The sequence below is a fragment of the Ochlerotatus camptorhynchus genome, unplaced genomic scaffold (assembly GCF_037179485.1).
Source record: "Ochlerotatus camptorhynchus isolate MF236.1 unplaced genomic scaffold, CSIRO-AGI_Acam_v1.1 ptg000434l, whole genome shotgun sequence".
Taxonomy (NCBI): domain Eukaryota; kingdom Metazoa; phylum Arthropoda; class Insecta; order Diptera; family Culicidae; genus Ochlerotatus; species Ochlerotatus camptorhynchus.
Window position 1 is genome coordinate 3,038,778 of NW_027040920.1, and position 214,785 is coordinate 3,253,562.

The 214,785-nt window shown below is 40.2% G+C and overlaps 2 protein-coding genes across 11 annotated transcripts; both read left to right on the plus strand.

The window, feature by feature from the left end:
• Positions 1-852: 852 nt before the first annotated feature.
• eIF1 (eukaryotic translation initiation factor eIF1) lies at positions 853-15,229 on the plus strand. The gene is made up of 3 exons (XM_065234699.1): positions 853-1,032; positions 2,389-2,546; positions 14,631-15,229. The coding sequence occupies exons 1-3, from the start codon at positions 1,005-1,007 to the stop codon at positions 14,775-14,777; spliced, it is 333 nt and encodes a 110-aa protein (XP_065090771.1). The 5' UTR covers positions 853-1,004; the 3' UTR covers positions 14,778-15,229.
• A 17,324-nt stretch (positions 15,230-32,553) lies between these two features.
• Larp4B (La-related protein 4B) lies at positions 32,554-176,057 on the plus strand. 10 transcript variants are annotated; one of them, XM_065234558.1, is made up of 10 exons: positions 32,554-33,350; positions 43,717-44,550; positions 54,416-55,103; positions 131,823-132,531; positions 142,148-142,397; positions 142,461-142,601; positions 142,670-142,993; positions 154,777-156,478; positions 156,912-158,141; positions 172,541-176,057. In XM_065234558.1, the coding sequence occupies exons 2-10, from the start codon at positions 44,113-44,115 to the stop codon at positions 172,957-172,959; spliced, it is 5,901 nt and encodes a 1,966-aa protein (XP_065090630.1). In that variant the 5' UTR covers positions 32,554-33,350; positions 43,717-44,112; the 3' UTR covers positions 172,960-176,057. The 10 variants fall into 10 exon arrangements, with proteins under 10 accessions (XP_065090630.1, XP_065090631.1, XP_065090632.1 ...); XM_065234559.1 differs by having other exon boundaries at positions 43,720-44,550; XM_065234560.1 differs by having other exon boundaries at positions 32,554-33,304.
• The last annotated feature ends 38,728 nt before the right edge of the window (positions 176,058-214,785 follow it).

Genomic DNA, 214,785 nt, shown 5'->3' on the forward strand with positions numbered 1-214,785 from the left:
GCTCAAAGTACACGGTAAGAAAAAAGTACCCAACGGAAATTTCACTTTTACCTACTTTTGACTAGTTTGTCTCCTTTTCTCCTTCTAATGTTGTCAAAAACGGAGGAGCAAAACCACCCAACAGGGCTAGTAAAGTGTGGGAACCCAACGTTGAGTATAATCATATTTACCTACTGTTGGGTACAACTAACATACTTTTGGTTAAAAAGCCAGTGGAAAATTCCATACGAATTGCACATAAGTAAATGAATATTATTTTGACCCGCTTTACCTACTTTTGGGTACCTGCACTATAGTGCCGAGATGAGTGAAAAGAACTTAATTTTGGGTACTTTTTTCTAACCGTAGTTTGCATTTAAGCACGGCAAAAAAAAATTACCCATCGCTAAGTTATTTTCAATTTTTTCTACCCAAAATTAAGTTCAATTAACTCAAATTTGGGTATATCGCATATTACTCAATTTTGGCTTCTTGTACGGAACTAGACGGTTGAGTCGAATCTTTCGTTCTATTTTTGACAACAATAGCGAGAGGAAATGAAACGGGCAGAGGTCAAATAACTCAAATTTTAGTTTAAAAAACCCAAGCGGTGGGTAGTTTTTTTCTGTGTAAGCGTGCACTGTACGAAATTAAACGTCGCGACTTTCGCTGATTTTGACAGACCTGCAGTACTAGAACGACGTCATTTTTATCTACCTCCGCACACAAACACCAACACCGCAAGCAACCCACCCAGCCCGAGTCGCAAGTGCAAGCCGACACGAAGTGAGATTCATTCGACGTTAGTCAGGCAAGCCAGCAGGAAGCCCCGTGTAGTGTGTGTGATTCAAGCCAAATAAAGAGAATAAAAGAAAGGAAAAACTACACCAGGAAGAAAAAAAAGCGCAGCCCTCATTTTTCAATCCACGCTAGTGAGTGACAAGAGCGGAATCCCTCGAAAGTTTTCACCAGCAGCGCCGAAGGCAGAGCTTAGTTTTCTTCTCCGTGTCAATTTTGTTTATCGTATGTCCATCCAGAATCTAAATACATTCGGTAAGTACCTTCCGGTAAAGCGGTTTTAGTGGGGTAAGACTTCAAATTGCTACGGCTGCTGCCTAGATTCGCAATATCTCAAAATTCCAAGATGGCCGCGCGCTGTCGTGTAATTAAATGCCATACTCGCGGTGGCGAGCAGAAAGTCATCAGCAGTGGCCAGTTTTGAAACTGGAATCCGGCAGCGATTGGCGTGATGAGTCATCAGTTTGACTGTTTAAAATAAGGACCAACAGAGCAGTGCAATTGAAAGTGACTTCCAGAGAGGTCCAACTTGATGAAAGTGCACCTTGAGGGTGAGGGTCGCGCAGCGATATTGATTGATTTTGGCCACGATGCACGGCGACTCGATATCATGCATTTGGGTCAGCAGCAGAATGATGAAATAATGGTGTGTGGAAAAAAACCCGATGACGCATTCCGTTTCCTGTTTCGATCCGCCGTCGCCGCCGATTTTCTCCATTCTCAAAAATACACGTCCGGGTCGGAATCGGATGCATGTCGAGGGGTTGTCCGATTGCATTTGTGAGGTGGCAAGGATAACGGGATACCAATTTTATGTTGTCAGGCGAAATTTAAAACTAACGTAAAATTTAAGATGTGTTTATGGAAGTTACAGTCTTCAGTAACGCCATTTTCATTGCGAAATTTAATTGCCCCTTGACTTAAACCAGTAGTGAAACTGACCTTGCCCTTTCCGTCCTACGCGTATCACCTACTATCGACTTCAATCACCAATACTCTCCTAACGGTGCTATTACGCAGTTTCACTACCGGTACCGCCTTAACTTCCTGGTGCTGATCATATGAAATTCAATCAGATAGAGAAACATGTTCCAAACTACTTCTTGGGGGTTGAGGTTTTTTCCATTCTTCATTGAACACAAATACATACCAAAAATGACCTGTCCACATGATCGTTGTAGACAAGCAGTAGGTACCTACCTTCTGTCGCCATCAGTAGAGTGCATTCGGTGTCATATTTGCCAACATGCGTAACGCAATTTTGAGTTTCCCACTCCAGTCGCAATACATGTACACAGGCGGTTTTATTTTTGCGATCTTGCTTGTTGAGACGCAAAAGCAGCTTCACACGCTCGTAGTAAACAATCTTTGTCAGAGCCGCTACCGCTACTTTCGACGCGACTGAATGGCAACAGCAACGTTTTTGAATGTATGAACTACTGCGAAGTCATCACGCGATTCTTCTTCGAGCAAGTAAAGGGACTTTGATTTCGATTGATTAATAGCTACACCCACCCACTACATCTACCCTACCGTCTTTGTGCGCCGTTTTCGCACACATGAGAATCATTTACCAACCGTTTCTTTGTTTGCTTCCATATGTTTCCACAGACCCATTTGCGGATGCAATAAAGGGTGCTGATGATGATGTACAAGACGGACTCGTGCACATAAGAATCCAGCAGAGAAATGGTCGCAAAACACTAACCACTGTCCAGGGTCTGTCAGCGGAGTACGACCTGAAGAAGATCGTGCGAGCATGTAAGAAGGTGAGTACATACAATATTATATACTTAGTCCGAATCGTAGATGATAATTCGAAATTTGCTCCATCAGCTTAAGTGGCGACAATGGAAATAGGTTGATTGGCGCCTAAGAACTATGGAGAGGATCGATGTTTGTAAAATCACGTAAACTGGTTCTGTTCAAACAAAGAAGTATCAGATTGTTTTTAAATCGGAATATTGTATAGTTTAAAAGCTATCATTCATGTACTTAACTTGTATTACCAATACTTTGTCGACAAATGTCAATGTGTATGAAGTTACAGGTCTGGTAGCAGGTCACTATTTTCAAGTCAGTCACTATTTCTTAAAATTTAGTCACTAAAGTCACTTTTTTACGACCAATGTTGAGAGGAAAGAATGTTACTTTAAAAACTCTCGTCAAATCACAGCTTCAGTGAGTAACAAATGTGTGTTTGAATGATTCATTAAAAATCGGTGTGATTGGCTTCTGACAAGAAGAGTTGCGAACAGACTGTCGAATCGATGTTGACGGAATCACTAGTTTTTTTTTTTTTTAAATTTCATTTTATTTTCCTTTCCTGTGATCTCGAAATTGTTACAAATTTTCTGAGGTTTCAAAAAAAAAATCTAGACCTAATATTTTGTTTTTACCTTGGTTAGATGTGTGGGGCGCGAACGCGGACCGCGAATAAATAAAACGAATAAAACTTGTTGTTTTTAATCGACAATCTCAAGGAGCTCTTTATTCCCCCTTATTCTGCGAGTCACGTGACTCTCTCTCACCGGTGAGGTGACAATGTCACCTCGTGTGAGGTGACTCTCCATGCAAATCAAATGGAGAGTCACCTCACACGAGGTGACTATTGTCACCTCACCGGTGAGAGAGAGAGTCACGTGACTCGCAGAATAGGGGGGATTGTCTCACGTGTTTTACAACTCTGACACTTCCTCTTTTTCTCTGTTCGCTCACGAGGGGTGCGCTGATTGAAAGCAATACCAAGCACCACAGAGTCCCCCCCAGTCACACCAGGAATCTAACTTTGTGTCCTGATTGTGTGATTTTCGTATTTTTATCGTCCTGTGGATGACCATCCACTCCTTGATCGCAGATGAATGCCGGTTTGATGCGGTCGATTGAGACTCGTTGAACTTTCCCATTTATTCGAAGATCCATGAACTTTTCGTGACGATCAGCTACTTCGTACGGCCCTTCATACGGTTGCACAAGTGGTTTCTTCACAGCATCTATTCGCACGAACACGTGACTGCACTTTTGGAGTTCGTGATTTACAAAATCAGCCGGTTTGACATGATGGTTTGGGTCAGCAGGCTTCCATTTGCGCATAGTGGATTTCAGTTGTTTTGCAAATTCTTACAGTCGTTACAGTCTCAGGTATTCCGAAGCGTGCAATCCACGTATCGACAAATGCGCAAGCCACTGTTTCGGTGGTCATATCGTGTAATGGAATCGCCTCCGGCCACCGAGAATAACGGTCTATGATTGTTAACAGATAACGATATCCATTCGAAGGGGGCAGCGGACCCACTAGGTCCATGTGCACATGACGAAATCGGCTATCCGGTAGGGGAATCTTTTCGATTGGTGCTTTCGTATGTCGATGAACCTTAGAACGTTGGCAGGATAAACAGTTCTGAACAAATTGCTTGATGTCCTTATTCATGTTTTTCCAAACAAATCGATCGGCAACCAATCGACGAGTAGAGCGAATTCCCGGATGTGCTAATCCATGGATGTGTTTCAGCACTGCCTGGCAATGTTGCAAGGGGGTGTACGGCCTTACCTTATTTTGTGAAACGTCGCAATACAAGGGTACAGATGCCAGGGGGGTCTTCCGAGGTTCCAGTTTCAGTGAACTTGATGTTAATAGAAGATGCTTCAATTCGACGTCCGCCTGTTGGTCTTTGGCAACCGTTTCGTAATCAATTGCCATAGGAACGTTGATTGCTTCGATTCTTGACAGTGCATCCGCAACAACATTCAATTCCCCGCTGATATGCCGGATATCGCTGGTGAATTGGGATATATATTGTAGATATCGTTCTTCGTGCGGCAATCTGGAATTTGGACTTGAAGTTAACGCTGTTGTGTGTGGCTTGTGGTCGGTGAATATAATGAATTTCCTTCCTTCAAGTAGGTGACGAAAGTACTGTACGGACATTTTCATCGCAGTAAGCTCCCTACCAAACGTTGAGTACTTGAGCTGCGCTGGCGAAAATTTTTCGGAGTAAAAGCCCAATGGCTTCCACCGTCCTTCGTCTAACTGCTGGAGAACCGCACCTGCTGCTGTGTTCGACGCGTCGATGAGCAAACTTAGCGGTTTTGTAGCATCGGGAAAATGCAGCAATGTGGCGTCCGCTAACGAAGTTTTACATTCCTGGAACGCTTTTTCAGCGGTTTCTGTCCATGATAGCTTCCTGGAATCGTTTTTTCTGTTGTCTGGGATAAGTCTCCGTAATTCGATCTGGGTGTCAGTGGCATGAGGAATAAACCGTTTATAACTGTTAAGGGCCTGTTCATAAACTACGTAGACAGTTTTTTTGGGATTCTTGACCCCCCCCCCTCCCCCTGCGTAGACAATTATCCATACAAAAATTTTAAAATTTGTATGGGCCGTGGATAATTGTCAATCCCCCCCCCCCCCTAAACTGTCTACGTAGTTTATGGACAGCCCCTAACCAGTTCGAGAAACCTTCAAAGCTCTTTGACAGTCGTCGGAAGTGGAAATTTGACGACGGCATCGACGCGATTTGGAAGTGGACATACTCCATCCTTGCTAACCAGGTAACCAAGAAATTCCACACTTCGTTCCGCAAAATAGCTCTTGGCAACATTTATCACAAGTCCGTAAGATCGGAGTCGTTCGAACACTGCTCGTACGTGCTGATAATGTTCCTCCTCCGTCGACGAAGCTATGCAGATGTCGTCTACAAACACCACAACAAAATCCATATCGGCAAACACCTGATGCATAAATCTTTGGAAGGTTTGGCTGGCGTTGCACAATCCGAACTGCATCCTCGTAAATTCGAAAAGCCCGAACGGGGTTATGACGGCCGTCTTCGGAATATCTGATTCTTCCACGGGAATTTGATGGTACGCCCTTTCGAGATCCAGTGTGGTGAAAATACTTTTGCCCTGAAACGTATTCAACAGGTCGTGGATATGTGGTACGGGATAGCGATCTGGAACAGTTACCTGGTTTAAAGCACGGTAATCACCGACGAATCTCCACTGACCGTTCTTTTTCGGGACGCAATGGAGAGGACTAGCCCAACTGCTGCTAGACGGACGGCATATATCCAGCTCACTCATCACCTGGAACTCCTTCTTAGCAGCGTCTAGTTTGTCTGGGGCGAGGCGACGACACTTGCTTGCTATGGGAGGCCCTTTCGTTTGAATGTAGTGGGTGACATCGTGCTGGATCGTTGTTTTAATTGTAGTTGGCAACGTCACTTCTCGAAATTCAGTCAATAATTCTCGGAAAGGGTGATCTAGGGCGACCACGGTTATGGTGTGAACAGTTGTGTCTATTATACCCCCAATAGAGGATAATTTAGTAAGTCCGTCAATCAACCGTCGGTGTTTAAGATCCAGAGGATTCCGTAGGACGCCAGAAAATCTGCTCCAATAATCGCAACACCTACATCACCAATCAAGAAGCGCCAATTGAATCTCCGACGTAGACCAAGATCGACCGTGAGAAATCGTTTGTCGTAAACTTTAATTCTGGAACCGTTTGCAGCATGGAGGTCGAAAGGTGCTGTTCCATTCGAACGCTCACGAATTGAAGCTGGGAGAATCGAAACATCCGAACCGGTGTCGATAAGAAACTTTGTGGTACGATCGAATATCAAAATACGGCGACTTTCCGGAGCTCCGTCCACCCCCGCCGATTCGGGTGAACGGGAGTTTAGTTTTTTTGGTTACTAAACTGGCACGGGTCTCGACACTTGAGAGCGCGACCACCGAATTTGCGATGAAACCAGCATATTTCGAAATCGCTTGCATTTCGACTCGAACGTGATGTCGAACGGCTACGGGATGAGCGGTTTGCCTTGATGTGCCTAATTTCGGTAGTGAGAGCCGCGATTCGGCCTCGCAATTCTTCCATATCGTTGTTTCAAGTGGGCATCGACGCAGCTGCGACGTGGGACAACGAAAATTCCAACATTTTGTCGGCCATTTCCGCCAATTTACCGATAGTTCCGTCACTGATGGTGAGAATGGCTTTAACGTTTGGGGGCATTCTCTGAAGAAACAACATTTTCAAGAGCTCATCGGTTACGTTTAATCCTGCTGCCAGCTCTTGCATTTTTGCGAGCATATGTGTTGGCCGCATATCACCCAAATCGCAGGAACTCAGCAAACGTTCCAACCTTCCTTCTGCAGACACTTGAAAACGCGAGATCAAACGATTCTTCACCGCACTGTACTTATTTTCCGCCGGCGGATTCGACACTAAGTCCGTTACGTGGCAAATGACCGATTGGTCGATTTTGACCACAATGTGATAAAATTTCGTATCGTCTCTAAGAACATTCGCGAGGGCAAACTGAGCCTCTGCCTGTGCAAACCACATGACAGGATCGTTCTTCCAAAAGTCCGGAAGTTTTACGGCGACGGCAGCGTTTTCGTTCGAGTTTGCCATTTTCGTTGAAGAAATGTATGGAAACGTTATCCAGTCGGTTCTTCTCCGTCGGGGTCACCAATGTGGGGCGCGAACGCGGACCACGAATAAATAAAACGAATAAAACTTGTTGTTTTTAATCGACAATCTCAAGGAGCTCTTTATTGTCTCACGTGTTTTACAACTCTGACACTTCCTCTTTTTCTCTGTTCGCCCACGAGGGGTGCGCTGATTGAAAGCAATACCAAGCACCACAGATGTTACAAATACCTAGAAAATTTTTCAAGCTCTCGAAATTTGTTCATTGGTCAGAACTTTGAAGAATCTTTGAAACCCGGTAGCTTTAGTACAAGTCCACACATCGAGAAAAAATTGATGTCACACAATCTTGACTTTTTTTTGAGTAGATTAAATTGTATTGTATTTTTTATGGACTTGCGTAATTTTGTACACATGTACATTTCATACAATACACTCGGGTTGTTAGCGACGCGATCGATTTACACGTGCGAAGGAACGCTATCGCTGCTAACAATTTATTTTATTTGTCGGGTGAAGAAGTACTCGACCAACAGCAAGTTGGAAACCTTGCTATTTTCAATTTTATTGAAATTCCCACAGGGCTCAAAGCTAGTTACTCTAACCAGGGTGAGAGCCAATGCTTATTGAGTGGAGAGAGCCTCAATCAATTGAAAATACCTTTCAGATTTTATGCCCAAGAGCCAGTACTCTAACTATTGTGAGAGCCTATTCTACTTTGGGAATCTACAGTTTTTCTTGAACTAGAAACTTACCAAGGAGTTTTATTGTTTATTGAAAAATTCAACTGACAAATACTGTCTAAATGAATAAAACTTAAACTAAATAGTTACGGTCAACGGTACGGAAAAGGCCAAGTAGCCGATGACGAAACACGTCAGCTGATACATTGAAGTCGAACATATAAAAAAAGTTGTTGAATTGCCGGCTGATTGCTCGAATTGGCTCGTGTTGTGTATAATTCCGGCTCCGTGGTTCCAAAAACAGAAAGTCGCGTTGACGAAGAGACCTCTCAGGGGCATACATATTTAGTTGTGACAGCAGTGTTGGGCAGTCAATGTCACCTGTAAGCAGCTTTCCGGCGAACATAGCTTGAGCGACCGTCCGTCTCACCTCTAATGGCTCGATTCCCAGGAGACGACAACGCTCCTCGTACGGTGGCAAGTTCGTTGGGTCACGCCAGTTGAGGAAACGAAGAGCATATCTCACAAACTTGCGTTGAACGGATTCAATTCTAGTGATCCAGCTAGCATGGAAAGGGCACCAAACAACTGAACTTGACTCCAATAAGATCCGCACAAGCGAGCAGTAAAGTGACCTGAGACCAGTGCTGTAAATTCTCAAAATCATTTGAGCATTTTTGATGAAAATGAGAAAAGTAGCTTTTCGCTATCAAAGGGGACCTCCTCCGAATGGGTGATATCAGTTGCTTAGTCATTTGACGAAGGCATGGATCATTCTCATTTGAGAAACGCTATATATCATTCAATTGAGTGTAACCTACACACAAACGGAGCTCTGGTCTACATTCCGGCAAAAAAGCCAAGCCAACCCGACACCAACCTGACTTCTATAAAACCCCAACCCGATGTTGACCCGACATTGACCCGACATAAACTTAAAATTGACCCGACAACAACACGACATTGAGTCGACATCGACCTTAAAATAACCTTACATTGATCCGACATCGGGTCGACTTGCCTGTTCGGGACCATTTTGCTGGATTTCTTCCATACTCCACTGTCGTATATCAAATGATACTGAGTGACTCAATTGACAGTGACAATGAGCTTCGAATGAAAAAGGGGCTCTTCAAATTATGGTCATGTGAGAATTCGTTTACACAGAATTGATTGAATGGTTGTATTGGTTCATCTTCAATCGAATGATATGAAAATTTACAGCACTGCCTGAGACATAGCGGGTCACGAAACTCGTCGGCAATTTTGAAAATAAAGCCCAATTGTCGATTAGCTCTGGAGATGATGTCATTGTAGTGGATTCTGAAAGTGAGTCTGCAGTCCAAGGTAACGCCGAGATCCTTTATGTGCTCTACACGAGCAAGACAGCGTCCGTAGAGAACATAGTCAAACATGATTGGTTCAATTTTTCGGTGATATGAAATAATGTTACATTTTTCTATGCTTAGACTCATCAAATTTCTTGAGCACCAGTCAGCAAAAATACCTAACATATTCTGGAGATCCCAGCAGTCCGAGAGGCTTTTAATAATTTTGTAGATTTTCGTATCGTCTGCATAGAAAACGCGGCATCCAAATGGTATCAGCAAGGCGTCATCGTTTAAAAAGATCGAAAATAGTAGCGGTCCTAGGTTACTGCCTTGCGGGACTCCCGAGTTGTAAACAACGATACAGCCGCATTGAGTATCACTTATGAACTAACTTTATTCTATAATTGTTTTCCCTTATCAGTGTTCGGAAAATCACTCTCAAATCTCATTCATTGAGTCTCCCTGCGAGAATAAACTCGCATGCGAATGTGGCAAGCAAAATTCATACTTGAGATTCTCATGCATATTCACGCACTCACACTCACAACGCCAAAAAAGCATTCCAGCTTTAAACTCATAAAAACCACTCAAACGTCAATTGATAGCATGCTTATGCATGTTCTATTAGTTTTCCAACCCCTGCTGTACAAATAAGAGCAATAACAATTAATAGAGCCGACATATAAAGAAATGAATTCTCGAACCTGAAATGAATTTTGCGACGTTGAATTTTGCCAGGCAAAACTCATAGGCACATTAATATTTCGTAACATTCATAAAGGGTGTCCACGATGAAATTGATTCGCAAAATTCGAGTTTTCATCCGATTGCCATCAAATTTTCAGGGATTGAGAAATAACTATTAAACTTCATTTTACCATTTTACTCGTATTTTATTTACAGTCCATACGCAAATGCCCGCACCTTGGCCTTAACCCCGGCCATAAGATTCTGCACAACCTGTGAATCAACCGTTTTTTGCATGTAAACCCATACTTTCTTCAGTTCCTCGACTGTCTTCACTACCTTAGGTCGTTTAAGAAGGTGCTGCTTCATAATCGCCCAGTACTTCTATTATCGGCAACTCGAAATCAGCCCCATTTTGTATTACGTATGCTTCATTTGAAGAAAAATCTGGCATAACAGGATTGCTCGGTCCTACAAATATAATCAGATTGAAGCTGAAAGACTAAAGAATCATTTGGATACATTCAGGGAAGTGTGTTGATGGTAAAACATAGTGAAATTAACGTTTAAATTTTGATTGCCGAAAACAGTCAATGGGTGCCGAAGCCGACATTTACCCTACATCCCTAACGGAGGCGTTCGGATTTCGGTTGAAGGCCCCAACTACGCGGTTGTGATTTTTGGTGTTGTACGGAATACTTTTTCCTTCACTTCTGGGCTTCCGATCGGTGGTCAACCGTTCCTCGAACCGCTTAATCACTCGCGACACCGTGGAATTCGCGATTCCCAACGTTTTAGCGATGGAACGATGCGAGAGATCCTTGTTCTCGTGATGAATACGCAAGATTTTATCACGCACGAGCTGTTCTTTCGACTCCATTTCCGCGAGTTTTGATCACAGGACTTTAAAACTTGCAGGATGTAAATAATGCACTATGAACTAAATCCACCCAAATTTTCATTAAATTCTACCCAACGGTTAAAAAGTTAGAGCAATTTCATATTGTGGCAATTTCATCGTGGACACCCTTTAGGCGCATTAACAGGCGCGATAACATTTCGAGAATAAAGGATGGGCTCTTCTCCCCACTCATTGGGGCATCTTCCTGTTTGGGGGCTTGTCTTTTTGACCAATTGGCTGATCAAGTTGCTGGAAGGAGATTCTTTATTGTTCCGTAGGTGCGTATTGGCGACTTTGCCTATCGATCTACCAAATCCGTTTTTGGCTCTTCATACAGCGAGCCCACTGCTGTCGGACTTAGTTTACGTGCTACAATGGGTGGTAAATCACTATCATGCATCATCATCATCATGCATGCAAAACTCATAGGCGCATAAACTCATGCATGAGATTTGAGTTTTTGAGTTTTTTCGAACACTGTCCCTTATATAGCGAAATTCTATCCTAAAAAATGATCCTCGAGTAGAAAAATTCCCTAATCTAATATGAAGGTGAAAATGGGACAACATTAAAAAAAACTAGATTCCTTCCTGCATTTATCACCTTCATTCTCTCCTAATTTACGTAACAAACTTCCACCTCGCAACGCTTTCAAATTCAGGTTAAAAAATATAAATGCGGACGTACGCCCTTCTGGCATGCGGTTATCTATCGTGCAGTGCATATCCTAAAACTCTACTCTAAGCTATACCTGAGCGCGGCAGACATAGACCTAAATAAACAACTAGTCTTGTAATATTTCGTTCCACTTTCTTTGCAAAACGTTATCCTTATACCTGTTTTTACTTTACGAGCAGGTCTGTCATCTTATCACTCAGTGCGCGCAATGTACTGATTTTCTGAAATTAAAAAAAGTCTTTCACCCTGTGCAAGTGTAAAACAGCGGAGAAAAGAACACAGACACACACTCACAGAAATAACGAAAGCTCAATGTGTAGCCATCGCTCCGACGCAAAGAGCGCCACTCAGTGTAGGGTTGCACATTGGAAACACAGCAAAAAGACAAAATTCTTATTCGTTATGCCCTTGTTCATCTCTTATGCATGCATTCGTGGTAAGCAAAGCCTGCAAAGAATTCAAAGAAGACATTAGCGCTTGTTGTATTATGTTCGCTCCCTGCGCCGCACGTAGTGCACCGCTCATTGTGTGGATCGCTTTCACACAGTTTAGTTGGAAAAGAGTGTGCGAAGTAAATGGGAGAACCACACACTCTTCGTCGAGTGTTGTGAGACATTTTCCGTCCAGTCAGGTACAAGCGCAGCTAACAGTGAATCCGTATAAATCGCATCTACTTGTGAGCTTTTCTCCATTCGGCGAACGGCGAAAGAAGTAAATGTCACAAGGTTGGTGGCAGTCGACCGTTTTGGAACAAATTCATGTTGATTTTATGAGATAGGGGAAATGACGGCTTCGGCATGACAGACTATTTTCTGCAACCCAAATTGAAACACTATTTTCACTGGATTTTTTACGAAAACACTTCGCTGAATGCATGCAAACGATTCTTTATGCTTTCAGCTTCAATTTGACTATATTTTTACGACTGAGAAAAAGCAATCTAGCAGGGTTTTCTTGAAATGAAACACACGCACTACAAATTGTAGCTGATTTCGAGTTGCCGATAATAGAACAGCAGATTTACATGCACTTCAAATGGAACGGTTGCCGAAGAAAAACTGGTTGCCGACAATACTCGCTCTCACTAGAGAAAATTGGAGCTTTGTAAAAGCGTTTCAAAACAGTTTTTGACAATTCTTTCGACTGAAATTGTTAGAGCAGCTGGCAGCAAAAGATTGTAAACAAACCAATACTGCATATGTGAGCGTTCCATAGAGAAAAAGGCTATAGAAAGAAGGTCGCTGCTTAAGTTGCCGAGAATACGTAAATTCCCCTATATTGCGAGCATTTCTGTGGTAAGAAATCCAGAACAATCAGTTCAAAAAGTTTTGACGACGCACACAAGGCGGCAATACCAACCGGTGGAAACTAACGATTTTAAATTGGCTCACTACTTGACTAGCATATTGGTCCCAAGCAAACGATTAACGTACCCCATTCTAGTCAAAATTCTAGTACTACACAATGTTTGTTTTGATTCGCTATGAAAGTTTGACAGATAAAATGAGGGGTTAGTGGATTTTCCTATGTTTCGAGGGGTGAATCGATTAGCTTGGGACCGAAGAGAGTACCAGAGCTTTGCCAAAAAGTTGAGCACATTTCTTCGGGACCTTCTGGTCTTAGAGTTACCTCTCTATGGCAATACCTCGATAGTTGGAAACAGTACGCTTGCATCCTCTTTTATGAACCGAGAAACTGAATGAGTTTTTCCTGCAGCTAGGAAAAAAAACATCAGATCCCAATGAAGAATCAAATAAGCATTAATATATCAACGGAGATGCAATTTTTAATGATAATGGCTGGAATGCCATCGGGGTCAAAACTGGTGTTTTCAATCGTGTTGCTGCTGCTAGGACAATATCGGTTGTTATCGAATGGTGAGGACCAATGGCAGGTAAAAGAGGTACAACGACAGTGGCATCGACAATATCTTATAGGTTAGCTGGTTCAATTAGGAAAACGCCGGTAAATTGTTCACGAAAAAGGGATGCAATTTCATGAGTAGCTTTTTTTTATTGCGTTTATTTATAAGGCCTCCTCGCCTATTAGGCATTGCTTGGGCCGATGACCATTATTAACAATTAGATCCCTACCCGCTCTTATTTTTCAAATAAAACGTATTATTCCCTATCCCCTCGGTTGGTGGAGCTGCTGGAGCGGTGCTATTGTTCGATGTGGCTACATCCAAACATTTCTGTTTGGGATGTGCTGGTCGGCCACAATGGCGGCACGTTTTTGGTAAAGAGTCTGAATTTATAAAGAGGCGACATATTATCCATTTGACAGGTCTTCTGCTCGATTGGAATGACTTTTCCTATGACTTTGACAGACAATCGATTGTTCCAATTTTGACATATCGTCTCTTTATAAATTCAGGCTCTTTAGTTTTTGGTTGCTTGTCGTACGTTACCAACGTTGTTTCGTTGTCGACCGTGATGTACGATGGAATGGCGCTTTCGAGTCGCATTCGCAAAACTCGAACACCGCTCAGGACTCCTGGGAAGTACTGCTTCCATTTCTCCATGTCGACTGGAAATCACTGTGCCGTACTTTGCCATGTGGTTCATAACAGTGGCTTGTGGCCATGCCAGCGGAAGGTCATGCACTCGAACGGTTACTGCTTCACAATCCACATATACCGGGATTTTGAACTCACTCTTCGCACAGAGAATCGCGTGTTTATAGTTGTGCGCCTTTTCAAAGCGCAAGGCAACTTCATTGTCTATTATCTCAATAAAAACACAATTTCGGACGTTATGATATATTATAATATTGTTCTCGAAGAATTTTTGCACTTTTCCCGCATTGGGACGAACTACACTCATTTTCGCTACAATATTTCACCAAGTTAAGCAGAGCAGAAAGAGCAATGATCATGAGTAGTTGAAACTCCTAAACCACCGTTGGACATGATTGAAGGAAGTTTGGTCGCTTTTCGTTGATCACTAACATAGATTTTAGACTCCGTTGCAAACGATTTTGTTGTGCGTGAAATAGCTGCTTATTCAGTATTTGGTGTTTATTTGGTCACCACAAGATTCATCCGTCCGGCATAGAGTCACTAGAAAATTTAACAACAACCAACCCCGATCATCAACCATTAATACATTCTTCCACCTTTCTCCTTCTTTCCACAGGAATTTGCGTGCAATGGCACTGTGATTGAGCATCCCGAGTACGGCGAGGTCCTCCAACTACAGGGCGATCAGCGCGAAAACATTTGCCAGTGGTTAACCAAGTCGGGCCTAGCGAAACCTGACCAGTTGAAGGTGCACGGTTTCTAAGCTGCTGGAAAACAGACCCAGATCCAAATAGCGAACGAAACCCATCAACTACAACAACTTCAACAACAACAATAACAGCAACAGCAAATCAAGCGAGCAAGGCGAACGGAAATTGTGTGCAGAATACGTATTCATACAGAACGTGTGGTGGTGGGTGCGTTGTGTACGTCATCGTCGATTAAATAGAGAAAACAAAAAATTTAACCACGATTCGTAGGACAATTTTGGAGGTATTCAAATGAACAAACCACAACAGTAATAACAAACACAACAGCAAGAACAACATCAAAATCCCCTTTTTTGCATCAGCGTATACAAAGTCGAAAATCTGAGTGTAATAAATGTAATCCCCCACGCCCAGCTCTTTATTTTGCCTGCCCAACAATACATGTGCAAAAGGACGCGAATAAAGCAGTTACGGTGTGTGGATTGGATATGTTGGTAAAATGAAACTCGCGTTTAAACTTTACTGCTGAGAAATTGATGGTGGATGAAATTCTAATTGCAAACTGACAGCAGGAAGAGGATTGACGGCACGAGGATATCCGGAACGATGATGACGGTAGCAAAGGAAGTTTATAATAAACAATAGTTGTATTACATTGCATATAGTAAAGAAATTTAACTCAATTCCATGCAATAAGCAAATCAACCACAAGAAGCAAGCGTAATCACAGCACTCAAGAGCATTCATCGGTCATTTGATGCGTTGTGTAGTGTTAGATCACTCGCACGTTTTGTCAGTTGATTGAATGTTCGTTTTCTCACATCTTTGCTCGGCTTTTGTTTCTGTCTTCATCTCAAGTCACCCAGATAGTTAAATGCTAGTGAGTAGTAGCAGAAGAGTCACAGAAACGTTAGTAGAAAGACACCAGTAATTTAAAGTTCTTCTCGTAAGAGTGTAAATTAGTGTTTGATAGCAGTTAGCAGTGAGTTACTTGACGTTTTCAATGACAAACTTATTGTAAACCCCCCGAGTTCAATCTGTGAAATCACACTGTTGTAAGAGTCTCAGTTTCGTTTTTCTTTTTGTTCATCCCGTCTTTTTTCTTTGTTATTTAGTTTGAAATCATGCAACTTTCTGTTTGAGTAATCCCCATTCTTATTGCACAATTTTCCCAGTTTCTCAAAATGATCAGCTGATGATGGTTGTGTTTCCAATTAAAAAACTTATACGTTGTTGACTAAGAATTTGCTAACTGTTTTGTACACTTCTTCTTAGATGATATGTAGTTGGTGCACACGCTGTTCAGCTTGAAGCGCAAATACTATGTATTTAAATGCAATTGATGTGTTCAGAGAGGATGCTTGGGATTGAAGGCTCTGTGTTCAGTTCTATTTTTCCTCGGAATTTTCCAATACTTTAACTCTTGCAAGATAGGAAACAAATTGTGCCTCCTCTCACTTCTCACATTTTCCATTTTGTTTTTCCTTATTTACATTCGATATTTACAGTCGTCCGCAGAAACGATGTCACAGTACAATTCACTTGGTTCGTACCTATTTGCTAACTTTCAGTTGTTCCATTGCTACCTTTTTGTTCTTCTTCCCCTGACCTTTATTTGTATCTCAAAGTATAGGCAAAATGTAACTGTTTCACGAGTAACATAATAAAACAATATTTTATTATTCACTTAACCAGCATCATCCTGCTTCCTATACCCATGTTTTGGGTTTCATCCGAAAGCCCTGTGTACGAACACAAACAAAAAGAATACCAGAAATTACACCGAAAAAAGTTTTCATATAGGGGAACTGACGGCTTCGGCATGACAGACTATTTTCGGCAACCCAAATTGAAACACTATTTTCACTGGATTTTCTTACGAAAACACTTCGCTGAATGCATGCAAACGATTCTTTATGCTTTCAGCTTCCATTTGACTATCACCTCTATTCCCGTTTTCGTACGAACCGGATTCGTTCGAAACGAAAGCAATTTCCCATTCCCGTTTTCGTTCGAAGCAATTCTAACTTTCGAACATCGTTCGTTCGAACGATGTTGCTATTCCCATTTTCGTACGAATGCGTTTTTTTGTCCGCTTTCCAAACGTCACTCCAAACTCGCGAATCGCGAGACAGCCAAGGGATAAAAACTTTGAAATTTTTTGTAATCCCTAATAAAAATGTTAATTTGCTTAACGACGTGTTCGGGGTTGATTGATTGATTTATCTTTAATAAGGAGGCTTTCAGCCTGAGGCTGGTTCGCCTCCAACGTGTTCGGGGTATCATCCAAACTATTTTTGGAATAGTTCAATCATTTGGGTTATCGTTCGTGTATGGTATTTTTTTTATAAGGGATGGCCTGAGTGTACAAAAAAATCTACAACCAAATTTTTGGTGTTTGATTGTAATAATTTTACTTAAACTTACGTGAAGTTAAAGATCTCATATGGAAATTGATTGAAAAATCATGCAATAAAAATATAATTTAGATTAAAAAAGGATCGAAATAACTAAAAAATTTTGGACAAAAGCATTTATGTAACAGCTTACATAACAAATATTTATGCATTTAATTATGACTCAAAAACATTGCCATAGCCATATACAGTCAAGATTCCTATAGTGTGGATTCGTTCTTGCCGGATTCCTATAGTACGGTCGATCTGGCATTAACGAATACACGTAGCATATGGGATTAGAGCTAATTGGGACCAAACACTGATTGTACGGCAATTTGAAGAGATAACTTTCTGATGTCTTTTGAGAAGTTGTTAAGCAGAATGTTGGCTACCTTTTGGGACGATTCAGTTTCCGGTAGGACACAAGTCTGATCCTGTGGAAGATCCGGAATATCCGTAAAAGTGGCCGATTCATGAAACTGATCATAGAGCTCCGCGGATTTTTCGAAACCACTCATAAACGTCTTATCAGAATGAATTTGGAGTTGTGACCAGAATATTGGTCCTGGTGACCACGGGATAGTTCACCGGAAGATCCGGAACATCCGTAAATGTGGTCAATTCACGAAACTGATCCTAGAGCTCCGCGGATTTTTCGAAACCACTCATACACGTCTTATCAGAATGAGTTCGGAGTTATGACCGAAAAATTGACCCTGGGGACTACGGATCCATTATGATATCCGGAACATCCGTAAAAGTGGTCAATTCATGAAACTGATCCTAGAGCTCCACGGATTTTTTGAAACCACTCATAGACGTCTTATCACAATAAATTCGGAGTTGTGTTTGGAAAATGTACTCTGGGGACCATGGAATGGTTCACCGGTAGATCCGGAACATCCTGAAAAGTGGTTAATTCATAAAACTGATCTTAGAGTTCCGTGTTTTTTTTCGAAACCGCTCATAGACGTCTTATCACAATTAATTCGGAGTTTTGACTGGAATATGGACTCTGGGGACTACAAGATGGTCCACGGGAAGATCTGGAACATCCGTAAAAGTTGTAAAGTTATTAAACTGATCCTAGAACTCCGTGAACTTTCCGAAAATACTCATACACGTCTTATCAGAATGAATTCAGAGTTGTGACCTAAATATTGATTGTGGGGACCACAGGATGGTTCAAAAGAAGATCCGGAACATCCGTAAAAGTGGTCAATTCATAGAGCTCCATGTTTTTGTTAAACCTTTCATAAACGTCTTACTACAATTAATTCGGAGTTTTGACTAGAATTTGGACTCTGGGGACTACAGGATGGTCCACCGAAAGATCCGGAACATCCGCAAAAGTTTTCAATTCATGAGACTGATTCTAGAGCTCCATGAGTTTGCGAAACTACTCATAAAAATTTTATCAGAATGAATTTGGAGTTGTGACCGGAATATGAACGCTTAGACGGAAAATGGACCTTTGGGACCACGAGATGGTTCACCAGGAAGATCCTGAACATCCATAAAAGCCGTATTTATGAAGACAAAAATATTAGCACCAAAACCATCACTTTTGGGTATATGGTGTCTGGGGAAAGCTTATTCGTATTTTTAGCCGAATTGAAATTAGGGTGGTGCTTAAAATTGGTGAATTAAAAATTCAACCTTTTTTATTACTTGAGATAGACTAATGCAGTTTTTTTAAAGTTGTAGAACAATCAATTTGAACCAACTTTGCTCATGGCATCAAATTTTTATCTCTTATGGTTCATGACTTATGGTTATTTTAAACAAGTAGGTTGGAGTGGCCCCTAGAAAATCTTTCTTTAAATATTTTTATTGGTGATCAACGTATAAACAATATTTAAAGAAAGCCGATTTTCTAGGGGCCACCCTAACCTCTCGTAAAAACATTATTCTAAATACTTTTAGAACTTTTTATGACGCATATTTTTGCAGAAGTCACTAATTTGAATCTCCCTATTTAAAAGTTATGGCTAGTTTTTGATAAAAAAAAAGATTTTTTTTTTAAATTAAATTAAATACTTTAAACAAAAAACGCCCTCACAGTTTTTCCACAAATACTGAAAAAAAAACACGATCTTTTAAATGAAATCGAAAGTTTGAAAATCGGTTTGCTCCATTTAGAGACATTTTCATTTTAATAGAACCATTTTTTTCGAAGAAAATCTCCATTAATTTTCTAATAATAAAAAAGATGGCAGCCTGGTTGCTTCAGCAAAAATATGCGTCATCATAAGTTCTAAATGTAACCAAAACAAGGTTTTTACGAGAAATGAACTTATGAAAAGATATTCGAAGAAATCTGTTTTTATGGGCCATTGTAACCTGCTTGTTTAAAAAATCTTAACTCATGAACCTTAAGAGACAAAAATTTGGTGTCTTGAGCAAAATTGCTTCGAATTGATTGTTCTACAACTTTTAGAAAATTGCATTAGTCTATCTCAAATAATTTTGTTTTTTCAAATCTCCAATTTTGTGGACCACCCTAATTTCACTAACATAAAAAGATCGGCCAAACAATATGAAGAAACTTTCCCGAAGACACTATATACCTAAAACGTTTGGGCGCAAGCATTTTTGTCTTCCTAAATACGGCTTTGAGACCATTGTGCAGTGGATGGTCTTCCGAAAGATCCGAAACATCCGTAAAAAGGCTCAATCCATGGAACTGATCCAAGAACTCCGTTTTTTTCGTAAGCTCTCATAGACGTCTTATAATTATGAACTCGGAGTTATGATCGGAAAACAGACCCTGGAGACCATGAACGCTCCTCTGGAAAATAATAGACAACTCATCAGAATGAACTCGGAGTTGTGACTGGAAAATGGACCCCAGGGTCCATTGGATGGTCCTTCGGAATATCCGGAACATCCATTAAAGTGGATAGGTCAAGAAAACTGATCTAAGCACTCTATGGTTTTTTAGAACTGCTCATAGACACATTTTTTATTTATTATCATGGATGATTTCTAGGTGGTATTTAAGTATTTAATAACTTCTAGACACTTTTAACGGAATTTTTGATGATCTTCCGGATCTTTTAATGGACCATCCCGTGGTCCCCAGTATAAACTATCTGGTCAAAACTCCGATTTTATTGTGATAAGATGTCTATGAGTGCTTTCTAAAAATCGTGGAGCTCAAGGATCAATTTCATGAATTGAGCACTTTTAGGGATATTCCGGATCTTCCGGTGGACCAACCTGTAGTCTTCATATACTTATTTCTGAACACAACTCCGAATACATTCCGACAAGACGTTTATGAGTGGTTCCGAAAAATCCGTAGAGCTCTAGGATCAGTTTAATGAATTGACCACTTTTACGGATGTTCCGGATCTTCCGGTGGACCATCATGTAGTCCCTCCAAATACATTCTGATAAGACGTCTATAAGTGGTTTGAAAAATCCACGGAGCTCTAGCATCAGTTTCATGAATTGACCACTTTTTTGATGTTCCGGATCTTCCGGTGAACCATCTCGTGGTCCGCAGGGTCCATATTCCAGTCACAACTCCGAATTCATTCTGATAAGACGTTTATGAGTGGTTTTGAAAAAACCGCGGAGCTCTAGGATCAGTTTCATGAATTGACCACTTTTACGGATGTTCCGGTTCTTTTAGTGGACCATCCTGTAGTCTCCAGTGTCCATATTTCGGTCACAACTCCGAATTCATTCTGATAAGACGTTTATGAGTGGTTTCTAAAAAACGCGGATTTCTAGGATCAGTTTCATGAATTGACCACTTTTACGGATATTCCGGATCATCCACAGGATCAGACTTGTATCCTACCGGAAACTGAATCGTCCCAAAAGGTGGCCAACTTTCTGCTTAACAACTTCTCAGAAGACATCAGGAAGTTATCTTTTCAAATCAGTGAGATTTTCAAATTTTCAACCAAAAAATTTCAACAATATTATTGTTTTGTTGACATCGTTTGACAGTCCACTTGACCGAATAATGTCAATTTCGTGCGCGGTCTATGCTTCGAATTGTTAAGAAATGTCAAAGTGCATCTGGTACCACTAACACTGTTTATTTTCGAAAAAGCTTTCGTTCGAACGGGTTCGTACGAAAACCAGAATGCCGTTTTCGAACTCGTTCGAATCGAGTCGTTCGTACGAACGAACGATTCGAACGAAAACGGGAATAGAGGTGTATATTTTTACCACTGAGAAAAAGAAATCTAGCAGGGTTTTCTTGAAATGAAACACACGCACTACAAATTGTAGCTGATTTCGAGTTGCCGATAATAGAACAGCAGATTTACATGCAGTTCAAATGGAACGGTTGCCGAAGAAAAACTAGTTGCCGACAATACTCGCTCTCACTAAAGAAGATTGGAGCTTTGTAAAAGCATTTCAAAACAGTTTTTAACAATTCTTTCGACTGAAATTGTTAGAGCAGCTGGCAGCAAAAGATTGTAAACAAACCAATACTGCATATGTGTGCGTTCCATATAGAAAAAGGCTATAGAAAGAAGGTCTCTGCTTAGGTTGCCGAGAATACGTAAATTCCCCTAGGTAGTTTCCATTGGGAACGCACATGATATTTTTCCAATTGCAAAATTAATGATTTTTATCTGAAATTCACATAACATTCATATGATCACATGAATTCTACGTGATACATCACATAAATTTCATTGGACACATAAGGTTCATGTTATTTTGTAGTGCGATTCCCAATTATGAGATCACATGAAAGTTATGTGAAATTCTAATGGATATTTTTCATTGGAAATGTGATTTATTTTTTGAGTGTAGGTTTAACATATTCTGGAAAACATATAGGGGAAATGAATGTAATGTCGGCCTAAATGCCTCTAATTTGGGCTCATACAAAAATTCAGCAATCGAATAAATTTTCAATAGCGACCAAAAATATCCATTAGTACCGTCCCAATGACGCGTTCATCTAGATAAAATTGATAAATAGCAGATTTTTAGCGATGGGCCCAATCTTAGATCCATTATTATACATTAGATTTTTTTTTCAAGGTTCATTCAAATTAAACAATTTTTCGATAAAGTTCGATGACATTTTACTTGAAGCTAGATTGTTTAACTTTTATCATTAATTAGTCTAAACTAAAAATACTCAGAGGGAGAGATAAGCGGAATGAATGTTTTGAGCCAAATGAACTAATCAAAATCTGATCCAATCGAACATTCCCATTAGAATTTTTCCGAGGACTTCTTATTCTTACTAGATTAAATTTGAGAGTATTGCAATCGAACAGAAATTCAATCACCTTTATGTTTCGTGTGCTTCTCAAATTCAACTAGTTTTTTGAATAAAAAACAATATTCTAACTCTATTGACTAATTCTAGATAGAGCTGGAATTAGGGCCTAACAGCTTTTGTAAACAATGACTTCAATCGATGATTTCTAGAAATTCAAGGCTCGCCCACGCAAAACAACCTCCTCATCGTGTAGGGAAAGACTTACCCTATGCGATGGTTATGTTAGTCTGCGTGGGCGTGCCTTGAGTTCCTAGAAATCATCGATAGAAGTCATTGTTTACAAAAGCTGTTACGCCCTAATTCCAGCTCTATCTAGAATTGATCTTAGTTGATTAATTAATGACACAAAGAAATGTGCAAATATTGCGATGTAATCAATTATTATTTTGCACGTAAATCGAATCAAAAGTAACAGTCATGTGAAATGCTAGCTTCGAGCAAGGGTTGCAAGATTATTTAGGTACAAATCCCTGCTGCCGAATTGTATTTTGTTTTCTCCGCCCATCTCTCCCTCTGAGTATTTCTAGTCTAAACTGTCATTTACTTATTTATAATAATTCATCTGACAGTAGTTGTCTTGATGAATAAAACTTAGATAATACACAAAAAAGCAACAGATAATCAGATTACAAAAATAATCACAATCTTCTCAATCGGTTCCGAAATTGGTTCGATGTTTCTCCGAATTCAAATGCATCTTCCACAGCGGAGAATGCCCGAATCATCGCAGACATTGGCTCATGGTATCCATAGTCTGATGAAATCTTGGTTGTAGTAAGGATGCAACATCCTTTTAGGAACACGGAAGTTAAATTGTGAAAGCAGTTGAGGGCAGTCCACATCGCCATTTAAAAGTTTCGCTACAAATAAGGCTTGTTGCATTTTTCTTCTGTGTTCCTGTCCAGGTCCAATAGCATGCATCGGTCTGATCAACTTGATCAATTTCGTTGAATTGTTGTGCATGGAATGAATTTTAGGCATTGTTACCCTTATACATTGATGGTGCTCATCTTGCCAAATTCAATATAAGTATTTTGAATCTTCATAATATAAGTTATTAAGAGCAAATTTGTTTATGGCACCTCCTCACCATGCTTGGCATACATAGTTTTGGTCACGAACTGCTCATTTGCTAATAACTTGAAGCAGTAGATAGAGTAGAGTTTAAGCTTGTTATAGATATGTAAAAAAGTGGATTTTAATTCTAGTAATAAACTTTATTTGTTTTTGCGTTGTAAAAATGAAGTGAGAAATGCTCGCTGCACACCTCGGACTTTAAGTGTAAAAAATCATTGGTGTTGATTCAAATGTTAAGATTTACCTACTTTTTGCATATCTATAGTAAACTATGATCATTATCTATCAATTACTTTAAAGAAAAACAAATTTCAACAACTGAGTGAAAAGTTTTTAACAAATGAGAAGTGTGTACAACTGTGTATGCCAAGCATGCTCCACACAGCATTGAACCAAATTAACATTATGCTATTGTATAGATAACCAATGCTCTTCACACTATTTCAAAACTACCCAAATTTGAGTAGCACAAGTTCAAACAAACCAATAAAATCTGACCCAACTAACATTTTCAGCTTTATAATCCAACTTTTCCAGCGTTGTGCTGTAAAGTAGCTGAAACAAAGCTGCAGATACAGCTATGTGCTTATAACAGCTGTATAGAAGCGTTAAATGGGAGTGCAATAAGAGCTTGTTCCAACCGTCCCAACAGCCATAAGTAGCTGACCAAGTTCGCCAGATTTGCTTGTATAGAGGTTGAGTAAAGGTTTCCTCATATCGTATAACATTTGAATACAGCTTGAGACTGTATAAATGAAATGAGTAAAGCGTTTACATTGCGAAAATTGTTAGTTGTGGAGGACCCCATCATTAGAGGAACCGATTCTGTCGAAGAAGTCGGTCCGAGGCAACGACAATAACAACCCACAAAGCACCCCCAGTCAACTGATGATTTAGAAACACAACTAACCCTTCACAGGTAAGTTCACACGACCATGCTTCCCCATTAGATCTCTATTCAAATGTGTTAGCAGTGCCTTTTTAGCCACTATTGGTAGTCCCTTCTGGCGTTCGAGTAGCGGATTTATTGGACAGAGCAGGCGCAGACAACTGAGCCTCCAAACGGCTGCAACCTGTGGTTCGCAAAAAATATATCGCCGGGCCACTCATTTGCAAGGATAAGGACGGGAGCCTCTTGACGGACGGACGTGAGGTGATTGAAAGGTGGAAGCAGCACTTCGATGCGCACACGTAGGCACGGGAGACCAGCGCAATGGAGGAAACGACTACGTCAGTGCAGCAGAGGACAGAACTGACCCAACTCCCACGCTGAGGGAAGTTAAGGACTCCATTCAGCAGCTCAAAAACAACAAAGCAGCTGGTAAGGATGGTATCGCAGCCGAACTCATCAAGATGGGCCCAGAAAAGTTGGCCACCTGCCTGCACCGGATGATAGTCAGGATCTGGGAAACAGAACAACTACCGGAGGAGTGGAAGGAGGGGGTAATCTGCCCCATTCACAAGAAAGGCGACCATTTGGAATGTGAGAACTTCAGAGCGATCACCATTTTGAATGCCGCCTACAAAGTGCTATCCCAGATCATCTTCCGTCGTCTATCACCTAAAATGACCGAGTTCGTGGGAAGTTATCAAGCCGGCTTCATTGACGGCCGATCGACAACGGACCAGATCTTCACCGTACGGCCACCGTAATCCTCCAGAAATGCCGTGAATACCAGGTCCCAACGCATCATTTGTTCATCGACTTTAAGGCGGCATACGACAGAGCTATGGAAAATCATGGACGAGAACGGCTTTCCTGGGAAGCTGATCAGACTGATCCAAGCAACGATGGACGGTGTGCAAAACTGAGCAAAGATTTCGGGTGAACTATCCAGTTCATTCGAATCTCGCCGGGGACTGCGACAAGGTGACGGACTCTCATGCCTACTCTTCAACATTGCTCTAGAAGGTGTAATGCGACGAGCCAGGCTCAACAGCCGGGGTACGATTTTCACGAAATCCGGTCAATTTGTGTGCTTTGCGGACGACACGGACATTATCGCAAGAACATTTGGAACGGTGGCAGAACTATACACCCGCCTGAAACACGAAGCAGCAAAGGTCGGACTGGTGGTGGGTGCGTCAAAAACAAAGTACATGCTAGTAGGCGGAACCGAACATGACAGGAATCGTCTAGGAAGTAATGTCACGATAGACGGGGATACTTTCGAGGTAGTGGAGGAATTCGTTTACCTTGGATCCTTAATGACGGCTGACAACAATGTGAGTCGTGAAATACGAAGGCGCATCATCAGTGGAAATCGTGCCTACTACGGGCTCCAGAAGAAACTACGGTCAAAAAAGATTCACCCCCGCACCAAATGTACCATGTACAGAACGCTAGTAAGACCGGTGGTCCTCTATGGACACGAGACATGGACTATGTTCGAGGAGGACCTGCAAGCACTCGGAGTTTTCGAGCGACGTGTGCTAAGGACGATCTTCGGCGGTGTGCAGGAGAACGGTGAGTGGCGGCGAAGAATGAACCACGAGCTCGCTGCACTCTACGGCGAACCCAGCATCCAGAAGGTGGCCAAAGCCGGAAGGATGCGGTGGGCATGTTGCAAGAATGCCGGACAACAACCCTGCAAAGTTAGTGTTCGCTACTGATCCGGTTGGCACAAGAAGGCGTGAAGCGCAGAGAGCACGATGTGCGGACCAGATAGAGCGTGATCTAGAGAGCATTGAGCATGACCGAGGATGGAGAGCGGCAGCCGCAAACCGAGTATTGTGGCGTACTATTGTTGATTATGTCTTATCTTAAATGTGATGTTGTACAAATAAATGTATGCATGTACTCATTTGCATTGTCAATACCATACCGGCATATTGTCTAAACCAAAGCCTGGGATGTCTGGGATGGTACCTACGTCAAGCTAAAGAACGACATCGTCAAGATGATACGGCGGCATGGCAAGTAAATCATAGCTGGTGTCATCAACGCAAGACACCAGGTGTGGCGAAACAACCACCGGGATAAGAATTTTAGTCAGTTAAATTTTAGGTAAAGCAGATGTATTTAAAATAAGCTGTAAATATTGTTACAAAGTATAACCAACCGGTGGAAGCTAACGATTTTAAATTGGCTCACTACTTGACTAGCCTATTGATCCCAAGCAAATCGATTAACTTACCCCATTCTAGTCGAAATTCTAGTACTACACTATGTTTGTTGAAAGTTTGACAGATAAAATGAGGGGTTCGTGGATTTTCCTATGTTTCGAGGGGTACATCGATTAGCTGGGACCGAAGATAGTACCAGAGCTGAGCCAAAAAGTTGAGCTCGTTGCTACGAGACCTTCTGGTCTTAGAGTTACCTCTATGCTGCTACTCCGTGATTGATCAGATCCAGCGAAACTTGCAACCATATGGCTTGAGATCAGCAATCAGTGTGCAAAATCCTGTGAATCAATATTTTAAATGTCAATCACGGTGCCGGCCACGTCCTTAAGGAGGATTGTTACTTCGACACCCGTTGATACTTGAGACCGAGTATTCCTCTGCATCTCCAAGGCTGTCACGGGAAGGACGTTTTTGTTAGTGGGAAGGGTGAATCTTGATCTTGAATCTGAACTAATTTATCCCTAATTTGCCAAAAAGACCAACTTCTTAGATGATCAGAATGTCAAGATATACCCTAGATAGGAACTTCACATGTTCACAAGCGCCACGTAGTGAGAAAATTCTAAACAAATTTATCCACTATCCGCAAGGACTTCCTCAACAGATAGACAAACTTTTCCGATGACAGAAACTTCCAAGGTGGTCTGAATCTTGAGGTATAGCTTATACTGGAACTTCACATGAACACTAAAGGGTGTCCACGATGAAATTGCCACACTATGAAATTGCTCTAACTTTTTAACCGTTGGGTAGAATTTAATGAAAATTTGGGTGGATTTAGTTCATAGTGCATTATTTACATCCTGCAAGTTTTAAAGTCCTGTGGTCAAAACTCGCGGAAATGGAGTCGAAAGAACAGCTCGTGCGTGATAAAATCTTGCGCATTCATCACGAGAACAACACTCATAGAAGAACACTCCGGAGCTCCGCCCCATCGAGAAGTACTGGGCGATTATGAAGCAGCACCTTCTTAAACGACCTAAGTAAAATGTTTTACGAGTAAAATGGTAAAATGAAGTTTAATAGTTATTTCTCAATCCCTGAAAATTTGATGGCAATCGGATGAAAACTCGAATTTTGCGAATCAATTTTGTGTGTGGCAATTTCATCGTGGACACCCTTTAGCACCGCGTAGTGAGCAAGTTCTGAACTGCTGTCTACCAATCAATTGGACTTGACCTCCTGAACAACTTCGCAGCTGACGTTCAACCAGCACATTCCGTTTATCGTCGTATACTGCCTGAAATCACTGTATTGCTGTCTACCCATGTAACCAAAAATTTCAACATGATGCTGATATAAGCCTAATTTAAAATTTTAAACCCGTATAATGCAACACAAGTCTAAGGCCGTTCGCAATGCTGTTGTATTTTATAAGGACTGTTTCAATTTGAAACTAGAACAGAAACGCACCTCTCGCAATGCTGAGTTGCAGTTTCATTATTCGAGCACTATTTTGCACCAGATTTGCAACTACTCGACTATTCTGTTTTATTTCTGAGCGAGTTTAAAACACGAATGGAACTATGTTTCAAATTTCTTTGGATGTATTTAAAGATGTTTCGTAGAGCTTCACAAAAAAAAAACTCTATGAACTTCATAGAGAACAGTAAAGTTTATGGAACTTGATGATTACAAACATCTTTTGGAACTGTGCGTTGCACTGATCGTGTTGCAGTTTTATTTTTGACAGTTTCAAATTATAGAATTGTCGAGTCGTTCAAAACTAATTTGAAACTCAGCATTGCGAACGGCCTAAGTCATCCAAATTTCCGTTAGAAGTATGTTAGCTAGAATTTTGATTGCAATAGCAGTATTGGTAGCTCCATTTACTTGCTGAACGTTGTTAGCAGAAGGTATAGATGATTAATTTTAAGCTCTTGAGTCTGAGCTGATTGTACTTACGGGTACGAATGTAGGATTTGTTCCTCACTGACCGTTGTTAACAGCAGATAAATTAGTACCTGGTCGATAACGTGGCGCGGTTACTACCTGTCACTCAGAACGAGGTTGTAGGATCGCTTTGCGAGTCTTAAAACCCCAAAAATTTGATTTATGGTTTTCACCACAATTTGAACATTTATATTTCTTGTGATCTTCCTTCACATGAGAGGAATGCGTGAGAGGTATCACTATAATTCATGCATTTAGCTGGAATGAAAGATTTCTTTGTTCCGTGACCCCATCCCTGGCACTTACGGCACTGGGTGAGGTTTTGGAAATTTCCTACAGTCTTCCAGAAGTGTTTCCACTTCACTCGAACATGGAGCATAAGGGGCGAGCTTAAGGCCTTAGGGTTGGTTAGTTATTGATGAGACTTGAAGTGAACTAAATAAAAATTATTAGAAATTCCGTTGCGCGAATCGCCATTACGGAATTTCATTTTCATTTTGATTACTTGGACTGGCTCAACTCCAAGTAATTTGGTCAATCCATCTTTGATCTGATTCAGGGATTCACCACTGGGCAGAGCTTTCAAGACAACCTTGAACATTTGCTTTGCTTCTCAGTAAGATACTTGAGAAGACGTTTGAATCCGTCCAATACACGTTAACGAAGTTCGAAAGTTCCGTGTGAAGAGCATGTAAGTCGGAAGTTGTTTTCACAATAGGGGGACCTTTTCCTTCTTGGCATTAAGCCGGGGTATTTTTAATGGAATTTTGCCTGGATGATGGATCATTCTTATCCTCCGTGAGCATATCAAATTGATTGCTCAAATAAATTTCATCAGAAGGGGGATCAAGAGATTGCTCTTTTCTTTTACGTTAAGGCGCCATGGTGGCAGAAGACCTCCATCGACCTCCAAGCAGATTACTATAAGATTTCCAAGGATCGATGAGGGATTTTCCAAATCGATATCCAAGCAGGATTACCTCGGGTAGGGTTCAAACAAGGATCAAAGAGGAATAAGAATCGAACAAGGTAGGAAATCTTTTCGATCTTTCCTTTATTTAACGTCGGTCTCTGTTCCGCAATCTAGTGCCAATCACCGACGGACATCGATTGCCATCCATTGACGGCAATCAAATGTGCAGGAAGGCAGCTTCCACACCTGCGTAGGATATCGCACCCATTCAACACACATGGGCCGGGACCAACGGCTTTACTTCCCTTCCGAAGGAAGACGTGACCAGAGATTTTTATGCCTCAGAAAAATCCCACCGACCTCGGCTGGGATTGAACCCAGACCCATCGAGGTGTTAGAAAGCAGTCACGCTTACCACTACACCACCGGCGCCGGCCAAGGTAGGAAATGTGCAGGTAATATTTAGCACTCAGAAGTGCTGTTTAAATTTATTGTAGCTTTAGGTAACAGAAACACTTCATTTAGTAAAAATCAAATAGATCCAAGGACATTTTGAAATATTTGAGTTTTGAAAAATTATTTCTTAATTTTTACTCAAAATAAATAAATGATCAAACCGATTTGTACCTTCCTAAAAAGTTGTCCTTGCTCACTTTCTACTCTCTATATACAACTTTTACACTGCCGTACTCTAACGTAACTATAAACTCTATACTTTCATCTCCTCATATATCGTTTAAAAATTACCACTTTAGTCTGTTATTTGAAATTAGCATCTTCAACTAAATAAAACATTTTTTGTTTATTTTTCCCAGAAAGACATTATTGTTCGCTACAACTTTGTCTCAGACGCCATTTTGGTCAGAAATGCAATTTTCGTGCAACAATTTTTTGGAAATTTTCAAAGACGCCATTTTGAATATTTTACAACATTCAAAATGCCCGCATTTTAGCTAAAATCCGTAGAACTTCGAGATTTGGGCGTAATTGCTTTTGTAAACAAACATGTCAATCGCTGATTTCTTGCGAATAAAAGCTCAATCGCGCGAACAAACTATTCCAAATGACAGAGTAATCATTCCTCTACATGATTGTGTTGTTATCTTTCTAGGCTGAGATTTTATTCGCGAGAAATCGATGATTGAAGTGAACCATTGCCTATAACAAACAATTATGCAAAGTTTCAAATCGGAGACCGTCGATTCAAAAAATGTTTTTTGATATTTTGCCTGGAACTGCTCGAGTATGAAACTGAGTCCCAACGTATGCAGCAAACATGCAGTTGCATTTGCAAAGCGTGAAGTTAATGTAGTTTCCGAGATTTGTACTCTGGAAAATTTGAAGTGATAGTGCAAGTCCGTCCATCATGTTGGCCATATTTGGACTCCATCAAGAAGTGCTCAAATTGGAACAACGCAGATCGATGACGAAAAGTAAACAACTATAAAAATTTCGGCCGAATGACCCATCACCCCTGGCGCAACCCCATTAGATTGCCCCATGCGAGGAACTCCGCGGAGGAACGTGGTTCGCTGATCCACCTTTCTAAAGACACGCCGAGAGGCTCACAAGCTTTCTTTGTTGTTGATGTCCTGCAAAATAGAGTTGATTGCCCAGCTATACTGGAACAAACGAACCTCAATGTGCAGCCGAGGTCTTTGCGGAACAATCTGATGCTCCGTTTCACTGGTCCGTTCCAGAAATCCTCAGAGAAAGAGATGAACGGAGAAAATGTTTAGAGCCAAATGAACTGTCAACATATAAGCCAATCGTGCTTCTCAAATTGAACTAGTTTTTAGAATCAAAAATAATATTAGCTTTGTATAAATAATTTTTAAACTTTTATTCTTAAATGGTGCAATTTTTTTTTAGAGTGTACATATTTTTTTCAAATAGTCCCAACCGTTGACTACAACATTGCCCAAGGCATCAAACCGATCGGAGAAACCATTTTTGAGTAACAGTTTTCTAAAGATGATCTTAATATTTCCTATAAGCTCTTTTCAAAAATAAGGCTTGATTCAAAATTGCGATTTGAAGATGGCACTTTAGGACAAAAGGAACGTTTCTGCAAATTTTCATCCAAATAAAAAAATACAAGAATAAATGGATTGGTGAATTAGTGTGGAGCAATGTTGATAGACCATGGTGTAGTTAGATTGCGTGGGTGTGGTGTCATTCGTGAAAATCGACGTTCAAAGTCATTGTTTATGTTTCAGGTTAGACCCTTCAGACATGTTTCTCCTGACTTGAATTCGTCTTCCAATCTCAAACGACGGCAAAGTTTAACAAACAGCGTAGAAAAGTTTAAACATTTAATGCGCATCTCCCCATTTAGTACGAAATCAGCTGGACAGCATAACGTTGCTCAGTTCCATTTTCCCTCACCCAAGCGCACCATAAGCACTCACCCCACACGACCCCACATCCCACCCGAGAGAGGGCAAAGTTGAATAAAATGCACTAATTTCTCTCGCTGCACTCTTTTCCTCTCCCGATGGTGAGACCACTACAGACCACACACATGTGGCACTCTCATCGCTCACCAATCCACGCGTCCTCCCGCGCGCTCTGCTGCTGCATGCATTCAACCGGTGAGTGGTTCCCATGTTCACCCACAACACGTCCCCCTTAAAAATGCGCACTCGCTCACTGCTGACCCTGCAACCACTTGTCGCCTCTGTTTCCCTTAAATAATATTGCGACTGAGACTCTGGCTGGACTGAGAGCCTGTGGTGTTCCCACCAATCCCACCATCAGACACCAAACCAGCACTTGGTTGGTGAGAGATTTTCGCGAATATATCGGTCACACATCTGCCACTAAATCTGTCATTCGCCGCCGTCGTCGCCGTCAGTGTCCTTTGTTGGCTGGAAAAGTACGGTCTTGTCGTGGAAAATCTCTCGTTCATCAGTTATACCTGTGCGTGTGTGTACTAAGATATTTTCCCTTTTGACTTTCACCTGATCCGGGAACCTGTCAAACGGGACAGGTACCGCTGAAGGACGTCCAGTTCGGGACTATTCGGCGCGGATCCGGTTCCAGATTGTGTGAAAATGGCCACCAAGGGCCATGGATTTGCTTCCGTATGGTAGCGTTTGGGGCTCCTACGCGGCAGTCTGGTTTGACGAGTTTTCCTCAGCGGAAAATGCCTACATGAGATCCATATTTTCATCGTGGAGTGAGAGGTATAGAAAATAGAGGAATATTGAATGGGGTGTGCGGCGGAGGATTCGAGTAGACAAAGGAACAACATAGGCCAGCAACAGCGAGAGAGCGCTCGCGGTGTGGAAAGTGTTGGAGCAAAGGCAGAAGAATGAACAGAAAAATACAATGTGAATGCAAAAAGAGCAACTGGTGTAGTGAGAAAATTGGATTTTCCTCCTCCGTCCGAAGTGGACGACGGGCGGGCGCTATAGGTAGACGACGCGCGCGGTTGGGGATAAATCGTGACGAAGCGACGACGTCGGGAACCAGTCAGCTAAGCACTCAGCAGCAGCGGCACTAGTGCGTCCATATTTTTTGCCTCGAACAGAACGAAAACCACTGTTACGCGTAGATTTACATTGTGTGATACCGACAGATTGTGTGACTTATGGCACGCAACCGGAAATCGTTCGCTGTTCCGGAGTCTCTAACTCGAAACAAATTGTGCAGGAGTGATTGAAGAAGCTCCAAATTGCTGGGAAAAGAGTGTGATAAATCTTGTGATATGTAGAGAAAGAGAAAATCCGGGTATATTCTTGTGTATGCAGCAGGAATGCTGTGTGCTTGCATCATATGGAAGTGTCGGTAGGCGTCTGATAGCCTTGAATTCGAGAAGTGCTTACACAGGAAGTGTAATGATGTTTAGATTTCGAACTGTAACGCAATTCTCCAGCAGCAGACGCAATCAATTTTGAAAGTGTACGATGTTTATTATTAAAAACGAAAATTGAACCGAACTTAGCAAGTGAGTGTAAATATGTGTGTGCAGTCGGACGCAGTGCCGTAGCTAGAGCCTTTCGATGGCGAGCCAGATTGAACCTAAGAGGGATTGAGCGGATTGGACTTGCGAGATTCCATGTAAAACACGGAATATTTTTAGGGACGATCTATTAAGTACGTCACGATCGAAGGGGGAGGGGAGGTTCCGAAATCGGGTGACAAGCAATGAATAAGTTATAGGAAAAACGTGTTGAAAATGGGGAAGGGGTTAATTTTTCCAGAATTTCATGTGACGTACTAAATAGATGCTTCCTTATGAACGTTGACTTTCAATTAAAAGTGCTTGGATATTCGTCAAAACGGTAAAATTTTCTAGTGATGTATATAGTATTGCGCATTGCGCATGTTATAAGTCCGAGTTATAAGTTAAGCACTTTTCTTTAGCTCAGCTAGCCGGCGTTGCTAACTCGCTGACCATCTCTCCATTTTCGCTGCACCTCCGACAAAATTTGCGTCACTGCCCTGCTGATGACGCTCCACGTCCTCTCATCCCGGCACATTTCACTGACGACATTTCTCGCGCTAAGGGCCGGCATCTCCACTCGCACTGCCTCAAATCTTGGGCAGTCGAAAACCACGTGCTCCGGCGTTTCGTCCACGTTTCCACACTCCGGACAGAGGGGTGAGGTTGTGTATCCAAAGCGATGCAGGTACTTCCTGAAGCAGCCATGACCAGACAGGAACTGCGTCAAGTGGAAGTTGACTTTTCCATGCTTCCTGTTCACCCAGGTCGAAAGAATCGGTATTAGCCTGTGTGTCCATCTACCGTTATCCGCTGCGTCCCACTCCTGTTGCCACTTAACCATCGACTCCGTTCTCACAATTTTTCGTACTCCTCTGGTATCTCTTCGCATATAGCATTCGGCGTCCTCCGCCAAGGTGATGCCCATGGGTATCATACCGGCGATAACGCATACTGCTTCCGTCGAAATTGTTCTGTACTCACTCACGACTCGCATGGCCATGAGGCGGAACGTACTGTTCAATTTTCTTTGGTTCTTCTTCGATTTCAGCGCTGCATCCCAGGCTGGACCTCCATAACTCAGTATCGACGACGATACACTAGCCAGAAGACGCCTCTTGCTGCTGCTTGGTCCAGAGTTGTTCGGCATGATTCTAGCATTCTAGATCGCATTGATGGCCTTCGCCGCCTTCTCACATGCGTAGTCGACGTGGCTATTGAAGCTTAGCCGGTCATCGAGTATCTTTCCAAGATACTTCAGCACGCACTTTGATGCTATGGCGTTCTCCCAGACGGTAATTTCTGCTCGCTGAACAGCTTTACAGTTACTGACCAATAGCACTTCCGTTTTGTGGTGGGCTATCTGCAGCTTCGCTCCTTGCATCCAGTTGGAAACCGTGTCGATCGCCTCGGTTGCCAGCATTTCCACCTCTTCCAACGTCCTACTACCGCCAATACGACGTCGTCCGCAAATCCTACGATCTCAACTCCTTTGGGCAGCTTCAGCGTTAGCGCGCCGTTGTACATCGCGTTCCAGAGCGTTGGGCCAAGGATGGAGCCTTGTGGCACACCCGCCGTGATCCGGATTGATTTCTCTCCCATGTCCGTCTCGTAGACTAGAACCCGGTTCTGGAAGTAACTCCTTATAATGCTACACAGGTAATCAGGAACCCTCATTCCATGCAGTGCTTCGGCGATTGCCTCCCAGCTGGCGCTGTTGAATGCGTTCTTCACGTCGATCGTTATCACGGCGCAATATCGATCTCCTCTCCGCTTCTGTTTAGACGCTTTCTCGGCACTCACGACCACTGTCCGAATTGCATCCACCGTTGATCTCCCTTTCCGAAATCCGAACTGCCTCACCGACAATCCATGCTCACTCTCCGTGCATTTCGTTAGCCTGTTTAGGATGATCTTCTCCAATAGCTTTCCGACTATATCCAGCAAGCATATAGGCCTATACGATGCTGGATCCCCATGGCCATTCAATTCTTACCTAAGTCCATTTAGCCATCCCCCCCCCCCCCACACCATCAATGTAAGAATGTCTTTCCTTATATGACACTTACGAAAAGTTTGGAAATTCCAGCTCCCCCCGCCCCCCTAAATGGGCTCGTATATTTTGAATGATTCCTAAAACATAAATCTTGCATTATCAAACAGCATTTAAAGATATTATGTTAAAAAAAATTAGGTGAAAAAAAATGTCCAGATTTTGTTAGTGTCCGGTTTTTGTCAGCTCTAAATTCATCAGGGGCTGACAAAATCGGGACATTACTGTAGCTACTATGCCCTATCACTTAAAGTTTTCTAATGCTCAAACTACGTAGACTGTTTTGAAATTGATTATGGACTTATGACCTTTTAGAGATCCAGTTTCATTGCTGTATATTTTGTGAAAGCTGATATTTGTGATCTTTAAATTTCGAGGTGATAATGAGTTAATTAAAAATAAGGTTTCCACAGCGATTCACCGTAACGAACTTTGAGTTTGCGTAATAAGAAAGATTACGTCATGAAGTAGCCCTCGGCTAAAAATCACTGTAATAAGTAAAAAAAATAATAATTATGTTCCCTGGAGAGTCTGTTATGTTTGACATAAGGACGATTGGAGTGAGATACGCCTAAAATAATCGACATTTGACATAACCACTTCGAATCGAATTTTATTTAAACAAAGAGTAATATACATTGGAAAATTACTGCTCGTTTCTTCCCAGAGTCCAATAATATATTTTATTTTAATTAGCATAATTTTTCCCCTTTGAAACAAATCATTCGTCTTTTTTAGGGCTTGGAAAAACTGCTCGTATTTATAAGAAGAAGAAAAAACCATTGTAAAAGTTTTAGTCAAAGTCTGAGTGGTGCGGAACCCCTCGAAATGGTTGTCGAAAAACCAAGGCTTGTCACCTACACCAAGGCAAATATAGGCAGTTTCTTATGGGAATTTTCGGTGGAGTGAAAGGATAGTACAAAGTCCGCCATGTTTCACGCACAGTCTGACGGATTTTCTCATAGGAGTAAAGAGCTTCAGCCGTCAACGCCAATAAACAGATTCGTTCGAAAGATAAAGTAAAGGCTGACTAAAAGTAAATAGGTACGCACAAAAAGACCTATAATTCGTGATAAAATAAGTTTACAAAGTCCATTAATGGTTGCTTAAAAGTGCTTTTATTAAAACTTCAAAATTACAGCATTTCTCCAGTTCGAACGAAATCTCGAACCTTCCTCTAGATGGAGCCCATCAGCGCCCGCACAGTGGAAACGGACACGGAATCAGCGCATTACTTCCATTTTGCCCGCATTTGCTGCCCCACCGCTTTGAAATTGCCCAGTATTTTTCGATTGGTCGAAATTCTGGGCAATTCAGGCATATACACGCTTTTTGATGCATTCTTCGATGAAAACATGGGATGTCATCCTCGAGGATGTGACGAATGGTTCCGTTTTCAGGCCACAACTGCAAATCGCTTGCCAAATCATGGCCTTTTTCACGAACTTGTCGGCAAACACGAACTTGAATCTTCCCGGAACATCCCCACGTCCAATCGCGATGTAAAACTTTTGACCGGGAAGCTGCTTAAAATCGAGTTTGACGAATTCGTAATCGATCACTCCGGTTTTTCCAGGTGTTTGTGTACAATATTTTTCTTCTTTGTAGTTCCACTTGACGTTATTTCTGAACGCGACCGACTACTTTGATCAAAGAGGCACCCATTATTCTCTATAGAAGTGTAAAACAAACCACTGTCAAAGATTTTCGATTCCCAACACTAGAGGCGTGCTAGCGGCACGCGAGAAGCGTAACAAATTTACTTTTAGTCAGCCACCATCAGGATCAACACTCAACACAATTTTAACCTTAAATTAAATTGTGAAAGTAATAAAACAAGTGCTGCCCAAATTTATTGATACCAATGAAAAAGTACGATAAATTAATTGAAATAATCACTAATGAATGTAAACATCGTCAACAAAGAAAATTTTAACATCAAAATAAACGGGCTTGGCGGAAAGCAGCAAAAGCATATCTGACCGTTTGATATTGATCAGTGTCTTACTTGATAACCATTTTAAAGCTTACCCAGAATTAAAAAAAAAATTTGGCTGAAGCAATTAATTGTAAACAAATAATGAGAAACTCACGAACGGGTTCTCATTTTTGCTCTTGAAAAAATGGCGCCAATTTGTGAGCGTCCCAGAAAGGATGTAAACAAAGGCAAGACAATGAATATGTTTCAAGCAAAATAACTTGAAAATTTAAAGTGATCGACTCCGCAACACTCAGGTCAAAGTAGTTAAACATTACAAATATAAAATAAATACCGTGGACACTTCATGCATATTGACGCAGTTCATTTTTTAATTTGACTTCTAGTAACCCTACCATCATCATTAAAGCCTTATTTCTAGAGTAACATTTGAAATAGGCCTATGTCCAAAACGTAAACAAACCAGAAAATGAATTTTAAATTTTGGCCGCCTCTATTCAATTCATATTTCAGGCATAACATTTGATAACGACACAAAAGCATTTGTAAACAAACTTTCTAAGGCCCTTTACACGAAAACCAAAGTACGCCTACGCAAACCAGCAACATCATCGGATAGGGGAAACTATCACCTTTCCGAAAGTGGTATTGGTTTGCGTGGGCGTACTTTGGTTCGCGTGTAAAGGGCCTTAGAAAGTTTGTTTACAAATGCTTTTGTGCCGTTATCAAATGTTATGCCTGATTTAAGAAAATTGAAGTATTTTAGGCATTTATATTGTTCACAATAACAATAGTAACTGTATCTCAGAATACAATATCCAAAATATGCGAAAAACTTTCAAAAATATATGAAAATCGATAACAATATAATTTCATAAATTAATAAGCCTTTTTTGTGAATCTTTCAATGGATAGGCCCTTTTTGTTAAGCCGTTGTGCTTGTCATCAGAAATGGTAGGCCCTTTGCTAAGTCTTTCCGCAACGTCAAATAAATTCAAAACAAATCATCGGCCCTGCCTCATGCAGTAGGGCCTAGCTTTGGTTTGAAATTTTTCAATCATCCTACGTCACTAGGCTTATCAATGAAATGAAATAAATAAATGGTTGGTCGTTTTAGCGTGCGGGCCTATTAATGAATCGAAAAATTTCGTTGATCCGGCCGTTTCGAAAATCGAGTTATTTTTAATGATTTTTCTCGATTTTGCGGAACTTTCTTACACGATTAGTAGCTATCAAGCGGTGCTAAAGAATGGTATCAAAACCCGATTTGTTTACGTTTTGGACATAGGCCCATTTCAAATGTTACTCGAGATTTGCTGTTTTAATTCTGTGTTCCGTTTCACAATGTTCCATTTCGCTTTACTCCATTCCTTGTGCTAAATGACGTTTGACCCATTTTTTAGTTTGTACGGCGTGCAGATTAGTGGGGTTGATTTTTTTTATTTTTTTATGGTTATGGTCAAATTTAGTTTATATTTAATCCAGTGGCGTATATTTAATCCAGTGCACCAATATTCGAACCCAGATTTAGTGCCATATTCATACTCGAATTGGTTGAAAAATACACTTAATTTTCTAGGTTACTCGATATCTATCCATTTCAAGCAATATTTTGATAATTGTTTATGTTTTGAGAGTTGGTGCACAAGTATATTGAGGTTAAGGAAACGCCACTGATTTAGTCGAAGATTTTGAAAAACCTATCAGATCCACTTCGCCTTACTTTCAGACCTAAGATCAAAAATCCATAAACTAAAATTGATGACTGAAGATTCCAGGAAAGCAGTAGTTTTTCTGTTGTTTGTCATTAGTCATGTTTTAAAGGACTTCAAGCAATTAAGTACAGAAACATGCTTTAAAAAATCAAATAACAATAAAGTTGGGTTGTGTAAAACATGCAGCGATGAAAAGAAGGCGTAACCGTTGATTGTTAATTAACTCTTAATTTAAAACATTAATTGCAATGTAGGGATTATGCCAAACGTATCAGACCCTTATTAATGCTTTCAACAGTAAAAACTCAGATGGCCTGTGGGCCTTTGGTCACATACCTTTGTCCTTGGAGTTACAGGAGATATGGTGCAATTTTTCGATTAGGGATCGACTATCCACAAATGACGTAGGTTTCAGAAGTTGTGACCGGCCATGTATTAGGCATAGCAGAACATGCTATGGATGCAAAACCTCACTCAAAGATACCCCGAGGGAGTAAAGTGCAATTTAAGGATACGTACACCTTAGAAAAAATCACCGACTTCGGTAATTTATTTACCGAATTCTCAACAGCTGAACGGTCGGTAATCGAGAACATTACCGAAAAATCTGTAAACTGGATCAGCAAAATTAGCTGTCAAATTTATCGAACGATCGGTAACGTTTACCGATGTGCATTGCTTGATTTGTAGTCGACTTTACCGGAGAACTGTAATTTTGAGGACGATATTCAAATTGAAAATTACTGAGAGATCTGTAATTTTTTAAAAAGGTAACTGTAATTTGCATTAATATTGTTTCAAGGTGGCGGTCACTGCAACCCATGCAAAAAATTGGCTGCAGTCGTGATCAATGTGTTAGTGCAAATTGCTCCACCAATGAACAAAACCAAGTTTTTGTCGGAAGGATTCGACGCTAAACTGAAAACAGGGAAGCATTGGATGAAGATGTAAATGCTGTTTTAAGATCGTCGCCAACGGGAATGGAACTTGGACTGACAGAAAAAAAACAAGCAACAACGTCGGCCATCTGTAATCGGTATTTATCTAGATAACGAAAATTAATTACTTACTGAAAATATCTACGATTTGCTCATTTTGGTGTTGCATAACAGGCTCCATAATTTCACCTTTTTATTTTTCACAAACACAAACGTTTTCAAAGTCGATTGAAAATCACAATATGGTGGATTTGACGTTTAGCGAACCGTTACCGAACTCAGTAATGGAACGTTTTGTTTACCGAAACTTCAGTAAAATATTTCACCGAAATCAGTGATGAAGCTGATTTACAGACCTGCCGGTAAAAATGTTTACCGTTTTCGTTAAATTAAAATTAATTTACCGAAATTAGGTCATTTCATGCACAGTTTTCAGCAATAAAGTGAGAAAATACCGAATCATCTGAAATTTTTAGTATTACCGATCTAAGACGGTATTTTTGTACCGAAATCAGGGTCTCTGTTTAAGTGTATACACACTTAGAAATTATCGCCGACTTCAGTAATTTTTACCGAAATCTGAACAGCTGAACTGTTCGGTAAAATTTATGCAATTTAATTCAATTGCTTTTCAGCTACTTTAAAACTAAATTCCACTAAAATGACAAGATTTAATCATTTAAGCAAGGTTGCTTATGTTTCATTCTGGCCTAAAATTCATTTGATAAAGTAAAGTTTCATCTTAGAGATCCAGGCACAACGTCTGGCCCGTGGGCCACACGTTGTGTAGGCTTACCTTAGAGGAATTTAGTTGCAACTGATTGTATCATTATTACTTTTTTTAGAAACTTTCCGGCCAAGTGGGAAGAAACTTCCCAGTGAAGTCGGAAGAAACTTCCTGGCGAAGTTGGAATAAATTTCGCGGTGAAGTTGAAAGAATTTTCCTAGTGAAATCCTAAGGAACTTCCGAGCGGACTGGGTAAAATTTTCCGGGATATGTCAATAGAACTTTTCAGAGGCATCCGGAAAAACTTTACATGAAGCGAATGAAAACCGTTGCATTTCCAGATGACTAAGATTCTCAAGGAATAAACTTAACATATAGCTGGTCTTTGAATCCTGAGCAGACAGATGGTTACAGGGGGCAAGACAACTTAGATATGTTTGACCCGATTTTGAGCCACCTTTTTGAAAATCTTTTCTAATGTTCTACGAAACCCATACGTCTTTTCAGTGGTCATATTACATCAAAATATACCTTAAACATCCATCTTGAATATGAATGTGAAAGATTTGGAACTAAGGTTTTGTAAAATTATTGAAAGATAAAAGCCTGATGTGCAGAGGGGCTGAATAAATCGGGTCATTACTGTAGCGTAAAATTTTCTAAATATTAACGAAAATATTTAAGTACTTAAAAAAAACTAATACATGTGAAAGATAGAGTTGTAGTACTTAACAATGTTTGTTTTACGGATACTTTTGTTTTAAGTCTATGAAAATGAAAACATAAACAACATATTTTGTTATATTCAGCAAAAGTGTCCTGACCCCTGTATGGTTGCTGTCATCAATATGTTATTCAAATTGACAAGGCCTACTTAATGGTGGAAAGATAAGTTCGAGATCCTCTCGCTAGTTGATGCTAGCGTGCATACGTATTAGCTTCCTTTATCACGCTACCTTAAATCTAGAGTCTCTGACCTGATGTTCTGATAGTCAGTTTAGTTCAGGGTTCGCTCACTAGGTGTTGCTAGCGTGAATTTCCTAAATAATTTAGCCTAAAAAATCGAAATGTTGACTTGCATAGAACATTACGTATTCCAACTGAAGGCCCTATCCCCTCTCATAACAATGTTCACCCTGTATTCGAGAGGAAAATCATCTGATTTAAATACAATCGTCATCCGGTTGCATCTATTCGAAAAGGCGATTTCAATGTTTCGATTTGAATGGTCTGAAGTTCGAACAGAGGACGGTGGTTTGGTACAGTGTTGGGGTACAGGTGGCGAATTGTATTATGATACTGGAAGCTCAGAGTGAAAATGGCAGATGTAATATTTATATGGCAAATATCTTACAACCTTTGCCAGAAAGTAGCGTTTGACATGACTTTTCGTTTAGATTCGAAGCGAGTGCAATGCATTTTAGTAATATTTCAGTGCATTGCAACGTTTTGCAAAGAACAATTATTCGACAAAGTTGGGATGTTATTTTTGATTCCATAAGCTAGTAGAAATAAATAAATACATGAAAAATTATCGTTCTTTAATGTTTACGCGATTACAATAATGTTCGATTGGCTCAGATTTTGACAGTTCAAGCCGAACATAGAATTAGGTCCAAAGTAATATTGATCGATTCTCTTCGTCGATTTCCTCTTTGGATTCGCATGGCCACGTAAAGACAGTCCTGGCTTTTTTTAGCACACAACTCGATGAAAAAGGTATTAAAGGGTGTATTCGATAAAATTGGCACACAAATTGGCAAAAATTCGAATACGCCATTTTGAAGTTTTTTGTGAGATTCAAAATGGCCGAATTTTAGCTCAAATGTGAATGATTGACGATAACAAACAATTACGCAAAGCTTCATGCAAATTGGACAAGGTCGTGTTTAATTTGTTGTTTACTATTTGGACTGGAAATGCTCTTTAGTTGCATGATGTTCGCCAGTGTTCGGAATATCAATCTCAAATCTCATTCATTGCGCCCTCCTGAGAAACAATCTCAAGTGCGAATCAGCATACGAATCTCACGAAATCACACTCATAACGGTAACAAATCATTCTAGCTGAAAACTCATATAAGAAACACTCAAACTTCAATTGACCACTTCATTCGAGCAGTCAAATTGATGTTTTCTACCACTCGAACTTTGAAATAAAACATTGTTTTGAGATTTTTTGTTCTATAACCTCGAGAAAAGTAGCCAACATTTGTGCGTTTCATTAAAAATGGAAATTAGTTGGTCCAGTTTTGTGAACTCGCAGGTAGAAAGTCACGCCAAAACTGCTTGACAAAGTGGTCAATTGATAGCATGCTCACACGACCCATCTGACCAACTCAAATTTGAGTAGCATTGCACTCAAAATCTTAGAAAGTGGGGTAACTCCTAAAAAAAAGCTCAAGTTTGACGAAAATCGAGGAAAATTTTACTACAGGGTTGGTAAGCAGTAAACTATAGAAATTACATGCGCATACAGTGCTGAAAGAGCAGAATGAAGGCTATTTGTTGGAAGTGCTTACAAGCCCTTAAATAATGAAGAGAAGCCCTATATCGGCATAATATGACCACCACAAGGGTTTGGTAATATTTTGACAGGAAAACCACATTTTTCACATACACACAAGCATAGGAGTTTGATAAAGTAATTATGATGATTTGAATAAGGGACCATATGCATTAAGTTCGTTACGTGAAATTGAGGAACAAGAAGTTTAATTATAACTAACAACCTACTTTCCAACTTCTGATATAAACTGTAGGATCTTGAAACAATACAATTCCCTATTCCAGATGGTGAGCGTGGGCGGAGAAGCCGGACCTATACAAAAGCTCTAGCTACGGTACTGATAGGTTCTCATCGCGCAATTCGTGCATGTGTATGCTCTGTAACAGAAGATGTAATAGCGCGGCCCGCTGAGAGTCCGCTTTAGTAATTGTGTTCACAGTGTGTCGTCGTGATTGCATCTCACGTTTTTCATCCGTCTACTCTTTTTAGTAGAAGCCAGATCGGCCAGCAACGACGAAGAGTGACCCCCGCGTGTAAATCATCTGTTTTGGCTGGAGAGTAGCTCCCACCGATCAGCGAAACACAATGTGACTGTGCAGGTCCCGATGTAAGGCATTTGATGTAAACAAAAACATACGGAAAGTGTAATGAAGTGGAATCGTTCGTGCAATTTCAATTATTCACAAAGAGAAGCGAAGAGTAGTTTAGGTGTACGAAGCTTTTCGTGATTTCACGTTCGTAAGCGAAAAGAAGAAAATCGAACTCTTATATTACAACAGGGAGTGTCGTGAGACCTGTGCGTAGTTGTCGTCAAGTTGAATCGAATCGGGTTGGAAAAATGAGTTTCACTTGTTGAACGGTGTCGCGTTCCGTGTACTCGTGGCCATGCCAATGCGAAAATATCGACCCACATCGTCGACGTCTGCCAGCTGTACTAGTAGTAGCAGCAGTAGCAACAGCACAATCACCAATCTGACCGTTACAAACGTGACACCGACGATAACGACCCTGGCAGGCGCCACTAGTCTAACCCCTGTGGTACCGCAGCACTATCATCAGCTGGCTGTTGCTACTGCCACCAGTACGGCCCAGCGAGTTGTCCACCATCATCACCATCACGCGGCCAATTGCAACTTGAATCTCATCACCACCGCCGCCGCCGGAGCATACCAAACGATCGCTCAGCAACCCCAACCGGCTGCACTGCAACGCACCACCATCCATTCGGCACCACCGATTCTTGATCCACTTCCGCTGTGTCTCGATGCCAACGGAACGTACCTCTGCACCGCCTACAATCCACGATGCTACATCATACAAAAGGTAATTGTCTCTCATCTTATTCATTTTGCCTCAGCTATCTAAATATCTATCTATCTAGCTCTGGCTGGTCGATGGAGTGGTACGTGTGCGTTTTGTTCGTTCTCATTCTACGTTTGATTAATCGAATTTATCACTTTCACGGTCGTTGAATCTAACTCAGTGACTGAGTTAAATTGTATTGCTGTTCTCATGTAAATCTTACTCAGTAATCGTAAAAACTGGGGTTACTCAGAGATTGAGCAACCACAGTTTAGAAAAAAATCCAATGCAATTGAGTAAAAGTTACTCACTCGCTGAGTTAGTCTCAACGGCCATGATTGTATTAGCGAAAGGTTTGCGAATGATGTTCAAAACATGTCACCACAGCAAGGTGAAAAATGCATCGTTTGAAACCTTGCAGCACGAGGATAGATAATCGTTTTATGTCTTCATTTCGGTAAAAATATAAACGGTACCCAAATAATGCACTCAAACTGATCAACAATACATAAACCAAAAAAATAAAAAAAGATAAATAAGGGTATTCCACACTGGCCTCAAATCGACAACAATTATTCTGTCTCATGTCAGGTAGAAGAAGAAGAAGAAGAAGAGAAAAAAAAAACTATAAGGGACAGCCCTATGTGGTTGTACGCAACGGCGACGTAGGACTACGTGGTCTTATATAATAAATCTTATTTGTTAATTGCAGCAGGAGCTTGTGTTTGGTATAGGAATACGAATTTGAGTGGGGTTCTCTCTGTTTATAGTCTTAAGTATGACGCCCTTGACGTAGATGGCCCACAGCGACTCACGAAGAGCTACTGATTCTGATCATTAGCGGTGTGGCTTATCCCTCCTTGTATGGATGCTCATGTTGGCTGCAGCTCGCTGCTTGCAGGCAGCCTTTCGTTGTGTACTGGAGAACACCACCTATGACCACGCAATCGGAGATAATTTTAACTATCATAGCAACAGTTGCACATTCGTGCAATTTTCAATAGTGACATTTTGAAAATGATAAAGTCTTAATTTTAACAGATTCATAGAAAAAAAATCCTATCGATTGGCGTCCCAAGTAACAATACAAGCTGAACATTAAGAACATAAGCTGATTATTGGTTGATTTAAGGTGTACAAAGCTGATTAACATCAGGCTGAATATATAGTCGATTAATAGTGCATGAAGCGAATTGTATCCCCATAATCCAACCTCAATAAGTTAGCTGATCCAAAGATTGAACAAACCTTATTTAAGCTTAACACAACTCCACAAATCAGCAATGCGTTAGACATATTTTGATAGCTTGATTTGTTAAATGTCGTCAGTGTCTGTGTCACTCGTTGCATGTCCGGCATTTTAGTTCTACTAAATTCACTGCCTACCCTTCTTATTACAGGCAGTGGCAGCAGTAGAGTCAAGGAAAACGAGATTTTTAGGAATAGCTCCAGGTAGAAGTGGTCAGCGAGGACGTCGGAAGTATTAACATTTGTACTTCTGTGTTTTGACTGTTCACCACTTTATATTGTACTGAATTTTCAGAACGCATTCCAAAAATATTACTCAAGTATGGCACTAAAATAGCATCCAAATGACCATCAAAATAAATCGCTAGCTTCTGTCCACATTGTGTTAAGTGCACTTGAAAATGAGAGGAATGTTTAACGGTCACCAGTTGCTGCTTACAATTCTGCATTGCTGTATAATACACTTCCGGGTGCTATTATTCAACTTAAATTTGTCGTGCTTCAAGTTAATGATCATATCTTTTACCAAACATATGCCTAAATGGTCCAGTAGGTATGGTTGACGCCTATGAATCAGCGACTGCCGGTTCGAATCCCGAAATGCAAAGGAAATTTTTATACTTATATTAACAATATAAATATGTTAATCCAATTAGTCAGCAACAAGTTGAAACAGTTCCATGTAAATGCATAAGATATGAAGCGGTCTTCCATTATTATTTTTGAAATAAAACTAAAAGGTTGAACAAAGGTTGGAAATGACTGTTATTTATTGCCTTAAAAAGCTTATAATGTATACTACTGTTAAGCTTTTGGCTGATTAAAATCACCAGATTTAGATGTGTATGTACAGCAATTATTCAATCTAAGGCTAAATTGAAATTAATCAACACTTTTTAAGCATCAAATTGTTACCTGGGGTATTACAAATTAAAATCCATCCTCTGTGAATCAAAATCAGACCACTTTCATGCAGCGACCGACTATGGTTTTTGAAATTGTACCCTCAATGTTACCTTCAAGAACATGGTACACACTTAGTTTTTTCTACCGAGCTCAGCTGTGCAAATCTCGGCAAAAAAAGTTTCACTGAGATCTCAGCAAACATTTCATTTGTTTGCTGAGATTCAGCTAAGCATTATCCGAGACTCAGCAATCAAATGTCACTTTTGCTGAGATCTCAGTGCCGAGATTTGCACAACCGGGTTCGGTAGAAAAATCTAAGTGTGTATGTTAGATTCAAACATATCTAGATAGAGCTGGAATTAGGCGTAACAGCTTTTGTAAACAATGATTTCTCTCGTTGATTTTTAGGAATTCAAGGCACGCCCACGCAAACCAACATTACCGCCGGGTAGGGGAAGTCTTATCCTACCTGATTTTGTCATTGTTTACAATAGCTGTTACGCCCTAATTCTAGTTCTATCTTGATATTAGAGAACATCCAATTGATGACCTTGACAAAATACTCTTTTAAAAATGTATGGTGGTCCTGAAAAGGACCGTTTTGTCGTGATGGTTGAGTAATGCTGAGCTATTAGGGTGTTAAACACAGATGAGGATGGTGTATGTTTTTTGGAATGAGGGTGACGCGCTTGGCATAGATGGCCCACAGCGATTCACGAAGAGCTACTGATTCCGATCAATAGCGGTGCGGCTTCTTCCTCCTTCTATGGATGCTCTGGGTGCGCTGCAGCTCGCTGCTTGCAGACAGCCTTTCGTTGCGTACTGGAGAACAATGTTCAATGCCACGCACCGAAAGCACTGCTGTTGCTGCTGCTGATGATGTCGACTACCGGACACCACAACACACGGTGATTGTAACTGAATCCGATCAGCGGTTGAGATATTTCTGATCGAATGGTGATAAAATTATTGAAATTGGTCCAGGGGCAGCTGAATTATTAACGTTAAAAATCTTTCATAATTTTGTTACACTCCCGAGCATAAGTTTTAGGACACCCCCAAAAAAACATGACAAATTTGTTATGTTTATATCTCTGTCATGTTACGTCCAATTTTCGTTCTCTTTAGATCATTTGAAAGGTATTGAATGGAACATTTCTCGTAGGCAAATTGTTCAATATAATTTTCAAATTTTGTAAGCTAAAAGTTCACCCAAAGTTACAATATTTTTCAAAATTTACTCTGAAGAATCGTGACTGATTTTCTCAGAATTGGGTTGGCCAATTTTGAAATAAAAGTAGTAGTAGTACCTATCATACTCAAAAAGCCTTTGGAGATCGAAAATTGAACAAAACATATTTGCATGGTTTTTTTTGGGTGTCCTTAAACTTATCATCGGTAGTGTACATGTTTCATTTTCTGTTTTCACAAAGTGTACCCCCATATAGAAATCACAGACGTAGTCCTACGTCAAAACTACTATAGAAATACAGGGTGTCTACTACCTGGAAAAAACCTGGATAACCAGAACTCCTCTGGGAATTTTAAGTTTCCTGTAAAAACCTCGAATTCTCATTATTACGCAGAGAATTTTCAAATTCTCTTATCAAGGATTTTAATATTCCTCATTATTTTGTTTCACTCATTGAACTTAATAGATCCTGAGTGAATTTATCTTCAGGAACAAAATGAATTTTAAAAATTCAGAGGCTTTAGCGTTTTTCAATTTTTGAAATATGGATATTATTCACAAATTTCAAATATGAACAATTTTTTTCAAATTCTGGGCTTTCATAATACATATTTGGAACATTTTCAAGAAACTGGATCGAAGTCACATTTTTATTGTGTCGGACATTGAGTATTTTCCAAGGTAGTGGTCAAGGTCACAGATTTGAAAAACATCAATATTAAGGGCCTTGTGTAATTTTCAAGGCTCATGAAATTTGATGATAATTTCTAAGCAACTCATTCCAAAGGAATTTTAGGAAGAACTTTGATGAAAGCTTGAAGTGCAATCTGCTTGCAAGATAGTCCTGAGGAGCTCCAGAATCTATGTGAAACCTGAATACCAAGTAAACCCTGCATAGGAAATTTTAACGAAAATTTATAGAAATTTCTGAAGTTAATTCCTAAGTAATTCTGAAGAGGACACCAAGGAAATTCAAAGAAGAATTATAAAAAAAAATCTGAGGATAATTTCAAGAAGTTTCAGGTAGAAAAATAATACGGAGCATAATAATATGCTAAGAGGAGGATTACACTTAAATCTGAAAATAATTCCAGGAGTACTTAATGGAACTCGGAAAAGAATTCCAGGAGAGTTCTGACATAAATGCCAAATATTTTTGAATGAGAAAACTATGGAATGTGTTACTTCACTGCAAGCGAGTTCTTAGGAAACTTTCAAAGTGAGTAGAATTCCAAGTGAAGAAATTCTGAGCATAATTTCAAAGGATTTCTTACTGAGGGGGTAATTTCTAGAAAAAAAAATCCATGAGGATTGAATTCCGACGATAATTCCATGATCACAGTTTAATTTTCCCGGAAAATGTTGGTTAAAATTTTCAGATTTTCCCTTTGATACTTTGAACATCGTAGAAAAGAAGTTCATGTAGTGAAATGATAAGGACATTATCTATCCATACAACAATATAATCAAAACCTTGCTTAAAAACTTCTTATTATTCACTGGTGAACACTTCAGAGTGATGTCTCATGCTGTTTTTGAGATATGACCAAAAAACTAACAGCCCGGAAAATGCTGGTTCATCTTCTCGATTTTTTTTCCGAAATTGACATACTTTGAAAATCCATAACGCATGAACAAAGTTTCGTAGAAATTTTGTTTTGTTTAGTGAAATGATAAAGAAAATATCTCAGCAACCCATACAAAGTATTGAAGCATGAAACAAATTTATTACCCTGGCAATGGTTGTTTTCTGATTGTCCTTGTGATTTTCCTCCATCGTGAACATTTTTGCGGAAAACATTTCCAGAGTGATTTGAGATTTGGGCGTAATTGAATTTGTAAACAAACACGCCAATCGCCGATTCATCGCAACTAAAAGATCAATCTCGAAAACTAATAACACTACCAGGTAGATGAATGATTACTCTATCATTTGGCATAGTTTTATTTGTGAAATTGAGCTTTTATTCACTATTGACGATGATAAGGGTGATTGACGTGTTTGTTTACAAAAGCAATTGCTTGTATGATGTATGATAATTGTCTACCACTCATTGTAGCACGGAAACTAATGTCGTTTTCGTTTTTGCGGTGTAGCACCGGTGTAGTGTAAGCAGGAATAAGCGCGAGTCTTTGACAACTCAACATCATTTGTATGTAAACAAAGGTGGATCCTTTAACTACACCCTAAATTATTTCGGTATACGGCACCGGTGTAGCTACACCGCAAAAACGAAAACGATATTAATAACCTCTGATTGTCACTGTATGAAGGGCCAAAAACGGTTTTGGTGGATCGATAGGTAATTCACCTATACGCCTCCACGGGATGATAGAGAATCTCCTTCCAGCCACATGATCATACAATTGCTCAAAAAACAAGCCGTCCGACAAAAGGATACCTACACGGTAACCGCAAAATACCCATACCCATACTTTGTAGTCAAGTAAGCATTTTCGAGTGAGACTGGGACTACCCATTAAATGAGAAAACATATTACCCATTTATGAGTATTTGTTACTCAAAAATGAATACTTACTACTTATTTTTGCAGTTGTAATTACTCATAAATGGGTAAAATTTTACTCATTTAGTGGGTAGTCCCAGTTTCCCTCGAAAATGCTTACTTTGTAGTCATTATTGGATATTTTGCGGTTACCGTGTAATGAGTTTGGAGAAGAGCCCGCCCTTTTTCCACGAGATGTTAACAATAGGGAGTTGACAATTTCACTCTTCCCATCCAAATCGCTTCAATTGGATGCCCTGGCAGTCCCTCCCCTACCCATCATTTATTGGTTCATATAATAATATAATGTTTTATATGCATATGCTACAAGGCGTAGGTCACTCCGCACACCAATCTCGGGACATCTATTTTGTCATTGTGCCACAAGTGTGCCACAGGTGTGCCGAATGTGCCGGTCATACAGCAAGCTGCGATTGTTTGTAAAATATCCATCCTGGCAACCCGGTATTTCTGACACCTTGAATGTTTTGGTTTGAAATCCCAAGGATAAATCGGATTAAGGATGACCTGGGAAGGGTGGGTGTGCGAAATTTTGGTGTTTTATGTTAATAGTATGATAAAAATCCTATGTTTTAGGGTTTTATAATGCCCTCAAAGGCAGACCAGAAACCTATACTATCGTGCTGTGAAAAGCAACGATCTATCAGCGGCTGGAAAGAGATGGTACCGGTGGGGACATTGTAAGAGATCGACTATAAAGGATGATGAATAGACTTCGGTAGTTTGTTTTGTGTGAGTTGCATCATTATTTGAATTAAGGGTGCTAATGGGGTCTTAATAACTGCCTCTTTCTCTTGAGCCCACTCTAGAACCTGCATTTCGTATTTAGATCTATAAGTGAACTGCTGGTCTGAGTTCTTCTGGTATATTCAATTAGAGGATGGTCCTGAATATACAGTCAAACAGCACGTAATGTTGTGAACAACTTCAATAACAGTTATCCAGCAGTGCTCCGATTTTATTTACAACAATCCAATGCCTACGAGATTGTGCCGAAGGTATGCCAAAGGTGTGCGCATGGATGTGCCCAAGCTGTGCTGAATCTAATTTCGGCACAATGTGCTGAGTCTTACCCCTTGATATGCTATCATTTTGTGACAGTATATACGGTGACTTACCTTTGACCATCTTCCTTCTTGTCTTTTGTTGGCCTTCTTGTAGGTGGTTGGCCTAAGGTCTCCTATCCTCTGATGGGACTGCCATCTTAGGTGTAGCTTCCGGGGAAGAGCATTTCTTATTCAGTCGCTGGATGTCAGTCTGACACTTTTTGAGCCGCACCTCCGTGGTGGACAGACGCTCGGCGGCGAAGCATTTCCTCTACCACCGTGCTTGGGGGTTACCGCGCCACTGTCCGCTTCGCACCTCCTCACTATACTGGTAGTCGTTTGTAATCATATGACTCGTGGAGGCGTGAGGTAGAGACTTGTGAGGACCGGAGCTAGGAATCACTCTCCTTTCAGGTTGTCAACTCCAGGGATGGCAAATGTCTTTTTCAATGAAAGATCTCACGCGATATTTACAGGTATACTTCTGTCACTATCATCGGATGAGAAAACGATAATAGAGATTTTCTTTAAAATCTCATCGAAATTTTTGAAATTTTTGAGAACTACACTCAAAGGATTTTCAAATCTAATAAGATTAAAAGTTACGCTAAATCGCAACTCTCCTTACCGACGCATAGCTTGGTATAAAGAAAGAGAATTCTGGCTTAGTATAAAACTGGTTTATACATTGGATAGTATAAAATTGAGATATTCTTTAAATGTACATTATGCGTTTATTAGCCAGATTCGATTATTTTTCAGTTTCATGTCATGTGGTTTGTTATGATTGAAAAACATAAACAAAAAACTGGAGAGAGTGAACCGTATGGGTATACGTTTTTATTTTTATTCTTTAAAATTAATAACATTATGAAGAAGTTATGGTTGAGGTTGCGGTGGCAGTGATGACTGACATAGATGATGATGACTCGGAAGTATATAAATAATCGAAGGTTTTCATGAGATTTTTCAAAGTCACGGCCAGAAAACGGCACCATCCAATTGGATCCATCAGCGGGAAAAGTCACCTATCCGTATTCCGGTAGTTCAGCTTCTCACACCTTCACCCTCACGCCCTTCAAGATGTGCCTCATGATACTATATATACTATTATACTCCCCGTAAATCGAATCCTCATCATACTGCGACACACGGGAGATGGTCGATCCGGTTCAGGTTGTTGTACGACGAAACCAAACTCTTCCAGTCCAGATACCGCATGGAATCACCTTGTCTTAAATGGTGTACAATTTTTTGATCCCGTTGCCATCCTATTGATTCGCCAAGGCAGTTCCCATCCGTATAAATCAACTCAGAACTGGAAGTAACCCAACAACCGAGAATTGTTTGTGTTGATCTGGCGTTGAAATGACCAGAAGTTTTGCCTATAGGAAGAACCTCAGAAGACTCGATCACAGAACGGAATAGGCCACAGTTCATCCGGTTCAGGATTTTTCGCTTCGTCGATTTTGTGGCGACGGCAGTTCAGTTCCCTCCAGTACGATCGCTGGGGGCGGATGTCGATGGAAGTACAAAAATACCTGATATGATAATCAAACATTTTGAACCAGACTCACCACCGTACCGCAGCATATTCTCACCTTTCTCGATTCCCTCACCGGAATTATTTTTTTTTGTTCTCGATATCCCCATGATCCGTTCCAGTTTCGACTTATCGTTGACCAGTGGCAAAAGCATGGAATCCCACAGCGGCAGTGATTCACCTTAATTAGTCGCACTCCAAAGCAAAGATGAATGACCAATCTTCTGCAAAATACTCGTACCTAATACCTCCGATGATCTTGCGCTGTGGATAGCCAAACATCAGCATCTAAAATTATGGTGCTGCATTTAAATAATGTTTTATAAAGTTATTACTGCAGTTTTTTTCTACTCGAAGCTAAGATAAAAACACTTGTTTGAGGCGGTTTATGTCGATTCATGACAAGAGCTAAACATAGAAACGAATTGTTATGCATAATCATGAACTATGACATGTTATTCATACTCATGCATAAAAACAAACCTGGAATAGATTACTTTTAAATCAAAGCTATGTATAAACAAAGCTAAGTAAAATAAAAATTACATTTAAATCAATTTTCAATTAGTAATATTTTTGAGTACAAGCGTGTATCTTGATTGCATTGATAGTGCTAGATACCACCTAGCCATAGGCTTCCAAGGCAGTTTATTTTGAATCCGCTTCTCTCTTATCCTAGACCCTCTCTAGGACAGTTATGCTTTTATGGACAGTGCAGTAGTTAAGATAAATGAAACCGCTCAAACAAAGTTGAAGGAATACTCAGTAGAATGTAGGTTCATATATACAAATTGATGGATCGATGCGATCTCGCGCTCTAGCAATTGCTAACTTGCTATCTTAATCATCAATTCTGGTGACCAACCCCTTCGGAAAACCGGGCGAACAGCGCATCCAACACATTGTTACACAAATTGTGATAACAAGCGCGTACTTCAAACTTTACGTACGCCGTAAATTTTGTCATATTTTATATTTGTTACAAAAGTTGTTAACCGCTTTTCCCATGCGTAAAAAAAATGTGCACATGGGGTGTATCATTATCGTATAAAGTTGAGCATCACAATTATCTCTTCTCGAATGTCTGTCGGAATAACTTTCCTTCGACGTCAGTTTGTTGTTGTGTACCGTTAGTTGTCAAGATTAGGAATCCTTTTTGGCCAACCGTAGGATTCCAAAGAAAACGTAGGTTGTTTATAGACCAGCTAATGCCTCCTGCGGATTAACTCCGTCAACGACGTCACACGGCTAGACTGTCTCTCTGTACGATTGGCCGGAACCCCGTCATATGTTTTACCGTTTACCACGTCTCTTAAAAGCTGTAGGCGTGCCAGGCAGGATCAATTTGCATTTGCGTCTTTCACAAATCGATAGGACATGATTTTCATTCGGATTTTGCTCTTTCCTTTTGTCTCCATTTCAGTTGACGCCCACGCCGGTGAGCTGTATAACGTACGAGCTGACACCGGTGGCTCCATTCACGACAATTCCGGCTACAAGCGTAGCCAGTACGGTTGGCTCAGCGGCTTGCATCGAAGAGATCATTGATTATCCGAAGTCGCATCCTGCGACGGTTGAATTTGTTCATCACCAGCAGCAGCATCAGCAGCAGCATCAGCATCAGCAGCATCAGCAGCAGCAGCAGCATCATCATCATCATTCGCAACCACCGCAAGTCGTGCAATACGTAGATGCTGGCGTTGCTGCCGGTGTTCACAGTGCCAATGTAATAACACCCACCAGCGGGGGGAGTAGCAGTGGTGGTATTGTAAACCCTAGTAGTGTATCGAATAGCAGTGCAACTAGTGGGCATAACGAATTGCTAAGTGTGATTGAGGCGATTGGTGCAGGAGGAGGCAGTGGTGAAGTGATACCAATCGTTGCCTCGAGTGCTACGAATTTTGCTTTTATCAGCAATAGTATCGCTACCACTAGCAGTGCCGGAGGCTCGGGTCTGTTGGCAACTGGCGGAATAGGTAGTGGGCAGCTAGCAGGCGCCGGAAGTGTTACCAAAGTACAAACCATGCTACAACCAACGGCATTGGCAATTGGTGCTCCGGTAGGGAGCGGTTATGCAACGACCCCGGTCAAACCGGCAGGTCTAGCACCAGGTAAGTCAACTGATGTAGTTTTACGAAATTTTTACCAGGTTTACTTCCATTCATTTAGCAAAAAAATGGGGTTGATATTTTGTATTTGTAAGCAACAAGAAGTGGTTGTAAAGTATGTGTTTGACACATGAAACCTGCCAATATCGCTTTATGAGAGTCGTAGATTAATACGAAATGTGCCTTTATTCCACTGTTTGCTCTGATCTGAGTAAGTTATTTACCCAAACATACATAATCGAACAAGCATTTAACGAACAATTTAAAAGTATCGTTGTTGGTAGTACCACCACCTGTGGCGCGCATAGTTAATTCCCTTGCGTTTGACGTTTACACAGTACCGCCATCTGTTCAGCTTAGTGCCCACCACAGTGTAATCAAAACATGGCGGTAATGTTTTAGCGACGATGTTTTACAGTGCGAAATATTCAATGAGTTATGTCTGTTTATCTGTGTTACTTATTAAAAGCTTTATAAACGTTGACTGCCTTCGCGATTCGATAGCTGAAGTTTGATCTAATAACAAACTGAATACGTGTAATATGCACATAAACTGACGCTCTAATTCGATCGTTTTCAATTGCTTTCATAACATGCTTATTAGATGGATAATCAATGTTCTTCTAGATAAATTATCCGATTGCATTGTATTGCTTGATAATATTGCTGAATAAAGGTGCATATAGTCGGCTTATAAGCCACTACACACTTAGAAATTATCGCCGACTTCGGTAATTTTTACCGAAATCTGAACAGCTGAACTGTTCGGTAAAATTTATGCAATTCAATTCAATTGCTTTTCAGCTTCTTTGAAACTAAATCTCCACTAAAATGACAAGATTTGATCATTTAAGCAAGGTTGAACATGGTTTGAAATTATTTTCAAATTCAAAAGCCTTTAAAATAAAGGTCAAAGTTTTACCGAACGTTCAGCGGTTCTGATTTCGGTAAAATTTACCGAACACGAAAACAAAATCTTAGCAACAATCAATACGAAACTAACGATTTTTAATTGGCTCACCACTTTAGTAGCCTATTGGTCCCAAGCAAACGATTACCGTACCCTATTCTAGTCGAAATTCTAGTACTACGCAATGTTTGTTTTGATTCGCTATGAAAGTTTGACAGATAAAATGAGGGGTTATTGGTTTTTCCTATGTTTCGAGGGGTGAATCAATTAGCTTGGGACCGAAGAGAGTACCAAAGCTGAGCCAAAAAGTTGAGCACGTTATTTCGGGACCTTCTAGTCTTAGAATTACCTCTATGATCTTAGTGTGTATTTATGCGTCCATGTTTTAATAGCATGCTTAATAAACAATAAATGGGTTCATTGCTCGACAACACTGGTTTAGCCTAACAACAAGACGAAATCGGTTGCTTAGTGGTTACCGTTTTCGCTTATGGAGTAGAAGCACCGGTTGGAAACTAACGATTTAAAATTGGTTCAACGATTAACGTACCCCATTTCTAGTCAAAATTCTAGTATTGCACTATGTTTGTTTTGACGCGCTATGAATGTTTGACAGATAAAATGAGAGGTTCGTGGATTTTCCTATGTTTCGAGGGGTGCATCGATAAGCTTGGAACCGAAGATAGTACCAGAGTTGAGCCAAAAAGTTTAGCACGTTTCTTCGGGACCTACTGGTCTTAGAGTTACCTATGGTAGAAGGTCGCGAGTTCAATCCCAGGCGCAACCTTTTTTTTTATTTGTGTCACTACGCCTCGTAATCACGTCTTACGGTCCACAATTATTTCATCGAATAAATATAACGCGGGTAAACGCTCCTATAGGTGCGGTACGTTAAGAACTGTTCATTAATGAAAGTAGATGTGGGATAGCAGGAATGCGGTGTCCTACCCCCCCGCTGCTACCACCGTTTGACAGCTCTCGATTGGACATCCATCAACCAACGTCGTGTCCAACCGACTTCGGGTACGCGCCAACAACGAACGATCGGTACGTGAAACCACATCTTCCTTTCTCGACCTCTTTCTCGTTCCAGCAGTTGTACAGGCAAGTCCATGTTAGCCCCCGCTCTCGAGCAACGGATGGCTGCACAGTTTCCACAGTAGACACCTGTTTCTCAAAGGAAAATATTTATTTTCAACAAATTAATAAGTTTACTTTATTATATAAATGAAAATTAACATACATATGACCGATTTCACGTGAGTTTGAATGTTTACTTCTCATTTCTGAAGAACGCTCGCACTTTTCTCTTGATATGGCCCATTATACCACAGACAGACATACAAATTAGTACCGTTGTATCAACAATCAATACGAAACTAACGATTTTAAATTGGCAAACTACTTGACTACCCTAGTCGAAATTCTAGTACTACGCAATGTTTGTTTTGATTCGCTATGAAAGTTTGACAGATAAAATGAGGGGTTCGTGGATTTTCCTATGTTTCGAGGGGTGAATCGATTAGCTTGGGACCGAAGAGAGTACCAGAGCTGAGCCAAAAAGTTGAGCTCGTTTCTTCGGGACCTTTTGGTCTTAGAGTTACCGCTATAGTTCAGGGCAGTTTGAGGGATTTTGGAATTTTTCGACAAAATCGACTTTTTCTTTCTTGAGCATCTCCCAACGTAGCAGAAGCATAGTGAGTAGATGCCAGATCCGGCCAAAATAATGAACGATCCGTATACTTTTGGTAGATGATTAGAAGCCGTTTTTCGATGCATTCTGTAATTTCTGTTTCTGTAATTTTCATCACTGATTGTGCCCGTTGTAAAATACGAAGAACTCTTCAAGCCACAGGAGCAAATGCACTTTTTGCCAATTCTCGAAACGACAACTTTTCGGAAAACCATTTGTGCAGAATTAATCTGTAAGTCGACCCATCGTTCGAAATTTCTCACTTTTTTTTCAGGTGTGTTTTCAAAATAAATAATATTTTTACACACTGAGCGAAAATTCACATTTTTTTGTTACGTTTTAACTCTAAACCATTGATAAGCCACTTTCTTTAATGAACAGTCCTTAGAAGCGTAAGGTTCCTATTCGTTGATACAAACAACGTAAATATTTACCTTTTTGACAAAACCCAGGTAATCATGACGTTTGATTATTGAAGACAATATGAATGAAGAAAAGAGACCAACTGCTGTCATTATTACCTGAGATTTGTCAAATAATCTAAATATTTACATCGATTGTATCGAAGAATAGTTGTGTATTCCCAAGTAACAATTTCCAGTTGAAGAAACGCTTTCGTTTTGATTTTGTTCAGCTGCATGTTGAATAATAATTGCACAATGTGTTCACCACAACTTTTATAAAACCCTTGTTTACACTCGTTTGGAGAACCTATACAACTGCAACACAAAGGTGTTGTCTAACGTATTCAGTAAAACGTTTGCCCAAAATCAATTTCTTGTTGAAGAAACGCTTCCATTGTGATTTTATTCAACTGCATGCTGAATAATAACTGTACAATTTGTTTATTACAACTTCTGTAAAACTCTTGTTTACACTGGTTTGGAGAACCTGTTCAACTTCAGCATTATATGTCTACGCGGTATAGGAGTAGAAGCAACTTTTATACAACGTTTATAGATACATATTTAAACTCAAGCTTTATTATTTTGGTGAAAGCTCTTATACAACGTTTGTAGACACTTCTTGACAGCTGCTTTGAAATTTAGTAGAGAGTAAACCTGAGAGGCGTTTGTTGCACTCTTTTATGACTCCTAAATAATCATTGTACAGCAAGCGGTGAAAAGCGTTTATAGCACTTTTTAATGACTCCTTAATAACCGTTGTGTAAGTACTCACAATCAGGGTTACTTCCACTCACTTGCTATAAAAAAATGTTTTTCAGAATTATGAAATCATGAGGTGGTAAAATGATAATTATTACTTGTAAGTTACAAAATGAGGACGTGAAGTATGTATTTGAAATATTAAATCAAACAATATTGCTTTCAATGCGTCACAATCAGCAATTTTACGACTCGTGAGTGCTCACTCTGAGTGAACGCTCACAAATCATAAGATCGCTTATTGTGACGCTCTGAAAGCAAAATTGACAGGTTTTATGAGTCAAACACATACTTTAAACCCTCTTCTCGTTACTTACAAGTACAGCATAACTTTATATCATCTAATGATTGCATAATTCCGAAAAATATGTTTTTATAGCAAGTGAGTGGAAGCAACCCTGCTCACAATATTCACAGATTAAAATTAATTTAACAATTGTTGTGGTACGCCAAAATAATTGCTTTTACAGTTTTTATTAATTTAATTTATTTGTGCACATTGAAAAAATATGTAATTATGCCATAATACACATTCTGTGATCATGGAGGAAGTAGTAACTAGCATCGGTTTAATCTTTGATTGATATTCTTTCGATTAATCTCCCTAATAATTAATTGAGAGAATTTATCTAGAAATGTTATCGTTGATTATATGATATATGTCTTAAATTAATGTTTGCATTTATTAATAAACACCTATATATATAATTTACCTCTACTCCACCGAGGGTTTCTCGAAGCAAGATTCGAACTCATGATCCCGGATTGCCAGCCGCTTCTGTTTCCATCCCAACTAACATTTTCAGCTTTGTAAGCCAACTTTTCCAGCGTTGTGCTGTAAAGTAGCTGAAAAGAAGCTGCAGATACAGCTACAAGCAAAAGCTAGCAAAATAGTGTTGGAGAGCGTTTACTCAACTTTCTCACAACCATTATTCAATTTGTCAGTCGCATTGAATAACATCAGCCAATAAACGCTAATGTCACTTCTATACACACGCTACCCAACTTTCAACTTGTAACTGCAAAACAAAGCTAACAAAGTGATTATATTACTCATTTGATGGCTTCTACACAACCAACCACTCTTTCTGAATAACATAAACATCAAAAGTGCTTTTTCAACAACTAAACAACCTATACTCAGCTTATAAACTGTGTTAGAGCTATTTCGGAAGCATTTTCACAGTCAACTAGGTTTATTTTTAGACGTGTGCAGTTTTACAGCTTTTACTTTGCTCTTTTATAACTAGTCGAGAAAAGTGATTCATGTGTACTGTTATAAAGCCTCTACTCAGCGATTTTGTTGTAGAAGGGAATGTTGCTTTATTTACATAAGTTCAAAGTGTTGGCGTAGCACAGTTGGTAGTGTCAAGGTTTGCCTTGCCAATGAGGTCGTCTTGAGTTCGATTCCAGGTTCTCCGGTGCAGGGTAATGAGGGTGATGATTTGTAACTAATTTCGATTAATTTGATTCACAGCAAAATAAACTCAATAAATTCCTTCATAAAAAAGCGTAAACAACCGGCTTCAAGAGAAAGCTGTGTAGTGATTATTGGATAACCGGGAAAAGGTTGAATAAGCGCCTTTCAAGTTCACACACAACTAAACAGCAGGATAACAGCTGTATAGAAGCGTTAATGGATATGCAATAAGAGCTTCTCCCGACCGTTCCAACAGCCATAAGTAGCTGACTAAGTTCGCCAGATTTGCTTGTATAGAGGTTGAGTAAAGGTTTCCTCATATCGTATAACGTTTGAATACAGCTTGAGACTGTATAAATGAAATGAGTAAAGCGTTTACATTGTGAAAATTGTTAGTTGGGATCTGCTCTATTCTTGAATACATATTTTGATCATATGAGAGAAGTATATGAAGCTCATCTTGAGTGACTTCTCTTGCAGTCGAATAATCATTGCCTTATGGTCATATAAACGTGCCTATCACTTGTGCTATTTTTAGCAACAAAATTGTGGTTGGTGGTTGGTCGAACGTAAACAATCATTTAAGAGTGCTCCAAGCAGCTTTTGAAGCTTTTAACCAAATGGCAATACAACTACATTCTTGTTCAACTCTGGAAGCTATTATTCAACGTTTGATCAACTCAGGTGTTGTATAAGAGCTCCCAATGGTTTGTTTTGATGCGTTTATTCCACATCCTATATGGCTCCTGTCAAACAGTTTAACCGAACGTAAACAATCATTTAAGAGTGCTCCAAGCAGCTTTTGAAGCGTTTAACCAAAAAGGCAATACAACTACATTCTTGTTCAACTCTGGAAGCTATTATTCAACGTTTGATCAACTCAGGTGTTGTATAAGAGCTCCCAATGGTTTGTTGTGATGCGTTTATTCCACGTTCTGTATAGCTTTTGTGAATCAGTTTAACTAAGGTGCTATAAAAGTTATCGTAGGTCTTATAAAGCATATAGTTAAACCGAACGTAAATAATCATTTAGGAGTGCTCCAATAGCTTTTAATTCTTTTAATCAAATGGCAATACAACTACATTCTTGTTCAACTCTGGAAGCTATTATTCAACGTTTGATCAACTCAGGTGTTTTATAAGAGCTCTCAATTGTTTGTTGGGTTGAGTCTCCATGCACAACTATAGGAACCTAACGATTATAACGTACCGCAACTATAGGAGCGTTTCCGTTTGTAAATTGGCTTTTAGTAAATCAACAATTGCTGAATTAATCATTCCCAAAAACCGTGCAAGTGCTAAAGTTGTAATCGGGAGTACTGATACCTATTGAGTGGCAGGCATGCATTTATTGTCCATTGAGCTGACCATGTGTTGTATTCTAAGTTAGTTCAGATGTCAAGGTAAGCGGCTGGTAATCAGGAGGTACAAAATTTCGAATCCCTTGCAATAACAAAAGATGTATTGGGGGCGACCCCGGCGTAGTGGTTAACATCCATACCTCTCACGCCAAATTCACGAGTTCAAATCTCACCCCCGGACAAGTCACGAATGACCCAAGAGTGTTAAAATGACTATAAAAAAAAAAGATGTATTAAATTTTCTAATATAAATAATCAGTTCAACAAAAGTAAGGTCAGTATCCACAATAACTCGGACACATCAAAACTTAAGTAAAACACAAATTTCGCATTATATTTCAATTGTATTTGTAGATTCATGGTATATGATTTAAAAATTCACGAAGTCAAAACATAGTTATTCGGTATTTTCATAAAATTTTCGAACTTTGCGCTTAACTCCATCCATTAGGGTTTGTACAGACTCCTCATGTGGTGGCCGTCTTTGTCCAAATTTGTTGGAAGTGTTTGATATCTTTGATTTCTTGTTTCTTTCCAGAAAGCTTCTGCTTCATCAGAGCCTAATATCTCTTGATCAAAATCGGGACTGAACAAAGGGTTTTCTTTGTGGCTTTTGATGAAGGGTAGCAATCGCATCTGCAGGCACTCTTTCTGATAAATCTCCTTGTTGATTTTGCCTGTAGTGACGCAAGATTTACTCTTTTGGCCACACGTGCAAATTACTTGCCAAACAAGGTATTTTTTTTTTTTTGGGAAAATTCGATGCCTCCTGAAATACACAGCTATATCATTTTTGACAATAGCAGAATAGAAAGCCAGCCCTGAAAGCTGTTTGAAATCCTCCAGGACATAACTTTCATCGTCTATAACAAATTCTTCAAATATTCGCAGTACAAACGTAGAGCTCGTGATTTTGCTGTCAATTTCTGTTTGTCGTTGCGATTTGGAACTGTTTTTACTTTATACGCCTTCAGCCCCAAACGCTGTTTTGAATTTTGGACAAAAACAGGTGACTTTCCTACTTTACGAGCCACCGTTCGAACAGTGAGATTAGTGTTTGCCTTCAATATCCTCTTCACCTTTCGGACCATGACAGGATGAGCACGTCCAATATTTTTATCACTTCTCGATTACGTCCGTACAAAATCCGCTCGCGCCCGTGTTTTATATTAGTCACCATCTTGAACACTAAACATGGAATGTGAACACCAATCGTAGTCTTTTTCATCAATAACTCCCAGCTATACCTCAGCGAAATTTTTCACTGCTACGTGCAATATTGCAAAAGTGACAGTGCAGCATGTGACAGCATTCCATTTTTGGCACGTTCCGTTTAAGGCAACAGATGCTTCCATTTTCAGCAACACAAAAAGGTCTGGAAGATTTTTGCGTAATCCCAGAAGTATTCTATGGTACACCTAGGAAACTTTCAGGAACAATTTGTAGGACTTTATGGACAGGTTCAAGGGACTTCAGGTAGGTTGATTTCTTGGAGAATTTACACGATTTCGAAGGTGGGTTAAATACTTTTGGGAACGAGTCTAAAGACTTTGAAACGAGTGGAGTTCACTTCTATTTGGTTCGGTGAACTTTGGGACAAATCGGGCTGGCTGCAAGAGCGGGAAGATTGAACCTCGATAACAGGGGTCACATTATGTTACCAAGACGAAACGAGTTTTTCATACAAGCCTTCATACGAAAAACGCTTCATTTCGACTTCCCCAATGAGGCCCCAGATTCAGTATATTTCAGGCGAGGTTCCAGGAGACTTTGAGTGTAAGTTCAGAAAAACTTCTGCATCTCCAACTAGAATGTTTTAGTTATGTAAGAAAGATTGCTTTAACCTGCTTCAATTCACCAGTGGGGCACAGTGGGCCAGAAATGAAATCTAGCGGGCATAAATTAATAACACTCTGCATTCAGATAAGCTGACATCTTCAGCAAAGTTTCTTGGCTTTGTTAGGATTACAACTTGAACGAAAAAAAATTGCCGTGCAGATGGTGCAGCGTTTTCAAAAAGTTGCTGAAGACATCAAAGTTCAATTTATTGAAATAACTACAATGAAATATCGGCTCCGTAAAGCTATCGTGACTGAGCCTCCGAAATAAATAAATTTTAAAAACAAAATCAAATAACTGAGATTCGGAATTTTGTATAATGTACCTTAAATTCTTATTTTAGTAATATTTTTAGTAAATTTGTTTAAATTAATAGTTTTTTTTCTCATTTTTTTGTCTTATTATTTTTTCTTATAGATTACATTTTTTTAGAGTATCAGAAGAATACAATTTGTTCTAGAGTACTGAAAAACAAATACCGTGCCAGCACCATATTTGACGCGTCCCTAATGATGACGCACTCGTCTAATTTTCATCGCATCTCGATTTTGACAAGATATTTTTTAAAACTTTGTTACACCATCATCCCTAGAGCACAGGAACTAATATTTGCAGAAGTAACATTTCAAAAATTATGATTGAAAATAGTCGAACATTATTGAGTGCGTCGATTTAGGAACCGCTTCGAATATGGTACCACTCAAAAATTAAAAAAAATATATCATGATTTTCAGAAATAATCTTCTTTAAAAACCGAGGGGGGCGACTCTATCTACTTTGCAGGAAAAATTGTGTTTTGCTGTGGTTAGGTACGCGCACGCTGAGCAGATAGATAGAAGATAGATGACGATTCTGAATATTTCCTGTAAAAAGATGATGCGCGAATCAAGTAGATGCGATAAATTAAAGAAGATTTTTCGAAGATTGATTCGCTAGTGTGAGATTTGTTGAGCATCTAGAACAGAGATTTAGATGTGTCGCCCCCCTCGTTAAAAACCGCAACCGCTGTTGTGTCACTTTTTTATCAGTAGATGAACAAAGCTTCACCGGTGCACTCGTAAATGGCCAAAAGGTAAATGCACCTTTTATTCGGGAAATGATCCTTAATCCTTTGAAAAAAAAACTCCGAGTGTGTAGCTACTTAGGTGCACTAGCATATACACGTTTATTATCGATGGGTTTTATTGCATTGTAACAATTAGTTGTATTGTATTTCTACGATTTTTTTTTATTTGGGAAATGCTCTTGTGAAACTTTTTAAAACGCTGACTGATTCGTGATTACGGCGTACATACTTTAGTAAACAAACACGTTAATCCCCAATTTATTGTATCAGGCAGAGGAATGATTGCTCTATCATTGGGAGGAAATGCTATGTTCATGTCCTGTTTAGACTATGGAGTTATAACATGTTATAATAATTATCGGCAATACAAATTTCACCAAGAAAGCCTTTATGACATGTCATACCAATGTTACATGTCTCCAGTCGCTGAACACTTTTAACGTCCATTTCAAAAACCTCTTCAATGCTGAATTGAACGTTTTAAAATAAGCTTCCCACACTGCCGTTTATGCTGTTGATGACGATGGCGATGATGATTATCAATCATCCTAGAAAGTGACAGCATCATATTTGTATCGCCATCTCTGTCGTACAACCACCATCGAATATGACAGTGGTTTTGTTTTCTCTGTTCGACACCCATGACGGCACTCACCCCTCAAGAAGCTCAGCACTGACGACCCATCTGAGGATCCCCTTTATGCTGCAGTCTGCCTGGCGGTCGGTCGCCTTTACATGTGTGTGTAGATAAAAGTCCGTACAGAGAGTGCTCTGTGCGCGGCCATTTTGGTGATTTTCGTCTCGTGTAGTGATTTCGAAGTGGCAGTCAGCCCAACAGCAGCAAGCAGCAGCAAAAATCGAAATTTCCTCTCGTGCAAGTCCGGTGCAGCAGTTTCAAAGGACACTAGCAATTTCCGGTGACCGCGGCGGATCCAGTGCGGGTGTTATCCTATCGAATCCGGTTCGCGACGCGGAGTGCAGTCGATTTTTAGCTCGGTTCAGCAAGCAAGTTCCTCGTTGGTTCGGACGTTCGAGGGAGGACATTTTTCTTCGACCCGTCAAAAGCAAGAGCAGATTTTTCTTGCATTATAATTCGTTTTCTTTCTTCGCTTGCTCGCTCATATACAGTGAGAAAGGACACTCAGTGCTAGGAACTAAGTGAAATTATCAATAAGGTGATTGGAAACCGGTGCCGTGTGCGGCAAATCGCATCCCGGATGTGGCATATCGTTTTGGGGGTTGGCAAAAAAGTTGGCTGAAAACGTGCCTCCCCGCAGTTTTGGAAAGTGGTGTCCGGGAATCCAAATCCCGTACAACTCTCGCGTGACCAGTATGTGTGTACGTCGTTTGGCAGTGGTGTGACAGAGAACAAAAGTGTCCGAGTGAAAAAGGGACGGTGAGGTGCCAGTTTTGACAGTTTCGTTGCAAGTGTTAGTGCGATGTGTGTGCAGGCTGCTCACCAATACGGCTATGAATGAGTGTCGATGGTTGATTGATCGGTACAGGAGTGCACCGGAGAATATCGTACAGTGCTGCCAGTGCGCACCATTTGCAAATTACCATCGGATTTTTTATGTGGATTATATTGTTCAAGGTATCCTATTGGGTTTTTTTTGCCTTTCTCTTGAATCTAATCTAATCGAGTATAATACCACTTGAAAAATAACCTCAGATCTAATGGACAGGATGTCCCTGTGCCATTCACTGAGAAAATTATCTGACTCCCATTGATTCCATTTGGGTCATTTAATTCCGGAGATATGACCAAAAAGTAAGATTCGGTTCCTACGAAAAGTCTAAGAATTTGGTCCATAAACGTGCTCTTTTGTAATGAAAAGTCCAAAATATTGAAACTTTATCCTAAACTTCACACAACTACAAGGATTTAAGGGTCAGAGATCCCAAATTTAATAAGAACATTTCCTAGAAATGCAATTGGAAGCTATTTGAGAGGTTGATCAAATTTCATCCCATATAAATTTTAGATTTCAAAAATGACTTTAAAATAAACAAAACCTCCAATATTATTATTTTGCAGAAAAATGCTTTTGTAAACAACGACTTTTCTATCGCCGATTTTCCGTGAAGAAGAACTCGCTTTTGCAAACAAACAATAACAGCTGGCAGAGGAAATATTCTCCTATCTGATGATGTTGTTAGTATGCAGATGTGAGCTTTTTTGCGTAAGAAATCGGCGTTCAAAGCCACTCTTTTGAAATGCTGATGAACATGCAACCATGCAGAACGATAGTCGTCGTATCTAATGATTTCAATGCCGTTTGTTAACGTATATTCAGATTATCGATGTAGAGTGACTTCACTGTCATATCCGTAACGCAGTTTATTTACACAATGAGATTTTCGTGTACTTTGCATTCAAATATAATATTCCCTTCGCGCCCAGGGATATTGACCATGCAACTACAATTTTCATTTAGATTTACCGTAGAACAAATAAGTCTATACTGAGTATTTAAGGTCCAAGGTAGCAAAAAGGCCTAACACTACAGTTACGTAAAAATAATATATGTTAATCTTACACGAAGAACATCAGTGTATCAGTTTCACATTGCCTTACTTGATATTAAAGAGTTTGTGTTCAATACACTTCATTGTTATTCTGTATTTGGCTCCGTTTTTTCTCGACTTTTGTGAAGTTGCAATTAGATTTCGCTTATGCTCCCGCTCCAGAAATTTGTGGCATCGCGAGTGATAGTTTTTAAGTTCAGTTTATTTATGCGTTGTATGATTTTATGAGCGGTCGCTTCGTGTTTGCGTCAAGGAGCAATTGACTATATTAAACCTGAGGATTGATCCCGTAAGGCGGGTCTATGATCGGAACTACTACTCCAAACGTGACAGAGCTGCTTGCAAAGTATTCACTTGGACTGATTTGGTGAGATTGTTCCTTTTTTTTTACTTTTATCTATTTAAACTTAATTTCTATGAATCCGTAGCATTTGGAATCATTTGATTCGGATGAGACTTAACTTTCATCCTATGGATTTTAGACATCCTATTTTTTTAGGAGACATCCTACTAAATACGTGCCATATACAAAGCAGGAATTGCTTTGATGATGGAAGTGTACACGCAGTACCAATATACATTTTATATCGATACTACGTGTATGCAGGGCGTGTTGTAAGTTCATGCATTGTTTCTTCTCATTGTAGACAGCGAATAACGAATAGCGAGCAAGGGCGCTATAACCTAGGCGAATACAGCATTCCCTCCGTATAGGTAACGTCCGCACACCGCTCTCTGTTGTCCTTCGACTGAGGTCGGCTGGATCGATTGAGGGATGGCAGTGGGTTGGCGGTGCCGTCCACGCTTGTACGGAGGGAGGACTGTACGCTCGAACACAAGGGGTAAATACCTGTGTTCCATCCCAGGAGATCGGACAACCAAGGAGTGTACATTAACTTTCTTAGCTCTGTCACTCCCAACGATTTATATAGCCTATTTTCAAATCCTGCATACGGAGCGGTTGGTACGGTATGTCCCCGCTCTTTGATTATCTGTGGATTAAATGTTAACCACTGTCTATACTTATTAAGTAGACATGGTAAACATTCACTTCCACAAAAATTAACTAAACGCTACACAGTAGGCCTGGCCGCTTTATTGTTTGTTTCACATCCTTGATGTGCAGCAGGCATTAATAATGACAAGAAAATGATAGATGTATTTATATCATTTCCAGGATTCTTTCAAGTACTGGCTGTGTATGTGTAGACTAGACTAGACTAGAATACACTTCATTGTTATTCTGTATTTTTCATCTATCAATTCAATTTTTTTATTGAAGTGGTCATACAAACTATTACAAATTTGTTGTTCAGCAAGTGAATCGGTATTATGAATAAGAATAAATATAAAAGTGTTAACAATGATTTTAATGAAATTTAATTTCTAGATGATAACTACGAATAAATCTCATCAAATTGACTCAGTTAATTTAAAAAAAAATGAGAATTTGTTGGAAAAATGCATAGCACTTTAAGAAGATTCATCCATCTTACTATACCTACTTGCTTTTCGAAAACACCTAAACTTTGAAAAATGCCGGTGGTATCAGAATTTCAGATGCCTAGAAACCAGAGGAATTTAAAGATATTCGTCTAGGGACTAGTTTTAGTGTGTAAAATCTCCAAAGATTCTTGCACGAGAAGCTCCAGAACTCTGTGGTAGAAAGTATTAAGTTTGAAATAATAATTTGTATTTAATACTACACTCTGTTAACAATTGCCACAACTTCAGAAACTGCCGTGACTCCAAGGAGTTGAAACATTGAAAACTACAATAATTCCCTAAATCGTTCAGTGGGTTCCAGTAGTACCCTGATCTTTAATTTTAAAGTTTTGTTACCTTCCAAGGCTTCTTATGCTCTGGAATGTTTAGTTCATGGTGTTCTGGAACTTCATTGAAATTCTAGTTGCACATAAATTTCCGGTTTTATCTTCAATTCTCAGAGATAATCGTGGATTATCTTCATTTCTCAGAGTTACTTAGGTTTTCTAGTGTTCCCGAAATTTAAGTATTGGCATGAATTCCACGACATGCTGGTCTTCCGGAAAGGCCTCCCTTAGCTCAGTCGGCAAAAGCGTATCTACAAAGCAAGACCATGCCAAGAATTTTTCGGGTTGGAACATTTCTCGACCCTGGGCATTGAGCATGATTATACAGGCAGCCCTCAATAAATAACTGTGCAAGTGCAACACTAAGTTGAGAGCACGCAATAAGCGATAAGAAATAAGCTTGAAATTTGAAGAAGAAGAAGGTCTTCCGCAAAATCTTTAAAAAATATCAAGTTATAAAGCTGATCATAGAGCTCCGAGGTTGGTTAGAAAACACTTGTAGTTTTGATATTGGGATATATTTGAGATTTTAATATGAATATATAATACAAAGACGTTCCTGATCAACATTAAAAATGGTCATGGCCTCGTAGTTTTAAATGGTTTGGAGTTGTGGTCTGAATGTAGACTCAGTGGATTTGTTCTGTAGAAAACTTGAAATATCCATTCTACATACATGACAGTTTCAAATTCTTTATTTTTCCTCTACTTCAAGAGTTAAACAAATCGTGGTACTCTAGGATGAGTTTTAAAAACATTTAAAACATCTCATACTTGGAGCTCACGATCTAGGAAGACATTACAATTTTCGTAATGCAGAGACTTTCAGAAACTTCACAGACTCTGAATAACTGCTCAAAGTTTAAGGCGAATGAGCTACCTCTAAGCGTAAGAGTTGCCTTTTACCTACGCCAACCAACAACACTATCGATTAGGGGAATATTACCCCTATGCCGATGACGTTGGTTTGCGTGGGCAAGCTTCGGTTCGTGAAAAAATGGCTTTACAAGTTTTGTTTATGAATATGAATTGTGGGTTCAATTCCCGTTGATTTCTATACTTTTTTTTTTTGCAATTCAAACGTTAGCTAATGTTATTTTTCGGTAAGGTATTTTTGTGTGTGCTGCTGTGCCGATGTGTGAAAGCGAACTCTGCCAAACCGTTGAGCTCTATAACTGATGTTGGCAACTCTTCTTTTCCGATCTGCTGCACTTCAAATCGTCAGTCCAATTCGGTGACATGAGTTGAACAGTAGCTTTGCAAAGTGGACATCCGAAAAAAAAAAATACTGTTGTCATTGTCGCCGTCGTCGGAGGATAAGACACATGGTTTGTTACTCCGGAACTTGGCCAGTGTGGAGGAAAAACAAGTTGAGAATTGGTTCGATTTTTATCTACGCCATCCTCGTGCCAAAGGGGCGAGTGGAAATCGAACAGTACAAGTGAATGGCAATTTTTGCTGTGTCAGACGGATTGTCGAAATAGAAAAAAAAAACGACGAAGTTTCCTCGGAAGACATATTGAATCGCGTGAACAGTGCGTGTTAAACCTCTGATTGAAGGTGGAATGTAGGTTTTTTTTTGGTTCTAATGTGTATTATGATTTTTCTTTGTGCAATTTACAGAAACTTGAGATCTAAAAAAAAAAGCTGATGGAAGATAATTTTCTCGATTGAGCAACCAGTTGTTCGACTGCAGAGTGGTGGTAGAAAAAGTTTAAATATATCATAAAAAGTGAATGATTGAGAGAGAGGAAAGAAGTAGAAGTCCAATTGTAAGTGGAAATTAAGTCAAAAGTGACAGCTTACGAGAGCTGTCAGTGCGAGAAGAACAGAGCACAGTAGATACCGAGTGCTGAACAGGAGAAGAAGAGGAGATAAAAATAACAACAAAAAATACGAGAAGAGCAAAACGAACCGAAAAGAAGAAGTTGGTGAGTGAATGAGCGAAACTGGTCGCTCGTACCAATACAGACGCGGATAAACGTCAACTTTGGGAAAGGTTGGCACTCACACATTCGTATAGCGTGCAAGCCAAGAAGAATAATAAATAAGAAATAACATACACAAGGCTGAACGGTACGTCAATAGTGGCAGTGTGAGCTCTTGGCGTTTATGATCATTTTCAAAGTAGTTTTTTCTTCGTGCGCTGGGGGAAAAAAGGCGAATATTTGGTTATAACAAGTGGCCGAAGGAAGGAGCAGAAGAAGAAAAAATCAAGTGATAATAGAGTAATCAGTCTTTTTCATTTTTGTTGTTTCGTTCAGTGCACCGCTTTTATTGTTCGGTTGTTTGATTTTTATGCTTGAGCGTCGAAGTGCAAGCAAAAAAAAACCGTATATTTTCGCCTCTATACATTGAAGAGAGCTAGTTCGAAGCAAATCAACGAGTGTGATATCGTACACTTCGCTGGTAGAAGTTAAAGAAGCACAGGAAGCGAAAAGTACTGTCATCGCACGAATCGGCTACTTTTATGTGTATGTCGACAAGGGTTGTAGCTAGGAGCAAACGGCAGCAGCAAGTTTTGCACTACTTAACACACATGTAAAAAGGCCCCCGGTGGAGCGAGACACGTCTGGCTAACTGGACCCAGCCCAGAAAGCGCTCGTCTCCTCGTTCTTGGGTAGTCCGGTCCCCCGTCTGAATATCCGGGGAAGGAAGACACGGCTTCCTTTGTACGTGGTGGAGTTTTCGTTTCTCCCACGCGAGAAACGCTCTATCGAAGGATCAGGATCGTCGCCACAGCAGAAACGTTGTTCGGGAAATGGATACTGGTAAGAAATAGTTTTGTTTTTTTTTTCAAACAGGCGTGTAGCATATGTTGTAAAGAAAACCCGAAAATTCAACCTTCAGTCGTCGATTATTCAATCAACGGCAAAGTACGTCCCTATTCGTGCCGAGAGAACAAATCGAAGAGAGGCGGAGAACTGTCAAAAAGTTGAAAATCACTCTGACATAACCTTTTTAATTTCATGAATTCCTTTTCTCGTACGCCGGTGTGCTGCCGATGACGGAAATAAGGTATCCTGAGGGGTTCTCTCAGTTGTAAGAATGATTTCCGATCTGGAAGGGAAGAATCCTCCTACTTTGCTCCCGTAGTGCATGGATCGATTTATAGTGCCCGTCCGTGGTGTGGTAGATGAGAAAGTATTTGCCAGTGAATATTTTTGGCTTTGCAATGTTCTTTCTCTTATGTTTGTGTATTTCCTTTTTTACTCTGACTCAGATAAAAATAGCTTGTTTGTAGTCGTACCACTAGTGCGAAGACCGTGACCGTTCTTTGTTCGAAAACGTTGGAGTTGTTGTTTTAGTTTCGAATGGGAATTTATCTTGGATTCGGGATTGGGATTACCCCCCGCTTCGTCGAATAGTTTGCTTGTTGGAAAAACCAACATGAGATGGAAAACTTAGCTACAAACATCTATCGACAAAATTTAGTGTTGTTAAATAGACAAACATTGATTGTTTTTATACTTCTGTACATACATTGATTGTTTAAAGAATTCGAAAATCAGTATAACTCGAAAGGACTGCTCGTGTTTAAAAGAAGGACGCATTGCTATAGATCCAAAATATCTATTATTTGAACATTTCTGAAATCAGTAGAACTCAAAAGAACTGCTCATGTTCAAAAGAAGGAAGGTTGCCAGGTTGAAAAAATCGAACCTTCTTAATCTTTGGACGAGACTGATTTACTTTGTTCGAGAAATTTACTAAGTTTTGAGAAAAAATCAAAACCGTAGAAAATGGCTTGCTCTTCGGCGAAATGTCCCGCTCCCGAAGACACAGTTGAGTTGTGCCTATACTTACCTTACCAATCAGGCTAAGAGGCCTTGTTGTCCTCTGCTGTTCGAAGAAGTCGTCTCCACTCTACTCTACTGAACTATTCTATTCCGGGGTTTTAATTTTTCGTTATTCAAAATTCTCATGATATGAATTCCAGCATTAACTCGGGATTCTTCTGAAATTAACCAGAAAACACTCCGTGTAATAATTACCGTTGAATTATTTTAGGAATTTCCTAACCCCCTCTAAGAATTTGATTGGAATCCTTCTTAGAATTCCCTTGAACCTATTCAGAGACTTTGATTAATTTGAAATTCTTTTCAAAATTTTCTTTTTACTCTATTCAAAACAGCATAAATCTTTGGAAATTTTGGAGTATTTCTCTCTAATTATCAGCAATTTTTTTGCAATAAATTTTGTTGGAGCTATGTGTCGCATCTTTCGTATTAGGGTTGAAATTATCGCCAGAACACTCGTAAAACTCTGTGTCTCTTTGAATTCTTATCATAATTCTCTTGGAATTCTTCTTCAAATTCATCTGCCATTTTCCTCACGATCCCCATACAAATCTCCTCAGAATCACGTAGGAATTTTCTCTTTCACAACTCCTTTTGAAATCATCTAAAATTACCTAAGAATTCAATTTAGAACTTGCATTCTTCTACACAGAAATCCCTCCAAATTCATCAAACAATTTCTAAGGACTTCATGTCAGAATAATTCTGGAATTCTGCTCAGAACTTCTCCTTCGAAAATTATGTGGGTATCCTCTTCAATATTTTTTGAAATCAACGGTTTGAATACTTTTAAATTTTACTAAAAAATCCAGCGTTTGTCCGCAAGATTCTAAAGATTGCGCGTCTTTGAATTTCTCTGCTGGTACCATTTTCGGCGGTCACCAGTGAGCCCAGATACACGAACTCATCGACCACCTCGATTTCGTCAACGACAATCTGAACTCGGGGTGGAAGGCTAATATTGTCTTCCCTAGAACCTCTTCCTTTCATGTATTTTGTCTTTGATGCGTTGATGGCAAGTCCAATCCGCCAAGTTCAGCCTTCAGTCTGATGTACGTTTCCGCCATCGTCTCAAAGTTCCGTGCCATGATGTCGATGTCATCGGCGAAGCCAAGAAGCTGGATGGACTTCCTGAAGATCGTGCCACTCGTGTCTATCCCAGCTCTTCTGATCGCACCTTCTAATTCGAGATTCAAAGGGACTCGAGAGTGTTCTTGATACTCGAACAACGCACATCACTCGATTCATCATCGCCTTGACCAATCGCGTCAGTTTATCCGGAAATCCGTACTCGTGCATAATCTGTCATAGCTGATCTCGATCGATTGTGTCGTATGCGGATTTGAAATCGATGAACAAATGATGTGTGGGCACGTTGTATTCGCGGTATTTCTGCAGAACCTGCCGAATAGCGGAAATTTGGTCCGTGGTAGCGCGGACACCCATGAATCTCGCCTGGTATTGCCCCACGAACTCTCTTGCAAATGGTGACAGGCGGCGGCATAGAATTTGGAAGAGTACCTTGTAGGCGGCGCTCAGCAGTGTGATCGCGCGGTGGTTGCAGCAATCCAACTTGTCGCCCTTTTTGTAGATTTGGCATACGATACCTTCCATCCACTCTTCCGGTAATCCAAATCTTGGCAATTACCCAATGCAGCACTCTAGCCACCGTATTTTAATAGCTCACTTAGTAGTTGATCTATTCCAGCTGCCTATTGTTCTTCAGCCGACCGACCTCCTCTTCAACTTCTTGAAGATCAGGGGCCGGTAGCCTGTCGTCTTCTGCGCGTGCTCCAAGGTTTGTTGCCATGCTTTGCATCCCACCGCCCTTTTAAAGACATTCCCAGGTATTTTCAGCAAACAGATCGATAAAAGAAGCTTTTATCTAGCATCTAAACGACACACACATCAAGAAACGATTCTGTGATCAAGATATTAACGAAAGAAAAGTCGACGAAGAGAATCTGTCAATGTTACTTAGAACCTAATGTAATCTTCAGCTTGAAATGTTGAGCACCCGAGAAAATCAGCAAAAAAACCGAAATTTAATTTCTTAAATTCAGTGCCTAACCTGTTTCCCGCATATTAGCTGGCAATAATTCCTACATGACTTTCTTAAACGTGCGACCAGTGCACTGCTAAAGGTCCGTTTAGACTATCTGATTTCTTGGTCTGATTTTGACCGCCGCCATAATGAAAAATCTGCTCGATTTTACTTTTGACACACTTTGTCGAACCCTCCTGTTAGCTGGTGTTCACACTGCTTGCACATGTCGGAAGAATTGTCAATTTAGATTTCAAAACAAAATTTGTATCTGGAATCGAAAGTAAATGCTTCCATAATAAATTACAGGAAAATTGCTCTAGCTTTGGTAGGCGTATTTACTTTTATTATTTTAAATAAAATGAGAAGGAAAAGATGAACTTTGTGGAGTAGGAAATAGTTGCTCAGGAGGAGCACCGGCAGGGATCTGGCTCATCTTTTCCTTCAAGACCTGCGATATTAAGACGAAAAAGGATTTCAAAACTTCACCAGGATGTCGATACCAACTTTCGACAAGCTAGTGGGAAAAGTTCTATATAGATCTAAATGATTCCTTTGAGTTCTGAAAATTTCTGTTAAGATCTCAATTCTGCATATTTCTTTGAACACCTTCGGACGTCCCTGAAGTTTTATTTCTGTTCTCTGGTAAAATATCTTTGAAGATCAACTAACTTTCCTAAAGATCTGAAAAGTTCTGAATCCATGCATTAAATATCAACAATTATCTCTGATGTTCACTAAATGTCTAATAATCTATGAACTTCTCGAAAGTTATATAGTTTTCTCTGTAGATTATCATGATTCAATTAATATCTGCAAATATCTCTGAACATCTACGCAATTCCTTTAAGTATAAAAAAATATCTAGAACTTTTTGAGCTTCCCGGAAATTTAAGGAAGTTCTCTGAAGATCTACTAATTTTTCTGAAGTTGTGCAAATATCTATAAAGATCATCGAACTTCCCAGAAGTTCTGTAAATTTCACTTAAAATCCAAGAACCTCAATAAAATTCTGCAGATTGTTTTCAGTAGATCTTCTCTAAAGTTCTGTACATTTCTTTGTGGATTCTTGGACTTCCATAAAGTTCAGCAGATTTATCTGAAATTCTTTGAAATTCACTAAAGCTCTACAAATTATCTGAAAATATTTGAATTTCTTTGAAGTTGCGTAAATACTTTTTCGGCGAACTTTCCAGAAGTTCTGTGAGTTTTGCATTTTTTTTTCTAAAAATGTACGAACTTCCTGAAGTTCTACAGACTTCTCTTAAGGTCTATGGACTTTTCTGAAGTTCATCAGATCTATCTATTTCCAATTTCCATGGAGTTCTGCAAAATCTTCGAATTTCGTACTTCATTGAGATTTGTTTTTGGAAATGAAGTACTTTTCTGAAACACTGAATCAGTGCAGTTCTACAGATTCTGGAGATGAACTAGCCATAGGCTAAAAATCTTCTTAATAAAGAACTAAAAAAAACAAATAAAAAGTTCTACAGATTTTTCTAAATATCTACTCTTCTGAAGATCTGAAAATACCTTTAAAGTTCTGTGAAGTTGTCTGAAGCTCCGTAGTTTTATTCTCAAGATCTGCGCATTACCTTGAGGCTCAATACATTTCTCAGTAGATCTGTAAACTTGTCTGAAGTTTTGTAAATTCCTCTGTAGGTTCTCAGGCTCCCTGAACATCTGAAAATGTCCCTGAAGATCTTCTAAACTACCTAAAGTTCTCAAAATTTATCTGACAATAGTTGAGCTTCCTTGAAGGTTTAAATATTTCTCTCAAGATCTATAAATTTCCCTGAAATCGTATAAATATTTTTTTAAACCGCCGAACTTCCCTGAAGTTCTGCAAATTTCACTAAAGATCCATTCTAAAAATGCATCAGAAAATATGCACTCTTATGCACTAAAAATTTATCTGAAGATCTATGACCATTCTTGTGATTTTTCTGTAGCTTTGTTCTGAAAATCTACGAACTTTTCTGATGTTCAACAATTTTTCAGTAGATCTCCAAACTTCTGTGATACTCTTTACATTTCACTGTAGATTCTTGGACTTTTCTGAAGGTCTGCGAATATGAATATTTACCAAAATTTCATTTATAGTTTTACAAATTGATCTGAAAATATTTAAGCTTGCTTGAATTTTTGAAAATTTCATTGAACATTTTTCTGAAGATCTACGATCTCTTTTGTGAATTTTTCTGAATTCCTGCAAATTTCTGTAAAATTTTCTGAAGTTTTGTAGTTCTGTTCTCAGGATTTACCAACTATCCTGAAGCTCAACAAATTTCTCAATAGATCTTCAAATCTCTCTGAAGCTCTAAAAAATTCTTAAAGCTCGATTCAAAGTAAATCTGGGCGCACGGTTTCATACACCACCGCGTTCCTGGTGGTTGGAACAAAAAAAATTGACAGTCATTTGTTGATGTTTCATTGACGAAGAAATTGGTGAAAAGTTTTTATCGATTAATCGACGCATCCCGAAATTACGGATCATGGAACTTGAGAAAAGAAAATTATTTGTGCACAAACATCTAGAGAACCCTTCGTGGTCTGCCACAAAAATAGCAAAAGTGACGGTGAGTCTTGTAATCAAACGTACAAGGATACTCTGAGTGTGCATAGAGCACAGCGCATCATAAAAGTGGCACTAGGGACAAAGAGCTGAGAAGAAAGGTGTCTCCATACGTGATTTGGCAAAGAAATACGATTCCAACTTTTCCACCGTGCGTAACATCCTTTCAAGAGAAGGATATAAGTCTTTTTGTGCCAGTAAACATCGGAATCGCTCCCTGAAACAAAATTTAGTGGCCAAAAAGCTAGCACGATTACTATACGAACGAGTTTTGACGAAATTTGATGGCTGTATTTTAATGGATGACGAAACATAAAGGGTGATACGGTCAAAATTTGGTCAAGGGAAAACGCGTGTAAATCGGTGAAATCGTTTATTTAAAAAATCAAATTAAATTTCTTTTTCAAGTTCAATTAGTATAAAATTCAGGAAAAATATTCAGTTAGGCTTCCGCTTTTCCAAATCCGAATTGCCGGGCCTTACGCTTGACCCCTGCCATCAGATTTTGTACAGCCACCTTGTCCACCCTCTTCGCCGCAGAAAGCCAGTTTGCCTTGAACTGCTGCTCGCCCTTAGCAGTTTTTTTGGTCTTCTTTAGGTTCCGCTTGACAATAGCCCAGTATTTCTCAATTGGGCGGAGCTCTGGCGTGTTGGGAGAGTTCTTGTCCTTGGGAACCACCTGCACGTTGTTGGCGGCGTACCACTCCATGGCCTTTTTACCGTAATGGCAAGATGCCAAATCCGGCCAAAACAGTACGGAACAACCGTGTTTCTTCAGGAAAGGCAGCAGACGTTTATTCAAACACTCTTTCACGTAAATTTCTTGGTTGACTGTCCCGGAAGCTATGAAAATGCTGCTTTTCAAGCCACAGGTACAGATGGCTTGCCAAACCAGATGTTTCTTTGCGAACTTTGACAGTTTCATGTGCTTGAAAACATCTGCTACCTTTCCCCTTCCTTTTGCCGTATAAAACTCCTGTCCCGGAAGCTGCTTGTAGTCGGCTTCGTCGTCCATTACCACGCAGTCAAACTTCGTCAGCATCGTCGTGTACAGCCTCCGGGATCGCGCTTTGGCCGTCGTATTTTGTTTATCATCGCGATTTGGAGTCACTACCTTCTTGTAAGTCGATAGTCCGGCTCGTTTTTTGGCTCGATGCACGGTTGTAGACGATACACCCAGCTTATTTGCGGCATCTCGGAGAGAGAGGTTAGGGTTTCGCTTGAAACTACCGGCAACTCTCTTTGTCGTCTCAGCGGCTTCCGGTTTTCGATTTCCCCCCGATCCAGACTTCCTGGCTGTCGACAAACGTTCCCCAAACACTTTAATTACATTTGTAACGGTTGATTTGGCAACTTTTAGCGATTTTGCCAACTTTGCGTGCGAGTAGCTCGGATTTTCGCGATGCGCGAGCAAAATTTTGATACGCTGCTCTTCTTGCTTGGACGGCATTTTGACAACTGAAGAGTGAATTCCAAAATCAAAATAGGAGCAACATTCTACACACACACACCTTCAAAATAAGGGGTGTTCAGGTTTTTTAAATGCAAAATTGAAAGAAATACGTCAAGTTGATATTGACCAAATTTTGACCGTATCACCCTTTAAATGGCATATTTGAGAAAAAATACACCAGTTAGTTATTCTAGCAATGAATTTTGTGCGATTTATTTTCTTTTGCAACATATGGAAGTTGTAAGTAAATTTATTCAAAAAAATTGCCTTCCCTTTCGACGACTGTAGTTAGACGCTTCCGGAAACTGCAGTATGCACATTTTAAAATGTTTCGATCCATAGATGTCATCACTGCCTTGATTTTATCTTTTAGCGACTTAAGTGTGGTGTGAGGGGTTCTATTGGTATCCCGTTGGACGACGCCCTATACAAAATAATCCAACGGATTGATATCGGGACTGCTTGGGGGCCAAATTTCTTCCTCCCAAATTTACGAAATATTTTCCGTAAGCCATTTCTGTGCTTTATTAGCAGTATGAGCAGGTGCTCCGTCTTATCACTTTCCCAAGCCTTTTTTAATATTATACACTGTTCTTTCAGACACATTTACCGACCGAATTATTTCTTTCATGCATACTCCGGCGCGCAACAAAGCGACAACGGCTGACAGATTGCTCTCTTGTTTCGACATCTTTACGTTTACTCAACATTGTTTGTTTAAATCTTACACCTAACAGTATAAGCTATCCAGTGCTGCCAAATATATCTAAATCATGATGCACAAGCATGAGAAATTACTATTTGAAATTTACTGCAAAAATTCGTTACGCACCCTGTACATACGTCGGATTGATTTATCTTTATTTAGGAGGCTTTCAGCCTGAGGCTGGTTCGCCTTACATACGTCGGTATACCTTGCTGCTGAATGCCATCAAAACACAAATCAAATTCATGAAATTTAAGAAGAAGAAAATCAATACTTTCATTTAACTTGCGGCTATTTAGCTGAATGAGTCAAATGAAAATTAACCACAAACTTATTACGTTCGACAAATCAAACGTCAAATCTGATCATCATGTCGAAAAAGTGTGAATGCATTCGAACATTGCATCCGATAAAATTATCGAGCAGTCCGCTCGAATCAAACCAACAAATCAGATAGTCTAAACGTACCTTAAGACCTCTGGAATGCACGTACCAAAATAAGTGAAATTGGGGTGTTTCACTGCATGACATGTGAACACATTAAAAAAGGACATACTGACGGCGAGCGCGCTGAAGTGCGTTATCATTCAGTCAATTATATCTATTGATAGCAATCGGAAGAAAGAATCGTCTATTGATGTCATTCGGTTCTTCGCAACGTACAAGTGTCATTATTTGATGGGTGTGGTGCTGTATTCAACCGGCAGCCAGTGTCCGATAAGCGGAGAGAAGAGATCCGTCGCAATAAATAACTGCAAGTGAACAATATGTACCTATCCACAGTAAACAGCTGAGATGCGTCATTTTTGCAACAGTAATCTTTTGTCTTTGAGGGTGAGTCATTCTAAACTTAGGGCGTATTTTCAGCTGATAACCATAGTAGAACAGGAACATTTTTAGTGTATGAAACTTATGTTCATTCAAAACATCCAAATCCGCACCCGGATGACATGGACAATTGAGCTATTTCGGAAAACCACGTGACCGGTCTGCGACAGTGTGAAGTGAAGTACATTAATTTTCAATTAGCGAAAAAACACATACAAACGTGCCGAAAAAACGTATTCTACGCAAATCATCGAATTATATCGAGAAGGAGGTGGAAGGAAATAAGCAAACTATTAGTATTTGCACTTTTCGCTCATTTACGGTAGAATTAGTTAGCGACAAGCAGATTCACATGGGTATGTACCGTATGGTGGTGTCAAATTGATCTGGTGGCTCTGATTTGATATTATTTTCAGTTTCATCACCATCATTATGCTTTCCGATGTTTCGGTCGGTAGATTTTCACCTTCTCTAAGAAGCATTGTATCGATCAATATGTTTCCAATCGATGGTAAACGTACAATGTTTGAGCATTGCGGGTTGTACGCAGTAGCAGGAACCTGAAACGTGAAACAACCGGATGGATGTTCACTTGGTCAGTCAGTTTGACAGGTGGAGGTGAAAATGCGAACGGAAAATACTGCTACTGACCACCAGCACAGCAACGCGACTCCCTCAAAGTCAAACAGCCGCTGTGTTTGGAAGCAAAAGATAGTGATGGCAGTGCGAGTGCTGCCGTGTGTAGACTAAAGTAAAAGCAATAAAAATTTCTCTCCTTCACTGATCGCTTGCTGATTGTCTGTCCGACTGGCTGCCTACCGTGCCTCCCTCTCGGTTCGTTTGGTTTGAATGTTTGAATGAACTGCCTCTGCGTGCCGCCGGCTTGTGTCCGCCTGCATGACTTTTCTCCGACCAACGACCATCATCATCATCATCATCGTCGTCATCGTCCGCATCGCACATCGTAGCTATCACCATCCAGAGGGGAAGAGGGCGCCATGTAATATCTTCAGCCTGTCCTGTCACATGAAGTGAAAAAGAAGCGCTCGACACATGCATGTACACGTGGTGAAGATGAACTGAAGAATCACGTGGTGCTTATTTTTGGTAGCTTGTGGTAGTTATTTTTTAATTGAAATTATTATGTACAATTTTTGGTTCGTGAATAAAAAATTTAAGAGACCATCGAGTTCACGAATTCAATTTATTCAATTTATGTGAATAAAGGTCAACCATATTTCCCATTATTCACTGGGAAAATGTCGCAAGTTGTATAACTTAGAAATGTTTTAAAAAACAATTTAAGACCCCCATGATGGTCAGTGAACTGGGAAAACCGGGAATTTGAAAAGTAGCCGGGAAAACCCTGGAATTCAACAAGAGAACCTGGAAAAATCAATAAACCCTATTGGGGATTTTTTACATCAGTGTTTCAGAATCAACTTGTGTAACAGAGTGAGTTCTTGAACAGATAAACAGATTACAAAAATAATCACAATCTTCTCAATCGGTTTCGAAATTCGTTCGATGTTTCTCCGAATTCAAATGCTTCTTCCACAGCGGAGAATGCCCGAATCATCGCAGACATTGGCTCATGGTATGCATATGCAGTCCGATGGAATCTTGGTTGCAGTAAGGATGATTGCCGCAACATCCTTTGAGGAACACGGAAGTTAAATTGTGAAAGCAGTTGCGCCATTTAAAAGTTTCGCTACAAATAAGGCTTGTTGCATTTTTCTTCTGTGTTCCAATGTGTCCAGGTCCAATAGCATGCATCGGTCTGCATAAGGTGGTAAATTCATTAGATCACGCAACAGCAGGCTGCGCAAAGCCAACCTCAAAAATCTTTTCTGAAAACGTTCTATTCAGAGATCCCACACTAGCTCATTGGAGACCAGACCACAGATGCATTCTCAAGTATGGGTCGAACTTAAGAGCAATATAGTGCCTTCAAGCAGTGAGGGTCTTTGGAATCTCGTGCAAGCTTCGAAATAAATCCCAGTTGACGATTCGCCTTAGAGATGATCTAGGAATAGTGAAGATTGAAGGTCAACTTTGGGTCCATAGAAAACCAAGATCACTCATAAGTTCTACTCTGCGAAGATTGGAACTCTTAGAGCGCGCTCGAGCGGTGGAACGTCATCACTGCACACTTTGGAACGCTGATGATGAGCTTATTGCGACGGCACCAATCCACAAACAAATCTAGCAGAACTTGAAGGCGATGACAATCCTCAATCGAGTGAACTATGACGTATAGCTTAAGATCATCTGCATAAAGGAGCTTGCATTTAACTTCCAACAAAGCTGCTGCATCGTTTAAGAATAATGTAAACAAAAGTGAACCCAGGTTACTTCCCTGAGGTACTCCAGAGGTGCTGGTAAACGTAGAAGAGACACAAGATCCTAGTCGTACTCGAAGAGTTCGACCAGTCAAGTAGGAATGTAACCACGACCTGAGTTGCTCAGACGCTCCTAGTCGGGAAAGCTTGCATAACAAAACCTTCTGGTCGATTTTGTCGAATGTGGCTTTCAGATCAGTATATATGACGTATATACGACTTGTGCCTTCTCCTGCATCGCCGTACGCATGTACTGGTAAAATCCAAAAGGTTAGTAGCTACCGATCTGCCGGGAATAAATCCATGCTGGTCAGTTGAAATGTAGTTCTTCGAGCGATTCAGGACAAATTCGCTCAAGATGATCTCAAACAGTTCGGATGCTGCCGAAAGACTGATGATACATCGATAGTTCTTAATATCCCGTTTATTGTCAGCTTTGAAAACACGAAACATATACGACTGCTTCCACAATGTTAGGAATTTTCCTTGCTCAGGCAGCTGAGCAACGGCAGAACACCACTGCCGGAATTCCATCTGGACCAGGAGAGAGTGAGGTTTTCAGTCTCCTTGCTGCTGAAAGTACCATATCCCGAGTTACTTCGAATGTGCTCAGTTCCACTAAGTCACTAGGCGTATCAGAGGCAGCAGATTCAGCTTCAACGTCACTTTTCATATTTTTATCGAAGACAGATGCAAAGTGTTTAGCAAACAACACTACGCTTCACTAAGAGAAGTGTAGCATGTTAGACGGTATACTCGAATCTTTCCTTTTGCAAAAATTTCGGGGGTTACGCCGAAAATTCCACTGGACTCTGAGGACGTGTGATTTGTTAAGTTTAGTGTAAGCGATACTGACACGCTTGAAGTCACGCTTCGTGTCAGCTGTTCTGTGACGACGTAGTTTTCTCTGGACTGCGTTACGCTCACGCTTCAGCACTCTAAGCTGAGGAGTACTCCAAGCTGGGGAAATGAATTCTTCTATGAATAACCTAGGAATTCCATTCAAAATAAATTCTTCTCCCCAGAAATCCATTGGAATTTATGCATGAATTCCTTAGGACTTTATCTCAGAACTATTTTGGAATTCTGGTTAGAACACCCAAAAAATTTCGAAATTTTCAGTCGTGACTAGTTCATCTCCCTTCTTTTTTTTATAATCTGGATCTGGATGATTTTGAAATGTCACAAATCTTATTGATTAATTTGCCCTCTTCACATTTTCATCTAGAAATATCGAAAAATGTCGTAGTCTTAGACTCTACACAAATGTTCAGAATCTTGTAAATTACCTTAAATTTTTCAAGATTTCTGATAGTATGGACTGTGGATTGTTAAAAAAATCTGGCTCTGAGATCTCCAACAATTTTCACTAGATCTCATTTGCATCAAATTCATTTGCTTATCTTTAAAAAATCTGAATTCAATCTCTCACTATGTATTACAATCCCGTCTCGGCATCAGTGTTCACTCGGCTGTTGACAAAAGCAGGCCACTCTCGATGTGTGCCACGCGAGCGTCTGTTTTATCGGCAGCAACCATTGTGTGGTGCTCCTCATTGTTCTTCATCAGCAGTTCTTTCAGTCGATGCGTCGTCGACTTTAGAAAGCAACCGTTTCGAGATGAGTGTGTGAGTGATGACCACGTTTTGCTTCCATTGCTGCAATGGAAGCGCTCTGACCCCCGATGGCGTAACTGTCATACACTGAAAGCGGCTCCAGTTCTGATGGAGAAGGCTTTTTGGATAGTGGAAGATAAAGTTTTTATTGTATTGTACCTTTTGACTATAGTTTTAAGATGTGTATTGTATAGTGATCAAGAATCCTCGGCTCTGTAAAGTTATTCGTTTGAGCCTTATCAAATAAATTTATTAAATAAAAAAAACCGTCTCGGTATCGTAAAGAATAATGGTTTGTTTGTGAATACATCAAGCGAACCGATAGATTAATGGTAGTATTCTCCCGATCAAACTTCAAAAATATCGCACCGTTGAGCCACCCTCCGTGTTTTCACTGAAGATTCACTAAGGTACGCACTTTCCCGTAACGTAGATAGATCACTTTTTCGTGGTACGTTACGGGATGTAAGATCTACCACCGATTTCTAGTTTTGACTACTTCAAAGCAGGGGAACAGGATTTTTCAGTAATCCAAGGAACACATCTTAGTCCTTGTTTCTTTTTATGCCTTGTTGATAGTGATAAGACTCGGCTTTGTCCACCGAGGATGATCTTGAAACAAGGAAAAAATGAGTTAGTCTTCATCTATGTGATTTCTAATCTTCTATTCGTTGTTCCCTAGTTTGAAGTGGTTAAGACTAGGGTTCTGATGCATGGTCATTATCGGTGTCATTCCTTAATTTTGTTGCTAAGGAATACAATTTTGACTGACAAAGGGACGCGCCTTTGGAGGGTGTTTCAACACTCCGAAGGGTATAAATAGCGGGACCTTTTAATTAGAATCGATTCCTAGCGATGAAGGCAAGAATGACAACTGTATCAAAACCGAATACTTCATCATTTCTCAATAGTGATGGAGTAATACGACATGCACTAAACTAAGGACACGGGATATATTACAATGGATCAAATTACTGGTCGCAGTGGTGTTATGTCCCGAACAGAGAAAAAAAAGGTACGCACTAAGGTGCTTCTGCCCAAAAGCCTTGAAATGTTTTGTAAGGCTAAAGTCTGTTCCATTTATAATCCGGATACTTTATTTATTTCATACCAGCGCCCTAGTGGTCGGATTTGAAATGTTTTGACGGCGATTTGGTTTAAAAGTACGCTTGCTTCAGTGTTAAAAGTTTCGTCTCGATACGTGCAATATTAAAAAAGTTGTACTAGCTGCAAGACGAGAAAAGAAAATTGATCCTGCACACCTATGTCGAAAACCCGATGTGTCAATTAGAAATATCGCGAAAGAGTTGAAAATCGCCGTTTCTACCGTGGGAGATGTTCTCAAGCGGTTCCGTAATCGCAAGAGTGTGCCCCGGAAGGTTCAAAACAAACGTCGTGCCGGAACTTTGGATCGGCAGCTGAACTGGAAGGTGTTGAGGTCGATCAAGAAAAACCCAGGACTCTCGGATCGGGATGTCGCCAAAAAATACGGTGCCAGCCGTAGCAGAATCCAGTGGCCAGAACACGCGCCCGGAAGTTGCAAGACCGGGTTCTGACGAAGTACAGAGGATGCCTTCTCATGGACGACGACACTTACGTTAAGATAGATTTCAGGCAGACTCCAGGACAAAAGTTTTATCTGATCACAGCACGAGGTGGTGGGAAACTCCACTTTGTTATCGCCGATAAATTCGCCCTGAGACTGATGATCTGGCAAAGAATTTGCGGCTGCGGACTCAAAACCAAGCTTTTCATCACAAACAAAGCGGTGTGCAGGGTCAATTTTCTTTTCACGTCTTCCATCTAGCACAGCTTGTTCAATATTGTACGTATCGAGATGAAAGAGCAACCCCTGAAACACGTGTACTTTAAAAACAAATCGCTGTCAAAACATTCCAAATCCGACCACTAGAGGCGCTGCTATAGAATAAATGAAGTGTTCAGTTTCTAAATGGACCAGACTTTAGTTGAACACAGATCATAATTCGCCGACAAAGCATGCCAGAAGCTGTTGACCTACTCGTTGATTATTACTATACAGGGTGTTTGGTTCCGGGTTTTACATATTTTCAGGGTAGATAGGGCTCCTAAAGTTATGAAAAAATCCCCATGAAACATAGGGTCGGAAACGACTGCTAAGTGAGTTATTCTACATTTTATGTTTTTTTGTATTGCCTATAAAATCCACTATCGAGGACGTGACCAAGTCGTGGGTAGGTCCAGTGTTCTTTCATAATAAGGAGACAAAATTGTAGAATATGTCCGGAAAAAGCACAGAGCATATTGTCGGTAAGTCCTCATGGCTTCAATCGTAAATTATGAGGACTTCGAGATTGGCTTAAAGTACCTTTGGAGTTGATATAGAACACTTTTTTTCATGATGCATTTGGTTAGATTTGGCTCAAGACTTCGAGACATGTTCATACTTGACTAGTCAATAGGGTCTTCTAAAATTGTGCCCAGTGGCTGAAAGTCCCTTTAATCCATTAACGCTGAGTGCTCTATTTATATATCAGTTAAATTTTTGATTATTATTGAGAAACTAGAGCTCAAAAGTTACACAATATTGTTCAATGGATAACAATTTAGTTCGGAATTATCTCGCTAGGTGGCACTACCCTCCTCTTGGCTAGTTTTTTAACCTGGACGTTGGTGGGCGGGCCTAATCTTATGCTTCATAGTGGAGCGTTGGAGACGGTTGGTTTAGGTCCGGCATCGTTGGCTCATGCCGTAACAAAATAGCGTCATGAGCATGCGATGAGGATTACTGAGCTTTCCCTCTCTGATGAACCATTGCATAAGAGAACCAAAGTTCTAGCCTGAAGTGATAGTATCACACTTGTTACTCCTTTATTTGAAAGCCGCGTTGTAGTACGCTTACGTATAGGCACTGACGTTAGGTGCGATACTGGCGGGTTTTTTCCGCAAATCACTCTTATTTTATTTATTTTTACGCAGGTAGATTTATTTGGGCTTGCAAGGGAATTATACTATTGAAATATTTCAGAAAGTGCCCAACAGTACTCCTTCTACTTGCGTGACAAGCTTTCGTTGTTGTTTTCATTGAGGCATTACTCAGGGAACAATGTTAAACGCCATTTTTGTACATGGTATTGCAACTAATCTTATATGTGCTTCATTTTGATTTGGGATAAGTGTTTGAACTATGGCTCGGGATCTCCACTGGCCACTAGCTTCTATTGTGACATACCCACATGTATTTTTGTGGTGCGACATAGTGGAAACGTGTGAGCGTAGTTGAAGCATATACCCTATGTAATTTTAAAATCAGCTAGGAAACTAACTTCAAAGTGAAGCATTTTAGTCACTTGAAGGTGTCACCTGGGACGAACTAATATATATTAAATATAGGTCAAAGTCAAAAACAACTTGAAACACGTTAAATTTTAGATTACATTCGCAAGTGCAGGTACTTAATAAAGCATGGTAGGTAGATTAGAGATTTCAATTATTTATTAAATTAGACTAGAAATATCATCAAACGAACGTAAATAAGAAAATTTAGACAGCCTAGTAGCATTAAGTGGATTAACAGAAGAGTTAGGATGCGGAGGGTCCGCTTAGGGATGCAACTAGCCTTTAAAGCAACTGGCAACTAGCCTTTTCATGTATTGTCTGTTTATTTTGATTATTGCTTTAATATATCAATTTGGTATATATGTGAAAGGATAAATCAATGGGAGATGGATTTTCGGTTTCTTTACATTTTGCAACACAAATCTAGTACTATGTGTCATTTCCTCAAAACCCCCCAATAACCGGCCTCTTCAATCCCTTCCTTTTCCCATGGCGTTCACGTGGTCCGCATAGACTATTCAGCCATTACCCGTCCTTTATCCTCGGCTTTGGATTGACTTGCGCTCCCATTGCCCCACCAAACGCTGCAAAATGAAAATGAAAATTATCTCGCTAGGTGGCACTAGTGTCCTTAATCATTTCATGTACATGCAGGGTCGATATCTCGAGATGCTTGCTAGATACAAAGTTGCTGTTATCTGCAATGTTGTTCATGATGTTAAGAACTTTTGGACTGTGGACAGATTCGTTCGGAATTCGCTCACTAGGTGGCACTAATGTTCATATAAATTTCATGCAAATGCTTGGTCTCGAGATCTTTGCTATATACGAAGTTTCCGTTTTCTGCATTGTTGTTCAGGAGGCTAAATTCTTTTGAATTGTTGACAGCTTAGCTTGGAATTCTCTCAATATGTGGCCCTTTAAAAGCTTCGTGTACATACAGGGTCGACATATCGAGATCCCTGCTCGATGCAAAGTTGTTGTTTACTGCAATGTTGTTCAGGAAACAAAAACCTTTTGAATTGTGGACAGTTTAGTTTGGAATTCTTTTGATAGGTGGCACTAGTGTTCTTATAAATTTTATGTAAATGCTGGGTCGATATACCGAGATCTTTGCTATATATAAAGTTGCTGTTTTTTGCATTGTTGTTCAAGTTGCTAAGTCCTTTTGTATTGAGAACCGCTCAGTTAGGAGTTCTCTTACGGAGTTTGGCACTACACGCAAACCAAAAATTTATTACAATGAATGTTAGTTCCACTTCCTATCATCCTCTGTTCATGAACATCGCAACGAATGTTAGAAGTTGACCTTACAGGCGATGTAATGGTTTTTTGTCTTTTTTATTTCGTGTTCTATCTACGCTTTTGACTATACCAGTAAGCTTTTTATGTATAACATTGAAGAACGACGCACACACTTGCCTCGAATCTCTCCAGCAGAAAAAGCATACGAAACCGAGTATGAGAGGAAATGAGCGCTTCGTGTTTGCTTTTAGCGAAGACAACAAATCAAGAAGACTGGCTACTCTTCCATTATCTCATACGAATGTTATGAGGCAGGTACAATCGCGTCATCTGTCACTCAAATGTAAATGCTTCGAACTAATTTGATAGCAAAGGTTACATCCTCAGACGAAGGGTTTGTGTATTTGCTCATTTTTCTATGCGTTGCTTCCACCTTCACTCAAGCGCAACGCTACTGTATCTGTCGCTTGGATTCTGGCAAAGTTGCCAGTCTTCTTGATTTGTTGCCTTCGCTTTTAGGCTATCCATATTCAGAAGCATGGAGAGAGCAGTGGAGAAAGCACAGGTCTGATAATCGCAACGTTCGTGGTTCGAGTCAAGTCGGCAACCTTTTTCCAATTTTTTTCGACATAATTCGTTTCACTTACTAATAAACTCCACATTTTCGGTCTCCAATTTTCTTGCATTGGACCGCAGCTGGGTATATCGCATCCTCGGTTCACGTGGTCTCCACTAACATCCTCTGATGATGAATCCCACATAATTGTAAGCGAATCTTATATCCCCCGGTTGGGTGTAGTATTATTATAAACTTCGGGTACATGCAGGGTCGACATATCGAGATCCCTGCTAGATTCAAAGTTGCTGTGTTGTGGATTGTTGTTCAGGAGGTCTTTGCTTTTTGAATTGTGGACAATTTAGTTTGGAATCCTCTCGCTAGGTGACACTAGTATTCTTATAAATTTTAGGTTGACATCTTGTTCAGGAGACCAAGGCTTTTCTAACTGTGGGGTATTTAGTTCGAAAACCTTTCGCTAGGTGACACTAGTGTTCTAATATCTCGAGAGCTTTACTATATACAAAGTTACTGTTCTCTGCATTGTTGTTCAGGAAACCAAGGTTTTTTGAATTGTAGACAATTTAGTTCGGAATTCTCTTGCTAGGAGGTGCTAGTGTACTTATGAATTTCGTGTAAATGCTGGGTCGATATCTCGAGATCTTTGCTATGTACATTTTGAATTGTGGACAGTTTAGTTCAGAATTCGCTCGCTAGGTGGTACAAGTGTTCTTATAAACTTCGTGTAAATGCTGGATCGAAATCGCGAGATTCCTGTTAGATACAAATATGATGTTTTCTGTATTGTTGTTTTAAATGTGATGATTTGAGATATTTAATATTGATGATTTTAGCCAATTGTACTGAACCTCAAAACTATTAAATACTCAGCAATGTTTCGTTTCATCCGGGTCAAACATTGGGCTAAACTAATTAGCTCGCCCACACAAACTAATACCACGATCCGGTGGGGAAAACACTCTACTTGATTGTGGCTTTAGGTTGAGTGAAAAGGTTACCAGCTTCAACATATTGACGTTTGAAGCGATTGTTTACAAAAGTAGTTAGGACGTTTCGTATATATGCTCAAGATATGATCAAAATTAAAATTTGACCACCCTCCCTATATATGCATAAAAAAGACACAATGCCACTTAGTCTAAGTCTACAAACAAAGCATAGGTTCAGAGCTGAATTTCGCAACAGCTCTTTCCCATCGCATCATTCCACAGTCGTACGAAAACGACGACGACGAGACACGACAATGACAAAGCACTTGCAGTGCACACCAGATGCACTTACACTTGCAACTGCATCAGCTGCTAAATAATACCCCGTACTTCGCTCGTATTGTGTCTATGATTCATGCTGATGCAATTTCTCGCTACAGTTGTACAGTTTCTATCTTCAGCTGATCCAGTATCAGAACTAACCATTTATAAGAGCGACCCTTTCAACCGAATTTGCTGCCAAATTCTCTTCTATTGATTCTCAAAATTTGCTACATTTTGATTGCGTCTCTATTCACGGTGAAAGTGTTCATTGTAGGCAAAGCTCGCGAAAGTTGAGTTGTAAACCGCGATCCCTCCAGGCAGCCAAACACACACGGTGAACCGCCACACACGATGGCACACGAATGTTAAATGCTAGTATAATTGCAGCTATATGACGTGCAATTACAAACGACACGTATTACTGAATGTATTCCTGTATTAAACTGACTGCTGCTTCGATGGTTCAGGGCGTTGTGCATGGGCTGTGTTAATTGCTGCCTAATTCACTTTTTATTCGTTTTGCTATCGCCTGTCTCGGTAGCTAGAGACATCTTCATTGCTTCTGTCATTTTGTCAGACCGTTATGACAGGTACCATGCAAATTGCTGCTGGACAAAGAGGAATAGCTTCGTGACCATCCGACGCGTGAGTTTTTGCCTTAAACTGGTTGATTAAATATGCATTAAGGGAAAATCACTGGTCGAAGATGCATGTAATGTCCTCACTTACGTTGACAGCTCCAATGTTTGTGCCAGAAGGCGTTGCAAGTGTGTGCAGTAACATAAACATGCATCGGCAATTAGAGCAGAAACAGTTAAATTCCGCCACTCTCGCGTCTTTCAAACAGCCACCACCATATGTTTCAGTATGCCAATTTTCATTTTCTCGCTCGCAGCCAGGAGGCGCAGAGGCCGACATAAATGGGCCAAAAAATAGAGCAATGTGATTTCGCCGAGACATCTGGCAAAAGTTTTCGCCTGGTGCGAAAGTAAAACACATTACCAGCCACAGTACAAATCAGTAGTGGTGTTTAAAATGTGCATTGACGTCGGTCGACGATGATGAAGCGACATCCCAAAATCTCGTGTTGGACGTCGTGTGTGAACAACCCGGGTGGGTGCATTTTTGTTTTTATTTTTAAAACGACAATACCCACCGTCGTCGATCGGTTGTCAAGCTACCGGTCATACAGTTTTACAATGTGCGATATTATTACTGATGAAGTGGATGTACGCTAGCTCTGTAGGCCGGTGCCCACGTAATTAGTGGGAACGCACTAGGTGGTGTGTAGATTTGGTACGTCAAACTGGGCGCTTAGTGTTGGTTGAGGGTTATGTGCCGTGAAATTGGCTGCGATCGCGGATAATTAAGTGAATTATTTATTCAATTTGAGCAGGTATTTGTATAATTTATGGCATGTATCGATGGCTTATGCGAAAAGTTTACGAACTGAAGCAGGCGTGTAAAGCGATGCTTCCGAAAACCAATTGTTGCGATCCATGAAGCTGGTGGTTGGTAAATTTTGTTCTGAAAAATTATCCCTTTCTCGTCAATGCTCAGAGATTCAAGATGCGATATAAGCATAACACAATCGATTTATTTTTTAATAAATTATTACCGTTGTAAATTTAGGTTACACATTTATTTATCCCCTTTTATCGAGAATGCGGTAAGGTGGGGCAAGATGGGTCAGTTAGTACATTTATTAATTTATTTCTTAGTCAGTTATGTCAATAATGGCGCCGGCCACGTCCTTGAGGAAAAGAAGGAATGCTAGTTCAACCACCGTTGTTACCTAAAGATCGAGTTGTCATTGGTGGAAATTTCGTTAGTAGGAAGGGTTAGATCAGGATTCACCATGATAAGTGATGTGATCGTTTATTTGTTTCGTGAGGCTAAAAGATTTGTAATACGTATTGGCCTGAGATTTAACGCATGATCTTCTGCTCAGAGAGCAAAAACGGTCGCCACTAGGCCACCGCGCCACAGTGTTTGGAGATGACAACATCACGAACTTATTTTAATTGTGTATAAGAGTCAGAAGAGCTGTTCACATAAGAACCGCGCACAATCCCACAATTTGGTTAGCACAATTCGTAAATGAGTTAATAGGGTCACGTTGATTGGTTGCATGTTTTGCCATTTTATATACAAAAGCATTGGCTTGCTAATGTTTTAAATGTGGCTTGTGGAATTGAATAGCAGTTAGTCCAATTAGACTTTAAAAAGAGAAGTTGATAGTGTGACCCGGTTTGCGACCTTCTCCGCTGTGCTGTCAAAAATAGAGTTAAATAAAGTTAGAAAGTGCAATAACTTAGTAAGGATTGTATATCATGACAAAACATATAAGTATGCAATAAAAGTTTATCCACCCCCCTACTCATTTACATTTTTTTTTGTTTTTCTGGTGAAAATCAGTTTAATTTTATGAGTGTTCCTCCATGATTAATCAATTTATGATTATTTATCACATTGCCATTGGAAATATGGCGTTTATATCTTTTCTTGAGATTTCATGTGATAAATTATGAAAAAGGGTAACAAATTACGCAAAAAAAGTTTATCCACCCCCAAACGGATACTACGATTTAAGTGTGTTTTACAGAGTTTTAGTGTGTATTCTGCAACTTTCTCGAATTCTGTCTCTTGAAGTTTTCGTGCTCAAAATTTCAGTTTCGTGTTCAAAAATGGAAGTTGTTTGTTGCAAAATGCCCAAAAAAGCACAAATTTCGATCAGCATCCGAAATTTGATTATTGAACATCACAAAACTGGCAAAAGCTACCGTAATATTGCCGATATTGTCCAGCTTCACAAAGATACGGTCGCTAGAATTGTGCAGATGTACAAAAAGCGTGGTTCTATCTCACCAACTAAGTGATCGGGGCGTCCTTCAAAGACAACTGGCCGAATTGACAGAGCTATCGTGAAGAAGGCGGAGCTGGGGACTATCAGCTCCGCAAATTGCGAAACAGATTGAAGTTTCGAATTGTCAGTTTTCCATTCAACTGACATCACAATCCGTACGAAATCGTCTTTATAAGAAAGGTCTTAAGGGCAGAGTAGTTCTTAAAAAGCCATGGTTGTCCGCAAAACAAAATCAAAAGTAGATTGAAGTGGGCCCAGGACCACATTTCATGGACCAGTGATGACTGGAATAAGGTGATCTGGTCAGACGAGACGAAAGGAATGCTATTTGGGTCTGATGGTATCAATGGTGATGGTGATACCCATCAGACGCACACTTTACCACTGCAGTGGTTCTTATATAACAGAAACAATCGAATCCCTAATCGAATTTCCTGTCGGCGGCTTCAACGACGAAGATAACGACCGTCACTTAAAATGAAAAATGATAACAGTAGCCTGGAATTGAATTCACGATATTGTTCCATATTTATACTTCGTTCGTGATCCGCCAAATAGAAAATGGTCAACAAGTAGACGTTATTTACACAGACTTATCCGCGGCGTTTGATAAAATGAATCATCAAATCGCAGTTGCTAAATTCGACAAGCTGGGAATGAACAGTAGCTTGCTTTCCTGGCTTCGATCCTACCTAACCGATCGAAGTATGTCCGTCAAAATTGGAGACCACGTTTCGCCCTCCTTTCCGGTTTGGTTGATACAAAATTAACCTTCAAGGATCACGTCGCGTACGTTGTGTCTAAAGCCTCATCGCAACTAGGATTTTTATTTCGCTTTGCAAAAAAGTTCAAGGACGTTTACTGCCTAAAAGCTTTATATTGCTCAATTGTGCGTCTATCGTCTGGTCTCCTTATTACCAGAATGAAACTCAACGCATCGAAGCTGTTCAGCGAAAATTCGTCCGGTTTGCTCTACGTCATCTTAGGTGGAGAGATCCATTCAACCTGCCCAGTTATGAAAGCCGTTGTCTACTTATAAATCTGGAATTACTAGAAGCAAGACGCAACGTGGCAAAAGCGTGCTTTGTTGGGGATCTTCTGCAAGGCAACATTGACAGTCCTACGCTTCTTAGTTTCTTGGACATCAACACACGTCGTCGCAATCTTCGGTCGCACTCGTTTATCACCATCCCTCCGGCAAGAACTAATTATGGCTTTCACGAACCTTTGCGAAGCATGTCCCGTGTATTCAACCGGTGTTATTATGTGTACGATTTCAACGTGTCACGAGAAACAAACAAGCGTAGTTATAAACAAGTTTTATGTTAATTTATGTTATTCGTTAGTTTTGTATTTAGTTGTAGAACAGGTGTCATTGGGGTAAACATTTTACCTGTTGACTGATAAACAATAAACAGATTTGTAGAGTATTTTTTATGATTTTCCCTTTGCTAAGTGCTTTGATATATGATGGTCCCACCTCTTACCCCTACAAAGGTTTGAGCTGGACGATTTATCTTTAAGATAATTAAATATGACATTTTAACCAGTATTATATCTATGAAAGTCACTTCCTCTTTCAATTCGATCACACAAATATCGAGGCAGCAAACCGTTAACTACTTTAAAAATGAACACCATAGTCAAATAAACAATTCTTTGCTTCACCGACAACCATTGTAAGGCATCTAGCATCAAAGTTGAGGAAGTGAATCTATTACATTTCAAAATCAAACGCATTATTTTATTCTGCAAGCGCTGTAATCTCGATATTTGTGTTGCATTGGCCAGAAATTAAATGGAAGGGCAAAAGTCTAGATGATGAGAGATGATTGATTTGTATAGTTGTATTTTACTGGCAATTGTTAAATCGTTTTTCAGGCGACATAGAATTCCATACTGCTTGGCAATTTTCTTGATGACATTGTCAATGTGAGAGTTGAACTTAAGTTTGTCATCAATAATCACGCCAAGATATTTAATCTCCCGAACGCGATCAATAGTCTCATCATCAATTACAACAGAGACGTTCTCATTTAATCGATTCCGTGAAATTACCATAAATTTAGTTTTACTTGTATTCAATTTCAACTGCTTATACTTCAACCATCTACTTAGAGAACAAAAATCTTCATTCAAGTGTAAAACGGCATCATCTAAATCCTTAGCTGCAATGAATAACACAGTATCATCTGCAAAAAGATTAATGTCGCAAAATCGTAAAACACGTCGCAAGTCATTAATATACATAATAAATAACAGGGGCCCTAATACACTTCCCTGGGGCACTCCAAGGTTATTCCCCACGGGACTGGAAACAGAATCCTTAACAACAGTCCGTTGAGTTCTGTCAGACAAATAGCTTTCAAACCATTTATATGCAGTACTCGTAATTCCAAAGCGCTTGATTGATCTCAACAATAAGGGCCTAGAAATTGTTTCAAAAGTGCGTTTAAGATTAAAAAAAAAAACAGGAACAATCGTATCTTTACACTCCAAGTTATTTTTTCCACTTCGCTAATATCAAATTCAACGTGGTTTCACAAGAATGACCTTCCCGATATCCCGATTGTTCTGGTATCAACAAACTATTACTATTTAAATACTCCAACAGCTGGCCTTTAACAACAAGTTCTAAAATTTTCTCTAATGTGTGCAACATGTTGATGGGACGAAACTCTTCGGCTTTAATCGTTCCAGCAACTTTTTGAATAGGAACCACTAAGGATTCCTTCCAAATTTGTGGCACATGTCCAGTTTGTAATGATTCATTAATAAGGTCCAGCAAGATGTGGCCAATGACGTGAAAGCAATCTTGAATTACTCCTAGCATTAACATTTGGCTTTGGCTCAGGTCCAGCACTAACAACAGAGGCTATTGAGACATAATGTTAGTGGATGTTAGTATGGTAGCGTTCCAGTGCTGCAAAATCTCGACAATGCACGGTGATATAGACAATTCCGCTTTGGTCACTCATTTGAGCTAAGAGTCACAGTCAAAGCAAACCATGTCAATTGTCAGTGACAATTCTGTCAGTGACGAACATGTACATATTTTTTTATTAGTTAAATTTGTAACGAAATTAAATGACTTGAGCAACACAATTACATGGAGCCGTTAATGTGAACAAGCATCTACGTCCTGAACTGCTTGGATAACAATAATGTGACACAGAATATACGAAATTACACTTTTTGTTACCAGGTGATTCTTTGTCATTGACGAAAAATTCATGATATTTTGACGAAGGTTTTTTCGAGGATCAAGTCTGTCAGTGACTATGTGACGAACAATTTGGTCAATATCGCGCGAAAGTCTGTCAATGACAATGACAATTCTCAGCACGGGTAGCAACAGTCTGAAAACATTGCTTAAAAATCGAACAGCCTAATACATACACGCAAATCAAATGTAGGTGAGAATTTCATAGCGAGGGACTTGGTCCCTTTTTTCAAGCCAGTCACAAAAAACCAAGTCACTGAAGTAACTTTTTCTTGTAATCAGTCGCTATTTTCAACTTTTTTTAGCGTGAGTTTATTTCAAGATTGATCATTCTTATATGATAGTCCAATCGACGTTTAATCGTCTTTCTCTATCTACAGGGTGTCCCACATCAAATTGCATCACGGAAAAAACGCTGTAGAAAATTATCCATCTTGAAAATTTGGGTACCAGTAGTTTAGAGTGTATTGCTTACACTGTATTTTTTTCTCTGTCAGTTTTTCGAAAGTCGGAAACAATGGCGTCAGCAACGTCACAAATTGATTTTGCGCAAGCACCTGGAAAATCCTCAACGCTCTCATCGGGACATCGGAAAACAACTCGGAATCGTGCAGTCAACGTTACTACGAAACCCTGAGCATCGAACGGAAGGAGAAATGCGGTCAGAATTGATGTTCTATTAGTGATCAGGATCGCAAGCGTGTCGTGAAAGCGTTTAAGCGGAATCCCAATGCTTCGGTCAGGGATGTGACCAAAAAGTTGAATCTGTCCAAGTCTTTCATTCAGAGAGCCAAGGACCGGGAGCGACTGCATACGTACAAAGTGCAGAAGGCTATGGTGGGAAAGTCACGGGCCCGGAAACTGTACACCCAGATGATGACGAAGCCTCATTGTCTCATCATGGATGATGAGACTTACGTCAAGGCGGACTTCCGGCAGCTTCCGGGGCTACTGTTCTTCACCGCCCAGCACAAGTTTGATGTTCCGGAGGAAGTAAGGAAGCAGAAACTTTCAAAGTTTGCCAAGAAATACATAATTTCGATCGAAAAATACTGGGCTATTATGAAGCAGGCACTACGGAAGCATCCCAAGGAGGTCAAATCTGAGGAAGACATGAAGAAAAAGAGGGTTTCCCTACAGAAGAAGCTGCAGCCAGATGTTGTACAGAACCTAATGAGTGGAGTTAAGCGTAAGGTTATGGTATTGAAGTTGAATGAAATACATATGCCAAAAGCTTAATAATGGGTTATATTTTATTGTCTGAAAGTTTGAAAAGGATCGGTCAACTGGGTAATTTTCTACAGCGTTTTTACCGTGATGCACTTTGATGTGGGACACCCTTTATAATAATGACAAAATAAATGTGTACTTTTTACGCAAATCTGTAATAGAATCTTACACTCAAAATAATTGTCACGTCAAAGTTACGTGAAAAATCACGTAGATCTAAACAAAATGTTGTTTGTTGTGAGGCTACCTGACACAAGTAGAACTTAGTTGTTAGCATCTGATTTTTATCTGAAACACATTTTACATCCACCTTGTTAACCGATAACACTTACGTGAAAATCACGTACGTCGGGAACATCATCCTACCGATACTGACAGTTCTTTTTTCACGTACTTTCTACGTGTTTCACACGTATGAAAAATAACCAACATGGCCACCGTACAAAACGCACTGCAAGAGCTGTTAAGTGATTTAGAGATCGCCAGTCATTTGTTGTAGATTTTGGACGGTACATTACTTCTTCCGTGTCAAAAATAGGATAAAGATAAATCTAAACCGCTGTGAAATGGTTGAAATGAATACTTACATTGTCATTATAATAATAAACATTGGACAAATTAGCGGATTTTTAATCCTGATAACGTTTCAATAATTGCGTAATATTCATATAGCATTTGATGCTTGAATTAATTGCTATGTAAATATCAATACAATTATTACAACATTTACTTTACATAACATCACTGCAATTCTTATAAAGAAGACAAAATTCCTCAAAAATGTTGTTACTTTTGATTAGATTTTAACATAAATTGTATCATAATTTCATTGAAAATTTACTGAAAGATTTGGTAGATAATACTAAGAAATAAAGTAATATTTACGTGAAACTCCAGTGGAAAGGGTGGGAATGGATACGTTCTTCACTACATGAAAATCACGTAAGTGTTACGTGAAAAGTGCGATGGAAAAAATCCACATATATTTTCACGTAGCTTTGACGTGAAAATTATGTTGAGTGTACATTTCCCGGTTGGGTGCATTCAACCAAAATATTTTGTATCTCTTCCGTTCGAACAACACGTTGGATTTACTGATCCGTAATTTTAATTAGGTGATCATAATCAAGGGTTGACTGTAATTCAATATTATGCCCGCAATAAGGCGAAGCGAACGAGTCGACATTGTAAAAACGCCACTTTACGTCAAAAACATTCACCTTCCTTAAAATATGTCATCTAATTTTTCTTCTTTTTCTTTTTCTTCCAGGTACGTAATGATTCCTCCAAAATACTTGTTTGTAATGTAAGTTGTATCCCAGAAAATTTTAGAATGTGAATATAAGGGGAAGTGGAGGTAAAATGAACACTTGACGGCCAAATACGCTCTGTTTGTTCAACACATTTTGAGAAAGTAGTTTAAATCTCTGTTCAATATGATGCACATAAATGAAGCGTCACATATCATATAAGTTTACATTACAAATCATGTTAAGAGAAATGTCATGCTATGTTGCAAATCTTGTAGACAAAATCCCATCTTTGTAAACAACATTGTTTACAAGTTGCTCGTTTGCGTGAAATGAAATACAAGTTTACGTGAATGAACTTTTACATCATAATTCAGATATTTTTCTGTGAAGTAACTAAATGTGGGAAAAAATCCACCTATTTTGTCCGCAATGGTTTACTTTACTCTTTTGACTTTGCAATTCCATCCAACAAAACTAGATCAACATGTGAAAAGTACCTATGTGCCAATTGTAAACGTAGATTTCTTGCGAATAATGTCTTATTCAGGTAAACCGACACCAGCATCTCGTAGAGGAAGCTTGCATAAGTTTGCGTGGGTGTGTTGTGATTCGTGAATAATCGACGTTTAAAGTCTTTGTTTACGTTTGGCTCATAGGCCATTTTCACAAGTTGCTTCAGAATAGTGGTTATCTTAATTAGAAGTTGTTTGACACGGTCGTGCTAAGTGCCGATCTCACATGGGTGCGTTTCGTTTGCTTCATAATTTGATTTCCTCGAGGCAATGCTTCCGAAACAAGATCGAACTGGTGCACGTATATCTGTGGGTAGGTGCTATATTTTCACCTAAGTACGATGTACGTATGGTGATAATCAACGCTCGATTAACGGTATTTATAGGCTTTTCGTGTCCGTCTGGTCAGTATGATAAGCTAAAGAATCAGTGAACAGGGAATCTCGTTTTTCAATACTCTGACGACATATATTTTCTTCTGTGGTAAGCAACACAGCCACAGAAGGCCCTCTTAAAATTGAAAAGAAGGAGGATGTAATTTACAATGCATCACCGCACGCGGGAAAATTAACAACGTTTACGTCTACGTTTCCAAATATTGGTCTTGGTCAAACGCATAACTTTTGGAAACTGTTCCGTGCTCGGAGACCACGACCTAGCACTGTGCTGCTGATTCGGTCTGACTGAAGCGGGCTAAAGCGTGTTTGATTCGGAGCACGCCACCTCGTCGTGATCATAAACACCAAGTACCAGCTAAATCCAGTGAACGCCAGGTCCACAGCGAGAAACCGTATCGAAATGACTTACTTTACCCCGTCTGCCTATCTTGGGTTTCCGCGCTTTCTTCCGTTTCCCAAAAAAAAAACACGTGCAACCTGCTAGCGCCTGGTCCCGGTTTCCTTCGGTCGTCGAGTGGAGATTAGATTGCGTATATAACCTTGGACATCTGTGTGTGCCAGCCAGTGCCAGATGTGAAGACGAAGATTATAATGCTCGCTGGAATGCGGTTTACTCAACACCACTACATCACACATATGAACATGAACGGATCAGGTGCGACGAGTAGCGCAAGCAGCTCGGCAGTTTGTGGTCGACTCGATTGATGCTAATTGATATCGGATGACTGACGTGTGACTTGTGAGCTTCCACGGCAGCGCTGCCGTCGTTCGTAGTCGGAAAAGAATTACTATTATGTAATGGCCAACTTTATCAAACGCTAGATTAGCCGTAATCTACTCATACAAAAGTGCACCTCCGCTTATCGCTTTTGTCGCCCATACGGATCAAATGCGTAACGAAGTTGTTTATTTGTATAAATACAGTACATATTACCGGAGACGGAGATGGGCGGTCACGTGAAAGCGCAAGAAATAGTGGAAAATTTTCTAACCATCCGTTATCGGACTTGTCTACCCTTGACATTTAAAACTATGCGGCTACCAGTGTGCCCTACTCTCCCTCTCTCTCGGTTCAAGTTCCATCTACACTTCCTTATCTTACCCTCGAGCATCGGGGTTTACCCCATGCCAACGACAATATATCAAATAATTACTTTGCGCGTCACACTTGTCGATCCGGAGCTGTTGATGTGATGGTACAAGTTCATTTAGATCGGCCATCAGACATTTCCTTATCGTCAGTCAGGGATGTTCGAGTGCAGCCGGCGATGACAACATTCCATTTGTTAACAACATTTGACACTTTTGACCGATTCGACTGCCGACAGATAGCCGCACGATTATTGAAACTATTTATTTTCATTTTTACGAGCGCAAGCGTTCGATCTCTCACGCTAAGTATGTAGCTAGTCGACCCGATCGGAAATTATTAATGCCGAACGGATATGATAGGAGGAGGCGACGGTAAATCAAGTCATTTGGCCCGACTGACTTCCTACCAAACCCAGCATCATCCCATCGTCAATTAGTCCTCCTCCCGGTTTTCATTCAGCCACTAGGTGACCAACCACAACAGCACAAACACAGGCTCCCGGAGGGACGTCCGACGGAAGGTACACAAATGAGTCGTTCACCTTGCAACCGCTCTCAGCTCAGCGCAGTGATGCTCATGATGATGATGATGATGATGCCCCTGCGGAGATGATTTATTGGCACATTGCTGCTGGTGTTCGGTGAATTTTATGTGTGTCAACAGACACAGATGCGCGTTATCTGCTTATTTGACCACTGCTTTTTGTTGGTCGAAGAAATGACTGCCTCAGCTTGGAATATATCCGGCGGTATATTTTTAGGTGGTCGCGTAGGTCAGTGATCCCCTTCGAGTTTGACTTTCAACCAACACTGTTTCCAATTATCGTTATTCGATTTTAATTTTAATGCAAAAAATTCTATGAAATGGAGAAACATCTCTAACCAGGGTGTCGAATACCTGGAAAAACAGGAAATATCAGGGAATTCAATTTTGGACCTTGAAAATAAATTAATTAAAATTGAAATTCAGGGAAATAGGCTTTATTTCAGAAACATATAAATAAGTCAGTAGCGTCCCGTAACCTCACGGTTTACCAGTGCACCAACCTTATAAAACGTGATTTAATGCCATATTCCAGGGCTGTTAGCGAGTTACTTTTGAGTGGCGGTCACTTTTTTTCAAGCCAGTCACTAAAAAGTCTCCTTTTTTCAAGTCACTAAAGTCACTTTTTCTTGTAATAAGTCACTATTTTAAACTTTTTTAAACTTGAATCATTCTCCCGAATTGGACTACAGTTTGTTCTATTTTTGAAGAATTCGAAGTTGACGATCTTGTATAGAGTTTTTTTTTTAATTTAACGGTACTTCTGTATCAACAGGGTATCCACTCATTTGGCTAAATAAAGTTCCCTGAGTATTCCAGGTTTTTCCATAACTTTGACGGATAATTTCCAGGTTTATAATAATAATGCTATTTATGAACTGCGTTAAAAATATGTTTTCAACACAAATGCTGTAAGACATGACAATCAGTTTTAAAGAAACAGTTAGATTTCATACCACACGGGAAAAAAATCCGGTTCCATTTTCATGAATAAAAAATCATGAAATCTAAAAACTTGCCATCCTCTGAAATCATAACAATGATTCATGATTTCGTTATGGAAATTCATGATTTCATAATGCAAGCGGAGTCATGACCACTTCAAGCGTTACCTGGAACACCGTGTTCACCACACTACATAGATATCTATTATACTCCTTTTGCCTTCCATCTTATACAAGTACTGATAATCTTGAGATCAAAGTATGGTTTTTTTTTTTTTTTTATATTATAGTCACTTTAACGCTCTTGGGTCATTCGTGACTTGTCCGGGGGTGAGATTTGAACTCGTGACTTTGGCGTGAGAGGTATGAATGCTAACCACTACGCCGGGGTCGCCCCCCAAAGTATGGGTTTTATGATCGTAAGGTTCTTGGATCGAATCTGTTGCTTTAGATTTTGTTAGATTTTTAACAATATCTCAACAATGTGTGGCTCTTTATCAAATTCAACGGTACTTATGGAAAGGGGAATAAATTTAGAAGTCATCTTTGATAGAAACATTTAATTTATTGTTAAAACCCGTTCAAGAAAGAGAGATAAAGCGTGGGTTGTGCTTAGTAGGACGGAAATTAGACCAAAAACCCTCTTTTCATAACATGGAAATACGATGTATTCATGAAATCATGAGTCATTTTTCTCATTTTGGATTTTTGATTTGTTCCCGTGCATTCTATTGATCTCAGCAAAGCTAGATCTAGAGATCTTTGGGGAGTTCCAGAGATCTTAAGGGGAAGTCCCCGAAACTTTAGCCCAGAATATTGAATTGGTTTAAAAATCTTTAAGCGTGAGTTAAGACAAATTCAGGGTAGCTCCATGATGTACTGAAATAATTGAGAACCCATAAGATGTTCCGAAAGATTCAGTACAGAGACCTTCAGAAAATTTATGAAAACTTCAGAAATATTTCAGGAACTTCACAGAAATCCAGAAAATTTCAGGGAAGTTTAAAGGTGTTTACGAGAATTCCATTTATTTTAAAGCAGAACCGAGATCTTCATTAGAGTTGAGAGCAATGTTGCTGATTGCAGGGTGGCCAGCGAACCGGGAAAAGCATGAGCCTTAAAACAAAATATTGAAGTTGCTGGACTTAAGAAACAAATATTTGTAAAAACTGAAACTGAACTATTATTTCCCCGGGTTTTATTATAAATTCTCATGATATGAATTTCAGAATGAACTTGGAATTCTGCTCTGAATTATTATAGAATTCTTATAAAATTATGAAAAAAAAAACTCACTGCGTAATAATTACAATTCTTTTTAGAATTTCCTTGAAACCCCTTCTAAGAAATTGTTTGGAATCCGTCTTAGAATTCACTTAAACATATTCGGAGACTTTGATTTCATTAAAATCCTTTTCAAAATTTTCTTTTAAACTCTAGCCTAAATCTTTCGAATTTTGAAATTATTTAGAAACCTCTTGGAGTATTTTAAAGAATTTCTTTCTAATTATTACCATTTTTCTGCAATATATTTTGTTGGAGCTCTTTGATGAATCATTAACTCTAGGGTTAAATTATCGCCAGAACACTCTTAGAACTCTGTTTCTAGTTGAATTTTCATCTTAATTCTCTAAGGATTCTTCAAATAATAATAATTTAATTTAGAACTTGCAATCTTCTCCACAGAAATCCCTCCAAATTCTTCTAACAATTTTTAAGGACTTCATGTCAGAATAATTCTGGAATTCTGCTCTGAACTTCTCTTTCGAAAACTATGAGGGATCCTCCTCAATAGTTTTTTTTTAATCAACACTTTGAATACTTTTAAATTTTACTGAAAATTCCAGGGTTTGTCCGCAAGATTCTATCGATTGTTCTGTAATTTGTTTTAACTCTTAAAATACTTCCAAGTCTCAGAACCTTGACAATTAGGACTGCACGACTATTTAATAAATATGATATTTTTTTTCATATCTGTGATCTTGGAAAATTTTTAAAATCTCACATTTTAACTATTTTTTTCTCTAAATTTTGTATCACGAAGATTGTTATTAATCCCAAATTTTGAAGAAAAGTTCTATTTTCAAATCCTACACAAATTTCAAAGCAGCAGAATCTTGGGAATCTATATTTTTAGTAAATAATCTTTTAGTGAATACTATCTCTTATTCTTCACAATTCACCTATTATATAACCTATTCAACCAGATAGCATTTGGCCCAGTGACCTTAATCTCTGTCACTCAATAAATTCTAGGGCTTTGAAATCATAAGATGTATCGATCATAAAAAGTGGTAGAATTCGATTTATCAAAGTATCTCGAAAGATCAATAAATCGTTTTGAATACATTAAGTGACTAGTAGAGTTGAATTTTTCCTATAGCTTTAGAAAACACTTTCTGTAATTTGGCTTTCATTTTTCCCACAAATATCCACTGAAAATTTACAGTTGGCCACGTTTTAAAAAATGTGTACGTTTTCGTTTTTGGTTGAATATCAACAACCGGGAAATTTATAAGATTTGAACCGGAAAAACCGGGAAAAACCGAAAATTTCAAAATGAAAAGTCACTGGCCACCCTGTGATTGATGAGCAAAGCCGCGATTTGCAACCGACAATATCTAATCTCCACGGGAGAGAACTACAAATCAAAACTGCCTCTGTTGTTCACCGCTTCAAAAGAAGAGCGAAAGAGTGTCCTTTACGTTTACCAGGGTGGCCAGCAAACCGGGAAAACCGGGAATACCGGGAAATATCCGGGAATTTGAAAAGTAACCGGGAAAACCGGGAAAAACCCGGGAATTCGGTGAGAGAACCGGGAAAATAAATTAACCATACCATAAGAACAAATTGTTACACCAGCATTTCAGAATAAATCATTAAAACAGAGTTATCCTTTACCAAATGAATGTCTTGCTCTATTTGCTGCATAATTTTCTTCAGTTTCCCGTGTTATTGTTTTAAGAATTTAATCACTCAGCAATATTGAAAATTGATTTTTGTCGTCACAATTTCAGATGTAAAGTGCATGGTCCTTAAAAGAAAATATTGAAGATGCTGGACTTTCGAAACAAATATTTGTAAAAACCGAAACTGATTTATTCTTTTCCGGGGGTTTAATTTTTCGTTGTTCAAAATTCTCATGACATTAATTCCAGAATTAACTTGGAATTCTGCTCTGAATTATCTTGAAATTGTTCTGAAATAAACCAGAAGACACTCCGCGTAATAATTGCCGTTGAATTATTTTTGGAATTTCCTTGCAACCCCTTCTAAGAATTTAAGTGGAATGCTTCTTAGAATTCCCTTAAGCCTTTCCGGAGACTTTGATTCCTTTGAAAATATTTTCAAAAATTTATTTTAACTCTATTCAAAACAGCAGAAATCTTTCGAAATTTTATTTAGAAACCCCTTGGAGTATTTTAAAGAATGTCTTTCTAATTCTCAGAATTTTTTGCAATAAATTTTGTTGGAGTTCTGTGATGAATCTTTCGCATTAGGGTTGATATTATTGCCAGCACAATCTAAGAACTCTGTTTCTTGTTGAATTCTGATCATAATTCTCTTGGAATTCTTCTTAAAATTCATCTCTAATTTTCTTCACGATACCCATACAAATCCCATCAGAATCACGTAGGAATTTTCCGCAATGTTTTGTTTTTGCCAACTCCTTTTTAAATCTTCTAAAATTATCTAACAATTTAATTTAGAATTTGCATTCTTCTCCACAGAAATCCTTCCAAATTCATCTAACCATTACTAGGGTTTTCATGTCAGAATAATTCTGGATATCTGCTCAAAACTTTTCCTTCGTAAACTGTGTGGAAATCTTTCTCAATATTTGTTTGAAATCAACACTTTGAATTCTTTTAAAATTTACTAAAAAATCCAGGGTTTGTCCGCTAGATTCTACAGAAAAAGGAAAAATTTACAAAATCTCACATTTTAATTATTTTTACTGCAAATCTTGCATAACGAAGATTGTTATTAATCACAAATTTGAAAAAAAAAATGTTCTAGTTTCAGACACTACTCAAATTTTAAAGCCCCAGAATCTTGGGAATCTTCTTAAATCACATTTTTTTGTCCTTTCAGTAAATTCATTTCAGAGCGTTTTTAAAAATGCGTTCAATTTGGTTTTTTGTTTAATATTAACAACCGCGAATTTTTAAAGATTTAAACCGGGAAAACCGGGAAAAAACCGGGAATTTCAAAATGAAAATTCACTGGCCACCCTGGTTTACGCCTTTATCCGTTCATTCTATGAAAAGAACAAATCCAAGCCGGTACCTAGGCGGGTAATATAAAGGTGACACAGTAGGAAGAAGTGTTAGTTTGTTTACTAAAGGGTGATACGGTCAAAATTTGGTCAAGGGAAAACGCGTGTAAATCGGTGAAATCGTTTATTTAAAAAATCAAATTAAATTTCTTTTTCAAGTTCAATTAGTATAAAATTCAGGAAAAATATTCAGTTAGGCTTCCGCTTTTCCAAATCCGAATTGCCGGGCCTTACGCTTGACCCCTGCCATCAGATTTTGTACAGCCACCTTGTCCACCTCCTTCGCCGCAGAAAGCCAGTTTGCCTTGAACTGCTGCTCGCCCTTAGCAGTTTTTTTGGTCTTCTTTAGGTTCCGCTTGACAATAGCCCAGTATTTCTCAATTGGGCGGAGCTCTGGCGTGTTGGGAGGGTTCTTGTCCTTGGGAACCACCTGCACGTTGTTGGCGGCGTACCACTCCATGGCCTTTTTACCGTAATGGCAAGATGCCAAATCCGGCCAAAACAGTACGGAACAACCGTGTTTCTTCAGGAAAGGCAGCAGACGTTTATTCAAACACTCTTTCACGTAAATTTCTTGGTTGACAGTCCCGGAAGCTATGAAAATGCTGCTTTTCAAGCCACAGGTACAGATGGCTTGCCAAACCAGATATTTCTTTGCGAACTTTGACAGTTTCATGTGCTTGAAAACATCTGCTACCTTTCCTCTTCCTTTTGCCGTATAAAACTCCTGTCCCGGAAGCTGCTTGTAGTCGGCTTTGACGTAGGTTTCGTCGTCCATTACCACGCAGTCGAACTTCGTCAGCATCGTCGTGTACAGCCTCCGAGATCGCGCTTTGGCCGTCGTATTTTGTTTATCATCGCGATTTGGAGTCACTACCTTCTTGTAACTCGATAGTCCGGCTCGTTTTTTGGTTCGATGCACGGTTGTAGACGATACACCCAGCTTATTTGCGGCATCTCGGAGAGAGGTTAGGGTTTCGCTTGAAACTACCGGCAACTCTCTTTGTCGTCTCAGCGGCTTCCGGTTTTCGATTTCCCCCCGATCCAGACTTCCTGGCTGTCGACAAACGTTCCCCAAACACTTTAATTACATTTGTAACGGTTGATTTGGCAACTTTTAGCGATTGTGCCAACTTTGCGTGCGAGTAGCTCGGATTTTCGCGATGCGCGAGCAAAATTTTGATACACTGCTCTTCTTGCTTGGACGGCATTTTGACAACTGAAGGGTGAATTCCAAAATCAAAATAGGAGCAACATTCTACACACACACACCTTCAAAATGAGGGGTGTTCAGGTTTTTTAAATGCAAAATTGAAAGAAATACGTCAAGTTGATATTGACCAAATTTTGACCGTATCACCTTTAAAATGAACTATGCCCATTTTTTTATGGCAGTTTTGCTATAAGAAATGCTCCTCGTGTTTATTAGCGAAATTCACATCAAAGGTTGATTAATTGCGTAAGAAATCAGTTTGGCACGACATTTGCGACCTTTCGGTCGTATGAAACAGATCAAAAACTGTCCAAATCCGCCCATAGTTTTTTTTGTTTTGAATTTCTGTATGGCAAAATAGTGAACTTTCCGTGAACATTAACGGCAAAGAACTCACCAACACAGGGAGACCATGAGCTCCTGTCCACCTGTCATAAAACCATCTCGAGCCGGTATCGTGGAAACTCGGACACTGAGTGAGTGCCGCTCGAGTATCAGGTGGCTTAAATTACTGAGTGACGGAGTCAGGTTGAGCAAGATTTTACTGGTTACTCTGTACGGATACGGATACACGACAAAGAGAGGGAAAGAGAGTTTTTTATCTCTGCCTGCCGCAGTCGGAGATGGTTTTATCACAGATGGGCAGGAGCTCACGGCCTCCCAGTGTTGGTGAGTGTTTTGCCGTTAATGTTCACGAAAAGTTCACTATTTTGCCTTACAAAAATTCAAAACAAAAAAATTTATTGGCCAGTTTTTGACATGTTTCATACGATCGAAAGGTGTATGCTGGTCACAAATGCCGTGCCAAATGTGATTTCCTACGCCTAATCAACCTTTGATGTGAATTTCACTAATAAACACGAGGAGCATTTCTTATAGCAAAACTTGCCATAACAAAATGGGCACAGTTCATTGTAGTAAACAAATTAACACTTCTTCCTTATGTGTCACCTTTGATGAAGCTCCTAGCCCAGACACAACACGTAGACTCACTCTGACCCAATTTGTCTCAATCAGTACACTCTGACTCAGACCTCGAGTTAGATTCATCGTGAATCAGAACCAGAGCTGACAATGAGAAAACAGGCCTTCTCACTATCACGAGACGAGACTACCTATCACTGGCTTTCTTGTCATTTTCCAATGATCAAGCACTCATGAGAATAATTCTTATACGGTTGTGACATCAACATTTCTAACTGATTTAGATGAATTAAAGCAAGCAACCGTATGTAATCGATTGAGTGAATATATTATTAAGATTTCCTCGGAACTAGCAACATTAATAGCAATAAATGAGCTAGTAATTACGATGGACACAACACTGTCACGTTCTGTCATGACAAAAAATTCGATGAGATTTTGAAGAAAATCTCCATCATCATTTTCTCATCCGATGATAGTGACAGAAGTATCTCTGTAAATATCGCGTGAGATCTTTCATTGAAAATGACACTTGCCAGCCTTGATCAGAACGACTAAGCTCAAGAGATCTGAGAGAGAGAGAGTGAGAGAGTCTGGTTAGATGAACACATTCTCAGCATTTGTCTGTTCTCCCGCTGAGTTGAGTCGGAATATTTTTGTTATTGCCTCTGTCCTATTCGTAGTGAGAGCCTGGTAGGAAAATGAACATTGTGAGTTGTATCTCTCAAATACTGGTACTGAGTGTTCATTGATCCGCATATTTGCAACATTGGTTGAGAGTTTTAGGGAAGCTCCGAGAACAGCAAGACAGATCAGAGAATTAAAGGGCAGTTCTAAAAAGTTCAAGAAAATGCAGAAATCAGAATTTCCGGAAACTTTGATTTGCTCAAAGAAAATTTCTGGAACGCAATAGAATTATATGAACATTTGGAAAATGTGAGAGTATTTCAAGGGTGTTATATCATAAAAATTTCAAAATCTAAAAAAATTCGAAAATTTTGCTAAGCTGATCAGAGAAAATCCACAAAGTTCCATTAATAAAAAAAAACAAAAAAAGCGAGAACATTTAGTAAGCACCGATATTTTTAAGAAATTCCAGAAAACGTGTGACAAATTTAGATATTTTTAGATTGTTTCATTATATTCAGTGATGTTCCGAGTACTTCGAGGACGATCAGCTAACATCAGAAAAATCACATTAACTTAAGGAAATTTGCAGTGGCTTACAAGGAGTTCCTCAGAATTATGGGACATTCCGAGAATTCTATGATTGATCCGAAAACTTTAGAAGCTTCATGGAGTTATAAATATATATATCAAAAAATTTACCGGAACATTTGATCAATTTAGAGAAATTAAGATAAGCATAGAAAACTGATTTCAGGCAAAGTTCCGTGAGCGTTTATATATTTTATAAAACTTAAAATTGTAGAACTTTAAGGCAATCAAATCAATGCCAGTAGAATGGTGGGTTCTTTTTAAAAAAATACTAAGGTATTCAGGGCAGTCTACAGAATTTTAAGGAAATTGAGAAACTATGAGAGACTATTGAAGAAGTTATGAATTAGTGTCGATAATTTGAACTTCAGTCAAATCTTAAGAACGTCAGTGAAAATCATAGAACTATAATAATTATTTTGCTGCGGAAGCTTAACGAAGTTCCTGAAATTTCAGAATAACTTCGAAAAGGGAAGATCCGAGAACTTCAGGAACTTTTATGGACATTTCGGGAGCATCTCAAATATGTTAAGTAAGCTCCAAAAACAAAGAGAATTTCAGGAGAGCTCAGTTCCATTATTTTTTTTTTATTAATTTATTTGTACAGGCTCAATCGAATAAACTTTACAGAGCCAAATTATCATTTGTGTTATACATTATTAATATCTTAAATCTAAAGTTAAAAACTAATGTTAAAGGAATTGAACCGAGTACTCGCGGTCGTCTCGAGGTTAGTGGAGATTAACAGTTTCATGGATGGGGAGAGGGAAAAGGAGGTTTGAAATATGATTTACGATACCAATATTTCATTATTCCTAAAACATAAACTTATTCCTATTCAACTTGATATCAGCAGTGTAATTACACTATTATTACAAGACAAACACTAAAAACACACACACACAACCAAATAACAAACACAATGTTAATCAAACTTACAATCTAAGGTTAATATTCTTCAAGAAATCATAAGCTTCATAAACTCCAGATCGCGTCCAGCCAAAACATCCCGAACTGGAACATTAGGTTGTCTACCTCGAGCCCGAAGGGAATCATATAACTCTGATCTGACTCCACGATGCTCAGCACAAGACCAAATAATGTGATCTGCGTCCTGGTAACCTTGTCCACATTCAGAGAGATTGCTGTCCCCCAGCCCAACACGGAACAAGTGAGCGTTTAACGAACAGTGATTGGACATGAGGTGAGACATCACACGGATGAAGTCTCGACCCACCTCCAACCCTTTGAACCAAGGAATCTTCGACACCTTAGGGATGACCGAATAGCCTTCACTTTATTTATTTTACCAGCTGGCGAGCGACTGTTGACGATAAATCAGTTCCATTAGTTTCAGCGTGAAATTTCAAGAAGTTCCCAGATTTTCAGAGAACTTTAGAGATGTTAAGAAAATTATTGAGGTTTTCACATATATGTAAGTTCAGAAGTTCACGCAAGGTTAAACATTTTTAGAACAGTTCAATTACATTCACGGTAGTACTGTAGTACGGTACGGTAGTGAGAACTGCAAACACTTAAGAGAAGTTTCGAGAACTTCGAAAAAAATATTGATCTATAAGCTCTAAAAAAAAAACTTCAAGAAATAACATCTATATCATCAGAGCAGGGAAATTACATAAATTAAATTAAAAATCGAGAAATTCAGTGAATTTCATGATCGTTAGGAAAATTGTGAAAACTTTAGGAAGTCCGAAAAAGTTTAGGGAAGTTAAAAAAAATGATGAGTAGTATTGCGAGCATCAGCGTTGTTTCTCAAACTACAAAAGAACTTCAAGGAAATTCAATCAACTTCAGGAATATTTTGGGAACTTTAAAGCAGTTCTGAAGATCTCAGAATAGTCCATTCCATATTCAACGGAAATTTATCATGAAAATTCGCTTGGAGTTTACTATCTTAGGCTTACACACTAAGATTATTTTACCGAAATCTGTGAAATTTTACCGAAATCTCAACATCTGAACGGTCGATAAACAGTTCGTTGATTTTCCACAGATATTCGTTGAAAAATTACAGGAAAATTGTGAAAAATCGGGCGCGGATTCCTCCGGTGGGAAATCGTAAAAACAGTACTTTCACCCCCAAAATTATTGGTGTTGTAGTTTACATGTAAGTTAATTCCATCTTAATTGCAATAGCAGCAATATCACAATACAGTACCCGTTCGATTTAGGCAACAAAATCACAAAAAACGTTCATTTTTGGCACAGGTTCGCTTTTGGCACCTTGCCAAAATCGAACGGATTTTGAAGATTATGTGTTTTCGCTCCATTTGACTACATTTTTTTTTTTTAAAAGATCAATTATTAATAACGACTATGTCATAAAGATGACTCACGGTGGTCCGAAATCAATGAAATCATAAATTATATTTCAAAATAAAACCGTTCGATTTTGGCAGAACTAAATGTTCGGGTTTGTTGCCAAAATCGAACGGATACTGTACTAAAACTACACTGAGAAGCTAATTTTACGAGCTAACCAAGTTTACAATGAAGACCTAGAATAATCAATACAGCCACTCTATGCTGTCAAGGCCAGAACTGGTCAATATCATGGCCATCATGTGGAACAACAGGCCTTCTCACCATCACGTGTCGAAACTACCTATGATGAGCTTTCTTGTCATTTCCCAATGATCAGGCACTCATGAGAATAATTCTCATCCTATTTTGACATCGAAATTTGAAACTGATTAAGATGAATTTAGGCAAACAACAGTATGTAATCAGTGAAGTGTATATATTTTAAATATTTACGCGGTACAAGCAACAAAAATATCGATAAATAGGCTACTAATTGCGATGTTCAGAACACTGTCGTTTACTCACCCGATGATAGTGAAAAGTACATGACATTTTTCATTTAGAATGACATTTACCAGTCCTGGTCAAGTCAATGCTTGTCTACGTGTCTTTGAATCATTATTCAAGCATAAAGTGCTACACATTTTTTTCATTGATATGTTTTCCGTCGATCTTGTTTTCCCTACTGCGTACCAATGCTACCGATGCCAGGGAGGCAGCTCCTACACCTGGAACCTACCTATTGGCCCATCAACTCACCTCCCTGGCATCGGTAGCATTGGTGCTCAGCACGGAAAACAAGATCGACGGAAAACAAACCAAGGAAAAAAAATGAACTATCAAAAACATGAATTTCCCAGGGAAAGAGAAACTCCATATACGGCCGATGATATCAACTCAAAATTGAGAGGCTTTCCACTCAAAATCGCAAAATCGACGAAAAGTTATATCGACTGAGTGAAGCCTTTCTCGATTTTCCTCATATTCGAAAAGTTTTTCTTGGAAAATCGAGAAAAATTTAACTCAGTCCATGAGTAACCTACGTTTTTGCGAATTTGAGTAAATGAAACTCAAATTTGAGTTGGTTTAATCGGCCGTGTATCATTTTTTATTTTAAACTGTACTGCCTTAATTATATTTTATGTGGAGCTCTAAATACTCACGATAGCTTAATAAATACTATCGAAGAAAAAGAGACATTCACTCGATTTGCATTGATGCAGCAGTAGTCTCTGATAGAAGACGTGTGCCCCCCCTCATGGACTCTAGTGCGCATGGCGATGATATAACCTTACTTTTTCCGTTCTCTCCCATGGTATTATATGTTTTGCCGGTCTCGTCAACTCTACCGAATAGGAAACATTAATTCATTGGTACTGCTCGAAAGAACCGCTCATCCCGTAAACTAGTTTTATAGTGACCGCTCCCGTGCATCGAAATATCATCTCGATTATTATGTTGAACAAGGAAAAATCTCCGAGACGAATCTCTGAATGGCGATAAATATAAAACGATTGGCTGATGCAACATTGTAGAGAAGCATAATCATGAGTGGTTTCTGGTTCCTAATCGTGTTTGGTTGAAAACTGCACTCTTGAAGAGGAGCGCTCCATCACGATCTATTTGCGAATAAATAAAGCGAACAGGTTGAGTTTTCTGTACTGATCTCGAGTCGACCGCCGTTGTCAGTGGTGTGCTCAGGATATCAGTAAAGCTAGATAATCGCTTGCCATTTGCTAGATAAGTCTAACCGCTACGCTCTTGTGTCACAACGGAAATGCTCTTCAGCTTCAGCTCTATCCGTGCGCTTGATGATCGTGTGAAATGTTGCCTGACATTTCTTGGAATGTGCCGCGACACAAAATCGATCGACTGTAGCTCCTCGCGGTCGCCGAGGGGGGTTTGTGCATTTTTTCCTGGCTTTGGGTGGTTTGCGCTGTTGCTAGCCTAGCTCTGTGTCGTCTCGTGAGCCGTCGTAAAGATGATATACTGCAGCAACCACTTGCAGTCAAGTTGTAGCAGCTTGGACAATTGTTGGACCGGCGTACTCGGCATCGTTTCCACTCAGCGCGCTGGGCTGAGATTGGTAGCTGTGTGTCATTTCCTCCCCTTCGGGAAAAATGCTGCACGCAATGCACGTGAGTGGATGATGTTACGAAACGACGACTGCACGTGATGACTAAATAGACCGAAATTGGCATAATTAACTTTCCCATGCAACTCAAAAAGTTATTTTCACACTTTAACCTTCCTTGAGCCGACAGCAGAAGGAAAGTAATCTAACATCTTAATCACCAAAAAACAATTTTCTTCTAAGAAGGGAGAAGGAATTGGGCCATGTACTCAAACGATTATGAGATGCTCTTCGACGATTAAATACTAAATTGGATCCTACTCAAGTTGGCGATAGGTCCAGTTTCACCATTAAATTGCGGTGGGTACTGGATTTTTGGAGCCTGGTGAAAATATGCTAATTATGGACGATGCGCAGCTACGATGTAGGTTATTGGTTTGGGACGGCTCTTACGTTTTTTTTTTTATTTTAGAACACTTAGTTTTGGTGTTCTTTCTCCGCTTAGACAAGGTGTCCCATTACTGTTCTATCAACATTTTCTAATATATAGTTGCTTCTCTGAAGTGGCACTTGTTTCATATTTTAAATATTAATGGTAAATACTTAAAATTTGTCGAACCTCTTAACGGAATCCCTTTATGAAGAGCTTTGAGTGGGTTGGTTTATTTCCTTTAAATTCCGTTATAATTGCTTACCTTTTGACAGATACGCGTATTTCGTCTACTACTTGCATACTTCATCAATGCCAAGTACCAGTGTTGTTGAGTACTTGGCACTGATGAAGTCTGCAAGTAGTAGACGAAATACGCGTATCTGTCAAAAGATAAGCAATTATAACGGAATTTAAAGGAAATAAACCAACCCACTCAAAGCTCTTCATTAAAGGTAAACTTTTTTTATAGCCTACAATCACCCATGTAAATTTCACAAAACAATATAAATGGCGGTGATTGAAAATTTTTCAAAACACTCAACATAATTAACCATACAAATCTGAAACAAGTGCAGAAAATGTTCCGTTCATTTTCGTCCAATCGTGCATAAAACACTAAATATATCTAAAAATTCAATTTGGTTTGGTACAATACTTTAGTTCAAAAGCTACATTACAAAACCTTTAGGAGCGAATCTATTTTTCCATTCCATTTATGCCTTCATCCGTATGGCGAAGTAAATCCAATGACGAACCTATACGTTTGTACGGCCGGTTCGTAGGCCAAATTTGGAATCAAGAAGCAGTGTTGTATTTTTAACAGAATATAAACAATTTGTGACGCTTCATCAAACCCAACGGTCCCCATATGGAAGGTAAATAAATATAGAAGTCATCTGTAGTAGCAACACTTTATTTTGTATGAAAATTCGTTCGAAAAAGAGAGATAAAGAGCGGGTTGTGCTTAGTAGGCCGAAAATTAGAAATAAACCCTGGTCTGACCTAGATAATTTCGCTATCCTGTTCGATTTATAAATTCAGCGGCGCCGATGGTGTAGTGGTAAGCATAATTAACGCTCACCCCAGCAGGCCTGGGTTCAATCCAGTCGGCGCCGCCGGGAAGTAAAGCCGTTGGTCCCCGGTTCATGAGCTGATGGGTCGATAGGTAGGGTCCAGGTGTGGGAGCTGCCGCCCTGGTGTCGGTAGCATTGGTGCTCAGCACAGAAAACAAGACCGACGGAAAACAAATCAAGGAAAATAAATATAAATCCACGAAATGCTAAATCGAACATTCAACTTACAGGCATGAACAAACAACGTCTCTCTGCTTATCCTAAAGTTAATGACACCTCATACTAATGCTTATTAAATAAATCCAATACTAGACTAATTGTTCTTGAAAGCGTAAAAAGAACTAATTAATCGGAAGTGAAATGTGCACTGACCCATGTGCACTCGAAGAAATGCTCGTCTCGGATACCAATAAGCTATTTGCTGTGAAGTAATTTCTCATGCAGCACGCCATTATGCCACTGTCTAGTGCTCATCGCACAGCACGTCGCCAGTGCAGTCAGCAGTGCTCGGTTCGGTTGTACACGTTAAATGACCTGCAGCATATGTGAGCTATTGCAGCCCCTGATAGGTAAAAAATACGCCTCTTTTTTAACACACACACATACCTGTCTATGGTATCATCATGCTGCGGTGCGGTTCTGTTGGCGCGTAAAAACCGGAAATGACATTCGAACAGTCACACCATGTGCAAGGTGAACAGTAGTAGGGTGGGTCAAGTTTGTATGGTGGATCACAATCACCTGTTCACCACAGCTCTTCCGATGTGCATTGAGGTCCCCAACAACGGTGCCAAATTTGGCGGGAGAATTTTTAATTTTGTATGGGAAACGAAACGAACCTATTAATTTGCTTGCCAAAAATTCAAATAGGGGAAATGGATGTAATTTCGGCCTAAATGCCCCTAATTTGGGCCCATACATAAATTCAGCAATCGACTAAATTTTCAATAGCGACCAAAAACATCCATTAGTACCATCCCAATGACGCGTTCATCTAGATAAAATTAATAAATAACAGGTTTTTAGCTATGGGCCCAATCTTAGAACCATAGGCCAACATTAGAGCCATTTCCCCTATTTGAATTTTTGGCAAGCAAATGAGTAGGTTCGTTTCGTTTCCCATACAAAATTAAAAATTCTCCCGCCAAATTTGGCACCGTTGTTGGGGACCTCAATGCTCATCGGAAGGCATTCGAACTTCATGCAAGTTCTACAAAATTCGGGAAAGTCTTACAAGTTTCAGGAAAATCCTGTGAACTACTGTGATGACCTACGACGGTTAGGAAATCTCTCCGAACCTTCAGAAAAGTTCTACAAATTTCAGAGAAGTCTTACGAACTTCAGGGAAGTCCTTTAATCTTTGGGGAATAACTACGAATTTTACAGAACTTTCTACAGATTTAATGTAACTTCTACGAAATTTAGGCATTGCTTAAAACTTAGGGATACTCTTATGACACTTATGGATTTTTCCGAGCTTCAGAGAAGTCTTCAATACTCTTGGGAAGTCCTCTGAACTTAACATAGTTCTCCAAGCTCAAAAAGTTCCTAGAACTTCCGAAAAGTCGATTGAACTACAGGTAGTCCTACGAAATACATGGGAGCTCTCCGAACTTCAGGGAATTTCCAAGAAATTAAGGAAAGACCCACAATTTTTTGGAAAACCCTTCGATATTTAAAGCCTTATGCACTTCAGGAAAGCTCTTCTAAATTTAGGGTCCTCATATATTCAGTTAAGTCCTTCAAACTTCAGGGAAGTTCTCAGATCTTCGAGGAAGTTCTTCGAACTGAAGTCTTACGAACTTCTGAGAATTTCTACAAACTTCGGGGTACTTCTACGATATTTAAAAAAATCCTATGAATTTCAAAAAACTCCGAACTTCAGGGAAGGCATAAGATCTTAAAAAAAGTCGTTCGAACTTCGGGGAAGTCCCATGAAATTCAGGCAATACAAACTTCAATGAACCCTTCACGAAAGACCTTAACGCTCCAGGGAAGTTCTACGAACTTTAGGGAGTTTCTATGGACTTCAGCAGTCAGTCTTTTTAATAATAAGAGTTATTAAACCAGCGTTGTTTATGAAATCTTTTAATCATATGATTTTGATGTCATAATGTAATCAAAATTCCGTTAAATAAAATCCTTAATCGTTGACAATTTGCGAAAAATTTAAACAAACTGGAAATCCGTAAAATTGTTAGAAGCAAAGGTTTGTTTAAAGAGTCCTCATTCATATCACATTTCGCAATTTCACCTTGAGATAAATTAGCCCGTTGGTTAAAAATCTCAATAATAAAGTTAAAAAAATCGCAGTTTCAACAAGTTGCAAAAAGAATATTTTTTCAGCACGAGTTGTAGTTTATCCAACGAGGCTTGCTGAGTATTTCAGCGGTGTCAAAAGTCGTTTTGCTATTTTAAAACTGTTTTGTTTTTGTATAGCCATTTCGGCGTTTTATAAGAATGAGAATTTCTTGAAAGCAATAAAGAGTAGTTTAAGGGTGTTATATCATGGACATTTCAAGATCTCCAGATTGCGAAAGTTGAGCCAAGTTCAACAGAGAACTTTTGACCAATTTAGATATTTTTAGATAGTTTCATGATATTCAGCGAAGTTCCGAGTACTTCAAGAACGATCAGATAACTTCAAAACAATTCCATTAACTTAAGAAAAATTGCAGCGACTTACAAGGAGTTCCGTGGAATTCTGGGATATTCCTAGAATTCTATGATTGATCCGAAAATTTCAGAAGCATCAGGGAATTATGTATTTATATCAGAAAGTTTGTCGGAACATTGAACAAATTTAGAGAACTTCGGGTAAACATATTAAACTTCAGGGAGGTCCAGATAAGTTCAGGAAAAATAAGTGATTTAAGGCAATGTTATGAGCGTTTATAAAACTTAAGCAAAATTGTGGAAACTTCAAGGTAATTCAATTAACGTCAGTAAAATTTCGGGTTCTTACAAAAAAAAATTGAGAAATTCAAGGCAGGCTAGAGAACTTTACGGAAATTCGGAAATATTTTAGGCAGTTTTAATATCATCAGGAAATACTAGACTATTGAAGAGGTTATGAATTAGGGGAAATGTCGGCTTCGGCAATACCTTAACCTATTATCGTCAGGGGGTAAACAAAGTCCTAGAGCACTCAAATTTGGCCAATAGTTGCTCTGAAACACAATGTTTCCACATGCCAAAATTGAGCTCCCAACGACGTTGTTTACCCCCTGACGATAATAGGTTAAGGTATTGCCGAAGCCAACTTTTCCCCTAGAGAACTTCAGATATTTTATGAAAATTGTTGAAGTCTGTGGTTCACGGAAGCTAAAACATTTTTAGGACAGCTCAATTAAATTCAAGGCAGCACAACAAGCTTCATGAGAACTGCAAAAACTTAAGAGAAGTTTCGAGAACTTCAGGAAAAAAAAAACAGAGAACCTCATAGCAGTTCCGTTAACATTGGAGAAATTACATAGATTTAATAATGTTTCGAGAACTTCAGAGAATTTAGAGAAGATCCATGACCGTTAGGAAAATTGAGGAAACTTTAGGAAGTCCAAAAAAGTTCAGGAAAGTTTAAAAATGTGAGGAGAAGTATTGTGAGCTTCAGGCTAACTTCTCAAACAACAAAAGAATTTCAAGGCAGTTTCATTAGCTTCAGGAAAGTTTTGGGAATTTTCAAGTAGTTCTGAAGACCTTAAAATAGTCCATTCCATATTCAACGCAAAATTTTCATGAAAACTCACTCGAATTTATTCTAGAAATTCACTTTAAACGCTTCGCTGAATTCTCTAAAAAATCTTATCATAACATACTTCTCTCAATTATTTTGAAATATTCCTTAAAATTCCGATGGAACTAACCTTTGAATTCATGTTTCTTTGAACTTTCCTCGGAATTACCTTTAAATTCTTCGCAGTAAGAAATCCTTTGGAAATATAATTTTAGAATTTTCATTGAATTCATTTCAGGTTTTCTTTTTGAATCTCACTCCTTCCCTTGGAATTCTACTCATATTGAATGTCTCCTAAGAATTCATTTGCATTTCTCTCCACAAATTCCATTGAAATTTTTCCGAATTCCTTTGAAGATCTACTGGAGGTATTATCGTATTTAATTGTAATTCTCCTTTTAGCAGCCCCCTTCCATCCTAAGTATTCTCCATAAATGTACAAGGACTTATGCTCCGTATTCAGTTTCTCCCACAAATATCACGAAATTATCCTCAGAATGTCCTCCGAAGTTCACAGGAGCTCTGCTCCTCAAAAATTCCTATAAGTTTTCGTTAAAATTTACTTTGCATTCAGGATTTTCTTGGAATTCTACTCTCGCGTAACCTCACTTTTTACCTGTGCACCAACTTTCAAAAACAGATTTAATGCCATTTTCATACTCGAATCGGTTGAAAAATATACTTAATCTTCTAGTTAACTCGATAACTCTCCATTGCAAGCAATATTTTGATATTTTTTTTTTTGGTTTTGAGAGTTGGTGTACAGGTAGATTGAGATTAAGGCGACGCCACTGTCAAAACTATCTCAGGCTTGACATGAATTCTAAAATTGCTCAGAATTTGCTTGAAAGCAGATTGCACTTGATATTTTTCGCAAAGATTTTTTCCCCCCAGAACTCCCTTGGGATGAGGTCCTTAGAAATTATAATAAAATTACTTGGGCATGTAGAATTATGCAAAGAAGTTGACTTCATATTCTTGAAGTATTAGGGTTAACTACCCCATTTCCGGCCTGTTAAGCACAACCTGCACTTAGTCTTACTTAATCTAGCGCAGTTTAGCACCAAACGGAATGTTATTATTACTGATGGCTTCCAAATTTATTTACCTTTCCGTATGTACCGTAAGATTTAATAAAGAGAAACCAATCGTTGAGATATTGTCAAAAAAAAAGTCTTGCACTGCTTCATGATGCCAAACTAGGCCTAACGAATTGAAACGCTATTGAAACGCCAATGAATTCACTTCGGCCTATTAGATGAAGATAAAAATTGATTCGGTCGGAGAGCTTCTTTTGTTTTTGGGAATAATGGGTGCAAACCTTGATATCACGCGTTCTCATTGACTTCGTTCCGTAACTTATTAACTAAAGTATCGTACCAAACGCACAATTGACTTGTTAACTCTGAAATCATGGATTTATTTGAAGTTTTCTGCTCGATAGGCCCAAAATGGGCGATTAGGCCGAAGTAGTGCTCTACCCTATAATTTTTGAATACTGAATTTCAAAAAAAAAAGTGGAAATATGCATATTCCAGAACCAATGACATCAATTAAATCAATTATTACTGATTTTGCATTCATAATTTTTAGCTGAATACGGGCCTGGCGTAAATGGTTAGCATCCACGTTTCTCACGCTGAAAGACTTGAGTTCAAATCTCACCCCGGATAAGTCACAAATGACCTAAAATGTGTTAAACAAAACAAATAAACAATAATTGTTAGTTCAACGACAGATGAATTTAAATTAAATTGTCATCAAGACGTTAAGAGCAGAACATGAAATTAAGTTGCTTTCATTTAAAAGACTGTTTACTGCATAATAAAAGAACATTATGTTATCAGACATATGTCCTAATCTAATCTAATCTAATCATGAAAGCGTTCATTATGCCCAATGCTTTCTTTATTGATTAGTAGGTAGGGGAAATGACGGCTTCGGCATGCCAGACTATTTTCGGCAACCCAAATTGAAACACTATTTTCACTGGATTTTCTTACGAAAACACTTCGCTGAATGCATGCAAACGATTCTTTATGCTTTCAGCTTCAATTTGACTATATTTTTACCACTGAGAAAAAGCAATCTTGCAGGTTTTTCTTGAAATGAAACACACGCACTACAAATTGTAGCTGATTTCGAGTTGCCGATAATAGAACAGCAGATTTACATGCAGTTCAAATGGAACGGTTGCCGAAGAAAAACTGGTTGCCGACAATACTCGCTCTCACTAGAGAAGTTTGGAGCTTTGTAAAAGCGTTTCAAAACAGTTTTTGACAATTCTTTCGACTGAAATTGTTAGAGCAGCTGGCAGCAAAAGATTGTTAACAAACCAATACTGCATAAGTGTGCGCTCCATAGAGAAAAAGGCTATAGAAAGAAGGTCGCTGCTTAGGTTGCCGAGAATACGTAAATTCCCCTAATTGAAAATATTATATGAAATTAAAAAAAAAACTTATTCCACTCCTCTCACGTGAATACATCTTTCAAAAACGATTAAATGCGATTATCAAATAGAGCATCCTTCCTTCTGGCTTAATGTGTCGTACGTAAATCATAGAAAATATAAATCACAATCGCTAATTGCCGATAAGAATCTCATGCCTAGTAAACCCGTTCAAGCGGATTCCTGTTCAATCATGATCGACAACCCTCCACAGCGATTGCACCAATTGCATGCATCGTCGATCGTCAATCTAAATCCATAATCTAAAATCGTCTAAAACCGAATCGAACACACGACTTCACAGCTGACGGCTCGGCAGTGTAACCTTCCGCGCTACGTTTTCGATGAGCCAATATTGTGCAATCCGAATGGTGGCTTCATTTTCCTCATCTTCATTTGCTCGGTGCTCGCTCGCTCACCAATCACCAACAACAACAAAAACCATCCAGCCAATCTGCGATCGCGCGCAGTGATGCTGATGTGTAACAATGCACAAATCCGCGGCTCTACGCCGCCACCGCTGCAGCGGTGATGTAGCTTTTTGTATAGTCTGTTGTGCTTAATAGCAGGAATGTAAACAGATGAAACGACGAAGTACAAGCGTCCTGATCGCAGTCAGTGCTGGTGAAGATGCACCGTGTGAAATTAATCTAACCGATGATGCAGCGCGCGAGATCAGTTTAGGGGAGTTAATGTCATGTTTTAAATTTTGACATGTCTAAAAGAAACTGTCTCACCGCACATCTGAGTCGATATTATGCAACAACTTTGAAAGTTCAACCCTTCCTGCTTAACCTCCTGTCCCACCAATACAATAGGAGTGAGAAGGGCAAAACATAAAAAAAAAAACTCCTCTAGAGATACCACATTGCAGTATCGAAGCTAAACTTTTTTTTCTCGTCGAGCGAGCCATCCTCCGGGGACATCTGCATACTAAAGGCAAGAAATACGAGTTCGCATAGGCGAAACAAGATGTCAACCAGTTTTTTTGTTGCCACTTGCCGCTTGTTTCTATGCATCGTCGAAAAAAGCCGCAAGTTGTTGCTATCCGAATCTTCCGTGCTCCGAGTGTGTGGTGCTATCCGGTGTGTGCCAGATATATAAATATCAAGGTTTCAATTCTTCATCGTCTTTCTGGTTTCTGCTGCTGCTGCTGTGTAGGGTGGAAGCGATTGGGGATTATATCAGTGGCCCTCTTTTGTCTGTCTTCACTCGGCTGTCTGTCCACTATGCATATTTGAGATCGGTGTAAGATCGTCGTCAACGAATTTCGTTGAACTCTACACTATAAGGTTTTTGGCAACGTTCCTAATCCTAGGACGTGAGCATGCATCTGACACTGACAACCTGTCAATTTGGACGCATACAAGCCGTAAAGCGTGCACGCATCGCAGCCGGGATCCAACTGTTGAGAACATTCTCACACCTCATCTCCCACCTAGACGTAATTAATCCATCAACGGCGACCGCATAACAGTCCAACACATTGTCTGCATTTGTAAGCACAGCACACCTGCACGTTAGCAGCAGCATTCGCATCCATCAGCCCGAGCAGGAAAACCAAATGCTAAAGGTATCGATTTGTCAGTTGCCGTGACGATTGAGTCGTTGCAACGTTTGCCGATCGCTAGAAATCCGTAACCATATGACCTCGATTGCAGCGACAACGACTATGACGATGAAGAGCATCATGTTGCCGGCTAGCAGCGAATACGACGACGACGAAGGCCTAAAACATCGATACATTTCAACATTGAGGAAGTCAACAGTAGCGAAATATTTTCCCACGAATCGAATACCTACCATTGCCACCTGAAGCACCACGTGCTCGACATAATCCTTCTCGTTGTCTTCCTCCCTCCCATGTGCATACCTGCGAACCTCTTTACTTCTTGCACAATTGTGTACCATTTTGCTGTCAGTTGACGACATTCCACGACCGTGCGCGTGACATCGCAAAACGGAGTAAACGACCTTTCGGTGCGTGCCACACCCTCGCTGCCAGCTGATGAGTGATGAGTGCTTGCTGTTGGCTCATTGTCTGTATTTAATTTAGTGTTTGACATTTTAAATGCACGGTGATATTTGTGCTCGTAGTGGATACATACAAGTACTCTGGTCATAAAAAATAGTACATCGTTTCAATGAAAATTCAAAATGCATACAAATTTCTGCTATGTTGTCTGCTTGTTCATTAAGTACTCAGGTTTTATCAGTAAACTTTGTGCCTTGATCGACCATTAAGCCATTAAGAAGTTAGAGCAATTTTAGTAAATCGATTCTTATTTGACTTGCATTTTTTCTGTTATTTCTAATTTTTCTGTTATTTCTAAAAGAACAATGAACCCCGGGTGGCCAACGATCCGATGAGAACTGGGAAATAACCGGGCATTTGAAAAGTAACACACACTCAAATTGTTCTAACTTGTTGAGTATTTGTTGATTTCATCAGGTCGCAAAAGTTTTCAAAATGGCGGCAAAATAACTGCGCGCACTAAAAAGTTTTGCACGAGTACTTTGAGAACAAGGATCTGTCGCATCGTGTCATCGGAAAAAAGCTGGGAATCGCGAACTCCACGTTGTCTGGTATCATAAAACGATTCGAATAACTTCTGAATGTTGATCGGAAGCGAAGATCCGGAAAAAAAGCCGTCAGGTCAACGAGAACGATCACAAACGCGTGGTTGGGGCCTTTAAACGGAAACCGAACGCCTCAGTTCAAGATGTAGCTAAAAAGTTGCATGTGAGCAAGACTTTCGTGCAGAATACCATAACTCGAGCTGGACTACGTACGTTTAAGGTGCAGAAGTCCCCAAACCGTGACGAGAAACGACCAGAAGTTAACGAAACCACACTGCTGCGTAATGCATGACGAGACATATGTGATGGTGGACTTCAACCAGATTCCAGGAAACCTGTATGTGACTGTCAAGGATAAGTGTGATGTTCCCGAGAACCTCCGGACACAGAAGATGTCGAAGTTCGCCAAGAAATTCTTAATTTGGAAAGCGATTTGTACTTGCGGAAAGCGGAATACACCTTTCGTTACCGCAAGCACCATGAATGGACAGGTGTATTTGGAAGAGTGTCTCCAAAAGTGGCTTCTCCCTCTCCTGAAGGCTCACGACGGTCCGACGATCTTCTGGCCGGATTTGGTATCATGCCACTATACACGAAGGACGTGCTAGAGCGGTATAAGGCGAATGATATCGATTTCGTGCCGAAAGATCTGAACCATCCAAACACTCCGGAATTGCGCCAAATATAAAAAAAATACTGGACCATGATGAAGGAGCACCTTCTAAAGTGGTTAAGAATGTAGAAGAAATGAAGAAAGCATGGGTTAATATACAGAAAACTGTCGATTCTGAGATCGTGCAAAACCTTATGGCTGGGGTTAAGGCCAAGGTTCGCGAATTCGGATGTAAAGGCGAAATAAAAAAAATGAATGATGCCAAAACTAACTTTAATCGTTTCTTTTTACTCGCTGAAAATTTGGTGATAATCGAATAAAAACTCGAATTTTGAGAATGAATTTTGTGATTTCAAACGGTAAACCTTTTAAATCCGAGAATTCGGTGGGATAATTATAAGTTTATTAAAATGTAAAATGAACAAATTTACTATAACTGATGATGTTTTTTGGAAGCAAATTATTATTAAAGTTATTACAATTAAACATCAGAAATTTCCATGGTCTCTTATCCACGAAGGTTACAATTTTGTCAAATTATGTGTTGCTTTCTCAAATGGGTTAATATCTAAAGGGTGATACGGTCAAAATTTGGTCAATATCAACTTGACGTATTTCTTTCAATTTTGCATTTAAAAAACCTGAACACCCCTCATTTTAAAGGTGTGTGTGTGTAGAATGTTGCTCCTATTTTGATTTTGGAATTCACTCTTCCTTTGTCAAAATGCCGTCCAAGCAAGAAGAGCAGCGTATCAAAATTTTGCTCGCGCATCGCGAAAATCCGAGCTACTCGCACGCAAAGTTGGCAAAATCGCTAAAAGTTGCCAAATCAACCGTTACAAATGTAATTAAAGTGTTTGGGGAACGTTTGTCGACAGCCAGGAAGTCTGGATCGGGGTGAAATCGAAAACCGGAAGCCGCTGAGACGACAAAGAGAGTTGCCGGTAGTTTCAAGCGAAACCCTAACCTCTCTCTCCGAGATGCCGCAAATAAGCTGGGTGTATCGTCTACAACCGTGCATCGAGCCAAAAAACGAGCCGGACTATCGACTTACAAGAAGGTAGTGACTCCAAATCGCGATGATAAACAAAATACGACGGCCAAAGCGCGATCCCGGAGGCTGTACACGACGATGTTGACGAAGTTTGACTGCGTGGTAATGGACGACGAAACCTACGTCAAAGCCGACTACAAGCAGCTTCCGGGACAGGAGTTTTATACGGCAAAAGGAAGGGGAAAGGTAGCAGATGTTTTCAAGCACATGAAACTGTCAAAGTTCGCAAAGAAATATCTGGTTTGGCAAGCCATCTGTACCTGTGGCTTGAAAAGCAGCATTTTCATAGCTTCCGGGACTGTCAACCAAGAAATTTACGTGAAAGAGTGTTTGAATAAACGTCTGCTGCCTTTCCTGAAGAAACACGGTTGTTCCGTACTGTTTTGGCCGGATTTGGCATCTTGCCATTACGGTAAAAAGGCCATGGAGTGGTACGCCGCCAACAACGTGCAGGTGGTTCCCAAGGACAAGAACCCTCCCAACACGCCAGAGCTCCGCCCAATTGAGAAATACTGGGCTATTGTCAAGCGGAACCTAAAGAAGACCAAAAAAACTGCTAAGGGCGAGCAGCAGTTCAAGGCAAACTGGCTTTCTGCGGCGAAGAAGGTGGACAAGGTGGCTGTACAAAATCTGATGACAGGGGTCAAGCGTAAGGCCCGGCAATTCGGATTTGGAAAAGCGGAAGCCTAACTGAATATTTTTCCTGAATTTTATACTAATTGAACTTGAAAAAGAAATTTAATTTGATTTTTTAAATAAACGATTTCACCGATTTACACGCGTTTTCCCTTGACCAAATTTTGACCGTATCACCCTTTAATATCAAAACATTTTTGTTAATAATTACCTTGGAATTTGCTCAGAATCATCATACACGGATAGAAATCTCCTTATACCTTTTGGCAAATTTCTATTGTTGATTATTCATAAAATGTATAAGTCAACTAATAAGCAGACGCCTTGCAAAAAGTTAATGAAGATCATGTGTCAAATGAAATGTATAAGCGGTCACACATACCTTTTATGCATTCTTATAGGACCTATGTGGTTTGTCTTATGGAACGTATAAGGTTGATGTTTTGGCAAAAATGTATAAGTGAAACACATGAATAAAATAATTGATTTTAGTTTCGTGTAGGATTCTCCTTATACACACAAGAAAAAAAACCCCTGGAATTCCCTTTGAAACTCTTATGAATTTCCTTGGAGTCCTCCATATAATTCCTTTTATATTATCTTTTATATTCAATTCCTTTGAAAATGTTCTCAACATTTTAATCATATTAGTCGTCAGGAATCCTCTTGAGTCTATACCTTTGGAGATTATCTTCAGAACTATTTTCGTCTAAGTTCTCTTGGAATTATCCTTAAAATTCACTTGCTATCCTCCTAACGATCCCCATAAATTCTACTCAGAATCAGCTACGAATTCTCTTTGAAGATTTTTTCACAACTCCCATGGAATTATTTAGCAGTTCCACGCCAAATGACAAACCGATCAAAATCGGCCTTCTCCAATTTGCAAGGAAATTATTTGTAATGGGCAATTATTTACATTTGTTCTAAATTCGACCATTTTGGATCTTGTAATTAAAAAAAAATGCGTAGGGTAAACGCTCCTATAGTTGCGGTACGTTAGAAGCGTTAGGTTCCTATAGTTGTGTATGGAGACTCCGTACACAACTATAGGAACCTAACGCTTCTAACGTACCGCAACTATAGGAGCGTTTCCCCTACTTGTAATTTTTCTATTAATCGGAGTGTTTAATTGAAAAATTTAAATTCTTTTGGCGCCATTTCTTAAGACTTTCAATGATATTTTGGTATCAATGTTTTTAAAATCTATTGATAAATTGCAGAGTAATGATTTTTGAAACATTGCCAATTTGTCGTTACACAGCGTGTTCGGAGTGTTAATTGTTGCATGAAAACGTCACTTCTAATCGAAATGACATCTGAGGCAAAGTTGTAGAGAAAAATAAGGTCTTTCTAGGAAAAATATACTCGGTAATTGTTTTTTTTAATTTTTAGTAAAAATCCATGTGTTAAAAAAAACAATTAATTTATCGTGTATTATGCTGAACAAAGCAGTGTTTTTGGACGCATCTAGTCAAACAGTTGAAGTTTGAAATCTTCCAGATTTATGTAGTTTTCCATTGTTAATAGCAGCATATTTTGAAGAATTATGACCAGAACAGAATTGGTTGGAGGCGAACCGGCACAGCATCGACTCCCATGTTAACATTACTTTATGTCAAAGTTAAAATAGGGGAAAAGTTGGCTTCGGCAATACCTTAACCTATTATCGTCAGGGGGTAAACAACGTTCTTGAGTGCTCAATTTTCGCATGTGGATACACTGTGTTTCAGAGCAACTATTGGCCAAATTTGAGTGCTCTAGGACTTTGTTTACCCCCTGACGATAATAGGTTAAGGTATTGCCGAAGCCAACATTTCCCCTAACTGATGTTGAGAACTTGTAACAAATCAGTAATCATCAATAAATCAAGTTCGCAACTTTAAATTTCAAAGTTCGACATTTCAAATATTTATGCTAGTGTTGGACCCTGAACAGTTCTCACGTTCCCTAATCTTCTTTTTAATCCCCTCCGAAATACACCCTGAACCATAAAGGTTTTTTTTTCTAAATCCAGAATCATATAATTTTCTAAGCATGAAATCTGTGTCCAGATGATTTGTTGATTTCAATACTCTCCACAATCGAAACGTTTGTCCGTTTGGTTCCACATTTGGACAGTCCGTTTGGCTTTGCTGGATTTGTCTTCGTCAGTCTGTGTTTACTATATCGTCTGTAGTTGACAGCTTTTTTGGATACGTCAAATTGACATCCGCATGTCTAACCTGGACTGTCTTCTTTTTTTTTGACTCTTTATTTGTTCCAAATTCAAAATAAATAACATTTCATTTTAACCTAGGTGCTCCAGCTACTACAGTAACTTACCAGCCTTAATTGTTATGATATATATCTAAATAATTTTACCAGTGGCGTCCCGTAACCTCACTTTTTACCTGTGCCTCAACTTTCTAAACCAGATTTAATGCCATATTCGGTTGAAAATACAACTTAATCTTCTAGTTTACTCGATATCTATCCATTGCAAGCAATCTTTTGATAATTGTTTATGTTTTGAGAGTTGGTGCACAGGTAGATTCTGGTTAAGGAAACGCCACTGGTTTTTACATTGTTCCTGCCTTGGCAATTCAGTATTTTAAACAGGTTTTTTTTAAACCTGCATGTCAGTATAACAATTTACATCTTAATACTTAAAACTAACACTAAGTCTTATCTCAGTATAAAGGGAATTAATCATTGTAATTGAGGATTGCAACGATTTTTGCCTGAAATTATTAATTATTTTGTTGGACATTTGTTCTAAAGTCTCAACATTCGAAATTCTATGTACTTCGGTAGTACTGTACCAGGGAGTCAACTTCAAAATCATCTTCAGAACTTTGTTTCCTTTGAAGTGCTTTTTTCCTGGTAGTGCAACGACTAGACCATATTAGCACAGCGTAAAGCATGGTCGGACTTAATTCACGAAAATCGAGTTTCTTCTTTATCCATAAACTATAAGCAATGGGAAGTTCCCATCCTTAATCACACTTAATCGGATATCAAATTACAATTCACAGTGCCACTTGAGTGAGCTCGAATTAATCGTTGGTGTCGACCGTATAGAGGCCACTTTACCCGAAGAGCAAAGCTAACCAACGCACGCGATTACGGTGCTTCGTCATAACCAAAATTACGTGATAGGTTGATTAGTTCAAATTCGATCATAAATCGATTGATTGAACACCAATAAACCTTCCAAATAGCTCTTTTTATCGCTGTTTAGTATCTTTATTGCTATTTTCTAACTGAAATTTCAATCGAATTGCAATGAGTTGCAACCAAATCCATTCGGTTCGTGAGCTGTCAATTGTCAATCTCCTCGGTCGCGGATTTTTCCATTCTCCAAAAAGTGGTAAACTGCAAATGCGTGACATTAGGCATTCTTTCGTCCTTCGAATCAGCAATTCACGGGGCTAAACAGCAAGAGATTGGTGTGTGTAGTGAGTGTTTGTGTGTTTTTTTTGTTGTTGCTAATTTCAAGTTCCACCGTGTCACTGTTGCCATGTCGCGGGAGTAGAAATTAGCATTGATCAATCTCAATGATCGGGGCGAGTGCAATTTTAGCCGCCACGCGAAAATGTGCGAAAGGATGCTAATACGCTTGATGTATTCACGAGTTTTTGCTTGGGAGCTCTGCGAGGTTTGATTCGGAAACGGCTTCACATATAGCGACGTCGAAATGGACTTTGTGAGATTTTTGTGTGTGTGTGTGTGAGAGTTGTTGATATGTGTGTCTTTTTTGTCAGAACGTGGCCTAACTTCCTGTGGAAAACTTGCTTTATTGAGTTGCTTAAAATTTGCTTTGACGGTCATACGTAACACATGTAGATACATTGTAGAAGAAGTAAAACAAAATTTCAGACGGATATACCTTTTGTCTTTGATTTAAGTTTTCTTTTAACACATGTTATCTTTCATTATTCATTCATTCCCTTCGCATCGGTACTACATTCGCAGGATAATAAAATAAATTAATTTAGATGCGGCAATTTGTATTGTTTTGAATCAATACAAAGATTTATACTTCTTATCACTAGTATTCACGTTGGCGCTCGTATTGTACACCGTTTGAATTAGAATATGCTGAATATCGACTAGCTATCTACTAATCTCAATGCTACCGTCTGCCGATTCGTCGACGCTCATGCACGTACCGGCTTCCACATATGTTGCTGGCTACAACAAACTTTCACCCTTGTTCGGTCGGAGTAGCGATAATTTTCGAAAACTAAGAGCGACTTTCGATCGAAAAATGCACACCTCATGGCAATTAATCGTATTGTTAAGCGTACGTGCCTGGTCTCTGTGGGGTTTGGGTCGTTAGAGTAATTAAATTATCGAAAATAATGCTTTAAATATCTGTTTACTTTTGACGTATATTCAAAACAAGTGCTACATACAATTGCTACATTGGTCAATTGGTATAATTAAACACCTCGTGTGCAAAATTCGTCTAATTAGTTATTTTTCTTTTCTCTTCGCAGGAGGTTACGTGTTGATGAATGGGGATGCTGGAAAAATGCCCACTTCTACCGCTGTGTATCCAACAGGTGCTGAAGCCATCATCACCGGTGGGATGGCCGGTTTGACGCTAGTTGGGGCACATCCTTCACAGACGACACACCTTGCCATGGCTCCTGCGACAGTTGTTCCTGCCGGCGTAGCTGTTGCCACCGATTACACCCTCATGAATGGCGGCGCCACCGCTTCGAACCAGAGCAGCAGCAACAACAACAATAACACAAACAATAGCAGTAGTAATAGTAGCAACGTGATGCTATCGAACGAACCGGCGGCAGGTGACTACTACACAATGAACGCCACCCAAGCGATGGCGGTGGACAACAGCAGTGCTGCTATCACTTCCTCGTCTAATCCTACGGTTACCACAAACAATAACAACAACAGCACTAGTAGCAATCAAACTAGCAGTCTAACTGCAGGCAGCACCAACAATAACAACATTAGTAGTAATGTTAGTAGCAGCAGCACACAGACAACAATGGGCAGCGGCGGCGCAGGTGGTCCCGTTGCTGCTGGCATTGTCAACAGTGGCGGTAACGGCGGAACCGCCGCTCCTACCGCCAACGCCACCACCAGCACCAGTGATACTAGTAGTACCGAAAACAATGGAATGCCTTTAGAGCAGCTGAAGCAGCAGCTACAGACGCAGCTCGATTACTATTTTTCGAGGTAAGTTTTGCTGAAACAATGTGCCATGTCTTGTATTTGAATTTCCGCCCGTTGTAGATCCTGGATTTCCAGAATCCAGAATGGAGTGATTCCAGGTCCGTGGTTTTCTAGATTCTCCTTCAAAATCCCCCGGACTTTGTACTTGCCCCGGAAGTCCCCTGGTCTTAGGTAAACCTGGGGTTCTTTCGGTTTGTCCAGAAGGTGCTCAGCTTTGTTTTCTAATTTTACCTGAAAGAATTAGAGGCTTGACTTAAATATCATCTTGCTATGTCATCTTTTTTATAAGCCCCAATTCCGGAATGGCTAATTAGATTCTCGAGACAGAGAAGATTTTCATTGACATTCTTTAGTTAGCTCCTGAAAGTTAACTAGACAAGGGACCTCCCTTAGCTCAGTCGGTAAAGGCGCAGCTACAAAGCAAGACCATGCTGGAGGTGGCTGGGTTCAATTCCCGGTCCGGTCTAGGAATTTTTCGGGTTGGAAAATTTCTCGACTTCCCTGTGCATAGAAGTATGATTGGCCTTTTTTTTATATCTTTATTAAGGAGACTTTCAGCCGTTGGCTGGCTCGTCTCCGACTGATTGGCCTTGCCACACAATTATACCAATGCAAAAATGGTGGTACAGGCATCGAAAGCTCTCAATTAATAACTGTGGAAGTGCTTGAAATGCGGAGAAGAAGAAGAAGAAGAAGAAGAAGAAGAAGAAGAAGAAGAAGTTAACTAGACATGCCCCGGAATGCCATTTAATATAACCTTCAAATTGTCTGGATTTGTTGGAGATATAATCGAGATCTCTTAATTAGGAACTGCCGCACACGTAGCAGGGGGCGCCAGTAAAACAATACAGTTTGAGGGTGTTATCTCAGGGGTTTTAAATGGAAATTAGGTTAATTTTGAGGAGGAATGATAGCACATCAATGTGTCCATAAGCTTTGAAAATCACTTCAAACTAAATAAACGAGATACCTTGATGAACATTTAAAAGAGATGGAATAGCCAAACGTAAACAATGGCTTTTATCGCAAATTTCTCGAGAATCAAAACACATCCAAGCAATCTAACACCAGCATCTGATAGAGCAAACTTCCTTTATCGAAAGGCATTGTTATGTCGTTTTCGTTTTTACGGTGTAGCACTGGTGTAGTGTAAGCAGGAATAAGCGCGAGTCTTTGTCAGCTCAACATCATTTGTTTGTAAACAAAGGTGCATCCTATATCTACACCCTAAAATATTTACGTGTACGGCAGTGTAGCACCGCAAAAAAGAAAACGACATTAGTTTGTGTGGGACTGTTTTGATTGTCTAGAAATTTACGTTTAAAGCCATTTTGGTTGTTTAGTTGTTCCGCCCATTTCAATTGTTGGTCTATTACATCGGTTTTAATCAGCTTCTATTATTATGACACGCAGTGTCATACTTGGCGTGCACAGTTGTGCCCATTAACTGCTCATTTGTTAATAACTTTCCACTCAGTTGTTGAAATTTAATTTAGTTATCTTTAAAGTAATTGATAGATTAGGATCATAGTTTACTGTAGACATGCAAATAGTAGGTAAATCTTATCATTTGAATCAACACCAATGAATTTTTACAATGCAACGCAAAATCAAATACAGTGTATTACTAGAGTTAAAGTCTCCTTTTAACCGTATCTATAACAAGCTTAAACTCCATTCTATCGACTGCTTCAAACAGAACTATGTTTCGTAAACTCTGTGAAAAGTGATTAGCAAATGAGCAGTTCGTGAGCAAAACTGTGTATGCCAAACATGCGTAGTGTAATCATCAATTTTTAGTTCACTTAAATGTATATTTACACCACTTTTTTGACATGAGTGAAATGTACAGTTTTCGATATTGCGCATTTTGCACCAAATTAAACTCCTGCGCTGAAACTATTCATCCGAATTTTTCCGCTCATGCAAAGAAAAAAATAATAAATTTCTATCACCATTAAAATGTTAAAATGATATCCCACTGTAAAATGTAGCACTATATTATATTGAGAATGTTAAATTTTTATGTTTACTGGCATGAGCGAAAAAAATCCGAGGGATTATTTCTGCACAGAATTCTGGTGCAAAATGCGTTATATGATATTAGACATTATTTTTTATTGTGTGCAGCAATAGTTCCAGGTTTTAAATCAGATTACACATTTGATCTTGTAAAGTGTTATTCACATTCAATTTAATAAATTTAAACAACTTATAGCTCCATCCGAAAACAAGAGCCTGTAGCAACATATCAAGAAGACTGGCAACACTGTCAGATGTCCTACAGTAATTTTTTTTACGTATCTAATGAATGAAATCCATGTGAATTTTACATAGCTTTCCTGTGATTACATAGCTACAAACTCCAACACTAAACCACACGATTATTATGCCAATGAAATACTGAAATCATTTAAAATTCATGTGATCGCATAAATGTTATGTGAAATTCAGATGAATTCCATTAATTAAATCATGTGCGTTTCCAATGGAAAATACATGAAAACTATTTTCGGTGTAAGGATAAAGGTGAAACCGCTGGATGAAAAAATGAGCACAAACCCAATATTTTGAAGCTGTCATCATTGTTTTAAAATTCGTTTGGAGCTTTACTGGCGTTATAGGCATCATAAAAATAATTTCTTCTACACTCAACTTAGCTGAAAATGAAGACAACCTTAACAGATAGGTCAACTACCTGAATGAATTTGAATTTTGGTATAACAACAGCACCGGTACGGATTTCTAAATCATAACCAATGTGCTTATCTATTGTACCGAGTGTTTGGTGTTGGTGTCGGTTCGGTTTGGTAGTTGCAAGCAACACCGCACCGTATTCACCAGTTCGCTGCACACGTTGCGGTTCTGATTTTCAGTACCGGTGTTCGTGTTCACAAGCATGATGTTTTGAATTCATACTGTTGTATGTTTATGTGCGTGGTGCGCATTATTCATAATTGCCAGTGATGGCAAATAACTAAACAGAATTTGAATTTGATGAATAGAATTATGCAGTGTCAAATCGAAATAGCAGTTTTTGAATACAGAACAACTATGAATTCAAATGATGTATTATGCAATGGTGGTATTTCCAGAATCGGGGTGACGTGGAGACCGGAAATCGACGACCAACGTCATCTTGAAATCCAATATGGCGGCTTCCGGTTATAGAAAAAAATGAAATACTGTCAAATACCCTTCAATATGGGTATTTCCGGAATCGGGGGATGACGTCTAGAGATCGGAAATCAATGTCTGACGCCATCTTGAAATCCAAGATGGCGGCTTCCTTTTGTAGGAAAAATGGGAAATACTAGCAAATACCCTTCAATATGGGTTTTTTTTTCGGAATCGAGATGACGTATATAGACTGGATATCAATGTCAGACGCCATCTTAAAATCCAATATGGCAGCTTCTGGTTGTAGAAAAACTGGGAAATACTGTTAAATACCCTTCGATATGGGTATTTCCGGAATCGTGGTGACGTCTAGAGACCGGAAATCAATGTCAGATGCCATCTTGAAATCCAAGATGGTGACCTCCGTTTGTAGGAAAACTGGGAAATACTATTTTTATAATCGGGATGACGTATATAGACCGGATATCAATGTCAGACGCCATCTTGCAATCCAATATGGCGGCTTCCGGTTGTAGGAAAACTGGGAAATACTACCAAATATCCTTCAATATGGTTTTTTTTCCGGAATCGAGGTTACGGGGTTGAGGATCGCTTCTGATTTTGACAATTTTGGGTTGGATAATCAAGCACTGATGAATATTAACAAACATTCGTTGATGTATAATGAACTCATTTGTTCATTTCGCTCGTACGTGACAGCAAAGATTTTCAAAACAAACGCAATTCATCTACACTGGGTTGAAGCGCTACTCCCTTGATTGTGCTGGCAAATGATAGAAACAGACACTGATAGGCATAGCTGGCCCATGTTCTATTCAATCCTGGGACACTTATGCTTATAACGCTAGTTTAATCTTAGGGCAATAGATAGTGAGCTTGAGTATGTCTTTTGGCCTACATAAGGCGCTATCCTTATACTACTTGGACAGTTTTTGAGAAGTTTAAGACCCCCTCCTCCTAAAGTGTACTGTACATCTGGTATATGGACAGCCTTTGAGAAAATTGAAGAGTTTCCAATCTTCTTGCTATGTGCAGGGTGGCCACTGAGCCGGAAAAAAACGATAATTTGGTTGGTACCTTAATGTATTTTTATCAGTGGCGTCCCGTAACCTCACTTTTTACCTGTGCACCAACTTTCATAACCGGATTTAATGCCATATTCATACTCGAATCGGTAGAAAAATACACTTAATCTTCTAGTTTACTCGATATCTATCCATTGCAAGCAATATTTTGATAATTGTTTATGTTTCGAGGGCTGGTGCACAGGTAGATTGAGGTTAAGGAAAAGCCACCGATTTTTATACCTCTGTGGGCTCTAGAAATATTTACATTATTATTTATTTTTTGTTTAGATATTAACTTATCTTAAGATATTCTTGCACAGAAAGTCCATCAGGGTGACTTCCTTCAGCTCTTCCTTCTCCGAACCTTGACCAACACTAGCAAAGAGTACCACAGTGGCGTCGTACCCGTTCGGTACCTTCCATGCAAGCACACACCAACCCTGGTTGCTCTTCTCCGTCAGATTTGATCGGTTTGAGTCCGGGGATCTTTCTTAGTTTTCGCACTGATTTTTAACCGGCATGGCCCGGTGACGTATGTGGAGGTTTTCTTCATCATGTTTATGAAGAACTGATCAGGGTTATGCATTCCATCTGAATACGTTTCAACTTTGGTTATTTCATCCAGATTCTGGCGATTGTCTTATTCTTCTTATTCTTAATTCGTTTATTTAACGTCTGTCTCTGTTTCGCAATCTAGTGCCAGTCGTAGACAGAAGAAAGACGTGACCAGAGATATGAGCCTCAGTAAAATCCCACCGACCTCGGCTGGGGTTGAATCCAGACCCATTGGGGGGAGATAAAGTAGTCACGCTTGCCACTACTCCACCGTCACAGGCTTCTAGCGATTGACCTTGAACGACTGCAAAAAAAATTTTTAGCATCATGTTTGTTGTGGAGATCTTTGAAAACTGCCCGTGGTTTCGAGAGCAGCCTCAATGATCGTTCAAATATATAGAAAGCCTATTGACGAAAAACCAAGAAGAAAAAGATGCCGCACGGCATGTTTTGGTGTAAACATGTCCGAGTGCGGCCAATGTGGTCAATGATCCATTTGAAGTTTATGGAAAGTTTATTTGTGAAAAAAAAAAACGTGAAGAAAGAGCTGTCGCACGGCATGTTTTGGTGTAAACACGCAATAATTGTACCCTGCTACAGGCTCCCCTGGGAGCATCCTTGTGGTTACAAGAGTGGCCAATGTGGACACTGATCCATTTAAAGTCTTTCGGAAGCCTAATCATGAAAAATCATGAAGAAAGAGCTGTCGCACGACTTGTTTTGGTGTAAAAATGTGATTGGCCCCTGCTATAGGTTCCCGGGTGGTATCCCGTGGTTCCGAGAGCGACCAATGTGGTCAATGGTTCATTTAATGTTTATGGAAACCCTAATAATGAAAAAAATATTAAGAATGAGCTCCCGCAGGACATGTTTTGGTGCATAAACGGAATTATCCCCTGCTACAGGTTCCCTCGGAAACATCCCAGAGGTTCTGAGAGCGGCCAATGTGGCCAAAGATCCATTTGAAATTTATAGAAAGTCTCTTGATGAAAAACCATGAAGAAAGAAAGAGCTGTCGCACGGCATGCATTGATTAAACTTGCTGTTGTCCCTTGCTACAGGTACCCCCGGGGGCATCCCTATGGTTCCAAGAGTGGCCAATGCGGTCACTGGTTCATTTAAAGTCTATCAAAAGCCAACTAATGGTAAAGCATAAAGAAAGAGCTGTCGCACGGCATATTTTGGTGTAAAATACATTTACCCCTGCTACAGGTTTCCTCGGAGGTACCCCGAGATTCCGAGAGCGGCCAATGAGGTCAATGATCCATTTAAAGTTTATGGAAAGCCTATTCACGAAAAAACGTAAAGAATGAGCTATCGTAGCACGGCATGTTTTGGTGTAAAAATGGAATTGTCCCCTGCTACAGGTTTCCACGGGGGCATCCCGGAGGTTCTGAAAGCAGCCAATGATGATGCATTGAAAGTCTATCGAAAGCCTATTGACGAAAAACCATGCAGAATGAGCTGTCGCACGGCATGTTTTGAGTGATTAAAATATCTGCCCGCATTCAGAACCAGGGTGCCTTCCATTCATTTTGACTAAAAAAATGTTTTATGAAATTATGGAATAATAGGATATTATGATGATATTTTGTATATGTAAGTAATAAGAAAAGATTGTAAAGTTTGTGTTTCGCACATCAAATCTGCAAATTTAGCTTTGACAGAGTCATAATGAGCGTTTTTCTGATCGCCTCTTCGCGAAGAGTGAAGAGCGAAGAGTGGGTGAGATAAATTATAAAATCGCTTATTGCGACTCTCATGTAGCAAAATTGGCAGGTATTATGTGTCAAACACAAACTTAACAATCTTTTCTTGTTGTTGACATAATCAAAATATTTTCATAATATCTTATTATGCCATAATTTCTTAAAACATTTTTTAGTCAAAATGAATGGAAGGCACCCTGTTCAGAACCCTCCATCAGAATCGGACCATATCTGACGAAGTTACAATACTGCAAAGTTGACCAAAAATATGCCTATCCTAGTTATTTTGAGTATCCCCTGTATATCCCTGTTTACTGTACGCGGCATGCAAGCCGACCACCATTAATCTACACTCAAAGAATAAATCACATATCCAATGGAAACGTGCCTTGAATTCCTAGAAATTATCGATAGAAGTTATTGTTTACAAAAGCTGATACGGCCTAATTCCAGCTCTATCTAGATATGTACACTCATAAAATAATTCACATAACCAGTGGAAAATATCCATTTGAATTTCACATAACTTACATGTGGTCCCATTATTGGAAATTGCACCACTAAATCACATGAACTTTATGTGTCCAATGAAATCTATATGATTTCTCATATAGAATTTCTTATGCTACGTGATATTCAGATAAAAATAATTATTTTTGTTAATGGAAAAATATTATGTGCGTTCCTAATAGAAACTAAGTGAAAACTTTTTTCAGTGTATCTACATATACATCGATCGAACAAGATTGTTAACCATTACAAGGCTAGCACCTTATCCGCAGCCAATTCGTTTGCATTATATGCAGATGAAAACAAAATTTGTTAAATGGTACATTAGTAGCTACCATTCTCCGGCCGCACATTGCCTCCGGGAACAGCTAGTAACACTATCATTACACACATAGGACACATACCATCTCAGAGTGGTGGCACATTCCTCAGTAATAAGCAAGCAAAAGATTAGACAACTTAGTTAGCTCCACACCCGAGCTTGTTTCATCGCTGCCAAGTCAGAGTTCTATAAGTGTGCTTAGGAAACTAAGGAAATTGCTACCTGTCGAAAGCGATTACCACCGATGAAGTGATGCGGTGATCCAATGGCAAATAACTTCCACCACCATATTGCATTGATTGGGGCTGTCGATGCCATGCCAGACTAGCTAAAAGATATTGATAATTGATAGGGTTAGGGGATCTATTTTGGCTTGTGCTTCTATTTTGGGGTTCGAGTTTATTTGCTTCCTTGTCACTACAACACACAGTAAACACATACCAAAAGTTAAAACCCGAAATTTTGGTCAATTTCAAGTGTCCAATGTTCGAAAAACTTGCTTTTTTTAAGTATAAACTTGGAACAAGGACATTTTAAGAAATATTTAAGTTTTAACACTTTTTTGGGAATTTACTCAAAATTACAAAACAAAAATTACCGTGTGTATTTTTGCTAGAAAGACTTTATTTTTCTTTAAAGCTTTGTCTCAGAGGTGACATTTTTGTGCAACAATTTAATAAAAAATGTCAAAGTCGCAATTTTGTAATCAAAAATACAAGATCCAAGAATTTAAGCACAAACATACAATTATGGAGAAGTTCCAGTCAAAAAATCATATTTTTTTACTATTTGGCCTGGAATCGCTCTATGTTCAAGTTTTCACTTTGAAAATTGGCGATGGTAGGGCGTTTGGTCTAAAGTCGTTTGGCATAATGCATACAATTTTGAATATAAAAAAATTGTGAAGAATTTCTGAAGCTTCTTTCGAGTTCGACTGTTTTTGATGTTGAGAGTCAATATGTATGTTAATATGTTAAATGATTATGCCAAACGTCCATTATGCCAAACGGTCTTAGGTCAAACGTGGCACAATCAAAATTGGAATCTTCTAACGGAAGTGCTCACAAATGAAAGCACAATTCATACGATCGCACCCGTCATGCTTAAATTGTATGAATAAAAATTTAATATATAGTTGCTTTAACTGCCGAAATTATCACCTTTTCGGGGGGCATCCATGCACTATATTTATGCTCATGTTCTCTCCGGTTGTTGTCTTCGGTTCTCTTTCATCCAGTAGGTGACAGCGCAACCTTGGACCGGCAGTGTGGCACTAGGAGGAAACTTTTTCGTCTCTTTCTTCGATCCGATATTGGAGGGAGGAGGGTTACATAATAATGCCAGAATGGAGCGTAGTACCATATAATTTAACATTACAAGAGCCGCGCTTGAACAACGCATCATACATCGCTATTATCCGAAGTTAATAATGATTGCCGGTTCGGCGATGTTTAGTCAAGTTCGGTCTGGTTAGTTCATGGAGCCGATAAAGAGAAACGACTGGTAGGTAATTGGGTGCACCCGTGTGTGTAGCTATATATCGTGCCTCTTGAGAACCGTGCCCGGCGAGATTGTGGTAATTTAAAATCAATAGGGGTTTATGTTTAACGGAATATGAAACAACAATTTGGGGAGGAAATTCAGTAAATCATTTAAGGGTGTTTTGTGGAGAGTAAATTTATTAATATTAAGAATCTTTAAAAATATGAATACTGACGGTGAGTTTTAATCCTTCTTACTAATTTTGATTGCTCCTAGACCACTGACCACTTCACCGTGGGCGTCCTGAGCGGGTAATGTCATCGTGACTGCTCAGTATGATTTCCATTGAACTTATTTTTGAATTCTCATGTGATTTGACGTGTCGCATGAGGGTATTACACGGGTTTGCCTTAATTTTAAAACCAGTCTAACAGGATCAGGCACCAATGCTCCAATTCGACCGCAAAATCAAACCACCACTGTACTGTCTGCAACACTTTAAGACACTCCACGATCGTACGATCGCAACGATCGTGAAATCGTCTCATTTAAATTGCGTTTCCTCATCAATAAGCTGATTTGCGCGTTCCCACGACGACAAGTGCGCTGCCGTTGTCGCCGTCGTCGTCGTTGAGACGGCAACTGCAAGCAAATTGTGGTTAATAGCTGAACGACATTGTAGTTGCCTGCGGTTGAAACCAGATATTTCTTGCCCGTCCCATGGCCGTCACGCGGCTGGTGGCTCTCCCCAAAGATTTGGAATCAAATCATGCATTAGCAATTGAATTCATTTACGTCCATTTACTAACCTGATCTTTTCTCGTCTCCTACAGAGAAAATCTAGCCAACGACACATATCTGATATCCCAGATGGACAACGATCAGTACGTGCCGATCTGGACGGTGGCCAACTTCAACCTGGTGAAGAAGCTCACCAAGGACATCAAGCTCATCACGGATGTGATGCGCGAATCGCCTAACGTGCAGGTGGACGAAGAGGGCCTCAAGGTGCGACCGAACCACAAGCGTTGCATTGTTATCTTACGCGAGATACCGGACAACACGCCGATCGAGGAAGTCAAGGTAAGTTCTGGGGAGCTGTGGTGTACGGTTGATGGATGCTAATCAAGGTTTGAACAATTGCAGAACATATTCCAAGGTGAAAACTGTCCACGCTTCATCTCGTGCGAATTTGCTCACAACAATTCCTGGTACATTACGTTCGAATCGGACGATGATGCACAGCGTGCGTTCCGGTATCTGCGGGAAGATGTTAAGGAATTTCAGGTGAGTTGCTCGTTGCAGTATGGCGTAATTTGTGTACTTAAAAATTCACACCCCAATCTTGCCAACAGGGAAAACCAATCATGGCTCGAATAAAGGCCAAACCAATGAACAGGCTTCCGCTGGCTGCCGGAGTACCGCTGAAGAATGGCTTCCGAACGACACCGCCACCGCCAACCGGTGCCGCGGTGGCTGTTCCGCCGGGTGCTGGCGGTGCTTCTGCAGCCGCTGCTGCTGCCGCCGCCGCAGCTGCAGCAGCGGCCGCCGTCTACGATCCCGTGCAAGCCGCAGCTGCCTTTCCCGGCCAGCAGCGGTACATTACACTGCAGCCGAACCCGAGTGCGATACCGCAGGGAACCGCCGTGCCAACGTACAATGCACCAGTTCACATGTTTGTAAGTATCGCCCGTACCTTCCGCCCAGTGGGGCAACAATCCAAAACCAAAACCTCGTGGGTATGGATCCTACAGATTAGCAGACTTCGACAAAGTTGTTTATTTTACAAAGAGTCAGATGTCTGATTAGTTCGTATTCCTGCCGCATAGGTGGCATTCGCATCTATATTTTGAACAAAGTGTCATACAAGGATACCTTTATAAAAATGTATGGGCTGTCTCAAAATTTATGATAATTGGGAAAAGTTTAAGAGGGGGGTTGACAATTATGCACGGCCCAAACAAATTTTAAAAATTTTGTATGGACAATTGTCAATAATCAAAAAAAATGTCTACGTAGTTTATGAACAGCCCCTTATGCTTACACTTCATCTGAGCTAACAACGTAAAACAATTGTGATAATTATTTTCTTGAGGAAATTTTTGGAAGCCGAAATCTCACTTTAGGTGAGTCACAGGTCTTGTCTTCGACAGCATTTCTCAGAACTATAAAATGCACAACTTTGCCGAAGAAACAATCTTTCTAGGACCCCCCCCCCCCCCGCTTAACAGATAGATTCGAGCGCCATCTATGCGGCAGGAATACGAACCAATTAGGAACCACCAAAAAGTTGACCCTAATAAACTGAGCATTTGAGCAACTTTGTCCAAGACTGCAAATCTATATTATGCATATCCACGGCGCTAGCGGTTTTGGCCACGCTACCGGGTACACTGTCCCACTGTCAATTGTATGAACGAAAAATGGTAAACAATTGTAGATCGTTTTGTGTGAGTGAAAGTGACTTTGCGGCACTAGGGGCCAATTTATTGACCTGCGCTTAACTCTTAAACCAGGTTTGCCCACATGATTAAACCTGGTATAAGGGGGCCTCATATCCTAGTCAGTAAAGGCACGGTATTACCAAGCCGGAGGCGGCGGGTTCGATTCCCGGTCCGGTCGAGGGAATCTTTCGGGTTGGAAAGTTTCTCGACTTCCCTGGGCATAGAGTATCATTGTGCTTGCCACACAATATACAAATTCATGCATTGGTATTGGCATCGAAAGCTCTCAATTAATAACTGTGGAAGTGCATTTAGAACACTAAGTTGAGAGCACGCAATAAGCTAATATGCGCTAAGCAATAAGCTTGAAATGCGAACAAGAAGAAGAAGAAGGTTTAAGCGTAGGTGAAGAAATCGGCCCTAAATCTAGGGAGAACATTACCCGAGATCGTTGGGGTTTTCTCAGGTGAAAAATGTTGGTCAAGTCTTTCTTCGTAGTGGCCTCGGCGACAAGTAGTTGATGGCTTAATTCTTTACTTCCCATGGTTACTCTAGAGCTCCACATTTTCGGAACGATTTTCCAGGCCTTCTGAGGAGGCACTTCATGCCTATCTACAAAACTTGAATTTGCCAGTATGTGGCATCTTAAAAATATGATTCAAGGACCGATTTCTCCACCTGCGCTTAAGCCTTAACCAGATTTAACCAAATGGGTAAACCTGGTTTAAGAGTCAAGCGCAGGTGAAGAAATTAACTATTCCCAAATCGATGGAATTCCTTACAATGAAAATGAAACTCAGAGAGTGAGACAGTTTTACAGAGCTGAGATAGACACGAGTGTCACGATCTTTAGGACGCCGCAATCTCCATATAGTGGATCATCTGAGTATGTCCAGAGCGGAGACAAAAAAAAAATCAGGTGGTCCTAAAGGATTGGAGAATCCTGCCACTTTGTGGTTTCCCCTTTAATTTTTCTTTTCGGAGGAACGTTCTCTTTTGGTGGCCCATTTCTGGACTCAAGCGTTCCTAAAGATGAACTTCACCCAAACCTTGATATCAGATCAACTAGTAGTCGCAAGATGGTCCGCTTCACAATTCCCCCGGATTTTACAGTGCCCGGGTATCCATAGGAAGGTAGTGTTCGACGGAGATTTCATTTGGATCCCTTGTCTCGCTGTTAGAACACTTGCAGAGTCTGGAAGAATACAACGCAGTTTGCTGTCGTGCATGGTACCGGTGTAGAAGATTGCTCCACTTTCCTCAGAGAACATGAAGCACTGGTCCGGAAGTCACAAGAAAATACGGGCAGTGGGATCTGCAAATCCGAAGCCGATTCCTCCCGCGGCATTTGAACCATCCGTATGTCTGTGATGACGATCGGTGTGTTTCGTTCTGAGCAGCTCTGTCACATATCCGTGCATTTCCCGCGAATTGTTACCGGCCTGGAATCGTCTAGCAACTGAGAGGTCAACGTGGAGGTTTGGCTCTACCCATCACCTAGCTCCGGTCTAGTGGAGCCTCGACACTGAGGAGCAGTGCTGCAAAATCTCGACAATACACGGTGATATTGACAATTCTGCTTTGGTCACTCATTTGAGCTTTGACAATTGACATGGTTTGCCTTTACTGTGACTGGTGCTGTCAGTGACGAAAATACAGTCCCCCAAGTAGATTGTTTTAGTAACTAAATTTGTAACAAAATTAAATGACGTGAGCAACACGATTACATGGAGCCGTTAATGTGAACAAGTACACTTTTTGTTACCAAGTGAATCATTGTCATTGACGAAAAAATGAAAGAGATTTTAACGTAGGTTTTTTTTTAAGATCAAGTCTGTCAGTGACTATGTGAAGAACAATTTTGTCAATATCGCGCAAAAGTCTGTCAATGACAACGACGAATGTCAGCACTGCTGAGGAGACAGATTTCTTCGCTCCCAGCAGTCTTCTCCAGATAGCATATTGTTCTACTCATTAGGGTCCCAGCTACTCGGTACTGAATTCAACACAACACGCAGAATAGGGCGGTAGAAGCCCAACCTACAATACGGATGGCTTGATTATAGGTAGAACCTAGCCGCGCGGTGAAGAGGTCGCTAGCGGTACAGAAGATCTCAATTCCATAGAAGATTTTAGTGTTGACGATGGCTTTTGCAACCCTAAGGAGAATGTTCCTGTTGTTACTACGATGAGGACTGGGAAGCTTCCGGAGCTAAGTCTTGGTGCAACAGCTGTTCCTTACATTGTTAAAATGAAGAACGCAGCTTAACCGTCCGGTCCAAGTATTGTGATCGTCTTTCGGAAAGGTATTGCGGTACCATCACATTTGATGGCTGGTTGTAATAGACGGGCATATGTGGGAGACCATTCAACCATGTAAATCTCCTTTGGAAAAGAAGCCCCGAAGCTTCAAAGCTTAACGAAGGATTCCTGTAGCTTCCGCTCGAATTAAGGAGCAGTATGCAGAATGTGGCCAAGCAGCCCCCAATCGTCTAACTGATGGATGACCGGGGTGTCCAAGCACGGTTATACGCGTTTGCTAGGTCCAGGGACGCGGTTCCATGAACAGGTCTGAAGGCGTCCGGCCGGTTCTCAAAAAAATCGTATAACCCTCTCCTTCCCATGGTAGCACAGGTGATCCACCATTTTTGGTCCGTCTCATGTTTACCAATCTATCATTATACAGGGTGTTTGGTTCCGGGTTTTACATATTTTCAGGGTAGATAGGGCTCCTAAAGTTATGAAAAAATCCCCATGGAACATAGGGTCGGAAATGACTCCTAAGTGAGTTATTCAACATTTTATGTTTTTTTGTATTGCCAACTTTGGTTGGCTATATTTTTTTAATCTTAATGTGGTTTTCTGATTTCAACATACCAAATGAAAGAATAAAGTCTTAGCTATCAATGCTTTCTAGAAAAGAACTCGATTAAAGTTAATTATCATACATTAAAATTGAAAAGTATGTTGAAAGTACCGAAAAAACTGGTGAAATTTCATACATTTTAGTGTTTTTAAGTTGAAAATTTTCATTTCTGTTTATTTAGTTGTTCTACAAAACATTTTCCATGCAGTTCCCTAGATTTGTGCCTTTGGTAGTAACCTTGTAGGCTTTATGGTTTCTTCGTAATTATTGATTTAAAACAGCCAGAAAAACTTGTGACGTTTTCTTAAAATGCGCTATAGTCACCCTATTCGTTCGTACGTTCGGCTGTTGCAATGGACTACGCACATGAAAATTTGGTAGAATGTTATTGTAAATGTTTAGCTACATTCTTAACTTTTGATTACCGCACATCTCCTGCGCCGAAAGAAAACATAACTGCGGAGATGTTTCGCGGTATCGAATATTGCTCAGTCTCAGCAGAAAACACAACGAGAGACACCGAATCGGCGAATTCTGAGAGCGGAAGGGAGAGAAGTAGGTAGTGGTAATAAGTCGATGTCCTTTTTATTTCATAGCACTCGCAGCTCAGCTGCGGTGCTGTTTCAATGGAGGAGTGTGGAGCTCCGCTGCTTCTGTATACACACTTAGATTTTTTTTACTGGAGTTAATATTTTTACTGGATTTTTGGATTACTGACTCGGTTAAAATTCAAATAACTATTATTCGTAAAGATTGGATAAAATCGAAAATGTTTATTTTTCATCATTACACGGGGTTAACAGAAGTTAGTCTGTAAATTTTCGTAACACATTTTCTCAACTTTGAATTTTTCACAGATTTTTTAAATTTTACCAAAGAGTTCCGCAATTCAAAAACTCGGTAAAAATTACTGACTCGATAAGTGTGTAGGGTAATTGATTCTAGTTGGACCTATCCAAAAACTGATGATGGTTGGACCTATTTTTTCAATCGCTAGTTTAGTCAATCTCCGCTAATTTTTTATTTTCAAAGTTCAATTCACTATCATAAAAAACTCTTTTTCTTCAATTTGCATGGGTGTTTTATTGAAAAAACTTCAAAATAGTTGAGTTTCAATGTGTTTTCAAAACAGTTCACTTTCCACGCATTAGCTCGTCATCATGCCTTATTTTCAAACATACAAAAAAGGAATATTTTTTACATTTATTTTTATTTTCATGCAGTAAAATACTGCTTTAAGGTGTAAACAACACGTTAGTTCGCCATTTATCCATTGGTTTCACTAAAATGTTTGAATAATTGACGAAATTCGAATAGATAAATATGATCATGGTTGGACCTACGCATGATGATGGTTGGACCTATGTGTTTACTAAGACGGCCGCTAGGTGCGCTTCGGTTTGTCTACATCCTTCATGCGCAGCTGATTTGAAATTCGATTTCGTTTTGGCCGAGTGATCAGTTTCTTGGATTGAAAAAAAAGGCTAAAGAAAAGAGTGATACGGTCGAAAATCTTCAAGAGACTGTTCTTTTAGTAAGAAATAAATCACTTACCGCGTATCAGGCACAGAAAAGGTACAATATTCCGAAAACGACACTTCACGCAATAATTAAGGAAAGCCACGGCAAGAAATATCGAAGGGAAATAGTGCTGAGTGTTGATTTGGAGAACCAGCTAGGGGATTGGGTTTGTATGTGCGCTGCTTCTGGCAGTCCCACCAAAAAGATCTTGGAAACTGCTAAATACCTTGCGTCACTAGTTGGGCGTAAATTTAAAGGAGGAATTCCATCGTCAGGTTGGCTGAAAGGGTAACCACCGATTTCCGAACTACCACGAAAGCGCCGAAAGAATCTGTTAATATGAATTTACATTAAGCACTTCTCATACACCTTCTGTGTGTGAATTCACTTGAAATAAAATTTGCTAACTGAAACTTATTTCCGAAAAAAACTCCTAGGAGAAAAAAAACTATAAAACCGGAATTAAGTTCTGATATTCTGTATTTTTAGCCCCTAAATTCCCCGGTGGCACTTAGAACATGCCCGGAAGTGGCCAATGTGGTCCAAGGCACACAATTTTGTTATTGATCTTGTTATCGAATTTGGAAGTAATGTGAAGTGTCGCATGATAGGTTATACCCTGGAACTTGTTCCAGCCATATCTCCGGAACCAGTTGACCGATTCCAAAAATATGCAATTGCTTTCAATGGGGTCACAATACCTATAGTTTGACGTTAAAATATTTTCAAATCGGGTCAATGATTTCCGAGAAAATGAGCCATGATGAAAAGCTAATGCGTGGAAATTTTTTTAAAAACGAAGTCAAACTCAAATTTCTTGATTTTTTTGAATAACAAATTCATAAAAACTGTATAAAAAGGGTTTTTTTTTCATGATACCAATAAGCTCTTAACAAAGTTTTTAAACAAATATGGGCTTAACTAGCATTTGCAAAAAAAAGGCCAACCATCATCATTTTTTAGTTCCAACCAAGATCAGTATAAGTCCAACCAACATCATAATTCTTTGCTGAATAAAAACGTTTCATAAAATCATTTGTTCATAATATTAAACTTTTTATGTTATTATTAGAAACAAAAAAGATAGATATTTCCCCTAATCACGCATTTTTCATAATGATATGTTGAATTCATGAAAAAATACGACATGAATGTTGACGTCATGTGAAACCGGCCTAAATAGGTCCAACCATCATCAGTTACCCTACTGATGTATGGTTAGTGAAGAGGCTAGCATGTGTAGGGTATTCTCGGGCTAGTGAATGCCACCCATCCCCACTTATAATTCAGTAATACACTATTTTGTAACCGTTCTGTTACAAAGGTTCAATACAATATTTTAAATATGCACCATGTGATCGAGCATTCAAATAAATTTGTGTAACACTTGCGGCGAAACCCACTGGGCAGACGATACGGCCATGCTTAACGGCCGACTGCTGAATAAGGCGCGCATGGCCGCGGCAAAATGGTGACACGGGGTCACGGGTGATGAGCTGAAGGGTTCTGCGATGCTTAGAGAACGGCCATCGTTCACTTTATCTCAGGCAAGCGTGTAGACCAGAAGTGTCTGTGGAATACATGTTAACAGAAAACAGTGCGAGTAGTGAATCAAGGTGCAGTGGAAATCACCAATTCAGCTGATTCAGGACCTTTCTTTTCAACCAATCAAATGGTTTTCTGGTTGGCGAGTCAAGGACCGCCATTGCACGCTACGGTCTAGGTGACATTTAGTTACCTTGACCTAACCGTAAAGGACATCGTTCTCGGGCTGAAGGCCCTAAACACCAAGGAGAATTTCCCTTCCCGGTTCGACAGAGGGCGGCCTTGCCGTCGTCGACCGGCTTCGTCAGAAGGAAGCGCCTGAGCATCGAAACCATCTCCACAAACCGCTATACCAGCCCGGTAAAACCAACCCGCCATCGCACAACGGCCGACGTTCGGTCAGCCTCGCTTCGTCCGCCATTGTAGGAATTGTACCGGAATTTCACCGAGCGGTGGTACCGCCATCTTGCTGACAAGGTCGGCCTTTAAGGATCTTTCCGGAACCACAGCGAGCCCTCGCTGGTCTGCAGTCGTCGTAGTCGCCATCGTCATCAAGGGTATGTGCCAAGAAAATCGAACACAACACCACACAATCGGTAATTGGAGAAATACAGTGTTTAAATTGATCCGCGTTGTGTTTCAGTTTAATTGAAAGCTTGAGTGCCGTGTAGCCCCTCCAGTTTGCCCAGTAGTGCGCCGACTCTGAGACACAGTTCAAGGAGTCTCGTGCTGCTGAGTTGTTGTCGGGCAGAACATTAGTTTCAATTTATTCATTTCTGTTTGATATGTTTTCAAAGTTTACAAACAGAAATTAGCATTACAGTGTAGTTACTAATTTTCCAAGTCATAGACTTCAGATAACTGTTCAAAGTCCCAGATTTTTTATAACGGAATCATGAACAAGAAACCAAAGACCACTATGACAAAAGTGATCGGTCTGAAGGGATCTTTACATAGAAATTGTTTTAAGGTGATACGATCCAGAACCTCTGGCTCTGGTTCCACTTCACTTTTTCCAGGAGTCCATTATCTGCTACCGGAAAACATACAATAACAAAACTGTGATGACAATTTAGTGCCTGAAATCACAATAGTGCCCGAGATTAACTCCCTAGAAAACTCGAAGTTCACGATCACGTTTGTCATAGTGGTCTTTGGTTTTTTTCATGATACCGTTATGAAAAATCTGGGACTTTGAACAGTTATCTGAAGTCTATGACTTGGAAAATTGGTAACTACACTTCAATGCTCATTTCTGTTTGCAAACTTTGTACACATATCAAACAGAAATGAATAAATAGTGTATATCTGAATTATAAGTGGGGATGGGTGGCATTCACTAGCCCGAGAATACACTCCACATGCTAGCCTCTTCACCAACCATACATCAGTACACGCTTATCGAGTCAGTAATTTTTACCGAGTTTTTGAATTGCGGAACTCTTTGGTAAAATTTAAAAAATCTGTGAAAAATTCAAAGTTGAGAAAATGTGTTACGAAAATTTACAGACTAACTTCTGTTAACCCCGTGTAATGATGAAAAATAAACATTTTCGATTTTATCCAATCTTTACGAATAATAGTTATTTGAATTTTAACCGAGTCAGTAATCCAAAAATCCAGTAAAAATATTAACTCCAGTAAAAAAAATCTAAGTGTGTATACAGAAGCAGCGGAGCTCCACACTCCTCCATTGAAACAGCACCGCAGCTGAGCTGCGAGTGCTATGAAATAAAAAGGACATCGACTTATTACCACTACCTACTTCTCTCCCTTCCGCTCTCAGAATTCGCCGATTCGGTGTCTCTCGTTGTGTTTTCTGCTGAGACTGAGCAATATTCGATACCGCGAAACATCTCCGCAGTTATGTTTTCTTTCGGCGCAGGAGATGTGCGGTAATCAAAAGTTAAGAATGTAGCTAAACATTTACAATAACATTCTACCAAATTTTCATGTGCGTAGTCCATTGCAACAGCCGAACGTACGAACGAATAGGGTGACTATAGCGCATTTTAAGAAAACGTCACAAGTTTTTCTGGCTGTTTTAAATCAATAATTACGAAGAAACCATAAAGCCTACAAGGTTACTACCAAAGGCACAAATCTAGGGAACTGCATGGAAAATGTTTTGTAGAACAACTAAATAAACAGAAATGAAAATTTTCAACTTAAAAACACTAAAATGTATGAAATTTCACCAGTTTTTTCGGTACTTTCAACATACTTTTCAATTTTAATGTATGATAATTAACTTTAATCGAGTTCTTTTCTAGAAAGCATTGATAGCTAAGACTTTATTCTTTCATTTGGTATGTTGAAATCAGAAAACCACATTAAGATTAAAAAAATATAGCTAACCAAAGTTGGCAATACAAAAAAACATAAAATGTTGAATAACTCACTTAGCAGTCATTTCCGACCCTATGTTCCATGGGGATTTTTTCATAACTTTAGGAGCCCTATCTACCCTGAAAATATGTAAAACCCGGAACCAAACACCCTGTATAGTCAGCACTTATTTAAGCTTCTCCGTGTGCTCAGTATTCTCGTCCATATGTATTCTTGAGGATTCAACTTATTAACTATTAAAAAAAAAACAATTAGCATACTATTGATTTTAAACAAAAACTGCAAATTGCAAACAAATTCGATAATATTGGAATGTATGGATGATGCATGGAACATATTTTGTTCTAGCACTTTCTTCAAAAATACATTTTTGAATCCCAAAACAACCAAAAACCTTCTGGGATTGAAAGGATTAGCTGACGCACCAACCCCTTCAAGATTTTATAAGTAAAGCAAGTCAACGAAATTGGCCGGAAGTCTTTCGGTATGAAGATCGTCTCCTCGTGTGTAAGGATGGTGACCACCAAGCTATGGGTCCACTCCGAGTGTATGATGTCGTTCGTCCAGATTTTGTTTAGTATGCTCAACATTGGTTTCAGGCGGTTTGGTTTCTGATCATACGGTACCCGATTTCGTTCGGGCCGGTTGATTTCCCAACGCGCAGCGGCTGAGTGCCAGGTTCAGCTCTGCGATCTATGTTGATCAAACTGCATGGACGCGTTGTTCAGGCGGATGAAAATCGTTTCGTATTGATCGAAGTCAGGCAGTGACGTGAAGTGGTCTCCTAGAACCCCTGTGATGGTTTGTGGATCCCAAAAGATACCATTGATAAGACGGAGAGCCATCCCTCTGGCTTTCCTCATCCCATTCAAGGCGTTGACACAACGCCAGAGTTGAGACGCGGTTTAATCGGCATTTATCCCCTCTAAGAATTCCACCCAGTTGCTCCTTTTGGCATCTCTGATGATCTGTCGGTTTCCAATTCTCTTAATCCGATAGACCTCGGAAGCCGGTTCCTTGTCTGGGTGGTTTTTAGGTAGCCGTTTCATGACCCAAAGAGCCTTCCTCCTAGCCTATGTGGCTACCTTGGTTTTGACACACCTATAGTGGAGAGATCTTCGACCAGGATTCGGACAAGACTTTGCGATCGTTGTGCTATCAACTTCTTCTTCTTCTTTTTTTTTCTTTCCTTTATTTAACGTCGGTCTCTGTTCGGCAATCTAGTGCCAATCACCGAAGGACATCCATTCAACACACATGGGCCGGGACCAACGGCTACACTTCCCTTCCGTGGCTGTCAGCTTCAGGAATGATCTCCGTCAAACTCCCTTGGATGCTTCGAAAGGAGAAAAATAGAATGTATCAAGCAACTCTGAATAGGATTGAACAAATTGCCTACACACTAAGATTATTTTACCGAAATCTGTGAAATTTTACCGAAATCTCAACAGCTGAACGTTCGGTAAACAGTTCGTTGATTTTTCACAGATTTCCTGAGATTTTTCAACGAATATTTGTGAAAAATCACCGAACTGTTTAACGTTTAGCTGTTGAGATTTCGGTAAAATTTCACAGATTTCGGTAAAATAATCTTAGTGTATAATCTCGATTACATAGACGAGTAGTTTCGTCGAAGATTGGAGCATAGATCTAAATTTAATCCCGTCCTCTTCTGTCTAGGATTTCTTTTGATTTGTTTGCATTCGTAACGAAATATGAAATAGACATTTTAAATTTTTAATTAATTAACGCTGTACGTAGAATTATTCAGAAAATGAAAAAAAGTCACATCAAAGGGTAGATGGAATTTTGCCGGAGTTTTTGTTGGAGTTTCATTCTTCAACAAACTTACATCCATTTTCTCTTTGCACAACAATTTGTATCGATTTTAGGATTTTACCGAAGACATCATATCAAAATGACTAGCACCTTTGCCAGAATCCAAGCGACAGATAATACAGTAGCACTGCATTTGAACGAAGGTGGAAGCAATGTATGAAAAAATGAGCATACAAACAAACCTATCCACCCCTCTCTAGTTGGGTGCAGCTCCCTTTGAGGGGCAGATGTCGCGATTGTTCCTGTCTGATAGCGGTCATATGAGGAAACGAAAGAGTTGCCAGTCTTCTTGACATATTGACTTCGACGTTAACCCACATGCTATTATCCACAGGGGCAGGACTATAGTCGCTATATTTATAGTCTGGTGAAGAGAAATTCCATCAAACAAAAAAGAGAAACAATTCAAGATATTGACGAGCAACAAATGAAAAGGGACTCAAATTTTGTAAACAAAACTAAGATAGTCCATTTCTTGCTAACCGAAAGCATTTTTTTTTTTGATTAATTGCAATAGGGAAAACTTTTCTCAAGCCAATTATGTTGGTGTTTTGCGTAGAGAAAAGTGTTGCCAGAATTTCAATCGCTAAACCTGCTTTTATATTGCTGGTCGTGATATGTTCGATTGGTTCCGTTGTTTGACAGCTCAATTGGTTCCCGAAATTCGCTCCGCCAGACTGTAAATATAGCGACTTGGCTTAATATATCAAAATATTTTGTGATGTTTTCATTTTCTTGATTTAAAAACAACAATATCCGTGGAACAATAATTGGTCAGAACAAAACAAAAAAACTCTAACTTTTACATGTATCAGCTTTTGAAAATACATTATATTTTCGCGTTGATATTCAGAAATGAGTTGCCTAGTCAGTAACCATACTCCTTTCTTTCTTGCAGCCATTCCAGCAGCAGTTCTATCCCGGTCTAATGCAACCTTGGCCAGCTGCCCCACCACCGGCTCAAAACTACTACGACCTGAGTACGTTCGTGACGAGCAATGGCCTGGCTCCTCAGGTACCGTTCACCACCGGAGGAAAGCAGCAGAACGGGCGATTCAGCATGCAGGGTAGCATTGGTGGACCTCACCGGGGCAATATCCGCGGCAAGCGACAGCCCAACCCATCGATACCTACGGGTAGTAGCGAGCATCGTTCCGGTGGTGCCAACACGGGTGGCGGCGGAGGAGGAACCAATGTAGCAGGTCAAAACAGCGTTACAGGTTCCGGGGCCATCGAAAGTCAACCGAGTCATCGAGTATCGAACCCACAGCCACACTACCACCAACAGCAGACAGTTCAACAGCAGCAGCAATCCCAGCAACAGCAGCAGCCGCCTCAGCAGCCACAATCGCACTACCAGCCACAAGCTGGCGGCGGCAAAAACTCCTCTTTGCTGGGACACGGTGGAAAAGCTTATCACAAGGACCCATCTATTGTGCCACACTATCAGCATTATCAACCGCAGCCACAGCATTATAGCAATCATCCGCAGTCTCATCATCACCATCAGCAGCAGCAACAGGGCGACGAGTCGGGCAACTCTGCCGGTGCCGTAAGCATGCGACCGGTAAACCAAACCGGGAGCAGTGCTGACCATTACCAGTCGAACGACGATAGTAGTGGCTATAGCAGCTTGCCGTACAACAGTGGCCGGAACAAGAATCTTGACGGCCAGCAGCAACAGCAGCCGTCTGCTCCGTGGGCATCGAATCAATCGCGACGTCATACTCGACGAAGAAAAGATGACATGGACAGCGGCGGCGGTGGTGGTACTCTGTACAGCAGTGCAGGAGGCGTCCGGTCTACCATGAGCTACAATAGTAATAGTAATAGTCTTAGCAGTAGTATGAACAACGGTGCAAATTCAAACGTCAAGGTTATGAACTCAACTAGTCTCAATCAATTGATCCCTTCGTCGGGAGGACCTCCACACGGGCGTGGTGCTCGTGGAGGAGCACTCGGCGGCGCAAATCAGGATAACCAGGTTCTCAATTCAGCAGGGTCGGGAAACGTGATTGCGTCGATGGGTGGCGAAGCTGGCGGCGGTGGTAGTCATCATCATCATCACCCCAGTGGCGGTGGTGGTGGTGGGGGCTACCATCCTCATCATCATCATCGAGGTGCAGTTACTACTGGGTTTCACCAGCAGCAACATCCGCACCATCACAGCCAACAGCAGCATCAGCAGCAGCAACAGTCGCACTTGCAGCAAACGTCCAGCAGCAGCAACGCGCAGCAGCAGCAGAATGCCGCCAGCACCACTCAATCGACGCAATTCGACCTTGAACCAGCTGCATTTCCACCCCTCCCCGGTCACGATGACAACAGCACCAGTAGTTCCAGCGGTGCCAGTGGTGGGCGCAACAAGCACCATCACTCCCGCGATCAGCACCATCATCACCAACAGCACCATCAATCGCATGGCGGCGGTAACCAATCGAACGCTACCGCAGGCGGCTCCACCGGTGGTGGTAACCATGGTTCCTCTAGTGATCACTCTTCCCCCTTCGGTGCCGGGGTCGGTGCAACCGATGTTCCCGCACCTCACCCCCCTGTGGCGACCGTCTGGGGCGAAAGCCGACTAGCCGATGTTGTTAAAGGTGAGTTGATTTGATTGTACTACGGGCATCTTCTTGTATCTATCCAGTAGGGTTTCGTTTGTAAATCTTTGTTATTTAAGTTCATGTTCAGTGACATGCGAGTGTGTTTGTGTGCGTGTGTGTATGGAGTATGTATGTGAGCAAAAATTGGTATATGGTAATTTTTGGTGTCTTCGGTTTCTGTACGGACTGCGCTACGATTCGTATCATGCTAGTTCTTCTGAAAGCACACCCGAGCAATAGAACTTCAGACGAAATGTCCCTGCTGAACAGAGCTCTAAAATAGGATTTTGAGGTGCTTGAGAACCCTTTTCTTCTTCCACTCACTGCCCACATAAATCACGTAGATACCACGAACATCCGTCGTTGGAAATACGCTCAAACTCATCACGTAAAATCTCCTGTGTTTTTGTTCTGTTCACCCAACCCACAGGTACCGCCGCACTCGCAACGAATGCCTCATCGAAAGCAGCAGCAGCAGCAGCAAAAAATACGACGTCCCTTCCACCGCCACAGCAGCAGCCATCCCAAAGTAGCATCAACAACAGTGAACTTAGTCAAAAAAACGCCACAGCTTCGGCAGCTGCCACTTCAGAAGTGAGCGCAGCCGCCGGACGTGACCAACAGCCTTCTACACCAGCAACACCGAACGATTCCTTACATGGCAACAGTGGCAGCAGCAACGAGTCTGCCTCTACGGCCTACAGCAGCAGCATCAGCAGCGGCAGCAACAATAACTCTAGCAAAGTAACTAATAATCCTCTTCCTGTGATAAAATGTACAACCACTAGTACATCTGCAAGCACCACTGCGGAAAAATCTACAAAGACTGACGAGTCATTGCTACTACAAGTGAATGGCTTGGATTCAACGGTGACAACGAGCCCGGCAACGACTGCAACCGGCTCAACGACAACCTTTCGTAAGGCAACCGATCCGGTGAGCTGCCCGACGACAACCAATGCTGCTACGATGACCTCGACTGAATATGTTATTGTTGCCTCGTCTAGCAGCTCTTCCGGCTCTAACAAGCCCCACTCGTCAGCATCATCGTCGTCGTCGGCTACTTCTATTACTAGTGCATCTAACTCCGTGGCTGTGACTTCCGCTTCGACAATGACTGTACCGGTATCGGCTACCAAAGCGAATAGTTCCAGCGTCAAACAGGGTGGCGGTGGCAGTCACAAGAACCCCAAATCGCCTATCACTCCGACTGCAGCTTCCGTTGCTGCTGCTGTTGCTTCATCGTCTTCTACGTCGGCTAGTTCGTCGCAAGTTGCTTCCGCTCCGCCTCCTTTCTCCCTACAGAACCATCCGCCACTAGGTGGCGTTCAGGCCGTTGTTCACGAACCGCAGCAGCCACGCCTTAGCTATGCCCAGGTCGCCCAGCATCTGAAGGAGCAACAGATGAAGGAAAGGGAACATCAGGAAAGCAGCGTCAAAGTAGTGGAAAAGGAAAACAACAACCATCAGCAGCAGCAACCGCAGCAGATTGCGGCTGGTAGCAGTAGTATCAGCAGTAGCATCAATGGACCCATTAGCGCTAGTAGTAGCAGCAGCATCAGCAGCAAAAAGAAAGATTCCCCGCCAAGTTCAAGACTGTCAACAACCTCGTCGTCGTCGCAATCGCAGCACAGCAACGACGGTTTTAGGGAACAAAGAGGTAAGTGGGCGTTCTCCTTTGCTATCGTCAACACTCCTTATGAATCGAATATCGGTTGAATTTGGTGTCAGCCTTGATTGAGGGTTGGAGGAGCTCACAGTCACCGGGTTGTGTACGTACCATATGGATGTAGCTTATTGTCTTTTACATTCGGGTGGTGAAGGTTTCTAAAAATAGAACTGAATATTGATTTTCCATATGAATTGAATGAATGAACCGACGAGGGAAGCGTCTGTCTCACACTCTGATGGAAGAGTTCTTTCATGACGATTGGCAGATAGTTTTTCCGATGTACGTGTTGTTAAATGTTTGTATTTTGGAATAGATTATTGTTCTGGGATGAGGATGGGGTTAAAATTCAATTCATAAACACACCACCTTAAGAGTAGTTTTCGTTTTCGTAAAATTACACAATTTATTAAAAGACTCTAAAACATTAGTGTGGTTAAAATTGTACAATTGGTCCACACAGTGCAAACACCTCGGTTACTGATCATCGTTCCAAATATACAGGGAAGATGACTTTTTCTAAACTTTTCTTTTCTGAAGTTCTTTTCTTTGATCTTTGAACATGTCTGAAGTTGTCAGCTGGTCTATGTCTGTCTGAACTTAGCTACCTGCTTTTCCATAGTTGTCTGAAGTTCTATAAAAAAAAAACTCCAAATGTACATCGACTTGAGAAGTTCAGAAAACATCTAGCGAACTTCATGGAACAACATCTAGACAAGCAAGGGGAACATTTTGAGAATTACAGTAATAAAGTAATTAAAAATAGAGAGCTACAGGTAGCATCTAGACATGTGCAGGGGACACTTAGCGAACTTAAGGGAATATTAATAGAAGTTCAAGAAACATCTTGGGAAGTTTAGGCGCCGACAAACCGACATGATACTTAATTCTGACTTATGCCCGAAAACCGTAAACGGTCGATTTAAATGTGTAGTGATCTGAACTGTCAAAACCATAGTTATTGACATACACTGAGGAAATATAACGTATGAGCTCCATAAGATATGCTTATGAAATTTCGACAAAAGAAAAAACTTTGAAATTCATAAGAAGTTCTTATGAAATGACGTCAGTGGCGTTGATGTTCTTTTTCATACTATGGTCTTGAATTTTTCATAAGATAATCTTATGAGCGGACCTGTACTCTATTTTATGGATTTCATAAGACACTCTAATGGAATTACGTGTATGTATTATGGAGCATGTTTAACATTCATAATACCGAACCTGCAATACATTTTGCTGGCTCGGTGTAATAAATGTTAATTTATTATTAAAGTTCATATAAAAGCCAACATATTCTATTTAAAAATACATTTATTTCTATATAAGAACTTATTACTTATCTCGTGTACTCTGAAAGGGGGCCCATCTATGGTTTCAATATTTATAACACTCAGTTCATTTAATCTTTCTATTGCTTCTGTGGCAAGATAATGCTCATCGAATGATCCTACAGTCCAGTGCCTAACAATGGCTAGAAAATATTCTAGGTGTTTTATAAATTCTTTGATTTCAAATAAATTCGTTTGAGCTTCAGTACTTTGAGTTACGAACTGCCCTGAAGAAAATTGGTAACCATTAAAAGATAATACTGAGGTAAACTCAACGGATTCATGTTTATCGAAAGGCAAATCTGTTACCAGTTTATAATATGGCCTAGAGGAAATATTACTTCTTTTGAAATTACCTTGGGGAGGTGTTGCTTGGAAGCTGTTATTATATATATCGTAACTAAATTGTAAGCATGATTTCATGCATAATGTGTATGCTACGTTTGTACGAGAAGTTATAATATGAGCATATTCTTTGAAAGCTTGATGTTTCGCTTCATTTCTGAAGCACATCATCCGTGAAATAGGACCACAGTCTAAAATAACCTTAGGATAGTGTAATAGAAAGTGATGTTTTGGCTTGAGAGACGCTTTAAATAGTGTTTGATACAATGAATGATGCTTACTAATCATTTTTTCTAGATTTTCTACATCTTGCAGAGTAAATTTTTTGGAGAGAATTTGATCAACCATTCTCAACAAACTCTTACAATACTCCCAAACGAGATCGTCAGATGGTACATAAGGTCCAACAATAAAAGTAAAATTATGGCAGAAGGCCCTCATCTCATCAGCACTCATCCGCATTTTAATAGTTTTATTTTTAGTTTTGCTATCGTAACTGTAATCAAGATCTGGCATTCTTCGAAGACCGGCATCTAATGATACTTGGCTAACTATATTTTTACGAGTATTAACATTAGCAAGAGTTAGAAATTTCTTATCATAAAGAAAATAATTCAAAGCTTCTATGAGTCCATATTTACAAACACCATTGCTGAAAATGTCATGCATGGCATCAACACTTGGGTTTTGAATGACGTGGAATGAAGGAAGCTGGTTGAATATTGATGGTCCTGCTAAGCCTGTTAGTGAATGATCTTCTATTAATATATCTTCATTATAATTCTCTATGGTTCGAAGATCAGTTGTGCATACAGCACAATCCGTTTGAAGTTGTTTTTTGTGTCTTCGACAAAAACGGCAGTAAAAGGTAGCATTAAATCCTTTCGATAGTGACAAAAGGGAATGAACCCCTAGGTTGTCACCTTGAAACAAACTCAAAATAAATCTCACTTTTACATTTTCCCCTTCGAGCTGAACTATAAGACCTTCTTCTTCTAATTTCTGGAACGGTACGACTAACTCTTTGACCAAGGCTTCGACACCTGCTTGTTGAATAACAACCTTCCTTACAGTTCCTGCTACTAATATATTACTCAGCTTAGATATCATATTGTCTGGAAGCAGTCTTATAAGCGGTCACGGTAGTCGACACATTTTCTGTGATAATCGACTGCTTTTGCCTCCGACACTTGGAAAACAAGCTATCATAGTACAGTACCAAACTCAAATGTCATACGACAGGCTCTGTCATATGACACTGTCGCCGAAGACCGTCACGAATGTATGTATTTTAGTTTTTCTCATAATAAGAGCTGCTGATGTTGTGCTTGTGTGAATTCTGAAAATAGCAAGCAATGATATCCTAGGAATAACATTTCTGATCAGAAATGGTTTAATTTACACCAAATTGAGGAATTAGAACGTAATTACTCATGTCATATGATAGTTATTTGATAATTTTCTTTTCCCCCGAATTCTACCGGTTGTGTTGTGTGAGAGAGACGACGGTAGAGCATGAGTGTAGGAATAAAACCAGACTGTCGCGCACGACAACGAAGCGAGTGTAGTAAAAAACGTCAACTGTTTCAACCCCTGTCTGGAAGACAAGGACAGTGGAAATAAATTCCGCACACTGAGTCCACTTTATTGTGTGATCCTTGGGCATCATTAACCTCAAATTCGTCCGCGTATATCCATAAAGGGATAATGTATCTGGTAGATTCATCTGACTTGTATTTGTTTTTTATATCTTTCCACACCCTGCCATTGACAAAATTATTAATACTTTCAGAGTTTTCAAGCCTTTCAATCCTATCTAAGACCTTCCTCAAATTGTTTCCTGTTTCAAAGAACTTTTTTAATTGGAACTGTATTGGGTTTAGTACTAGACAACTTTTTCTACATCCTTTGGCAACAATATCATTGTCAACTGTTGGTTTATCATTTTCCAGGGTATAAATTACAGGTGGTTCGAAAATTCCAATGTCTTTCAAATGGTTGAGAAACTTATGCTCTGTGTTAATTTGTTCGAATGCAGTTTTGCTAGTTTTTAATAATGTTTCAAACCGGTATTGTAAGTCCTGATCGTTATTTTTTAGGTTTAGAGCTTCGATGTTGCTTAATATTCCTACACAAAATTTTTCGGTGGCTTGTTGAACTTCCTGCACGTCATTTCTACTGAAATTATTTTTCTTATGCAAACTTAAAGTGAATTCCAATGCCAATGTTTGTTGCATGTTGCATGTATCAAATGTCTCTGGACCTCGCTCTGGATATTCGTTGCTTATTTGATATTCTAACTTCTGCAACTTGTTTGGTATTACATTCTCATTGCTATAACTTTTCTTTTCTTGTTCTGACTCATTGGATTTTTCATTGAAACGGTGATTCAACATATGCTTCTTAAAATTATTAAAAGTACTAAAAATTTGGGGACATACAGGAAATGTGCACTTCAGATCGAAACTGGATGGAGTCTTGTGATAATCGGAAATATGACTTACTAAGCTAACAGCAGTTGAAAACTGCTCCCTGCAATCTTTTATGGGACAGTTAATGAGCATTGTTCAAAAATTCGTGTAGCTTTTCAATGTTCCTATATGTATTTTTGCTGTAGATACCGTAAAGATGGTGACCGATGAAAATCCAGACCAGTTTTGAAATTTTGGAAACAGGTATTCTCAGCACAGTTGTTAGCTTGAGGAATACATCAACTCCTCTTGATATGTTGGTTAACTTGTATTCAAGATTTTTGTAAATAACCAGGCATCCGTTGTTCGGCGACGAAAAGTTTTCCGCAAGGACAACGAACTTTGGAGGAACAGGCGTTCCTACTTCCTCGAAATCCACGATTATCTGGTTATATTTTTCCCGAGCTTCATCTATGTTGTTGGTAAACAACACCGTGTCTGCTTGCGCTGTAGCGATTGTTGGCTTAAATCCCGATGCAGCCTTCACTGGAATTAGAACGGTGTTGAGCACAATAAGTATTGCTGGAATTCGGGCGTCTGTAAAACAATATTACATGTTTTAAAACTGCTGGCATGCTTTTAACAATAAATATCAATTACCAATGGTCAAATCATTGTTTGTAATTGCCTTGATAAGCCTTTTCGTAGACGGATCCTTAGCGTTCTTCAAAATGTAGTTGCAAAGAGGGTCAATCAATGTTTCCCACTTACGGGCAACATCGTTCACGCCGTCTATAGTACCAAGGCGGAGCAAACGGTAATCAACATCAATCTAAAATAAAATTGATTGGGCTAAAAAATTAAAAGAAAAACAGTCATCTCACACTTACCAATTGATACCCGTGCTCAGCTTTCAGGTGTGGAAATTTGTTTATCGTCTTTGCAGGATGCGGATGCTGCTGAACTGGCTGTCTGGCAGCGAAAGATATTTCCCATTGGTTTATAACAGTGATCCAGGGAGTATCATTTATCTCTAACCATGATAGAGCATGATACGCCTCGTCAGGTACTGCTTTGTTTGCACTTGTACCTTCACACTTAAGTCGGTGTTGAGCTTCTTCCTTTTGCCTACGTCGGTCAGATTGTTTTAGATAATTAATCCTGCTAAATAGTCTACCGCCGGGATTCCCTTTGACTCTTCGAGCAAAATATGGTTCCTGAAGTAAATAAACAAATAACAATCTCAATCACAGTGATATTACCACAAAATATTACCTTTCGTTCTTTTCTGAAAACTTTAGTAATCACATTCGCATACTCCTCGAGCACGTCGAAAGAAGCCTTTCTTTTTTGGTTTAAGTGGTATCGGGCAATCACATCTACGACGAGTTTCTTACTGTTATCAGAAAGATCGAACCTTTCAGCGTTTTCCAAAAGATATTCGCCTGTTGCAGTCTGTAGCAACAACGTTCTTAATATATTCACTGTAAGTGGTGCAGCGTAGTTCTGTAAGAAGAGTAAACAGCACTGTTAATAGAAGCCTGGGGGGGGGACGTGCAGTCAAATCAGCCTGCTGATCATTCTAGTATGAATTTGGTTAAAAACGAAAACAAATCATGTAGGTTTCTTATGGCTTGTTTACGTTTAAAACCAGTTATACAAGGTAGACGAAGATTGTTCGTATTTGATAGTCACATCCCCCTCCTGATAAAAGCGAGAAGACGTCATTTATTTTTCTTACCCTTGATGGTTCTTCACAAAATTCTTCGAGAGACAACGATTCCGGAACGCAAGATTTACGAACTTGCTGTGGTGTCGTGTTGCAATTCTGGTAGAAGAGAATAAAGTTTCAATACATGAAGTAAACTATTTGTAATCTTGTTTACATTTGCTGATTCTGTCCTGGATTTTTCGAGAGACAACAGTTTAGGATGAAAACATTTAAAATCCTGCTTTTCAGGTGGTGTTGGAGTGCAATTCTGTAAGACGGTAAGGAGAGAATAAACGGTGTCAATGTGTGAAAAAAACAGAAACAAACTGCTGTATATCTTACACTTGTTAATGCAACACTAGGCCCCTCAATACACAGTGGTTCTCGGGAGGGCTCTCGCTGTGCTACACGATCAATACTGCCCGACTCACTCTCCTGTTTTATTAAAACTGCACTCTGTTGAGCAACTTCCGGTCGATACGATGACTCATCTGAATTATCGAATTCTGGAAAGGGCTGCTCTTTCGATGATGGTTCAATTACACTGTCAGCTGAGCCTAACACGAGGTCTGCAGCTGGGGATTGCTGTTTTATTTGAGCGTTTAGATACGGAGAAGCTTGAAGACTCTCTACCTCCTGCGATTTTTGATCTGGCGTATCGTCAATGTAAACAATTTCTACGTTTTCCAGACCCTGCAGTGACGAATCTTCATTAATGTTGACAAATATACATTATTTATTCTAATACTTACGTTACGTACACGCCAACCTTTGACTAGCTTCCAAATATGATCAAAATTCCAATTTACATCGGCTTGGGATAAAGCTTCCTGGAATTGGTTTTCGCTGTATGTTATCAGTTGCACCGTTCCTACTCCACAATCTGTGTGAAAAATTATTTTGAATTATCGATTATTAACTATTTTAAACAATAAATCACCTTTAAATGTGTTTAAAACGGAAGCAGTAATCGGTAGGTCTGACAACAAATTACTTTCGGTCGCCATTTTTCATTTTCTCACGAAGCACTTACGATTTTTCACACTGATGTGAAGTACGGATTTCATAAGAGCGCTTATGAAATGGATGTGCGGAACGTATGGAAAATAATGTTGTGTCGTATAAATTTCGCTCAGATCGTGTGAATTACATAAGAATCGTATGAAAGCACAAAAAAATAATAAAAACTCGCTTCATAAGATGGATCTTATGAAAATCATATGCTATTTTTGCCTGAGTGTAGCATAGAAATTTTATTGTTTTTGCTATGGTCATTCATGTCGGTTTGTCGGTGGAAAATTGTTCAGATGTAGAAAAAAAATAGGGAACATCTAAGCTAACGTTATACGCATAACTGTCCTATGATCCATAAGGATTACATCGAACATTGGACAATCATGTGTATAGCGGTAGTAGAGGAGTTTAACAAATATCTAGAGAAGTAGGAAACATCTAGACACGTTTAGCTAGACAAGTTTGGGGGACATCTAGAAACTAGTGAAACACTTATAAAACGCAGGAAACATCTAGAAAACTTGAGGCGTTTTAAGGAGTTCGGGAAACATGTAGAGAAGTTCTGGAAGAAAAAACTAGGAAATTAAAGAGAATATCTAGAGATGTTCAGGAAACATCTAGAGGAGTTCAGAGAACAACTAAAACAGCTATGAGAGATAAACGAAAACCTAGAGGAGTTCAGAGAATATTTTGAGATGTCCACAGATCACCTAGAGAAATTAAGAAAACATCTAGATAAGTTTGGGGAACATCTAAGGAAATGTAGGGATAATTTTGAACATTCATGGGCCATTTAGAGAAATTCAAGAACATCTCGCGAACCGAGGTTCAGGAGGGGTTCCCGAAACATATAAAAAAAAAGTTTTGGAAAACTTTAGATAATGTCAATGAACTACAGAGTAGTTTAGGAAACTTACCAGAGCATCATAACCGATAGAAATATAGTGGTATTCAGTGAGAGAAGTTTAAGAAAATTTAACGCAACTAACAAAACTGCAAGGAACCTAAAGAAGCAGAAGAAATTTGAATATGAATGTTAAGCAACTTATGAAAAGTTTATTCCCTTTCAAGTATATTTGAGTTGCGTTGCTGAACCGAGAAAACCACGAGAATATTTCAAAAAAATGTCGACGCCCGATGTCCATTTTTTCATACCACAGAATCTAGAAAATGTCTCCATGTCTAGGATATTGTTATTTTTTACATCCAAATTTGAGATCTCACACATCTTACAATCGTGAACAGTTTTCTCAGGCCGGAATCTTGAAAGTTGTTCTCAAGCAAAGTCTTGAAACTTTTTCCCAATCCTGGATCTTGAATTTCTATGTACGGGATCTTGAAAAATTGCTAATGTCTGAATTAACTAACATAATTCTCTAGAGCTTGTCTCAGGATATATTTGGAACTTTCTCAAGGACTTGGGACTTTCTTATGGTCATCCCAAAATGAATCTCTCCGGTATTCCCTTAAAATTTTCTCCAAATTGATGAAATTCTCATTTCATTTATCTATGATTTTTTTTTGCAACCCTAGAACTTAAAGTTCTGTGTTCGGAATATTGAATTTTTTTTCATGTTCGAATTAACAAGATAATATAAAGATTTCTAAAAGATAACTTTTCATAGGATGTCTTTGGAACATTCTCAGAAATTTTAATAGATAGGGTTAACTACCCCTTTTCCGGCCTATTAAGCACAACCCGCACTTAGTCTTTCTTAATCTAGCGCAGTTTAGCACCAACTTACTTACTTATCCTGGTCCGACATCCCTCAGGATTGCATCTGCATCACAATGTTACGCCAATTCACTCGGTCCGTGGCTGCTTGTCTCCAATTTCTTGACCGTCCCACACTTCCAAGATCCTGCTCCACTTGGTCTAACCACCTTGCGCGCTGTGCTCCTCTTCGTCTTGTACCGGCCGGATTCGAGGCAAACACCATTTTTACGAGATTGTTGTCCGGCATTCTTAAAACTTGTCCCACCCATCGTACCCGTCCAGCTTTTGCAACGTTCTGGATACAGGGTTCACCATAGAGTTGCGCCAGCTCGTGGTTCATCCTTCGCCTCCATACACCGTTCTCACATACCCCGCCAAAGATGGTCCTAAGCACTCGTCGTTTGAAAACACCCAGTGCTTGCAGGACCTCCTCGAGCATCGTCAACGTCTCGTGCCCGTAGAGAACTACCGGTCTTATCAGCGTCTTGCACATGGTACATTTAGTGCGGAGGTGAAGTTTACCCGACCTCAGGGTCTTGTGGTGTCCGTAGTAAGCACGATTTCCGGCAATAATACGCCGACGAATTTCTCTGCTGCAGTTGTTATCCGACGTCAACAATGATCCGAGGTACACAAATTCATCCACCACCTCGAACTCATCCCCGTCGATTGTCACGCTTCTGCCTATGCGAGTCCTATCTCGCTCGGTTCCTCCAGCTAGCAGATACTTTGTCTTCGACGTATTCACCTTTAATCCAACCTTCTCTGCTTCACGTTTCAGCGTGGTGTACTGCTCCACCACGGCCTGAAACGTTCTTCCGACAATGTCCACGTCGTCAGCGAAGCAGATGAACTGGCTGGACTTATTGAAGATTGTGCCCCGCATGTTAAAGCCCGCACATTTCTTAACACCTTCTAGCGCAATGTTGAACAGGAGGCAGGAAAGACCATCGCCTTGTCGAAGTCCTTTGCAAGTTTCAAACGAGTCCGATAACGGACCCGATATCTTCACGCAGCACTGTACACCATCCATCGTAGTCCTGATCAGTCTGGTCAGCTTCCCGGGAAAACCGTTCTCGTCCATAATCTTCCATAGCTCTTCACGGGCAATAGTATCATAAGCGGCCTTGAAATCGATGAATAGGTGGTGCGTAGGGACTTCGATATTCACGACACTTTTGGAGGATCTGCCGCAACGTAAAGATTTGGTCCGTTGTCGATCGCCCGTCCACAAAACCGGCTTGATAACTTCCCACAAATCTACTTGCTAGCGGCGATAAACGGCGAAAGTTTATCAGGGAAAGCACTTTGTAGGCCGCGTTAAGAATACTGATGGCTTCCAAATTTATTTACCTTTCTGTACGTACCGTAAGATTTGATAAAGAGAAACCAATCGTTGAGATATTGTTAAAAGTCTAACACTGCTTCTTGACCCCAAACTCGGTCTAACACATTGAAACTCCAATGAATTCACTTCGGCCTATGAAGATAAAAATTGATTCGGTCGGAGTGCTTCTTTGGTGAATTATGGGTGAAAACTTTCATATCACGCGTTCTCATTGACTTTGTTCGGTAGCTTATTAACTAAAGTATCGTACCAAACCCATAATTGACTTGTTAACTCTGAAATCATGGACTTATTTGATGTTTTCTGCTCGATAGGCCCAAAATAGGCGATTAGACCGAAGTAGTTCTCTACCCTACATCCTAAGATATCTTCAGAGCTACTTTCAAGATTCCTCCGAATTAAATCTAAAATTCGCCTACTTACTTACTTACTTAAGGGTCCTGTGCATCACCAGCGGTGCAAAGGGCCAACGTGAAAGACTTCCATCCTGGGCGGCTGCTCGCTTTTGCCTTGACCTGGCTCCACTTTCGCTCTCGAATTTCTGTTGCTATCAGCTTCTGATGACATCGACGATGGAGCTCGGCATTCGAGATCCAGTTGTGAAGCCACCAGGCACAAATTATATACCGCAGGCATCGGTTGATGAAGACCTGCAGCTTTTGAGCGTTCTCCGCTGATACACATCACGTCTCGCTGGCGTATAACACCACAGATTTCACGTTCGAGTTGAAAATTCGGATTTTGGTGCGTTGACTTATCTGGTTGGATCTCCATACGTTTCGTAAACTCGCAAAAGCAGCCCTAGCCTTCTTGATTCGTGCACCTATGTCGCTCTTGGTCCCGCCGTCCGACGCTATTTGGCTGCCAAGATATTGGAAACTTTTGACCTTCTCCACTGCTTGCCCCGCTACCGTAAAGTTGGAAGGGTTGCCCGTGTTGATATCCAACGATTTGGTCTTGTTGACGTTGATGGTGAGACCCGCCGCAGAGGAGCGTTCGGCTAGGTCATTGAGCTTACTCTGCATATCAGAGCGCCGTTGTGCTAGTAGAGCAACATCATCAGCCAAATCGAAGTCGTTGAGATGCACCATGGTGATAGGCTGCCAAAGCAGCCCACGGTTCGGTACACGGTCAATTGCACCTACCATGATCTCGTCGATTACGATGAGAAACAGTAGCGGTGATAGTATACATCTTTGTCTCACACCAGCGACTACCCGGATAGGGTCGGACAAGGCTCCCGTTATGCAGAACTCTGCCCGTGAAAGCCTCATACTGCGCTTCGATGAGGTTGACGATTTTATCCTGGACTCCGTTGCGTCTCAGGGCGCCCCACAGATTCTCGTGATTGAGACGGTCGAAAGCTTTTTCGTAGTCAATGAATACCAAATAAAGGGACTCTTGGAATTCATTGACCTGCTCCAGGATGATGCGGAGCGTGACAATATGGTCCACACAAGATCTTCTGGCACGGAATCCTGTCTGCTGCCGTCGGAGAGTCGCGTCGATCTTCTCCTGTATCCGATTCAGGATAACTTTGCACAGAACTTTGAGAACAATACACAGTAACATGATGCCTCGCCAATTGTCGCACACAGTCAGATCCCCCTTCTTTGGGACCTTCACTAAGATGTCGGCCGGAAAAGTCGCGGTGTCCCAGATACTACAGAATAGTTGATGCAACTTTTGTGCGGATAGCATGGGGTCAGCTTTGAGCATCTCCGCTGATATGCGATCGACCCCTGGAGCCTAGTTGGATTTCATGCTTCGGATAGCTGCTTCGGATAGCTGCTTCAATCTCCTGCAGTGATGGGGCCTCGGAATTGACGCGAGTGATGCGCCGCACCCTAGGCGGATCATGCCGAGATGTTGATGGTTCGTTGGCCGTCGAAACTTGAAGAAGTTGTTCGAAGTGCTCAAACCAGCGTTTCAGCTGGTCAGTGGGGTCGGTAAGCAATTGTCCAGTCGTGTCCTTCACTGGCATCCTCGGGTTCATCCTTGCTCCACTCAGGCGTCGAGAGATATCGTAGAGGAGGCGTATATCGCTAGTGTTTGCGGCTTTATCCCCTTCGTCGGCCAGGGAGTTCACCCACGCTCGCTTGTCCCGTCTGCAAGAGCGCTTGACTTCCTTCTCTAGAGCCGACTACCGTTGACGGGCTTCGTTCTTGGCTCCTCTGGTTCTCGCCCGCTCTATCGCGGCTTTTACTTCTCTACGCTCCTCAATCTTCCGCCAGGTTTCATCTGTGATCCACTCTTTCCTCTGGGTGCGTAGCTCACCCAAGTTATTCTCGCTTGTTTCTATAAAGGCATTCTTGATGGCCGTCCATTGTTCTTCTACGCTGCCACCTTCTGGAACGTACGCAGCTCGAGTCTCAAGTTCTTCACCAAAAGACCTCTGGATCTTCAAGTCGGCGTGTGTTGAACCGCCGCCCGAGTCTCTCCTTCCGTCGCTGGATCCGCGCCATGCGTAGGCGGATTTCGCCGATTAGAAGGTGATGGTCAGACGCGATGTCGGCGCTGCGTTTATTCCGGACATCAAGAAGGCTCCGTCTCCATTTTCGGCTGATGCAGATGTGGTCGATCTGATTTTCGGTGTGTCCATCACGGGAAACCCACGTGACTTTGTGCACTGGCCGATGGGGGAAGAGCGAGCCCCCGATCACCATGTCGTTATTGCCACAAAATTCTGCAAACAGCTCACCGTTCTCGCTCATTTCGCCGGGACCATGGCGTCCCATGACACGCTCTTAGTCCGTGTTGTCGGAGCCGATCTTCGCATTGAAGTCGCCAGTGTAGATATTGATGTCACCCTTTGGAACCTTATCCACGACGGCATTCAGTTGACTGTAAAAATTCTCCTTGTCCTGTAGCTCGGCAGCATCGGTTGGCGCATAACATTGGATTATAGTAAGGTTACGAACCCGTGTTCTAAATCTGGCAACAATTATCCTTCCTTAACAGGCTCCCACTTGATGAGCGCAGCACTTGCCTGGACGCTAAGTAGGAGACCAACTCCACGATGGCGGGGAGCGTTTTCACCTCGAATACTAGAGTATAGTAGTACCTGTCCCGACGGCAGTTTGTGTTCTCCAAAGTTTGGCCAACGGCCTTCACTCAGTCCCAGGATTTCTAGCTTCATGCGTCGCGCCTCGTTGGCGAGTTGTGTCAGTTTATCCTGCTGTGCTAACGTCAATACATTCCATGATCCAATTCGTGTCCGTTGTTTTGCGCTAAAAGTCGTTGCCGTTAAATCAGTTCGATGTCTTTCTCTGTTGGTTTCTGTAACAATTGTGAAGGTTTCAGAGACAGTAGGTGATTGGCCTTAGGTCTCCTATCCGCCGTGATGGGGCTGAAATTCTTAGGTGTAGCTTCCGGGGAAGAGCATTTCTTATTCAGCCGCTGGATGCCAGTCAGACGCTGTTTGAGCCGCACCTCCATGGTGAACAGACGCTCGGGTTGGCGAAGCATTTCCTCTATCACCGTGCTATGGTTACCGCGCCAGTGTTCGCGTCGCACCTCCTCACTCTGCTATTGTCGGATTGACAACATTGCCCAGGCTACGCCAACCAGCTGTGTCCATGTTTCAGCTGGCAGTCTTTTGTGATCATATGACTCGTGGAGGCGTGAGGTAGGAACTTGTGAGAACCGGAGCTAGGTATATCGCTCCTTCCAGATTGTCACTTACCATTTTGTAGCCCCGCCTACACTTCCAATAAACTTTTGAAAAAAACTCTTCTATTATCTTCGTATTCTCAATAACTCAGCGTAAATTTGCTTAAATGTATCATCTGAATTCTCCTTAAAATTCCTTTGGAATATTCCTAAGAATTCCCGTGAAGCTTACCTCAGAATTATTATTATTCGGAATTCTCGTGTGGATTTGCATGAATTTCTGTCCACAGTGGTTAGATCTAACTTTCGACCATATAAGCACAGCTCGTGCTTTACAGTTTAGCCTCTCTTTTTCGATCGCATTTGAACAAAAAAGAGGAATGTTTCTACTAAAAATGACTTCTGAATGTATTTACCTTCCCATGTGGATTTGATAGAGGCACAAATTGTTTATATTTTTTTTTCAAAATACAACCATGCTTCTTGATTCTAAATTTGAATTGAATGCAACCGTTGCCATGTTGTTTTTATTTTTGGTCTGAATAGATATCCCAGCAAAGTCTTCTGAACTTCTCACGCAAGTCTTTTGAGCTTCTCTTGGATAGAAGTCTCCTGGAACGTTCCAGCGGTCGTCTCAAAGGTCGCAGTGGTAATGTGCCGGACACAAGAAGAACGCCCACAATCTTCCTCCCTACTACATGAATCCTCTGAGATTTCCCGAAGAATTTATAGCAGTCGACAAATATTCTGATGAGACATCATGTTTGCTAAACTGAACCGTAGTTCTCATTTAACACATCAGCAATTTAACATACCACATACATACTTACCTAAAGTAGTTCACCATAAACGATTCCCAACGTCGAATAACAAGCACTCCTCTCTTCCCCCTCCGCAGATACTCGCTACAGCAGTGGCAGCAACGCCAGCAACTCTGCCAACTCTCGCCAGAACGCCAAAGATTTCCGCTCCTCGACAGGTGCTGCAGGTGGAGGCGGCGGTAGCAATGCAATCTCGTCACAAACTACCAACGCCACCACTACCACAACCACCATCACCACCAGCACCACCACTGGAGCTGCTGGCAATGGAAACGTAACCACAGCAACCTCCGGAGGTGCCGGTCATCGAGGAGAAGCCAATAACAACAACACCACCTCCGCCACTTCCGCCACCACCACGACCACCACCAGCAGCAGCGCCAGCAGTAATAGCTTGAAAGCTCCCAACAACGGTGGAGGTAGGACGGCCCGACCGCACCAATTGAAGGATTATGTCCAACCGCAGCACCAGCAGGGACCTCGGAGTCCCAAATGATGACGCTTAATATGGATCTAAGCGTGCGCGCAGAGAAAAGAAGTGCATCCCAAAAACCTGGAAAGAGCCCGCCGCGTTGTTTACTGTTTTGTTCGTGCGAGGTTTGTAGCATACTGTGGATCCACAGTGTTGGGAGTTGAGAGACAAGGCCGCTAGCCGATGGGGTAGGAGTATGGGGCGATGAGTATAAGAGAGGGAAAGAGGGATTTCCGGGGGATTGATACTACAAGTCAAGTTGGTTAATTATTTTTCTTTGTTGATTTTGTGTTATGTTAAGTAAAGTGAGACGAAGCGAAGGATAAGTTGGCATGAAGCGGAGGGATTTTCCGTAAAGCGGAGTTGATTTGGTTGTCAGGATAGGGGGTGGGGGAGAGGGGAATGTGTCATAGTGCTTTTTCGACTGCAGGTTTAGATCTCACGGGGAACGACGAACCCCGCGGTGCGTTTGCGGCGTTGGAATCGAGTGACTGACGGTTCCGCGCAAGTATTAGACGATTCCTGCAAACGTTCGGTACGCGTGGGGAAATTTCATTTGAAAATGACAATTTTTAGTATGTGGTAGCTGCTAGAAACGGAATGGATGAGTTTTTGCAAGGCACGATCGGAATGTGTTCGATAGGGACGAATTTTTCACCTCACCAGACTTGTTAATTTAATTCGACTAATTTCCTTGCTTTCTGTTGTTACAACGAGGTGTTAAAGTACCGATCCCCGGTTACGGTAGTTCTTTACAGGTTTTCTGTATATTTTGCAGTAATATAAATAAGCGTGCGATTCAGGTTTACTTTGTGCTCCGTGCGCCAATTTTTCATTCAGTTTGCTCAATTACCGAGTGGGATGATTTGCAGTACTTCACTTTACTTATCTATTGTAATACTACGCTCAAACCCATCGTCGGTCGTTAGGTTCTGTTTAAATTGTTCTAATTCGCCCTCATCTTTTAGCCTCTAAATGCACCTATTCTTACGCGGCACTGTTTTCCAAAATTCTATGTAAAAGAGAATGAAAAACCACAACCTAGTCTTTTATTGTTTATATGTCCAAACAGAAACGAAAAAAAAAATGGAGAAAAGCGAAACCTATTTAGTCTTTGTCCAGCTTTCTTATTCCTGCTATTTCCCTATGATAATTATCTTATTAATTCCTTAAAACCTAGACTAAACTGTAATTTAATGGTTAGACATACAGACAAGTGAATATTATCTACTGTGCGACTCTTTTTTCAGTTTGTTATTTGTTCTTTAGTTTGTTAATGGAATTCTCAAGGACCGCCTAGTAGAAAATGTCCCAGAAGAAAAGATGAATAAATACAACCGTTTTCGTCCTTCCTGTAATGATCGTTTCCACAAAAGCCGTTTTTGTTTATGCCTTCAATGAGTAAGTAGTCGTCCCACGATTTGCTCTAGAAATTGGTAAATTCTCGTCACACTCATTCCGGGTTTTGATCCATTCATCCCGCAGATCGCCCCAATTTACTGCCATAAACCCTTGAGTGGATGTTTAGAATCGACCCATTTATCACGATCCACCTTTAAAATTGTCTTAGTGGACGTCGAATAACATTAAACCAAGAGTCGTCCCGATCCTCGGAAGATGTTTCGTTACTCTCATCCAGCGAAGGCGCTTAGTTATAAAGAAGTAGCCATCCGGCGTTTGGCGAAACGCAACCAAAATATTGACTGATTTAAAGTTGAACAAACCGCTTGTGAGCTGGAAAAATCTTCGGTGGAATAGCTTATGTATTCGAGAAAATGCTAATTCGTTAGAAAGTTACTCAGGGCAACGTGTTGAAATATGCTATTGCTTAAACTAGACCGTTTCATCGAATGAGTGCACGAAGCAAATTGTATTGGCATGGATTCGTCTGACATTAATTTCCTTTTGAGATCAGTGTTGTTTACAATGGAAATGGATCTTAGCGAATTCAGTTGATACACATTTTGGATACCGTTATACTTTTCGGTGAAACGACCCTTCGAAATCCGTATTCGATCGGTGTCAGCTTAGATTATTGCATATCCTGCCCGAAGAATCTTAATCATATTGCTAAAACAAATGGCTTCAGAGAATTAACGGGACATTTCGATTTTGTCCGGTGAATTTATGACCCAATCCAATGAAATGGCGTACTTTGTGGAAATGATCTTCGGAAAATTATTGTTCGGGAAAACACAATGCTAAAATATTTGGCTAACTATGTTCCGCAACTGATAACTCATCCGGCGCGCTTCGGAACGGCTGCCCTCCTGTTCGGTTTTGCTCTAGATGCCCTAGTTTGATCTTTCATAGTTTTCTCCAAGCAGGGAATTTATATACGAATTGCAAAGCAAGGGATGGAGATGTGTATATTTTTAGTAACTAATTAGAAAATCCGACGCGGTTAGTAACCAAAATGCTAGTGATCAAAGAAGGGTTCTATCTACACACAAGCACACGCACTAGTAGAGGAGGTTTCATATTCCATTTCCCAGTTGGCTATCGTTGGCACACGGTTTTTTTTTTCAAAGCAGAGATTTGGCTTGTTTTGAGGATTTTGTTTTCGTTAGTTTTATTGGAAGGTTATTGGATTAGAATTTGCAAAAGAAACGTCTCCGGGCATCTGTTTCATTTGGATGCAATCGAGGGTACCCAGTTGCACTTGAAGCGTATTTGTACTTTTAGTTGATTCGGGAACGAGCCAAACGTTTATACACATAGAAGCAAATAAACAATTGCAAAGAGAGGGGAAAGTGATGCTACAAGAGAAAAGGAAAGAAGCGATTTTTGTTGCCTTAAAAACGAACTAATCAATACAAAGAATATAACAGAGGACATAACCTATAAGAGATGTGTTGTACGTGTACTCTGCGTGTATGTAAAACAAGCTAGGAACTTTCAATTATCAAGAGTGTAGCTTATGAATTTAGTGAAAAAATAAATTGTAAAATATGCATGGTATGATAAGGTTACGAATTTTTTAACCAGATGTCGCTTCATCGGATTGCAAAAGAGCGTTATGTTGTTGCTGTTTGCCAGGAAATCCTTCCGCTCGATTTGATTTTTTACAGATTATTTATAATCCATTTTCCGGTTTGTTTATATTTTGGTTGTTACGCGAGATAGGGATTTAAATTATTAAAATGGCCGAGAAAAAGGCAGAGCTTATTTACAATCCAATTTCTTGCTTGTTTACATTTTAGTTGTCATATGTCATTTCGTTATTTGAATGGAACAAGAAATGGAGTTTCCCAAGCATTATTCGTGGAAATGTTGGCATCTCGATGTTTGATTCGGATTTTAGTATTCAAGACAGTTAAAATCAACAACAGTGGTGTCTTCTGCTGCTGTACATCACTTTCAACACAAACTATATATTTAACCTAGATGAACAATTAAAAAGGTCTTAAACGAACCTTTAACTCGAATGGTTGTCTAAAAATAAATAAGACCTTTTGCAAAAATCCACTGGTAATGAGGAAAAGGTTCGCTAAGAGATCATGGTAGTTTCTCACAAGATTGCTCTAAATTTTAGCATAATCTCATGATGCTGAATCGGGCCAGAACAAAGAGTTTTCTTTGTGGCTTTTGATTAATAGCAATCGCTCCTTTGTGGCTTTTGATGAATAACAATCTCCTTGTTGATTGTGCCTGTAGTGACGAAAGATTTACTTTTTCGGCCACACGTGCAAATTGCTTGCCAAATAAGGTATTTTGTTGGAAAATTTCGATGCCTTCTTCGTCCTGAAATACTCAGCTGTAGCATTTTTGGCCATAGCAGAGTAGAAGCAGCTTGAAATCCTCCATTGCATAAGTTTCATCGTCCATATCAAGTTCGCAGTACAAACGCCTAGCCCATGCTTTTGCTGTCAAATTCGGTTTGTCGTTGCGATTTGGAACTGTTTTAACTTTATACGACGTCAACCCCAAACGCTGTTTTGATTTTTGGACAAAACCAGGTGACATTCCTATTTTACGAGCCACCGTTCGAACAGAGAGATTCGGGATTTCCTTCAATATCCTCTTCACCTTTCGGTCCATGACAGGGTGCTGATCCAATGTTTTTATCACTTCTCGGTTTCTTCTCGACCGTCAAACGTTCCGAAAATGATTGACAAGTCAGGATTTGTAAAATCCGCCCACGCACGTGTTTTTCATTCGTCGCCATCTTGAACACTAAACATGGAATGTAAACACCAATCATAGTCTTTTTCATCAATGACTCCTAGCTATACCTCAGCGAAATTTTTCACTCCTACGTGCAATATTTCAAAAGGTACAGTGGTTTGAAGGTGTCCAGATTAATGTGGATACAGACCTTATCTACCACTTTATGTATCAGTTTATCTCAATGGATCACATCATTCGAGCAGTTTAAAATAACATTTCCTACTAGCGGCGCCGGTAAGTGGTAAGCGTGATTATCTCTCATCCCAAAAGGCCTGGGTTCAATCCCAGTCGGCGCACGACGTGTTCGGGGTATCAGTGGGATAGTTTACCCATCCGGGATACAGTTCTTTTATGGTATTTGTTTATTAGGTCCGGTCCATGAGTTGATGGGTCGATGGGTAGTGTCCAGGTGTGGGAGCTGCCTCCCTGGCGTTGGTAGCATTGGTACTCAGTACGGAAAACAAGATTGACGAAAAACAAATCAAGGAAAAAATAAAAAAAATAAACGTTTCCTATCACTAGAGCTTGAACGTGTTGAGACTTTTCCTTCTAGAACCTCGAGATAACAGGGTTTCGTTTATGCACTCCCAAAAAAAATCAGCAATTTTCTTTAGAATTAGAATTACTGGTTCTTTAGAATTTCTTTAGAATTACTGGTAGAACGTCACCGCAAAACTGCTCTACTATGTGGTTAGTTTATCACTTAGTGGAGTAGTTTTGGAACGCTTCTTCTTCTTATTCTTTCAGTCCTGCTCCCAGAGATTTGAAGAAAAGGGGGCAATCAGCTCAGACTGTTCACGCCTAGCATAAAACTCCCCTCAAAGTTCTAAAAGATACAAATCTCATAATATTATTTCGTTGTAAGGTTCGAGTGGTACACACTCAATCGAGCTCGGCAATTAACAGTTGGAAATTAACAGCCATTTTGTTTTGTTGCTATCTCTGCAAAATATTTGTTTGCTAGCAAAGATCTCTGCAAAATTATAATTTGTTAGTTAGTCGCGGCAAAATTATTTACAGAATTGTTCGCCTGTTGAATTGACCACTTTGTCAAGCAGTTTTGGCGTGACTTTCTACCAGCGATTTTACAAAACTGAACCAACTCATTTCTATTTTTTTATGAAACGCACAAATGATGGCTACTTTTCTCGTGGTTCTAGAAGAAAAAATCTCAAAATAATGTTTTATTTCAAAGTTCGAGTGGTAGTAAACGTCATTTTAACTACTCGAATTAAGTGGCTAATTCTCGGCAATATAAATTAACTGTGTAGCAAATGTTAGTTTAAATTGCTCGATTGATGTGACGGATGTGGAGGAACCAGCGTTGGAACTGCTCGAATTGTTTAATTAATCACATAATTCAAGCAGTTTAAAATGGCGTTTCCTATCACTTGAACTTCGTCCTTTTTCCTTCAATTTGTTTTTAGTAAGGCTCAACTGTTCTAATAAAAATTCTACGGAGCCGACGAACTTTAAAACAATGCTACAATCGAAAAAAAAAATCAAATGTGGGTCTAGATGAATTCTTGTGGTCTTTCGTAAATGGCAATTAATTTTATTTTCGAGCACTTTTGAGACGACCTTACACCATCGATTTTAAGGAAATGAAGCATTAAATTCAATCATTTTGCAGCGTAGCATAAATAGGACCCTATTTTGTTGAGGTTCTAGAAGAAACATTGTCAAAATTATGTCCCACGTCATTTTAAACTGCTCGAATGCTCCATTTCCGTTTCGCTTTTTTTATTTGTTTCGCTAGTGACGGCCGCTTTACCTCCTCTTCGTACTTTTCCCGTTCCTTTTTCTAGTAGTTCACAATTCCGAACTTCACAATTAAACAATCACCTATACCGTGAACCCCCGGTAATCTGACCGTTTTTAATCTGTACACTGTTTACTTTGAACCCCGCTAATCTGCACGTCGTTCAAACTAAAAATTGCTCAAACGGCAGTCATTTAGCACTTGGAATGGAGTAAAGCGAAATGGAACGATCCGAAACGGAACGCAGAATCAAATAAGGCGACCAGAAACTTGCTTTTCTGATGGTCATTGGGTTACCAGAAGTTCAAATTAAAAATGAACCCCGTTAATATGGACGAAGTGTCGTTCAGATTAACGGAGGTCCACGTTCGAAAATTATTTTTCCTACAAATAAATGTTTTTGTTTGGAAAATCTCAGAATTTGGGTGAATATTCTGAAACAGTTTCTTCTGGTAGAAGAGATCACTTCAAAACTTCGAGTTAGCGATTCATTTTTCTACAAATTATCAGTGCCTCACGAATGGATCAAATCATTCGAGTAGTTTAAAATGACGTTCCCTACACGATAAAAAAACCATGAATTTAATTCCTTCCACTCAACAGGTAGAGGATAATGAAATTAACACCGACAAACCGACATGAATGATCATACAAATGGATCAATGAAAATGCTGAGGTTTTGACAGAAGTACGCTGTGGCTTCCACAGTATTTTACATTTTTTCGTCCATATACAGTAGCGCCAAAAGCATGATGTGGTGGGTTCAAAACTTTACCATCTAAAATGATCAATTAAAAAGAAATTACTGATTAAAGCACAAACCTGACATCTGTCTCCGTGTTCGCGGAACATATTTCTCCTAGCCATGAACACGCGTACAAAATGTATGAGTTAGTTCGTGTCTAATCTATTTTGGACAAATTATTTTTATCTAGATAAAACATTTATATGGTTTTGACAGATGGGATCGCTGCACATTTGAATCGGCCGTTATGAATACTCGATCAGGAGTTAAGTTTAAGTTTCATGTCGGTTTGTCGGTGAAATTAAGTTAAAGAAGAAAACCTAATTTTGAGTAATCCTGATCGAGAATCCATTGAGTGAAAATTACCTAACGATCATGTAATGTAATTGGTAAAATTTACAAAACGTTGGAATAAGATTTGTATAGTTTTCCTTTCTTTAGAATATGGCAACCAAAGTTAAATTGAACTTATTTGAATCAATTGAAAGTAATACATAGCATTTAATAATCACTTTCACAACCACCCATCCACTCGAAGCCTCTCATCCGCAGCAGAACAAATCCTCGTCGTCTGTGTACCAGGTTCGGCTTTTTTTTTGGGTACTCATGGTCGATGCAAACCTGCAGTAGAAGATACAAAATACGGTGAAAACTTGACGGTTGAGTAACTGAAAATTGAGTACTTTTTTGCTTTGAATCGCTGCGTGTTTTAGTTGAATGAACTATATTGATAAATATTTCAAACATTTAACTTTTAAACAAATAGGCTTTTTCAATACACCATAAATGTAGAGGACGCCAGGCGAGTTCGAGAGGAATCGTCAACCAACCCGTTTGTGTACATCAGAATAAGGACTTTCACAACGCAAATTAAAGCATTTTGCATTGAACATCTTGCCATCGGTGATTGTCTTATTTTCCGATTTTCCCCAGATCTGAACTAATTTGCACCTGAACTATTCTCACACAAGAAATCCGGAAGATCATAACCACTGAGGCACTATTTAAATTTTCCATTTTTCTCGACAAAAATATTTCTGAACACCAGCAAAAACGATACAGAATTATTTTTTTCAACTGTAGATCAAGTTTTCGAGCATCTCAGAAAAATCAATTTATCAGGAAAAGTGAAAAAGTGTTGTGCTTCCTACACTCAAAAAAGTCCACACGTCCGACCGAAGCGTTTGAACATTTGATTTTTCATATGCACAATCAGATTTATTCTAAGTGTATTTTACCACAGTTCAATGTGTTCTACAGGTTGATTTCTAGTGTTTGAAGCTTTGAAATGTTGATAATCTGTCTCTATTCATTTAAGTGTATTGTACATTGAATCACACTACTGTTCGAAACATATGGATTTGAAGTGTTTTGCATTTCAATGCGATGTGGATTGCTGGTTCTGCAAGATAAACATCGAAAGCATACATTGTGACTTCATCCTTATCAACCAGCCTCATATATGAGGCCCAGTGAGATCGAACGAAGGCAACCCTTATAAACAAATACCATTTACGAACTGTATCCCGGATGGGTAAACTATCCCACAAATGGTTTGGATGATATCCCAAACACGCACACCTCAACAGTCCATTAACAAAAGGTATGTGTTAGCTCTGCCCTCTGGTAGCTTTGTTTATATATTTCTCGATTCAGTTTTTCTGTCGGTAAAGTAGAAGTCGATAAAGTAGGATATTGTATAACATTGAACTATGATGATGTGCAAAACTATTGAGGCACATGGACTCCAAGTGTGCCACAATTCGAACCAATAGTGTTGAGGCATGGTTCACAGCATAAGATTCTCTCACTTGGAATGGATGTATTTCAATAAGTGAGCAATTAAGTGTGAGACACATGATGATGACGTGTGGAATTTTTTGAGTGTATGTCTCACGGCAAAAATGTCTGCTCGCAACACTCTTCTTGACGTTCTCCTATTCAACACCAGAGGTTGAATCGATCGCTTAGTTTTAATGAAAAAGACGTATACGGAAATCACTTTATCAATCTTTTTGAGCTTAACAATGATTAACAGAAAATTAACTTTAATTTCAGTTCATCTATTATTACTCAACGTTGAGTTTTTTAAACTTAAATTTGAGTATTTTTTTCTCACCGTGTACCACTCAAACTTTGCCGTGAATCAATATTTTGAAACTTTTGCTTCTAGAACTTTGAAAAAATAGGGTCTTATTTATGCTAAGCTTGAAAAATCTAGAAATTATTGCTTCAAACTGCTCGACGATATGTTTAATTCGAGTTCTCTCTAAAAAAAACTAAACAGGCGCTCTTTCGACAGATGAAGGAAAATCCACCGGAATTTATTTTTCAAAGGGTTTTATTCAATAATAATTTCCCATGAATGAATGATCGAACGATTTTATCAGTCATGACTTTGTGGTTCTCATGCTCATGTTAATTTTCTTCACCGGATAAATAGTTGGGTTCATACAAAGAACACAATTTCTACTAAAATTTCACTCACAGTATTTGTCATACGATGAGTTCCCGGTTTTCATTTTTTAACATACAGAATGTGCTCCTCAAATGCCATTTTTGGTTAAACAAATGAGGGATGACGATTTTTTATTTAATAATCAAGCCAAATCTCTGTAGCTCGCATTTCTCTGATCACCTCTCAGTTGTGATGGGTTTCCTATTATCTAATTTGTTTATAACTCGAGTTGAATCCAGTTCCAACCCGTGCGAAACCGGACTATTTGTCAGTGCAAATCTCGACCCGAGCCAGGTTACAAATTGACGATTGTCGAAAAACTATCATTCGGATTCCCGATATAGGTTGAATTCAAAATTAGTACCCATCCTCGTACACACTTCAATAATGAACACACATCTACTAACGCATACAAAAGGTAGGTATGTGTCCATAGGTTGTCATGTTCCTTACTTACCATCAGTTCTCAAACAATATGAATAACACAACCTAACGAATGCAGCAACGTGACGCGAAACCCATTTCTCTCTGAATCACAACAAATCAGTTAGCTCAGAACAAATTGTTTTCTTTTCTTTTTTTCTACACAAATGAGGTTAGGATAAATAAATTATTTGCGAAAACAAACAAAAATACAAAACTACATAAACATAGTAAACTGAAGGACAAAGAAAAAAATATGTGCGTGCAAAAGGGTAAACGTAAAAATAGGTATAATAAACGCTCTAGTTGTTATATATATATGAAAACAAATTTGTAAACTAAAGAAACTAAATCAAGAAATTAGACACACACAAACAAAGAAAAAAAAAACCTAGGAGCAGACATATTAATAAATTGAAACACGATTAAGCGACATTTAGTGTGTAGTAGAGGGTGAGCTGTTTGTGTGTATGAAAATGAGAATCATCCAGATTGTTGTCTGTTAAAAGCTTCCCATTAGAAATCAAATTTGTCTTCTTTTTTTTAGTTTCTTTTAAGTAACAAAGTAGGCTGTAGTTGTATATTATGTTCTCTGTTTTTTTTTCTCTTTTTATTTTTGTTTTCCGCCATCCAAGTAAGCGCAATCGGCTTTACATTTCACTCTATTAATTCAAGCGTGTGTGTGTGTGTGTGTGTACACATTGCCACTACCTTGGGGCCCTGATTTCATGCCTCTTTCGACATAAGTGTGCGTGCGTTTTGTCTCACACTATAAGCTCTAGTTTTTTTTTTCCTTTCTATTACATATTGCATAATTTATTACCACTGACAACATATATTTTATCCTAAACTAGATAAACGAAAAGTCCCAAATAATTTCCCGGTTTCTAGAATGTTGATGTGAGCCAAGAAAAACGACAAGAACGGAGAAAAATAAATCCAAGTTTGAACTGCCAATGCAAAAACAAATAGAAAAATAGAATTAACAAACAAGAAAAACAAGAAAGCGAATGAAACAAAAAAAAAGAAACTAGTAGTGTTTAGAAAAAGTACGAAGATTTTTACTAGAACCTGTGAAACGGATTGAATTGTTTTGTTCTCGGACAGTTCCGACACGAGCGAGGACGAGAACGAAGGGGCAGGTACTAGCAGCAGGCGGCGAAGCAACCGAAGATGGCTTTGAAATTGTTTAAAGAGAGAGAGAGAGCGAGAGAGAGATAGTGAGAGCGAGAAAGAAAGAATCGCGATTTTCCGCGAGAAGAGACATGATGGAGAAAAAAAATATGAGAGAATGGCCCCAAAACGAGAGGCGAGCGTGCGTCCCGCAGCGATCGGCTCAGTGAATGGAAAATAGGAAACAAATTTATAAATGATAAATTACCAATTGCTAATTAGTTTTTAAGAGACATTGAATTGTTTGTTTTTATTTTGCTAGGAGTTACACCAATAATATGATTATACTTCTGGAGGAAGCGTCCCGAAAAGGATTGAACCAAAAATCGGGAGGTTTCCTCCGAAAAGTGCGAGGAAGTAATTTTGGGGGGTGAACTAAAGTGGGAAACTATCTTATTGGTAAATAAAATGTGAAAATAAATACACACACACTGTAATCAGCCGTAGGTTAGCTTTGTAAAGTAATATTTAAAAAAAGAATATCTACATAATAACTAAAAAGATATATGAAAGTATATACTAAGATATAGTAATTGTAAATTGAAAGATTGAACAGTTAAAAACAAACCTAGAAGGAAGCGCAAGGGAAGTAACTTGAAACGTGCGAAAAGTTATAAAAGAATTGAAGGGCAAATAATGCGAGACACACATTTTGCTTCTGACTGTTTTTCGACTGGTTGAAAACAGCGAAATTCAACTTATCAACTCCATTCAGCTCTAAAGTTCAATGTAAAGATGAAGATCTGATTCCTCCGTCGTATCATCTGAAGCGTTTAGGTTTTATTCGATTGATGTTGACAAGACGTGCAGCTTCTTGTGTGCATATGTGATAGTTATGGCAATTGTGACAGCAATATTTCGTGTCGAGTTCAATTCAGCTTTTTCTCATGCCTTCTCGAACAAGTATTCAAATTCCCAAAACAAATACAGAAATTCATGCAGTTAGTCGAAAATCAGTCAGCAGCAAACTATCTTTAAAGTTTAAAATTAAAGTAAATCAAAAAAAATATATAAATTAAAGTAAAAGATAAGCGTAAATAATGAAACAGAAAAAAAACCCTATTGATTTAAATACACAAAAACATTGTTGTAAAGTAAATAAAATGAAAAAAAGATAAAAAAAAATCCAAAAATATAGAAAAAATATAAGACGCAAAAAAGCAACAAAAAAGAGACCACAGAAACAAAACAAGAAAAAAAAGGTTATTATTGTGCATCCGAAATGATCCTTGGGCGGCTGAAGATGACTAAGTGGTGGAAGTGCGGAAAAGTGCTGTGCATTTGTTAACTCACTGTGATAGAAGAGTCTCGTTCCGGTGAATATCCCCGGAACGCCTCAACGAATAAAGGATAAGAGGCCATCCAATTGCTGAACTTCTGGGACTTAGCCAATTGTAGTATTGAGCAATTGGTAGGTTCCTTAGTAGACTCCTGAGATAACATTATCTCTCAATCCGACACGCCAGTCACAGATACGTGCATTCGTCGATTTAGCAATGATGTTTCTTGAGGGTCTAAGCCGCAAACGTAAATGATGATTTCCTCCGCAATTTCTCGAGCTCAAGCAAACCAGGGTAAAAGTTTCCCTATCCCATAGAACTCGTGGATTGTATAAATTGACTTTGAATTACAAGACATTTGACAGAAAAGACAAGACGCAAGCAGAAATTTGTTGAAGGAGCACTGTCGGATTTTAAGACGTTTTTTCTTGATTTACTATGATCATTATTCAGTGATTCTTCCGAGAAGGTAACTTCATGTGAATGGCTGCTTTGCCGTTTTTTGCTATTGATTCTTCGTTTTGCATAACAGTTGCGTCTCCGTTGCCAGTGTGATGCAACTCGTTGATAGTGGGGTGAAAAGTAACCTCCTTGACCGCCAGAATGCGCTTACTTACCTTACCAATCAGGCTAAGGCCTTGTTGTCCTCTGCTGTCCGAAGAAGTCGTCTCCACTCTACTCGATCCATGGCCACAGTTCGCCAGCCTCGTAGTCTGCGAAGGGTCCGCAGGTCACCTTCTACTTGGTCGATCCACCTTGCCCGCTGCGCGCCTCTTCTTCTTGTTCCTGTTGGGTCGCTTTCTAGAACCATTTTCACTGGGTCGTCGAGCGGCATTCTTACGACGTGCCCAGCCCACCGTAATCGCCCATTTTTTGCAATGTGGACGATGGATGGTTCTCCCAGCAGCTGGTGCAATTCGTGGTTCATTCGCCTTCTCCACGTTCCGTCATCCATCTGCACTCCACCGTAGATGGTACGCAACACCTTCCGTTCGAAAACACCAAGGGCGCGTTGGTCCTCCACGAGCATAGTCCAGGTCTCGTGGCCGTAAAGGACCACCGGTCTAATCAGCGTCTTGTAGATAGTCAACTTCGTGCGGCGGCGAATTTTATTCGACCGGAGCGTCCTCCGGAGTCCAAAGTAGGCACGATTCCCTGCCATAATGCGTCTTTGAATTTCTCTGCTGGTATCATTTTCGGCGGTCACCAGTGAGCCCAAATACACGAACTCATCGACCACCTCGATTTCGTCACCGTCAATCTGAACTCGGGGTGGGAGGCTAACATTGTCTTCCCTAGAACCTCTTGCTTTCATATATTTTGTCTTTGATGCGTTGATGGCAAATCCAATCCGTCTAGCTTCAGCCTTCAGTCTGATGCACGTTTCCGCCATCATCTCAAAGTTCCGTGCCATAATGTCAATGTCATCGGCGAAACCAAGGAGCTGGATGGACTTCCTGAATATCGTGCCACTCGTGTCTATCCCAGCTCTTCTGATCACACCTTCTAACGCGATGTTGAACAGCAGACACGAAAGTCCATCACCCTGCCGTAACCCCCTTCGAGATTCAAAGGGACTCGAGAGTGTCCCCGATACTCGAACAACGCACGTCACTCGATCCATCGTCGCCTTGACCAATCGCGTCAGTTTATCCGGAAATCCGTACTCGTGCATAAACTGCCATAGCTGATCTCGATCGATTGTGTCGTATGCGGATTTGAAATCGATGAACAAATGATGTGTGGGCACGTTGTATTCGCGGCATTTCTGCAGAACCTGCCGAATCGCGAAAATTTGGTCCGTGGTAGCGCGGGCACCCATGAATCCCGCCTGGTATTGCCCCACGAACTCTCTTGCATATGGTGACAGACGGCGGCATAGAATTTGGGAGAGTACCTTGTAGGCGGCGCTCAGCAGTGTGATCGCGCGGTAGTTGCAGCAATCCAACTTGTCGCCCTTTTTGTAGATTGGGCATATGACACCTTCCATCCACTCCTCCGGTAATATCTCCTCCTCCTAAATCTTGGCAATTACCCAGTGCAGCGCTCTAGCCAGTGCTTCACCACCGTTCACCACCGCTCACTTGGTAGTTAAACTACACCAGTTGCTTTGTTGTTCTTCAGCCGACCGATCTCCTCCTCAACTTCTTGAAGATCAGGGGCCGGTAGCCTGTCGTCTTCTGCGCGTGCTCCAAGGTCTGTTGCCGTGCCACCTTCGTTTTCTGCTGCTTTACCGTTGAGGTGCTCGTCATAGTACTGCTTCCACCTCTCAATCACCTCACACTCGTTCGTGAGAAGGTTACTGTCCAAGTCCTTGCACATATCGACTTGCGGCACGTAGCCTTTGCGCGAGCTATTTAGCTTCTCGTAGAACTTCCGTGTGTCGTTTACGCGGTACAGATTTTCCATCGCCTCGCGATCTCGATCTTCCTGCTGACGCTTCTTTCTTCGGAAAACCGAGTTTTGTCTGTTCCGCGCTTGTCTGTATCGCTCCACATTCAATCTCGTGCGGTGTTGCAGCATTCTCGCCCGTGCTGCATTCTTCTCCTCTACTAACAGTTTGCATTCGCCGTCAAACCAGTCATTTCTTCGGTCCGGGATTGCAGTACCTAGTGCCGCTACAGCAGTACTACCTATGGCTGAACGGATGCCCCTCCAGCCATCTTCAAGAGGAGCTGCGCCAAGCTGCTCTTCCGTGGGTAGTGCAACTTCCAGCTGCTGCGCGTAGTCCTGGGCAACTCCGGTGTCCCGTAGTTGCTCAATGTTGGGTCGTGGCGTTCGACTTCGACGTGTGTTATGCACCGTCGAGAGTTTTGAGCGCATGCATACTGCAACTAGGTAGTGGTCCGAATCTATGTTCGCACTGCGGTACGTGCGGACGTTGATAATGTCGGAGAAGAATTTCCCGTCGATTAGAACGTGATCGATTTGGTTTTCTGTGTGTTGGTCAGGTCATCTCCAGGTGGCTTTGTGGATATCCTTGCGGGGGAAAAAGGTACTTCGAACTACCATACCCCGGGAGGCTGCAAAGTTCACGCATCGTTGGCCGTTGTCGTTCGATACGGCATGCAGGCTGTTTGGCCCGATTGCCGGTCTATACATTGCCTCCCGTCCTACCTGAGCGTTCATGTCGCCGATGACGATTTTGACGTCCCGTTGCGAACAGCCGTCGTACACCTGCTCCAGCTGCGCATAGAACGCTTCTTTCTCGTCGTCGGGTCTCCCTTCGTGTGGGCAATGCACGTTGATGATGCTGTAGTTGGAGAAACGGCCCTTAATCCTCAACTTGCACATCCTCGCGTTGATCGGCTGCCAACCAATCACGCGTTGGCGCATCTTACCCAGCACTACAAAGCCGGTTCCCAGCTCTTTGGTGGTGCCACAGCTCTGGTAGAAAGTAGCCGCTCGATGCCCGCTTTTCCATACCTTTTGTCCCGTCCAGCAAAGTTCCTGCAGTGCTACGACTTCGAAGTTGCGTGGTTGAAGTTCGTCATAGATTAACCTATCGCAACCCGGGAAGCCGAGCGATTTGCAGTTCCATGTTCCGAGTTTCCAATCGTAGTCCTTATTTCGTCGCGTAGGTCTGTGCCGATTGTTCCGATCCGTATTTCTTTCTTCGGTATTTGCAACTTTGTTTTTTTTCCAGGGCGGCTTGTTGGGCCTGCCCCAACCCCCTGTCTCGCCGGGGGACCATCGTGCACAGCTCTGTTTAGAGTCCCACGCTGGCACTAGGACGGTGATCAGCCGCTCCTAACATGGAGAACAGACGCCGTTTTGAGCCGCACCTCCATGGTGAGCAGACGCTCAGGTTTGGTGAAGCATTTCCTCTATCACCGTACTATGGTTACCGCGCCAGTGTTCGCGTCGCACCTCTTCACTTTGCTATTGCCGGACTGGCAACATTGCCCAGGCTACGCCAACCAGCTGTGTCCATGTTTCAGCTGGTAGTCTTTTGTTATCATATGACTCGAGGAGGCGTGAAGTAGGAACTTGTGAGGACCAGGGCTAGGTATTCCGCTCCTTCCAGGTTGTCAACTCACCATTTTGTAGCCCATAGAATGCGCTGCAACTGCAAAAAAGGTTATGGTGCCTTGTAGTCCGTTCATATTTAGGCAGAAATGCCAAATTTCAGTGCGATACTGTCTTTAGTTTTGTTTTGACAGCTGGTTGTTGACGTAATTGGCATCATGTTGAGTATGAATAAAAACGATTTTCGTTCTTTCATAAAACATTATTTTTTGAGAGGCAAAACGGCGAAGGAAACAAAAGAAAAGTTGGATAAATATTACGGGGCTAATGCTCCGTCAGATAACACCGTCAAATATTGGTTTCAAGAGTTTCGTTGTGGCCGCAACTCCATTACCGATCAAGTCCGCAGCGGCAGGCCCTCCGATGCGGTTACAGAGGACAATGTCAAAAAAGTACATGAAATGGTGTTGGCTGACCGGAAAATGAAGGTGCGCGAGCTAGCAGATACCGCAAAGATTAGTACCATAGAGGTAACTCTAAGACCAGAAGGTCCCGAAGAAACATGTTTAACTTTTTGACTCAGCTCTATGCAGCTCAGCTCAGCTCGATGCACCCCTTTAAACATAGGAAAATCCACGAACCCCTCATTTTATCTGTCATACTTTCATAGCGAATCAAAACAAACATAGTGTAGTACTAGAATTTCGACTAGAATGGGGTACGTTAATCGATTTGCTTGGGACCAATAGACTAGTCAAGTAGTGAGCCAATTTTAAATAGTTAGTTTCCATCGGTTGTTAGTACTGAGCGCACACGGCATATTTTGTAAGTTATCCTGCCGCTGGGTGCCGCGCAAGCTCACTCCTGACCAAAAGCACGAACGTGAGAGCACTTCGAAAGAGTGTTTGGACTTGCTGATGCGGAATCGGGCGGACTTTTGGCGTCGATTGGTAACTGTAGATGAAAGCTGGATCCACTATTACACCCCAGAGAACAGAATGAGTGCCCGGCAATGGGTGCCGGCTTCAGTCTGCTCCGAAGCGGCCGAGGGAGGCTCGATGGGTCGGAAAGGTCATGGCGTCGGTTTTCTGGGATTGTCATGGCATACTCTTCGTGGACTACCTCTAAAAAGGAAAAAACATCAAATGTGAGTAAGACTAGTAGCAACAATCAATACGAAACTAACGATTTTAAATTGGCTCACCACTTTAGTAGCCTATTGGTCCCAAGCAAACGATTAACGTACCCTATTCTAGTTGAAATTCTATTACTACACTATGTTTGTTTTGATTCGCTATGAAAGTTTGACAGATAACATCAGGGGTGTGTGGATTCATGCAGAACATGCAGGGGTGAGTGAAATAGCTTGGGACTGCTTGGGACCGTTGTTCTGGTACTGAGTGAGCCAAAAATAATAATGATTTTCTTCGGGACCCAGTGGTCTTAGAGTTACCTCTATGCTAGTAGGTCCCGATGAAAAGTGATCAAGTTTTTGGCTCAGCTCTGGTACTCTCTTCGGTCCCAAGCTAATCGATGCACCCCTCGAAACATAGGAGAATGCACGAACCCCTCATGTTATCTGTCATACTTTCATAGCGAATCAAAACAAACATAGTGTAGTACTAGAATTTCGACTAGAATGGGGTACGTTAATGGATTTGCTTGGGACCAATAGGCTAGTCAAGTAGTGAGCCAATTTAAAATCGTTAGTTTCGCATTGATTGTTGATATTACGTGCATTACTGGAGCGATTGAAGGCCAAAATCGCTGCAAAACGGCCTCACATTTAGCGAAAAAAAAAAATTGTTTTTGCAAGAAAATGCGCCGGCGCACAAGAGCATCGCAACCACGGCTAAAATCAATGACTTACAGCTCCAATAAAAAATGACTTACGGCATCAATAAAACATTCAGCTCACGTGAGGAAATCACGGGGAGAAGCATTTTGCAGACCTTCCGGAAAATTACTTTTCGGACGGGATCATGAAGTTGTAAAACCGCTGTAATAAGTGTATCGAGCTAAAAGGGGACTATATTGAATAAAATAAAAAAAAAAACTTAAAAAAAATTAAAGGGTTGTGTCCTATGCACGACCGCAGTATGACGTAGAACAACGCAAAATTGATGTATGTCATGCATTTTTGACTATTATACTTTATCTAAAAAATTTCAAGTATTTCAATGATTCGGTTGTGGTTCACTTTTTTTCCTTGGGTTGTTTTCCGTGCTGAGCACCAATGCTACCGACGCCAGGGAAACAGCTCCCTCACCTGGACCCTACCTATCGACCCATCAACTCATGAACTGGTTTGGCACATATAACTTTTCCGCGCTTCGGTTTAGTGAAACGGGACCCAAGGCTCATTCCTAATTGTGAAAAGTGATCAAGCCGTCCACCTTTCGCCGCTGACTTGGTCCTGCTTATTACAGGATCAAGTGCCACGCCGTCCGAAGCGGTAATGAGCAGAGGCATGACAGCAGTGCTGTTTTATATCTTTTCAGGTTCAAGCAGAACGATGTACAACCAAATGGTACTCGATTATGACGACTGGGTTAGGGAAAATCGTTTATTTCATGAAAACAGAGATAAAATTATCATTTGTACATTTTTCAAATGTTTTTTTTTGTGGAAGATTGAAAAAATATTTATTTTAGCAGATTCTTAATGTAATATCCTATCGATTGGCGTATTTGGATTTTATTTTCATCTATAAATGACAAAGTTACAAGCGTTCAAACCCTAACACTATTTCACCACACATATGTTTTGATTTGCACCTCAGTATAGTCGACAAAGACGTAGTTCTACGTCAAAAGACCTACGTAAATATTTATGCTCTATGCAGTGAAGAATGGTTGCCAGAGGAGATTTTTGATTAGTTAGCGTCTTCGCCACATCAGGTATACCTCGGGTAAGTCACCTGTGACGTTTGATTTTTCTACTGTACTTTAACGACGTGCATCTGGTCATCGAAGCTCCTCGGTTATCACATGCAGATGACCTCAAAATCTTCCTACGAATCCAATCGAATGCTGACTGTCACTTTCTTCAACGTCAGCTGAATGTGTTCGCTAGTTGGTGCAGTTTAAACAGAATGCTAGTGAACCCAGCCAAATGCTCCGCTATTACGTTCTCACGAAAATAACAACCGATAATATTTGGCTATGACCTGCTTAGCTCGATAATCGAACGAGTGAATCAGGTGAAATTTTTGGGTGTTATCTTAGATTCGCAGATATCATTCAAGCAACACATTGCTTATGTTGTCGATAAGGAGCAGAGCTGGTGAATATCACGGCCGTCTTGTGACGGTGAGAAAACAGGCTCTCTCACTATCACGAGACGAAACTTCCTATCATTAGCTTTCTTGTCATTTTCAATGATCAAGCACTCATGAGAATAATTCTTATGCGGTTTTGACATCAACATTTCTAACTTATTTAGATGAATTTAAGAAAGCAACCTTATGTAGTCAGTAGAGTGAATATATTTTTAAGATTTCTTCGGTACAAGTAACTTTAATAGCATTAAATGAACTAGTAATTACGATGATTTCAACACTGTCACGTTCTGTCATGACAAAAAATTCGATGAGATTTTAAAGAAAATCTCTATCATCGTTTTCTCATCCAATGATAGTGACAAAAGTAACTCTGTAAATATCACGTGAGATCTTTCATTGAAAATGACATTTGCCAGCCCTGATAAGGAGTTTAGAACTTTAGGGTTCATTTTCAGGATAGCCAAAAATTTCACCGACATCTACTCTATTGTTCGCTTGTTCGATCGACGTTTGAGTATTGTTTTGCGGTTTGGAACCCAAACTACAACAACGGTGCCGAGCAAATCGAATCTGTTCAACGTCGCTTTCTTCGTTTTGCGCTACGTAGATTGTCTTGGAATGATCCATTTCGATTACCCAGTTACGAAAGCCGTTGTCAACTTATCGACCTAGAACTTCTCCGGACTAGAAGAGACACAAGCAGAGCCCTAACCGTGGCCCATATCCTGCAGGGAAGGACAGATTACGAGGCTATCCTGAGGCAAATTGAACTCAATGTTCAACCCCGACCGCTTCGTAACAACCTCATGTGAAGGCTGTCTTCGACTTTCATCTCACCCGTGATGCGCTTCGTTGAAAGTTTTGTTCCGTTTTTCGCTGGCAGGAGTAACTGACTATAAGATAGGTATATGTTTTTTTTTTTAAATGTTTTGTTATGATCATGCTTTTTTTTCTTACTATAGTTAATATGTTTTTCTTGACGTAGCACTACGTCTGTGATTTCTATATGGGGGTACACTTTGTGAAAACCGAAGACCAATTTCAATAATTTTAACACCAATCGATCAGAAATATTTCTACGCATCTGTTAAAATTAAGACTAAATTCAAAATGACACTATTGAAAATTGCACAAATGTGCAACTGTTGCTATGATAACACTAGTTTACAAAACAACATAAAAAGTGTGAACTTTAGTGGTTGACCAACGTTTCTAATGCAAAATCCTACGCTGAATTCAATGCCGTGGTCAAAAATAATTAAAGTAAAGCCATTTTTGAGATATTCAAAAATTTTGATTTTTTGAATTTTGGACAAATGTACGATTACTAAAATGTCAATTTCTTTGGAACTAGGGCACCAATTTTAAATCTTTTTTTATGAAAGTGAAGCTAAATAAATTTGCTATCGTTTACTAGAATATTATGTCTTAATGAAAAATTTAATTTTGAAATCATTTAAAAATTTACAGCATTTTTTTTTTATTTTTCCTGCGAATTTTCCATAAAAATCTTGTTTTAATCAACATTTTCAATGGGATAAAAAGATTCAAAAAATCATTCCATAATTTATTCTTAAAGTCCATTAAAAACTGGAGAAAATGAGCCTTTAATGGATGAAATCGGTTGGAAATTATGAAATTTTTTGTAAAATCATGGAAATTGAATGTTCCAAGATTGGCCGTTGTCCCGCTCCTAGGTTCCCGGCATTCCAGTACTTGAAATCGGCATTCCAGTACTTGAAATCAGTATTTCCAAATTTATCTGACGCAAAGATAAAGGAAGGTGTATTTGTTGGCCAACAGATCAAAAAACTGCTCAATGATTCCGCATTCAATACAGTTTTGACACCAGATGAGGAAGAAGCGTGGAAATCGTTCCAGCGTGTTGTCACAACCTTTTTAGGAAAACCCGTCGATGAATTGCTCAAAAATTATGAGAAAATAGGTATAAATCAAAAATATTGTGTTTGTTACATATAATTAATTTCAAATCCTTTTATTTCACTGAACACAGGTGTGAATATGTCTTTGAAGATACATTTCCTACATTCTCACATGGATTTTTTCCCGGAAAATCTTGGTGACGAGAGTGATGAGCACGGCGAACGTTTTCACCAACAAATGAAGATGATGGAACGTCGTTACCAAGGGTTTTGGGATGAAGCAATGATGGGTGACTATTGTTGGTTTCTGATTCGAGAAACAAGTTCAAAACATCGAAGACAAAGTCATTCGATTCTCAATCATTTTTAATAAAACCTAAATAAATTTCTTTTGTATCAACTCGGTTTTAAATCCTGATATGCGTTAATCAAATTGATATGTAGAGAAAAGAATCTCCCATGAAAACTTTACATGCGATTTGGATGCTTACAACGACACCTAGAAAAGGAACTCTAAAGCTGTTGTATTTCAGCAACATTTTTAAGTGTTTTACAAAAATGCTCATAACTTTGACAATTTCCAACCGATTTCATCCATTGAGTAAAACAAGATTTTTATGGAAAATTCGCAGGAAAAATAAAAAAAAAAATGCTGTAAATTTTTAAATGACTTCAAAATTAAATTTTTAATTAAGACATAATATTCTAGTGAACGATAGCAAATTTATTTAGCTTCATTTTCATAAAAAAAAGATTTAAAATTGGTGCACTAGTTCCAAAGATATTGACATTTTAGTAATCGTACTTTTGTCCAAAATTCAAAAAATCAAAATTTTTGTATATCTCAAAAATGGCTCTACTTTAATTTTTCCTGACCACGGCATTGAATTCAGCGTAGGATTTTGCATTGGAAATGATCATCACCTTACCGAGTTCAAAAATGCTGTAAACTAGTGTAATTAAAATTATCACCGATTGCCTGCGAAAAGCGATTTCCCTAAGACAGATTTCAGTCTCACCACACGGTGTTTATCACCGCGTGGTGAGTGGTGGTGTTCTCTAGTACACAACGAAAGGCTGCCTGCAAGCAGCGAGCTGCAGCCCACATGAGCATCCATAGAAGGAGTAAGAAGCCGCACCGCTATTTATCGGAATCAGTAGCTCTTTATGAGTCGCTGTAGGCCATCTATGTCAAGCGTGTCATATTAAAGAGTATAAACAGAGAGAACACCAAATTCTTATTCCTATTCCACAAAACACAAGTTCCTGCTTCAGTTAATAAACAAGATTTATTATATAAGACCACGTAGTCCTACGTCACCATTGCGTACAACCCCATAGGGCTGTTGTAGTTTTATTTATTTATTAAAGTCACTTTAACGCACTTGGGTCATTTGTGACTTGTCTGGGGGTAAGATTTGAACTCGTGACTTTGGCGTGAGAGATATGGATGTTAACCAATATGCTGGGGTCGCCCCCATAGTTGATAATGTTAACATCATTGGGCCTGTTGATGTAAAACAACAATAAATACGCAACGATTGTTGGAGAGCAGCCAACAACTTCAAGTTTCTCAGATAAGCTGCTTACCTTAAAAACATCAATAAATAAGAAAATGAGTTGTGAAACATTGCTTAAGATCGTTCCTTTGTTTTCTTTATTTAGTTAAATTTTTAATGCTTGGCCCTTAATACCGATGACACTTGACGGTGAAATGATAGTTTATCACTAACGGTGAAGTGATTCCCATTTGATTTACACGGCAATCACTTCACCGTGAGTGACAAGTGGTCACTTCACCGTGAAGTGAAACCCTTAATACCCATAATGTCAAATGAGACAAATGCTTCTGATTTTGTAAAAATCGAAAACCACGTGAAACCCTTGATTGGTCCGTCGGTGGTAGATTCACATGCTTAAAAATGTTCAAATGTTTTGATTTTGTTAGCTCATGTAATTTTAGCATGAAATTGTGAAAAACATTAAGTACGAATTTGATTACTTTTGGTCCCATGATAAATCAGATATGTGATTGGAAAAACGTTTCGCGTAAAATCTTACTCTTATTTAAAATTAAAATTTCTGGCCCACCAGCTGATATGGAATCTACACAGCAAAAAAATGGAATATCGATCAACGTAATTCAAGCTGATGTATGAAATAAAGATGTAATAGCAAAAAGCAGATACAATATTATACCAATGGATGTAATTTTGTTCGCCAAATCGATGTACATCGTACAACGTAATATTACACAACCGGCGGAATGATCTCTGTGCAGCTGTTTGGATGTAATATTCAACAACTTTTTTTCTGTGTAGCATTTGGCCCGCTGTTTAAAAACGCAGGCTTGCTCTAGTTAAATAATTTATATGAAAAAGATAGACTTGCGTGTAAAATTCCATTTATGATTTTCAAATATCCGTTCTTATTGATCCAGAAAATAATATTAACATCTAATGTTAGGCCATCGTTCGACTGTAGATCAATTCCATCCGATGTCAACATTATTCAATGATGATGACTCACCGAAAGATTCTCAGGAATGGACTTCGGCCGGTGTTTTCTTCTTCGTTCTTGCAACATGCGTCCGGCTTTTTTTCCCCGCACCTTCCGAAACGATCGCTACCACCCAGCAAAAAAAAATACTGTTCGTCGCTGGAGAAAGCATCGAAGTCTCCCGTTTCGACTTGTTTGCCATACATATGAACCTGCGAAGAAGCGGGAGAGCATTCAAAGATCATCACGCAAGAAAGAAAAGAAAAATCTATGTGTTGTGCTGTGCACGTTTGTCAACAAAGGAAACTTGAAAAGGGGTTCGCTTCTCGCTGCAATCAAACAGCGTTGAATGTTATCTTGGAACGTTTCTCGAGAGCACCTGAACAAATAAATAAGTGAACGACGACGACGAGAAGAAAACTTGAATTTGGGCCTGACGCTCTGGCAAAAGGCAAAAGTCGGTTGGACCTTCTTCTTTTTTTTGGTTTTGGGAAGACAATTTAGGTGCTGTTATTGTTTTTTTTTTTCTTCTCTTCCAAACTCGATGGCTGCTTTTAGCCCTGGGCAATATCCGAAAGAAAATGGGCCCGAGAAGAAGCCCTGAATGTAATGCAGAACATCTAGAAAACTTGTTTTTGTTTCCCGTTTGCATCCCATGTTTTTCGATGGTGCGTTGTGGGAACGTATAATTATGCAATGCGGGAGGTAAGAAGTGCAGGCAGAAACTAAAGAAGACATGAGTATATTTTATGCTTTTAAGAACCTGTTCGCTGTTAGTGCGGGATACTGTCGGGATCGTGTGGTGACTCATCGCTATTAATTTACCTTCGGGCTGGATGTGACGGCCCTGGATCAGAGAATACCTCTGAGGGAACAAACATAACAACCAATGAGTTTATTTGAGAGGGACGGTTGTACCTATTTGCTCAGAAATATCTATTGCTTATGAGTTTAGTCGAGTTAAGATCTTCAATTAATTTATTGTGATGATACCAGAGCTGCCCATACATACTATAAAGTTTTGAAACTTTGTATGGATGATTGTTAGGGTGCTTCATTTTGAAAAAAAAAAGTGATAAATTTCTTATAGGTCACCTTCTAGTTCGACTCAATACTCCAAAATATAAGTGTGCAAAAATAAGCAAAAAATGGTAAAGTTTGATGAATGTTTAGAGGTTGCGCCAATGGGTTGAAGTTTGTATGGAGATTTCGTTGAATTACTATGGGAATATATTAAGTTGCACTTACCTTGTTCTAACTTTGGTTGTAGTTGTCCAAACGTTGAAAAAAAAATGATATATGGTTGTCATGACAATGATTAACAAGCCAATTGTTGATGAATTGCTGTCTTGCACATTTTCATCTATTTTGTATTGTGTAGGCATATTGTTTTTTTTTTCCGCATTTCTATCTTTCCAAAAATGCTTTAAAACTGATCGTAACAGAAAAAGATCTCAGTGCCGAGATTCAGCCAAATTTATGTTTGAGTTACCGTTGCGACCTAATATCTCAACTTGCTAGCCTAATAAAACCTTATTCGTATTAAAACTTCAACGATTAATTGTTATATGCCTAAATGTTATTTGTATATGTCTAAAATTAAATATGAAAGTCAATATAAACATCTAGCTAGTAGCATAAAGTCTACAAGTTAAAATGTTGTTTTTATGTATAATAAAAGTAAGAACAAAGTTTGTTAAAATACACTTTTAGTACACACAAGAACACGTTAAAATGAGTGTACCCCATCAGGCATAAATACGTTAGGCATACGGACGTTAGGCATACGAACGTTAGGCATACAGTCATTAGGCATAATGGACGTTAGGCAAAATATACGTTAGGCATAATGGACGTTAGGCATAATATACTTAGGCATAATGGACGTTAGGCATAAAATACCTTGCTGCTGTGCAACTCTAGAAACCTGTTTCGAGCATGGTAAACAATGCTTAAATTAGGCTAAGCGTTGAATAAAGGGTGTCCACGATGAAATTGCCACACACAAAATTGATTCGCAAAATTCGAGTTTTCATCCGATTGCCATCAAATTTTCAGGGATTGAGAAATAACTATTAAACTTTATTTTACCATTTTACTCGTATTTTATTTACAGTCCATACGCAAATGCCCGCACCTTGGCCTTAACCCCGGCCATAAGATTCTGCACAACCTGTGAATCAACCGTTTTTTGCATGTAAACCCATACTTTCTTGAGTTCCTCGACTGTCTTCACTACCTTAGGTCGTTTAAGAAGGTGCTGCTTCATAATCGCCCAGTACTTCTCGATGGGGCGGAGCTCCGGAGTGTTGGGAGGGTTGAACATTTTCGGCACGAAATTGACCTTATTGTCCGCATACCACTTCAGCACGTCCTTGGAGTAGTGGCATGAGGCCAAATCCGGCCAGAAGATTGTTGGGACGTTGTGGGCCTTCAGGAGAGGAAGCAGCCGCTTCTGGAGGCACTCTTTTATGTACACCTGTCCGTTCATCGTGTCCTGGGTCACGAAAGGTGCACTCCGCTTCCCGCACGTGCAGATGGCTTGCCAAACCAGGAATTTCTTCGCAAATTTGGACATCTTCTGAGTGCGGACATGCTCCGGAACGCTGAACTTATCCTTGGCCGTGAAAAACAGGTTGCCGGGGATCTGTTTGAAGTCGGCCTTCACATATGTTTCGTCGTCCATGATGCAGCATTCAACTTTCGTCAGCATGTTGAGGTACAACTTCCTGGCACGGGTTTTGGCGGACTTGTTCTGCTTCTCGTCGCGATTAGGGGCCTTTTGTACCTTGAACGTTCGAAGCCCAGCCTTAGTTTTGGCCTTCTGGACAAAAGTTCGGCTTAGGTGCAGCTTCTTAGCCACATCCCTAACGGAGGCGTTCGGATTTCGGTTGAAGGCCCCAACTACGCGGTTGTGATTTTTGGTGTTGTACGGAATACTTTTTCCTTCACTTCTGGGCTTCCGATCGGTGGTCAACCGTTCCTCGAACCGCTTAATCACTCGCGACACCGTGGAATTCGCGATTCCCAACGTTTTAGCGATGGAACGATGCGAGAGATCCTTGTTCTCGTGATGAATGCGCAAGATTTTATCACGCTCGAGCTGTTCTTTCGACTCCATTTCCGCGAGTTTTGATCACAGGACTTTAAAACTTGCAGGATGTAAATAATGCACTATGAACTAAATCCACCCAAATTTTCATTAAATTCTACCCAACGGTTAAAAAGTTAGAGCAATTTCATAGTGTGGCAATTTCATCGTGGACACCCTTTAAAAAATGATACAAGTTAAACAAACATTTAATAAGCACAGTTTGGAATCTATTATTTATCGTATCATAAGTGACGTAGCTACATATTTATTTAGATCCAAGCTTAGTAGCGATAGCGGTTAAGTAATCTGGCAATGAAAACTCAGCATATTTTGAACTATATCTTGAAATCAAACGCATCTAGAAATACAAAAATCACACATTTGTTGTAATATATTCTTACACACATATTTCAATTTTCAAAGAAGAAAAGGTTTTCCTCAAAGAACAGCTCATGAAATGAAGAATGGTGAATTCTGTGGTTTTTCATTCAATAACAAAAAAACATACCTGCTGCTTCCAGGATTTCCTGCCATACTTTTTGATACAACGATTCTGATTTTGTTGTCATCAGAATGAAAACTAGCGGAACCGTCTGCTGATGTGAGGGAACGATACTTCCATGAACAGTGACGAGTTGCCGAAACAAACAAGGAACTGTGGCAAACGTACCATCTGTAACCCAATACTTTGCCTGTCCAAGACGTCGCAAGTTTTCATGTTTTCAATTTTCAAAAATTAAGGCTCTTTCATTATTGTCACCGAAGTCAGCAATCAATAAACGGTCCCCATTATCATCCTTCTGGAATTCATCGGGTAGATTATTCCTAACGTCCATTATGCCTAACGTCCTTTATGCCCAAAGTCCATTATGGCTATCGTACATTATGCCTAACGGTCGTATGCCTAACGTCGTGTACACCGTTAAAATTGCTGCAGGGGATGGTTATTGGATTGTCGCTGGTGGATGTAGGACTAATGGAAAGAGAGGAACAAAAAAGGAGAAAAAAAGAGAACGGCAAGCTACTGGGTCTTCAGCGAGAATCGAGGCTTTTTTCCCAAAGTAGACACGGAAGTGAGAAGACCATCGTGCGAGAATTTTTTTTTTAATTATTATTATTGTCACTTTAACACTCTTGGGTCATTCGTGACTTGTCCGGGGGTGAGATTTGAACTCGTGACTTTGGCGTGAGAGGTATGTTAACCACTACGCCGGGGACGCCCCATCCGTGCGAGAATTAGAAAAGTAGCGATAGTGGCCGTTTTTCCCCAGACACCTACGGAGCGAACGGGTTAGTCTGTACCGAGTGTATCCTAAAGTTGATCGGCAAGTTGAGACTTCGGTCTTGGGTCATTTCGCCAATTAGGCCTACGACGATCTACGCTAGCTTCCAGTGTGGAGCTCCCAGCGTTATCAGTGGTGGGCCAAACCTCGGCCATCCTAGCCAGTTCTTGAGTTTTGAGGCTAGGTAGACGACGCTCATCACGACATCTCGCGCTGGTTCCCTGTGCGAGCTACGCCCGAAGGCAACCCTGGCCGTAGCCCGAACCACGACCAATCACGCTGGCTCCCTGGGTGAACCCAACCAGACGACGGTGCCCAGCTCCCCTCGACCATTCGCCCGCGACCACGTGTCCCCTCAGCAGCCGGCAGGCCAACAAATTCACACCAAACCCAGTGTAAGTGTAAGTTAGTAAATAAAAGGAGTTATAGTTAATTTGTGTCTAGTGTCGTTTAACCAATGAAAGATTGGACCTTTGAGAGGCCTCAAGCTCGAGCTAGCCTGTAAAAAGAGGTGGATGTAGCCCACCCCAGACGACCTCCGTGGCTAGACCAGAGGTCAGTGGAACCTTTAGACTAGCCCTTCTGGCCCGTCAGTAACATTTGTTAGCTGAGATTTCGGCGAAATTCCCGTTTGTTAACTGAACCTCGACAAGTTTTTCACCGACATCCAGCAAATTACCATCTCGGCAACCAAATCTAAGTGTGTGAGTGATTTATGATATTCTTCAATAGTAATATCACAGACAATCATACATAACTCATTGAATGTTTCTCATTGTAAAACATTGTCACTAAAACATAACCGCCATTTGTTTAGTACATTGTGGTGGGTAGTACGTAGTACAGATGGCGGTAGTGCGGAAACGTCAAACGCAAGGAAATTAATTATGCGCGCCACAGGTGCCAGTACTAGCAACTAAGATACTTTTAAATAAACCGATAAATGCTTGTTCGATGAACAACTTGCGAGTGTTATGTCTGTTTGTATGTGGTAATACCAACAATCAATACGAAACTAACGATTTTAAATTGGCTCACCACTTTAGTAGCCTATTGGTCCCAAGCAAACGATTAACGTACCCTATTCTAGTTGAAATTCTATTACTACACTATGTTTGTTTTGATTCGCTATGAAAGTTTGACAGATAACATCAGGGGTGTGTGGATTCATGCAGAACATGCAGGGGTGAGTGAAATAGCTTGGGACCGTTGTTCTGGTACTGAGTGAGCCAAAAATAATAATGATTTTCTTCGGGACCCAGTGGTCTTAGAGTTACCTCTATGGTAATACCCATACAAATTTCAAAAAATTTCCGTCACATGACCTCTAAACGTTCATCAATCTTTCCCTTTTTTTCGCACAGGCTTATATCATAGAGGTAACTCTAAGACTAGTAGGTCCCGAAGGAATGTGCTCAACTTTTTGGCTCAGCTCTGGTAGGGTAGAGAATTACTTCGGCCTAATCGCCCATTTTGGGCCTATCGAGCAGAAAACTCTAAATAAATCCATGATTTCAGAGTTATACCAGGGGGTGGAAACTAACGATTTTAAATTGATTCACTGCTTGAGTAGCCTATTGGTCCCAAGTACTTCTATGGCGTACCCCATTCTAGTTGAAATTCTATTACTACACTATGTTTGTTTTGATTCGCTATGAAAGTTTGACAGATAACATCAGGGGTGTGTGGATTCATGCAGAACATGCAGGGGTGAGTGAAATAGCTTGGGACTGCTTGGGACCGTTGTTCTGGTACTGAGTGAGCCAAAAATAATAATGATTTTCTTCGGGACCCAGTGGTCTTAGAGTTACCTCTATGGTTATACCCCGTTCACATTACAGCCTATATCACGTAATATAGGCCGTCTTGCAATGAGCACTCATACATAGGATTTCCGGTGAAAACTAGATGTATGAGTGCTCATTGCAAGACAGCGTATATAACGTGATATACGCTGTAATGTGAACGGGGTATTAACAAGTCAATTATGCGTTTGGTACGATACTACCGAACGAAGTCAATTATTTCGCGTGATATAAAGGTTTGCACCCATTATTCCCAAAAACAAAAGAAGCGCTCCGACCGAATCAATTTGTATCTTCATCCGATAGGCCGAAGTGAATTTATTGACCTTTCAATGCGTTAGGCCGAGTTTAGAATCCGTAGGCCGAGTTTGGCGTCAAGAAGCAGTGTTAGACTTTTGACAATATCTCAACGATTGGTTTCTCTTTATCAAATCTTACGGTACGTACGGAAATGTACATAAATTTGGAGCCATCAGTAATAATTACATTCCGTTTGGTGCTAAACTGCGCTACATTAAGAAAGAGTAAGTGCTGGAAATGGGGTAGTTAACCCTACTGTCTTCGGTCCCAAGCAAATCGATGCACCCCTCGAAACATAGGAAAATCCACGAACCCCTCATTTTATCTGTCAAATTTTCATAGCAAATCAAAACAAACATTGTGTAGTACTAGAATTTCGACTAGAATGGGATACGTTAATCGATTTGCTTGGGACCAATTGGCTAGTCAAGTAGTGAGCCAATTTGAAATCGATAGTTTCGTATTGATTGTTGCTTATATTTTGGGGCTATGAATCGAAATGGAGGGTGGGCTACACAGCAAAAAATTAATTTTAATATCACATCAAAGTGGATGCACTTCAATCATATCGAAAATATGGTGCTTTTATTGCCTTTGTTTATTTTTGTGGGGGTTCTAAAATTTACGTGGTTTCTGGACAGCCCCTAGTGACCGGTAATTACTGGTGGATTTTGGATCTGATCAAGGAAACTTTTTGATTGGTAATTAACCTAGGCATATAAAATAATTGTTCTTTCCGCTCAATATACTTTGTATTATACCAGAAAGGCTACAAAATGGTGAGTTGACAACCTGGAAGGTGCGGAAAACCTAGCTATGATCCCCACAAGTTCCTACCTCACGCCTCCCCGAGTCATATGGTATAGTAATCCTATATACAGAGATAAGCGGAAATATTATCAGACGATTTGGCAACGTGATTTGTTTTGTTTACAAAAGCTGGCAACACTTTCCGCGGAGCCAAATGTTTCAGCATTCAGCAAGTGCAACGAACTTTAACAACAACGGCGCCGGTGGTGTAGTGGTAAGCGTGATTACCTCTCACCCCAGCAGGCCTGGGTTCAACACCAGTCAGCGCCGTCGGGATGTTCTGAGGCATAACATCTCTGATCACGCCTTCCTTCGGATGGGAAGTAAAGCCGTTGGTCCCCGGTTCATGAGTTGATGGGTCGATAGGTAGGGTCCAGGTGTGGGAGCTGCCTTCCTGGCACGTCGGTAGCATTGGTGCTCAGCACGGAAAACAAGATCGACGGAAAAAAACAAACCAAAGGAAAAAAAAAAAACTTTAACAATGTGAGAATTTTCCGGTTTCCGAATAATGTTGAACTTCGAAAAAATGGCTGGAGTTTTTTTTTGGATTTTTCCCTAGTGGATTCTATTCATTTTTGCAGTGTAAGTTACAATGATAATTATTTGGCGGTATCTAGTTGAAATGTAATGCTTCTTCTAGTACCACTTCGACCACAAGCAATTGTATTTTACTAAAGAAGGTGGGAAACTTCTGAAGCTGCCTTGAGCGATCCATGTTGTGCGAAAACTATTCCGTGATTTGACGTCGCAGTGCTTTTGACCAACAATATGAAAAACATATGCATTTTACTGCTATATATTTTTTATATTTATTTTCTGTTTGATTTATATCACCCCGATTACTTTTTACAATACTTTTCAGCTGAAGATTTCTGGCAAATGATAAAAAAACATGCTCATTTGTCTCACATTTTGACAGTTCTCACTGCTCGATTGGCTCAAAATGGCCGCTTCCGCAAATCTCTACACGGAACCTAAAAATAACCCAAAATTAAGTTCTTTTCACTCATCTCCCATGTTCCGTTCAATAAGCTAATTTTCAGTAAACCGCTTATAGTAGTTTACATTTGACTACGGCAAAAATAATTACTTACTCGTGAGTATTTTGTACTCAAAATTAAGTTTAATTTACTCAAATTTGAGAATATCATATACTCACTAGTAGCTTATTGAACGATAGTCACGAGAAAGTCGAATCTCTCGTTCCGTTTTTGACAACAACAAAAAGTGAGAGTGGGAAGCAAAACTCAAAAATACTCAAATTTAAGTAAAAAGAACTTAAATTTAGGGTATTTTTTTTCTCTGTTTATGTGTAGGATTACTAATATGATAGCAAAAGACTACCAGCTGACACATGGACACAGCTGGGTGGCGTAGCCTGTGCAAAGTGAACAGGCGCAACGCGAAGACTGGCGTGGTAACCATAGTATGGTGATAAAGGAAATACTTCACCAAACCCGAGCGTCTGTTCACCATGGAGGTGCGGTTTAAAACGGCGTCGGTTTTCCATGTTAGGAGCGGCTGATCACCGTCCTAGTGCCAGCGTGGGACTCTAAACAGAGCTGAGCACGATGGTTGCCCGACAAGACAGGTGGTTGGGCAGGCCCAACAAGGCGCTCTGGAAAACCATAACCTACCAGACCTACGCGACGGAATAAGGACTACGATTGGAAACTCGGAACATGGAACTGCAACTCCCTCGGCTTCCCGGGCTGCGATAGTTTAATCCACTGTTGGCAAAATCAGAAATCATTTGATATTTTTCCGCTCTCATGCGCTCGCAATATCACGCGTGATATTGGAACAAAATATCATGCTTGATATTGATTTTATTAGCTCCTTTGATATTGCGAGACTATTCACAACGTGCAAAAATCAAGCTGAGAGTTGACTCGACACAAAAATGATTCCATTGCACATCGTTTTCTTAGAAAGAAAAAGCATAGTTTGCTATCTCTTTTTAATCTTCACCGATGGCAGACGCGAAGGGACTGCTGCAAGCCGTTATGGAAGTTTCGGTTGCATTCGGGTGTAAAGCAAAAATCATTAAACTCAATCTCACCACAGTTTGGTGAGATTTAGAGTTGGTGAGTTTTTTTTAGCTTGATATTCCGAGCTGCGATATCACAGCTTGCAAAATCAACCGCAGTAGTTTTCTTGTTGATTTTTGTCTACGAAAATCAAGCGTGATCTTCGGCGTTGGTGAGATTTGATTTTTTGATATTTTCCCAACACTGGTTTAATCTATGATGAACTTCAACCACGCAACTTAGAAGTCGTAGCACTGCAGGAACTTGACAAAACGGGACAAAAGGTATAGAAAAGTGGGCATCGAGCGGCTACTTTCTACCAGAGCTGTGGCACCACCAACGAGCTGGGAACGTGAGCAGTGATGGAAAAAATATCAGAAAATCAAATGTCACCAAAGACCAATATCACGCTTGATTTTCGTAGACTAAAATCAACAAGCAAACAACTGCAGTTCATATTACAAGCTGTGATATCGAAGCTCGGAATATCAACCTAACAGAACTCATCAGCTGCAAATCTCACCAAGCTGTGGTTCGAGACGTAACCGATTCTCACGAGAGAGAATGATCTCATTCCAATGGTCAATCATTGCACTTGACCAAACGAACCGAATTGTACACACAATACGAGTAGTAGCAAATAGATACCCCAAGCGTGCGCAACCACATCTATTGTCGGTGTTCTTTAATTTCTATTCCTCGATCGTCAACCATCCGTCGGTTGCAATAAATTAAAGGAAAGTGAAGTGGAAATCGAAAGTTTGCTTGTGATCCGAAATCGATGTTATCGCGTCAGTGTGATCAGGTTTTGATCAATCGTGTGTCCGTGCGTAATTAACGTGAAAATCGCGGACTCCAACGTTAGTGCAAAGTGACTGACTAGCTAACTCACATCTTCTACTGGGAAGGTGGAGTAGCAGCAGTACTTTTCGGGTGCTAAAGTGCTCCTCTGGTTTCTGTGCGCCGTTCGCGGTACGAACGGGAAGAAAAACCTCCGAATCCCGGCAAATACAGAGCCCACGGCTCGAACAATATCAATTTGCTAATGATTATGCCATAACTGAACGCGAGGATGTGCAACGAGATGTGCAAGCTGAGGATTAAGAGCCGTTTCTTCAACTACAGCATCATCAACGTGCACTGCCCACACGAAGGGAGGACCGACGACGACAAAGAAGCGTTCTATGCGCAGCTGGAGCAGGTGTACGACGGCTGTTACAGGACGTCAAAATCGTCATCGGTGACATGAACGCTCAGATAGGACGGGAGGCAATTGACGGTCTGTCAATCGGCCGAACAGCCTGCATGCCCAACATTGAGCATTGAGGGCGCAGGAGGTGGCCAAGATTACGCGGAGCAGCTGGAAGCTGTACTACCCACGGAAGAGCAGCTTGGCACAGCTACTCTTGAAGATGGCTGGAGGGACATCCGGTCCACCATAGGTACTACTGACGGCGAATGCAAACTGTTAGTAGAGGAGAATGCAGCATGAGAGAGAATGCTGCAACACCGCACTAGATTGAATGTGGAACGATACAGAGAAGCGTGTAACAGACAAAACACAACAAATGATAATATCAGATAGATTTGGTTGGTAACCTCGGCCAGGTCACGACAACCAGGAAGACCGGGGACGCGAGGCGGTGGAAAATCTGTACCATGTAAACGACACACGAAAATTCTACAAGAAGCTTAAAAAGTTCGCGCAAAGGCTACTTGTCGCAAGCCGATATGTGCAAGGACTTGAACAGTAACCTTCTCACGAACGAGTGTGAGGTGATTGAGAGGTTGAAGCAGTACTATGACGAGCACCTCAACGGTGAAGCAGCAGAAAACGAAGGTGGCACGGCAACATACCTTGGAGCACGCGCAGAAGACGACAGGCTACCGGCCCCCTGATATTTAAGAAGTTGAGGAGGAGATCGGTCGGCTGAAGAACAACAAAGCAACTGGTGTAGATCAAGTACCAAGTGAGCTATTAAAAAACGGTGGCTGGAGGGCTGCACTGGGGAATTGCTAAGATTTGGGAAAAGGAGATATTACCGGAGGAATGGATGGAAGGTGTCGTATGCCCAATCTACAAAAAGGGCGAAAAGTTGGATTGCTACCGCGCGATCACACTGCTGAGCGCCGCCTACAAGGTACTCTCCCAAAATTTATGCCGCCGCCAGTCACCATTTGCAAGAGAGTTCGTGGGGCAATACCAGGCGGGATTCATGGGTGCCCGCGCTACCACGGACCAAATTTTCGCGATTCGGCAGGTTCTGCAGAAATACTGCGAATACAACGTGCTCACACATCATTTGTTCATCGATTTCAAATCCACATACGACACTATCGATCGAGATCAGCTATGGCAGATTATGCACGAGTACGGATTACCGGATAAACTGACGTGATTGGTCAAGGGGACGATGCATCGAGTAATGTGCGTTGTTCGAGTATCGGGGACACTCTCGAGTCCCTTTGAATCTCGAAGGAGGCTACGGCAACGTGATGGACTTTCGTGTTTGCTATTTAACATCGCGTTAGAATGTGTGATTAGAAGAGCTGGGATAGACACGAGTGGCGCGATCTTCTGGAAGTCCATGCAGCTTCTTGGCTTCGTCGATGACATCTACCGTATGCGTGATAATATTTGCACCATCGTACAAATAAGGTTCCCGTTCCACCTAATGCCTTGGTTTTCTTTGCATGCACGTAACCTATAGCTCATACCGTAGTAGGCTGTGTATAAAAGAAAATGATTTACTTAGTTTGACAGTTGCACCATGACGAAGTAGCAGCGTATTCGTGATTTGTCCCACGCGCAAATGTTGCCAAAAGACATTTCAATCGCCGTGGGAGTGTCCCGGTTGACCGTCAAAAGGGTTTTAGACCGAGCAAAGAAAGGACAACTATCCGCGAAGGTCAGCTCGGGTTCCGAGGGTTATCGCTGCTATCAAAAGGAAGATTCGGGTGAATCCAGTGCGTTCAATAAGGAAAATGGCAAAGGAACACGGGATCAGTAACTTTACGGCACGGAAGATCGTTAAGGAAGATTGCGGGGCGAAGTCGAGGGCACGGAAAAAAACTCACATGATTACCAACCGCATCCGGGAGCTATGAGTCGAACGATGCAAGAAAATCGAACTTCCTTAAGATAAAAAAATCCGGTATATTAGTTCTCTTCCGGTAAAAGACGTGGCCGACGAGCACAAGAACGTGTATCTGACCAAGCATCCTGCTAGCGTTATGGTATTTGGATTGGTGGCTTCCGATGGCAAAAAAATGGACCCGGTGTTCATTCCAGAAGGCGACAAGGTCAACACGGAGGTCTACATCGGGACTTTAAGTAAGTATGTTCTTCCGTTGAACAAAGAACAGTACGGTCCGACGCCAAATGTTGTATTTCAACAAGAACCGGACTCAGAGTGGTTGCAGGAACATCTTCCGTTCTGGGCGAAGGATATGTGGCCGCCAGCCAGCCCCGATCTTAATCCGCTGGATTACTCAATATGGCGCGTCATGAAGGCCAAGGCCTGTTCTAAATGCCAGCCGGGTACAGCAAGCCTCAGACAAACATTGACCCGTACCTGGAGAGAAATGGATCCAGAATACATTATTAGAACTTGCCGTGCATTCCGGAAGCGTGTGAAGGCCGTAATTGCAGCAAGTGGAAACTCGATCGATGATTAACATAGTTTAAGACTCTGGGAAACTCGAAAACGAAATTTTTGAGATTTTTTTCAATTTTGACATTGCTCAATGGTGCAAACATTAACACGCATACGGTACATTATAGCACGAAACTTTGAGATGAAGGCGGAAGCGTACATCAGATTGAAGGCTGAAGCTAGGTGGATTGGACTTGCCATCACCGCATCGAAGATGAAATACATAAGAAGAAGAGGTTCTAGGGAAGACAATGTTAGACTTCCACACCAAGTTCAGATTGATGGTGACGAAATCAAGGTGGAAATCGAAAATGATTTCTCCAGAGAAATTCAAAGACGCATTATGGCAGGGAATCGGGCCTTCTTTGGACTCCGGTGGACGCTTCGGAGAACGAAGTTGACTATCTACAAGACACTGATTAGACTGGTGATCCTCTACGGCCACTAGACCTGTAGTATGCTCGTGGAGAACTAACGCGCCCTTGGTGTTTTCGAACGGAAGGTGTTACATTCTATCTACGGTGGAGTGCAGATGGATGACGGAACGTGGAAGAGGCGAATTAACCACGAATTGCAGCAGCTGCTGGGAGAACCATCCATCGTCCACATTATAAAAATTGGACGACTACGGTGGGCTGGGAATGTTGTAAGAATGCCGCACGACGACCCAGTGAAAATGGTTCTCGAAAGCTACCCAACAGGACCAAGAAGGAGAGGTGCGCATCAGGAAAGGTGGATCAACCAAGTAGAAGGTGACCTGCGGACACTTCGCAGACTACGAGGCTGACGACGTGTGGCCATGGATCGAGTAGAGTGGAGACAACTTCTTCGGACAGCAGAGGATATCAACTTGCAAAATAACTTTAAGTTGAAAGTGATCGACTTCGCACTACTCAGGTCCACACACTTATAGCACAAACGAAGTGACAGACGACTAACTGGCGAAGAAATCAATTAAAATAATGTGGTTCGCTGTAATAGAATTTTCTTAGAAGCTTCTGTCATCATCCACCAGATGGGATAGTATTTTTGTTTTGGTTTTGCACAAAGTTGATTTTGTGTACAATGATTCTTTGACAGTGTGCAAAGAGTGCGTATCATTTTGTCATTTTTTTTATGCATTTCAGTTTTGAGTAGGGTGAAAGAGATAGAACCAAAACATTCTAGTACATTTGGTGAAAATGCTAGTTCAATCCAGTAGTAGTATTGCCATGTGGTACAATCCAGTAGTAGTGGTGTTGCCATGTGGTACACTGAAAAATTGCAATAGCAGGTTAGTCACCAAAGTTTTCGAGCCGCTCCGTCTGTCACTTCGTTTGTGCTTATAGCGAATTCGTTTATTATTCAGTTCCAACCTGGATCGGATACCAAGATTGGGTCTGCTTATTTTCTGACAAACGTCAGTTGGCTCGTTTGTTTTTAAAACCCAGCTCAGGTTGAGGTTCGCACTGACAAAAAGTTCGGTTTCGCACTGGGTTGGAACTGGTTTCAACCCCGATAATAAACGAATTCGCTATTAGAAAATAATACCGAACTCGATTTTCTACCGAGCCACTTCGGTTACCAACGAGAAACCGAAATATTTTGTCAGGCGTATTTGTTCGATTTTCGAATTTCGGTTACAGTAGGATCAATTTGGCAGATAGAAATGATTTACGAGTTCAGTACGCGAAACCCGAGAAAGCTCGCTAAACTGAACTGATGAATCGCGTTAACAACGTTATCGTCAAATTTTAACCGAAGAAACTCGGTTTTCTTAGATGAGTTGGAAAAATCGGAGAAATCGTCAGCCTTTTTTTCTCGCGTGTGCAACATGATAAACATTCAGTCTGGTGTAAGAGGCATGACGTGCGAAAAGTTTATAGTTTCCCTAATAAAGAAATAAATAGTTCATGAATCTTAACAAAACTGGGTTCTGGTTTCTAGCAACTCGAAGCAACTAATATTTGGAACAAAATTCAAGTGCTGCAAAATAAAATTCCGTAACTGCAACAGGTGAATCGGTTAGTTTGACAGTGTTCGGTAATACTTGAGTAAACCGATGTTCGGTTATTCCAACTTGAATTTATATTTTGTAAACAAAGTTTTTTTCCTCGGTTTTTTCGGTAAGCTTGACAGATTGTGGGAAAAGAAAATTCTACGAATGCTCGATTGTTCCTTCTTGAACCGAACAAACTACCGAGCGTTCAGCAGATAAAAGCTTGCTTCAAATTGAACCGAGTTCGGTATTATTTTCTAAGTGTGCAGGGACGAGATTCAAACTCAAACCCAAGACTTCCAGCGTGAGATATCATTGATGTCAACTCTGTTCGTATTTCATATTTCATTAAGCGGGTTAACTGACATCAATATATTTTTCTCTGATTTCAAAATTGGTGATGAACTAGCCCAGAAGTTTCTAAAAATGACCCTAATAAAGCTTTCAAAAAATAAATCTGATTTTAAAATTACTAGGAAAAAAATGCCAAAATGTTAATAGATCAAATCCACATACTTTTATCAATTACTCATAAAGAAAAATATATAAACGTATATTTCCCATTGGAAAATGTTTGTTTTCGTGAGAAATATTGTTTTATTCGATTTCGTTGAAGAAATCAAATTTTTCGTTATGCGTGTCGTAATTTATGGATGATCCGTTACCCCGTGGCGCATATTACACCCAGTTCTCCTACCATGCGATAATCTTATTAGAACCACCCCACGCACCAGGTTATGCTGCCTGCAGTGAAGGTGGATATGGCTACGGCTTCTTGTGCGTCGTCCATGCAAACAAAAGAGATACCAACAGAGTCAAGCCCTGAGAGAGCTACCCATTATCGGAAAGCGCTCGCGAGAGAGAAAAGGAGCAACGCATATCGCTACATAACTACACACATACAAAACGGCATCGAAGTGGACGGACGGACGAACGCGAATTCAAGCAGCCATGCATGCATAGATGGATGGACGAATGGATGTGGATGTGGATGGATACAGCAGCAAGCAACAGCAACCAAGCGTTTGTTGGTTCAGTTCTCATTCAAATCGCTCACGGTGCGGAACGTGAAAGTTTTCTACCCTAGTGTCGCGCGGTGGGTCGTGGTTTTGGTTCTCTGCCTTCATTACCGCAGTCGCCCCCCTCCGTTTCCGCTCGCCACATTACAAAAACACTAAACATTGGTCGATTTAAAGCGCCCGCCGTCACCACAGATTGGTGGTTCCTGCTGTGAAGAAGAAGTTCTTGAGTGGTTTTTGAAAACAGCGCTTAGTAGGTTCTCTGTGACTGCGAATCACAACTTGGGGCGTCTGGTGTTATGTAGCGGCCGCCGTCGTCGTGGGTTGCTATGTTTAAGCCGCCGCCATCTTGGTACCGAAACCATGGCCTACTGAAGAAAACGAGGTGGTTGGGGATGTTGCGTGTATGCAAGTGTTGATCTGGTGTTGGAACAGTAGCAGAAATTTAACAATTTTGCAACACGGCGAAGGATGTTCAGTGAAATAATTGTTGAAATTTGGAAATAATATAACCACATTTTCGTGTAAGTTTTGATTGGAATGTGCATACCAAGGTATGAAGAATAACAAAGAAAAATCGATGGAAACCGAAATAGGAAAACCCCAGAACCAGTGTATGAATTGAAAGAGAGGTTATCGATTTTTAGCTATACTTTCCGCAACAAGAGCGAGAGCAAAGCAGCGAGGAAAGTGGTTGCATGATTGGATATGTATATCGGAGAGGGTGGCTGTCTTTTTTGTTCTTTTCGACTCCCCCAAGTGGCGTGAAAAACAATATAGCAAAAAATAAAAGCATTATATCGATTTGTGCATGTTGGGTTGAGTTCGCGCCCCAGAAGAAAGAGGGATAGAAGTTTCGGAAAGGCGATTACACAAAAGACGTGAAGTGAGAATAAGTAATAAAATAAAGTCAGTCAGGGGAAAAATGGATTAAGAAAACAATAAAGCAAGCAAGGTGCTGGTGATAAATAACAAAGGGGAAGAAACACAAAACGTTTCAAGTGGAGACCGGCAAAACCTACAAGAGACGACGAAGGAATTACATCTCAACGGTGGACGGTGGACGGTGGACGGTGAGCGAGCGGTTGCAGTCAACCTTTTGAGGATCGCGTGCAAGGTAAGGTTTGCTTTTAGATAAATTTAGCTACCTTCCAGTCAGTAGAATATTTTGAAAGAAGCGTAGGACCGCCTCCTATATACAAGTGTGTGTATGTCTAATAGTCGTCGCACTGCAGCAGTCTCGCGGTTCGGATGCACATGCAATATATGTAGTAGGTAGATAGTAGAAGAAGAACGCTCAACCCACGGTGGTAGAATGTGACGAGGATTACCAGTGGGGTTACATTATGCAGAAGTCATCGGATAAAAATAGAAAGGGTCGTTAGACATTGACTTCTTGTTTTTTTTTTTCTATCATGGTATTTATTATTTCACTTGTTATTCAAGCTTTTAGGTAGAGAAAGGGAGTAATTTGTGGTTTGCAAGGTTAAACTAAAGAATGTACACACCATGTCATGGTAAAAACCGCTTCAAAACATAATACAGCAGGTCCATCCAAAACTACCTTCCATATATTGATGAATATAGTGTTGACAACATATAGCCAGCTTTGAACGATCATATCTAGGCTTCATTTTAAATTGAGCGGACATAAAGAAGTCAATTTTTTTTAGCACAAAGCCTTTTTCCGAAATTGGTCTTTGTTAGCATATGGTTTTCTATATTGTATTTTAGAATTTAATCATGATTGAAAGTTTTCTTACAACCAAAGACCATTTAAAAAATATTTTTTTGAAAAACACATAATTTTTTCATGGTGTTCATTCTCCGTCTAATTTCGTCTGGCTTTCAGGAACTTTTTAGCTGAACTTAGCTCAGACTTACTGCACATGTCAAATGGTTGCTACTCCGTGAAATTGCACAATTAATCAATTGAATAGGGTGGGAGTGACCTTCCATTCTCACTGTACAAGGTTCAGTGTCTCCAAATCTTAAAGATCAATAATGGTGCCGACCACGTCCTTGAAATTAGGTGGGAGTAGGGATGGAATATTAGGGCGAGCTTTGTTGTTTTGAGGACCGTGTTTGCCTCTGTGTCCCCACAAAGGTCACAGGAGGATATTTTGTTAGTAGGTTGGGTTCGTTGGATCAGGATTCACCTTGATAAGTGATGTGATCCTAGTTTTGATATAATGTATCGGTTTCTGAAATTGACGAGAATGGCTGAAAG

What these genes read in the sequence shown, in the direction of transcription:
- eIF1 (XM_065234699.1), top strand. Translation starts at nt 1,005, where the DNA reads ATGTCCATCCAGAATCTAAATACATTCG. An exon ending in CCAGAATCTAAATACATTCG is followed by an intron (nt 1,033 to 2,388) that starts GTAAGTACCTTC and finishes ATGTTTCCACAG; the next exon opens with ACCCATTTGCGGATGCAATA. An exon ending in TCGTGCGAGCATGTAAGAAG is followed by an intron (nt 2,547 to 14,630) that starts GTGAGTACATAC and finishes TTCTTTCCACAG; the next exon opens with GAATTTGCGTGCAATGGCAC.
- Larp4B (XM_065234558.1), top strand. Translation starts at nt 44,113, where the DNA reads ATGCCAATGCGAAAATATCGACCCACATCGTCGACGTCTGCCAGCTGT. An exon ending in CGCCGATCGAGGAAGTCAAG is followed by an intron (nt 142,398 to 142,460) that starts GTAAGTTCTGGG and finishes GAACAATTGCAG; the next exon opens with AACATATTCCAAGGTGAAAA. An exon ending in CGGTTTTAGGGAACAAAGAG is followed by an intron (nt 158,142 to 172,540) that starts GTAAGTGGGCGT and finishes CCCCCTCCGCAG; the next exon opens with ATACTCGCTACAGCAGTGGC.